Source organism: Lytechinus variegatus, chromosome 3 (assembly GCF_018143015.1).
Source record: "Lytechinus variegatus isolate NC3 chromosome 3, Lvar_3.0, whole genome shotgun sequence".
In the NCBI taxonomy this organism is placed as follows: Eukaryota; Metazoa; Echinodermata; class Echinoidea; order Temnopleuroida; family Toxopneustidae; genus Lytechinus; species Lytechinus variegatus.
Genome location: NC_054742.1, coordinates 36,954,032 through 37,177,133, shown reverse-complemented (window position 1 = coordinate 37,177,133; position 223,102 = coordinate 36,954,032). Strand labels below are relative to the sequence as shown.

Genomic DNA, 223,102 nt, shown 5'->3' with positions numbered 1-223,102 from the left:
TCATTTGAATGGAGGATAAAGGAGTACTGTCGATTTAATGCCTTGCTCATGGGCATAGGTGCTGTGGCCTCGGATCGAACCCCGGACTTTTAAGTCAGGCGCCTGAGACCACTAGGCCACGTCACCTCCACTATCCGATTATTCTTCTGATAAAACCAATATCCGATTATCATTCGTCCTTAATGATTTAAAGAGATCGATAAAACAGCGAGGGTTTGCTGACATATCCAAGCATAGTAATAAAAATCAACCCTTTTTTTTATTTGTAATAATGACCATCATCTTAAAAGTTCATGTTCAGTAATATTCATCTTTTAAGGCGTATGTTAAGAAGTATGTGAATGACGGTCTTATCAACAGCAGTACACTACAGCATCACGCAGCAAAAGCTCAAAGTTGTATTTCGAAAATTGCTTGATTTTAAAAACAAATATTTAGCCGTTTAAAAAATAATTAAGTAGGGCGTGTTGAAAATGAATATATAGTAAACGTCTAGAGCAACTGTTTTAGTGTGACGATCATTGGTCCATTTGTGCGCTTTCACGAGTAACTTTAAAAAAAGAATTATTAGTACTGTGAATTATTCCCTTTTCACACCTCAAATAGTCTCTCGTTCTATATTATGAAATAATTGAGCATTTTGGAATGAAAGAAACACAAACATAAAAATTTTCATTATTTTGCGTATGTTAACTGCATGTGAATAACGTTTTAAGAGAACATTAACACTTAAAAAATGCGCTTTGGGTTAATTTCCGTTTATGTAAAACCACTTTATTGTTATGCTTTCAGAATACAGAGAAACACATTTTTTTGTTCATTGATTTACTCTGACACTTACTGACAATAAGGTGGTGATTAAAGATATGTTAAATTCAATAAAAAGTTAAAAACCAATTGGCATTTGCTTTGGGGAAATACGTGAGGAGTGTTTTAAAAATACACATGATTAGACAGGCAAAGACAACTAATCATGCGTTTTCAAATAAAAGAAGTATATGAAAGAAATTCAATGTATGCCGCCTTTACTCAGACATGGAAACGAAGGAGCCGCAGCACGTAGCTCACTTCTACAAAAATATAAGAATGTGGGTGAATTACTAAAGAGAAACATTGATTATTTTTAAGTTAGGGGAAGATAATTTTGTTTTGTTTCTTGCATTGATACAAGTATTTCAAAGTGCATTTGTTTTACTGTAATAAGTATGACGTAAGCACTCATAATTATCTACTCTGTAATCGTTTCGATGTTGACCTCTACATACTTGTAAGAGTAAAATTACTATTATGTACTTTAAAATGTATTTATGAGGGTATGTTGTATTGTACGACAATACAGGAGGGATGTAATCTAATATAAGAGAAAGGCGAATCCTGGGTGAATACCAGGGCTATTTTTTAAAATTCAAACCTATGTGCAAACTTTTGTCTTGGGGTATAAAGCCCACCCCACCCCCATAACACTATAACAAGATATCATATTACCATATTAAGATATTACCAAACCAAAATTATTTTTATTTATTTTTGCACGCCATTTAAATTGACTTTCTTAAATATATCTCATGTTCTTATGATCAACCTTTTCTTTCCAAATGCACGGCTCTTCCTCAAAGTAATTATTATGCTGACGATGTTACTGTAATTTGGATACTACGTTGATCACGATGGAATGTGAGGACATGGCTCCGGGAAGCAGAGGTGGGGGTGCTGCGTGTGTTTTTATCCATAGACAGACACCCCCCCTGGAGCTTTGATGTACCAAAAGAGGAAATATTACCGAAATTACCTTTATTTTGTAGTGAAACCCTGTTTGTATTTGTGAAATTTCTTGGGACCAAAATGACCTTCATTTTGTACTGAAACTTTTATTTCTTGTCAAATGTTGATCGTCAGCACCTCCTGTTAAAAAAAAAATCGTTCCCGGGACCCTGGTAAAGGAGATACAGAAGCCTAATTATGATTACATAAACCAGGATTAACAGAACCTATATCATTAAGAGAAGATCAGAAATGAGCAGGCCGTCAGAGGAATGATCACATCGGTATCATCCGCCTCGATTTTTGGCAATTGATAGAATTCACACTGTAACCTCATTATATAATCAGTGGTTCTCTCATTGCCAAACCTGGTGGCGTGATTTTGATTACATCACATCATGTGCACTTTCTCCTTCTTTCAAGCCGGGTCAAGGTCAAGGAGGGGGCGTTCATCGCGAGGATCTGGGTAAGCATGACATTTTTAAAGATACATTTTCTCATCATTGCTAAATATTTTGTGTCAAAATGATATAACTCACGAAAACTATGGTGTTATTAGTTAATGGTGTAAACAACTTTGTGTAAGATGAGGGATATATGATTGGAAATACAGTTATTCAAGTAACAGAGTTTCCTCTTAACGATACTTGATGTTGGAACCTTCAGTGAAAACAGTCACTAACCATATTACACCCCAGTAACACTACCACAGGGTGTGGTCTCCTATTTACACGAGCAGAATCATATCATAATCAGTGCTGGAAATAGACACCATGCATTAACCGTGTTGAATTAACAACATCGGTGTCAAAACATACAGTGGCGTAGCTAGGATTTTTTTTCCTGGGGGCACTGGGGGGTCCTTGCTTTTTCAGGGGGCACTGGCCATTTTTTCCGGTGTGTGTATGTGTCACAAGGGCGGATCCGACTTTCGCCAATAGGGGACGGGGCCCGAAATTATCTTCACCTATATTTTCCCCGATCAGTCACTTCTTAGTTTTATTCTTATAAAATAATATAAACATGAAATAATCTCATAAGCCTTATAAAAAGTGCGAGCGCGAAGCGCGAGCGATTTTTTTTTTTTATTTCATGTATTTTGTCCTAAAAAATGTAATATTCTGAGCAATGTTATGTGTGATCCTGAACAAGATTCGTATGTAACTACATGGTTACTGCGAACGCCAAGCGCGAGCAGAAATTTTTATCAACTGTTCTAGCAATATCAAAAAGGACCTGTAAAGGACTGCTTACAGTTACCCACGAAGACGGTATACATTTCAATAATGCGAGAGCGAAGCGCGAGCAATTTTTTTTACATTCCGACCTAAAAAATGGTCATTCTAAGTACTTTTTGTATTGATAAATGGGGTAGGTATGTAACTAAACAATTAATGCGAGAGGAAGAAAATTGAGATATTAGACCTAAAAGTGGGACACTCTATTCATATTTTGTAAATCATAAATAGGATATAGTGAATTGGGTATCATTAATAATGATATCGTGAAGCGCGAGCAGACAATTATTGATATTCTGATGTGAAACTGGACAATTTAAGCACATTTTCAATACAGAGCATGCAGGCTATCGCACATGTTTTATATTTAGACCTATAGAATCTGGGCATTCTGAATACATTTGTTTAATGGAACATTATGGAATACACGTAGACAATATGAACTTGGCCAATTAATAATGTGACCACGCAGCGTGAGCTTAAAATGCAGATATGTAGACCATAAAACGGACATTTTACAGAGCACTTAAATTTGTAAATGAAAAAAAATAATGAAAGCACGATTTCCGAGCTAAAATATGTTTTGTATATTGACTTCAAAACTTGCTCCTTATCAGCCTATTGAGCAAGATATGAATCTCATCGAACAGGCAATTCTGGCGCAAAGCGCAAGCAAAAATTTTATATTTATTTAGTTACATGAAAGATTTTTTTTTAAATCTTCCCCTCACATTATTTCATTCACTCGTCTTCCTCATCTTATTTTCCTCTTCTTTTTTATCTTCTGTCTTTCGTCTTCTTTCCCCTTTTTCTTTTCTTCTCCTTTTTTTCTTTTTTTTTGCTCTGCCAATTTTTCAGGGGGGGGGGGCACCTGGGGGCACACCAAATCTCAGGGGGGGTACGTGCCCCCCAGGCCCACCCCCCGTAGCTACGCCACTGAAAACATATTATTGTAAAGTCGAATTAAGACCAAAACGAGCTAGAAAATTACATTTCAACGCCATCACATAAAAGTTCCTCTGTGTTGTACTCAACTAACAATAGTTTTTGCCTGGGTTTGTCATAGATGTAGCATCTGTGTCAACATGGTGACAAATTTAACTCCCTTCTTTTTTTTTTGCAGTGAAGTTTTTCTTGTTGGTACTCTCCATCAAAAGCTTCTGTAGGGGAAACAACTGAATTATGTTCTTGGACATATTAATTGCTTTACAGGCTAAATTATGACACAGAAATAATAAATGGACAGAGCGATTTGGCCTGTGATAACTGGTTGACTCTCACATGTAGAGGGGGGGGGGGGAGTGTCTCCCAGATTTTGAAATACTCCCAAAATATCATTATTAATCAATTGCCCCCTCATTATTCTGAGTGCCACTCTTTATTATTCATATTGTAATCCTATACTCTTTCTAATAAATGTAATTTGTTATGCTCTCAGCAAATGTCACAATTAATCAATTAATATACCTCAACCATCTTATTGCATGTAGTAATATATTTTTGTTGGCCAGTAATGTTTTAGCTTGAAATACAAGCTATTTGTTAATAACTATAACCATGGGTGTCGATCGGTATTCTTGGTTGGGGGGGATGATTGACACAAATTTTTTGTGGATTGGGATTTCAACATTACCCCCACTAAAATCACAAATAAGGACATTTGGGAGTGGTTGATATGCATATGGTGTTCTTGGAAATTCCTTCATTGTTGTAGTGTACTTTACTTATATATATTTTTTTAAATTCAAATTGTGTTACAAGTGAGCCTATTCTAACTCATGCGAAAGAAAAAAAATGACAAAACTTGTCTGGACTATGTACATAGTGATCTGTTTATTGAGCATGCTGTATACACAGGGGCGTCGATCCATTTTTCAGATGGGGGGGGGGGCAAAATCATAAATCAACGTTCTAAAGGCGCTCTATCACACAAAACAAAGAAACTCACCCACCCATACATAGGCCTATATAGTATATATATATGACTCATGAGAAAGAGACACATATCTCACCCTCACCAACAATGCGAGCGCGAAGCGCGAGCTGAAATTTTTTTAGTATGTCATGAAAACAGGAAGTTTAGGTTTCTTTGTAGTAACTCACTAGAGAACGAGCTGAAATTTCTTTATATTTCGACCTGAAAGCTTGATATTCTAAGCATTTTTGGTACCAATGATTGAGATGGTTATCTAGAAGAACAATAGATGCGAGCGCAAAGCGCGAGCTGAAAATTTTGATATTTCGATCTGGAAAAAAAGACAGATTATTGGACGCTTTTGATAAAGAACAAGATATATATCCAACAAAAGATTATTGCAAATCGAAGCAGGAGTTCTTTTGAGGTTTAGAACTGAAAACAGGACATTCTATTCACCTATTTAATCATGAAAAGTATGGGGTTTTGGTACAGAAATGATGCGAGCGCGAACTGAAAAGCTTTATATTCCAATCTGAAAAGTAGACATTTTGAGCACGATTTTAAATCAAAATCGAGTTGGTATCTCAATCTCACTTGCTGATTTAAGTGTTAGCATTACAATCATATTTTTTAGTTGCACATGCGGAATTATTGAGGATCGACGCCTCTGTGTATACAACCCGACTGGCAATATCTTTTTTCTTCTTAATGCATGATGATAAAATGCAGATTCCGACCAATTAAGACTAGCACAAATTACAAACTATGTGGCTTCTCGTGCACCATCGGGCTAACCGTCATTCCTTAGACGATTTATCTTGCCACCATTTTACTCCCGTTTATTTTTCCACCCTTTTGAATTAATAGATTTATTAAGATTAATTTACTCACCACTGGTGGGATGGAACACCCTATCAACAAAAGTTGTTTATCGTTGGGGTCCTTTTATGCCATGTGTTAAAAATATCATATAAATAAACATTTCATTCTTTTTCATATTGAACCTCCACCCATCTGTTTAAAAGTCCTGGAAAACAATATACACAAAACGCGAGGGAAACAAACTGATTGATGGCATACTATAATCATCATGATCAATCTTTTCATTTTTTCATCATTATTATAATTTTTCTACCCTAAATTATTGGGGGATGATAATACAGGCCATCCCCCCCACTTGAAATATTGGGGGGGATATATCCCCCCCATCCCCCCCCCCGTGATCGACACCCATGACTATAACATTAACATCGGTTCCACAATCATTTTTCTTTTTAATTTTCGCTCATATTTGGATAGATTTTGCATGGTTTAATTCTGTTGATAATTATGATCGATGGCCTTTATAACCCACGTGTACTTACTTGCCATTGATGCTATGTCTCGAATATACGACCTTGTTTGTTAAACATCCACACACACACACACACACAAAAGAAATTTGTAATCTGCATTTATATTTGGATCTGCTGGGAGTTGGTGATAACTGAAAGTGGATGCAATATGCATTTTTGTTTTCAACTTTGTTCATCAATGGGTGGGTGTGATTTTTTTTCGGGGGTGGGGGGATTTGTGACATTTTCTGAGAAATAACCATGCAAGATGGCCCTTTTTGTAATTCCTGTAGCACCCACGTCTGACAGATATGTCACTCTTGGAGAACATTTTATCAACATTTATCATTCGACCAGTTGTTGGATCTGATAACTTTCATAGAATTTGATTGGCTGAGAAGCGATTTTACTATGGCAACTGTTGGATAAAACGTCAGACAAGTTCTTTAACGAAACACTCACCTGGTATTCCATAAAAAAGTAATAAATGATAATAATAATAATAGCTGGATTTATAAAGCGCTTTTTGCCTGAGGATACAAAGTGCTGCTATTATTACCCGGCTTTAGCTCGAGCTACCATTACCGGCGCTCAGTGCATTAATCCTGTCGGGTACCTATTCAACTCACCTGGGTCTAGTGCAGCACAGTGTGGAATTTTTTTATTGCTAAATGAGGAAAACAGGCCATGGCAAGGATTCGAACCCACGACCCTCTGTTTGAAAGGCGAGAGTCAGAACCACTAGACCACACAACGCGCCCATAATCATGATAACCATTACCCTGTCTTGAGAAAATTAAAACAGTGTATATACTCCAGAACAGCTGAATCCTCAGTCGATGCCCTCCTGCTAGTCCTTTGGGTGATTATCCTCAATAACATTGTATGCATTAGGTGGGCCAGCTATGAGGATGCTCACTTGGTAAACTGGTTTCATATTTGCTTCAAATCCAAACTGAGAACCAAGCAATCTTTATCATGTTCGCAGTTCTTCCTGTTGATTATTCCAATCCTTGGGAAGATTATAAAGCCTATCCCATAATTAAGATCTACTTTACTTTTCACAGCCGGTCTCTTTGTATCCTATTACAAGTCCAGGATACTCTGATGTCTTATACTCATGGACTTATCCCTATTCTCCCACGGAAAAGTCAGTTCACAGAGGAGTATGAATATACCGACTTGTACTTGCTTGACCAGTCTGCAATGTCAGGTAGCATGTTGGTAATTGCACAGGGGAATGTTATCTGTTCTACCAGGTCTCAGACCAGCTGCCAGTCTCTTGCTTGATAGATCCAAATGTTTGTTTATGGTCTAGATCTTGGACCGGTCTAGTGATCATTTTATTCTAATGGGTTCAATTGCCTTGCTTAATTACGACTTTCCCTGTTTCTGGATCCTGTGTCATATCGTTAGAGTGCTCTAGACTGCCGTGAAAATCCCCGAACTCCTTTTTTCTAGATGACTATTAATCCACTCATGAGCATGCACAAAGAACTTTCAAAAGTCGATCTGCATACAAGTCTAATCAGTACTACACAGAGCGACATTGAAGTTGAAGATCTTGAGAAACTACAGCAAGTATGGCATTGGTACCTGGAAATGAGCAAGCCATTAATTGCCTTCTTGTCGAATCTTTTAACTTCACATCGACTTGAATAGTTGAAGGGCGGAAGGACCAATGTTTGACAGAGAAGTTGTCCAAACGAAGGCTTCCGTCGGTGGCAACGGGCTAGCATACTGTTTGAGTAAGTGATTTACCCAATTTAAGAGACGTAACAATGGGAGTTGCATGTTGTACAACTCTTGTAATCAGTGCTTATAGTCTTTCCTCTTAAACTTGTGGAAAAAAGTTTTTCATGTCAGTAGCATTTCATTTTACTTTGCCTCCTTCCATCAACTGTGAAGATTTTTGGTTATACCTTGGTCACATTTGTTCTACGGCGGCCGTACGGCGAGTCGAAAACAGTCGTTTTTTTCATTCTTTATTCAAACCATGTAGTTGGTACAAATAAATAATAAAACGGCTGTTTTCGACTCGCCGTACGGCCGCCGTAGAACAAATGTGACCAAGGTATTACTTGTCGTATCATTGATTTCATGGTGCTGTCTACCCAGTGTCGACTTGGGTGTCTGCGGTTTGATAGTGGAATATGAATAGTCACCAACGCCAGATTGGTAAATTGCTTACATCATGCAAAGAAACTTCTATTAAATATTTGTTTTTCTATCGTTGACAAATGTGCACCATCTTAATCAAGGGGCTCATCTATGTCCTTCCACTACTTAGCTGACTCGTTGTAGAATATTGGGTCTACTTAGCTCCTCGATAAATTCGACAAATAGTAAGATAAAGTTGCCATATCCAGAATATATCTAAATTATGTTGTTCTTTTTTTAGTTTTGAGCTGCACAAAACTTTTAGAGCGGATGAACTTTCCGCCGTGTAAGTCCGTAACATAAACGAGCAACAAACTTCCCATGCCCGATATCATCGTTAAACGTCCGCTGTATCCTCTCTGCATCCTCGCAACTCATCATACACTGCAGCTGAACAAGGGAGAAAAGATAAGATACAATAACATATATCGTTAACTTTGTAGCGCGAAAATAGAAAGAATGTCAGCGCATGCATCTCGTAAATAAACCCCGGTAACCCCTTTCGGAGCTGTTATCACTTCCATCAGCTTTCATCCGCTATATGATGGAGATATTGTGATGGATTTTTTCATGGAGCAGCCTAGCAGCCTTTGGTGAATCATCGAAACAAGAGGTTCCATGAAATTTGCTCAGGCGACAATTGCTCCGATGGAAAATATATACGTTATGCCAAACATAAAACCAACATCCAAAACTAAATAAACCCTAATCCGTATCTTTACATTATTCTTAACCAAAATAATCCTAACTCTAACCCTATGCCCTCTGAGATATGAAGACCGGAGCAATTGTCACAGGAGCAAGTGTCGTGTCATCGAAATGGGTTACAATCCTTTGATCTTAGAGGACCCCAACCCCTAAGAAATGCCTCAATTACTCTACATTCACGATAGTGTTTTACTTTTGCACATTATCTTAAAATATACCCCGAACTTCCTGATTTTCGCCATATTTTACCGCTGTCATTTTTACCTTTGTCATATAGCTCTAGCATTGAAGTCTGTGTCGTCTCGAGAAACCCCCCCCCCCCCCCGGATATTCTGCATTTTTACACCTAATATACAACATGTCAAGTAGTCTTTTCTTCTCGACGTAGTCTCATCTTAACAAGATGGAATAATATGTAACATGACATGGTCGTTAAAAAGGAATGCATATCATTGGTCCTAAAAAAAAAATTGCGTCAAAAAAAGAAGAATGGTGATAGCTTGAAAGAAATCGAAAACAAGAAAGAAAGGGTGTTTAAAATTTATATCCCAAAGACTATATAAAATTGTCAAATTGGCAACTGGGTAAGTAAATTATGACAAAAAGTAGGGACAACTTTCTTATTGGCCAGGATTTGTGGTTTTCTCCTAAGTATCTATTCCCTTAGGACAGTAATCGAAATATAACATGTTTAGCATATATCTTACAGCCTAATATAATCGAAGTAAAAATTAAAAAAAGGACATTTTATGTATTTCAGTGTAAGTGGAAGAGCGGTCTTGGCAAATGAGGACAACTTGAAGTCTCCATAGGGTTGATGATAACCAAGTTTTGCACCTTAAATGTGACAGGGTCTTCGATTAGATATGCATCTATTTCATGATTACATAAACTGTTCAGAATGTTAAATTTTCAGGTCTGAATACAAAAAAAAATCAACTTGCTCTTCGTTCTTGCAAGATTTAGTAATATCTTATGAGATATTTTTGTAAGAATAAACAAGATCTTTAGTTAGGACTACCCCTTATAAAAACAACAACATCTTAGCAGCTGATGGAGTAAAATGTGGATGAAAATATTTTTCCGGTCCTTTTAGCAAAGGCTACATCCGCCTCTGCATAGTTCATGTTCTCTTACAGCGATAAAAAGTTTCGATGGTCACTTATCAAACAAACAAAATCACTTCAAGTAAAAAACCCTTTTAATCAGTAATTAACGCAGGAGCATGTTTTATCTCCGTCTTTTCCCTCCGTCTTCCAAACAGCTCGCAAGCTGCGTTTGTCGCAGATATCAATCATAAATCCCTTCATAAATGTGCACAAATTAATTACCACGTAACACACAGACAATAAAGGGAGAAACGTTATCTTTTTTGGTGAAAATTGTTTGCACCCAATTGCTAAACATATAAGCCCGCATACTAGTGCCCCTCTTTACCCCCCCCCCCAACGGAAATACGTTTTGTCCACTTAGGGGAGAGATCAGTTGTTTTGGGGCACATGAGAGTAATTCAACCGCGCGCAAAGCATGCCGGACAGGCGTAAGTAAAGATCACATGACTTTATTGATTAAAATAATTCATTAAAAATAGATCAAATGTTTGTATATCAAAAGAAAAACGATAGACATAATGCTATGTTCATACTCTTTCATAATCAAGGCGTTTGGGAAGGCTAGACTGCATTTTTGTATTTCATTTTAATCATTATTACCCACAATGCAGTTCTGGTTTTTCTGGCGATGAACTGGCCGAAATTATGGTTAGTCTTATTTCAGGCCATTTAACTTTTGATTGAGCTGGACAAGTACCTGATTAACATATCAAGTCTTTATGTACTGTTAATTGTGACTAAAGTCAGTGAATTAAAGCAAGATCTATCGAGGGATTGATTTTTAATGATTTTTTGATGAGCTATGATATAACACGTGAGTGAATGGGGGTCTGTAATACTCATGTGTGCCCTTTGTCGCTCCTGTCAGATGATCATCGATAAATATTGAAGTATGATGGCGCTAAAAGCATTCTGGACCAATGGCAAGATAAATGACCCGCACTATTTGGGGAATGAAAATACGTTTGGTGACGCTATCAGCCGTCATCTTTCGTTGTTCTTTAATAGTTATAAGCACTCGAATTTTATATTAAAATACCAAAGCACAAATTCACATTCTAACTATTTTAAACTAAATTTTAATAATGAATATTAGCATTATGCCGCACTAATACACTTTGTAGTGCTTTCCTAGAATGCATCTACCGATAATATAATGCTATCGACAGATTCGTTAAATTTGCGAATTGCCTAGCTTGGTCGCTACGACCACTCACATAATACCAATGATTCGAATAATGATAATAACAATAATAATGATAATAATATTAATAATAATAAAACCAACAACAATAATGATATTAATGATAATAATACTGATGATGATGATGATAACGACGACGGCGACGACGGTGATGATAAATAATACTAATAATGATGATAATAAATTGTACATTGATATTGTGAGATTCCTACATGTATATACTCCACTGCACATTACAGTACTTGGCAGGTGAACAGGAAACAAAAATTTTCAAGATGAGCAAGAAAATAAAAAAATAAATCAGAAAGTAATAATCACAGGAAAGAGTGAAGCCTACTATCTCTATGATTTAATAAAAGCAATGGAAGTTATCATTTTCATGGCTATGGAACATCTTTTCATGGCTAGGTTGGAAATACGAAGTTTAAAGTGGGATAATTTCTTGCTGTGTCATTACGCTTCCACATGAAAACAGCTTTCATCCATATTGCGGGCGGCCTCTTTAGCCACCCCTCTTTAACAATTATGATAAATTATATTTTGCATTAAAAGGATTAAAATGCCAAATGTCACAATCAAAAGAGTGTCAAAATTTCTTGCTAAATTGTTGTCTTACATGTTTTAGATATATTATTCAACAGCATTATCATCAGTACCTTAGTAGAGGATTTCCCATTCATGCCACTGTCAAGGGCGGAAATATCTCCCCAAGGTAGGGGACCAGGGGCTGGTAATTTTGACTAGAAAAAAAAGAGGGGGTATCACCCCAAAAGTAAGGTCATCTCTTCCAAAATACACGTGTTTTTTTAATACCAAAAAGTAATAGGGGGTATTTTATATTGTGTCCCCTATTATTTTGGGTAGTGGGGACGCGTCCCTGGGATTTCCGCCCATGGCCACTGTTTAAAAAAATGTATAGATTGAATTATGATACAACCATATTTGAAAGTTTATGGAATCGTACAATTCATAATTGACTTGTTATGCAGCGGATATAACCGTTGCAATTAAACCAAACGTAGGAATCTGCCATGGCCAAATTCAGAAATACAGCCCGGTAGGAGTGCGTCCGCGCGAGAAAGTTTTACCTTTAATGGACTAATTTCAGCAGTTTAACGGCATTTAAAGATGAATCCACACATCAACAATTATAATAATAATTTAATTTAATAATTATCGTGTCTGTCTTGAAAAATGGCGGGGGTGATTGTTCAGGCCATCCCTTCTCTCCGAAAAATTCTGGTCAGTATGAAATAAATTTCAGCTCAAGCTTCGCGCTTGCAATAATATTGTTCACTGAGAAAAATATCCCGTTCTTTAATAAAAACTTGCTTAAACTTTCCAGTCTTTCAAGTCAGAATACAAAAAATATAGAAAAAGACCGTTACCTCGCGAATTGTTTAGATATCCATCCTGCTCATTATCATAAAAAGTGCGTGGAATTTCCCATTTTTAGGTCTAAATCTTAAAAAAAAATAATATAAATATCAACTCGCACTCCGCGCTTTGTTTACTTCATGCTTTATTACAAACGTGCTTAAACTGTCCATTTTTAAAAGTCGGAATATAAAATAATGCAGCTTTCGGTTCACACTGTGTATTTAGATACATGTCTTGTTCTTTTTTAAAAACTTGCTTAAATGTTCCAGTTTTCAAAGTCGGAATATGAAAAAAAATTAATTCGCGCATTGTTTAGATACTCATTCTATTCACCAATCAAAAAAATGTTCAGGATTTTTAATATTCATGCCTAAATCTAAAAAAAGAAACAACAGCGCGTGTATTTTATATTCTTCATGAAAAAACGTCATTGCTTAAATTGTCCAGTTTTCAAGATGGAAAATTTAACGTTTTCAGCTTGCGCTTCGCGCACGAATTATTTATTTTTAAGAGAGAAACCTATATCCTGTTCATGATCACAAAATGTGCTTAGAATGTCAATTTTTCAGGTCGGAATATCAAATATTTAGGATTTTCAGCTCCAGTTTCGTGCTAACCGTTTGAATGTCAGTATATTAAAAATTTGAGCTCGAGCATCGCGCTCGCATCTTATTCATGATTAGGCCTACAAAACATGATCAGAATGTTCAATTTTATGTCTGAATACATGACATATTAATAAATAATAATAAGCTCGCGCTCTGCGCTTGCATTATTTTTTTTAGGCCTCATGAGATGTGAAGTGTATGTCTTCTCCCCCCCCAAAAAAAAGAACCAGCAACAAAAATAAACGTTAGCGGCCAATTGGGGAAAATGTAGATATATGTAGACAAATATATTTCCGTCCCCTGATCCCCCTATTGGCGAAAGGTGGATCCATTCTAGTCAAACCGTATCAGGTGCCACGCGCGTAAAACATTCCCCATAGACTTGTGTGTTAAAATGGCACTTTTGAAAAATTCATAAAAAATAAATGTGAAATTAGAGGGTGGAATATTTACTACCATTGGATAGGATATATATCTGGCATTCCATATCTGACCAGGAAAGGGTAGCGTAGCCAGCTCATTTTAAAAATAAATTGCCATTTATGAAGATAACTATGAATGGATCAAATTTATCGACTCAAACGGTAAAATAGCCCTAATTAGTCCACCAGTCAAAAAAATAGTTCCAAGTCACTTTTTTATCTTCTCAATTTGGTCGAAGGAAGTTCAGTAGTTACCATTTCTAGAATCAGTGTTAGATTTTGAATCATATTCATACAGTTTTGTCAATCAGCAACATCAAATTGAAAAAAATTTGAATGGGTTGGGTCGAACGAATATCTTGAGCCCTCCTGATGTAATTAGGCTCATGGCACCATCACTCTCAAATACCTTCCGACGGGCCTGGTTATTCATCTAGGTAATTACTCAATGTATTGCCTGCTTTAAATCAACATAGCACCACCGCAGAACGTATCGTGATATTGGCGATATAACATGGCATTGGCAGTGATGACAGTGGCGTGTCTATGAAAAATCGCACCTTTTCCATCATCTTACAATAGGAAAATATATATCCACGACCTTCAACATCTTATGCCAAAGACTTAGTGCTTCATCAAGGTTTTACTTTTCGGTGAGTTTATTTTATTTTATTTTATAATTATATGTTTTATTATGAAAACATTATCAATTTACAATGATTGGCGAATGGTAAAAAGTTAACAAACCAAAGAATGGCCTAAAAAATCTGCAGTTACAGAATCAAATAGCAGGCAAAATATTATAAAGACTGATATATATAATCTCAACTGTCGAAAGATATAGAATTTTAACAAGGGAGATAAAGACATTGAAAAGGATGCCAAATGTACAAAGCAAACAACAGAGAATATATGGGTATATAATAATTGAAATATAATAAATATACGGAAACTGGATCAGGAAGTTTAAACAAATTTACAAGTATACATGTGTAGTATTTCAAACGCCAAAACAAATATGAAAGAAACTTATCACTGCAAATTCGATTTTGTTTTCAAAATTACTTACATTAAAACTTTTCCCACATTTCTTAAAAGTGACATCCAACATGTCAAGCCAGATCGAAGCTACCTTGTCGCATTCACAAATAAAATGAACAATTTTTTCTTTGTCACACAATGAACAAATTTGTGCAGTATCTTTTTTATTTTATGTAGATCATTGAGAGCAATAGTCTTATAGAAAATTTTAAAGCAAAATGATCTAAATTTTGAGTCGATTGTACAAAAAAGTTAGTAACGTGTATTTTATTCCAGTTTAAAATAACAGATTGTACAGCTTAAACGTTACACCAATATGAATATCTCATTTCAGGAGCATGGCAACCCAACAGAGACAGTATTGTAGACATTATTTGGCACTTAAAAGCTTGTGGACTATGGTAACATGAGTACCAAATATATCAGTGTTAAAGTTCATGATCCATTTTAAAGATATATTTTTAATCAAGAAATTGTATTTCTTTCTATCCTCAGTAGAAATATCAAAATTAATTAATCAATTGTATGTTATGACGGCCGTTGTGGAAAGCAGTTCTGAAACTGACAATGCCATCATGTATAAATAAAACTACAAATAGATAAATAAAAAGTTTATAGCCTGGTATAGTGGGGGGGGGGGTAAACAAATCAGATGGTCTAGGTGATCGGTGAAAAAAAAATCAGAAAATGGTACAAGCATGACAATTGGCGCAAAGATAGAGTAAGTTGTTCTTAACATTTTTAGCAGGGGTTGCCAGTGTGAGTGTCCCAAACATAGCAACGATCGCTAAGTAATATATAACAGCTTTATCGGGCTTGAGTTACATTATCACAATCGATATATCATTTATATTTTAATCTAAAGCATGTTGCTTTCTTGTTGCTTCGCTCCATTAAGCCATAAAACCAATGTTAAAGATTTTTTTTCCATAGCAACAAATTGTTTATCATAGATCAGATCATTAAAATCTACTCACAATTGCTCAGAAATCAAATCTGGACCACAGATTCCTCGTGTGATGAATGTTTCTCTAGGTAGACACAATGAGCATCATAGCAACGGTTGCTATGTAACATATTTGCCTCAGTAACCAATTCATAAAGGGTGTGTGTTTCATGATTATAATTTCTATGAAAAAAATGCACATCTTTTCTATTAAAGCTTTAATACATTGTTTACAACAATACACTTATACCCGCCCTTGCAAAAGTACCAGGTACTAAGTAACATGTTTCTGTGGCAAAGAATGGTTAAGGGCCTAAAGGTATGATTATTGCTGAAGAATGTAAAACTTTGCACAATATATATATATATATATTTATATATATATATATATATATATATATATATATATATATATATATATATATATATATATATATATATATATATATAAAATAAACAAAGTTACACAGATAACGTGTGGTTCATCAGTACTTTATTGATTTGCTACTCGGAGTTTCACGCAGATGCGATCTTCAGGCAACAATAAAGGAATTGTTATAAGTGAATTGTTAATAAGTGAATTGTTAATAAGTGAATTGTTAATGTTCAAATGGTATTGCCACTAGCCTTTATTGTTGCCTGAAGATCGCATCTGCGTGAAACTCCGAGTAGCAAATCAATAAAGTACTGATGAACCACACGTTATCTGTGTAACTTTGTTTATTTTATTTCATGCTCTGCCTCATCACAGACATCGAGCACTCTTCTTTACAAGGATAGCATTCACCAAGTGTATATATATATATATATATATATATATATTATATATATAGTTGCAATGGTGCTATACCTCATGTTTACGTATGTTCAAGTTCATTTTTTCACCATTATGAACTCTTGATTTGATCAATGCCTTCAGTAACTCATCGTATACTTTTGAAGATTATGGTATATTTGAAAGTCACTGGAACCACATATTCATAAATGGACTTATTATTACTAAACTGCCATGATGCAGTGGATATAACTTTTGCATTAATCTAAACGTAGGGATGTGTCACGGCCAAATTCTTGTATAAGAAACGGGGGCCGCGGAAGCGGGGGGGGGGGGGGGTGGGGGGCTTCAACCCTCACTTTTTTCCAAAACCGTTAACAAAACATAAAATTTACCATATGATCGAAAAAAATTTTGCATGGTCAGCCCCCCCCCCCACTTTGAAAAACCGTTCCGCGAACCCTGAGAAAAGGTTGAGCAGGGGAGCAGAGAGATCGCGCGAGAAATTTTGCATTTGTATAGAATGCAAAATTATGCAATTTAAGCAGCTTTTAAAGATGAATCCACACATTAACAGAAGTATTATACATTTGATGATTAAAAAATATTTTTTCTATCTTGAAAAAGTGTAGGGGATGTATCCCCCCATCCCCCGGGATTAACACCCGTGTCCTGTATTATCGTTTTGCAATATGTATAATACATCCTGATATTTATTTCCACTGCTTATATATTACGACTATCATTGTTTTGTTATTAGTCAAGGAAAAGTAACGTTTGATCCCAAACAATTCGCACCGCAAGGCATTCCCATGAAGTCCCCAAAATGACACACTAAAAGTTCAGAAAAATCCAGGTGGTGGAAAGACGTCTAATTTGGCTGCCATCGTAAGAATTCTCATGATTATTGGTAGTCATACAAGCTGATCTGACCATAACACTTAACAGAAATGATGATTAAAACATTAAACTGTCACCAGTATATATTTTACTAGAAGCTCCATTTTAAAATCAGGATGTAAGTCAGTTTTGACCTCTGCTGACTTCTAGAGGTCAATGACATTATGGTCAACGACATAAGAATATCAGAACTTTGATGTTTTGCATCATTAGTTCATGTTAAATTTTTAATATTGACTTCCTTTGTATCCCGATATTCTAGAGAGAATGTTGTGTAATATAAGTTTTGACCTTTGACTCTGGAGAGCTGGCAAATGTCAATGACCTTAAAATGGTAGGAAATTGATACTTAGCATCACTGGTTTATGATAAACAGGCCTTCGGTTTAAAAATTAAAATTACAATGCGATTTATGTCACCACAGTGCATTCCCATTCCCCAAAATAACATACAAAAAGTAAAAAAAAAATGCAAGTGGTGGAAAGGCGTCTAATTTGCATAAATCAAAAATTGCTGCCATTGTGAGAATTTCCATGAATATTGGTAAGAGTACAGACTGGCCTGACCATAACACTTTCAAAAAATTATTTACTAAAACATCAAACTTTTACTAGTGTTAAATTAATCATAAGCTCCATGTTCAAATTGAGATGTAAGCTAGATTTGACCTCCGCTGACCTCTAGAGGTCTATGACCTAAATTATCATCGACATAATTATATAGAATATCAGATTTTTAAAAATAATTGATGATTTGGTTCATTAGTTCGTCATAAACATGGTTAGAAGGGGCCGTGGAACAGGAGGGTTGTGCTGGGGCTCAGTCCCGCACTTTTTTCCCCCCAAACCATGTACAAAAACGTAAAATTACCATCTGATTATGATGCTTTGCATGCTCAGCCCCCACACTTTCAAAATCGTTCCCCGGCCCTGGTTAGGTTGAGAAAATATAGTTATTCCATGTTAAAAAAACTCCTTAAAACCAAGTTTTCTCCATTTTGAAACAATATTTCTATTGATCAACCTAAACATAAAATGTAAAAGATCGACCTTTTGATTAAATTAGCTAGTGCATTTTGTGGCAAAGAGTTATGTGTTGTATAATTGCAATGATAATAGACCTTATATTTACTTATCTGAGTGATTGGCAATTGAAGTAGAATGGATCGATCACAATATCATGTATCAGAAAATTGATGATTTGCTTCATTATAAACATGTTTAGGTTGAGTAAATATAGTAGTTTAATTTGAACTTATATTATCACTTGATATTCAAGACCAATTAAACTTGATAAACTCATGTAAAGATGATATATGTGAACTCTGAAAAACAATTCACGTTAATACTGTCCCTTGATATTAAAGAAAAAAATTGGTGAGTAATTGATACATTTGACCCCGTGGGCTTTAAAGGTCAATTTATTTAAAATGTAAGGAAATTAATCACCGGTTAATGGTAAAAGAAATCTTTACTATCAACTTTTTAAACCAATTTCATTCAAATATTATGTCCATTTTTTGTATATTATCTATAGTTCTTATGGAAAAATGTGTTGCTTAGCAGCTGGGATGTGACTGTAAAATGGGCGCTTATAGAAGTCAACAACTAGTGTAGATATTTCGCCCCCAAAATGGTAGTTGGTAATTTTCAGCAGTATTACCTCTACCTGTCAGGCAAATTTCATGCTTGTGTCATAGTCTGCACATTTCTTGATATTTTTTGCACCGATCATCACTACAGATAAAGTAATTTTTTTTATCAAACCAAGATTTAAAAAAAATAAGTATGATTTAGATTTCGAACGAAAGGCCTATTTAACAAGAGACTTTGACAAGTACTTGAATCAGAAAATTTCATGGCCATAAAATTCTACTTTAGTTCATTCTCTGTATAAATACCAAACACGAAGAGATTTGGCTAGTTGTGTATTATCCAGTGCCTTAAGAATATATTCTGGAGCGATAGAACTCCACGAAATAGAGACATCACCATTGAATTTCACTAAAAATAAAGTTCGATATGATTCCAAAGGGCAACATAATTTACATCTAGAATATTTTTTTTCACCCACACCATCTTTTGTGCATTTGAAAATGTTAAAGGATCAATTATTTTCAATCCAAATTCAGTATAATTATTACACATAATCTTTTTCTGAACTCTGTTTTTACCCCAATTCCAAATGAATTGTGCAACCTTGAAAAAGAATTTGGAATACATACTTTGCCGATTAAAGATAGGTTTCTCATACGCCAACAGATTACAGTTTTCTCAATTCTTTTTAAATTATCTTTGGAATTCAGGTCAAACATTTGGTCTGCATTTAATGAAAAGTTAACTCCCAGACATTTAAATTCAGATCTCTTCCAATATATACCGAGATTAGTGAAGGGAAAGTTAAGGCAACCTTTCTCAGAGCCAATTCAGAAAACTTACCAAACTTGAATAAAGAATTGAAAAGTTGGGAAATGGAAATGATTGACCAATCTGTATATCAAACAGATTCATCAGCATGATTAGAAATATATTTTGGTTTCATCATCCAAATAAGGAATACCCTTTATGAGATTGTTTGATGCACAGAAAGTGCCATAATTTTGATGATCAATAGAAAAGGGTAGGGAGAAATTGGGCTGCTGTCTTGGGCAACCTTGAAAAATGCCTCTTTTCCAAGAAAAACGTTCTGATAAAACATTGTTAAATGATAAGTCAACCCCAGCAAAAAGTTGATTTGAATAAAAAGAGAAAAGTCCAAGAAGCATAACGCTGAAAATTTCATCACAATCGAAACAAGAAAGTTATGACATTTTGAAGTTTTTGGTTTTTCAAAAATATTCTGGTCAATATGCAGATGAGGGGACTGATGACATCATCCACTCACTATTTATTTTGTATTTTATTATACGAAATATGAATTATTTTAATTCTCTCTTCATTGTCATGTGACACAAAGATTTATTCCCCCTGAACATGCATTAACAAAATGAAAGTGATATTATCTCGGGTGTGCTTTATTCTCCAACAACTGATCAATGTATACAAGAGAGGAATTCTTAAGAATCATTCAGCCCAATATTACACTTCAAGGAAAATAAATGCATAAACGATCAACATTTTTTTTGGTTCAATTGTATAACGTTGACTGGAGTGAAGTATTAGCATGTATCGATGCTGACAAATCTTACAATTTATTCATGAAAATATTCATCAAACGTTATGATAAACAAATTTAGTAAAAAAAATATATCAACCAAGTGAAATATTGGATGCATTCAATTAGTATTTTGTACATCATTTGTCACCTGTACATATAAGTGAATTGATTAATATTTGTAAATGCCTTAAAAGTATTGCAAGTTGTGGAATTAATCATGTAAATTGTCAAGTTGTGAAGCGTGTCATTTATGCCATTGTGTTTCAATTTGCTCATGTATTTAATCTGTCTTTTGCAACTGGGAAAGTACCTTCAAAACTCAAAGAATCTAAAGTTATTCCCAATTATAAGAAAGATGTCCCCGATACATTTGTAAATTCTTCCAATAAATTTCATTTATCGTCTATCAAGTCTAGTTACGAAGCTTAATCATTGAGTTATGTAGGTCCCAAACAATGAAATGAGATTCCCCAAATAATAACTAATTCACAATTTATATCTTCCTTTAGAAAACAATGTATTTTTTGGTAAATGATTATTAATTTTTCACAGTCGATATCAATGCATTATTTTGTAACGTATCTACCCACCCCCTTCAACTCGGCGTGTTTTTGTGTTTTTCTCCTTTTTCCTACATTGAATTTACTATACTGATATGATTATGATTTTTATAATCATATACTGATATAATGATTATGATTTTTGTTTATTTTGGCGATCCAGCCTTACAGGTTTCTTATAACCTTCATGGAAAGCCATGCAATTTATGTTATCTAATCATATTATTTTATGTTCCTTTGCATTTTTATCCTATTTGCGAAATACAGATTGAATTGAGAACTCTCATTAGGGTCAAATTTCTCTTTTCGAGAGTTCCAATATTTCAACAAACTGGATTTGTACCTGTTTACAGATGGACTTTCGACTACATTTGAGGGGAAGTTGTTCCATTCGTTGATGCATCTCTGAGAAAAAAAAGTTGTGTCTAAGCCTAGAGGAGAATTGCTTCTTTGCAAATTTTTATTTCTCTTGATTTATTTATAACTTTATGTCGAATGATTGTGTTATTATATTCTTAATAAATACTTAAATACATGTAGAATTACTATCGTTTAACATTTTATGGTTAAGTCAGGATTGTCCTTGTCAAATCTGTAACAATTGAAATATTGTATAATTCAAACAATAAAAAGCAAAAGAAATAGTGAGCGAGGGAGATCATCGACTCTCTCACATATCACTGAGATGGGCATAAACCGTTATGTTAACTTTCTTATTTTATATCCGATTTTTAAGAAATTTTTAGTGTTATGCTTATTGGATTTTGCTCTATCGATGTTGACATCTTGTAGAATAGATGATGAGATGACAAGATCCCGGATCTCATCATGTTGACATCTTGTAGAAGAGATGATGAGATGACAAGATCCCGGATCTCATCATGTCAACATCTTTTAGAAGAGATGATGAGATGACAAGATCCCGGATCTCATCATGTCAACATCTTTTAGAAGAGATGATGAGATGACAAGATCCCGGATCTCATCATGTCAACATCTTTTAGAAGAGATGATGAGATGACAAGATCCCGGAACTCATCATGTCAACATCTTTTAGAAGAGATGATGAGATGACAAGATCTTGGATCTCGTCATGTCGTCATCTTTAAGAAGAGATGTTGAGATGACAAGATCCCGGGATCTCGTCATGTCGTCGTCTTTTAGTAGAGATGATGAGATGACAAGATCTCGGATCTCGTCATGTCGACATCTTGTAGAAGAGATGATTAGATGACATGATCATGGATCGAAGATCTTGTCATCTGACCATTTCTTCTGAAAGATGTCGACATGACGAGATCCGAGATCTTGTCATCTCATCATCTCTACTAAAAGATGTTGACATGATGAGATCCGGGATCTTGTCATCTCATCATCTCTTCTAAAAGATGTCAACATGATGAGATCCGGGATCTTGTCATCTCATCATCTCTTCCAAAAGATGTTGACATGATGAGATTCAGGATCTTGTCATCTCATCATCTCTTCTACAAGATGTCAACATGATGAGATCCGGGATCTTGTCATCTCATCATCTCTTCTTAAAGATGTTGACATGATGAGATCCAGGATCTTGTCATCTCATCATCTCTTCTTAAAGATGTCGACATGATGAGATCTGGGATCTCGTCATCTTATCCTTTGCTATCAAGATGTCGACTTCCCGAGATAATTATCTCAACATCTCGGTGGCACTTTTAAGCTTCCATAGCCATCGGAAAAGCGGCGCTTATAGTCTCCCTTGGCTATGCAGGTGACACCAAAATGGCGGGGGAGGGGGTTGTTTTTTGTCGGGACCTTACAATGTTGTTTTGAAAACGGGTTTTTCGGCCCAATGTAATAATTTTGAGCAAGAAACATAGCCGTACGCATTGTGGGGCAGAAGGCAGTTGCACCCAGAAGTGTTTGAAAAAGTAATTTTGGGGGCTGATTTTTGCTATCTTGCTTTCGATTTGCGTCCCACCTCGTAGAAAAAATTCTGTGTACGGCCATGTATCTCACTATCAATAGGCAATGCGAGCATGAAGGACGAGCAAAATTTAATTTGGTGACAGAAAGTATTAGTTTTCCAATTATTCCCCGCCCCTTAATTTTTCTCTCATTCTTCCACATCTTATCTTTCTACTTCTGTCTCTTTTTTTCTTTTTGTTGGTTCCTTTTTCTTTTGGTTCCCTTTCTGCATTTTTGTATGTCGCTCCACAGTTTGTGTTGCCTTGTGATAGGTGCTTTGATTTGTTTTGCTTCCTTCATTGTTTTTTGTGGGGGGGGGGGGGGGCCCCCCCGTCGCAACCCCACTGAGTTATTGCAAATTTGCAATTATGGCAACTACCATGGAAAGCATGATAATGATTGGGTACTGAGTCATTTTACCTGCATGGTACTTGCCATAATGGCAAGTTAAAACAGTTGGAATTCCTTTATAAAATGGGCTCCAGATTTTCTTTCCAAAGTCAGGGCTATACAGTGAGTAGAACAGGAGAGAAATGTTTCTGAGAAAGCTGCATATTTTAATAGTGTTCAGTGGAACAAACCTGATGAAACAAATCGATTCCACTACTATGCTGAACACATCTACTTAGATGTGTTCAGCATCTTCCAGTCAAAATAGAAAATAAATTTGCAATGTATCTGTTTCGTGTACACGATTTGTGCATTCCCGACTTCTATTAATGTTCTCATCATGTTACGTAAAGCCCCTGGTCATAGACCACGAGACAAGCTTTTGGTCACTATGGATGACAATTGTTGAATGTAAAATATCGGAAGACATTGTTTATAAGCACATCATTGTTTCAATGACTGTAAACATGCATATTCACATTTCCCTCCTTTCTCAATGTCACTGGTTTGATTCTTTCAGAATTATTGAAAAAGCCAGAGCCCTTAAAAATTTCTCCTCACCTTCCCTCATTCTTTGTCATCTGCCTGTCTCTCTTACTCTACCTAATTTCATTATCCTTTCATTCTTTCTCCTTTTCTCTCTTTATCTTCCCATTTTTGCTCTCCCTGAATACAACCTCCTTCAACCCTCTTCGTTGGACACATGGAAAATACAATTAACACATCATTGACACAAGGATTGTTTTAAAATATGAAAGATGGACATTGACATGTTCTCTTCTGCTACCTTTCTTTATGTTTTCCAAGTTTCAATATATATGCAGAGCCTTCAACATTCACATTGCTTTATTCTTTCATATACCCATTCTATGTACCTAATGTACAAGATATGTACAGCCAGTTCTAACAATTCATTCACAATATACATTATCACAAACATGTGGGGATGTACTCATTAATGGTTAACATGACAAAATAGAACAAGTGGAATCTTAAACAATCTTGGTCAGGTCGTGTTGACAAAAATCATCAGCACTTTAGGGGCAAAGTTGCTGCTACATGTGGCAAGAGAGTACAAACTAAAAGATGTTATCAATGGTAGTATTACATCACATACAGACTCATATGTAAAGCATGACAAAACATCCACCCAAAAAATCAGGAAATGGGCCCTCACTTTAACCGACATATCTACTGTTTGTATTTGTAGTGCTGAAAGAGATATGAATTAACCTCAATTAATAGATTACATTTATATGCAATCAGAATTTTACCAGTTTATGATAGAACACACTCTTGTACACAGTGAGTCCAAGATTTTTTTTTAGGAAACTGAGAAAGTAGTGATGCTTTATAAATAACTTAATCACATATATAATGAGTGGGTTGCAAAACAATGGAATGTGCAGATTCTTGACTGTATGATTGTGCATAATTTGGTGCATAATTTAGAAAACAATGCAATGATTACTGAATTTCTGCTTTTCCATTGTTTTGCAACCCCTCCTCGTTTAAACCTCTTTTGCGAATCCTGGCCAAAGGATTTAGTTGTGTGATAGGTGATAAGATAAGTGATGTGATCAGACTAATTAATTTATCATTATGAACTTGATTGAATGAAGATAAGAAATGAAATGACCTTTATTACAAATTCCCATTACTTGTAAAGAATCCCACCCATCTGGAAGGCATGCCATCTGGCATTCCTTACTGCAGGCATTATTTGAACTTATCAGCAAAGTTTTACTGTAATTTAATAAGCCTTCTTGACAAAGATCACTGTGAAAATAACATACTTACTTGGTTTTGACCAAGGTATATTCATTTATATTAAAGAAATTAGATACACAGTCATAATGCATAATGTATGCGATTGATAGCCAATACTTGAAATAATGGATTAAAAAGTGAAAATAAATAAGCTGTTAAAAATAATCATTAAAAATAACATTAAAGCATTCAGAGAAATTATCATAACTGATCACTCTACAGAATATTTGAAATTTGGTTACAGCTTCATATTTTGTTTTTAAAACTCTTGATTATTTGATAGGACCTACATGTATCTCTAATATCACAAGTAAATTGAGGGAAAACATCTCTACTGATACATGGAGCAAAATACAGGTAAATACAATAGGGGGTTTGCAGCATCTATTGACCACAGTCCATCAAAACTTAAAATAACTGACTGACAAACCAACCAATCAATGTGCATTTGACAATGCTCTTCATAGCTTTTCATTAAAAAAATATCAACAATTTTACTTATGTATTTTGCGTCACGTACAAATCAATAATTCCTCCAACACAATACACAACCTAGATGGTAATAAGAAGAATATATACTTTTGTCAATAAAAATGGGTGTGTATCAGTCCATCCTCCATTCAACTAACTGTCTTCTACAAAATACATTTCAATACCTAATCTACAATGCACACTCTAACTACAGTAATTAAATAGTCTAGCAAAAAATCTTCTCTTCATATGTTTGTTAAATATAATATGAATGTACAGAGGTAAACATATAATACAAATAGAGGTTATGGATGTAGAAAATGGGAGGGGGCATACCAGGTTACAGATAAAGGATTTGGGATGACATACACTTTGTGACAGGCTTGAAACAGATCACTTTTCTCTTTCATATTCTTCTTTATTGTTCTAGGGTACCAGTTAACAGGTTTGGCCTGAAAAAGGAGTTTCCAAAAAACATTTGTATTGATGTTGCTAATTGTTAATAAGCAATGCTGAAAAATGTTTATGAAGTGATTGATCCATGATCTTCATCAACAAAAATAAAAATGAATGGTGAACAAAGTAAAAATATCCGCATCATTCAAAATTGAGCATGCAAGGGTTAAAAAATCAGGCCAAAACCAAGAAATTAGACATCTACTGGTTTGTCACTCAGAATCATTCTATACTCATCATTTCATTTTTATTCTAAAGGCTTATTATCATAAAGAGATTTGAACTGTTGTCAGGATTGGGATTCTTAACTCTGAAATTGGGATGCCTCAGAATTCTTCAATCTCAACATGAAATAACGTTCATTATTCCAAACATTTACTGCAATACTTTTAAAGTTAATAATTTCTGAATGATATTATCTCAAAAAGACAAAATATTCTGATTGTCCCAAAATCCAATAATGAGTTCAAGATCTATATTGCCAAGGTCTGCTTGTACCAACACACAATATGATTAATTTGTCTGACAATAAAATTGGACCCCCAAAATATCTATGGTTTGTAAGACCAATTGTACAAAATGTTTTATTAGTAGGGATTTGTATGTGCAAAATGGAAAACTGGGTTCATAAGTCTAATGAAACTCATTCTATTTATTGACTAAAACCCTGTTTACAGTGCAGGACCAGGCTGCAATATTATTTTTCCCACAGTAGTTCCGAACCCCAATATGAATATTCATGACTTGCGTCTTAAGAATAAGAGTACACATGCACGTGGACTTGTTCTTTACAAAATTGTGGTCGTTCGTGTTGCATGCCATGAATGAATCAGCACCCTCAAATTGCTAGTACCTTTCCAACGTTACTTAGGCCCCAGGCTTAGATCTATAGATCTAATTCTTAAACACAAATTGTCATTAATGACAAGAAAAAATGCTAGGCTAGGCTATGGCTTGCCTAGTCTGGACATGTCTGTGATGCCTGCAGCCGAATAATGCCACGGTAAGTTAGAAGTAGTTGGTAACAATAGAGGTTAGTATAAATGTATAAGTATGTGCCACGGTCGAGACCCCATTTTCCAGAGCATCGCCAATTTAGAAAGCAGAGATGCCAACCTCTTGACACAAAAAATCAGACTGAATATCCTCAAAAATCATATTTTTTAGTGAAAAATCAGATTTTCACAAAAACTCAACATGACCAGTCATGGGACAAAAACAGGACAATGACAGAAAGTCGGGAAATCGTATTTTTGATGGCCAAAGTCGTACTGTCGTATTTTAATTGTTTTATCGTACTAAATACGATAAAATCGTACTGGTTGGCATCTCTGTGAAAGCCATAAAGATTTCTATATTTTTTCCCAATCCAGAGACACTCAAATTTGTGTTTCTCGTTCTACTACCGTGATACCATATAGATACCATATGAGATGTGGAGACCTCCTGTTTTGATGTGGTCAATTCCAGAGCATGGCATTTTAAGCAATGATTTAGTTCCAGAGCCCCCTATTTTCGACTTAGGTGTGGCACACATTTATCACGTTATAATTTGAGTACTGTAAACTGGGTCTGAGGGACCGTACTTTGATTTTCCAGACAGATGAGCCCCATTTTCATACTGTATGTACGTATTTCCAGAACCATATTTGGACTTCTGACAAATAAACATATCTATTTCAAAAAAAGATATTTGAACTTATTCAGTTCTTTTAGTCTGAAACCATCTGTGGAGGACATATTTTTTTCATCCTCCATTAAACAGACTTTGTTTGAAATTACAGGGTTTTTTTTCTCTCAGATAAATGAACTTTATTTCATATTGATTTCATGGGCCTTCTGAATACCAAGCCTTAAAAATTAACAACTTTCAGGCAAGAAACAATTCAGATGATAAGCCGCTGGAAAATGAAACTTCAAATAAAAATAGAGCGTTTTATCTTAATACATTCAGTAGCACTAAGGATGCAATAACTTAAATTACAGATTGTATAAAAGTTCTATAAAATATTGAATTAATTTGAAAATTAACAATGTTTGTGACATCTTTAACAAAATATTTCATTATTTTTGATACGTTATTTATCTACTATCTAAAACAAATGAGTTCTATTGAAATACATATACGTTTCCTTCTTTCCAAAAGATTTAAATAATGTAAAAACTAAAATAAAAAGTCTTTCATTGATAAAAAGCATGTTGAGAACCAACTCATGTACATTCATATAATGGTATATGAAAAAAGGGATAATTTTGACAGTAAAGAAATGCAGATGCCAAGAATAAGAAATTCAGACTGGTTATAGGATTTGAGAAACCTTGTTTCTTTAAGCTGATGAATTACCACAAGGATTTATGTGGAGGTATATTAAGTAATATCTTACGGAAACACCGCCAAATTGCTACAATTGCTCAATTTTTTTTCAATTGATTTAGTTGGGGTCAATGTGTTTTTATAGTAAACACCTAGCATGTTTGTTAAGTATGGAACAATTGATTGGAACTCAGATGTATTTTCCATCTGATTAATTACACATATGAACATGAGTTTGAGTTCTTCTTAATCTTTAACAATATAAATAATACATAATAAAATTATATATTGGAAATTAATATAACATTCACACTCAAGCAGCAAAATTAGAGGGAGGATTTTATATGTATCATTTGGTTAAAGTTGCAGCTTTCAAGTCAAACAGCCATCCCTCTCTCTCTCTCTTTAAAACAAAGATATTTAAGAACACTTGACATATGTGTAATCCAAAATTAATATCTAAGAATCAAATTAAAGTTATATCAAAGTGGATGATTGGTATTCATGACTTGGGAGTGATTTTTCTACACACAGCACTATCATTTCAAACATTCTAAAATAAAGCTTACTGGGTAAAAAAAAATAAACATATAATGCAAACACTTTGGTGTTAATCAGTGTTTAGACAACTACCCTAGTCTGGTAATCAATTTGTGGTGTTACTTAGTTTATTACAACCTCTTTCTTTAATGTTGTCTTAACACTTTTGGGTATGCAGTTTAAACTCTAGAATTTAATGTTAATACCTTTGGGTGTGGTATACTAGGACACTAGGGAAACACTTTAACATGCTTATTTGTGAAATTTTACTTTATTTTTCTATAAAAAAATCACCTTAAATTTCACCCTCAAATGTTCATCACATGTACCTTTCTAACCCATCATTGTTTTACTCAACTTGTTCAAGGGTTTAAATCATATGAATCTACAGGATGGAACTTCCCTGTTAAAGCAAAAATCCATTGACCAAGATTATAATACCATTTTTCTTTCTGTTCTTCAGTTTCATACAGTGTTGCTGAGGGTCTTTATCTATTTCGTTTATGAAGTTTCAGAGGTTATTTCAATGAAATTGAAAAAATCAATACATAAGAGTAAGACAGAAAAAGGTTCACTGTAATTCTCACAACATATTCTTATTTTTGAAAACCATATGGGGAAATCTGAATTATCACAGGACATAAACAAGTTTCTCTTCTTTTATAGTATCAGTGAAATTTTACAGGGAAACTTCTGCTTAAAAAGCAAACCATCATCATGACCAAATCAAATAATAAAAAAAATGTCCACAAATCTATATCCTTTTATGCAACAAATACACAGTGATTTTGAGTTTCATCTTATGATTAAAAAAAATGAGAAAAAGAAGAAATAAGAGCGATTCGATTTCAAGATAAAAATAATATGTTGATGAGAAAAAGCATAGAGCTACACCTGACGAGATACATTCATGACACCACACTTTAGACTTTTATATAACATCTAGGCCCTGTAACATAAAACAATCAATTTTACAATCGATTATCTATGACAAACCTTTCTAAAAATGCCAATCAATTGTAAATGGTATCTAGCTATGTTACAAGGCCATGCTAGACAACATACTAGCTTCCCATTCTGCTCCTCTCAAATAAATACTCTATTCATATCGATACATTTTAAAAATAGATCTTTAAAAAGATTAGAAAGCAAAGAACTGACACAGTGGTAAGTTCAACTTTGACCATGTTCACATTGCTGGGAATTCGCAAATTCATGGCTAATATCAGGCCAACCATTTGCCCATTTATTTTTTTCTCTACGTTTCCGCTGTTGAAAAAATGTTAAAAATTGTTCACACAGTCGACTTTTTCTTTCGTAGCTGGAAGGTATTTAAATCTAAATGGCATATTGTTTGAATTTGGTTTTATGCAACACAGACTTCAGTGCCGATAGTTTCATTGCTATATTATATACCTTGATAGAAGTTCATGTGTGCAAAATTCTGGTCCAATCAAATCAAGCTCAAGAGCTAACGTGCAGTGCTTTTGAATACACAGGTACTGTGATGAAGAGGGGAACCCCTTTTACACTACACATTTTCCATCATGCGAGACGTCCATTTACAATCTTTCTTGAGTAGACAGAATTCTGCCATCAAGAAATCTTGATGGCAAGATTTCAATACTATGATTCAATACTATGCCTTCTCAAAATCAATAGCACCAATGCATAATACCAGAAAGTTCCATAAAATGATGGCTTACTTATAAAAAAAAACCTTCTACAATAGAAAAATGTATAGTCTGTGACTGAACAGGTTCCCCTGCAGATTCTCAACGATTCTCATCAAAATTGACACACTTCCATAAAAAATATCTTTTGGTGCCATAATTCACAAAAACTCTGAAAGGATGTACCAAATGGTAGCAGATTTTTGATATTCTTGCACCAAGAGTGTCAACTTTAATAGACATGGTGCATTATAAATATTCAGTAGTATTATTATTATATGAAAAGTTTTAATCCTCTTCAATTATCATGGCTTGAGCAGTTTGTGAAGTGAACTAAATAGGGAGAAAAATGGGTAAAATAATTACAAAAGGATTTATTATTTTATGGAATTGCCTATGAAATCTGATTGTTTCAATCAAGATTGTGTTTTCTAGAATCATGTCAACTTCTGACAATATCCAATGTGAAAAATGTGACAGTAGGACCTTGTAAAAGAAATCATCTTCGACAGTAGTGTGTCAATTTTAACTTGCAAATATTGGGTGAGTCAAATGTGACTAGATTTTTTTTTCTAATGGAAACCTGGTATTCAAATCATGACTTGAGCTCTCTTGAAAGCAACCATATAAAATTTGCCAACTCATTGGTGCTGGATTATAATCAAACAAACATCTTTTTCCCAGCAATGTTCACATGGCTTGGAACTAGGTATAACCGACACTTCCACATTTCTTCTTTAAAAACATTTCAATTTTAAGGGATTACTGTACAAAAAAGGGGCTAAGATTGCAAAAGGACAAGGGGTGGGTGGGAACAGGGTAGGAATAAAAGGGTAGAGGGAGGGGGCTAGTGCTATAGCTCCATTCCTTCTGTTTCATCTTCTGAATAATCACTCATGGAACTTTCACTTGACGATGAAGGGTTCTCTTGCTCTTCCAGTACTTCCTCTGTTGCATATCTTTTAATATATTCTGCACAGACAAAAAGTGTGAAAAGAAGATAGAACATAGACACTTTAGTCTGTTTCTATACGGCTTTTCATGTTCTAATTTTATCTGGCTAACTATACGTCCTTTCACACAGAAAAAAATTGGGAATTTGAATGATTCCAGTGAAAATAAGGCTAATGACAAATTTTTAGCATGCGTGGAACCAATCCAGAATCACAAACGCTACTCACAATCATGAATTCAAATTCTACTCCGGAGGTGAATTCCAGTCAAATTTCACTCAAATTATGGAACGAATTTTGCGTGTAAAAGGCTTGACCTCCAAAACATCTGTGGGGGGGGGGGTGGAGCTTGTATGTCCTTTAAAGCAATTCCGTAGATAATACAACTGTCATGCACTCATCGTAGTTTGTATTTGCGATGCAGTGCTTTGATTGACAGGTCACCAAGGACGCATACTGCATTCACTCAGGAATTTGAATTCAAATCAGCGTTTTCGAGTGAGCATGTGAAAGGTCCGATGATTCTAAAGACAAATTGCAATCATCATTACAATGATGATTCAAGATTCACGTGTGAAAAGGCCCTATATCCCCTACTATTCATACTCACCACATATACTCACTACATTGTGCTATCATCATTTAGTTAAGGTTTGGTCCCACTGGTGGGAGGATTCATTGCATATACCTTATACTGATACAAATTTCCTCATATAAATTACAGATGTGTTAATGATGTATGTATATGTACATGTGTGGTTGATACTCATCCACAGCCAAAATTTTGTGCCACTTAAAAATCCTGGGAACGAAAAAAAAGGGCTTTGAGGAATATTGCAGATGTCAGTCAACAAGTATGTGGATAAATATAAACCAATGTTGTATGCAATAAACCAGTTCATAGTTTGATTCTGTACATGACTGGGTTTTTGAAAACCAAAATAGCATGTTGGTTTAATATTCAATGAGATAAGCACCATTTTAAATTGGGCTTTTCATTAGATCCATTGGAAGCAACAATGCATCCATTAGTTACTAGTATTTAACAGTTGACAAAGTACATTTCAACATGCTAATGCATTCAAAGTAGTAATGCAACAAATACATGTAGGCCTACTTTCATAAAGTGTGTTCATTGATATGCTATTAATATTATCTGGTCTAAGCAATTATCTTGTTTTAAAATTTGCCTATCCTAATGGACGAAAAGAAATGTCAATTGTTCAAACTTGCCCATGATTAACTACAAACTGGTCTACTCATATGCAAATCTTCCTAAATGCCAGTGGGACTGGGCCTTTACCCACAACTACTGCTACAACAATTTAACTACTTGTATCACCACTACTGCACCACCACCACTACAACTACTACAATTACTCCACTACCATTTCTTCTACGAAACAAACAAGTAAATCTTCTACAATGGTGGATCTAGCTAAGTTGGACAAAATACCATTTCAGGAACCATTTTTAAAAATAAAAGTCGGCTCTTTAACTTATCATTTCTAATCCAGCTGGATCCGCGCTTGCTTCTACTACCACAAACTATACCAATACAACTATAATCATACAGCAAATTATGTGTTTCTGCAATTCAGTATAACATCGTACAAATGTTGAAATTCTACATTGTATTTTACCATCGTTCCATACACATTTTACCCCATGACAATGCACAATGCAATATAACAGGTGGATGTGAGAAGATATGTATGAAAAATAAAGTGGGTTCATACCAAGTATACATACACCATCATTGATATGTTTGTGAGAGTGTAGTGGGAGGGGGAAGGGGGTGTTCAAACAATGAAAAAAATGAACAAGGGTTCATAAAGGTACTTCATGATAATTATACTTTCGTATAGAGTGCTTGATACTTACTCTATCAAAAGTCTCTAGGAGTACTAACAATTCCCAGTATCAGCAAGTTACACTAGGGATAACTCTACTATTCACTAGGCGATTTCAAGTTGAAAGTTTTGTAAAAAGAGGATATATACAGCTGCGTGACATATTTCAAGCACAAAATAAAGTTGGTGTGTTTATGACACAATCATGATATTGATAGCACAACACCTAGTGAGTAGTTAGACTCAGTACCAGCATCATTAAAACTTTGGTGCTACAGCTAATGGATAAAAAGGCCACCACCAATATAAACTATAAACACTTAACTTAAAATTGCCTATTATTGATATTTTACTCACCCCTGATTTTGTTCTGATAATCATCTGGTTTGTGCAAGAACAGTGCTGCAGCATCTCCATTGAGAGGGTCTACCGGATTAGGATAGCTCAGTAGTTGTGGAAGGAACTGCTCAAATATATTTGATAAATCTGAACAAAGAGAAGGACATGTTCTAATTGCAAGTGTGATGCATCTAAAACTCAGTTTGACAAAATCATTTGAAAATTTAAGTATTACAGTAATCATACAATATAAGAAACTGGCATTATGACGTCATCATTACGCTCATAAAGCGGTTCGAAAAGAAAGCAAAATTTTACAAAATCCTTGATTTTAACATTTTTCAACCCACAACCTGCCATTCATAAGCTGGGTGCTCAACAGAGGAGCCACCATGCCCGGGAATGAAACCATCCACTTCCCAGAAGTAATTTCAGTATGATTTATATTTACCATACAACGGTGTCCAAGCTTGGTTGATAACATCTAAACAGACTGTCCCAGAACTGGAGAAGAAAGCAAAAAGGTACATGTTAAATGCAAACTGGAAGTCAGTGGGCAGAGGAAACATTGGAGGGACAAACTCTTTGGTCAAATTGCCTTTTCTTGCATTTTGCTAGTCTTTTGCTTGAGCCAGCACGCAGACAGTAAACAACAGCCCAGTCATTTTAGCCCAAATTTTGACCAAACTTGGAACAAATTGCAAGAGATTTTTTTTTCACCACAATATTTTCGGTGCCTACACCCTTTCATGTTAAACAATCAATATTAAACATAATCGAATTTATGCATTTAATGTCACTAATAACAGTGTTCTTGTAGTATAATTCTTTGCTTACTGATACTTATAATATAGCTATAGTTTGAGAAGGCCAATGTTTTTAGTAATATCAAGTCTGGCATTGATATAATTTGCAATCTTCCCCTATTCCGATATTTGGGGACTTTTAGAAAGGTCTTCTATGGACCTCAAAGAAATGTTCTGCATTGGAATAAATTCTGTTGCAATTTGTTCCAAGTGAAAGATTAAAATGACTGTAGTCAGAAACGTTTGGTTAGCCAGTCGAACGAGATGGCTTGATTGTATTTTGCAATGGCATGATTACGATGTTTGATATCAAAAGTAAATACTAGCTCAAGCTAAGCAAAGGTTAATATGGAAGTCTTGCCCGCATTACATGATTCAATATAGCAGCAGTGACGACTTTGAAAAACAGCTAAAATGAATACTTATTCACAAAAAAAAACATTCATATGATAAATAAATACTAGTTTCATTGTCCATAAATGAACTTTGCTTTTTACCAGGGATACTTGAATACTCTTATGTCTTAGTTTCATGAACTAGATTCATATTCACTCTAACCTCTCTTATCCGGCCTCCCCTTATCCAGATCTCTCTATGATCCGGACGCACACTTGCCAAGATATATATTTTTTTCAATCTATAGTACATGCATTGAGAAATGAGATTTCAAACTAAACTCAAATCTCCTACACAAATTCACTTTGATTACATATATTTTCCAATATAGTCTACCTAAAACCACATTACTTTTTATGAAAATACATTACCCAAATCACTGAAAGAACGTAGACAAGATAATTTCCCAGTAACTCAAAAACCATTTTTTCACATTCTCTTTTTTTCCAGGAAAAAACAACAAAACATGTCAGCTTGCCCTATGCCTCAATACAGACAGTGCCATATATCATGTTTGAGCCTACAGTCAGTATAACAATGGCTGACTTTGCGAAGCTGCGATGCCTGCCACCATAATCCAATCGTAAAACTTATTTTCATCCTCTTTTTTTCGAGGTATGCTCAATGTATACCTCAGTCATTTCATTTCGGCAGGTAAATTATCCAAGAGTTTTGGCCACCAATCCATTTCATTTCTGTAAAAATACTGCCTATAATTCGCACTGACAGCAGTGAAATACCGTCTGTGCATGCCCGCTTCAGAAGATTATGTGCAGCTACTGTCTCGGTGGGGTCACTCAGCCGCAGAGGGGGACACGTATGACCGTTACCACAAATACAAGTGACCCCCTATTGCAGTCAATTTCAAGGACATTTTGTGAAATTTACCCCCCTATTTTCACACAAAAAAGGACAAAATTGCGGTAAAATGGTACCTTGAAACACCCCTAATTATAAGATTGTAAGGACACTTTTGCCCATTTCGCAAACTTACCCCTATTTACCGTATTTCAAGGACAGGGCATTTATACACCCTTTCCTCAGAGGAAATTGCAACACAGGCGTCAGAGTGCTCAGTCCTTAAAGATGACCTAGAGCCATGTCATACTGATACAATAATAGAACTTTATTTTTCTTGAAAAATAAGAAAAGTAGAATTCTTTGTATAAAAATAAATGTAGAGTTGTCCATATAAAGATATAGAGCATGATGCACGTGCCCTCTGCCGCTGGTGACTCGGAGTCGGCGACAGATTTTACTTCCCGTAATCGTTCTCCCCTTTTTCGTGACCCCTATTTCCATCAGATTGAGGACGGTGAGCACCCCTATTTTCACTACTTAGAGGAGTGTTCTGTCCGCGGACGTTCTGTGAAAGTGACCCCTTTTCCCGCGATTGTGGTAACGGTCATGCGGTCCCCAAGTCATATTGAGTGACCCCACCGGGGCTACTGTGCGTTGGGGAGGCAGCTGCGTGTATTTAATACTGGGTCTCGCAGATCCAGATAAATCCCATCTGGATTGGTGCTGCTCCCAATGGGTCCTGATAAGAGAGGTCGGACTGTTGTACTTTAAAAATTACGAAATTTCAAAAACTTAATCTTGGTCAAGATTTCTATGATGATTCTTCCAACATAGTCCAAGTTCATCGACCCTAAATGGCCTTTGACGTTGACCATGTGACCTGAAACTCAAAAAGCAGATTCAGTGATATTGAAGTTTCATGAAATACATCCAATTTCAAAGTTATGACATCTAAAAAACCTTGGTTAATATGTACACTGTAGATTCACCCAACACAATTTAAGTTCATTGACCCTAAATGACCCCTGACTTTAATTACGTGACCTAAAACTCGTGCAAGACTATCAGTAATACTTGATTACTCTTTTGTCTAAGTTTCATGAAATAGGTTCATATGCTTCCGAAGTCATGATGACATATAAGAAACTGAACCTTGGTTAATATTCCATTGTTGATACCCCAAACATGGTGTAAGTTCATTGACCCTAAATGACATTTGACCTGGGTCATGTGATCTGAAACTCAGGCAGGATATTCAGTAATTCTTGATTATCCTTATGTTTAACTTTCATGAACTAGGTACATATACTTTCTAAGTTATGATGACATTTCAAAAACTTAACCTTAGGTAAATTTTCAATGTTGACAGCACCGCCATCACCACTGTCGCAAAAGCAGCGCCTATAGTCTCGCTTCACTACATGTACATGTATGCAGGCGAGACCAAAAAAATTACAAATGCATTGCTTTTGCTCAGGCTTCCTTGAACTGGCATTTGCTGTTGGTCTGTCAATTAGCAATCACAGAGGTTCAAATGAAATCAAAGTCTGATAAGTGGCACATGATGGGAGCCTTTTTTGGTCTTGCAGATGCCTATTATTTGGAAGACTCGGAACAATCTTAGGATTTTGATAAAGAATGGTGAGGAATATGGTCCATAGTCTGTCATTGACATAACACGTTCTTAAAAAATTAATCAGCATTCTTAAAAGATGTAAGAGATCTACACACTGGAAAGTATCAGGTAATATCAGTTTTTTTTTCAGACTTGATGGATCTGTAGGTGAATAAACCATTTAACTCTAAGTAAATGAGTTGGACTTTTCACTTAATTTTTTTTATTGCTTCACGATTCACAATACAGCTGTGTAGCCGGTAAAGAAGTAAATACAGACATTTGTGTCAAGGTGAAATTAAATTTCGATTGAAATTTGAATATCATTTTTGAAACACTTTACTCTTGATGAAATATGTGACAATATCAAATGAAACTTGTGAAATTGAGAAGAAATTCATGTTACATCCTCAGTATGTGGACAATGCCCAACCCATGGAACCGTTCTTCTAGCCCCTTCCCTTTATATTTGTGCATATATGTTCACAATGTAAAGGACGTGAGCAATATAAACATCTTTACATGCAAAAAAAAAAGAGGGATATAATTCCATCCCTCATATACATGTAACTTTCGCTCTGCCTGAATCATTGAAGAGACAGAGTTTAGCTAACAGAAAGCATTAATGAAATATTCAGCAAGATATACGGCAAACTGTTTTTGGTTGTATTCCTATGTTGTTGGTCAAGGACGTTCAGGGTTGTAGCTTTGCCAATTTTTTTTAACACTCATTGGCACCCACCCACCCTGTTGCAATGTTAGCAAGAACATTGCTTTGATCAGAATCTTCAGTTTTGTAACAGAGGAAATTCATACAATATCTTACAATGACCGGACATGAACTACTGTAAGTTATCGAACAATGACCGAGAACTCCCCGTTTTATATTATGATGTAAACTCTTAACAACAAAATCATTAAAAAAATGTTATGTCCTATACAAGCTTTATTACTATTTTAGTCAATAAGTATCCATTTTTGAGGCAAGGCAGTAATAGAAGCATGCCATCTATCATTCCTTAGTTCTCAAATCTGTATAAATAAGTAATGCGTTTTTAAATACATAAAAATATCAAAGGCATAATTCACAACAGAGATGGTCTATACTTTAGTTATACAGCACTTTCAAGAAAAATAAAGAGAAATGCCCCTGGCAGTCTCACCTGTATTATGCAATTCCATTTTAAAACCATTTCCATGTTTTTAAGAGAGTAAAAACGGTCTTTCTCACGACGATTTAGTTACAATTTTTATTGGCTATATTTGCCCAATACTTAATATGCTGCTCCAGTTTGGAACAGAGGTCTCATAATTGCCCAAAGACAATGTTTAGAAAGAACTAAAATTGGGCCTCAAGAATTATCTTTAGAATTATTATGATTGTTACACTACTGCTCTTACTCTGTCAAAATAACTCTAATTAGAAAAATGTCGAAATGATCTGAGTGTCGCTTTCTTCAAAAAGACATTATTACATACAGTTCAGTTTTAACAATTCATTCCTCAATGATTGCAAACAACAAATTTACGAAAGACAAGATATACGAACCCAGATGTAAAACTAAGTGTATGTGGAACAGCCATATCCCTGATCTGATCTGTTTGTACAAGAAAAACCCTTGAATGATTACGCTTTTTGTATTGTATATTACTGTTGGGATTATTTGTCATGTTCATTGCCGTAACTTGCCCTTTCTTTTTATGTACAGTATTTGTCACATGTTATTTTCAGGATCAATCTTACCCTCCCTAAAAGGTTTTTCTTCTTTTTTTCTATCTAACTTCTCTAACCCTGTACTTTTTCCTTGCTTTCTCCTTTCTAAAAATCTTTCTTGATCCTGACAATATACAGTTATGCATTAATGTAATTCTAATAGTTTTAATTGTATCATAATATCAATGACATACAGTATACAGTGCATTATCTACTTAGCACACTTGAACATTGTATTGTAAAATGTATTCAATGAAATGTATACTTTTATTTTTAACTTTGTAATTTATATGCAATTCAGTTTGCTAACTGAAATATGTGGAGAATTTTAATACATATCATTTATCTCATCCATCTAAAACACAGTTATTTGATAATAAATTCTAAGTATGTTTTCCTTGACAAAGAAACTTGCATTTAATTTCACATAAGTTATGATGTTCATTGACAATTAAGTTTCATTTCATGTGATCATTTTTTATCATGAGCAGAATATAAATTCTTATCCAAGTATGTTAATTGATCTAAAATGACCTTTGTATTGTACCCAATTACCAGAAATCATAATTATGCAAATTCTGATACCAGTTAACCATTCATGTTTGATACTGTGTAATTACTGAGCGGTAATTTGAAAATTATCTCAATTTTTTTTCCAAATCCTACTAAAAGTGGTTAATTTTTTAAACTGACAGTTTAACATCAGTTTGATGATCCTTTCAATGACCTTTGACATTTCACTAGTGACCTGAAACTACATACATCCATTGCTGATACTTGATAACCATTATGTGAAAGATTTGATAAAATGAGGGACTTATATTAATGTAACCCGCTCCCGTTGCGGTACAGGTTAACCTGCCGGTATGCCCCCGATCGCGGCCGAGTTCATTCTCAAACCCGCAGACCGTCATACGAAAAAAAAGGGAGAAGTAACGACGCATAATAAAAACATTAACAATGAAAATTTAGTTAGGATCACATGCTTCTTACGTGGCGGATTCTTTTAGAGATGCAGATATTTCCTTTTAAAAAATGGCGGCGTATTTTTGTCTTGTGAACAGTGAACAGGACTGAGGCAGTTCGACATAATACATCGAGTTGCTCTTTCAAAGGAGTGCCAGTGCAGCGCAGTCAAAATCAATCGCATATCGAATTAAGCTAAAAGATAAACACGAGCTGTTTACGTAAGTTCATGGGCGCCCTCATGCACGTTTGTATTAGTTTACAAAGAATTGGAACAAATACAAAAACAGAAGGAAATAATATGGAGATATACAAGAAGAATAAATTGACTATATCATTATCCAGGTATTTATTTCAATTTTGATTACTTTACAGATAAGGGCTATTCCACGGTTACTCACGTTACATTTGGAGACACCTTGACTCATACTTGGAGCGGTAACTCCATTATTATTGATAGGAACTAAACATCTCCTGATCACAACAAAGTACACAGTCTGACTATCCTTTGTATAAAAAACAAAACTTGGGAAATTTTATTATGCTCCTGGCAAATCTTTGGAATGTGTCGGTTACTCACGTTACATGATTTGGACATGCATAAAATGAAAAGTCAACATAAGTGAAAAGTCTCCTCATACAAGGCTTTTATGAAAGTTGATTATATCCATTTCAAAGAAGTAATATATTAGGGAGACAAACTTTGTATATAATTAAAAAAATAAAGAACACATGGTTTTTACTTGGAGTGCAGATAATATGGTTACTCACGTTACGGTTACTCACGTTACATTTTGTCCATGTATGGTTAACAACACACATGTCATTAAAAATTCAATAATGTGTGTAAAATTCATTGCTAGGAACATCAAAAAGAGATTTTATACCAAAAATTGGAACAATTGGAGCTTTATTAGGGAGTAGGAGGGAAAAGTATGATTTCGCTTACTAATTCTGCATAAATTAGCATAATTGCTTCATACCAATTTTCATGAAATAAATTACTGTATAGTATTGTAGATTATGTCCAAGACAACCTGCGCGCAAATTTTCGGCGTGATCGTGAGGCCAATGGACGAGATCTCAAGGGGGGACTGGGAGGCCCCCCCCCCCCCGGGCCATATCAACTCCCAAAATACCCTGGCCTAGATAGGGTTACAGGTATAAAGGGCAGTCAATGTGTTGTTTGAACTTTGAACACTCTTCAAAGTTTGGTTAATCGAAACCAAGTCTTACTAATGCACACTCGCATTGTGAATACTCCTACTAATATTCAATTTTTTGTGTGATTGTATGACCACTGATTTTTTGATGAACAAAGAGTCACATCAAAGAGGTGTACCCTCATTTTGCTTTTAATTAATCAAAAATAACTTCACAACTCACAATGAGACTTAAAACTTGACATCCCACAGAAAGTGTTACCTAACTGAATAATTTTTACTGGTTATTCACATTACATGATGGTTACTCACGTTACAAAGTTACTCACGTTACAGCTTTTCTTCATCATTTTTATAAAAAAATTGTACTTTTTAATGATTTTTATAGTCGTCACTGTGTCAAAGATTGTTTGAAGGAAGAGAATTTGAAATCCCACCAATTAACTGTAAAGAATTGTTCTCTCAGAAAACAAAGTAGGTTTTTTGGTTACTCACGTTACATCACCTGAGCAGGTTGCAATATTCATTTTGAATGAGTACTACAAATTTACTTGAAAAGCTGTTGTGTATTTTAAGTAATTTGACTCTTCTAAACTTCAGAAATATATAAAGTGGTATGTAGTTGCAATAACAAAATGGTAACAAGGCATATTTCATTTTTCACTATTTTTCTTGTATTTTGGTACAGAATGGAAGACACAACTTTTGACCATTTTTTCCAAAGTATACACATATGAAAATAAACTTTTTATTTCTTGTTCCTGAAACTATAATGTTTGAAGGACTTAAAGTATTAAAAAAATTCAAGAAAATATTAAATTTGAATTATTAAGCTCATGTCCACCAACCTGTGGAATTGCCCGTAAGGTCCCAAAGAATTGAATATTGTAATTATGATTATTGTGAGTCACCGTGTTGACCGACCTGGACTGAAAAAACATTGCCGATCTTTGCTGGGCAGCCTGGGCTAGCTAGCGCGTGCAGAGCTGCGGCTCCGATCCAAGGAGTTAATTGCGTAATGCTTTCAATTTCGAGATCAGAGTGGACCCATTTCGTGGTACAAAGTCACCAAATAAAATATTTTCTCTCCGGATCTAAATATATTGTAAGTAAATTCACTCTAGGCTAGGTTAGTAGTTGGCATATATTCTCCTGATTTGAGCCTGTATAGTGTGGGGATTACAGAAATAATATTTTTCATTTTTCAAAGATAAATTGACTTGCGGGTTAAAACCTGACAGGTCAGAGGGTCCCGCATGCAAATTATTGGATTATACGGGACGGTACGGTTCGGGCTTTCACTTGGGGGTTACAACATTAACTTATATTTTCAAAGTATTGATGACATTTCAAAAACTGAACATTTGTTTACATTTAAATATTGATATCCCAACATTACCAAAGTTACTGTGATCATGTAACCTGAAACTCATGCAAGGTGATCTTGGTAGTAGATTACCCATTTTGCAGACCCTGGAACTCATGCAAGGTGATCAGTGGTAGTAGATTACCCATTTTGCAGACCCCTTTGGGGACCAAGGGCGGTGCCCCAACAGGGACTCCTGATAGCAGCACCCCAGAAGCTACAGGGTTTGAAGATATTGAGAACATGATTGTGGGTTCTAATTAACACTAAAAACTATACTCTCATCAATGTTTTCTTGCAAACTTACATAGTTAAGATTTTGATGAATGTGCAAGGTATGGGCACTCCTCAGAATGTCACTTGTGTAGCTTAGGGAATTACACTCTTTGCCTCTGCTTTGCATTATCATTTTGTGGCACAGGAGAGCACTAACTACACTGGCTCTTTGCTTTTTCTTTTTTTTTAATACATAGAAAATTCTTTCACAGTCACTGTCACTTATCAAGGACCTGGGCCCAAACTTCATTTCGAGATACAATACCATGCTGATCACTTCTTCCAAACACCACCAATTAAAAATGTAATGGCAAAGAAAAAAGAATAGATATAAAGATAATTAACTGAACACTAAATCAAACTGCCAACTATTGTAACAACTGCATTAATATAATTTAGGTAACAGCCTAACAGGGGCAGGGCCTGACTTTTGCTCTTTTTTCTTTTTGGAGCCAGCCGGGCTCCTAAAGCACTTTTTAGGGAGCCTGCAAAGGTTTTAGGGAACCACAGTTTTAATAATTTTTTGCATGATAATGGTCATTAACTATTGAAAAATTAAAAACACACCAACATTAAAGGTTAATCAGATTAAAGAGTTTTAGGTGTATTTTGGCACCCTCACATGCCTGAATAAAACACAAACACATGGGCCTTTTTATTTTTCATTTTTAATGAACCACCGCCCCCCCAAAAAAAATATATAAACAAAAAGGAAATAAATGAATGAATAAATAAACAAAATATACATAAATATACATATATAAATCCATCAAAAAAGTTTGGAAACTATCTGAGTTTGGCCATTAATTTCTCCCAACTCCCAATTTTACTTGATGCATACATGTATTTGACATCATTGAAAAGGTCATTTAATTCTCTTTAAAATGATACCATACTTGTTATGATCATGCCATCATGAAAAGAGCATGATTCAAAAGTGTTGGATGAGGTCTGAACTGGACAGCTGCAAAATGAGCAGAAATAGTCATGAAGGGTCAATAAAGAACATGATTCTTTTATCTGTGTCAATAGAGATGAAAATCCATTCAAATCAATCCCCTGCTTCTTATATTTGATGTTTTGTTGTGGCTTATGCCAGCCTGACACTTGCACGATTTTGTGTCACGCATTGGCACGACTCAAGTCGTGCCAGTGTGCAAACTAGTCGTGAACTGGCGTGAAGTGTGCGTAAACACGTCGTGATTGCGTGCCATGTCGGGACGAGAATTTTGAAATGTTCAAAATTTTTGTCACAACAAAATTTAGCGACCGGGTCGTGAACTATGCGCAAACTGTTCGTGAACTCGTCGGGACGATGCGAGCCAGTGCGCACCATGCTAAGACTGTCACGAATAGTTCACAAGCAGCTCACATTGCGTTCACGAATAGTTCAGCACGACACCGTCTGAATTGCGCAAACTCGTCGTGCCAATGCGGGAAGTGCGTAAACTATGCGCAAACTAAGTGTGAACTCGTCGTGCCAGTTCGTGTCAATGTGGACACTGACGAGCACTCATTCGTGAACTATTCGTGAACTCGTCGTGAACTATGCGTGAACAAGTCATAAACAGTGCGGGAGCCTCCCAGTTCGTGCCCCAAAATTGCACGACTTGCCACGACAAAATCGTGGCCAAAAGTCGTGCAAGTGTCAGCCTGGCTTTATGTAGTGATGATTCTGTGAGATAACATGGTTTGAGTCGTGGTTTGTCATACCCATGCATGATTGTATATTTGTTATGTGTTTGCTTGTGCAGAGGTGTGTTTGATTTCATGTTAATGTTAAGGTGCATGAAAACAAAAGAAACCGCTGATTAACTCATCACTTCGGAAAAAAGAACAGTGACTTTCAATATTGTGTCATTTTGCAACTTTTGAACTTTGACCTTTCCCCCACATTTCAAGGCACTGCATCTCCATGTATGGGGTATCATTTTTCAGATTTGTCAGATTTCCAAACTTTTTTTGAGGACTTTATATACATAGGGAGAGAGTCTGATCTAATACAATTTAGATCATGAGAGATCTAGAAAATGATTTATTAACAAGTGGAATGCATCTGGCGGTCTCACCTGCATCACATGATTAATATAGCAGCAGTAATGACTTTGAAAACTACTATGAAATAACTATCCACAAAACACACCATTCATATAATAATGATACAATACTACGTTCATTGACATGTGACCTAAAACTTGTCAGTGATACTTGATTGCCCCTATATCCACATTTTATATCCTACATGTATATCTATTAACTTTAAAAGGTCATGTGACCTGAAACTCGCACAAGATGTTGATACTTTGTTACTCATGTCCACGTTTCATGAATCATATCCATAAACTTTCAAAGTTATGATGGTAATTCAACAAATACCCCTAATTTGGCCAAAGTTCATTGACCCTAAATGACCTTTGACCTTGGTCATGTGACTCAAAACTCAGGCAGGATGTTCAGCAATACTTGATTAGCCTTATGTACAAGTTTCATGAACTAGGTCCATATATTTTTAAGTTATGACGTCTTTCAAAAACTTAACCTTAGGTTAAGATTTTGAAGTTGATTCCCCAACATGGTCTAAGTTCATTGACCCTAAATGACATTTGACCTTCGTCATGTGACTCAAAACTCAGGCAGGATGTTCATTAAAATTTGATTAACCTTATGGCCAAGTTTCATGAACTACATGTAGGTCCATATTCTAAGTTAGGATGTCATTTCAAAAACTTCCCCTGAGGTTAAGATTTGGTGTTGACGCTGCCGCCGTCGGAAAAGCAGCGCCTCTAGTCTCACTCTGCTTCGCAGGTGAGACATAACTGACCTTTTTTAATCTAAAGTGTGGGTGTGACTGGAAGGTGGACTCGGATACTCCATATATTCCAGTACAATAACCTGTTTACTTCAATACACAAACACATAGGCTATGTATGTAACATGAAGGCCTGACTACCCTAATTTTTTCCTGAACCTTTTTTGAAAATGCAAATATCCAAGGAAATTGCATTTCTCTGAAGGGGGGTCTTAATTCGGAGAAAATGTATTCATTAATAACTTTGATATACACCACAATAAAGAAATCATCCAATTTTATTGGCAGTTTCCAAAAATAAACCTGAAATGTAAACTTCATCTGAAACAGAAAATCACTATCATAAAGGCCTTTACTGACCAAATTGTCCCACAGAGCTCTAGCAGAGAGCTCAGACTTGCTAGCTCAAGCGTCAATGCATGCGAGAGTGAAATTGTCATGATTACAGCGAAGTGAGATCATGTTTTGTGGGAGTATTTGTATTTTGTTGAGATTTTTGAGTATTTTCTGCTACTGTTCTGTGCATTTTGTGGAAAAATATGTTATCTGTGATTTTCTGTTTGAAAAGCCACTTTCAAATGGCCGTTTCCGAGAATTCTGTCCGTTTTCTGCAATCGTGGAAAATCAATGTCAATAGCAGGTATTATCAACAACAAGAGAAAGTTACCAATATAGCTAAGTGGCCAAAAAACATGTGATTATTGACAAGACTAGAGATAAAGAGGTTATCAATAACAGCACTATACCATGGCGATGCAATTTCAAACACGTTTTGAACTGCATGTTTTTTAATACTTGAATACCAAAGTTGTTGCCAAGTTTCATTAGCACTGGCCAAAAACTGCGAAGTATTCTGATCTGCAATGAGTTTTCCTGGGCTTTTGGCCAAAATATATGGTTACAATGGCAACACAAATTTTAACGAAAACAAAAAGTTTGTGTTGTCCTCCTCAGCACAAGGCCTACGTGTGTGATGAATTTCATGAAAACGCCGTAATTTTACCTAAATATTTCCATTATATATCATTACCATTACAAAATTTCCATCACATGAAGAAAATGTGTCTTGCACATCTTTACCAGACCAATGTGTGTTCCAAATTTCAAGAGCATTGGTTAAAAATTGAGGAAGCACTTTGAAGCGCAAGATTTGCAACGGACTGCCTGCCTGACCGCACGCTGATTCCTACATGTATATACCCCTTTAAAACTTCATTCAGCGGGGTATTTTAAAGATTGATAAAAACAAAAACAAATTTATCAAATATACAGTTGTGCTAAAAAGTTAGTGAACCCACTACAAAATGCATTCCTTCTTGCTGAGTGTTGAATGCAGACAATAACACTACAATGTTTTGCAAGCCTAGAAAAACAAACTTTATTGAATGTAATGTTTTATCACCTGATTTTGCAATATCTAAAATACATGTATGGCAGAACCTTTTTTCTTTCAAAATGTTCATTTTCTGGTGGGTTCACTGACTTTTAAGCACTACTGCAAGGTAAAACTTACGCCTCATCTATATTTGGATGATATATTTTGTTCAAGAAGCCTGGATGAAATAAAAGAAAAGAAGAAAAATACATCAATACATTAATACATTAATCACAAGTTTTGACAACCTACTATTAAAGTCAAATCATCTAAACTTTGCAAAGACGAGGATTACCAGTTCTATCAGCATTATCTTTCAAAAGATTTCAGAAATTCAAGTTGCATATTCTCTGGAGAAAAGGCTTTTCTCTTTTTATTACTAACTACATGTATATCACTAGTTATAACTAATAAAACTTCCCTTTGAATGCATTTTTTACGGCACTGTCTCACACTGTCATTCAATGATATCTGCCTCAGTCTAACAATTTTCATAGGAAGTGTGAACGTTCAAGAGTTGGAAAAAAAATCAATCTTGGCCATTATTCCAGGCCTTAAATTTCATAATTTTTAGGGCAAGGCCAGTTTGGCCTTAAAATACCTCACATTTTTTAGGAAGCCGAGGCCACTATAAAGGGCACCAAGGTCAAAATCTTTTACAAAAAAGGGCATTAAAGGCCAAATTTTTTTTGGTAAACTTTTTTTGTGCATGCAAGCCTTAAATTTTGTCAAAACGTTTTACAGCTTCAAGAGAAAGTAGTGCGGTTTATACACCATTGCCTTTCCTCTTTTTTAACATGAACTGATGTACCTTGTATTTGTAATATTTTTTTTTAAAGTGATTTCATCTTGCCTGCCATGATCAAAATTAGTGTCAATATGCCATACACGTATGATTAAATTTCTCTCTCATATATTTTCATATCCTTTTGTGAATGATCATGGCACATAATAAAAAAGGGAATCAATGAAAATGACTAAAGAAAGAAAGAAAGAAAAAAGGGAAAGGAAGGGATGGTGAATGAATGGGTGAAAGATAGAATGAAGAAGAAAAAAGGGAAATGAAAACACTTAGGGAAAAATTAAGTAAAGAAAAAATGAAGGAAAAAAAATGAAAAGAAAGAGAGAATAAATAAAGGATGAAAGAATGAACTTTTTCCAAACGTAAAAATGACCATATGGTTGTGATTTTTTGCATGGTCAGCCCATCCCCCACTTTGAAAACCATTCCGTGGCCCCTGTTTCAGGCAAACAAAGAAATATGTGAGTGTTAATGATTTAACTGTATACCTATTTGAAACTGCCCTTTCAAAATACTGGATGACCTCCATCACAAAATCTTATTTCTATAAACTTTGGCAGCCTTTTTGCACATGTTTGTAATTGGTGTAAGCTGTAATTTGAAAGTGTTCTGTTGAACTCTTTTGCAATGAAATATTGTAATATTATGTTTGAAGGATTGCATGGCAGTGTGAATGATCATAAAGTTGGTTTAGAGTACATGATGCGTTCAGTCCTGGAAAAGTACTAAGAAAAGTGGATAGGGATAGGAGTAAAATGGAGAGGCAAGAAATTGGAGATTAGAAAGTAGAGACCCTCTGAGTGTAGTCCTTAAAAGGACTGTGAACCAAAAGAGAAGTAGCCTAGGGAGGGGGTACTTTATAGTATAAATTATGGTACAAATGTGCCATGGTTGATAACCCCATTTTCAGCCTAAATTTCCATTCCAGAGCATCACCAATTTAGAAAGAAATTCCACCTTTTACATGTTCCAGTTGGAGCGGTAAGCTCGATCAGCAGCGCTGGGCTGCTGAAGCACTCCCATTCCAGAGCATTGCATTTTTAACAATTGTTAATCCAAGAGCCGTTTCTTTTGGCGCCATTTGAGATACGTCACAAAGTTTCAAAAACGTTTCACTCATTTATTCCCCCACTGACTAAATTGTCTGGTTTCTATATCATTTATTTACTACTTATGAATGGCCTGTAAATATTTGTATACATAAATGAGAAGAATTCTAGTCAATTCTCTCAATTGTATTAAAATAGTTCACCCATATGCAAATTAGCTATGTTAGGCAAGGCCATATGGGTAGGCGTGTTAGCATCACTTGCATCTTATTAGCCATCGATAGAGGTTTTTATTTGGCTTTACCAAGGTCATCCAGTTTGTACGTGGCAAGCTTTACCCAGGCTTTATATCCCAAGGTATGTTAATCATGTAACGATTTTAGATCATGATTACTGTATATTTATAATAATAAGTAGGTTTAATTCTTCACGACAGTCATCTATTTAAAAGTATGACTGAATGTTGCATTAGCTGCCTTTACAATTTTTTTGGTGTGACACTTGTGCTATACCATAGGGGAAGGCGGGGTAAGTTGTGACAGTTTTTGCTTTTTGCATGTTAGAATTTATATGATTAATAATCTTGTCGAAATAAGTACCTTGCCTTAAAATTTCATTCTTCTGAAATATTTTCCACCTATATATAACTTTCTATCCCCACACTGAAAGTCATCGTGACCTTTGAAAAAAATGATGTCAAATGGCTCAACTTGCCCCATATATGGGGTAAGTTTGAGCCACCTTCTGGGGTAAGTTGAGCCACAAAAACTATGTACAACATGTATGGGGGGAGAACCAGCATGTCAATTTTTTATTTAAAGTCTTTTCACTTGCTAATTCTCTATAAATACTAACATCCTGTAAAAGGAAAAGAGCAGTCATGTAAATTTACTCCTTTCAGCCTGCATTTCAATCGATTTTTATGGTTTGTTTGTTTTTCAAGATACATTACCATAGGATTTACCATGGCTCAACTTGCCCCATGCTGTTTGGCTCAACTTACCCCAGTCCGAACTTATTGCGATAATTTTGTATCCACACATTTATTATGCATCCATCATATAAAAGACTATGACAAGAATGAAGATCCATACCTGGACTAATAATGTTGTTATCATGTCTTTATTATATTTAAAGACGTGTGTGTTTATGGAGCACTTATCTATTTCACACTCTTTTTTACTTTTTTGGCTGAAATTCATATTTTTCCCTCTAAAAAACTACTTTTTGTTTCAAAGTTGGAGACAATGTGGTGGGGTTAGGGGTTATGCTATGGGTCATCAATACATGACACCACCACAATGTCTGACTCATTCATTATTGGCCTGGGGCTGGTGGCTCAACTTGCCCCTATGCTCAACTTACCCCGCCTTCCCCTACTCATTTGTTTCTTTGTTGAACTTGTTTTTTTTTGTTTGTTGAACTTGTTTTTTTTTTTTTTGTTGAACTTGTTTTTTAACTCATAGTTTCTAGTTTCAGAAATGATTATTTAGACTTTTGTTATTTACAATTAAGGAAATATAACTTGTAATAATAACTTGTCTGCAATTAATTAAATTGTTTTTTTTTTTAATTTAACGCAAAGTAAACCTAAAAACCTATGATTGACCTTACCATGTGACCACCAACTGTAGCATATGATGCACATTCCCTAAGTCCATCTACCATCCAAGTTTGGATGAAAAGTGAATTACGGTTGCGGACTTAGGTGTCATAAGAGAGTCTTGCATGTAAACTTTAACGTTGACCTGAAAATGACCTTTGACCTTACCATGTGACCTCTGACTGCAGCATAACATGCAAGTCCCCCAAGTCCATCTACCAACCAAGCTTGGTTGAAAAGCGACTTACGGTTGTGGAGATATGTGTTATTATATTTGTGACGGACGGACGACATTTGGGTCCCTAAGTCTCGCCTTCACCTCTGGTGGGCGAAACAAAAAGAAGTAGATGTAGATGTGATAGATATTTGTATTATAATGCCAATTATACTATCTGATTTATTCAAAATATTTTATTACATTTGGTGGAATATTAAATCCATGTGATAAATGTTTAATCTGTTTTATTCATGGATTGAATATATATATTAAACTTCAAGTTAATTATTTAGGGACAGTGATTTTCCGATTCTAAAAATTGCCTTTTCCGTTACAGAAAATCTCAAATTCCGTTTCAGCATGTCTGGAAACGGAAATTCTGTTTCCCCATACACTTTGTGTACAAGAAAAATTGACAATTCCTTTTACATAGAAAACCAATACGCAACGAGTAGCGATGTCAAAATGCTAGCTCTGCTCAAAATTTGCATCTACCAATGTACTAACATCGCTTTAAATCCATTTTAATCGAAGAGATTCGAGCTAAAAAAAAAATTAGGGTAACATAATCTACCCTAATATATTCTCACCTTTCACATTATTAGCAATATTTTATTGTTAAATGGGATTTTATCGCTGATTTGGGGACTTTTCGGACATCATTTTGAGCAGTTGACGACTTCCGAATATCCGCCATTTTGGATTTGATGAATCACCGTAATCATTATATTATGACCAAACGAAGAGGGCAGCAACACACGGCCGGATTCTGCCTTCTATGAGGACGGAAGTGTAAACTAATTTGGATACGATCGAGTGATGGAGAGGCTCGAGTGTAGTTATGATGTGTTGATTGTCATGATTGTTGTTGCAAAGTGAGATCGTGTTTTTCAGTTGATATTAGTATTTTGAGGATTTGGGATTAATTTCTGTTGCTTTTTTGTGCATTTTGAGAAAAAACATGTTTTCCGTGATTTTCCGTTTGAAAAGCCACTTTCCGTTTCAAACAGCCGATTCAGTGAATTCCGTCCATTTTCCGCGATAGCGGAAAATCACTGCCCCTAATTATTGAACTACATTCTTATTTACAGAAATATTCACATTTTTTCTTGGCTGATGACATCCAATAGTAATCACATTATGATGATGTATTTATGATATTTTTGTATATTTCTGTACAACGCAGGGGTCTTTGGTTTTTCCCCTATGAAATAAATCATCAACCAACTACTACAGCTTTTGATGACTTTGTGTCCTAAGTTTTTTTCGGTTGTATATACGAGGAGCCTACCATAGGTACCCTCCCCTTCAGTGGAAACTACAGTGCGTATCAAAAAAAAGTTTACACTTAGAAAAAATCCTGTACAATTATACATTTGTAATATCCTGAAGATTTTTCCACATTTAACATTGGTACAGATCCATTTAAGCAAATGACGATATAGCTGTCGAAAAATATTTCTGCTTGAGTGAGCACCACTTACTTTTGAATAGTGAAAAATGATTTGTGCAGAACTTTGAAATAGTTATGCAAATTAGACCTTAATCATGAAGAACATGTTAAATTTAGCTAGTAAAATTGATTTGAAGATATCTTTTACCTTTTTAACTTGTTTCCTTGCCCAAAACATTTTGAAGAGTGCATTGCGCCCCATCCAATTCCCCCACACACCGAGGCCATCTTGACGATATTTGCTTTACACTCAGCTGTGATTAACATGAAATGGCTTAGTCTTGATTTTCATTTTGTTAATCATTGTCAAGCTTGGAATAGGTGTATAGAAACAAGTATTAAATAAAAAATGAAATGTTAACCCACTTTAAATGATAAAAAAATGAAAAAAATGTTGGAGATGTCCGATATAAACTTTTGTTCAGATATATCTGTAAAGCGCTTAGACACGTCGTTCCGATATATTAAGCGCTACATAAAAGCGGATTATTATTATTTAGTTATGTACTCAGATCCAGCAGGCACAAAAAGGGTAAAGGTTTGCTTACTAAGTGTTGAAATTTCAATTTAGGTGGCAAAACTGTTAGAAAATGCTTGAATGTATCTGTTTTATTTCAATTGACTATAAAGTGCAAGGGAAATGTATGAGAAATGTTTTGAAGGGTAAATTTGATTACACCCTTTCCCCTTGACACAGCATGAAAACAAGCATTTTTGCGCAAACAGATTTCTGCGAGGTGTACAAAAATGGAAGAGTGCTCACTCAAGTGTAACATTCTGTCAAAACTTTTACTTTCATTGGATAGATGAGACTCAAACCTAAGATTATGTGTGGAAAAATTACCCACATGTTGTATATTTTTTAATTCCCAGGAATTTTTCAAAGTGTAAACATTTTTTTCATACGCACTGTAGTTGAAGAAATTTTGATGTGAACAGGATTACAGACTTACCAATAGAAGGTGACTTATAAGGATACTTGTCTGGTAGATCTACTCTGACTTTCCATATCCCTCCTTCATATGGTGCTATAGAAACAGAGAGGCAAAACAGAGAAAGATATCACATATAAAATGAGATGGAAATATTTGATAGATGTGACAATTTAATCAGAGAAAGAGAGAGTTGGATGTACAGAAAGAGTATATTGAAATACAGAGTAAAAGGTAACAACACAAGAACTTGCTACAAAAATTATCACTACAGGAAAATAATGAATAGGCAACATATTGTGTAAGGCATTTGTTTGCAGCACAAATTGAAATGATTTTAAATGAAGTTACTAATGCCCTTCTTGCTGTCGAAGTATTAAAAGAACTGTAAAAAACATCCTTCTAGTCTTGAAATTTGTGTTATATAAATTTTTTTTTTGCACAAGCTAAACACTGTTCTAAGAATGTTGATGACATTTCCTCCAATAGTACTCCATTTTCTTCATTTTTAATTGTCTTGTTTATTCTTTATTCTGTTATATCACTGTTTCCACTAATACTAGCTTTGATAGGATAAAGACAAACATGCAAATCCTCACTGTATAATAACTATTCAGAAGAAAAAACAACTTTCCCTTGAAAATGCATCCAAACTAAAAGCATGAAATCTACAGTATTAATCACCGGAGAGGATTTAAATACACTGCAGATATTGTTTATTACATACAACTGAGAGGTCATAAAACCTCAAATGAATCCTCTACCCTCTCTTGAAAATATCAGAAAAAAAAAAATGTTTGAGCAATATACATAGGCTTTAGGTTGACATTTCGAGAGAACCCATTATGTCCACTAAAGAGTGAATCGTTGTGTCAGTGCAAAAAGGTTTTTAGTGCTATCTACATGTACATGTATCACCAAAATAAGGCCTTCTTGTGGGAACCCAGTGAAATGCAATTTATGACATAATAAAGGACACTGTTTATTCTAAAGATATATAACTTATTGCCACTATTGCAGCCAAGAATTTCACAGGTAAAATATACTTTTGTAGTTTGACACAATCTCCTCCTACAATGAAGATCTTGTAATTATATATATTTCTTTATGGGAGTGATATATACTAAAATATGAAATAACAACTGAAATAAAATTGTAAGTACTCAGATGGTCAAGAGCAATAATTGGGTTTCACCTGGGTGTGGGGGATTGAGCCACTCTGAACATGCACCACAGGTTAATATGCAGACATCAAGTTCAAAATGTCAAAAACACATATCATTATAATCTGATCATATCTTCGGCTTTTCGATCTGGATTTTAGTGTGTCCTATAATTCCTTGATTATGTGCATATTTATTTTCTTTGAATCATTTACACCATTTCAGGGAAAAATCAATACAAGTATAATGGAAATATATTAATATGGTATAAATTATTACAATGAAATACATCAAGTAGGCCTACATATGTATTTTGACATGATTTAAAGGGGAAGTTCACCCTGAAGAAAACTTTGTTGTAAAAATAGCAGAAAAAAATATTTTGGATTTGTGACGTCATAAACGAGCAGATGCCCCATGTGTTATGTAATATAAAATGTATGAATTTCAAATTTTGTATGGTTCCTGATGACTTAATTTTGTTTTCTTTTCATGATCGGATGTGAAACGATTTGTCTATTGATATACAAAAGTTACAGTGAAAACCATTTTCAATTTTATGAGAAAATGACATTTCATTGATTTCTTACCATTCGCTATGTAGGAATGCTGCTCGCATATGACGTCACAAATCAAATAATTGAAATTCTAATAACTTTTTAATTATTTGATGAATTTTTCTCAAACCTTCGGCAATATTTTTTATTATTTTTTCTGCTATTTTTACAATAAACTTTTTGTCAGGGTGAACTTCCCCTTTAAGAATGCCTGAGGAAGTTCTAATGTACAACATCTACATGTAAGTAGTGTGTGCTCTTCATGGTTTACTGTACATGTAGGTTTACATGACATTACATTTTCACAACATACATGTACCGGTACTTACTTCCTTCAGGTCCATTGAATTTGACAATGAATTCATTAAGCCCTCCTAGAATGGTTACTTCTTTTTTTCCTTCAATCCTGATGCAATTGTGTTAAGGAAAGTAGATACTCAATAAAAATATCAATGCTTCACAATAGAACAACTTCACAAATTCAAATGCTGGAGAGAGTTTAAAGAAAAGGAGAGAGAGAGATGTAAAATATTTCATGGTAACCTTGATATGTTTCATGATAGGTAATGCCAACGTTAGCCTCATCAGTCACCATTTTCAGGACCATGAAGTTAACCGTTGTTGTTGTGAACTTGGCATTGTTTTTTAATTTTTATTATGAGGTTTTCTGACTGGTTGCAAATTGGAGGACATTTGCCATGGAAACTTCCTGGCTAACCTAGCAAGCATGACTGTCTGGCACTCCTGAAGAGTTTGTCCAATCATCAATCACATTATGCACATATAATTTATAAGGCCAAGTCAAAAAAGAAAGTGAATTATCGTCCTCGTGCTCATCTATTTTGGCCACCGCATGGAATTTTTTACTTTTTACCATTTCTAAAATATTGGCTGAAAAATATAAAAAGTGATGTGTCTCATCGGCGTCTACACCCCTTTTTGATTGGCACATCAATTTTCTTGATATTTACTATTTTTTGGTGGATAAAAAGCGAAAAAAATACACATGAATGACGAGCAATTTGCTTTGGATCACTCTTGCAACGGCCTAAAATAATTGCCAAGTCCAATATCGCTGTAACTGCAATAAAGAAAGAAAAAATCTGATTTGGTTTTTCATGGGTACTCTTGAAGATACAATCCTCAATTAGTTTGCTAACTCAAAAAAAATCACAGATCTCTTCATTTCTAGTGCATTTTCGGGGACCCCGCTTCCTGAATCTGAACAAATCCATCATGAGCTTTGGAAATATGGCACAGATAAATGCAATTTTAAGGACCTAATTTGTATTTTTGCGGGGATTTTGCTGAGTGATAGCGCATGTTGATGTGATCAGTGTGTTTTGCATGCTTGACTGTGCTTGTGTTGCGGTGAAGATGTGATTGACTGTGCCTGCACGACATGCATGTGAAATGAATGATTTTATGGCAAGTTATTATGTTAGCTATCCAGCAGCAATGCACTGTATATCAAGACAAGGCAAAAGCGATTTTGTGTCTCGACCAGCACAAGATGCAGGTCCCCCAAGTCCATCTACCATCCAAGTTTTGTTGAAAATTTCCAGTTGCGGAGTCAGGTGTCATACGAAGGTTTTGCACGTAAACTTTAACTTTGACCAGAGAATGACCTTTGATCTTATCATGTGACCTCCGACTGCAGCATAACATGCAGGTCCCCCAAGTCCATCTACCATCCAAGTTTGGTCGAAAAGTGACTTACGGTTGCAGAGTTAGGTGTCATCATAGAATCTTTCATGTAAACTTTAACGTTGACCTGAAAATGAGCTTTGACCTATATGTGACCTCCAACTGCAGCATAACATGCACGTCCCCCAAGTCCAACTACCATCCAAGTTTGGTTGAAAAGCCATTTACGGTTGCGGAGTTAGGTGTCATAAGAGAATCTCTCATGTAAGCTTTAACGTTGACCTGAAAATGAGCTTTGACCTTACCATGTGACCTCCAACTGCAGGATAACATACTGGTCCCCCATATCCATCTACATCCATGTTTGGTTGAAAAGTGACTTACGGTTGCGGAGTTAGGTGTCATAAGAGAGTCTTGCATGTAAACTTTAACATTGACCTGAAAATCACCTTTGACCTTACCATGTGACCTCCGACTGCAGCATAACATGCAGGTCCCCCAAGTCCATCTACCATCCAAGTTTGGTTGAAAAGCGACTTACGATTGCGGAGTTAGGTGTCATAAGAGAGTCTTGCATGTAAACTTCAACGTTGACTTGAAAATGACCTTTGACCTTATTATGTGACCTCCGACTGCAGCATAACATGCAGGTCCCCCAAGTCCATCTATCATCCAAGTTTGGTTGAAAAGCGACTAACGGTTGTGGAGTTATGTGTCGTTAGAGAGTCTTGCATGTACATAAACTTTAACGTCGACCTGAAAATGACCTTTAACCTTACCATGTGACCTCCAACTGCAGCATAACATGCAAGTCCCCCAAGTCCATCTACCATCCAAGTTTGGTTGAAAAGCGACTTACGGAAGTGGAGTTATGTGTCATTAGATTTGTGATGGACGGACGACATTTGGATCCCTAAGTCTCGCCTTCACCTCTGGTGGGCGAGACAAAAATAGAAGTGCAACACACTTCTACAGTATTTAACATGATGTATCATTATTTTTTACCTTGTGGGTCAATATGACGGATGAAAGAGAGAGAGAAAAAAAACAGCCACCAACTTCTGATTGATGGGCAAAACTACCATTTGTACTATATGTACCTTTCACCAATTGGATACATGTACATGTAGCAAAATGGAAAATAATTCTTGACATGTCTGGCTTTTAGCCAATTATCTGAAAAGGATTAATGCACCCATTTCAAATATGCTATGATAACAACTGGAGTATTAAAATAATGAAAACCAGCAAATCTATGATTCAGTGACATAGAAATTCTTGGCTCCAGCAAACATTCAGGAAAAGGAGAGCTTTTCCTGAAATCTCATACAATTAGATCAACTGACTGTAGTGGTTTAATAATAACAGCTTAACGTCCATAATAGAATCAAATTTTCTCATTTCCTTCCTCACTTTTCATGTACATCCCAACTCTGCTATTATAAATTAATTCAAATACATTTGCAAATTTCACTTAAATGTATAATTTGGAATATATACCGTATATATGATCATATCTGTACATGCTCCTAATCAACCAGTTTACTAAAATGTGCATGTACATGGGTCATGTATGTCATCCTGGCATAAAACAAACCAAGTTTGGTTTCTACAGAAATCTACATTATTTCACTTGGGCTTGAAAGTATCATGGACTGAAGAGTAAAATCTACATTCATTATAATATATAAAGAAAGCAAAACACTAAAAGGGTGTGTTCAATGTTGATTTTCACATTTAAAAAGCAACATGAATCATGATTCAAAACACTTACATACACTATCAGCAGTGTACCGTTCAGGGTAACAGAGTTGAAGCTGATTGATCATCTTTGAAGTGTTACATGAGCAACTGGCTGTATAACTAAAAACTTAAATATTTTTACATTTATCATTTGCGAGAGAATGATGTTGTGCTAGTATATTTTGTATTTATGCTACATGAACATTAATGTAAGGCTCAATTTAATCCTTTAATTTCTTTTTTATTTTTGACATCCTACATGTATATAAATGTATATAAGCAGTTGCCCTATAATGTTCACAATATAAAATGCATAAACTTCAATTTTTTAATGGTTCATGACTAAATGATTTCTTTCTTTCAGGGGCGGGTATGAAATAACTCGTCTGTTGATTAAAGGTAAGATAAAACTATTTTCATTTTTCTTTCAAAAAGGACATTTCATTGACTTTATTTTTACTCCACAATATATAAGATTCTAATAAAGTTTGTTATCTTTGATGGATTTCCTAAAACCTACGCCAATATTTTTATGATATTTTTGTTATTTTTACAATAAACTTTTTGTCAGTTCAACTTTCCCTTAAAAACATAGGAAAGAGGGCAACAAGAAAAAATAAAATGAATGGAGCAAATTTTTGTTCATTATTTCTCTCATTAAGAACAAAAAATGTATTTTTTTCTTTTATAATTAATAAGTGTCCAGTAATAATACATCAATGCAGATAACAAATTATTTGAGGAATTTAGATTAAAGGATGTGAAATAACATTTTTTTTAAATATTGTAATTATTGATAATGTTATCAGTAACTTGGCTGATCTTAAGTGCTGAAAATAGATCACCAAGGTTACACAGTCACACAGGTATTATGCACCACTTCCTCTCTCTTCCTAAAATACTTGTACAAGAAATCTGATTAGATATCAAGTTTTACCATGGAGTATGTACATGTACATCCTGAATAAAATTCTGACTGTACTGTTTGTACATTGTGTAGGCCCTTCTTTCTGGAATGTTAAAAATAAATTTTTCATCAATGTTATATTACATAAATATGGTTTATATATTAATTGGGATATAGATTTTAATTACATATTTCTGTTTAATGCAGCCATACAATATTTCATTTCAAGTAGCTATAAAAAGCACAGTAAAAGGTTAAAAAGTAGTTTTTAAACCAGTAGTAATCTTCATGCTAAAGTTTCAATTTCAATATTGGTTCCATTCCAACCCCTACAAAACTTTGCACAATTCAATTAAATCTCTGTTGTATTTGATTTGATATATATCAATCAAAACAAACATATAAACCTCAAATTCTATGCAGATGGCAAGGTCCTGTATAAAAAAGATCTCAATGTGCTATTATGTACACAACGCTATACAGAGATTAGGCTACCTGCATGTAGACTTGGAGTTTGACTGTAACATTAAATTTTCCTGATGGACCAATAGTATCCTAAAATAGTTTGTGATAGACTTGCAATGCTTGTTGCTGCTCTGATCCATCTATGTAGGTCATAATAGAAAAGTACAGCAGGCGCATGCTTCATGCAATCAACACATGTACACACTAGCGCGTACAGTGCACTACCTGATTATGTAACTTATTAGCAGTGAGTGACGCCACCTCAGTGAATATACTGCCGCCATTAAACTAAAATGCAGTTATATTCAATAAAATGACATTAAATCTAGTAAATGACAAATGATGTATGAGTAATAATGTTGGTTTTTCATTAAGCTGCTACATTACACCTTAGTCTTTGTGACAGTCAAGAAAATGCAGTTTTATTTCTTGTTTTTTTTATTGATCTCATGTATATCAAATGGTATAAAAAACAACTTACACTGTACATCAAATTTCAATTGTGCATTTTTAGCACAAATGTATGTAAAAATAAACACTTTCTTCAATTTTGTGGAATATTGGATTACCCCCTCCCCCAAATTAATGTAAAAAAATATGAAGTGTTGATGAATTGGCTTATTGGACGATTCCATGTATGTTGTATGGGACAGTTTGACAACAATTTCTCATCTCTCTATAGCTGATTGCTTGAGCAATAAACATTTATTTTTTGTCATAAAATTATTGTGGGTAATAATGTGAAAAACTAAATACCAACAAAAAATGTTGATTATATGGATGAATTAAAGGTGAAAATGTTGTGTGTCGTACAAGACTCAGAAATGTTCCGTAAAACATGCAACATTTTCAATTGTTAATTTACCCATGGACAACATATTATTGTTGGTTGTCATTTTTACATGTATGACTAACCAGTAGTACTTTTTTACATGTATGACCACAAAACAAAGTTGTTTGTTTGGACTGCAAGTTGAAAAATGTTGCAAAAATGACTGATTTTTCTAGCATGGAATCACCCTATTACATGTTGATAATTTTCAAATGCAATACCAATGGGGAGAAAGAGCTTGCATCCATGCAAAGGCCCTCAAGGTGAAATCCCCTCCCTTGAGAAATCCACAAAAAACAATTTTGTCTCAAAGTAAAAGGCGTATGTGTTTCAGTTCATAATTTGCTGCTGTCTTCCACTTTTTATTTGGAAATGGTGCCTTCACTATAAATTACACTCTATTATTTTTTAAAACATGCTATAAGAAAAATAGCAACAATTAAATCACTTCAAAATTGATTGTTTGTCCCATTACTCTCCCCAATAATAATCACCTGGGGCGGTATTCTGAAAACGTTCTTATCTTAATTTTGTTCTTATCTACGTCACTTTCTTAAATTGGTATTCTGAAAACGTTCTTATCTTTTTCTTATCTTTTGTTCTTATCTTTGTTCTTATCTTGCTCTCCACCCAATGCTGAGCGCGTAAATTTACAACTCGCGCATATAATACCAAAGCGCGCTAAAAGATAAGAACAGAATGTAGATAAGTGGTATTCTGAAAACGTTCTTATCTTTTTTCTTTCTTATCTTTCATGATATTTAAGATAATATTTAAGATAGCTAGAGGGTTATCACATCTCACGATGTCCACGTTTTTTCTTGCTCAAAATCGATGGCCTCTAGTAGTAACAAGTACCCACAAGTATTCCTCCCACCATTTATTTCATTCACCCTTTATTTTGCCCGTCTATTTTTTTCTATCCCTTCTTTCTTTTCCATTTTTTATTCCTTTCTATCTGTCTGTCTTTCTTCCTTTCTATCTGTCTGTCTTTCGTCCTTTCTATCTGTCTGTCTTTCTTCTTTTCTTTCATTCTTCATCTATATCTTTACTTTTGTACTGTTTGAATCTTTTAATTTCTTTTTTTTTCTTTTGCTTTGTTTCATTTATACTTCATCTTTCTTCCTTTTTTATTTTCCCTTTTCGTTTTATCCCTTTCTTTTTTTTTCTTTACTGAGTCTTTTTTCTGATTTCCCCCCGTTTCTCTTCCTTTTCTTTCTTCCTTCACTTGTTTGTAATCTTTATTTTTCTTCCTTATTTTTCTTCCATTCTTTCGTTTTTATACATGCTTTTCCTTTTTTAATCATTCATTTCATTTTCCCCCTTTTTCTTCCTTCCCTTTAATAATTCTTAGTTTTTCTTATTTTTTATTTCTGCTTTCTGACACTTTTGTGTCTTTTTTTACTTTCTTTCTTTTTTTTCTTTATTTTGTCATTCTTTTTTCGTTCGTTCTTTATTTACTCTTTTTCTTTACTTTCTTTCTTCTCTCTGTCTTTCTTCTATTAACTTTTTCTTTATTCTTTCCATTGATTTTTTTTTCGTTTTTTTTTCCCAACTTTTTATTTTCCCTTTCGTTTTCTTTTTTTTTCTTTCTTTCTTTCCTTCTTTTTTTCTTTCTGTCTTTCTTTCCTTATTTCTTTTTTCTATGAATTTACCTTTCTTTCTTTATCTTTTTGTAGTCTTCATATTTGCGTCAAATTTCCTTTCATTTTTTCTCTCATCTTTATTTCTTTGTTTGATTTCCTTTTTTTCTCTCTTCCTTCACTTTTTACATTTTTATTCCCTTTTTTCTCTTTCTTTTTTTTCTTTCTAACTTTCTTTCATTCGTTTTTTTTTTAGACTTTTTTTCTTTTTCGGTTCCTTGTTAATTTATTTCATCTTTATTAGTTTGACCTTTTTCTATTTTTGTGTGTATTCCTTTTAGTTAATTTCTTTTTTTTTCTTCATTTTTGTTCCTTCACTTTATCATGGATAATTGTTCTATTTTTTTCTTCCTTTTCCTTCTTTTATTCATTCTATTTTCTTTCTTTTTTATTTTTGAATTCTTTTTGCTTGCTTTCTTTCGTTTACTCTTTATTTTTTTCATTATTTTCTGCTTTGTCCCTTTCATCTTTTTTTTCTGCTTCATTCTGACCCTTTTCTGTCTTCTTTCTTTCATACCTACTTACTTTCTTTCTTCATATTTTGTTCTTTATTCGTACCTGCTTTATTTACTTTTCTTACTTTTTTTTGCAAGTGGACGTCTCGACATAATAAAATCAGTCATTGCGTATAAAATGCCCATTTCGCGCAATGCGCCAGAAACGGTGAACGCGCAGCGCCCATGATATTCTCTACACATAAGGAACGCTTCTATTGGTTAAACTGCCAATATAAAGCGCATTTTTATTGGTAAAATCTTAAAAATGGGCGTGTTGGAGATAAGAAGGGGGCAGTCCTTACAGAGATAAGAACGCGTTAAGAAGATTTTCAGAATACCGATTTGCAATGATTTTAGCGTCTTCTTATCTCAGTGAGATAAGATAAAAGATAAGAACAAAGATAAGAACGTTTTCAGAATACCACCCCAGATTTCTTTAGTCAACAGTCATGTGACACATTTTTGTGTAAATCCATGAATCTACAGGCACACATGCTGACAATTGCCTAATATAATTAATATAGTAATTTACATTATCATCAATAGTGCTGGTAAGATGAGCTTCATATAATATCAAGCGCAAGCTCACAGGAATTCTATATTATTGAAAAGTTCAAACAAGTACAAACCATTACAAAAACAATGTCTGTACATGAATCACCACGATACATGACAGAGCACTGAGAAATATGTACGCCTCTAGCACAGAGGAAGAGGTTGACCTTTTAATCAATACAAACTGAGAGGACCATTGTGTATGCCTTTGTTCAATCAATGTATCACAGTAGGGCTCTCTTGTCTTATTATTGAAAGAAAACAAATAGAATTCCTCTGGCAGTCTCACTTGTGATAGGTGATACAATATAGTAGAAGTGCTGACTTTGAAAACAATTAAGATGAATAATCACTCATGTGATAATGAATTATAAGGTTCATGACCCTACATGTAAATGACCTTTGACCTTGTTCATGTGACCAAACTTTCGAGCAAAACAATCAGTAATACCAGGGACGGCTATAAAGGATAAAAAAAAACCCTTCAGCACGAGACATTCAAAAAGCATCCCAATCATTAAAAAAGCATTCAACGGTGGTTTGATATTTCATAAGGCGTGCCAATGTGACCCCTTCAGAGCCGACTGGCTTTTGCAGAAGTGAAATTTCTCCATTCTATAAAACAGATAATGCATGGGTTTCTTTTGTGGGTCAATGGAACTGTGTGCACACAGTAACTTTGGCCATTACGGTCTAAACCCACTCAGCTGCGCCTCGTAGGTTAAACCATTCCAAAGTTACCTTGTGCACACAGTTCCTACCAAACCACTCTGGAACCCCTTTCATAAACCCAATTATGCGGCTAATAGCAGCATAATTTGGTCGTAAAATTGGAGGAGGACAAGAGTAATCCGCATTATTTTGATGCTGCTATTATCCGCATAATAGCAGCATCGGGACAAGATTTTGAGTTTATGAACGCATTTCCAAATAATGCGGATAATTGCCATGGTCACAAGGTCACCCTTTTCCAACACAACCGCATCGGAAGGGGCATGTCCAGTTGTCATGACGATTATCCGCCTTTTTCAGGACGAGCGCTCGTAAAAATAATGCGGCTTATTTTCAGAGTTTGTGAACGCAATTTTTATTGAATTATCCGCATTACTCTTAGGCGGCTAACTGGAGGATAGGTTTATGAAAAGGGTATAACCTATGCACAATATTTCTGTTTGCTGATACCTGTTATGCCCACAAAATGTACTAATTAATGCATCACTAAGAACTGGACAAGCCAAGTTAGAATCTGACTTTATCTTTCTGCTCCCAAAATCTGTCGCAAAATTAAAAAGTCTGTTTCTTGAAACAATTGAAGGGCATTGTTGAAACACCTGTTTAATACACATTATCTTGCCATCGGCTCATTACATGGGCTTAAAGCAGGATGGTACTAATCAGGCACATTCCTAAACACATCCTTGGACCCTGGTGATACTTGATTACCCTTAGGCAAAAAAAATTGTTTGATTGTTCTCGATTGACTGACAAGATTTTTTTGTCACTTATCCTTTTTAATTTTTTTTTCAAAATCAAGTACCGTAACGGTGTATTAACCGCACCTTTTTCTCGGCGGGATAGAAGCAAAAGTCGGGGGTGCGGTTTATACACGGTGACGGGTCTGAGCCGGCCAGCCGTAACCCTTCCCGTACATGTACAATGTCTGCCAGTTCACAACACATCGAGTGGCCGGGCGTAGCCGCCCAGGCAATGTCGTTTAGAGGGGTATGAGCCGCGGGTAATGGGAAGCGATTATTACGATCTTAATTAAATGTTGTCCATAACAAACGCACCCACCTTCATGACACTAATTTTGACTTTATTCTCGATTCAAAGTAGTGAAGTTCCCTGGCTAATTTAAAAGAGATGCCAAGCTTACTCTGTAATATTTTGTCACCGATGAGCGAGAGTTGAGTGAGCTTAGAGATTGCGTTGTAATGTGGTTATAGTGCGACTTAAGCTGGCGCTATTCAAAGTCCCGTTTCGCGCCAGCTTTTTTTTCCTTCCTGTTTGCTTTTCATAAGATACCATGTAAACCACGCACGAGGGAGACGGCATGAAGCCGTAAAAAACAACTGGAAAAAATGTCAATTTCTTTGTTTCTTGAACCTTCCTGTATTCCCATATCCAAAATTCATGCTAAGACATTAAATTTCTGAAAATGGTAGTGAGGTTGTGATGCAAGAAATGTGAATGTTTCTTCCTCCTACGCTGGGAAAGACACATCATAATTTGATGTACTGGCATGACTGGTACTGTATCGTAGTTTGCAATGTAATAGCAGTGCTGTGTGTGTGCGTGTACATTGTGACTGTGAGGTGAGTGAGTGTGTAAGTTGCCAATATTGTCGGGATTGTTCTTTCTTTCTAACATTTGTAGATGAATTGATAAAGAACAGCAGATTTCCGCATACCGGTAATCTCTTTGGATACTTTGAAATCTTAAAATCTTAGATTTTGTTTCTTCGTACCTCAAATATGCATGTAAATGTAAGATTTTTTTTTTTTTTTTTTTTTTAGTCCAAAGTTGGGGGTGCGGTTAATACACGGGTGCGGTTAATACACCGTTACTTACGGTATGGGTAAAATTGACAAAATCAATAGAAAAAAAAACCTTCCCAAAAAGCTACTAAAATTTAAAATTTTACATCTATATATTCATGAAATGGCCATCTATTTTTCATATATTTCCTTGAAATTGCTTTGATTTAGTTAGAAACTACTGAAATTAAAGAATATTTCTTCTTTGACTCTGATTTTTTTTATGTTACATTTGGCAAATGATGTAGTCCCACATGTAGAATGCATGAAAGTCTACATTTGGGGCTACAATACTGACCGAGTATAATTTAAAAGATATCATATTCTTTTAGAGTCAAGCCCAGGGGGGCCACTTCCATTGACGATTGGATACCATGCGCGACCATGGGGTCTCAAAAAGCACCCTAGTCATGTATTTTCCATATTCTGAAAATGCACCCCTTAACAATAATGTGAAACCCTACCCTTAACAAGTATTGGAAACAAAACGATACTCTTGGCAAGTATTCCCTGAAATGAACCCCTAAACAAGTACAGCAATTATGTCACGGGTCCGTCGGTCGTCGGTTTTACCTTCATTTGGTTAAGTATGACCCCAACTTTCACATCTCGCGCAAATTGGAATCTAAACGCGTAGTGTTGGGGCAAAAAGGACATCCTTTATAAAACATTTTAATTTTGTTTTATCATCCCCGCAAATTTGACCCTAAACATGTAGCTTTCCTAGCGAAATAGATACCCTTTTATCAGTATTTTTGTGTTTTTACACTCTTATCACGTTATGTACGTAACGTGCCCTACCTTGAAAAAGACATCCTTTTCACGCGTTTTTTTTTGCGCGTTTTTTTTTTCGTGCATGGTATCCACTCGTCAATGTAAGTGGCCCCCCCTGGGGAGTCAAGAAAGAGGTGACTATTATATTTTCTTGATAGTTTACAACTACAGCAATCAAATCAATTTCAAGGAATTATGGAAAATAGATGGCCATTTCATGAATTTAAATACGTGAAAAGTTAAATTTGAGCAACTTTTGATGAAGATTTTTTTTAAACATCAAAAAACATCTTTCAGAGTCAAGAAAGAGGTGAATATTCATCATTTTCATGATAATTTGCAACTAAACCTAAACAAATTCAAGGAAATATGGAAAACAAGTTGCAATTTCATGGATTTGAACATGCAAAATGAAATTCTAGAAAGTTTTGGTGAAGTTTTTTGCAAGTCCCTCTATTCATGTAAAAAGAAGCAATCTATGGCAAATATATTTAGTTCATGTGACCACAACATGTTCAAAAATTTCAATTGAAGATTCTTTAATTTGAAGTTGACCAGTTTCTTGCTGGGGAGCGGCACATGCAATTAGTTTTAATGTGCAGAGGTTGTGACCCTTCTCTTTTTATAGATATGTATTAGTTTTAAAGCTTTTGACTCTCCAATACACAGGTGGCACCAACATTAGAGTTCTTTCCAATGGATGAAGAATTTTCCAACTGCATTCACATGCTTAAACACAATGCTGTGGTATTATATTTTATAAATCATATTATATCATAAAGCAAGCAATATATTCTTGTAAATGCAGTAACATAAAAGGAAAGGGAATATCATGCTCTATTCTAGGGAATGTGAAGTAGCAAGCTTGATTTTGTTTTTTGTGGGCAAACTATCTGATGATAGCTTTCTATATGTATGCTTAATCCTAGGAACTTAACTGCACCAAGAAAATGGTGAAATTGCTTAAAGAGTTATTTTGTACTTAGTATAATTCAAAGTGGGTTTTCTGTTTAAATAAACATTTATTTCTACACTAATACAGTGGTAGCCATCAAAGCCTGTTCAGCAACTTTACGATAGTCAGCAATGCAGCGTTTCAAGCAGAGGATGTCATTAATATCTAATTCATGCTCTTTCTAAAGAAAAGCAATCAGAAGCTCAAAAAAGGCATTATTCATTAAGTAGCATGCCTCGGCTCAGTAGTATGGCCTAGTATGGTGTGATGTGCAGTGACCCTTGTCAATGCATACGCCTATCTGTGCGACTGTATATAATCAAAGATGTGTGAAAACCACATAAATAATGTTCGCAATACCCAAGTCAAAATGGTGAAAATTATAAGTTTAATACTAATACTATACAGATATTGACTGATGGGGTGTGTAATATAAGCATTCTTTGGACCGCCGGATTTATATTTTCCCGAAGCACGCAGCGCTGAGGGAAAATATGATCACGAGGGAAAATATTAATCCTTTAGGCGGTCCAAAGAATGTTTTTTTTACACATCCCATCAGTCAATATCTGTTATATTAGATAGCCTAAATTATGATGAAGATAAATTTAGGCCTAACGATGCGTGCAGCCTGTTGTTTATGATAGTCACAGTGATTGATCGAACTGGTATAGACTGAAACGCAGTGAATTACCTTTTTCTAATCAAATCAACTTTGTTTAGGCCAAGCCCTAGATCTAAGATAGAATCCAGTCCAGGTCCAAGACCCAAGGCAGACCGAGAATGCATGTTAGTCCATGATCAGGTGCAGATTTCGATTTAGACCTGCCCTATGGCCTAACTGGGGATGAGATAAAATATGATCTGTCAGGTCTAGAAGTCTAGACCTAACGTTAGATCTATATCTAGATCGAGAGTAGAGTTCTAACGTTAAGTCAGACTAACTCACAATGAGGACTGAGGTTGCGGCTGTAGGCCTAACGTTAGATGTTGGTTGTCCCGGACCAAATTAAGCTAACTAAATTACTCGTTAGCACTAACGTTAGATCTATCGTCTTACGTTGTTGTTACTTGTTAGCAAAATTTAACTTTAGATTTCTCTTACTTTTAGACTCTAGCCTATAAACGTTAGATCTAACGTCAGGGGTTAGGCCTTACATGTTATAAAGTTAAACCTAGAAATTTTCTGCTAAAAAAACGTTGGCTCCACTCACCAATACCGGTACAAAGATAATCCAGAAATCGTTAAATAAATCCACAGAATTTCAGAAATGACGGTTATTCCTGTCTAATGTGAAACAATATAGTCAGGATCCATTTTAGTAACTGAAGAAGGCCTAAGTCCCCAACGGTAAACCTAACTTGCAGTTGCCTCCTAAACCTAGTTGTCGTCGTCGGACTCATTTTGATTTCACAGTCCGGTTCGATTTTTTTTGTTTTGTAATATTAATGATTGATACCAATTGATATCGAGTGTTGATCGATTACTAACGATCGCTACTTCAGTCCCACACATTTTCTTTCCGTGTAGTTGGTAACATCTAATCCACAAGAGGGCGCCATACACATAGAAAAATATATACATGGACCAGTTGGTCAATATTTTCATCAAAGGTGGACCGGCTGGGAAAATACACTGATTTCGATGATATCACGTGACGCGCAATTGACCAATCGGGCTTGGCTATCTAATATATTTTAATAGTAAATAGTGGTAGTAAAATACGAGCTGTGATTGGCTGGATTTGTACCACGTGACCTCCCTTCAAAAAGTTATATTGTACATATGTACAATATAACTTTCGATTTTTGGATGGCAAAATCCATGATGGGGGCTTAGATTAAGGGATCTATTTACTATAATAAATAGTGAACGTTCTATCATACAATATTACTGGACTATATGAACTCCAAATATAAAATTATCCCTCGTGCAAGCCTATTTCACCTCAGCCCTTCGGCCTCGGTGAAATAAACCTGCACTCGGGATAATTTTATATTTGTCGTACATATAATCCAGTATATTGTACAATAGATTGTACACTATTTATATAATATAGAGACTTTCTTTATCAAAACCAATGAATTGAGCCCCACCTCTTTCTACAGCGGTGGGATATTCTGCATTTGCCCCATAAGTGCTAAGTGAATGGATATGAAGAAAAAAGCGTTTCCATTGAAATTCAACCTAGACAATAGTGAATTTTGAAAATAAGAACAAGAAACTTGAATATATTCACTTGTTCTGGCAGTTATTTAATGGCAGCTGGCCATATTGACTGGCTTTGAGGGAAATACTGTACATGTGCACTTTTCCCAAAGTAGTCTTATATTGCCCATGTCTTGACAGGGCAATATCAGGCTGCAACATTGGTCATTAAGGGTATCAAACAAGGTGGTTTTGAATGACTGGTCAATTGTCACTCGAAGGGTCAAAAGTATTTAGGGTAAGCCTACTTTTTTTTTTTCAAAGCTTTAAGACTAGCAAAACATGTTTAGTGTATGTTTTTTCCCCAAACTTTTTCCCCGGGGCTTTTTTCTCATTTCTGAAGTGTTCTGGTTCTTCCCGATTGTAAGCAATGACCGTGGGAAAAGGAAAATTTGTTTAGGGATCATATTCTGGCAACAACTTGTTTAGGGGCCAAAATGTGTAAAAGAAGCTTGCGAAAAACTTGTTTAGGGGGTTATTTTGAACACAAGAGAAAAACTTATTTAGGGGGTGTTTGGAAATAATTTGGTCTGGCATGTGTACAGCAATATATTTGACTGCCCCCCCCCCACGGACAGCTGTTTGATGATATATAAAGCTAGTACTGGTATTATTTGTAGCAGTTGGTTTGTTTGCCTGTTGGTAATTCTAAATTCAGGTTATTCATGAACAAGATAAAGTAATCCTGGCTTAGCGTAGGTGCACATCTTGCATGGCAAGCAAATACACCTAATGCATACACAAGACTGGCACATCGTCATCAGTTTGATGAAATGGGAATACAAATATTATGGACTGATAATCTACTATTAAGGCCCGGTATTAAGGCACAATAGGAAAATCAATATTACCATCCCATGTCAAAATACTAAATCCTGGCTGGTCCACTGTGACATATTTTGTGTTGAGTCTATTAATCAGACAGACAAATTATCAATAATTCATATCTTGTCTCAAAAATGCCTCATTATTTCAGGTAATAATAAGGAATATTTGCACTTTATTTGGGCTCAGAAGAGAAGAAATGAAGGCTTAGTGAAATTAGCTTTGGAGAATGTTAATGTTTCAGCTAATTGCCTAAAAGGGGCACTTATGCAGTTTTGCACCGGCCGACTTTGAACAAAATTCTCCAACAGAAATTGTTCACAAATGTAATACTGTACATGTAACAAGTCCCTCAATCACATTTTTAGGTCAATATGCCCACTGCTTCTCTGAATTCTCGGTCAGAAATCGCTTTGCTTCGCCATAATTTTGATATATGGACTGAAGTTGGCGACCAAAACATGCAAATAACTGCCGCAGGCGAATCTTTTTGATCACTAACTTCAGCCCATACGGCGAAGCCAAGCACAGCAATGCCTGACTCAGAATTCAAATGATATCTCTGTAGTGATCAGAGCCGAAATACAGCCATTCCTGATATTTGGAAAAGTGGTGACATATTGAACTGAGACTTGCCATGCCATGAAATTTGTGAACAATTTATGTTGAAATTTGCTCAAAATCGCCGAGCAAAATTGCATGAAAAAGGTGCTCGGTCATTGGCTGACATGACTGGCCGGCCTGGCGCTACATGCCCGGGGCCGGGCCCCCCTTCATGAGAAAAAAATCAGAACACAGAAATGGTAGGGCCTTGTGCCTGTGTATGATGACACATTCACAACATTCAACAAGCAATGCACAATTTCCTTTTTGATCGATGACCAAAAAGCTTTATTTGTCAAAGCACAACACACGGCTATATACTGTATACATATATACACACACCACACACCAAACTCATTTTGGTTCCTCTGCTTACGTTGCTGTTGCGACTTCGCGTGAAGTACGAACGACGGTCAGATAACATATCATAAATCAATGACAAATAATATTACAATTCATTGAATAGAAAAGGATACAATTTCATTATGTCTGCATCTATTCTTCTCTTATTCGGCGGTGGTGAGGACATCTTGGAAAAGGCAAATTCTGGGTTGTTATCTGTAATGAAAACACAGCTGATTTCTACAACAGACCGCCCACAGCAACTCGCAGAAAAACCGAACTTTGCCGAACGAACCAAAACAATGACAGAAGTGATCTCTTCCATTTATGATAGGGGTAAACAGACCTATTAATTGATTGATCAATACCAAAAAACTTAAATGTCCCTTTTATTATCACAGTCATTCTATTTTAAAGTCATTCAAACGCAAGAATTGATCTAAAATAACTTCCATAATACATGATTCACTGGTATGAGCTATTAATATTACCCCTTTTCAGGTGTCAACTTTACATGCTTGTTTATCCGAACGACATCTTACCTGTTTCGGGAAATGATTCAAGCTCATGAGCTTCATGACCGGGTGAATATGTCATGAACGCAGGGGATCGAGATATTGCATAATATGCAAATTAGGTAAACAACCGATCAACAAGGATCAGCTGTTTCGGAGATCCTTTTATTAAACTAAATGTTGTATTATTGTAGGCGAGACATCACTTTGCAACTTGCATGCGCTTTTGTTTTCAGAAGTGTTCAGGGAAAAATGAAAAACAGAACTGATTGACGAGATCCAGCCCTTTATAAACAGTAGCTCAATTTGGAAAGTTTTGTTTCAAGTTATACTTTTATCAACCCGGGCTCTTTATCATTGGCGGCGGAAGCCAAAAATTTTAGGAGGGGACAACCCAAGAAAAAAAATTTAAAAAGAAAAAAAAAAGGTTCTCAACCTAAAAATTATAGGGGGGCGCATAGGAAAATAAATTGACAAGCAAAAAAAAAAAAAAAAAAAAAAAAAAATTCAAATTTAGGGGGGGACACGTCCCCCCGCTTCCGCCGCCTATGCTCTTTATAGCTCATAACATCCATGAACTATATTCAACAGTCCACCATCCAGTGAGAAGTACAGTAAAAAAAAAAGGAAGATGGAGAGGAGAAAGGAGAGGAAAAACGAAGACTGAGAATGGTCTTGGCTGTGTAACTATAGGGAAGGTGGGCCAGGTGTCTCCTGTTAAAGGTCAAGTCCACCCCAGGCAAATGCTGACTTGAATGAATAGAGAAAAATCAAACTGGCATAGTGGTGAAAATTTCATCAAAATCGGATGTAAAATAAGAAAGTTATGACATTTCAAAGTTTTGCTTATTTTTCACAAAACAGTGATATGCACAACTAGGTGAGTCAGTCCATGATGTCCATCACTCACTATTTCTTTTGTTTTTTATTGTTTGAATCATGCAATATTTCATTTTTTTTATACATTTGACAATAAGGACCAACTTGACTGAACCATATAGTATTAAAGAGTACTAATTCCACATATTCATGGAGAAATGAAACTTTGTTTCACTTGACGAGGAGAAAATTAGAATATTTCATATTTCATATGATAAAATACAAATGAAATAGTGAGTGGGTGACATCATCAGTCTGCCAATTTCCATACCGACCGAAATGTGCATATAACTGTTTTGTGAAATTAAGCGAAACTTTAAAATGTCATAACTTTCTTTTACATCCGATTTTGATGAAATTTTCAGTGTTATGCTTGGATTTTTCTCTTTTTATTCAAATCAACTTTTTGTTGGGGTGGACTTTTCCTTTAAGTTGTCTATACCCAATGATGATCATCCCTGATTCCTCATCGCAATTTTTACTTATTTGTAACAGAGTTTTGCTTATTTTTGTTTTTGTTTATTTACCAGAGATTTCAACAGGGCCTTCTCTCAACAGTGCTTTTTTTCCTTTGAACAGGGCCTTCTGAACTCTTATCTTAAAAATTTAGTGATTTTGTATATAAGAACACACACAAAAAAAATCAGTCCTGAAATTTTAGCCCAATCCATTCTTGAGAAGCGGTTGGATACCAAAGAAAAAAAAACATGCAGTTACCCTTACTTTGATCAGGAGCTTAAAAAAGTTACTTTTTAATGTAAATTTGCAGAACATATGTAGGTGTTGACCATCAAATAATGTGGCTCTCCATTAGCGGAGTTTGATCAATGTTGACATTCTAGCTTGATCAGATCATCATCAAAATTGTGAGTTTCAAGAAACCCCATCATCTCCAACCAAATGAGAGGTAAATTCACCCTTGGCATGGAATGTGACCTTGGATTAAGGAGCAATTTTTGCTCATCATTCAAATAGCACATGACCATATTGGTCCATTGAATGAACTGTCTCAAGCCAATCAGACGGATAATTCATTGTATGCCTCACTCTTTGGGGATATATAAAAAGTTGAGCCAGTGATGGTTATCTTGAGATGAAACCCCTGAAGCATTAAGCTAATCAAATCTCCATTACAAATGATTTTGAATATGATCTACTTAGGATAATTCACTGTATAAAATGTACAAGGGATAGTTGGGCTGATAGAGACGAGCCTATGGAGTATTACAAACACTAGGGCCCAGCACTAGGGTTAGGTTATTTAGATGTATATTCTCTATATTTCTCCTCGCCTCAGATATGGCCCAAAAGTCAAAAACTTATTATTTATGATAAGAAATTACCAGAATCAGGTACAGAAATACAGTGCGTCCCAGAATAAACGAAACCGAGATTTAGCAATCATTTATAACTTTATCATAAATAGAATAGACAAATGACCTACCAATTTAAAGCTTAGAATCTCCTCTTTCATCTGATATTACTTAGGTGATTTCTTATTCACGCATGAGTGAGCAAAAACAATTTGAAGAAAGGATACCAAAAACTCATTTGGCGGGGGGTATCTGGATTTCAAAAAGAAAACCACATTTCTGAAGAGTTCAATATCTGCTCTTTAATTTGGTACTTAAATTACAGAAAATGGTCAATAAATAAAAAAGTTCTGGTCATTTGAAATAAGGCTTGTATTTCCATATATTCATGAGATAAACTTGTTTTCACCGGTTTCCTACAGAAGCTCTGCATGGTGAACAAAAGATTTAATGCATGGCTGATCGTCAACAAAACAGAGTGTCGAGTGAGTTTGAAAGCCAGCCTGGAGAACCTCTTCATTTTATGAAATTATTGAAATTCAAGCCTTATTTCAAATGACCAGAACTTTAGTTCGTGACCATTTTCTGTAATTTAGGTATCAAATTAAGGAGCAGATATTGAACTTTTCAAAAATGTTGTTTTCTTTTTGAAACCCAGATACCCCCCGCCAAATGAGTTTTTGATATCCTTTCTTCAAATTGTATTTGCTCACTCATGCATGAATGAGAAATAATCTAAGTAATATCAGATGAAAGAGGAGATTCTAAGCTTTAAATTGATAGGACATTGTCTATTTTATTTATGATTAAGTTATGATAAATGATCACTAAATCTTGGTTTCGTTTATTCTGGGACGCACTGTATATGTGATTCAATATGACACAACATCATTATTGGCTTAGTACTAATTACCACTAGGACATTTATGTCACAGGAAGTTTTTTCTTTCTTTGTTCTTTGTTTCTGGCACCTTCAAATCACAATCAACTTCCAATGAAAGCTAAAGACAAGAATCTTCACAAGACAAAGATGAGTCTACATTCTCTCACTTCTGAATGGCATAGAGGAATTGTTTTATTGATTTCCATTCTAGGTGAATGAAATCGCATAAGATACAAATGATACAAACATATATACACGTACAAAAGACAGGAATCATTTTGCACAGTTTACATGTTATTATCAGCTAATAAGTCTCCAAGTTTTACAAAAAACTCATTCTACACAGTGGAATGTACAGAATCTGTGATCATTTCTTCTAATCATATTATGTTTTAATGATTGTAAAAAAAAATGCAGTGTTAGGAACAGTAAGCAAACAGTATTCTATACTGACTGATTGAATATAATATTTTCTACCACATATACACAGATCCCTGGCAGCTGATTGGATGAATGCATGTCACATGACATTTAGAGGATTCAGCTATAGCATGCTAAGACATGAAAGCCGAGCAATAGTCAACAATTGCATGCTCAATTAAATGAGCTAGAAGTGCAAGATCCCAGGGCACACTAAACCCTTGGACCCTTACACTTTAAGTGTATTACGGGTAGCTGCATACAAGCATATAATGTATTCACTTGTTCGCATCTCGACCGACGACTGTATGCGAGTATACTGCACATATACGTATGTTGCTAAGCTAAACACAATGTGCGTACATACGTTGCTAAGCTAATAATTCCCAGGGTATACAGCTTCCTAGATGCGCTCACTATAGTAGGCCTTAGTTTAGATCTCATTAACTAGACCTAGATCTATAGTAGGAATGGATCATGGCTAGTTTTTGGCTACCCCAAACTTTCGTTTTCGATTCTGATGAGGATCTAAACGAATTGCTGACAGTGAAGCAGCGAACACTAAGGTGATCAAATATGCCATGGGTCAATTGGAAGCATTTGGAAAGTGTACATCGACGTTGAGGAGCTAGGAGATCCAGGTCTAGACCAATTCCTCAGTTGTTTCTTTGCTGGGTCAAGGCGAGATGATGGCACTTTGTATACACAAAAATCCATGATACCAAATCAGATATGGACTCCAGCAAATTTTCAGTTGGAGACATGGACATCTTAAAGCCTGACTAATTCCTGGAACACCAAAAAACTTCAAACCTATGATGGTGAAACTCAAGAAGGAAGGTAAATGCTTCGTATAGCACAAGGGGGGGGGGGCACTCAAACTATATTTTGATGGGGTGTGCCTCCCGAAACCCTGAAATGGGAGTCTAAGGAACTGACCACAAGGGTAAAATACAAGGTCTTGGGAACTAAAAATACACTGGGCGGTGTGAAAAACAGGGTCAACAGAATGGGCTTGCGGTACAAGGTGTGCGCTATGATTGTAGTGCTAGCGCTGTGCTGCGTGTGGGCGCCAGCCATGCTAGCGGCGTGATATAGAGGGAATATAAGGCCATGCGTGGAGCTATTGCTTTGTGGTGCTTGCGCTGGACAATTTAGGCTGGGCTGGGGAACTGAAATTTTTCGTAACAGGGGATCTCGTGAGCAGTGCGGGTGGCTTCTGAACAGAAATTTTGTAATTTGGAGTATCTAGGGAATAGAAAATTAGGTCTGAAAAAGGGGGTCATCAACGCAGCACTTCCCATTGCCACCAATATATGTGAGTGCCCCCCTCCCTGGGACCTCTGTTTATAGTGAAGACATGAAAAAGATTTAGAGTCTAACGCAGTTGGTGTAAGTACTCCATTGGGGCTTCAAAACAAAGTATTCTACGACATCATAACTAATTTCAGGCAGAGAGGACATGACTCTCTCCGAGAAATGACAAAAGAGCACTGACTTCTCAACACCAATGAAAACGGTCTTCGTTACTTTGAATGCTGGGGCACTTTAAATCAAGAAGAGAAAATGTAGAAGAGGAATTGGCGGCCGTATGTATGAAATTAAGAACTCTCCCAAGTGACCAGTGACATCAGTATTTGCATACAAGAGCCATTTGAACCCCGGATAGACCCAAATCTAAGGCTCCAGAAGGACCGTGGTACAATAACATTCAACTTGGGATAAATACGATAAGGAAAAAAATGATTTGATCGCCAAGGCTGCAGGATGTACACAGAAATACTTCAACCACATCTTTAGGGCTTAAGCGGGCTTCAAAAGTCACAACATAATGGCTGTCACAGGTCACAAGTCAGAGTCTTCCCTAAAACACTATACCACCACAAGTACAGAGAAGAAGAAAGTGAGTACCAGACAAGCCTATGGGATGCAAGAAAATGTCATGGAACCACAAGAGAACCAGACCAGGCCTAGTACTAGCGTGGATCTATCTCTTCAACTTGGGAGGTCTCAATCTACAGGTAACTGTTATTCCTGCGGCCCAGGATTCTTCAGTGGTCATTGCAGTTCTTCAGCTAGATCTCCAATCTGATGGTGTATCAGCCTCTAATCTTTTGTTGTCTCAACAAGTGATACTCGAAGATTCTAACATAAACATCTAATGCTCTAAATTATACAAATAGCGAATAGGTATAAGTGCGATGGTGTGAGATTTCGCATGAGGTGAAAGAAAGATGCTCTACTCAACGAGACGTTAGTCGAGTTGAATAGAGTGTCTCTTTCTTTCACAGAATGCGAAATCTCACACACTGTTGCACGAATAAGAATATTTGCTACTTGTGTTGTGAAACGCATCCGAGTTTAGCAAAAATATGCAATAATCTATGAAAAGGGAGGAAAAATATTGAAAACGAACAGCAAAATCCCACAAACGCACATGACCTCGGACAGTATTGTGCATTTAGGCTATATGCCTATTTCACCTTATTTACTGAGCGCAATGAATTAAATCGTTAAAGTTGAAACTTGCACATGTATAATTCAGAACGATTGCACTCATAAACATTGAATATTTGAATAATAGCCATTGGTATTATAACATTGACATTAAAGTAATGCCCCACTCCATGTGTGTGTCTAAAAACCACTGTCAGTCAGTGAACGTATAACATTGCAAAAAGCTGCAGGCACTTTATATTCACATGTACAGGACATGTTCCAACACAAAACAACTATTATTTATCTAATAAATAAAAAATAAAGATTACTTCCAATCTCCAGATTTAGCAGTTGGTTTAAAATTATCAAGATAAAACAGAGCCTTACACACTGCTGGTTTTGCACCTTTCCTGAAATGTAAGACTTCATCCACATACAAAGGTTTGGAATAAAAAGGAAGGTTGCAATAGCAGCACAGTTCTTTTCCAGTATAAGTGTGATCAAAGACATTGTAAGTCTCAATAATAAAAATAAAAAATAACTGTCAAGTGGGTACTCCTGCTTGCTAGTCATGTGTTGCTGCACTGTGCTACCATCACATCATATAGGACATAACAAATTTACAGTCATTCATTATTACAAATTAGTAATGTCAGTGAACTGAAATTGTGCTGGGGGTGACTTCAGCAAAATTTACACCATTACTAACAATCAAGCGAAGTTAACAAATCAGAGAGACAAAATTGGTTTAATTTATTACAGGGCTCATAAAAAAGGGATCCAAAATGTATGCAATTTGGAGTGTAACTTTGATAAAAAAATGTCACTGCACTGTCACCAAGGAGGAATAACCGAACATATCTTATTTTTATCATCACAACTTACTTAATATTCATTATTCAATATTCATGTCATATTTGTGTTTATGCAAAAGTAAACTGAAGAAAACACAATGCATATAACATGTGTGGAAAGAGGATTGAATTTGTAATTCCTAGAGGAATAAAAGGTTAACATGGAACACAAAGGGGAAAAAAAACATAAATAGAATGACCAGCTAATTTGTGTATTAAAAAAAAAATAAACAAGCAGAATGCTCCTTGCGGTCTTGCCTGTACTATAGAATGCAATTTAATGTAGCCGCAGTGTTGACTTTTGACATTGATTCATCAAACATTTTTTATTTCTTGAAATTCACAATTTGAATAATAATCTAAGCCAATGGATGTCCTTTTGACTGATACAAACACTCTTCTAATTGGCCCTGGAATAGTTTGTTGATCCTGTCAAGATTCCCTGTTAATGCTATAAAGAAATGTGTTCTTGCCTGAATTTAAAGCATGAAAATTGATAAAATTTTCATTTGAGAACAGGAATATACACTTGTAACATATAGGCCTACTTGACAGTGTTGACACACATTACTTTACGTAAGATTTAACAAAATGAATGGATGGACTTGCATTAGAAACAATGACTACATTTAGAAGATATGAAATCGCATGGAGATATCAATCTCATTGGAAAGAGTAAAATGAGAGAAGTAATTTAAAACATGTTTCATGGAAACTGATCATGAAATGAGAGCGTTATGGAACTTTGAAAAGTCTTGTGGTTTAGCTTTGATAGGAACATCAAATCATTAGCAATCATGTTTCAAACTGGCTGATTATGTGGGCAACCATCCATTTTTTTTGTGCACAAGTTTCCCTTTTATTTCACATATTCCTCATTAATATCCTTCAGACCGTGTCGAAGGTGATGTGAATTGTATTTATCCATGATATATGTCATGCTCAGGAGGCAAATGTGATTTGAAAGAAAATGAGGAAAATTTGTCTACAAACAAATGGAATTTTGTCCACAAAACCAGCCATTTTGAAGCAGGTTTGCCAATTTGATGATCCTAAAGAAGCTAAACATCAAGAATATTCAATTTGACTTTTTAAAATTATCACAATGCTCTTATTTCAAAATCAAATTTCTCTCATTTTACTCTTTCTCCTCAGATTGATTTTCTCCTTTGGTTTTAGGATCCTTTTAAGTCATTTGGTTTATTTGATACCTATCTCATTGTAATTTCATCAAACTACATTTGATACTTTTGCAACAATTTAAAAAACATGGATTTCTATCAAAGTCTATTAATGTAAAATAGCCTTTGATCTTGACCAAGTGAACTACTGTGAGAAAAAAAACTTGACACCTCACAAATCCCCAATTCAGGGAAAGAATATGTCAGAAACACATAATCGTTATATATGACTGGAAAGAGTATTTTCTCAAAAATAATTTAATACCATATTTATGTGGTATGTCTTCATGCTTGGATAATCAGGAGGTATTTTTGCAGTGATGTAAATTTTGATTTGCACAAAAGTAAGGCATGACTGCAATGAATGAATCTAGATGCCAATGTCAAAAACTTAACATGAGTTAGTAAACATATTTGCAAATCCATTTTCAATGAAATTAGCATGAGAATTAACACTAAAAAGTGTTTACTAAGCAATGGTATCAAATTATTTGTGAGAACATACTCTATCAAGCCATATGTAATTATTTTGTGTTTATGACATATTTCGTACTTAAATTGGAGATACAAATGAAAGGTACATTGATTGCTCCATAATTGTACATAAGTAGCTTAGTTTGAACTTAAGTCTTATTGACAGCATTCCGACTCTGCCAGAAGTTTGTTATTCTCCTTACTGCTTTCCATGCTTGGCTGGGTGGTGTCTGGAAGTGAAAGAAAATGAATAATCAAAGATCATTAACTGAAAAATAATCTCACTAGAAAAAACAACAACCTTTATACCTGTCAAGAGCAACAGAATGATAAACATGTTTCCACTTATTTCTTTTGGAAAATAACATTAAACACAGTCATACAAAAGCTTTTCAACATGCACTCATCAGAGTAAAATTGCATAAATAAGCAGAATGTAAGATATGAAACTACATGTAATATAAAACCGAAAGAAACAGCTGACGCTGAATGATGAGCTAAATGACAAATCCTTTGGGCATTTCATTTGCATGTAGGTGAAGCAAACAGGTACCAGACAGGAAACCATTTCTTAAAATGCTGAAATGTCCTCTTGGCAAAAATAATTGGAGAGTAAAATGTGACATATAAAACCTACTACAATGTACTAAGAATAATTCAACACTTAAATCAGGACAGATTAACCAAGATATTTGAATACATGGGCATTAAAGTGGGTCAATAAGATTTTTTAAAAATGCATGCACTCAAACGGGTTCCATGACATTTGCTCGGGAGACAATTGCTCCGCTCTAAACTCCACACACTAATCGAAAGACCTATTTCAACCTTGGGTTAACACTATACCCTACCCTAACCTAAAACCTAACTTAAGACCCTATTGCATCCCTAACCCTAGACAAAATTAAGCCTGCAGCAATTGTTGTAGGAGCAAATGTTTTGTCACCATCAAACAATACATGACAAGTGGAGATTGACAATATTGTTATTTGGACACATGATCTACAGTGTCATTCAGCAGTAAACAATGCAAAAATTTAGAGTTGGTGAGCACATTTTTTCACTCTAAATTTGAATAAAAACATGAAAGATTAGTTATGGTCAATCAGGTTTCCGGAAAATAATTTTTTTTTTAATGGCCATTACCTGTAGATCAGGCCTGTGAAATCTCCGCTATTTAGCGGAAATCCGGTAATTTCATTTTTAAGACCGATTTCAATTTCCGCTTTTTTCCTGTGTTCCATTTCTGCTTTTTTCTAAGTCAAAATTCTGCTATTTTATCCAAAACGGCTGGAAAACAAGTCTAGGTAAATGGATGCATGTGACCCTTGGCGCCCATCTGAATCTTCTAAAACTGAGGAAAACCAACACAATGCTTCCTGGTAAGCAACAACAATAAACATGATGTAATTGTAAAGTTGTAAACTAAGCAGTGATTGAAGTTATAAAGTTAAGATCATGCAGTCTTAAAAAAGTTAAAATTCTTAGTCGTCCAGATCATGATTTAACATGAAATTGAGCTCATGAAATTGATTATTCATAGCCTAAAAATACAGAGACATGTTTTGATTCCTTAGATTTGTGACAGTATCTATTTCAGTTCATTTTATTTTATTCATCACACTAAGATTGTCTATAGATCTAGTAAAGGTCAAGGATTGTGCCACTCTGACTGATGCACATGCTTACATGTTGAAATATTTCAGGATGTTATTGGCAAATTGTTATTCTATTTACTGACACATGGGAGGTACATGAAAGGATTTTTACCCCCAAAATAAATGTGGAAATGTGGAAAAACTTGAAAAAGACACTTGAATTAATGGAATGAGACTGCACTGATGGGTGTTGTGTGATTATGCTTGCAAATATAGGGCATTAGAGTCTTAGATTTTCATTCCTTACAAAAATTCCAATATGAATTTCATATTTCCAAATCTAATACCTGCAGGTGTCAAATCTCCAGAGACATCACGGGTGGCATATGGCATTCATCCTCACTGCAAAAACAGTGCAGATGAAGCAAATCCAAGCTCCATACCTGAACCATGCGTGTCTCTGCCCGATAGAGTGGCACATGCTGAAGCGAAAGTACTTGCTTTTCAAGCTGAGAAGTCTTTGTCTTATTCGATAGTGCCAGATATAATAGACTTAAGTAAATCCTTGGCCAAAGACAAGGCTGCATTGGACGCCTTATCTATAGACAGAACGTCAGCTTCCTATAAGATGACCCATGGACTTGGTAAAACTTTTGAAGAACAATTAGTTGAAGATCTCCAAAGTTCTTATTTTTCATTGAACATTGATGAATGCACCAGTGACACTAATATGCGTGTTGTCTCTGTTTTAGTTTGCTATTATTCAAGCCAAGAGAAGAGAGTTGTCATCAAGCACCTGTCATCATTCTCAGTAGTGAAAGTCGATAGCCAGACTCTGTTCAATTAAATTTGCAACATGTTTGATAAACTGAAATTACCATGGGAAAATTTAATCTCCATTCTTATGGACAGCTGTAACATCATGAGGGGTAGCAAATCTGGACTTGAAACATTGATCCGCAAGCACAAGGCACATCATATGCTTGATATTGATGATGGAGACTCATGCCATCATGCACATAATGCAGCAAAATCTTTCTGTGAACCATTTGAAAAGGAGGTTGAAAGCTTGTTGACAAAATTGTACAATGACTTCAAGTGGAGCCCAGACAAGAAACAAGCTCTGAAACTGATCTGTGAAGCACTGGTTATTCAAGGTACCACCCCAGAAAATTATGTTAGTCACAGGTGGTTATCAGTATATGCAGTATATGATGTCTGTGTTGATACAGATCGCTTATGGGATGCATATGTAGAATTTTATTACTCATTTCTGTCTGACTCTGATCATTCAACATACCTCTCAGTTCTTCAGGACATTTACAAGATACACAATGTAGATAAACCAACACAGGATGCTATCAAGAAAGTGCAGAAAATGATGAAAGAAAAAATAAAAAAAAGAATGACTAAAGAGGGCTTGCAGAGAGTGAAGTACATTGTGCAGAAAATCTTTCACACAGGACCAAAAACAAAGGTGATCATTCATGTGTTTGTTTCTGTGCTCCCTCTACTGAAGAAATATGTGATGCTCTTCCAGGGTGAGAAACCCATGGTTCATCTTCTGAATGATAAAGAGACTGAATTGCTCCAAGACTTCTTGGCATGTTTCATTAATTCAGAAAAACTGAAAGATGCAACTGCAAGGACACTTATTGAGCTCAAAGTAGAGGAACCAACAAATCACCTTCCAGATGCCACAATCTTCCTTGCCAAGTACATACACAAGAAGTTGCCAGCCTCACTTGCAAAAGAAATAATTGTGAAACTGAAAGCGGGCTATGTGAAGTGTGCACAGTGCCTACAAAGAAAAATGCCAGTGAATAACTCACTGTAAAGATCCATTTCTGCCATAGACCCAAGGTGCAGGGGACACACACTTACATTGAAACACCTCTTGAAATTGCCAACACTGATAACCAATGTACTTAACAATGATACAAGCAACGAACAGTATCATATAGAGGCACGCAGATACCAATTTGACAAATCTGATCTGGAAGATGCTACTGATATTGTACAATTTCAGAGTGGTTGTGCACAAAAATATCCTAACTTGTCCAAGATGGCTTTTGCTGTACTCAGTTGTTTCCATGGACCTGCTGTTGAGTTGTCATTTAGCATTATGCAGACAGTAATGACAAAGCAAAAATCAAGCTTGCAGATAGCAAGCTTTTCACTGATTCAAACTGAATTATGAGTTGCATGCAAGTGGAAAGACAGCCATACAATACTTTGGTGACAAACGTGTAAATCCAAATCTCACTAAAAACATGAGAACTGCATATCTCACACACTCTGCAGCAAAAGAAATGGCAAAGAAGAGTAACAAAGAACATAAAGACTGCATAGGGTTGAAGAAAAAGTCCTCTGTTTCTTCCAAAACCAAACTGAAGCTGGCAACTTTCAAAAGAGCGCATACAGACATTCAAGTGCACCATGTTAAGCAAGAAACCTCTAAAATGCAAAAGACGAGAAGTAAATAGTAAGGTAAATTTTCAGCTTTTTTCAGCTATTTTTTTGAAACCCCACTCACAGGCCTGATAGATATCTTTGGGGGAGTAAATTGTGTCATTTCAAGCTTTCTTCTTTTTATTACTTATTAGAAACAAGTCTACTCTTTGTGGCACAATTTTATAATATCCTAGATTTGTTCCTGCAAGAACTATTACCAGAACAATCAAGAGGTCAACAGAAACCTTATTAAATCCAGTACATACCACTTGTTTATTGGTGAGAAGACCTTGTTTGTCAGGACTTGATCTTTGATGCAACAAGACAAGAAGTTCATGCCATGCTGGTCTGACTGGCCTCTCATCATCCTGGTTCTTATCTTGAGGTAATGACTTAACTTTTTGGGTGGAAGATGTTGGTTTGATCCATGGACACCAGCTCCTATGCTCTTCTATAGGATTGAACAGTCCCTTGTCAACCTGAGATATAGAAAGGAAATGAACTCAAATGTTGAATTACTGAGCAGACCCTGCATAAGTCCATCTTCCACACGTCAACTAATTGCCTAACTTGAAGCAATATTGCAGACCAGAATTAACATGTGTTATAAACATTTTCCAAGTCAAACAGATGACTTTGGCAGAGTCACCTGTATATTCATGAACTGTTGTAAAGGAAGAGCTAATACATAATTCTGCACTTTCTGATATCAAACAGATCCCACACACATTTAATTTGAATCAAAAGATTTGGTCTCTGACACACCAGTCCCACTCCCATATCATTGGCAAAAGGGGATAAAGTACTATAACATATAAATGTTAGCCCAGTCTTTTAGGTTTAAGGTTAATGAACTCTGATTTTTATTTGAAAATGCTTAATTTTGAAAAACATGCATTATCCTTAATATATCATTGTTGTAGATCAATCACAATTTTAAGACTCTTTTCAATTGTGTAATTAAAGGAGAATGAAAACTTTGGAACAAGATAGCTTGTAAGAAAACAGAAAAATCAAAGAAACAGATCAACGAAAGTTTGAAAAAATTTGACAAATGAGAAAGTTATGAGCATTTGAATATTGTGATCACTAATGCTATGGAGATCCTCACACTGGCAATGCAACAAAGATGTGTGATGTCACTTGTGAACAACTCTCCCCATTATTTTAGTATATATTTCACTTAAACTGCCTCTTTTATCACATCTATCAGTAGATCATGTGTTCTTTCTATAGGAGAGCATGTAATACAGATTTCTAAAGAATGCATTGTGGATAAAGAGTTTGTATCACCATAAGAAAAAGCAAAAGATACATTTTGAGGGTATTTTATAGCCCATCAAAGGGAAAGTTGTTCACAAGTGACATCACACATCATTGTAGCATTGCCAATGGGAGGATCTTGATGGCATTAGTGATTACAATATTCAAATGCTCATAACTTTCTCATTTTTTGTCTGATTTTTCTCAAACTTTTTGTTCTTATTCTTTAATTTTTCTGTTTCAACACAAGCCTACTTGTTCCAAAGCTTTTATTTCCCTTTAAGAGATACATGAGATAATCATCAACTGACCAAAAATCCACAACAAGCCTTTGTATGACAGGATCCATTCAGTCAATTTTACCAACCTTTAATCTTTTTGCTGTGGGTTCTGAATCATCTTCGGTCACCGTCTTTGCATTCTGTTCATAAGGTGTAAAATTCCAGAGACCAACATTCCGCCTACAGTATTGACATGACATTGTTGGGCTTTGGGAGCCTTCAGGAGAACTGCAATAAATTGATACCATACAAGCATATCACTATTAGGTAGATACACACTGTAACTTTACATACAAGATTTTTACAATTTTGATGTCATTTACGCATTACCCTTTAGTGACGCTGGTCTTCTTACAGTTCCAAAATGTAAACAAAGTGGGGGAAAGGGCATTCACTATGGAATTCGCTTCCACAAGAGATCTGAGATAGCAAGTGCCTCGACACATTTAAGATTAAGCTAAAAGCTTACCTCTATAACTCAATTTATCAATGATTTTCTGTTACGTGTAATTTTGTTTGCCCTCCCCTTCACTTGTGCACCTTGTGCATCTCATACCAGATAGATGATAGATGTGGTGCCTAACAAATAGCATATTATTACTGATATTATTACTACAAGAACATTACACATATATTCAATAATACTATATATCCAACGTAAATCCACAAAGTGACAGAACCACTTTGGACAGCATCAGCTTAATTGAAAAAAAAAAAATACTCAAGGAGTCCTTAATTCATTGCCAAGAATGCACTATCTTGATCAGGTCATCTAATACTAAATACCTAATGGATTGAAAAAAAAAGAATTGTCAATGTTTGAATAAAGCTTACAACAATATTTACCAAAAAAATATATATATATCATAACGACTTCTATTAAAATACCTCCTGAATTTTCATAATAATTCACAAAGTATTTTGACTTGTTTATAAAAGGGCATTTTGTATCAAAAGGTATCACTAAAGGCTTCTGCACACTTTACGACTGGTCCACGATCCAATTTTGGAACAAATCACATTTTTCTCATTTTATGTAAATGTGAATAAAAAGTATCTTTTAATTTGAGGTTCAAATTAGCTGTAAGAATACAAATATAACAATTTTGGATGATTGTAAGCCTTTATTTTTGAGTAAAAGCCAAAATTAATTCCAAAAAGGTAGTAGCCAATTGTACGACTGCCATGACGTCATTATAACTAGATATTAAATTTGCTTTTATTGGAATAAGGATGATAGCATAGTCACAGATTTGATCAAAGGTAATTTTATGATGACTCTGAATATTACAAAGTAAGATATTTCATGTCTCAATATTAGCATTAATTCTACTACATTTTATTCTAAATTGGGTCGCAGACCAATCATAAGGTGTATGGTGGCCTTAAAGCACATGGGCATTTAGCAAGACATCCAATTCATGGTTGAGCTTTTTGTTAAATGATAGCTTGAATGGTAGAGTAAAGGTCTTTTAAATCCATTAACTTAATTTGAAATCATTTTAATGTATTACCTTATGTATACCATCGTATAGAATAAATCAATTTGTTTTTAATAATCATTGAAGGCAGGCTTGCATACTCACATGTATTCAGAATTTGTATTACAAGTTCTTACCAGAAGCTTCTCATAATTTTAATCTATTTTTTGTTGACTGATATTTTTTATCCACTATTTTCAGACTGAAATTATTTGAATAATTTTCATTTATACTTCAAAATTTCATTATTGATCCTTTATTCTTCATGTTGTATCCAACTATCTGAAGCATTACTCAATATCTTCGGAAAATGTATTTCTTGATTACAGTAAGAGTTCAGCTCATGCTATACAGTGCGTCCCAGAAAAAACGAAACCGAGATTTAGCGATGATTTATTATAACTTAATCATAAATAAAAAAGACAAATGACCTATCAATGTAAAGCTTAGAATCTCCTCTTTCATCTGGTATTACTTAGATTATTTCTCATTCACGCATGAGTGAGCAAAAATAATTTGAAAAGGGGATACCAAAAGGTCACTTAGCGGGCCGTATCTGTGTTTTAAAAAGAAAACCACTTTTTAAAAAGGTTCAATATCTGCTCTTTAATTTGATACCTCAATTACAGAAAATGGTCAAGAAATAACAAAGTTCTGATTATTTGAAATAAGGCTTGAATTTCAATAATTTCAGAAAATGAAGAGGTTTTACAGGCTAGCGTTCAAACTCACTCGACACTCCGTTTTGTTGACGATCAGCCATGCATGAAGTCTTTTGTTACCCTGCGATAGCTTCTGTGGGAAACCGGTGAAAACAAGTTTATTTAATGAAATTAGGGAAATATAAGCATTGTTTCGAGGGATCATAACTTTTTTAATTCTCAACCATTTCTGTGATTAAGGTATCAAAGAAAAGAGCAGATATTGAACTTTTTAGTCATGTTATTTTCCTTTTTGAAATTCAGATACCCCCCGCCAAGTGAGTTTTTGGCATCCTCTCTTTGAATTGTTTTTACTCACTCATGCGTGAATGAGGAATAATCTAAGTAATACTTGATGAAAGAGGAGATTCTAAGCTTTACATTGATAGGTCATTTGTCTATTTTATTTATGATTAAGTTATGATAAATCATCGCTAAATCTCGGTTTCGTTTTTTCTGGGACGCACTGTATAATAATATTTGATTGTTAATGTACAAACATTCATGCTTTTTGGCAGACAGGTAAAATAAGCCATAAGCATGTTTTCCAATAATGGAAGGTTCCTTTTCCAATGTGCTCTACTAACCTCCGAGACCAGCCACATGCAGCCATGAAACAGACAGACTCTATCCTCTCTTTATAATCACATGTTGGCTCTTCCCCTAAAACCCCTGATACGATCCTAGATAATGCATCTTCATTCTCATCAACCTGTGACCAAAGTGTTACCAAATAGGAAAATGAGTAAAGTTGAAAAATAAATATGCATATATGTGAAGGAAAAATTCCAAAGCAGTTTACTGGTAAGAATATAATAACATGATGTGTTAAACAAGATTTACACAAATGAATATAAATGGTACACTCCTACATAAGATGTTTGTTTAGAATACTTTCAGAATCAGAATGAGATAATTTAAATGTTTGTACATCGATGAACCTTCATACATCTTAAAATGAATAAGAACATTTACCAGAAAAGGGGAGATTAATGGGGATATCGGATAAGGGAGCAATGAGATGATTGCTTACAGGTCAAGTCCAACCCAGAAAAATGTTGATTCGAAGAAATAGAGAAAAATCAACGAGAGTAATGATAAAAATTTCATCAAAATCAAAGTTAAAACAAGAAAGTTATGACACAAAAGTTTTGCTAATTTTTCACAAAACAGTTATATGCACAACTCAGTGACATGTAAATGAGAGAGTCGATGACGTCCCTTACTCACAATTTCGTTTTTTTATTTTGTTTGAATAACACATGTATATTAATTTTAACAGATTAGACAATAAAGATCAACTTGACTGAATCATGAAATGTTAAAGCTATAGTAATTTGACATGTTCAGGGAGGAATAATGCTTTGTTTCACAGGACAATAAGGAGAAAATTAGACATTTCATACAATGAAATTAAAAACAAATACCGGTAGTAATATATTCCGCCTATAGTTCTAGCTTCAAAATGAGATCTTACAGAACAAATATTGCCAAGGGGCTGTGATGTAGCAACAAGTTATCCATGACACTGAGTTGATATTTGTTCATCCATCACCCTTTTTGCATACCCAACTTATGAACTGCAATATGCTCACATGTATACTTGTTAGATTTTTTTTTATTCAAATTAATTTTTGTTGGGGTGGACTAGTCCTTCAAGCTTCAATTATCAATTAATATGATTTGAAATTATCTCTTTTTTTGTGTTAAAGATAAATTCCAGTTTTGGTAACGACCTCAAAATGACTTTTTACAGAATCTAATATAATGACCACCCAAGTGTCTGTTTGTATGAATAAAAAATATGTGCCAATGGATTCTGGGAGAAATTGTGTAATTGCTGAGAAATAAGCAAAATAAGCGCGGATTCGGTCACTTCCGTCGGGTCTTTATTCCAGCAATAATAATACACTGTCCCACGTGTGCCTATCTGTGTTGGTGATCTTCAGTGTGAACGTTTTTCAGCGTAGATTTCAAGATTTCACAAAGTTCAGTTTATATTAGATCTAGATCCTCGATGATATTCTGACAATTAAGCCTGGTTTTACAGACTTTCTCATGAAATCAGTGTTTACTGCAACTACTGGCATTTCTCTTTAATTTCAAAAAGAATCTCTAAATTAAAAGAAAAGAACAAGAAATTGGACAAGAATAAAGAGTATAAAATAGATTCCAAACCAACAAACCTGTTGGAGACATGATAAATCAACAGCAGGAACAGAGGTTCCAAAACATCTGATGGATGCTACTCTGTGAAGAAAATCATTCACTGCATTCTGACTGCTCACTAAATTCACCTCAAGAAATGAAGCTGAAACATCCAAAGAAATAGAAAATGTATTTTCATACTCAAATTTAAGGTATCACTGTATACATACAAAAAAGTAAAACGAGTGGCCTGAATTCACAGTTATTTGAAATCTTTGGCCTAAATCAATTTTTGTGCGGCTTTCACACATTAATATATAAATAATGCACATTTATGAGTGTGTCATAGCACATTGTGCATGTAGTACTTTCGCATGTTACTGCAAATATCTGAGGTGCCTGCAGCACTATCATAAATTATAAACATGCGTAATTTGTTTTCTGAAAGCGGTTGGCAGTATGATTTGTAGTGGAAAGGATATTCTAATAAGAGGTTACACCTGCTTTCTTTCATGACATCACAAGTGTTTCTAATATGCACCCCAGAGTAAGCACTGGCAGCATGCCTTTCCTTTGAATAGACACATATTCCAGATGGTGACATAGTCTTATGTGCTATGGGAAAATGATGTACCAAAAATGCAGAGCAGCACAAAAAAATTAACAGATGGGAGGCTGCAAAGAATTAAACCATGAACATGTGACTTGCATACACATTCACTATTGGCTACATCTTTTATCAAGTTTTATAGTTGTTCATAATTGAGCATGTATAATTACTATACAGACATATACATAGTATAGTAATGAATGTGCCTTTGAGTCTCACAGCCTGCTATAAAAATGCATGTTTGTTTCTAAGGTTATATTAAATAATAAGAACAGTTCTTGTATGGTGCATGTAACATTAACGTGTGTTTCCAAAGGCATTGGATATTATTACCAATGAGTTTTAATGTTTACATTAATCATTTACATATACAGTGGACTTATCAAATCCATTAAAATTGAAATGACCATCAACGTCATAAGTACCTGGTGAAGGATTGCTCTGCCAAGGACAAATCTTACTGTGACCAGTCTTCAATGAATCTACCAACTTCTTACAAGCATTTTCATCTGATAAAAGGAAGATATATTTATGATTTTGATAATCAAAACTTCATGTATAATGAAACATAGAATATTTTAGGTGTAGAAATTTTCATTCTATTCAAACAAATGAAAAACGGACTGTAACAACTTGGAAGTATACATGCATATACAGTGCGTCTCAAAAAAAAACTATACACTTTTGAAATGGCTGCCAAATAAAAAAATACATCACTCTGGGGGAAAACACTTAGAAATATGGAAGCCAATAAAGTCAACTTTCAAATGACACCAAAAAATTGGAAAATTATTCATGCTTGAGCAAGCACTGCCCACTGAAACAAAGGGTATGAAAATTAGGGTGGGCAGGAATTAGCCTTCCAATTTCTTTCAGTTTTTGAGATGCGAGTCCCTTGGAACTTGCAAAGTTGAGGGTGTTTTGATCAATCAATGATCAAGCATTATCAATTTAGGTTTTTAGAGCAAATTTCAAGAATAATTCAATTGAAATAAGGATAAGACTTAGGTAAGGGAAGTAGGTTAACGGGAAATGTGCCAACAGAACACTTACCCCCCTATATCTCTCTCGCCTTCGCTACATGTAGGGTGAGCAGGAATTAGCCTTCCAGTTTTTTTTTAGAGGCGAGCTCTTTGGAACTTGCAAAGTTAAGGGTGTTATGCTAAATTACAGATTGTTGATTGAATGATTGATAGGTAAAAGTTGATGACCTAATTTTCAAAATTTATTATCAAATTGACAGTCTGCTCTGCACTTCATGCGTACATGTAATTAGCAATCGGTCTCAATCTCAACAGGAGGGGGGTGGGACGGACCTGTAGGAGTGAGGCTAAACGTTTGGTTGACCCTTTTCCCATCAGCTTACTTCACCCACTGAAGTCTATTCTCCTGACTCAAATGAACACACTGCTGAGACCCACATTGTAAATTTAAAATGATGCACTAAAGGTGGCAATTCATGCTCACTCATGCATGGAATTTCAATTTTTTAATTCATGAAATTTCCTCTAACAATTTAAATTGATAATGAATGACCATTAATTCATCACAACATCCTCAAATTTGCAAGTTCAAAGGGACTCGCCTCTCAAAAACTGAAAGAACCCGAAAGGCTAATTCCTGCCCACCCTACTTTTCATACCCTTTGTTTAAGTGGGTATTGCTCACTCAAGCATTAATAGTTTTCAAACATTTTGGTGTCTTTTGAAAGATGACTTTATTGGCTTTCCATATATCTAAGTGTTTTCCCCAAAAGTGATGTACTTTTTATTTGGCAGCCATTTCAAAAGTGTAGTGTTTTTTTGGACGCACTGTATATGAACAAACAGGGCTACTCTTTTCCTTATATGGCTTGATTCACACAGAGTGATATGGATATTACAAATGAAAGAGCAACAAGTTCAACTCAAATTCACAATGCCATTAATCTGAAGCTCTAACCCCCCCACCGATATATCATCTAGATACAATCTATTTATTTGCATTTAATAATGTGAACAAGGCGTTAACAATTGAGGAAAAGTGGCTATTGGTCCTCCAGATTTGGGATAACCAGGCACCACATTATTTGTCTAAGATACAGAGTTAGCGTTGCAATAGGGTGTTATGTTAGATTTAGGATAGGGTATAGTGTTAAATCCAGGGTTGAAGTTGGTCATTCAATTAAAGGGGAATGAGACCTTTGGAACAAATAGGCTTGTGTAGAAACAGAAAAATCAAAGATTAAGAATAAAGAAAGTTTGAGAAAAATCAGACAAATAATGAGAAAGTTATGATCATTTGAATATTTCAATCACTAATGCTATGGAGATCCTCCCATTGGCAATGCGACAAGGATGTGTGATGTCACTGATGAACAACTTTCCCTTTGGTGGACTATAAAATACCCTCAAAATGTCTCTTTTTGCTTTTTCTTACGATGATACAAACTCTTTTCCATTATGTATTCTTAAAAAAATATGTATTACATGCCCTCATGTAGAAAGAACACATGATCTATGGATAGATGTGATAAAAGAGGCAATTCAAGTGAAATATATACTAAAGTAATGGGGAGAGTTGTTCATCAGTGACATCACACATCTTTGTCGCATTGCCAATTTGCTATCTCCATAGCAATAGTGATCGCAATATTCAAATGCTCATAACTTTCTCATTATTTGTCCGATTTTTCTCAAACTTTCGTTGATCTGTTTCTTTGATTTTTCTGTTTTCACACAAGCTATCTTGTTCCAATGGTTTCATTCTCCTTTAATGTGTGGAATTTACAGCGGCGCAATTGTAATTGAACCATCTGATACCCCAAAAGCTCTTAATTCTTGAAGGCTTCACACAAAACCTACCATGACAAAATATCCAATATATTTGAATTGTGAATACTTTTACAAATTATTTTTGATGTTGGGAGGGGTGTTTTTCCTTTCAAGGTGAACTTACACAAGTCTGTTTCCCACTTTGGGGGTAGCCCACCATAGAGTACTTCCTTGCAACTGACACACTTCAGCGAGTCCACATCAATATTCTCCCAGCCATACTGAGCACAGCGAAGAGGACAAACTTCATCTGGTTTAGCAAACCATGATGAAATCTGAATAATCAATATTTAAGGATAAAATGTTTAAATTCAAATATGATATTCTCACAGAATGTACATCTTCCAAAGCTTATACAACCTCTGAAATTTAAGTCTATGAGCTGCATATTTCTTTTAAGAGAATATCATTAACAATCATTAACAGAGATGTAATGGCAAGTTACGAATGTTCATGTTGTGTGTACATGTATAATATGCCTTACAGGTACATGTATTTACCGTAAACAAAGCCATAAGAGTGCTATTGTGTGCATTCCTTTCTGCACCACGCACTCAGCCTGGCAATGACAATCTTTATGTTACAATGGAGAGAAAATGCCCTCAAATTAGCGACATGGTCTTTAAACCATCTTCAAAAGATGTAACAAAAAGCTGAATGGAAGTTATTGGTTGGTGTTACTTAAGATTTTCATCAATGAAATTTTCACCAAATGATCTTGTTTTAACATAGAGAGTAAATGTACACTAATCAGAGATGCCAACCTGCTTGTTTACAGATTCTTTTAATGTTTAACATTGTTTATCCAGTTGTGCTTCATTGTTACTAATTTTCAGGTTATTAAATTGATTCATTCAAAGGAAACTAAAACCCAAGAAGAGAAGTAATCTTATTGGAAAGTGTAAAATGAGAGGAACAATTTAAAGGTCAAGTCCACCTCAGAAAAATGTTGTTTTGAATCAATAGAGAAAAATCAGACAAGCACAATGCTGAAAATTTCATCAAAATCGGATGTAAAATAAGATAGTTATGACATTTCAAAGTTTCGCTTATTTTTAACAAAATAGTTATATGAATGAGCCTGTTACATCCTAATGAGAGAGTTGATGACCTCACTCACTCACTATTTCTTTTGTTTTTTATTGTTTGAATTATACAATATTTCAATTTTTACGAATTTGATGATTAGGACCTACTTGCCGGAAGTACAAAATGTTAAAATATAGGAATTCCACATGTTCAGGGAGGAAAGAAACTTAATTTCACATGACAATGACGATAAAATCAAAATATTTCATATGATAAAATACAAAAGAAATAGAGTGAGTGATGTCATTAGTTCCCTCATTTGCATACCGACCGAGATGTGCATATCACTGTTTTGTGAAATGAAGCGAAACTTTAAAGTGTCATAACTTTCTTATTTTATATCCGATTTTGATGAAATTTTCAGTGTTATGCTTGTTGAATTTTTCTCTTTTTATTCAAATCCAATTTTTGTTGGGGTGGACTTGTCCTTTAAAAAAAGTTTCATCAAATTCGGTTATGAAATAAGCAAGTTATGGGAATTCTTGTTTTACTTTCTATGGGCATCCTCAATTGGCAAACGTGCTTCAAAATGGCTGATTTTGTGGACAACTCTCCATTTGTTTTGTACACAAATTTTCAGATTTTCCTCATTATCTTTCCAATTGCATCTTGCCTCCTTCTGAGCACAACATATGTCATGGGAAAATATAATCCACACCATATATGTCAAGGTCAGGAGGAGATAATGTGAAATATGTAAGATAAAGGGGAAAATCTGAAAATATGAGTACAAAACAAAATGGAGGGTTGTCCACAAAATCAGCCATTTTGAAGCATGTTTGCCAATTTGAGGATCCACATAGTAAGTACAACAAGACTTTTTAATCGTCCATAACTTGCTTATTTCATAACCAATTTTGATGAAACTTTTTTTTAATTGTTCCTCTCATTTTACTCTTTCCAATAAGATTGCTTCTCTTCTTGGGTTTTGGTTTCCTTTAATGTTTATTGTTTGTATATCATGTATTAAATTGACTGCATAGCCCCTCTTATGGTGCTAAATAATTGGAGAAATAAGTTAGAAGGATTAGTCTCTATCAATTTTGTATTGTAGTATTTGTACCCATATTTATATAGAGAACATGCAGAGAGTGAGATGACTTGCATGACCTACTGTACAGACTGGAAGAGAGAGAGCGAAAGAGAGAGCCAATGGTCAGTTCTGGGTAGTGTGAGTCAGGGTCTGGTGGTCATTATTCTCAGAAATAATAACGTGAATGACATAGGAGCATTTTGGGGAAAAGTTGGACTCTTCCATCTTTGCTACCCTAAAGGGGTGAGCAATTACTGTTTACTGTTTTTTTGTTTGTTAAAAGAGATGACTAATGATCAACAAGTATTACTAGTTATAAATATACACACCCCATTCCAAAAATAATGGTATTGTCGAAAAAACCTTTATACAGTGCGTCCCAGAAAAAACGAAACCGAGATTTAGCGATCATTTATCATTACTTAATCATAAATAAAATAGACAAATGACCTACCAATTTAAAGCTTAGAATCTCCTCTTTCATCTGATATTACTCAGATTATTTTTTATTCATGCATGAGTGAGCAAATACAATTTGAAGAAAGGATATCAAAAACTCATTTGGCGGGGGGTATCTGGGTTTCAAAAAGAAAACCACATTTTTGAAAAGTCAGTGTCTCCTCTTTAATTTGATACCTAAATTACAGAAAATGGTCAAGAAATAACAAAGTTCTGGTCATTTGAAATAAGGCTTGAATTTCAATAATTTCATAAAATGAAAAAATGAAGAGGTTCTCCAGGCTGGCTTTCAAACTCACTCGACACTCCGTTTTGTTAACGATCAGCCATGCATTAAATCTTTGTTCACCATCCGAAAGCTTCTTTGGGAAACCGGTGAAAACACGTTTATCTCGTGAAATTATGGAAATACAAGCCTTATTTCGACCAGAACTTTTTTATTTCTGGACCATTTTCTGTCATTGAGGTACCAAATTAAAGAGCAGATATTGAACTTTTCAGAAATGTGGTTTTCTTATTGAAACCCGGATACCCCCCGCCAAATGAGTTTTTGGTATCCTTTCTTCAAATTGTTTTTGCTCACTCATGCGTGAATAAGAAATAACTTAAGTAATATCAGATGAAAGAGGAGATTCTAAGCTTTAAATTGGTAGGTCATTTGTCTATTCTATTTATGATTTAGTTATGATAAATGATCGCTAAATCTCGGTTTCGTTTATTCTGGGACGCACTGTATAGAACTTCTGGAGGCATCCTCTTCACAACTTTGAGATGCAGAGAAAGCATCTTCCTCCAAACACCACTCTACACTAATTCCTGTATTTTCCTGATTCTCAAGTAAGGCCCGAAGTTATCCTTCCATATTTCAGTTTATAAGATAATTTAATAAGTGATCTTATAGATTTATTTTTTAATGTTAAGTTACTTTTTACAAAATTGTCTTTTACACATTTGGCTTGTTATCAATCTTTGATTAAATAATATTTAAAGTTTAGTTTTATAAATATCTGATGATATATTATTCTATAATCTATATTTTATTGAATGTTGGATTTTCTTTGTTACTAACCATCTATGATTATTGTTCATGGTAAAGCACTTGTTATTTATGATTGTCTAGCAGTGCGAGCATGGTGCGAGTTATATAGTCGAGCCTTTTGAACTTTGCGAATTACAAATTTTAAGCAAGTCGCGAATCCAAAACAATTGCTAGTAAATGGTATTATTCTGGTCAAGCAGATAGGCTGAGTTCCCTATCTTGCCACGTTAATACCGTGCAGACTCGAATGTACAGTTGGCAGCAAAATTATTCCAACCCCCCTCACATTTTCGACATTTTGGTGAATTTAATGATGTTGCGACTGCAGATTGTTACCAAATCATTAAAGTAGTCAAAAGATAGTTAATTACAATTGAATACCAGAAAAAAATCCAGATTTAATTCCTAGTCTATTCTAAATTGCTGTTTTCACATAAAAAGCAGGTGGCAAAATTATTCAACCCCCTATGAATATGCACTAATATGCATTTTTAATGACTAATGGCAAGACATCTGTACATGTTTAGAGGTGAATTAAGCCATGACAAACATAGCAATATACATAATTTGCATATTTGCATAATTAATATCCACCCAATGGGTATGCCTTGTATCAGTAGGCCCTATATATTCCTCATATGTCCCTTGCACTATGCTGACAAAATGGTTAAGGCTAAAGAGTGGTCCCAGAAATTTAGGGAGGAGATTGTAGCTTTGCACAAGAAAGGGAATGGCTACAAGAAGATATCCAAGCTCTTGAATGTCCCCAGAGACACTGTTGGGAGCATCATTTGTAAGTTCAGAGCCACTGGTACTACAGCTACAAAACATGGTCATGGACGAAAGAAGTTTTCAGCAGCTGCAGCAAGGTTCATGAGAAGACAAGTGGACTCGAACCCTAAGGTTTACAGCAAAAGAGCTGAAGGAGGACCGGCTAAAGGGGGCGCAGAGGTTTCTGTGGACACAGTGCACCAAACAATTCATGCTGAAGGCCATGAGGGCAAGAACCCCTAGACACACACCACTTCTGAAGCAACATCACAACAAAGGTCGCCTCCAGTTTGCTAGAAACAACCTGACAAACAGACAAAGCCACAGAAGTTCTGGGACAATGTTCTCTGGACTGATGAAACCAAGCTGGAGCTCTTTGGTCCTATGTATCAACGATACGTGTGGCGCAGGAAGAAGGAAGCGTACAAAGAGAAGAACACTCTGCCTACTGTGAAGCACAGGGAGAGACTGTGATGCTGTGGGGTGCTTAGCTTCTACTGGTAGGGTATCTCCATCGTATTGAAGGCATCATGGTTTCTGTCTGGTACCAGGATATTCTAGCGAAGAATGTCAACCTGTCTGTAAAGAAGTTGGCACTAGCTTGGACATCATTGGACATTCAAGCAGGACAATGACCCCAAGCACAGCTCCAAATCTACAAAGGCTTGGCTGGAGAAGAAAGGATGGAAGGTCTTTGAGTAGCCATCACAGTCTCCAGACCTGAACCCAATCAAGAATTTGTGGTGGGATCTGTAAAAAGCTGTTGCAACACGTAGATCAACGAGCATTGCTGACCTTGAGACCATTGCGCAAGAGGAATTGGCCAAAATCCCAAAGAGCATTATGAAGTGCTTGTGAGAGGCTATTCATCTCGTCTGCAGGAAGTCATTGCAGCAGATGGATGCTGCATAAAGTTCTATAAGACACATCCATCTGGGTTGAATGACGTTACAACTTGTTTGTTGTGCATATAAAGGTTCCAGTTTCAGGTGGAGGAAAAACAAAATCAGCATTCACCTCAGAATATATGCACTGGCTTTTAAATTGTCATTATTTGTGCATTCCTTTCTTGTGTGTCAATAGGGGGTTGAATAATTTTGCAACATGCTTTTCGTGCAAAAACTGCAATTTAAAAAAATATGTGAAGTAAAATTTTATTTTTTCTGGTATTCTTTAGTAATTAACTGTCTGCTAACTATCTTAATGGTTCAGTAACAATCTGCAGTTACAATGTTATTCATTATGACATAATGTCAAAAATTAGAGGGGGGTTGAATAATTTTGCTGCCAACTGTATCTGATTAAAGACTTTCCTGAATATCATTGTGCTAAACCATTCTATTTCATTATTGATTTGATATGTTATAGAATTACTAATCCTGAATAAGAGTATTTGAGATAAAGTATGATATTTGATATTTTATATAAGAAATAATTAATCATGTTTTGATTTAAGTGATACACAACTTTTGAGATGGAGAGAAAGCATCTTCCTCCAAACATCACTTTACACTAATTCCTGTATTTTCCTGATTCTCAAGTCATTGGTTGTTTGACCATTAACAGCACCCCTTTATAGTTTATTTCTGCACTGAGACCCTCAATGTTATGTTAGTTTTAATATCATGATTAGTCTTGAAAAGTAGTTGTTTGACAACTGTTTTAGAGAAATGTTCAGTCAATTAAGTTTTAAGTATCATCTTAACTATACGTTCATATCCTTTTGAATAACTAACTAACTTGTAGTTACATTATTTTCCTTTTTCATCTTTGTAAATATCATGTACATAATGTTCATTTATTAGTTTAGAATTAAAGGAATATATATCCTTTATATATATGTATGTTAGTTTATTTCATCGAGTTTTATAATTTACATTAAAGGTCCATCCCAACAAAAACTGGATTTGAATAAAAAGAGAAAAATTCAACAAGCATAACACTGAAAATTTCATCAAAATCGGATGTAAAATAAGAAAGTTATGACATTTCAAAATTTCGCTTCATTTCACAAAAACAGTTATATGAACGAGCCAGCTACATCCAAATGAGAGAGTCGATGATGTCATTCACTCATTATTTCTTTTGTTTTTTATTGTTTGAAATATGAAATATTTTGATTTTCTCGTCATTGTCATGTGAAATGAAGTTTCATTCCTCCCTGAACACATGGAATTCCATTATTTTAACATTTTGTACTTCAGGCAAGTAGGTCCTAATCGTCAAATTCGTAAAAATTGAAATATTGTATAATTCAAACAATAAAAAACAAAAGAAATAGTGAGTGACATCATCAACTCTCTCATTTGGATGTAACTGGCTCGTTCATATAACTATTTTGTTAAAAATAAGCGAAACTTTGAAATGTCATAACTTTCTTATTTTACATCCGATTTTGATGAAATCTTCAGCATTGTGCTTGTCTGATTTTTCTCTATTGATTCAAATCAACATTTTTCTGAGGTGGACTTGACCTTTAATTAACTAGAGATGCTCGGCGGGTCGTGCAGCCAAGCACATGTATCCCCCGAACCCACAACGTCATCTGTAATTGCGATATATAGAGCTCACACATAAATTTGACAAAAAAATACAATTATCATGGCGACAATGACCCTAGCATGCAGGTCCCCCAAGTCCATCTACCATCCAAGTGTGGTTGAAAAGTGACTTATGGTTGTGGAGAAAGAGAGTCTTGCATGTTAACTTCAACGTTTACCTGAAAATGACCTTTCACCTTACCATGTGACCTCTGACAGCAGCATAACATGCAGGTCCCCCAAGTCAATCTACCATTCAAGTTTGGTTGAAAAGTGACTTACAGTTGCAGAGTTACATGTAGGTATCATATGAGAGTCTTTCATGTACACTTTAACGTTGACCTAAAAATGACCTTTGACCTTACCATGTGACCTCTGACTGCAGCATAACATGCAGGTCCCCCAAATCCATCTATCATCCAAGTTTGGTTGAAAAGTAATTGACTTGCGGTTGCGGAGTTATGTGTCATAAGAGTCTTGCATGTAAACTTTAATGTTGACCTGAAAATGACCGTTGCCCTTATCATGTGACCTCTGACTGCAGCATAACATGCAGGTCCTCCAAGTTGAGTCGATGATGTCACTCACTCACTATTTTTGTTTTTTATTGTTTGAATTATACAATATTTCATTTTTTACGGATTTGACAATTATGACTATCTTGTTTGAACCACAAACTGTTGAAACAATCGCATTCCACATGATCAGGGAGGAATAAAACTTTTTCCGCATGACAATTAGGAGAAAATTCAAATAGTTTCATATAATAAAATACAAGAGAAATAGTGAGTGATGTCATCAGTCTCCTCATTTGCATACCGACCAGGATGTGCATATAACTGTTGTGCGAAAAATAAGCAAAACTTTAAATTGCCATAACTTTCTTATTTTACACCAGATTTTGATGAAATTTTTGATGTTATGCTCATTGGAATTTTCTCTTTTTATTCAAATCAACTTTTAGTTGGGGTGGACTTGTCCTTTAAATAAAATTCACAAAATGAACAATAATTTGTGGAAAGGATACAGAAAATGTTTCCACCCTATTGAAGAAAAGTTCTTGATTCAAAGGCTGCACAGTGCTGGTTTGTTCACTAGAGACTTCGTCAACCACCACAAATCCATCCGCAAATCCTTCTGTATCCAGAGACTCAAAAATCACTTGCTTGGTCTCACTTTTCAAAGAAAGTAAAAAAATACGAAAATTTAATTAAATTCATTAATCATTTTAATAGTCCAATGCTTGATAGTCAAAATAAATGTGATTTGTAACTTACATAATCTACACAGTTGAAAATATCTAAAATAAAGTAATTATTATGCTATGGATAAACGCCTGCATTATATTTAAACAAAGGTGAAGTAACATTAATTTTTAATATGTATTTATTGGTGCTGTCATCAAGAAAAAGAATCTTGTTGACAGAGAAATATATGCTTGGACATTTGAACAAAAAGCAATAATTTTGAGATGAAAGAAAAAAAAAGAAAGAAAGAAAAAGGAAAAACTGAAAGGCAGCTAGGAAAAATGAAAAGCACGGATAGAAGAAAAATAATAGAAGAAAAGATGAAAGAAAGCAAGAAATAATGGAAAAAAACCCCTGAAAGTACCGGTAAGAAAGAATGAAAATAAGGAAAGGAAAAGATGAAAGTGAGGTCTATACTGTATATAGATTCCCTTTTTTTCAATTTTTTGGGTTGTTTATACTCCGTTGTTGCATGAAGCCTTATTTTTTTCACTCAGTGGGAATATTGCTAGTCGCAGCGTGAACACTTCCGAGTTCGGGTTGCCACAATAAGCTTGCAGCAGTGAATGAATGGCCGCTGCAAAATTTTGGGTTGTAAATCACATGCAGTGTAGCACATTTCAGCGGCTCTCGCACAAAACATGTGATACATTTCGAGATTATAATGAAATATTAAGATGGAAGTTAAAAACAAACATTGCAATCAAAAATTTTAACAAATATTGATGTAAATTTGATTTTGTGAAAAGATATTTTAGAATAAAAAATATTGCAGAAAAGCTCAACATTTTCAGGCAGGTTACTCTAAATCTAGTTAAAAAATATTTTGATCTCACGTATAGAATACGCCCCCACTCCACATCCTCCCCACCCTCCATCTCTACCACACAGATACATGTATGTTCCCACTCAGTTCAAATCCCCATACACATGATACACAGGGTTGGCGACTTTTTTTTTTATTAAAAAAATATTGGATTTTCACTGTATTGGATTTAAATAAGACTTTTAAATATTTATATCAGATTTTTTTATTATTATTTTTTTTTTAACCAATTTTTCCAAAAACAATGTGCAAACACAAGAAACATAATCTAGATCTACTTTACACTGACATAAAATAAAAAAACATACATTTCACTACTAATACAAAGCTTTTTATTTCATAATTAAATCAAGTCAAAATAGAATTTAAAGAAAATATTAGGGTTGGCTGATTTAAATCACGTTGATTTAAATCGTGATTTAAGTCGTGATCTAAATAGCCGTTTCTTTTTAATAAAAAATGTTGATTTAAATCACTTTCATTGAAACATACAAATGGCAGGGCTCGACACTAGCGGCGGTCCGACGGTCCCAGACCGGTAAAAATCGCTGTCGGGCCAGAAGATTTTCCGAAATAGGAAGATTTACTGGTCCGACATGACCAGTAAAAAATTTCATTGCCGTTCCAATAATGTTTCAAAAAATGGCAAGATTTTAAGGGTCCGACATGACCAGTAATACAAACCATTGTTGGGCCAATATTTTTTCCAGAAATCGTCAAATTCACTGCAAACCATTTCCCCCCGACAAATTCTGTCATTCACATACAGAACACACACAGAATGAATCGCACGTAAGTGTTACTAGAGTAGATACTATACAGCCACACAACCCACGTAGTAAATTCTCTACTGGCTGCACGAACGAAGCTTGGCTAAACTCTGGCAGAAATCTCTCATGAAACTGTCAAAATTCACGGTTCATACTCATGAAAGGCTCTTATAATGTCCATATTTCCTAAAAATTGGAGTAACTCTGTCATTTGTAAGCAATAAAAGGAGAAATTTTCACTTCTGTTTTGTTCAAACAGATCGGGTTTCGGGTGATATCGTCTGAATACAAATTAGCCCCACATGTGCATTTATGTGTCTGTTTATACACTTGGTTTCTGACTTTCTTTCGTAGCTATTTTAATTGAGCCAAAAAGAAACTGATAAATTATTTATGATAGTTTTGACTTTCTTCCTCTGTTTTCTTCCTTTCTTTCCTTCTTTCTTTTCAATCTTTCTTTGTTTCTTCCCTCTCTTCTTTAATTTTTTTGTTAATGTCTTTCTTTTTTATTTTCACTTAATTTTTCTTTAATTTATTCTTTCATTCTTTCTATCCTTTAAAAAAAAAAATTCTTTCTTTCTCAATTTTTCTTTCTTTTTTTGATATTTTTCTTTCTCTAATTCTTGAGTCCATCCATCCTTTATTCATCTCTTCTCTTCCTTTCTTTCCTTCCTTCTTTTTACCCTTTTGTTTCCTTCATTCTGTTACTTTCTTTGTTTCTTTCTTCCTTCCATCCATCATTTATTTACCCTTTCTTGTTTTTTTTTATTTCTTCCTTCTTTCAGCCCTCTCTCCCTTTCATTCATTCCTTCCTTTCTTCTATCTGTCTTGTTCTTTTTCCCTTTTTTTGTTAAATCTATCCTTTTACCTTTCCTTTTTTTGACTGCTTGCTTCCTTTCTCTCCTTTCTTCTTTCTTTCATTCCTTCCTTTATTTATCTCTGTCTTTCTTTTTTTCTTCCTTTCATCTATTCTTTTTTTTATATTGCTTGCTTCTTTCTTTCCTTCCTTTATTTATTTCTTTCCTTCTATCATTTTACCTTTCCTTGTTTATTTCTTCCTTGATTCCTTTCTTCTTTCAATCCTTCCTCTCTTTGTTTTGTCCTTCATTCCATCTCTCCTTTTACCCTTTCTTTTTTATTACTTCTTCTTTCCGTCCTTTACTACTTTCTGGATTTGTTCTCTTTCTGCATTGCTTCATTTCTTTTTTCTTTTCTTTATTTTTGTTCCTTCTTTATTCCTCCCTTCCTTTCCTTCTTCAGTTCTTTATTTTTCCTTCCTTCACATGTATCCTTTCTTTACCTTTTCTTTTTTTTCTTCCTTCCTTTCTTTTATTCTTTCTTTTCCTTCCTTTTTTTCTCTTTCGTTTCTTTCTTGCTTTCTTTTTGTCCTTCATTCCTTCATTTTATTGGGGGGGGGGGGTAACGAAAGGCTAGTAAAATAAACTTGCGGCTTTTTTTTAATGTTTCCTTTATTTTGGGGACCAGTAAATTTTAGGTTCAGACCAGTAAAATTTTGAAAAACTGGGTATCTACTGGTCCGACATGAATAGGTTGGACCAGTAGAAAAAAGGGGTTAGTGTGGAGCCCTGCAAATGGATTGATTGAAGGTGGATAAATTTCTTGCTGAAGGAAATTACGCCATGACTGGGATTCGAACCCATGACCCACTCATTCAATGAACAAGGTTATAATATAACCTTGTTCTCAGTTATATCTCCATGTGTGACAAAATAAAGGTGGCAATGTTTGGCTTATTTTCTTTTTCTTTGGGGCAAATGCTTGATTTTTTTACACTGACAGTTTCCATTAGACTTGTTAATTCATACCGCTTGTCTCTTATTTAAATTTGATTCTTTATATAATTTTTTCTTAATTAAAAATAGAGATCAAAAAATGAAAATTTTCTTGCCATATTACTTTCCACCAATAGAGGGCATACACAAGAATATGCCCCAAATTCAAGTTTTTGAGCGCTCTGGTGAATACAAAAATTATTCCCACATTACTAATGATAAATAAATTGAAACTATATGGAAATTAGTAATTTTGGTCACAAAAGTGATATTTTAATGATTTTTTAAAGTGTGTGCTCTATACAGCATTGGCATACCATAGTCATAATAGTCCTACCTGTAGATTCTCCACAGGCCAGATGGTAGCAGTGAACAAGTGCCATGACCCTCTGTTTCAAAGTCAGAAGACTTTGTAAGTAAATGATTAGTAAATGATTTTTACTCTGAGTCTACTTTGTTTTAGAAGCTGCCTGGCTAGGATTAGGAAGCACTCAACAGTAGAGGCGCACGGCCAATATGGGAGACTCTCTCCAATAGCCATAGGGGAGACAATCTCCCACATTGGAGACTTGCTTTGCAAAAGGACAAAAGAAACAACACCAACAAAAGCATGATTTTTTCCACCCAAAATTTTGTCTCACCGAGGTCAGAAGCCCATTTGTTTTGTGTGTGATTGACAACAAAAATCCTTAACAAAACAAAAGTAGACGGTGAATTTTTAAAGTAGACGGTGAAAAGGGGTAATTTTTCACGAGGAATCTGCTTATCACATTTTTATTTGCTGCCAAGGTAATCCTTTTTCCGCAAATGTAAACAAAGGAAATTGGTCTCCAAAACTGGAGACCGTCTCTGAAATTGGATACCCAAATTCTTCACAAAAGTCTCTGATATTGGAGACAGTCTCCAATATTGGACGTGCGCCTCTGGCTCTACTACTACTGCTCAAGCCATGCAAGCAGGTCATGAAATAAAGCTGAAGCCTAGGCTTAGGTAATCAACAGACACAGTAAAAAGTGAACAAACCGGAAGTCTCAACAATCTTTTGTTATTTTTGGTGGGGGTGCATATGGAACTCTTCACCGTTATTGTTAACACTAACAGACTTGGGTCCGGTACTGCGGTGGGGAAAATAATTTCACGCACCGGTCGAAGCTCACAGCTCTGCCGCACCGGGCCGCCGTCGCTTACTCACGCCGCACTTTCTCTCTTGAGTCTTGGGCGATCTCGTCAGTCTCACTCTCTCACCGTCACTCACGTCACATACATTTACTGTAGAAAACATTTGGAAATATTATTATTGAGTAGACAAGGTCCAACCTTTCTTTTTTCTCTTCACGAGAAATACCCTTGAGAAATGAAGATAATAAAGCTTTGATTCGACGAGGTTTGCTGGTTTCAAAGTTGGAGGCGGCCATCGTTCATGTCGTAGTTTTAAAGTGAGCGACATATAGAGCATAGTTTAGTAGGTTGGTTGTAATTGGTCCAATTTTTGCCAATACTACGACTTGGCCAATCATAAACTTTGTAAGCTATCGCAAGGTTGTTTGGCCTGGAATAGTACCGAAGGGGTTTCGGGTGACTACGGCGCCGCTTTCTACCTAAATCTAGAATGTAAACAAGTGAAAATGCTGCATTTGCCTATTTCAGTAAAGAAATGCAACGTAGAGACGCCGTTAGACGGTGGTAAGTGGCAGCATAGTATTAGCATTATTCTTATCTGTGTGCGTGTGACTAAAGTTAGATCTTGACTTGGTCCCCTGCCGGAGCCTGCTTTGGCTTTGCCTTGGTCCCACGTTAGTAATTTTTTGTTACTTCATACTCATACTATATAGGCCACTCATTCAATGAACAAGGTTATGATATAACCTTGTTCTCACTTGTATCTCCATGTGTGGCAAAATAAGGGTGGCAATGTTTGGCTTATTTTCTCTTTTTCTTTGGGGAAAATGCTTGATTTTTTTACACTGACAGTTTCCATTACACCTATTATTCATACAACTTGACTCTTATTTAAATTGATTTTTTAAATTATTTTTTTCTTAATTAAAAATAGAGATCAAAAAATGAAAATTTTCTTGCCATATTACTTTCCACCACTAGAGGGCGTACAAAAAAATGCCCAAAATTCAAGTTTTTGAGCGCTCTTGTGAATACAAAAATTATTCCCAAGTTGAAACTGTATGGAAATTAGTAATTTTGGTCACAAAAGTGATATTTTAATGATTTTTAAAGTGTGTGCTCTGTACAACATTGGCATACCATAGTCCTACCTGTAGATTCCCCACAGGCAGGGTGGTAGCAGTGAACAAGTGCTATAGGTAGGCACGGCCGTAGTCACTAGATGGCGCTGTCGCGGAAGTGCTCAAAATTTGTACGTAAGTTTCGTCCGCTTGTCAATGAGTGAAATCGCATAGCGATGCGATATCGTCAAAATTAAGCCCCTGTCAGCGCGGATGAATATGATATTTTCTCTTTGTGATTGTCCTCCCGTGCGATGAAAAATATGTCATCGTAATGCATAGGACTTTCGCGAGCTACCTAAGTCATTTTCGTGCCCCAAATTCCATGAAATCTTCCAAAAATAACCATGAAAGTGTCGGTAAGTCAAAAGTGTCGTGAGTTGCTCTCAATTCTTACCTTATTTAGTTGTATTTCTTGCAAAATGGGTCTCGAAGTGTTCTGGATTTTCCGTTGATTGTGAAACTTGAATTGATTTCCTTTCTGTGTCTTGCAGTTAAATTGCAGCGCGGGGAATCGCAAAGGCTGTGGAAGCCCTTCTCAGTGAGGTTTACAAGCTCAGCTGCCCTTGAATTTGGTCGAATTTCGAGCCATTTTAATCGCGCGCACGGGATGATTAATTAACATAACAATTAGCAGATTAGAGATCAAGATTACGTCACGTACGTGCGTACGTGTGATACACAGAAATGAAATAGAACTTGAATCACACGGAATCACAGTCAAGAAATGCTTTGTTTTCTTTGTTTGCTAAATGATTTCCTGAATTTAAAATCATGAATAAACACCAGAGTAATGACATGAAGGAGATAATCATGGTCATATGAGGAATAACTAAATATTTTCTGAAAACGAGTGAATATGATGGGGCAATAATGTGCATGCACTGGAAAATGAACATTCACCTCACTGTCAGTGCCGTGGTGTCAGTCACTCAGACACAGTGCTTTACTGCCTTTTACTGGCATTTTCTTTGCACATGCCGCCGCCACTGGTTTTTCTTTTGCCATAACTAAATTAAAACTCATTTTTATATTAATATGTTTATTGCAATTTTTGAATAAATGGTAATACAAGTGGAAAAAAAATGAAGATAAAAATAATTTGGACTAAAATATGCCATCACCCCCCCCCCCCCCCCCTCTAAAAAATACACACTATCTTGAATGACTCGTTTATTTAATTTGCATTGAAAAAATAAATAATTGTATTTATGCACTTTTTTATTTCTCATTCTTTCTGCCAGAATATCAGATGCCATCATGAATAACCTCACCTCCAGATTGAACTCCTAAACATCTTGACAATGACTATCTACTGAGATATCTTGCCTTCTTGAGATTGGAAGTTTTAAGTTCAAGTCAGAGTGACCTAAGGCCCTACTAACAAGAAGAATCCATATTTACATAAAAACAAATCCCACGAAAGATACAAACTGATTTTACTCTTAATGTGTAGTGTGTATGTGAGACTCTGTGTTTGTGTTTATTTTGAGGAGGACCTGTCTCTGTTTTTATTATTTTATTGACTGAATGAATGATCAATACCTAAAAGTGAGAACTGATTTTTGAGGAGAGTACATTAGTGTATGGTTTTGAGTGAATTTGATTTGAGTAACTGTTTTTCTTTATTATTTTTCTCATAATTATTATTTTGCCTTTTATTTTCTATTTTCAGTTATATATTGTCAGTTACATTAAGTTGAACTTCCAAATTTGATCAAAGTGTTCAATTCTTGGGATAGAATTTTATCAGGTAATAAAACTGAGTTTGATAAATCTAAAAAAGGACACTGAAAAAAATATGAACACTTGGAGATGCTCACTAAGAAGAGGAAAAAACATGAAAGGAAATGGAACTTAAGTGGATGTTATAGCATGCCTTTCGCAGATCTCCAAGCACCAGGAATCATAGGCGGCGGAAGTGGGGGGGGGGGGAGTATCCCCCTAAATTTGAGGTGGGGAGGGGACGATTCCATCCCCCTCAATTTTTTGTTGATAACCTTATTTTTTAATTTTTTTTGGCTTGTCAATTTTCAATTTTGTTTCCTGTGTCCCCCCCCAAGATATTATTTGGTCACTATCTTTTTTTTTCGGGGGGGGGGGGTCAAAAGATTTTGGCGGTTCCCCCCTAAAATTTTTGGCTTCCCCCACCAATGCCAGGAATGTTGATGTTCAACTGAGAGTTGCTGAAGTGGAATCTCCGTTTGTCTGTGAACTTGTTATAGAGAATGATTATTCCAGGACAAGTTAGATGATATTACCCAGCCCATAGCATACATCCCAACAATGGAATGGAGGCAATATACCCCTGTAATACATGAAGTATCATATTATCTTTAGGTTGGTTTGGAAAGTAAGTCCTCTAGTCAATATTAATGTCTGCCCAACAAAATGGTACTATCTGGCAATTTGGTGGTTCAATCACAAGCAGAAAAAGTTTAGTAAATTGACACTAGTAAGACAATTAAACAAATATAATACAGCCAAACTGTCTGACCCCTTACTTGACTACTGACTTAACTAATTATTGAAAAATGACAAGGGATGCTTAGGCCCTTTGTAACCATTTCATTGGGCAGACTGAAGCAGATGACTAGAATTCATACTTTCATGAAGATGAAGGAACATCAAAATGATTATTACAATTTAGCAAATATGAATTTATAACACTGTCATGGTTATAAAAGTAATGAATTTCTATCAAGTAAAATGACAATACAATGTAAGACATAACTGCAATAAAGTAATTTCATTTCCAAAAGATATCTTCCATAATTTAATAACCAAATTTCTCAAGATAATATTTCTTCTGCACAAAGTGTATGAAATGCTCAGTGTAAATCATGCTGTTTATAAATCTCTAGGAATTTTTTTTTTTTCAAAATGAAAATACATGTAAACTTAATCAAAACCAGGGGTGGTGGATCCAGGATTTATCCTGGGGGGGGGCACATTTTCAGGATGAAAATTTGTCAAGCAAAAAAGGGCCTTACGGGGGGGGGGGGGGGGGGGATTCTTTGATGAAAATTGCGTATTTTCATTACATCTTGACTGTAGCTCTCAAAGGGGGGGGGTTGAGCTAGATGTGCCCTCCCCCAGATCCACCAGTGATAAAAATCAACATTTATGAAAGATTGCATACCTTATATTCTGAATTGGTAAATTCAATGCATATGTCTACAAAATGAAACTGACATGTTTGGATAAATTGCTTATTTTTGTTTCAAGAAAGAATTCAATAACAGCTTAGAGTTATTGAGAAAACATCAAGAAAAAATAATATTCTGATATGCAATAACTATATCTATTTCATATATGCTTTTTTTTCCAAAAATTTAATCCTTGACATGGGGGGCTGGTTTAGTAGTCAAATTCACCCCCTCCCCCCCCCCCCCCCGTTAAGTAAAATGCTTTATCAAAATATGATTATGCTATCATTTATAAATTACTGCATTTTGGAGCCCATTAAAATTCAAAATGAATCATAGAGGGCAGTGCCACACCTTATTCACTGAAATTAAGGAGGGGCATGCACAGCTGAAAAACTATCAGCAGGGGCAATAATTTTCACTGCAATGTTAGATATCCTAAAAAAAATCCTGAAAACACATAATTAAAATGAAATTAAACTCCCAGGAAGTGCCCCTGTATACTATTACAGCCCTTGACCTGTATATTCTCAAGGGGTTCAATAATTCCTTCTCTTCCCTTGTAGAGTCGGTTCGGGTGCGAATGTGTCTGAAAAAAATAAGTAAAAAAAGGATCATTAGTAAAAATTGTAGATAGAACAGAACATATAATTTTTAAAAAATTTAGCAAGCAAAAACAAAGATTGATCTGGCATTGGAAAATAAAAGGAAATTAATTAACACCGCCCCCCCCCCCCCCCGCTTCAACATTTTTTTGTTGTTTGCTTCTGCTTGCAACTTTATAAATTTACCTGATACACCTTTCAAAACTTTTGGCTCCATTATCATGATTATGCCACTGTTCAAGTATTATTTATTTGGAAACCAATGCTAAAACTATAAGGTGAAATGAAATTATATAAAGAAAAAAATATATATTTCACAAAGTATAAAATCATAATGATATAGGTCATGTTGAAATTAGACCCTGGACTGGACTCAAAATTAGATCAAGTGTAGTGTAGACCAAATGTAAATTAGACAAAGTGTAGACCAAATGGCAATTAGAATTTTTTTTAAACCAAATGGGTCAAGCCCATTTGGTATATGTATAAAGACTAAAATATATGTATATAAGTTAAAGAATATAATTAAGTAGCCTAGGTTGTGCTGAAATTAGACCAACTGGACATTTCACAAAATGAGAATTAGACCAAGTGTAGACCAAATGGGTTAAGCCCATTCGGCATGAGACTAAATGAGAAGTGGGCAAATTGCATGTGAACCAAATGAATATACATATTTACAATGTGGAACTGCATGATATAAAGCCAATTTTATGTACCAGTATTTGACAAAGTAAAAAAATATATAATTATGTAGGTTATGCTGAAATTATTAGACCAACTGGACATTTCACTAAATGAGAATTAGACCAAGTGTAGACCAAATGGCAATTTAGTTGACCAAATGGGTTTAGCCCATTTGGCATTAGACCAAATAACAAGTGGGCAAACTGCATGTAGACCAAATGAAAATACACCAGAAAACACATTTCACAAGTTGGGACTGATATAGAGAGCCGTAGCAGACGACGGAGATGGGTACATGATCTGCGTCCGCAAAAAACGCGCACGCATCTATGTACTAACATGAAAAACAGCATATGGGACGATCTGACTAAAAATCGCACATGCGGGGCTATTTGAGAGTCACAGCAGAGGACGGCTAGCAGACGCCGACGGGCGCGCGCATTTAGCGAGCACATCGTGATCGTTTAAACTATCGATAGTAAGGACAGTGCATTAACGGGGACCCGCGATGTCTATGACTTTTTCGACCCATGTTGGTGCTATGAAATTGCTCTTTTTTGCAGTTTAAATGAATTTTACGTAAGTTTTAAGTGGTTTCACATGACAAATTAGATATTAAGAAATTTTTTGATATCATTCTTGGGGACAACAAACACATTTTGAAATTCTTGTTGTCCTGCCTACTATAGGCCTAATCATAGTTCATCACACTCACACAACATGCGAGTTTAGTAATACCAATCTCGCACAACGCATGTGATTTCATAGTGGACTTTGACGTTTTCATTCATCACACGAATGTGAGGGAATGAAACACGCCAAAGTCCTTTCAATATTTCTCCACCATGACTCTTGGGCTGGCTTGCAATTGAACATTTGTATTTTAAGTTCATTCTAAAAAGGAATTATTTATAAAACTGTTTTTATCGCTTACCTCCAAATGTCAACCGTTCAATCCGTCCTTAGTTATCCTTGATACTGCGGTGGAAAGTACGCAAACAACAATCGAAAAGCAATTTTTCCTATCGAACATTCTCGATTCAAGTCGTCAGCGCATAATAGGAAATTGTACCAAAAATCAACAGGTTGCATCTCATGTATATACTTATTGGTAAAGTACGCCATCTTTTGACAAGATGATGATGAAAGTGGATTGAACGAGCAAGAAAATAATGCTGATCGCCTAGAATGCAGCTAGCTTGCAAAACCGTAAACAAAGGTACGGTATACCGTAAACAAACGGTAGGCACTTAAGAACCAAGTTTGAAAGGACACTTGTAAAATTACGTCACTCTCGCGATGAATATTCATTAGATCGTCGTCGTGCGTGTTCAATACAAACTCTCTTCATGCGTGCACTCAGTGTGTATTGAACACGCACGATCTAATGAATATTCATCGGCGAGAGTGACATAATTTTACGAGTATCCTTTCAAACTTGGTTCTTAAGTGCCTACCGGCTTTGTGAATAATATCGCGCGTCCTCTTTAGGCAAAAATTGATATCCACGCTGATCCAGAGGCATCTTCGTGAAGATCACGAAAAAATGCTTTTATTTTATTAAAAAAACAGCAAAGAGAAGTCAACAAACGATCCATATGGTTTGGTAAGTGTCATAGCACAATTAGAATCCGTAGCTATGATGTAAAGTCATAGTTATTTGAGCTAAAAAGGTGTGAAAGATTCACGTGTACCAGGTGCATATGAATCCTTCACACACGAGATGATTTGAAACCATGGGTGAGTTCATCATAGTTAAAGTTCATTTATTTCTCTCTTTCACAAAAACATTCATACATGGTCATGTTAGTTAAAAATGATAATGAAATAGATAGCAAGATATAGAATGTCATACATTGAGGTTGTTATGTTAATGTCATACATTGAGGTTGTTATGTTAACATAATACAGAGTAGGATTCCAATTCAACTTCCAGAGACAGAAGTGAGAAGAGAAGTTACATCACACTTTTTAGCACTTGTTCACTGCTACCACCCTGCCTGTGGGGAATCTACAGGTAGAACTATGGTATGCCAATTTTGTACAGAGCACACACTTTAAAAAATCATTAAGATATCTCTTTTGTGACCAAACTTACTAATTTCCATACATTTGCAATTTATTTTTCATTAGTAACTTGGGAGTAATTTTTGTATTCACCAGAGCGCTAAAAAACTTGAATTTTGGGCATATTTTTGTGTACGCCCTCTATTGGTGGAAAGTAATATGGTAAGAAAATTTTCATTTTTAGATCTCTATTTTTTATTAAGAAAAAGATGATTTAAAGTATCAAATTTAAATAAGAGCCAAGTTGTATGAATAATAGGAGTAATGGAAACTGTCAGTGTAAAAAAATCAAGCATTTTCCCCAAAGAAAAAGAGAAAATAAGCCAAACATTGCCACCCTTATTTTGCCACACATGGAGATATAACTGAGAACAAGGTTATATCATAACCTTGTTCATTGAATGAGTGCTTTTTAGTATAGTGAGACCACCACATATCGACCACCTCTTTTGAAACCGACCACCTTGCGCGCATTAAAATTATTGCGTATTACAAACGATATGCGCGGGGGAGTAGGCGCAGCGTCCATGGGAACGGTAAGAATCGATTTTACGAGAGAAAAAGAAGGGGAAAGGTAAAAATTTAGAATTTATCAAAATTGTTTTGACTAGACCTAAACCCCGCCGAAAAAACAGTTGTTCATAACAAGAAATCCGATAGGAAACGGCTTTAGAACAAATATCCGTCATCAATCGTGCAGGAGCTCACAGTGGAAGTAGTAAGCATGTTGACATAATAGAACTGAATTGGAAGGGTCAAAATATTTCGCCAATGCGACAAGAATCGGCTGTAAACATAGTGTATCGCGGGTGGTCGGTTTCAAAAGCAGGGTGCAAATGTAAAATCGTCGTATTCGTTGTTCGTTGATATATACGCGAATTGAATTGGAATCGCCAATCTAAACATGGGGATCTGATCTGCTCAATTTTCTGCACAAATGAGATGAAAACTTAGTAAAACTGATGAATATTTTTGTAGATACGATGCTTAGAAAGTTAGGTGGTCGATAAGGGGTAGTGCCAACCATATGCTATAACGTTACAAACCTCGCATCACGTACGCGTTTACACTATGGATTTTAGAGTTGTCGGTTAACATCGCTTCATAACATGAATAATGTTTGCAGAAACTCATTCTGCTACCCACCAGGGCTTTTTCTGGTGAAAAGCGTTCCATTTTCAATTTTACAAATTTTATCAATGTAAAAAACATGTAAAAATATAGCAAAATTGCTTACCTCAGCCTGGAAAATTGCTTTGCATGTCTCTTCGATGGAAATAAAAGGAAGGTCGTTGGTGGCACTAATACAATTTACAACCTTAATTCAGCTTGTCGGTATTTTTTAAACTAGATTTTTTATTCATTGTATGTGCAATTCCAATGGTTGTTTCATAAGACACCAATAAATGCAATAACTTAAAAAAAGTATTTGTCATATTATTTTTGCTGACAATGATACTTTTTGGAAAATATTCAAAGCGATGACAAATTAAACGAAAAATATAGAAAACTTTATGTACCTTGAATGAAGCCCTGTAAGTGCTACCGTTCATTTGTCAATTAACTTTCCACCAAAGCCTTTTGTCGGGTCGTGTGGTCCAGTGGTTAGAGCATTGGACTCATAATCGCAAGGTTGTGAGTTCGAATCCCAACTCTGCCATTGTCTCCACTTTGATAAAAAGGCCCAAGAGTGATATCTGTCGTCTATAACGTCAGCCACTATGACTGATTATGACTGATATGACTGATATACCAGGGCGCGACAAACCCGCTTGCCCGGGGCAAGTGAAAATGACGTGCGGGCAAGCACCTCTCAAAGTCAATTGCCCGATCGGGCAAGTGGTTGTTGCGTCTTTTTTTTCAGTACCGTACCTCGTTTTTCCATAAATCATCCAAAATCCACACTCAAAATCATGAATCAGCCTTAAAAAATACCGAGTAGCGCAGTTTCAAATTCCGAAATTGCGTTATTTTTTCTGTACCACGTATTCAAATAAATGTACCGTACGCTGCCCAATTCTCGCTCACCCTCACAAGCGCGATGCGCACGCTGCTTATTTTGATTATCATTTTATATTCGTCCCAAATTCCTTATTGTTTTGTATACTCGCATAATTAAGCACCCAAGAGGAGACCATTACATGAAAAAACAAAGTGTGGAAAAATGAAATTAATCCCTTCATAAATCATCGCGAAATATTGCGTTAAAGTGTAAAGTAACCCGATAACTGTTTGAACTTCGATCAATATTGCACCGAAACTGCACCAGATTAAGGGTTTTTTCAGTCACTTTAAAAACTCCTAAAAACACGTGAAAATTGTTATATTATATGATGAATGAAAATGTGTGATTCGCAGGTGAGAGAGGTCCTAGATATGTCAACATGACAAATTCTAAGGAATGAATATTTGCTGTGTGAATGAATTAGCGAGGGCATACCTTGAGATAGCAGCCTGCCCTAACTCCGCTCACCCGGATTGTATATGATAATCATGATTAGAGTACATAGGGCCATATATATAAACGGAATCGTCATATTTTTCAAGTAGACATTTCTTTAGAATCTGATATTTTTGTGTCATTTCCTTTATTTTGAGGGTGCTGAACCAATCCGCTTGTTGCCAGTTTTATACATACCTCCTTCCGCCGTTACCATGGTAACGGATTAATATGTTTAAAAAATAACATATTGAGCCTATATGGTATATTCCCCTGTCAATATTTAAATGGTCCAATCATCATTCTTAGCCTTCCAAAATCAGTTTCTAGATATATGCCTATCAAGTCATCAAAGTAATAGTTGCAAAAGATCCATTGTCATGGTAACGGCTTATCTTTCTCGCAGAAAAATACAATTGTCTTAATGTCTGCAGAGACAGGGCGCCGCTTTTTCCGACGTCGACGCGAGGGCAGCGTCGTAAAAATTGAAATCTTAAAACAGGATAAGGTTTTCAAATTCATAAGTTTGTAGTAGGCCTATTGATTTCTATAGCTATCACGAAACTTAGAAATAAGGGAGTCAGTGAAAATCCTATAGTGAGTTCCGGTCATGCCACGGTCAAAGGTAATTTAAGGTCTATGAACTTTGGCCCTGTACGTTGGGGGCATTTATTGAATTGTCATCATAAATCAACATTATGGTGGGAAAAGATGAATGGTGGAAAATGCCAAAATCTATATTCGACCAACTCATTTAAATTAAATTTCGAACACAACAGAGTGTTCTGCATGGATAAGTTCATTTGAATGCATGGTAATGGTAAGTTGCCATGGTAACACCTGATTACTCTACTAATTCAACTCGTGAATCTATAATATGAGATGAAAATTAAATGTAAACAATGTAGCAATGTCTGACTTTATTTCAGGTCATAATTCAGTATAGGCATAGCTAGGGCAGACGTGAATAATAAAGTAAGTCTTTAAAAAAAGAGATCGAGTTTCATATAAATTCAGTCATGAACAAAATTCACAACGAGAGTATTATATTCAGAGAAAAAACGAGACATTTTAAGCACTGATGTTTTAACTTGCAAACCGAGAATGACTTGAAAACAAGACATGAATAATGAAACAAACGGGCAATGCGGGCGCGAAGCGCGAGCTGAATAGTTATTTTGTTCTAAATGAAATGTATTTGTCGGTCCCCCAACTCTCATTTTCGTCCTGTCTTCTTCCTTTTATTTTCCTTCCTATTATTTTTTTCATTTTATTATTTTCCTATTCCGGCCTCGATTGATATCCCTTCCGTTGTTGTCTTTTTTATACTCTTACATTTTCCTCTCTCTTCTTCAATTTTTTCTCCCCCTCTTTCTTCCGCTTTTCCTTTAGCTGAGGGTGACGGCAAATAAAAGCCCCTCATGGAGCAGGCAGATAGGTTGACGTTTACAGAAATGTTGATGAATAATCAAAAGAATTTGTCAATTATTTCAACATTGTTCACCAGAGGTATATCTCGAGATTTAATTGTAATCATTGCCCGGGCCCAAAGTTTTTTGGAAAAGGTTTTACCAAAATTATCTTGCTCTATAACGAATCGTAGGGTCATCAATGCTAAAAAATGAGACTTCGATGTATATCAATTTCAACTCTTATTAAAGACTGCATACCGACGTACAAACAACTTAGAGACATTGATAGGGATAGTTTTGTTTTGTTCGGGATGAAGCCCCTCCCTGGTTCCGCGGCCCCTGCAAGTCTATAAAGGCTATATTATCGATCGTTATGCTGTTTTTATGTGGCCTATTCATATTTTGATGATTATGATTACTTACTCTGAGTATGAAATTTAGGCATAGGCGGCGGAAGCGGGGGGGGGGGGACATGTCCCCCCTTAATTTTAGTTGGAGGGACGGTCCCCCCTAAAGTTTGATTTGATAACCTTTTTTTTTTTTTGCTTGTCAACTTTTTTTCCTGCGTCCCCCCCTAAATTCACGTGGCCCTCCCCTGAAACGTGTGTTGTCCCCCCTAAAATTTAGGTTGATGACCTTTTTTTTTTTTTTTTTGCTTGTTCAAAATTTTTTGGTTAGCAAGTCCTAAATTTTAGATGATGACGACTTTTTTTTTAATTTCAGGTGGACACCCTCTAAATTTTCTGGCTTCCGCCGCCAATGAATTTAGGGATAATTTAATTGGAATTAAACAAGGTTTAGATACACGTCACATCAAATAGATGTGCAATTAGGCCTTTGTGATAGCTTATGAGCCTAATGATAGGTATATTTCATGTTATAGGCCCATTATCTGTAGGCCTATTTGATTCATATAAATAAAATAAAGAATTTAAATGAATATAAGAAAAAGTTTCCCGCTAATAGGCCTATAGAAGCCAACTCGGTCAGTAGTTTCCTGATTGATTTGAATAGATAAAACTTTGTCATGTTTCTGGAGATTTCCTTTTTTTTTTTTAAATTGACCAATTTTTTTTGAACAAATCGAATGTTCTTGAGTGTCTTTCTCTCTCCGATTATCTACATTGACGGGAGTTCAAATGTGAACTTAAACCAGTGAGTTGATTAAATATTTAATGTTGTTTTCAAGATGAGCTTTTTTAAATGAAAGTCAGTATTAGGGAATCCCCCCCCAAAAAAATATATATATATATATATTTATTATCGGACTTAAGTGTTCAAGGTTCAAGGTTTATTCACATCAACATTTCACATTTTTAAAAATCAACAATTCAATACAAACAATAATATTACACAATAAAAGTTTTCATTGATAAGCAAAATATCGTAAAATATATAATACAACAATATAAAAAAGTACTAAATGTATTCTTGTAATTGGTTCTAAAATAATGACAAAGAAAGAAAATGAGAGTTGTGGATATGAGGGAGCTAAACGTAAAAGCAAAGCAAGTTGGTTGAAGGCTCCAAATTAAGAATATGCAGTGAGAGTCCCATAAAATATCAATACCACAAGAAAAAGTAGGGAAAAAATTATAAAAAGAGTAAACGAAAAGTAAACAAAAAGGGGGATACACGAATATATACTTGTAAATAATGAGTCAAGACAGTGTAAAAGCAACAAATTGGAATTAGAACCTGAAGGAGAATGCAAATAATTATTTCTTTAAAAAAATAATGGAAATCAATGGTAAATAGCATCAGGGAGCAATGAGCGGAAGGGACGAAATGGGGAGGGGGGCACTCAAGTTGATTTTTTTGAATGGTGAATGTGCTAAAAGAGCTTTATAGCGTTTTATTTATAAGTTGTAAATTATCAATAATAAGTTAACTTGACTATATTCTATTATATATATTGTTCTTTAACGCTTTTTGTTCATGCTGACTCTTTTTATCCGCTTCCGATTTTATGTATAAGAACTGGACAGGGTCAAATGGTCTTTATTGACTACAGTAATTTATTTGATCCTATCAGTCCAGTGGGTGCTCAATCTATACTCTGATATGTTGTAGCCTACTATGTTCCACTGAATTTCATACTTTTCATTTCCGAAATAAATAGATAGATAATAATTATACACTCATAAAATTTATGAATAGATTAGAATCATATTCATATAATTAGACAATTTATAATCAGTGAACAAATTGTCGAGAAAGGTTTTTTTTTTAATGTATTTCATAAAAAAAATACGGAATAAAGTTTGAAGGATAAAAAAAATGATATAGGCGTAGATCAGTAACAAAAAAGCAACAAAAACCGTAAAAATAATTGCACTTGGTGAAAGGAACATTTATACAGTGTATTGTACTATAAAACTTATCAATAATATATTCAATCACAACAAAATTACACACTTTTTCACTCAGAAGTGCAAGTAAAAAAGGTAGAAAAAAGAATAAGTCAGGCCTAATATACATGTATGAATGCGCGCGCTAAGTGAGCGGGGTTAGGGCAGTGGTGAGCGGCAATGGGGCAGGCGCAAGGGTGCCGAAAACGGCGAATTACACAGCGGTGCTTTGAAGACTTATAATTATTATCATATGGAACGATTTTCCAGTATTTTTTCTTTCAGATGACATATAGAAGTAAGGATATCGTAGCTAATAGAATGAAAGATAAAGGAAAATACGTAAACTGAGCGCCGATTGGGCAGCGTACGGTACCGGTATGAAAAAAATCAACGCAATGGCCGGGAAACAGTTGAATGTAGTACAGGGGTCCATTATGACTACCACCATGTGCAATTTCTAATGCACATTTTCCCCCTTCCGATATCACAATTCTGTGATAAAATAATTAGAATTACACAGGAAACAAATCACAGAGTCTAGTAACCTCGCATTGGTGAGTTGTCATGTCATTCGGCTTTGCTTTTCAAAACGGCCTATTAACATCTAAAATAACTTGCCGTATTTGTTAATTATGATGTAAAATTCATTTGTTTCCCTTTCTGAGGGGATGAGGTAAATATCAGACAATAAATCATCAAACAAAGCTCCATCTATTTTACAAGGCCGGCGGGAGGCTCACACACGTGCGAATACTAGCTAGCCAGTCTGAGCTCTGTCTCTCTGCCAGAGCTCTGGGGGACAATTCGCTCAGTAAAGGCCTCAATGATGGTGATTTTCTGTTTCAGACAGAGTTTACATTTCGGGTATATTATTCAAAACTTCCAATAAAGTTTGATGATTTCTTTATTGTCATGTATATTTAAGTTATTAATGAATACATTCTCACCAAATTTAGACTCCCCCATAGAGAAATGCAATTTTCGTAGAAGTCTGCGTTTTCAAAGAACTTCAGGAAAAGTTAGGGTATGTGGGCCTTTATTACATGGCCGAGTACAGGTTATTGTACTCGAATAGGCGAAGTAGAAATTAGATATTGAATTCATTTATATCAAAGTTCAACTCACAGTCACACCCACACGCACACACACACACACACCCAAGATTCTAAGCATAGTGAAAAAGATTACTTAAAAATCATACAATATTACCGTAAACAATGTTACTAATAATTCATTAATAAGTGAAAACATGTAGATAAAATTATTGACCGAGTGGAACATCATAAAATGATGAAGAAAAGACTTGATGGTTTCCAATTAATTTTTTTTTAATCAAGGAAATCAAGGAAATATGGAAAATAAATGACCATTTCATGGATTTAAAGATGCAAAATGTGAAATTTCGCCACTCCACTTTTGATGATAAAATAATTTTTTCCGAGTCAATAAAGAGCTGAACATTTTTCACTGGCTTTCTTTATAGTTTCCAACTACGGTAAATGAAAGCAATTCTAAGGAAATATGTTACGCAGGTAGCCATTTCATGGATTTAAAGATGCAAAATATGAAATTTTAGCAACTTTTGTTGAAGGGTTTTTTAAAACCTTAAATAGCCATAAAATATTGATTTTTTTTCTCCAAAATAGCCATAAAATATTGATTTTTTTTCTCCAAAATAGACTCAGGCCTACGTTGCTGAAAATATCCTTTTCAATGTGTGTTCTTTTATACTGGACATGATTCTCAATTGTTATTTAGTATACCTTAATAAAAATAAGAGTAGTGCCGTCATAATGAAAAAAATTATTTAATTATTTTAAAAATTATTTTAAAAATTGGGCAAGCAGTTTTTTCTATCGGGCAAGCAAATTTTTTCATCACTTGCCCAACAGGGCAAGTGACGAAAAAATTTTTTGTAGAGGCCTGCTGATATACCAGCTTGGCGTTTACCAGCAAAATGCTGTCCTGCCGAGTTCCTACGGGAGTTACCACAAACAGAAACAGAAACTTTACAGTAAACAGATTGGACACTTTGCCGACTTAGCGTAACGCTTTGCATTGATTTACGTGTAAAATAGTTTTTGTGCCTAGTCTTTCCCTTGTAGTGTCTTTGATATGAAGATAAATCGCGCGCCCTCTTAGCTCATTAGACAAAAAATTTGGGAGATGGTAGCAGGGTCCGTATTTTGTCAACGAGAAGAAAAATAAAGGTTTAATAAAACTTTAAACGACGCTATTTGAGGGATATTCTAGTCTTGAGAACGCAATGATGATGACTTTTAACAGCCTGATATATACTTCTTCATCATTGACGTCTTGACACTCTTGGCATAGTCACAGAATAGAAGGACCAAAACAAAGATAGATTTCCTAGGGAAATCCATCTGTTAAGACATAAATGAATTTAAGTTTATGAATTTAATTGATTTTTACACCTCCCTACGCCTAATGCGTAGGAAGGTTTTAAAAATTGTCACTAGAATAGTATAACAAATTAAGGTTTCTTACCAGACTGATGTCGTGTATACCCCCTGATCCACATGTAAACAACGCAAATACAATGGCGTCGACCCTTGAACCGCTTATGTATTACGTACTACTGATACGCAATGCCGTTTTGAAGAACAATTTATAGATAAAAAATATTATTTTACAAGCATTAAAATTTATTACGTGATTATAAATAATTAGCAGTATTATGTCGATTATTGCACTGTCCGACCATTGCTTCTGCGCGAGCGAACCCGGCGGAGGCCGCGCTAGCTGCATCATGCACGCATGCCCATTCCACAGGCTGGATGTATACGCACTCACACACTGGCGATCCGTTCCAAGGACCCCCATTTTCACAAGCATTTGTAATTCTGACGACCCTCCTTTTTACAATAAGCCCGCTCCAAGGCTCCCATTTTTTTGTCTCGACCGAGGCACACCCCCACCGGGCTTATCTCTTCATAAATAACACAGATCATCTAGCTCAGAGTTTTTATTTTAAAAAGATTTATTTTCAAATGAAAATTGTTCTTTTATAACAGACACAGATTCTCAGCCATACCAGCGAAGTGGACATTGTTGTGCAACTGATGGGATTAATTTGTATGTATTTGGAGGTTACCATCCTGAATATGTAATTACTGATGAGAGGAATTTACGCAGAATTGCACAGCATAATATATTCAGAGACGTAAGTACACAGTAAAAAGGGTACTCCGGGCTGAAATTTATGAACAGATAGAGTAAAATCAGACGAGTAAAAATTTCATTAAAACTGGATAGCGTTTGATCAACATTTTTGTCCGACAAGTTGTCAAGTCTGACAAGTCTCCCCGATTATGATTGGCTGTTACCATAGTAACTGTCATATAAAACTGTACTTGTCAGATAAAACTTCTGACAAGTCCTTTCATGAAAGGCTCCCAAGGAATATCAAAGTTATGGCTATTCAGAGTTTGCAATATGTCGGTAAAACGGTGTTAGGCATGTCCTCATGTATGTGCAATAAGCGAGCTGATGATGTCATATCTCCACCTATTTGTGTGAAATTCTGTTTACTCAAATTTTCCTTTACAAGAATGTATAAATATGATTGACTGTTGAGTTACTGTTCAATGTAATCATTGATGAACCTTATTTTGCTACAAGGAGACATGTTTTTATGCACATACATGAAAATATTAAATTATTTTTATGTTGTGTAATAAAAAAAGGAAAGTCCTGATATGACATCACCAGCTATTGTATATTCATGACCTCATGAATATAACTGTTCATAAAATATTACTGGATTAAAAAATTCAATAACTTTTTTTCATCAGATTTTGATGAAATTTTCTAGTATATTTGCCAGTTGAATTTTACTATATTTATTCAGATATTATTTTCAGCCTAGAGTACCACTGGAAACGGTCTAAAGTCATTCTTATCCATAAATCCGGTAACAGAAAATCTCAAAATAACTTCCTTCCTATTTCAATTCTACCCACTATATCAAAACTACTTGAAAGATATGTTCAACAGCAATTGATTACAATTTTAGAATATAATAGATTCTTATCAGATGGTCAGTTTGGGTTTTGGAGTTAACACTCCACCCTAACATCTTAAGTTAGAATTACAGATCAGTGGATGCATGCTGCTGATGATAATATTGCAATACAACATATCTTGGATGTATAATCGACAAACTAAAGTGGGATTGAAATCTTGTGTGGAAAGGTTGGTAAGTAAGTCAAATATTTGGGTAGACTACACTGTTTCATAAATGGAACAAATTTAAATTTGATTTACAACTTCATTGATTTGCCCCTTTTTGACTATGTGGATAGTTTAATCGAATCCTCTGAAAAAAAAATTACCAAACAATTGCAAACCCTCTAGAATTGCACAAGTAGAATAATGAAAGTCAACCCATATTACAATCATATCTCCATGTACAAATTCATTTAGTTTTGAACTGGTCTTCCCTTGAATCAAGAAGAGAAATATATTTGTTTATAAATCAGTCCATGAAGCATGTATCTTGTCTCCAAGGATGTCTGAAACGTTTCAGCCATCTTTTCATCATTATTCACTCCGTAATTCTCATAACATTGCCTTACCAAACCCAAAACAGTATATTCTTGGCGTACTACATGTATCCAGTACAAAGGTGCATCTCAATATAATACTCTTCCCCATGGTATGAAATTATTGGAAAATATCAACGCATTCAAAAAAGGCCTTAAAAACATCTCAGACTTTCTGTCGCTTCTCGTTCAGATCTCTAATCTTATTTTTTTATCTGTTGTATACAGTAAATTGTAAATATGTTTTTTTCGTAACTGTTTCACATTTTGTTAGTCTTTATTGTAAGTCAATTCTATAAGTTTTTCCCTTTCCTGCTTTATATGTATACTAGTAGGGACCCCTCTGTAATATAGCGAATATGTAGATGTGTTTTCAACACTGAGTAGGGCAATCCCTCTGTCTTTTTTATTGATCTTTTCTTTGTAATTATTTACATTATTGTTTTTAATTGATAGAAAATAAATGTAATCACTCCACATATTGGGAATTCAAATTGGCAACAAGTGATGTCATTTTGATGTAGGGTATTAGGGTAAACAACTACTCCATTTGCTTCAATAAAATGTGTCAGAATTCGATTTTCTTTTAACATTAATCTAATATTATGAAATCATAGAAATTCAATGTACCCCATTTTGAACTAGTGTTAATATTGTACCTAAGGTATAATATTCAATTTCATATAATTTCTATAATAGATTGTAAAGAAATTTCAATATCTATATTTCTTTCAGTTTCACTGTGAGCTTACCTTGATGCTCATCACCATTATTTTATTTTGTTTTATAGTTATGGTGCTATAACTTTGCTACAAAAACGTGGCATGAAGTGAAGACAACAGGCAGTTCCCCATCCGAGACAGCATCCATGTCAAGTAATCAATTTTGGTGTTATTCTATCAGGTTTTATTTTGTTTCAGTTTTTTGTCTCGCCCACCAGAGGTGAAGGCGAGACTTAGGGATCCAAATGTTGTCCATCGTCCATCCGTCACAAATCTAATGACACATAACTCCACAACTCACATATTTACATGTATTTTGAATATTTTTCAATTTTTCAATTGATCAGTGAGTATCGATTCAAATTTATTTATGATGTATATACTTTTGTTACATATATATATGTCTATATTGAAATTTGTTTGTAGTACCATAAGTTACTTTTACCTTGTTATTGATGATTTTGTTTGAAATGTAAACTTTCGCAATTCGGCTTGGCCGCAAAGAAAGGATTTTTGATAAACCATTTTGAATTGAATTGAATGCTGCAGTTGGAGGTCACATGGTAAGGTCAACATTAAAGTTTACGTGCAAGGCTTTTATGACAAGTGTTATTCCATCCCAGTCATTTCACAATGAAGTTTTGATAAAATTCTGTTGCGTGCCCTCGCAAATCACGATATTTCTGGTTATTTTCATAAGTGGGTGAGACACAAAATCACTTTTGCCTTGTTTTTATGTTGTAGCAAATTTTCTTCTAAAGATTTCATACAGTGTAAAAAAAGGATGAAATATGTCATGAACAGATAATCTTTACATATGGCTGGAATTTCTGGAAAGAGTATCTTCATCCAAATAATTTGATACCACCCTTAGGTGGTATATCTTCATGCTTGGATGATTACGGTAGTAGGTATTCTTTGCAGTGATGTAAATTTTGACTTATGCCAAAGTGAGGTAAGCCACAATTAATGAATCCACATGTCAATTATGTCACAATCCTGCAAGGGTTGCATTAGAATCCATTTTTTCCAATACTTAACATTAGAATTGTTTAATAAATACTTATAGTATCAACTCTCAAGTTAATTTCATTGAAAGGAGTTTGTAAATTATGTTTACTAACTTGTGTAGGAATATGACATCATTGGCATCTGGATTCATTCATTGCAGCCATGCCTTACTTTGATGCTAATCAAACTTTACCTCACAGTAATAGATTCCTCTTGATTATCCAAGCATTTACACATGCAGTATCACATTATTTGGGAGAAGACACTCTTTCAGGCCATATATAATAATTATGTTCATGAAATATTTCTTCCTTAAAATTAGGGATTTGTGAGGTGTCAATTTATTTTTTACTCACACAGTATCATATAGTAGTTGTGCAATTGATGGGTCAGTCAGACAGGCAGAAAATTGAGACCATGCTGTGTTTGAATTGTCTGACTGAGCAATCAGCCCATTTGGAAATTGCTTTCCATGACAAAAGCCAAGATGGTCGCATAGTCATTGGGGATTTTTTCCTTGCATTTTCAAAAAGGATTTTAGGTCTATTGTATTGCCAAGGAACATAAGTTTTTGATAACCAGTCTGTCAAAACATTTGGTATGGACATATGGCATATTTACAAGGTTGGTTGATAATGTTATCAGATGGCGGGGAAAGTGATTTTCCAGGCATTATTCACATTAGGCAAAATCTTTACAAAAATTATTCAATAATTATTTGATAGTTGTTTGATCACTTATTATTTACATACCAGATAAACATAAGGCTTAGGTAGGTGTTAGAACTGTGTGCACTACTTGATGGCCTTGTTACATGTTTTCTTTACTTCATAATTTTCATTGACTGAATTGATGTTCTTACAGATGGTGTGATTGGGCATTTTTATGATGACTTTTGTTTATGTTTATCTGGTCATTCATTTATTTCATTTTATAAAGTATTCTACCCCAGTCTTGTGAAGGCAATCATAAGCTTTAGTATTCAAACAATTTTTAAGAAAATTTTAAAGTACTGGTATCCATTTGAGTCTGAGACCTCTCATGTATTATTTTCAGTTCACAAGGTTAATATGTATTATGGAAACTTATTCACTCCTTTCATATTCTTATACTTTCCAGTGATCCTAAGTGGAAGCACCTTGATATGTTTTGGTGGAACTCTCTATCCCTGGGGATCAAAGAGCAACAATAAGATCTACACCCTTAACCTCGCCGAACGCAAATGGAAAGTACTTCAATGCTCCGGTACTATCCCAGCTAAATATGGGCAGGTATGTTTTGCTGCTCAGCATTTGTGAAATTGCCATAGCTTTGTGGCTATGCATACTTATAAACTTTTTAGATGAACGATGCAGCCTGCTTGATGAGGCAGCTATAGTGAACTGAAAATGAAATCCTTGGTTTTGACTGGATGTGGAATCACTTAAAGGTTAGAGATAGTAGTTGCAGCAAACAATTATTTCATGAGAAAGTCTTTAAAATCAAGGTTAATTGTCAATATATCTAAATCTGGTACATTAAACAGGGCTCGACACTAGCGGCGGTCCGACGGTCCCAGACCGGTAAAAATCGCTGTCGGGCCAGTAGATTTTCAGAAATTGGAAGATTTACTGGTCCGACATGACCAGTAAAAAATATCATTGTCGGGCCAGTAATTTTTCCAAAAATAGCAAGATTTAAGGGTCCGGCATGACCAGTAATAAAAACCATTGTTGGGCCAATAACTTTTCCAGAAATGGTCAAATTCACAGCAAACCATTCCCCCCCCCGTTAAATTCTGCAATTCACACACAGAATGAATCGCACGTAATGTATACAGCATGCATACAGTGTACATGTAGTCAGCCACACAACTCACATGGTAAATTCTCCACTGCCCGCACGAACGAAGCCTGGCTAAACTCTGGCAGAAATCTCTCACAGAACTGTCAAACTTCAAGGTTCATACTCATGAAAGGCTCTTATAATGTCCATATTTCCTAAAAATTGGAGCAACTCTGTCATTTGTGAGCAGTAAAAGGAGAAATTTACACTTCTGTTTTGGTTCAAACAGATCGGGTTTCGGGTGATATCGTCTGAATACGTAATAGCCCCACATATGCATTTATGTGTGTGTTGATACACTTGGTATCTGACTTTCTTTCGTAGCTATTTTAATTGAGCCAAAAAGAAACTGATAAATTATTTATGATAATAGTTTTAGCTTTCTTCCTATCTTTCTTTCCTTCTTAATCTTTCTTTGTTTCTTCCCTCGATTTTTTTTGTTACTGTCTTTTCTTTTAATTTCCATTTTTTCTTTTAATTCATTTTTTCTTTCTATCCTTTTATAAAATATTTTCTCTATTTCCATTTTCTCTCTCTCTTTCTTTCTTTCATTCTGATATTTTCTTTCTTTAGTTTTTGAGTCCATCCATCCTATATTCGTCTCTTCTTCCTTTCTTTCCTTCCTTCTTTTTACCCCTTTCTTCATTCTTTGTTTCTTTCTTCCATCCATCATTTTATTTACCCTTTCTTTTTTATTTCTTTTCTCAGCCGTTTCTTTATTACATTCATTCCTTCCTTCTATCTGTCTTCTTTCCTTTTTCCCTTTGTTAATTATATCCTTTTACCTTCCTTTTTTTTTTTTGACTGCTTGCTTCCTTTATTCTTTCGTTCCTTCCTTTCTTTGTCTCTCGGTCTTTCTTTTTTTTCTTCCTTTCATCTATTCTTTTACCTTTTTTTTATAATTGCTTGCTTCGTTCCTTCCCTTTCTTCCTTTATTTATTTCTTTCCTTCTATCTATCATTTTACCTTTCCTTCATTTCTTCCTTAACTCCTTCCTTCCTTCATTCAATCCTTCCTTTCTTTCTTTTGTCTGTCTTTCCATCTCTCCTTTTACCCTTTCTTTTTTATTGCTTCTTCTTTCTTTAATTCCTTTACTACTTTCTGGATTTGTTCTTTCTTTCTGTATTGCTTGCTTCATTTCCTTCCTTCATTTCCTTCCTTCCTTTCTTTCTTTCTTTCTTTCTTTCAGTCTTTCTTATATTTGTCCTTCTTTATTCCTTCCTTTCCTTTAGTTCTTTCTTTTTTTTCTTCCTTCACATCTATCCTTTCTTTACCTTTTTTTCTTCCTTCCTTTCTTTTATTCTTTCTTTCCTTCCTTCCTTCCTTCCTTCCTTTCTTTCTTTCTTTCTTCGTTTCTGTCTTTCTTCGTTTCGGTCTTGCTTTCTTCTTGTCCTTCATTTTTTTGGGGGGGTAACGAAAGGCTAGAAAAATAAACTTGCGCATTTTCTTAATGTTTTCTTTGTTTTGGGGACCAGTAGATTTTGGGTTCGGACCAGTAAAAATTTGAAAAACTGGGTATCTACTGGTCCGACATGAATAGGTTGGACCAGTAGAAAAAATGGGTTAGTGTGGAGCCCTGCATTAAAGTAAATTTATCTTTGAGAAATCATGAAATCATAGCTCAAAATCGATAATTCTGATGATCACTAACACTGAAACCACATGTGGGACAATGCATTAATATTGTTTGGAAAAATACCTGACATTTGGAATTCCATGCTTATTTTGCTGATTTCTTAGCAATTACACAATTTCTTCCAGAGCCACTTGGCTCATATTTTTTATTCATACATAAAAATACTTACTTGGGTGGTAATTTTATTGGATTCTGCTAGAAGTTCTTCGAACTCATTTTAGGATCGTTACCACAACTGTTATTTATCTTTAAAGCAGTGAAATGATCATTTCAAGTAAAAGCCTTCTCCCCACCCCTCCTGACAGGGAATATTGAACCCACTTGGCAGAACAGCTGTAGGCCTAATACAATCCTGTTCTTTCTTTGGCCTTTGGTGTTAATGATATACAGTGATACTAAAAAATAACATTTATTCAGGTTTTGCTATGTTATAGCTACATGTATTTGATTGTGAAGTCAGGTGATCAAATATTACATTCAATAATTTTTTTTCTGGGCTTGCTGAACATTGTAGTGTTGTTTACAGTCAACACTCGGCATGAAGGAGTGCATTTTGTGGTGGGGTTCACTAACTTTTGAGTACAACTGTATCAATTGAATTTTCCATTCTGTATTTAAACCTAGGCCATGTCTCTTCACGATGGAGCTTTATATGTGTATGGTGGATGCAGGCGGATCAGTGAGGAGGAACATCTGTTTGATTCCGAGCTTCATCATCTAGACATGAAGACTCATGAATGGTCTCTCATTCTGGACAAAGATGATAAGGAGAATGTGACGTTAACCCATTTAAGAGGCATGTACAGACATGGATTGGCATACTATCGGGACAAAATCTATGTGATTGGGAGCAGCTGGGAAGAGCTAACCAGCATTCTCTATTATCACAAGGTGATTTGAATTGAACAACAAGGCCAAGTTCATCCTAACATCATTCTGACTTTAGTAAAAGCTGGAAATTGAGAGAAATTGAGATATTAATGAAGAACTTATGAAAATGCATTAAAGGAAATGATAAAGTTATGAATTATTCAAGTTTTGTTTTGAAATATCACATGCAAGCAGCTGCCCCTTTATCATGAAATATGAAGTCCATTTATTAATAGCTTAAGTAGACTGAAATAAATTTCTTATATATGAAGTGTACTTGAAATGACTTGTCTACTATATCAAACGTACAAGTGAAATTGTTTTACCTTTTAATATCTGGGTGGATTTTGTCTTTAAAGGGGTACCTCAGGCTAAAAATACCGTAATGTGATTTGAACAGATTCAGAAAAATCAGACCAACAAAACACTGAAAATTTGATCAAAATCAGACAAGGAATAACAAAGTTATCGTATTTTGAAGATTTGCATTACTGTAGTACTAAGATCATAGTTCAGATTCTGCTGATAAAAATTAGTGATTCAGAATCTGATATGGCACCCAAGAATGGGTCGAGTGTAATTGTGTGTAACTTAGCATTATGAAATGCCACCCAGGTAATGGTAAGTCTTTGTCATGTTTGATCTATTCCAGGTACATGTCTTTGATATTGCTGAAGGAAGGTGGTCATGGGAAGCGGCAATACCCACGGAAGACAACCGTTACCCACAGAGGAGAGTGTATCATAGCTGTGCACAGTGGAATTCAGGTCTGTTCACATCCATCTTTATATCATGGTTTCTTTGAAGGCTATACTCATTTGTAGGACACCTTTCTTGCTTCCTCTTTAGTGCAATTTTTCCTTCAGGTTTGTCTTCCAATCATTAACATTTTGAATATTGAAATGTGTATTCAGGTGTTTACCTAATGAAAAATTCAGTATAGTCTTCAAAACACTGTTTAGTTTGGCCTTCAGCTTTATCTTCAAGATATCTACATTGAGGATGTTTAAATAGGTCTTCAAATTACTACCTGATAAACATTAATATAAATGTACCTATGTTTTTAAAATTTTCAATTGGGGTGATTAATATATATACTAAAGTGGTTCTGTTTTCAACAACATGTAGCTATATTTTCTGCAGTATCCACCTCCAATGGAAAGATTGCTATACCTTACCAAGGAAGGAGAATAATATGATTTGTGCTTGGATGTGTATCCACTTTTAAGGGTAAATTTTAGTAGCTGTAATTGTAAAAAAAAAATTTTTAACAGAATACAACAAAATAATCACCCAAGTGTTTCAATATAACAAATATGTTTATATATAACAATATGTCCCAAGTGATTCTAGTAAAAAAAAAGTAATTGCTGAGTAGTTAGCAAAATAAGTAGGCATTCTGTCATTTCATGCTGTAATAAGCATACACATTCATGTGTGCTTTTCTATGTTGATGATTTTCAATGGACCCATTATTCATCCAGTTTTTGTCTCACCTGCGAAGCAAAGTGAGACTATAGGCGCCGCTTTTCCGACGGCGGCAGCGACGGCGGCGGCGTCAACATCAAATCTTAACCTGAGGTTAAGTTTTTGAAATGACGTCATAACTTAGAAAGTATATGGACCTAGTTAATAAAACTTGGCCATAAGGTTAATCAAGTATTACTGAACATCCTATTAGAGTTTCATGTCACATGACCAAGGTCAAAGGTCATTTAGGGTCAATGAACTTAGACCATGTTGGAGGATTCAACATCGAAATCTTAACCTGAGGTTAAGTTTTTGAAATGTCATCATAACTTAGAAAATATATGGACCTAGTTCATGAAACTTGGACATAAGGTTAATCAAGTATCACTGAACATCCTGCATGAGTTTCACGTCACATGACCAAGGTCAAAGGTCATTTAGGGTCAATGAACTTTGGCCGAATTGGGGATATCTGTTGAATTCCCATCATAACTTTGAAAGTTTATGGATCTGATTCATCAAACTTGGACATAATAGTAATCAAGCATCACTGAAAATTTTGTGCAAGTTTCAGGTCTCATGATTAAGGTCAAAGGTCATTTAGGGTCAATGAACTTTGGCCAAATCAGGGGTATCTGTTGAATTACCATCATAACTTTGAAAGTTTATTGGTCTAGTTCATTAAACTTGGACATTAGAGTAATCAAGTATCACTGAACATCCTGTTTGAGTTTCAGGTCACATGACCAAGGTCAAAGGTCAATGAACTTTGGCCGAATGGGTGTATCTGTTGAATTACCATCATAACTTTGAAAGTTTATGGATCTGATTCATGAAACTTGTACATAAGAGTAATCAAGTATCACTGAACATCTTGTTCGAGTTTCAGGTCACATGATCAAAGTCAAAGGTCATGTAAGTTCAATGAACTTTGGCCATGTTGGTTTTTTTTATTGAATAACCATCATATCTCTGTAAGTTTATTGGTCTAGTTCATAAAAAGTGGACATAAGAGTAACCATGTATCACTGAACATCTTGTGCGAGTTAGAGTAGTATTCAAAGTCAGCACTGCTGCTATATTGAACCACGTGATGCAGGTGAGACGGCCAGAGGCATTCCACTTGTCATGATTTCACAACAGTTGGTATGCTGACTCCGTATCAGAAATTGAACTAGATTTCTAAAGGCCATGGGCTGAGGCTTGAAATTCTTCATTATCTTGATCAACCTCATAGAAGAACTTTACTTTACTTAAAAGATTTGGGACATTATACTCATGACACCTGCAGATGTTCCCAAGTTCATTTTTGAGCATACACAAGAAATCTTTGAAAATTTAGCCTCTTTATTTTAATTGACTTTTAAAATCTCATTGCCACTGTTCATATTCATCTTGCGTAATGGGTAGAATCATGAAATATCACGTAAATTATTCTAAGTCTATTACCATCTCGATATTATGTCACGTTCAAAGAAGTCTACATATGCGGTGGTCACGATGCCCGGTACTTTGTCATGGATGACATTTGGTGTCTTCATCTCCCTGATCTGAGGTGGACGCAGTTGACCACCTCTCTACCCGTACCGTCCTTTTTCCACTCAGCAGCCATAACTGATGTGAGTCCATAACAACCCTACTTCTCAGTACATGTGTATTCAAAGTTAATTCATCTCCCTATCTCGTTCTCACCTTCCTCTCTATTTGCCATTTTTGTTTTCGTCTCCTTTTCCTTCTTTCCATCCTCTTGAGATAAATTCTAGTTGTTACAATGTATTTTTATAGAAAATTAACATCAAGTATTGTATAATACATGTAGATGCAAATGTAATATGCTACATGCTTAAATATGAGCAACTGGTCAATATTATGGAAAGGCAGTGAGGCATTCCAACATGTGCCCACTTATGCCTATTGGTGTTAATTATTTTCAGCACACTATTATCATGCTTTTGTGTGTGTGACATATATTAAAGAAAGGAAGAGTGAAGTTGGCTAGTATTCTATTTCTTGTTTACCTCCCGTCCAGACTAAATGCATGTATCTCTTTGGTGGTGTCAAAAACTTTGCTGGCCGTGACCACAATGTTGATCGTATCCGTACCAAGATCATCCAGAAGATCTGGCTTGCAATTCCAACTCTTGCTGAACTCTGCTGGCAGAATGTTCTGGAACTTTGTCCCAAGATGGCTAAGCTGTCCAAAGAGGAACTTTTCAGTCTAGGAATACCCAGAATCTTCACTGACAGATTAAAACCGATAAGGTGACGATGACTCAAACTTGCATATTTTCCTTCTGGAAAAGGTTGATAAACTAGAAAATTATATGGTATTTAACTCATGTTCTCTAAAGAACATTTGTATTATAAAACAGATGACATTATGTTTATTTTCTCCTCCGCCTCAAAGGGTGCCAGAAGCATGATGTTTTCTTTTCATCTGTCCATGCCTGCAAACATATGAGTACCATATTACAGGAATATAGATTTTGATGAAACTCCATACTGTGGGATCATGAGATCAAGTCATTTTACATCTCATTAGTCAATGACAGATTTCCATTAAATATTACATCGATGTACCAATATAGATTTTCTCATGGCTCGCATTCTGACGAGGTCAGAGGTTCTTGGACACAGACCAATTTGACAACTTCTCAACATGATATCTATTGAACCAAAGGACAGGTTTTCATGAAACATCATAGCTGTATTATCAATTGTGGGTTGACCACAGTTGATTTTCATCTCAGTCATAGAATCAAAGTTCAAGTTCTGTATAGACCACAGAATATAAAGATGGGTGTTTGTGCAATAACAGTTTCATTGGGCTTATTGACTTTATAAAACATGGATATATAATGATCTTGGGCCTTATAGCACAAAGTTCAATGATTGATTGCACGTAATGATAAATGCAATCAAACATGGTAATTAAAGGTCAAGTCCACCCTAGAAAAATGTTGATTTTAACAAATAGAGAAAAATCAAACAAACATAATGCTGAAAATTTCATCGAAATCGGATGTAAAATAAAAAAAACTTATGGCATTTTGAATTTTCGTTTATTTTTCACAAAACAGTGATATGTACAACTCAGTGACATACAAATGGGTCAGTCGATGACGTCCACCACTCACTATTTGTTTTTTATTGTTTGAATTATACAATAATTTAGTGTTTACATATTTGACAATAAGGACCAACTTGACGGAACCATATAATATTAAACAATGCTAATTCCAAATGTTCAGGAAAGAATTAATCGTTGTGTCCCTTGACAATGAGGAGAAAACTATATTATTTCATATTTCATATGATAGAATAAAAAAGATTTAGTGAGTGAATGACGTCATCAGTCTCCTCATTTGCATACCGACCAGGATGTGCATATAACTGTTTTGTGAAATAAAACAAAATTCTTAAAATGTCATGACTTTCTTATTTTGATGAAATTTTCAGTGCTTATGCTTGGTGGAGTTTTCTCTTTTTATTCAAATCAATTTTTCATGGGGGTGGACTTGTCCTTTAATTATGTGATCAATTTTACTAAGCTCTGGATTACAAGGGCCCAGCTGGGATTTTGGGATTATAAGGACAGAGGTCAAAGGTAAAAACAACATTTTGATCTAGTAAGGTGGAGGCATTAAGTTTGACTGCATGCAGTAGAGAATCAGTCTTGTTATAAAATATTATCCTGCAGTGCAAAGTGTAATTGAGGTACTGTTAACAAATAAAAAAGATAAAAGGGATTGCTGTCAGCTGCGAGAGGTACCATTTGCTCTATTACTGAAGTAAAACCTAAATGTAAAGTGTGATCCTGTGTTTAATATGCTATATAAGGCAGACTTTATTTGCAGTGCTGTCTGTTTTGGTTCTCTCATAAGAAAGAAGGAATACCAGGGACTGATTATTAAAACTGTTTGTAAATTTATGAATGAGTTTATAAATGAATGACTCAATTTAACTGAGCCATAATAGTTATCAGTCATTTTGAATCACAGCCAAATTTGAAGTAAACTGATCTCTATACTATTGTGAGTGCCTTGAAAATGATTTTCCATATTCTGGATAATGAATTTTCAAATCTATAGATATCAGATTTTGGGAAATCATTCCCCACCCCCGAAATTTCAGTCTTTGATAGAACTCAGATAAAATAAAACCCTTTGGGCTTACACCTTGGCACATCATATTCCAGTCTTTATAAGTCACCCATAACTGTACAAACGGTTTTTGAAGCAACCCCAGCTTCATTTTGTTGTAACAGTTTTTTATTCTTATAATGATGACATAAACAAACCTGCACAAACAGAACTTCCATGGTGTCTCTATAACAGGCAGCTTTAGATTTGCATTGTAACTTATACTGAGACTAGCATACAACTCATTGCTCATGTCATGTTTACAGATTTGCTTAGGATTTTGTGAAGATGCAATTTTAGATAGCAGTGCCCTAAACAATACAACAATCTAATCTAAACAATGTCATTCTGTGCCTGTCATACAGTGAGCATGGCATGAGGATATTATATTACTAAGAGAAATGACAAAATTTATGACTGCTAGATTATACTTTTACTTATCATGGGATTATGCACGTTTATGAATTCACATAATTTTTGTGCGGGCAATAGAGAAAAAAGACCAAATTTATGACAATTTTGACGACAAAAGTTATCAACCAGAATACCGATTCTGGTATATCTCTGAGAAAAGACAATGTTCAGATTCAGAATACGGCGCAAATTTTTTGCCCATGTGCAATTCAACACTGCATGATATTAGGAATTGCATTACAAGTTTAAGCTTCCTGTTAGTATTACCAGATAATATTTATTTTCAGGAATCAATCACGTCATACAACTTTCATCTTCATAATTTTCTGATATATTTTATCTCATTGGTACTATTGATATTAGAATATGGGTCTTATTTCAGATGTGTGATATTAAGCATTTGTTGATGAAATCATTAAAAAAGGTGATCTTCAATGTATCTATCACTGTGAAGTATTCATATTATTATTAATACCTACATACTTGAGAAAAAAATTGTCTACTTAATAAATAATCAGTACAGTTTTTATATCATTATGTACATAAAAAGATAATATCAATATTGTGCTGGTCTTCAGTACAATTGAACAGAATTAACATCTGTTTTCACATTTTGTTGTGGTAGTCAAGTGAATAACCAATATTTTCAATATTTATATGTCATTTTATTTTAAAAATGAGTGAAGGTGGGTAAGACAGATATGCAAATGCCTAAGGTTTTTTTTATTAACAAAAGAGCCCCATATTGCAAGGCAAAATGTTTTATATAGATTTGAATTTTATCCTGATGTACTAGCATTTGTCTGAAAAGTGCATGTATGTAAAATTCATTTCTCTGAAATCTTACTCATGATTGGTTCTAATTCATTGTCACAACATGTATATTGAAAGGAATTAGATTGACTTCTGGGCCCCGCCTTACAAAGAGTTGCGCTTGATTCAATCAATCGCAACGATGGAAAGCCAGCTTTGTCAGCATCTATAATTACATGTTTGTTCAAAACATTTTCTAGAAATGATGTATATTCATACCTTCACTGTTTTCTTGACAATTCAGCATGCTTCTCTTTGTTTTCATAGGACATAAGCAAATTCCTAAAGAAAAATTATGACATTGATGGATATCCATATACTTGAGATTGATGAGATCAATCGTAACTCTTTGCAAGACGGAGCCCTGTTATAAATATACAGCACAATTTTTGTTTCATGGTGATATGACTAGATGTGGGGTTATGGTCTTGTGTCTCATTAGCTTGTATGGCTGTAATAAATAGGCCTACTGTTCAAATTCATTGAATTATAAATGCCTGAATTTACAGAGTTGTTCTGAAGCCATGGTTCATTATACAGATTGTGTGCATTAATTATGTTTATTTTAGCACATATATTTGGAAAGAATGCGATAATAAATGCATGCTTTTGTTATAGGCTCAGACTTAGGTCATTCTTGATACAAACATTACAGCATTAATCAGAGCTGCCAAGTAGTACTGATTTTCAGTATTTAGAACTAAAAAGTGAGAAGAATACTGTTTGTTTCATGTAAAATACTGATTTCTAAAGTTTCAGCTTTATGTCTTTTCCTATGGTATTTTTCTTGAAAATACTGATTTTCAGCTTTAAAAATACTGAAATTTTCTTTTTCAGGTTGGCAGGTCTGATTAATGATAATGAGCACACTGTCTGTGCAAATTACTTAAAGAAAAACAGTTGATATGAAAGAGTCCAAAAATGATGTGCTCTTTTGTCATTGGGCAATAAATTCACTCTTGTTATAAGTTACAGAACCAATGAGCCCACTGTTTTATGTGAGAAAATTTACATAAAACGTGTGCTCATTTATTAATAATTGTAAGTTATCGATACTTTAACCATAGCAACAAGCATTAATTTAGTGTCCTTTGAGTGCATACATGTTCTTGATTTATGCTTTGAATTCATGGTTACCATGGTTTCATACCACCTTTGTTAATTTTGATCAATGTTGCCTTGATCAAATTTTTCCTTTTTATGGGTACAGCTCAAAATTTTTCTTTTAATGCTTTGAATTCAGGTTAAAAGTTAAAAAATGTTATAACATATCAAAAAATTATTGTACATTATCTATTGTTTCATTATGTGATTAATGGGCCCTATTGCCAATACTTTATGGCAAATGGGGTACAATCTACCAGCGAAATTGTACATGATACATGCGGAAGTGAAGCCTTTAAATGTGCAGAAACAAGGCGTCTTCCTGCTTTCATAAAGGATGCAAAGTAGAATAACAATGTTTCAAATTTACTTCAGATAATATTTTCTTTTAAAGAAGATGTTTATCCTAATGTAATTTTTTTTTACAATGAAAGCAGATAAAAGAAACATATCAGTCAAGGTTTGGTGGAAATCCAAAGAATTATTAAGTTGGTCATCATCATGTTTTATATGTTTATAGGAGAAAACAATATTCTCTATTCAGTCACGAAATAATAAGATTATTGGAATCTTATTTATGCAATACAGTGCGTATCAAAAAAAAGTTTACACTTTGAAAAAATTCTGTAAAATTATACATTTGTAATATCCTGAAGATTTTTCCACATTTTAACATTGGTACAGACCCATTTAAGCAAATGACGATATAACTGTCAAAAAATATTTCTGCTTGAGTGAGCACCACTTAATTTTGAAAAGTTAGTGAAAAATGATTTGCGCAGAACTTTGAAATAGTTATGCGAATAAAAGTAGACCTTAATCATGAAGAACACGTGTAATTTAGCTAGTTGAACTGATTTGAAGATATCTTTTGCCTTTCTTGACTTGTTTCTTTGCCCAAAACACTTCTAAAAGTGCATTTCACCACGACCCAATCCCCATACACTGAGGCCATCGTGACGATATTTGCTTTACACTGAGCTGTGATTTACATGAAATGGCTTAGGCTTGATTTTCATTTTGTTAATCATTGTCAAGCTTGGGAAAAGTGTGGAGAAACAAGTATTACATGAAAAATGAAATGTAAACCCATTTTAAATGATAACAACTTAGTGAAAAAAATGCTGGAGATGTCTGATATAAACTTTTGTTCAGATTCAGTTATGTCCTCAGATCCAGCTGGCACAAAAAGTGTAAAGGTTGTGCTTACCAAGTGCTGAAATTTCAATTTGGGTGGCAAAATTGTTGCAAAATGCTTGAATGTATCCCTTTTATTTCAATTGACTTAAAGTGCAAGGGAAATGTATGAGAAATGTTTAGCAGGGAAAGTTTGATTTCACCCTTTCCCCTTGACACAGCGTGAAAACAAGCATTTCTGCGCAAACAGATTTCTGCGAGCTTTACAAAAATGGACAGTGCTCACTCAAGTGTAACATTCCGTCAAAACTTTTACTTTCATTAGATAAATGAGACCCAAACCCAAGATCATATGTGAAAAAATTACCCACATATTGTATATTCTTTAATTCCCACGGCTTTTTCAAAGTGTAAACTTTTTTTTGATACGCACTGTATATAGTACAACATAGGGGATTGCTGCTTGCATTAGACTTAACAAAAATCATGTTTTGATCTAATAGGCTTCTTTAATTTTTCTACTTTCATTAAAAACAACTTGAAGCCAGGGTAAACCTAAAGGGTTGAACTTTAAGGAATGTGACACTTTACTTTGACCACCATGATGTATATGTATTAGGTCATAAAACAGTGTTAATGTGTAATGGATTGATATTTCGAAAGAAGAAATAATTGATAATTACTTTATTAGGATCATCTTTTTATGTATTTTTTTTTCAAGTTACTAAATTTGTTGTCTGCTTCCAATAAAAAAATATCATTACTAATCAGACATATTAAACAGTACTTTACATGTATAAAGGTAATAATGCTATCTGTGAAACATCTTTGTATTTTTTAATGTGGCTTATTGCCCTTTAGTGTTATGAAGCATGGACTATCATTTATTTATTTTTAGCAATGTGCGTGATTGATAACTTATGCTACGTATATTTTGCAGATTATCAAATATACCCATTTTTCAGTTTCCTTGTTTTATGAAACTATGTGGAGATTGCAATAAAGAACCATTTGTGGAATTATCATTAAAGATTATTCAAAAGATTTTGAATAGTTCTTTCCATTATGGGTGTAGATTACACGAATAAATGATATAGTTAGCAGAATTGTCTGGACATCCTGACAATTTTGGCGAACAAATGAGATTGAATGACTCTTAAAGTTATTCTGTCTAAAGGGGATATCCACCCTAAAGCCAAGGTGATTTGATAAAAGCAGAAGATATTAGCAAACATTTGACAAAATCCATATAAAAAGAAATGCATACATTCGTAATTCCAAAGCTACGTTATTCCGAAGGTTCGTAAGTCCGAAAATGAAACGAGGTTCGTAAGTCCGAAGGTTCATTACTCCGAAAACAAAGTGAGGTTCGTAATTCCGAAGGTTCGTTAATCCGAAAACGTAATGATTAACGAACTTTATTTCGTTTTCGGACTAACAAACCTTTGGAACAACGAACCTTATTTCGTTTTCGGATTAACGAACCTTCGGATCATCGAACTTTATTTCGTTTTCGGATTATCGAACCTTCGGAATAACGCCACAAATGTTCGGATTAACAAACCCTTTTAACTTTTTCGGATTAACCAACATCAAGGTATAGGCAATTTACGTTTTTCAGAATTTCGAACCTTCGGAATTACGAAGTGTAACCAAAAGAAAAATGAATCATTGATTTATACTACATGACATGGAAGAGCTGCTTTCATGTGACATCACTAAAAGAAAATTTGTAAATTTTACTCTTTTATGGAATTTCACTTAACTTTGATCAATATGTTTCTCTCATTTTTTGCTTTAACCTCATTCTCAAGCTCCCCATTAATCAGGTTTAATGTCCGGGGCTCCGTAACACAAAGATTAGCGATCAATCGCTAAATGAACTGACCAATCAATATCAATGTTACATGCGTATTTGGTTTAAAATACTGACCAGGGACCAATTGGTGCGCTTCTTTCATATTTGCAATCCATCGCAAACCTTTGTGTTACGGAGCCCAGGTGCACTTTGGTAGATTATTTGTTGTCTTGTTCCTGGATAGGCTGTAGGGTCATAAGTCTTCTGATTGCCTATTTAGCAATCATACACAATCACAGGGTCCTGAGTGCAGAATGAAAACCTTATGAATGTATGCAGATTCAGAATAAGATGGAGGGACATAAAATTTCTGGACACCCCCCCCCCAAAAAAAAAAGTTAATCATGCCAAAATCACTCGGATAGTCATTGAAAGATATAGATCTTTTGAGTACTGTGTTATAGTCAAATCTCTCTCCCTCTCTCCCTGTTATCTTCATTATTATTACTTATTATTATTGTTATTATTATCATCATCATTATCATCATTATTATTATTGATATTGATATTATTATTATAGATACAGATACCTATCAGAGGTATGAATGAGCAGGAATGTAATGAAGTTTTTTTAATTAACAGATCTAGATCTTATGACTGGTGCAAAATAGCCTTAAAATTATATTTGATATCACCATGTAGCAATTAAGAAAAATCCCTGATCTTTTATTCCCAGTAATATTACATTTATATCAAAATAATGATATTGATGATGGTTGATGATGTGTATGCTAATATGATAGTGAACATGTTGATGATGACGACGATGATGATGAGAAGGAGGAGGATATATTTCACATGTTGATGTAATAAAGAGTGGTCTCTTCATATACATTCACATTAAAATTCAAAGGACACAGAGACACTTTATCGAATACAAACTAATGTCCATCATGTGATTTAATTGTCAATTTTCCTTGATGAATAAATTGATGTTTTCAATTTAGTGCACGCTACTATACTTTATTCAATTATAACGCATTCTGTTCCTTATATACATCAGAAGCGGATTTAGAGAGGGGGGTTGCAACCCCCCCAAAAAAAAAAAAAAATCCGGGGACCATTTTTTAAAATCTTATCTTTTTTTTAAACTTGTAATTTTATTTTATTCTATTTCTATGTATTTATTTCATTTATTATTATTATTTCTTTGTATCTGTGTTATTAACTGGCCTTACATTGCAGAAAAATACAACTTAATTTTACAAATTTTCATGGGGGTTAATTTGGCAACGACCTCTATACCAAAAATAGTGGTGTTTTAGATTCACACACAGATTTTCAAAAATTTTCCCTACTGTGGGAGGGGGACACCCCCCTCCACACCCTCCCCCCTCGCTCGCTCCGCTCGCTTGGACTCGGTTGCTATGCTCCCTTGCACCCCAACTCCCCCCCCTTTATAAAAAGCTGGATCCGCCCCTGTACATTACACAAATGAACATTGCTGTCAAATGGTGATCATGTGATCCGGGGATTACATATATATTTGAAGGTGTTCTGACTTTCGCCCTCTTCTTTTTGTTCTTATCAAGTTGAAGCTAGGTAACACTAGTGGATAAAAAAGAATGAAAGTATGATAAATCTTCTCAAGAGCATACTTGTTGAAGTATCAAGTTAGAGGTTGTCCTTTATTGGACCACACACATGCTCATTGAAGAATACATGATGTACCATGAATCCTTCATACCAATTCATTTTTTAATTGCAATGGAAATTAACCTTCAGAAGTTACTTCTTCATAGTTTAAAATATTGTTTTAAATCTTGTTTTAAACTTGAAAGGAGATTGTAGACAATATTTGTAATAAATTTCAGTCACTTTCAATGATATACTGACTGTCTTTCAGGTCATTTTGAGCAAAACTCAGTATCCTTTGAGATTATTCTTTGCTTTGTGCTGGTTCGATGTTCATTTGCTGTTTTGTTGTGGTTATTAGGTGGTCTGTCTATGACAGATCACCTCTTAATTTCGTCAGAATTTTCTTTATTTATTTATTTATTTATTTATTTTTACGGATTTTTCTTGTCGCCACGTTATCTCAAAATGGACTTGCTCAATTTCATTGAATTTCATGTCATCTATAGGATCTGTCATGGACACGTGCAGTGAAGCTTTTCAAGGTCATCAGGTCATGATGACGTCATCTAGGCGCCATTTTGTAAAATCACATTATCAATCACATCTCCATTATCAATTATCAAAAATCAATCAAATTTACATCACATCAACTTCAGGTCAAGGGTCATCAGGTCATGTCATCAAAGGTCACCTGGAGGTCATGTGCGCGCGTATGCGCGCGCGTCAAAATTTAAAAATGCTCAAAATCACTTTTTGACCAAACGAGAGTACGTTTTAGGTCATTCTAAGCATTTCAAGAATTTGCGCGCGCGCACGCATGCGTGCGCGTTTCCGCGCGTAACACCTTAACGCAACGCAGAAACACCGTTTTTTTTACATCATTGCATTGATAATAAAATTCTGAACAATTCGATACCTTGATCAACCTTCTACGACCATTAATGACGAAATTAACACCCGTTAAAGTCTGCAGCACGTGTGCGCGCGAGCTCTCACTATAGGCCATATATGGGCAAAAACATGCCTATTGAAAATTCACTGTAGCTCTTTAAATAGTCCATTGACCCCCAATTTTTTTTTCATATATCGATAGAGTATGAGTTGTAGATTTGATTTCATGTCACCATTGTCCCTAAATTATATCGTGACGTCATCAAAATGGCGCCTAATCTAAAAATTTCATTTTTTCAAAAATGACGTCATCAAATTTATGCAAATTTGGTTGTAACTTCTCAAATATAGATCATTTTTCGCCCAGATTTCGATATGTTGTAGTTTAGAATGTACTCTTTCTCATTAATTTTCATGAATTTTCATTTTGAGAAACGCATCATTGCGTAAAACAGCGATGAAAAGAGGCATGTCATTTTTCCTCATTTTGCGTGTAATCTCTATGGGACCTGACTTTTTCTCAAAACTAGATTCGACATTCCGCTATTTCGTGAGCCATATCTCCATTTTTTCTCGTCAGTTTTCTTTAAGCTTTTAGTATGTTGTAGCTGAGATTCTAAGCTTTCGCAAGTGTGCCCTTCATTTTTTGATCAGATGCCGGGATCATGCCCGTATTTCACTTGCAAAATTGGACTTGTAATTCTCAAAATTGCTTGCGTGTATTCTCTATGGGGAATATCGTGGCTTTGACTGCTTTCTAAAGGGCGCGGGTTCGAGTCCTGGGGTGAACAAGATGATTTTTTTTTCAGTTTTTTTTTCTTTTTGCAACATCTTACATGATCCTTTATGATATTTAAAAGGTATAAAAGTTAAAATTTAGCAAGATAAAACAGATTATAATTGCTTTTTTCATATCACATGTGTTTTGCGTGTAATCTCTATGGGACATGACTTTTTCTCAAAACTAGATTCGACATTCCTCTATTTCGTGAGCCATATCTCCATTTTTTCTTGTCAGTTTTCTTTAGGCTTTTAGTATGTTGTAGCTGAGATTCTAAGCTTTCGCTGGTGTGCCCTTCATTTTTTGATCAGATGCCGGGATCATGCCCGTATTTCACTTGCAAAATTGGACTTGTAATTCTCAAAATTGCTTACGTGTATTCTCTATGGGGAATATCGTGGCTTTGACTGCTTTCTAAAGGGCGCGGGTTCGAGTCCTGGGGTGAACAAGATGATTTTTTTTTTCAGCTTTTTTTTTCTTTTTGCAACTTCTTACATGATCCTTTATGATATTTAAAAGGTATAAATGTTTAAATTTAGCAAGATAAAACAGATTATAATTGATTTTTTTCATATCACATGTGTTTTGCGTGTAATCTGTATGGGACATGACTTTTTCTCAAAACTAGATTCGACATTCCTCTATTTCGTGAGCCATATCTCCATTGTTTCTTGTCAGTTTTCCCTGAGCTTTTAGTATGTTGTAGCCGAGATTCTAAGCTTTCGAAAATGTGCTCTTCATTTTTGATCAGATGCCGGGATCATGCTCGTATTTCGCTTGCAAAATTGGAATTCTCAAAATTGCTTACGTGTATTCTCTATGGGGAATATCGTGGCTCAATGGATAACGCATTTGAATCGCTTTCACAGGGGCGCAGGTTCGAGTCCTGTGGTAAACAAGATTTTTTTTTCATTTTTTTTCTTTTTACCACCTCGTCCATGATCCTTCGTGATAATTTAATGGTATAAAATTTAAAATTTCGCAAGATAAAACAGATTATAATTACTTTGTTTCATATCACATGTATTGTCATACATGAAAGAGACCCTTTTAACAGTGCTTTATCATCTCCCGTCTTTCACAAGTATTCCATCCATAATGAATATTCCGTCGTCATCATGAAGATCATATTGATCTGCATGAATATATGTCTGTCTATCTACCTACTCTGTATATGTATCTGTCTATCTCTCTGTCTAATATAACATATTTATCTGTTTAGATATGTATATCTATCTATCGTTCTATATATCCATCAATCTATCTGCCTGTCTCTATCTATCTTTCCATATGTATGTCTGTCTGGCTATCTATCTATATCAATCTATTTGTCTCTATCTATCTATCTATTTATCTATCTATATGTCTGTCTGTCTATCTATGTTTTATTAATATAACCACCTATCATTTATCTCTCAATCGATCACTTGATCCATCCATCGCTCCATCCACCACTCCATCCATCTATATATATAATCATCTATCTTGTATGTATCTGATTGAAGCTGTATGTTTGACGATTGTCATCATCACATCAATAATCACATTTAGCAATGGTCAAAACTTATTCTTAGGATGTCTACGATCAAGATTATCAATGATATCTATATGATTTATTTCATACATCAGCCGACACGGAATGACAAATCATGACAGACCACCTAATTCGTCCGCATGACGAATTAAATTCTAGTTTTATTTCTTTTGGTGACGGATGTTGACTTGCTCAGCGACAGTTTCGGTTTTGTGAATGCTCCAGACACACAAGGCCCCAAATTAAAGGATGCACTGATGCATTCATCGGGAGCGCCCGCTCGATTGACTTGATAGCAGCAGGTCAGAGGCAATCCAGCTAGCAATCATCAATCACCGGCCCGGTATATGGTGCCGAAATTCATCCTCGCTGGCGCTGGCGGCCTAGGCCTAGCCTGGCTATATCGCTAGCTATAGCTGCGCTAGTCAGTCATCATATGCGTGATATTTCGTCGAGAGACGCTGGGCCTGAATTACCGATTAAGGAACACCGTATAATGGCTTTCGATATGCTTTAATTCTATTTTGAAGAAAGGCAAACAGATCAGTAAGAATGCCTGGGTGGAAACCTTCCTGTCTCAAAGCAACAGACGACGGTATGTCATTTACATGAATTTTTTTCAGTGGAAAAACGTTCCAAATTTGACTTTTGTCATTTGCTATTTTGCTTCAGTCCCGCATGCCTATTTTTATGCTGTTCCATTTATAAATAAAAAGTAAGCCGAAAGCACTCATTCAATAAACAAGGTTATGATTATAACCTTGTTCTCAGTTTTATCTCCATGTGTGGCAAAAGAATGGTGGCAATGTTTGGCTTATTTTCTCTTTTTCTTTGGGGCAAATGCCTGATTTTTTTACACTGCACTGATGACAGTTCTAATACACTTATTTTTCATACAACTTGAGTCTTGACTCTTATTTAAATTTGATTCTTTAAATCATTATTTTTAAATTAAAAACAGAGATCCAAAAAATGAAAATTTTCTTGCCATATTAGTTTCCACCAATAGAGGGCGTACACAAAAATATGCCCAAAATTCAAGTTTTTGAGCACTCTGGTGAATATCAAAATTATTCCCAAGTTACTAATGAAAAATAAATTGCAACTATGGAAATTAGTAATTTTGGTCACAAAAGTGATATTTCAATGATTTTTTAAAGTGTGTGCTCTGTACAACATTGGCATACCATAGTCCTACCTGTAGATTCCCCACAGGCAGAGTGGTAGCAGTGAACAAGTGGCCGAAGGTCATGTCTGTGAGTTGATAGAAAGGAATAACCATCGTTTCTGGGGATTTATTTAACAGTGTCTGACATTTTACTGTAATCCCCATTCACCGATGGTAGTGTTTGTGTGAGCTCGCATGTGTTATCAATCACGTCCTCCCTTTTGTCAATCAACTATCCACTCTTTGATGTAGTTTTACACATCGAATTTACACTTAGTTTAAGGATTTATAAACTACAAACTTTCAATATTTGATAATCGATTAAAATACTTTCAACGATATTGATGAAAAAATATGAAAATTGTACTTTAGCAATGTTTACTGGTCTTGGTCTTGGACACCGGAAAAACAATCAAAATGGCAGCCAAAGTATGGAAGATTTACAAACGAAAGGAGAGGGCGTTAACAATTTAGGAATGTGATATCGATATTGCTTTCGATATTAAGTATTATGCGATCTGCCCCACATGCGAGCTAAACCGCTACGATCACAGGTAGCAGACGACATTTGATATATCGAGACATTAAAAAGTTAATAACGATAATGACGTCATTCAAGATGGTAACTTGCAAGAAAAAACGATAGCTCAGGTGAAAATGTCTTAGATGAAAGATTTCTCGATCAGAGGATTTTTATCAATAACTCTGGTCGAAGGTACGCAATTACTTGTATTTCCCTGATGTTGGAAACCATGAAACTGTAAATTTCGCTTAAAAACAGTTTTAAATCGCGACCTATAAAACGTTAGTTCACTTATATGTTGGTTGTACGTACGGGCCTCCAAGCTCTTCAGTCTTTGTATTGGTGAGTGGAGCCAACGTAGTTCAGCGGAACAACCAAAATACATAGACTGAAGCTTTTGGTCTAGTGAGTCGAGTGACCTAAAATCTGACTTTATTCAAATTAAAAAAAAAAAATTTCTTCCTCTTCTTCTTGACTTACTCCTCAATGTCCCATATCAGGGGGCTGTCAGGGCAAGACTTCCATATATCACCTCCACTAAAATTTAAAAAAAAATATGGAGGTTTATCAAGAATTATTTATATATGGCTTTATTCCATCAAAAATCCGAGTGTGTGTAATTCCCAATGGCATCAGTTTATTTAGTCAGAAAAATAAATACCCAATACTCTTGGAGAGTAGACTAGTCGTAATATTGGTTGATAACCGTTATGAAAGTTGAAACCCATGGCTTTCAACAATTCCTGCTAGCTCAGTGAGTAAGGCGACAGACTAGAGATGCTCCATTCTGCAGCGAGAGGTTCGAATCCAAGTTTCCTCTGGAAGTAAGAAGAAAAAAAAGAAGAAAGAAGGGGGTTTTGGAGAAGTATTTGTAAAATTAGTGGAGGGGACATAAGGAAGTCTTTCCCATATCAGTTGATATTGTTCCTTATCAAGGCTTACGCTTTTACAAATAAGTATGACATGAATATAATAACAGCCGAAATATGAATTTCTTTAGTTTGAGTTTTGACTAAGACTAAGTCTAAGGTAGACTAGTAAAGCAGGGAAGTTCACCCTTGTTCATTGAATTAGTTAAAACTCTTCTTGGACTATTTCGGAGGAACATCATACCAAGTATCAATTGCCCTGTCCCTGAAAAAAAAGGATTAGGCTATTTGTAAAAATAGCAGAAAAATAATATTAGGGGGCCTAGTCCTAGACTAGAGGTCTAAAATTATCGGTGAAGATTTGAGAAAAATCTATCAAAGATAAAAATAGTGATTAGAATTATTTTTTTATTTGTGACTCTTTTTGTCACATAATATGTGAGCAGCTTTTCCATATAAATGAAATATATAAAAATCATATGTGCCTTTATCTAGACTTTCTAGATCTATAATCCTATATTGTGTAGTCTAGTAAAAAAGATAGATGAAATGCCATTTTCTCAAGAAATTGGAAATGATTTTTTATTATAATTACACAATTTTCCAATTACAGTTTTATGAAATATTTATTATGCACTTATTGCACCTTTTTTTAAGTTATGTTATTCTTGCCTGGGGCAGTGCTACTTATTCACACCTGGATAGAATTTTCAAACTTAAAAAACGTGCAATAAGAATTGTAAACCATTTATCTTTTTATACTCATGCAGAACCAATTTTAAGTCTCAGAGGATTTATAAATTTCATGACTTTAATAAATGAAACCACATTTTTTATGTATATAACTGTTATAAATATCTTTTACCCAAGTCAATATTTAAAATTTAGATCATAATGTTCATAATTATAAAACCAGGGGCAATAGTGATTTTCATATACGGTACGTAAAGTTAGGACCAAATTATTTATAAGGGACCATTAATTTGGAATACTTTATTAAAAGAAATTAAGGAGAGTCACTCTCTTAATGTTTTTAGGAGGAATTATAAATACCAAATCATCACTATTTTTTCATTTTTTATGTAATTATTATTATGATGATTTATATGGGTTAGTTAGGTAATTATTTCCCCTTTTCTGTTTTAATGTTTGTTTAGATACTGTTTTTTTTTATTTGGGTCAGCCGTACATAAGGTTTATTTATTTTTGGCTGCTACCCCTTCAGTATAATACTTTATTTATGTCTCTGTTTGATTTATGTCATGTTTGTACTATTTATATTTTTATTTTTATACTGAGAAAAATGAATTGAATTGAATTGGATAACTTAATTAGTATTAGACCCACTCCTAACTCCTAGTACCAATGGGGTCAAAACATAACAGTATTGACTTCATAGCCATACATGTAGGTGATAGTAGTGCATATACAGGGCTGGGGTGGTCATGTGTAGAAAGTTGGCACCCACAGTAAGACTCGAATGCTCACAATGACGTGAAGGCTTGTCGGCAAGGTGAATTGTCTAGTGATTTTTTTTCTTTTAATTACAAACTTTTTTGAGTGAAATTTAGTTATTGTTTATTGCAGTTTAGATATTACAAATTATACCTAAAGTAAAAATTTTGATTCAATATCTGTGGATTTTGTACAATGGTGCTTGAAAGTCTGACTACTTTTTTCAACCTTATTGAGGTCCCAATGCCCCCTAGATATCCTATATATCAACAAACATATTATTTTACACCCACTCCAGAAGTTATTGCATAACTTGTATCTGACATCACGAGAAAAAATATCAAATCTTCACCAATCTATCTGGTATTTTTACAAAAAACTTTTCTTCAGGATGAACTATCACCTTTAAGTTAATGCCAGTGCCTCAGCCCAGCCCTGACTGCACACTTGTTTTGAGGTTTTAATGAGGGAGAGCAGATTTTTAGCAAAGGCCTTAACCCTTACTGAGCTCGGCTATTTTGCTCCTTAAAAATTCAACCCTATTTCCATTGATGTTTTATATTACAGTATTTTTTCATTTTTGTCAGGGTGAACTTTCCCTTTAACATGATATGACTGAAATTAATTTTTTTTTACCATTTTGACTCATCTTTTGAAAAGAGTTCCATTTGTCTTGTTTGTATCTTCCCCTATTTTTTATGATTGAAAAACAAAACAAACAACAACCTCCTTAGTTGCAAAAGAGCCCCTGATCAATTCTTATTAAACAAGTGAAAGTAATTTTGAATAAACAGAAAAGAAATAAATTTACATTTAAATGAAGTAAATTTGCACACTTATATTTAACTTCTTATTCATGTTTGAAAGTAAAAAAAAAACAGTGGTGATACATACACATATCTTTGCTGCACATGACATGTCTGACAACAATACCGGTAATGATTTTGAACACTAAATAGAAATATATCCCAGCAAACAGTGAGTTAAATAGATACAGAAAAAAAAATTCATATGAGCATAACTTTAAAGTATAATTAGTGTGCAAAAATCATTAGCTCTCTGATTTGTATACTGCCCATGATGTGCATATGATATTGTGCAAGCAAACAAACAATTCAAAATAGGAATAAATTTCTTATTTTACAACCGACTTTCATAAAACTTTTAGTGCATGGGTGTTTAACATTTATTAAGTAATCATCAAAATCAACATATTTTTTAGGCAGACTTGTTGCTCTTTACTTGATAGTCTGAAAGATGTAATTTTAAAATGTACAAGGTTCACACTAAGAAAAAGTTTTCATGGAAACAAAAGTAAGCTCCAGATCATTTGTAAAGAATACATTAAGTCAATTTTCCTTTTTAGAGCACATGTGATTAAAAGTTGCATTTACTGAGGTCAGGAGTTGTCCTACATTGTAGGATACCTCTTCGAATAGTAGATTGTGGGCTTCAAATTATGTGAAAATCAAATTCTGGTAAGTCATGGAAGTGTTCTTTAACAAGTATCATATAGTTATCTATCAGTCTATCCATTTTCAAATATCATCAAATAGATTTCATGTCATTGATGGATAGATATTCTTTCATCTGTATGCTACATGTATACATGTATGTGTTAACTCATGTTACAGTGTATATCTGTCTATTACTCAAAAAGCATTGCCATTGAAAGGTTTTTCCTGTAGTATTTAAAAAATAATTTTATGTATGCAGTAGACTTAATACATGTACAATACATGTATGTTGCTCATAATAACAGAACCAATGTTTTCCAGCATGACGTAAAGGCAATTTCCTCCGTTGTGAGTAGTTGAAATCTTCAGAATTTCTTATTCATCTTGAATGTATTCCAGTGGGACCCCCATTCCATCTGAAGAGCCCTGGAAGAAATGTTAGCCCCCCCCCCTCTCACTGAAAGTTATGCAACATGTGCTAGATATAACATGTAATATGGATTTTTTTTTAGTGTCAAGATTTATGTTTTTTGTATGTGTACCACTGTTCCTATAAAAATTCAGTACCATAATTAAAATAATTAAATATTAAAACAAAGTCGGAGCTATGTTAATCATCAATTTTAATCAAGAATTTTGAGCTTTTGCTATACACTGTTCTTTAATTCTTTAAGTTTGTATGGATGTTTTTGTTTATTGTATTTACTGTAGTTTTATATAGCACATGGAAAGCACACCCATACATACTAAAATGGTAGTTCCATTGATCTGGTCATGGAAAAATGCAAGAAGTACATGGAAAAAAATCAGTAATGAGATTTCTGTTGGAGGGATGAATAAGGTAAATTACTCGATCTTTGCTTCACATGCATTCAGTGTCTATGCTTAGTACATTCCCCCAAAATGCCCAAATGTATGTCAAATGTATTGTGCATTTGTCAATTACAATGTCAGAAAATACTATGATTTAATGGACACAATGGCTTATTCATTTCCTCTATGCATTGTGTTTCATTCAAATATGATTTCAGTTTTCACTCATGGGTTATACATGAAATATGTCCTCTAATCAATTTGAGTTTATTAAGCAGAAATTGTGACTTGTCCATGATGAAGTTTAAGATACAAAGCTTTTGTATCTATCCTATGTCAGTATACTTTGCTACAATATGTTGTTGAAGAAAAATCCTGTGACGAACCAGTAACGTTCTTATGGTAACGAACAGGATGAAAGTTTTATCAGGATTGTATGTGTTTTGTCATTGTCAGATCATCTGTGGCACATTGCCAGTTTAGTCCAACCAACGTCAGTAGGACCCCTGAGCTTTTGAGGTGGAAATGATGATAGTAATCATTGCTGGGATCAGTATCGATTCCTTTTTATTTTAAGGATACCAATTTAACCATGCTTAGGGTCTCTCTCTATTTTATTAAAGTCAAGCTATCCAAACATGTATAGTGTCAACTTGAATGTAGGCTTGATAAAACCTGTAGAGGCTTAGTAAGATGTAACTTCCTTCACCCCAGCCCCCCTTGATAAAATAAAGGCTTGATACTTTACAGCCTTTTGTACTGCATTTGCAAAGCCTTAATCATGTTTGCTGGAAAGAAATATTGCCTGTTTTATAGTTGTTTGTAACATAATCGTATTCCATGTTTCTTTGTGTAACAAAATTTTGTTATTACGAAATTGTGATACAACAATGTAAACATTTTTACATGATTTATGCTGATTTGCAATTATTGCATAATTGCTTACAAACATGAAGTCTTTGTAGAGAGGATTTTGTTCATCTATGGAGTCGAATTCCTCACATTGTTGTTTTGATTTCTGTGCAACAGTATGTACAGTAATTAAGTGTCACTTTCAGGGTGCTAATCTTTTTACCACTGCTTTGTAAGTGATCCCTTTCTCTTTCACCTACAGGTCATGGTGAAAGTGACAGAGTGCCCTCTGTAGTGCAAGGATTGAGAACTTCAAACAAATAAATGGGAAGTTCACTCTGACAAAAAAATTATTGTAAAGATATCTAAAAATATTGGTGAAGGTTTGAGTCTTTTGACAAAGATTAAAGAGTTAAATATTTTGATATTTGACATCATATGTTAGCAGCTTCTGCATTTATCATTAAGTAAAAATCAATAAATGTCATTAAAAAAAAGAAAATTGTTTTTATTTTACCTGCAGTATATGTAAAAAAATAATTTCACACCTGCTCCTGAAAAAAAAGAAAAAAAATAGTCATCATGGCCCATTCTAAATTGAAAAAAGGCATTTTTTTCATAAAGTATGGGGCAGCTGCTTATGATGTCACAAATAAAAAACTTAAAATTCTGATAACTTTCTTAATCTTCGATACATACATGTATTCTCCTTGACCTTCACCTTTTTTACCCCTGTATTTTACAACAAACTTTTCATCGGAATGAACTTCCCTTTTTATGATATCTCTGTCTTTCTCTGGATATTACATTACTAAATACACTTATTTTTCTTTCAGATAATGAAATTCATCAAAACAATATCTATACAAAAGACATAAAGAAGGGAAATAATACTTTACTATAGCATTTAGCAATTAAAAGTCAACACTGTTCTCAAAAGCAGCATTGTGACAACTTTCCTGCCATTCATCAATTTCATTCAGAGAATATAGAATTATGATAAAACAGACAGATGTTAGAAAAAATTGCAATGAAATACTTGATAAATTGCAAGGAAGTGTAGCAGAAAGACAAACATAGCTGCTCCCCAGTTCACACATAATAATATGAAAACACATAGTACAAACATGATTCTATATTAAAAACTCAATTGCAAAGATAGACCATTTCCTAAATTACATGGTGATGTTGCACAGTAATGAGTTTGAAACCATGTCATTTAAGTCTCGGTTCATTAGTTCTGTACTTCTGTGCTAAGTTAATATTACCAGTATCTGTGTGGATAGCATATGAATCATGCTTCCAGGCTTAGGGTGTTGTCACAAGTTGTTAATCTTATTAGCTCTTGGCTAATATGAGAATGGAGCATGACAAAATTCATTGTTGAAATCAGTATTTTGCGGTACTGAGTTAACTTTATTTGGGGGATATTCATTCATTGTTGAATACAGATTATGAGTTTTTTTTGGCCAACCAGTAGAAGAAGAAATTGATGACAAATTTTGAATTTTTTTTTTAATTCTATGAGCATGCACTTTGAATTGTCTATTCAGTATAAAGTGGTACTCCAAGCTGAAAAATGATAATATAAATGAATAGACTAATGCAACTGAACTTTAGCAAAACCCTGAAAGTGTTGTCAAAATAAAAATTTATTGAATTTTAAAGGTTTAATTCTTAGATGACATAGTTTGTGCAAACTTAATTTTGTAATGGGGTGATGACATCATCAGCTAGCTCATTGCATGTTCATGAGTTATTGATATCTGTTTCATTTAGTAAGGCAAAAATTTGAAATGTCAATTGTTATCCCTTGTATGATGTTATGAAATTTGAAGTATTTTGTGTGAGTGATTTTACCCCCACCTGAAACACAAGACAAATGACATAGTCAAATATGTCAATGTAAAATAGCAATTTCTTGTGTCTACATAAGGTGATATCTTAATTGACTAATATACATCTTTATGTAACCGTTTACTTTGTACATGGACATTTAAAAATATTAAATTAAATATCTTCATTTTATTTTTATTTTCACCATTAGTGTTATGACCTGGATGGGGTTGGGAGGTTTGGGGAGGAAGACCTTTGGGTTATGGCCATTAAGTTAGCCTTTTCCATACCCAGGCAGCCTCTCCAACTCTCAGCCAGGTCTTATTTTCTCTATCATGTACAAGTTTGATTGATCTTGTCTCTGATCTGTTTGTATTCTTTTTTTTTTTTGAATTCCAAATAAAATAATTTTAATAATTTAAAAAAAAAGAATCTGTGGAAAGGGGAAAAGGGGGAAAAATACAAAAACAAACAATTTCCAGTGACTACCAAGAAGATCTATTGTTGGTCTTCTTTGATGGTTTGAAAGCTGCACACAATATGAATAGTCTTGTATTTCCAAGATCATTGAATTGGGATGGTATGGACATTGACATGTTGTTATTGTTGTCCTTCAGAATTCACAGTGGAAGGAACATCAACAATAAAGGAAAGGAATCCCATTCATACCTGTATTCATTACTATGAAAAGATCTAGCATGTGCATGCTGGACTGTTTGAAGAATGAATCGGTGCAAGTGTGAGATTGGAATACAGATCTACATGTTGAGCTGTAATTCCACATCATCATGGAGGGTTAAACCTGATGAAAGTTTGGAGGTGGTAATTTAATGATTGTCAGAGATATGGTCTCTTTTTAGACAAACACTGATAGTTTGATTTTTTTTATCATTTATTTGTACTCTCTATATCTGTGGATTCTACTTTGGATTTGATAGTTGAAGCTGTAGGAGAATTTACATGTAGGCATATGGATTTACTTTGTTTGAAAGACTTCTTTTTGTTCTTGACATATATTGTGAGTATTGATTTTATGAAATCATAAATCTTCAATTTGGTTTTTCCTACGACAATCTGTGTTCTTCTTTTTGCTGTGGACTGGAACAATAGATTGGAATTTGAAATATCATTTTTTAGGACTGTTCAGTCCATGTTGAAATTAATTTGTTTATGTGCTGATGTGCATATTTGGAATGATTTATCCTGTTGTGGTTATCTAGAGAAATGATGAACAATACCTAGTGAATAGTGAATCTATTCTCACTGATTCAGACTCTGCATTATGCACTATGCGAATTGTGAAAACCAAAGGGTCTGTGCCTGCAGACATTGCCTGGTTGATACTTCAGTTTAGAAGAGAACATCAGAGTGTCCACAGTAAGAAGGTTAAGAAATTTGACAAAGAATACCATTGATTTTTATGTTGTTATTCCTGCAGTCTACTTGAGCCATGTAAAATTTCCTCCTACTTTGGACAGGGCAATCCAGAACTTGTTCCTGTTCGGCCAGCAACCTTCCAAAATGTTGTTTTCACACCTTAATGACATAGTGTGAAGTGATTGAGTTAAATAATATCTCAGCCAGGAAATTAACTTCGTTTGAAGCTTGACATTTCGGCCAACCTGTTTTTACATTTATGAAGCTTATATCATTGAATTTTTGTTCAGTGCTTGAAAATATGTCCAAACATGGCTGCAGGCTGTTGTATTAAAAGCACACAAGAATTACATGTAGTGTGTTTTTTTTATCATAACGGTATGCTAGAACTGTGATGTTTTTAGAATAAGCAGTGCTGTTCCAGATTTTCTGGATCCTGTTGGATATTGATGAATAGTCTAAGGCCGTGTTTATGCTTCCACTTTTGAGGCCAGAATCAGCGTTTCGAAACGTGATTAGTCCAAAACACGGTTGCGTCCATGCTTACTTTCATTTAAACGCTGTTTCAAAACGCCGAGCGTAAACTCACAAAAAGGTGCGTTTGTAAATGTTGTTTGACCAGAATCAGGCTTTCTGGGGAAGTATAAACAGAACCACGATCGTAAACATGTTTAAATGACGTCATTTGGTACATGCTTCCGGTGAGATGAAAATCCACGGTCTCCATGGTCGCTTGTTACCTCCACGGAATTACCTCTCATCTCCCTTGTTTTACATGTGTAGTAATGTTACTAGTATTACTCTTCCAATTTGTCATCATGATGGACGTTGAGGGATTTACACACAAAAAAAACACTGGAACATGAGTTATAATGAGGAGACATCACCAGATGCCCAAATAGCATAAACAAATAGATATTTTATAATTTTGTATACTTAATATTCTTCATTTTTTCTTACTATTTCCTCATTATGGTGGAAATAATATGGTTCTTTCAAGAAGCTCCATGTAATGACTAAAATATCGGAAATATTGTTCAATGTATATATAACAATCGACGTACGTTCCCCATAACAACACTCGGGAGGAAAAAAAACTTTCGAAAAAGAGCTCGCCCAATTTGACCTTGCTTTCCTGTTCAACGAAAATTACGATGCGAAGCCAGCTGGAGTTCGTAATTTCACCTCTGAAAAGTTAAGCATAAACAGCACTCCCAGAACCACGTTTACGATCAGCGTTTTGAATCGACGTTTGATAACGCTGATTCTGTCCTCGCAATGGAAGCATAAACACACCCTAAGCTTGTCTCAAACAGCATTTCAAAAGTTGAGTGTGCTATAATATTTTCATGAAAATGGTAAGATTGGAATTTGTTGATTGCAATCAGTAGAAAAGGCAGTTTACCATTTGATGGTTGCATTTAAATATTAAGAAGTTATAAACTATCAGATTGAAAATATGTTTGAAGATTTGGATTATGTTCTGGAAGTAATTTCAAGCTCCATTTATAAATGAAATTCCCAGAACATGAATGGTGTCATAGATTGAAACTCAGATGATGAACATCTCCTGGTGGTGTTCTTGTAGTTCAGAAGCCACAGGTCTTTCATATCAGATGATTAATAGCAGTTGAAGTGTGTTTTTATGACTTGAATAGTGTGACCATCATATAACCTTTGAAGAAACCAAAGTTTGATCAGCTGATGATTTTACTGCATTTACAAGCTTTGGTAATACCTTAGAAGTCACATGATACATATCACAGAGAAGAGTGCAGGCCTATCTTGTGCATGTCTAAAGAATTCTCTGTTATCTTTTCTCCAAGAGTTGACATTTTCTTCTCTGAACACTTATTGAAGCAGGTCCATGTATCACCAAGCCTGCGGTCATTGAGGTGTCAATAGACACCTCCCCTTTTTATCTTGGCACACCTGGTGTCTTTGAGATCCCAAACCACCAACAGCATCATTCATCTGAATGCTCCCTACTTGCCTTGTACAATTTATCCATCAACACCTTCAGCAAAAGTATTTCCCATGTTCCCCACTTCAGCGATCTCTGTCTGAATTTTTCTGAAAGAGTCATGGTGCTATTACCGTTACATCAAACTGTTGCCTACAAAAACCAGGTGATCATAGTATGCATTTAGAGATGAGTGTTTGTCTTTAGAACTTTGGAATTGGCTTTGGAACCCCCTTACTGTTTGAAACAGCATTCATGATGTTGGTGTTTTTCGAGACAGAATTTGAACATGGAGGAAGGATAGACTGATACATTATGTAGGCCTATTCATATAGGTTTTCTTCATCCATAACTATTGTTTAAAACTGATCAGGACATCCTATTCTCTTTCAGATTAGGAAGTAATTGCTGGTCATCTGGTTCTTGCTAATTATCTCCTGTGTCTGTTGGTTGTCCTGTTGCATATGTTTCAGTGCGTAATCAGTGTTATTGACCCCTGTCATGAGTCCACAGGCAAAGGGTTTGTGAGCGGAAATCAGAGGTTGAAATCAGCTGCTCGGTTACATTGGTGTGATTTAATTTTGATGTGTGGCATAATTGCTCACTTTTCTTGGATTTGAATGAAGTTGTTATTTTAAAAGACTTTTCAAAGTAGCCTTCTTTGTTTTAAAAATGATTTGTATGGAGAATGAGAGGAAGTGTTCTTTCAACTTATGTGGGCTATATTATTCAATCTTGGAATGAGAAAAACAAACCATGTAGGCCTAAATACTTCAAAGGAAAAAGATAGCCCTATATCTAGCTCTTTGGTAAACTTCATTCCTGTTTATATTCTGTTGCAAATCTGGTTGAGAAAAAACGTCAAGGCGAATCAGTGTATGGTCTTTGCAAGTGCAACCCATTTATAGATAGCCTCATTTCAAGCAAGAGCATGGTTAAAATGACCCTCCAATGCTGAGTTCAAAAGCAGGATGAATCTCGGCATGATATACTACTGAACTCTGAGAGGTCAGGCAGATGCATGATCCCATGGTTATCATACCATTATGAGTGATATGAATTATGACTGGATACAGAATGGCACAGGTCAGCTGTTGATCACAACATGGACCTACAAGAACCCAGTATCTTGACAGTATGAGCAGATTTCATTGTTTGAGGTTCTTCTTTAGCCTATATAGATTTTTTTTAATCATAAAATAGATTTCCTACAGATCATGCCATGATTCATCAATATACTTGAAGTGCCAACCTATTGCTCCAAACTTTTTCAAGGAAATTTGTATTATGGAGTTTGTCTGATATTTTTTTTGTGGAATCAGAAATATTTTGGTAAGACTTTTCGCGAAGGTTGTGCCTTGAGCGGCTCCCAACAGAACAATGTAGTTTTGGCATGATCAATGGCAACCTATGAATGTTTGCTCTCTGTAATTTGTGGCCAGAGCTTAATTTTTCCCAGGTGTTTGACTGGTGTTCTAGTGGTTTGGTTTTATTTCATATTAGAGTAAAAGAGAGGGAACACATGATCCTACAATGTAATGCTGAAGTTACTGCCGGAGTTACTGTTTGATTATTTTACTGGGCTACTCATCGATGTGATGTGCCTGTCTCTGCTGATAAGCCGTCAGTTGCTGAAGATGTCATTTCTAATCATCCAGGCTTTCTCTCCAAACATTCAGTAACATAGTTTTCATTTGCTTCATTGCATACCTGTGATATCTCCTTTTATAATTGAGGGACCTTTGTTCAAACAGCAGCATACACCCAATGTCATTACACCTTTGGGCATTCATGAATGTATGGAAATCGCTTCTGTTGCTACTGCTGCTGACGAAGAGGCAATTTAGGGATTAAGAAAGTGACCTCACTGAAGTCAAAGCTTTTACTTGGTCTTGAGTGATGAACTAGGCGTAGGCCAGCGGATGGATGGAAAATGAAGCAGCTAACAAGGAGATGGTCTTGGATAAGGGATTCTTTGTCATTAGGGATTGGTCATACATGCTGAATGCATAGTTTGATGACATCCCATAGGCCTACATGAAGTTTTTCTGGATTTGAATTTTGTTTTGTACAACACCTACTCTGCTCTATACTTTGTAGACTCAGTTAAGTTTGAATGCATGGTGATGTGTGAAGGATCTGATCATTTCTAGATTGAGAAACCGATGCTGCAAGCAAGAAAAATAAGTGATATTGGAATATTTACTGGATTATTAGATAACGGACATAATCATCAATGTTAATCACCAATTTACATGTGCAGTTCTTACACTGTTTGACATCAGTCAAACTGAACTAGATCAGTTGATTGCCACCTGTGACATAGCCAACAAAGCTGAATATGACTGATATTTCATTTGAAAAAGAAAGTGTAAGCACATAACTTGTTATTTACCTGTGTCACAATTGCCATTGACCTCATTTTTTAGTCTGGAGGAAGTCTTTAATGTCGATGTGACCTTCTTGTGAGGAGAATAGTGTGCTCATGTGTATTTGTCAAACAAGTCTGAGAAAAAGTTGAATGCATGTGCCTCAGTCCCATCTTGCTGGATAACCTCTTAATCGCAGTCTTAATCCATCATGAACCTTTGATCTTCCGCTAAGTTGTGATTATGTCTGTTTGGTATTACCAGTAAACACTTGTCCAAGTAGTGATTACATTTCTCTGAACTACAGGATTTGTATTCTTACATGTACCAACTTTTTCTTCATGTTTGATTCTTGTTTTGAACATCGAAAGAAAAATAATCATGTGCTCTGTATATTTACGTTGATTTGCTCCTATTTGCTTTTGCTTGTCTGCTCAGTTGCTAATTTGAGGATACTCACTGTAATCTTGGATTTTGTGATGAACCTTGTCAATTAATCAGCTTTGAGTAGTGATTGTCTTTTTGACCTGAAGTAAGCTTAACTTCAAATTATTCAATGCCATATTTCAGTCTTGAATCTTTTAATATATTCCTCATCAATCTTACCTTTTCGGATTGCTATAATATTGCAAGTGATTGTGACCATCTTGTCTCGGCAACTGGGATACCAATACAACATTAAAACTTCATCTGAATATATAGGAGGTCCCTGAGACCGTAGTATATCAAGTGGAATATCCCTACCCCTGCCATCAAGATGCCACTGCGAATGAAGAAAGGATGGAATTGGCGCACCACCAAGCTTTCTTTGTGGATGCTTGACATTCTTCGTATGGATGGTAAATATTCATCTTATGTTTCAAGAATGTTGATATGAACTAACCATTTTATCTTTGATGTAACCTGGGCATCCATTACACAGAGCCTAGTGATTGATCGTATAGTTCATTTGTATTATTTATTGTACATACATACATGTAATGTGATGATCAATGATTTCAATCATTGGAGTAAGCCCTACAGCCAGTTATGAGCTTTGTGTCATTGGGCCCCCCTGATAGTATTGTGGCATAGCCAAATTTCTCTTTTATAATTTCATTTTTGCTAGTTGATTTAATAAAATGCTAGAAGTCAGAATTTTGTCAGTTTTAACAATCATACCATCATTTGTTTCAAGTGTTGATTGGTTACTATTGATGATTAGATATCAGTTGACAATTCATAAAATGAAAAATATAGCCTCAACATTAGGTGGTTTCAGACCGCCTCGAAGTTCGCCAGTTCCAGGTATTCTCTGATCGGGAAATTTACCCCGATCAGAAAATACCAGGTATTTTGGTAATGTGAAAGCAAACTACGCGTAATCTCCCCGAAAGAAAATACCCGCTAAATAGTAGGTACTTGGCGAAATTACGAGAACTTTCGTGGGGATTTTTCCAAGGTCGCAGGTATTTTAGCAATGTGAAAGCAAATTACGGGAACTTTTATCCCAGCGTGTCGTCGGGCGCGGCGGCGTGGGTGGCTGCTGGGCTAGTGATTTTGAATCTCCCGCCTTGCCTGCTTATCAGACCACACTGTGCATGCTCTTAACTTCGGGAACTTATCCCGAAGGATGTGTTTCGGGGCGGCGTGAATGCAGGAATAATGAACGGGTATTTTTAGCCTTAAAAAGTTCTCATAATTTAACGGGGATTCTTGTGATCGAGGCGGTTTGAAACCGCCTACTCTTGCAAAACTAATTCGTGAACCATTTGGATGTAAGTACATGTACACCTTCCTTTTCTGTCCCATGTATGTAGTAGTTGCTGTTCATGTTGACATAGGCTTGTATACATAAAGTCCCATTCACATACAGTGTGAATGGGGCTTTAATCTCCCCTTCCCTAGTTCACCTCTGAATTTCCATAGCTCCAGTATACAGGAAGATGAGTGAATAGACATCCATCTCTATGCCCCAGTTCATTATGGCTTGACCATTATATCTTTTATCTGATCTGTTTTATAGTATGAGGAAATGCTACTTGGTCTCATCCATCATACTGATCAAGTATGATGAATATAGACAAGTCTCTTCTAAAAGTATCTGCATCACATCATATCAAAGTTAGCTCATCAAATTTAGTTCTTTATTGTGGTCTAGTAGGTTAAACTCATTCACACAAACTTTTGTGTTGGTTGGTTTCTTTGATAAAGTGAAATATTAGTTGACAAGTGGAAAAGTTAATGCGTTATGCAGTTCCTTGGTGATAAGTTTCCAATGGACTGCAAATTGAATTTGAAACATCAAGTCTGATTGGTTACTGAAACTGATCAATCTTGGGTCTTGTGAACAAAACGAGCAAGCAATCCATTGCAAATTTTATGATTGATTATCAGTCACTTTCCTGTTAAAAAAACCCATATTGTTTTGGTTATAAAGATGAAGAAAGATAAGCTATGTTCAGTGTATATGAATAATGAATGAGATCTCTACTTAAATATTTTGTTATTTATACAGTAATACGATTTAGATATATACTCTGAGTACAATACTCAATTTTGGTCTCTTTTAGCCCCTTGTGTGATCATGTGTATGAAGTATGTACGGACATGATTGTCAGTGGATTTAGATGTAGGGCTGTAGCTACATGTAGACCTTCTAAAAAAATATTTTTGGATGGTTTGAAAAAGGAAATGGGTATTGTGATGATTAGATATGGGGGCCATTGACAGTGCAAGCAAAAATTTGACAGTAGAAATAGGGCCGTCTGCACCATCCTGAGTTTTCAAATTTGCGCGCTATTTCTGATCCGGCAAATTATCCCGATCTGAACAATCTCAAGATTATTTGCAATCGAGACACAATTATCGCGTTAGTTTGTAGGATTAATCTCGAGATTGCAATCCCAAGTCAACTTGGGATTATTTGCAAAATAGCACGCTATTTTACGAATTATCGCGCTAATTCGTAGGTGCAGACGCAGTCGGGATTATATATTCACGGCGTCAGACCATAATGCATCGATGCTTCGCTCGAGCAGGAATCGCTCTTGTTGCGATGGTGGAGACGGAGTTTCTTGAATCACGAAGAGGGCCGATCGGGCTGAAATAAAATTAACTGAACATCTTGCCTGATCGGGCTAAAAAAAATTAACTGAACATCCTGCCTGAGTTTCAGGAAAACTTGGACATAAGGGTAATGGTGTATCACTAAACATCCTGCCTGAGTTTTGGTTCCCATGATCAAGGTCAAAAGTCATTTAGGGTCTGATAGGCGTATACATGATGTACAGATTCTGAAATACATAGTTAGTATTAACCTTGGCTGAATTTATAGGTTTATTCTCAATAAAAAAAATGTCATCAGTTAAAAATGAATATCATATACCAATATGATGAAAAAATATGGTTAGGAAAAACACAAAATTGTTTTTTACAAATCAACAAATGAAACAAAATTCGATTATTCTTGATAAATTAGTTTCCAGAGAACAAAAAACAAAGATTCCAAAATACACAAGAAGGAAATGGTATCTAAATTACAGTTTGGTCATATTATCACATGCATGTATGTTCAGCATGCATGACATTTCAGTCTCTATCTCATTGGTTGCTGATCGTTTTGAGACATTCATGGACACAGGATTTTTGATATCATTTGTTTATGCTCTACAGTCTATTTATACAGTGAATGACAGTATGATATCTCAACTCCATGATCCATATTTAATCTTTCAGTGACCTTCCCTACTCAGTTCTATTGCTATTTTCATTTGAATAAAAAACCTCAACAAACTGTAGATGGGTTTGATCTCCATTTTGGTTATTTGAATGACTCTTTGTCTTCATTAACAATTTAAATTAATCTTTAATACAGTATGATTCATTCATTTGCACCAAGAAGCTAGTTACATACAGTGTATTCATGTGAGTCATTGACTCAGTTGTGCATGTTCTGAAATCTGGTTTTACTTAAAGTGATCATTTCACTTTGTTCTGATTTGAAAAATTATCATTTTCATTCTTTGAAATGGGCTAAACATAAAGGCTTATAGTGTAAAATTACCATCCCAAAAATTTCATAGTATCATATCTACAGGAACAATTTTAAAACCTTCAAGAATAAACCAAAGTTTGAAAAAATTTGGAGTTGGTTTCAATGATTTTGTGTATACAGAGAATCTGTGCACTTTAACCCATTAAAGTACACAACCAAAGAATCAAAAGTATTTTATAATGACTTTTTGTGGTCATCATTATAAAGGGGAAGTAGTACTAATCAGATATATAACTTCACTTTTTAAAATAGTGATTAGAGTTTCAGAAATCAGCTCTCAAAAATGACTTATTTTCATGGCATATTTCTGCCTTCGTCCGTCCTCTGGCGAGCTCCAGCTGAGTCACACCAAGAGCAGTGAGCAGCTGAGCTGACAGCAGCCCATTAAAGACGATCTTTCCAATCAGCGTTTTTTGCTCTTAGAATTGTTTATTCCTCTCTAGATTGGTCTTATTACATAGATAAAAGTTTGAATTTTCTGAACAGTAAAATGAAATGCACATTTAACATATTTTGGTAACCGATATTTAGCTTAGAAAAAAATATTTGTTTTCAAGAAATATACGTGAATAAACAAATCATATTTTCACTTAGAAATCATGCTTGCACCACATTGATATTATTATCAATATAAAGCATAGACGTTCGTCTTCACAACTGAATAAAAATTATGAAATTTAATTACGTAGCAAGTTCAGGAACCACAAAAAAACACGGCAATATCCATCGCAAATGATTGGAATTGCAGTTGGATTGCCGATGCATTGCGAGGCAACAGCAGCGAACGCACTTTGTTTATATATCATTATGAACCCGACAGAGATATAGCCACGGTCTATGGACAAATCTGTACGCACACAGTTTTTTATGAGTGCGGGGATCCTGGTTCGAAACTCTGATTTTTTGGGGGGTCAGGATTTTTTTTTTAAATTATATTCCTTCCCTGTTCCTACCAGCTCTTTTTTCTCTTTTTATTTTCATGTGAGATTCTATTCAGTCCTGTATTTATCAAATCTTACTTAATTGCTGCTTTTTATTTTCAAGTTAGATTATTTGGGCAGCGACTCCTACCCTCACGGTAGGCACTTAAGAACCAAGTTTGAAAGGACACTCGTAAAATTACGTCACTCTCGCCGATGAATATTCATTAGATCGTGGTCGTGCGTGTTAACTCTCTGCATGCATGCACTCAGTGTGTATTGAATAAGCCTGAGTCGAATCAATTTTAAAATTGGTGTTCGATCGATGTCATCGAACACCGGTGCAGATTTTGCAAAATCGGTGCATCGAAAAAAAATAAAAATACGTCGGCCAGCCGATTCGTTTGGATCACACAATCAATCATGAAAATATCAGTAATGTCCAACTTGACTACAATACTTACTTGATTTCTATTGCCCCCCAAATGAAACCGATTGTGTAATTATGATGCCTATTCACCATTAATTTGAAGTTTATTTCGATCATACTTCGAGTCTTACTCGTCTGCTCGTGCTGAGATAATTTATGCATGATGAATTCATGAATGGAAGTCATGGCCATCGATCGTGCATGCGCAGTACGGTACTGTTCTTTAATCAAACCAGAAAATGGCCGGAGATTGACGCGATCAACGTAAAATAAATCTTGCTTTCATGAACAATATTAATATAATGACCACAGAACATTATTTAATCGTAATATTTAACAATAATTTGCATATGATAATCATTAATATGAATTTAGAGCTTGATGTAAAACGTTTGTATTTCGTTTCAATTTTCAATGGCGGACATCTCATGACGATCGACTTGAGTCGAGAGAGTGCACTTGTCTAATAAAAAAATGATCACATCAGGATTGATTCTCGAACATTGCCTACATTCAAAAACTTTTCAAGATCGTAATATAACCATATAGGAAGCATTTTACATGACAAAACAGAGAAAATTGCGTTTGATATTTTTTTCCCATCAATTTGAAGCTAGTTTGTGCCCAACTTTGGGCTCTGATTTCATGAATGGAAAATATGTCATACGTCATCGAACACGCATGCGCATTGTGCTTCTTTTCTTGGAGCTCGGAGAAGACGTCCAGAGATGGAATAACAAAAGAAATAATGCCAGTATTAATTCTTCCATATGAACATAACATACTTTGCTGACATCGTCAATATTCTTAGTATGACCATAAAATCTTGTTAAATCGTAATTATATGAATTTAGGGCTCGATTCGAAACATTCGTATTTATTTCGATCGCATGCTCAATATTATTGTCCCTAAAAAAAATGGATTGTCATCATCAGGATTAATTCTCGAACATCGTCATAACTCATATTCCACAATCTTTCCTCACAATCGTTATATCAGCATTGAATAGCAATTCAAATGACCATCCAGAGAAAATTACGTATTTATTCGCATAAATTTATTTGGAACTCATTTTGGAGCCAACTTCACAATCTCAGGCAAGTTATAGCGCTCTCCGTTGGTTGCACTTGTTTGCTGGCGCTGACAAGCACGCCTGTCGTTTCGGGAGAGTGAGTGTACGGGGCTGCGGACGGGGCTGGTGAATGCAAGTCTGGACTGCGAATGCTAGTTGACCGAAAATCATTCGGATCGACTCTGCGTGATTCATGTCTTTATTATTGTTTCACTTTAAACTTATATGTTGTCATCTGCAAATATCATTGTTGAAGATATTTTGGGAAGAATTCTGCATTGGTCCCCGGCCTTTTTTTGTGTGTTTTGTGGTCATGGAAAATACAAACGAACTTTGCTCTGTCATCTGCTTGTGCAATGCTCACCCGGCTAGCTAACGCCAGCGCATACCGTCAGTGCGTAGTAGCGCATCGACGCGATGGCCGGAGCAAATTTTTTCCCGCCTTCAATATTCGATGTTCGATCGAATTAAAGCTGTCGAACACCGGTTTTCAAAATAATCGATTTGACTCAGGCTTAGTATTGAACACGCACGACCACAATCTAATGAATATTCATCGGCGAGAGTGACGTAATTTTACGAGTATCTTTTCAAACTTGGTTCTACGGTACTGACTGGACTGGAGCAACACAATGACGACTGCAGTAGACAAAATCGGTCTTTACAGTCCACAATTCAATAAAAACGGGCAAAGGAACACAGTTCTGATTCACATTTGGTCTGAAGTTGTCGAAAACAGAAATTGAATATCACATTACATGAAAAAAAACGGTAAATTCGGAAGATATTGAACAGGTCAGTAAGGTGATTCAGTGCATGATGCACCGAGAGATGATGAGCTCGTCAATTGTGTGACATCATTATTCTCGACCATTTTCGCTGCGTGATTGTCGGTTTTGGGGGCTGAGAAGGGTGTCTAATAATTTAATTTCTTGCATTTCCACGACATCTATAAGACTTTTTAGCGATATATTTGTGCATAAAAAGACAATACCTTTCCATCCATATATAATTTGTCTGTAATCATCACTTTCGTGAATTTTCTTCGTGTGTATACTTTAACTCTAGATGAACACAGCATGACCTACACACAGTATGTACAAGGTATACACTAAATTTACAGTGCAGCTAGTAATAGTGTGTGTATAGGAGATACACACAGCAGACACAACAGACTTTTGAATTGGAGAAAACTGGTAAAGCTCAACCCGTCTACTAGACGGTTCCAATAATCAGGCTAATAAATTTCTTGTATCTAAATCAGAGTTTTTGATTCTATATCGTGGTCTGCTTCAGGTTTTTTTAGGACAAATACAGGCACTCATACACATGTTTTATCTCAGTTCAAGAATTTTGTAAAACAGCTGCTCACAAAGTGAAATGATCCCTGTAATACTTAGGCCACAGTCATTTATTTCCAGAGAGTTATGATTTCAGTTGCAGATGAGCTGATAAATTCAACCTGTACTATTGAAAATTTATATCACAAATCTATAGTTAAAGCATAACTTTAGACCAGGGTTTAATTTCAACTAGAGTTTCAAATACAGGCAGATCAAATATGTATCTTTTAGCTCATCCGGCCTGAAGGGCCAAATGAGCTTATGCAGTGGCGTGGCGTCTGTCGTTTGTCGTCCGTCCACAATTTCAAAATGCTTCTTCGCCATTTAAAGTCCGATTTCAATTCTGTTTGCTTTATATAATAGCACTACAGAGAAGTTTGAAATATATTAAATATGCTAATTTATGCTCATTTTTCAAAAATCACAAAAAAATTATTCTTCTTTATTTGTTGACCCATTTCAAATTTTTAGCTTCCATCTGTTAGAGATTCATGAGGTTCACCAAACTTCTACACAGAATTTTGAAATTTTGACCAGAACTATTTTTATACTAATTTATGCGAAATTACGCATATTTTTAAAAATTCACATAAAATGCTTCTTTATTTGTTAACCGATTTTGATTTTTTTTTCCTTCCATCTGGTAGAACTTCATGAGGTTCACCAAACTTCTACACAAAATTTTGTCTAGAAAATTATTTATGCTAATTTATGCAAATTTATTCATAAATCACAGAAAATGTTTTTTCTTCTTCATTTGTTGATCAATTTCAATTTTGTTTGCTTTATATGATAGCTCGAGGGGGTGATACAAAATTTCAACACAGAATTTTGAAACTCATTAAATATGCTAATTTATTCATATATTTTCAAAACTCACAAAAATTAGCTATTTATTTGTTGATTGATTTTGATTATTTTTGTTCCATCTGAGAGCTACATTAGGTTCACCAAGGTTCTACACAGAGTTAAGAAATTTTGACTAGAAAATTATTTATGCTTAATTTATATGAAATTTATTCATAGATCACAAAAAAAGCTTCTATGTCATTTCTTCATCAATTTCAATAATCCTCAATTTATGTCACCAATATAATTCACTACAGTGTCAACTGGGCTGAAATTGTGTTAAATTTCGTTGCGAGGTGCCGGATGAGCTCCACATCATTGATGTGCTAGTTTTTATAAGTGTCATTGAGTGTTGTTGGTTATGGGTGATAAATCAGTCTGGGCATGGAAGCTTTACAGTATTAATCACCAAGTTTACCACTCATATTAGAATGTAAAATAGAGTTTAAAAATAATATGAATAATATTCCACAGATAATTTGATCTACATGATCTACATGTATATATCATGCAAGAGAAAGTGCACTTCAGATTGGCTTCTCACAGTAGCATTTTTTTAATGAAATCATTTATGTAGTGATTCTCCTACATATAGGATGAGTGAAGTGGATGGCTCAGTTGGTCTTTTGCACATTTCTTATCCTTAACCTCCTTGCTAAACAAGATTTTTGTCCTTAAACTGTTGTAAATTTTAAAATATATATTTTTTCATGTGTATCATATTTTTTTTTTTTGGGGGGGGGTAAGTAGAATGTACTCCTGCATTTGCAAATTTATGTTTCGACACAGACACAGATTTAGAGTTTGAAGTTGGTAGAACTGAATGTGACACAACAAATTTGATCATTGAGACCTCAAACCTATTTCTCCCTGTATTTGGAAATCATATCTATGATTTCATTATGATTGAGAATGAATAAAAACACATTTCAGACAAGTAATCTAAGACACCTGTAGTTCTCCCTTGCAATCTTCAAAATATGCATTCAGATCAGTAAATGATAATTAAAAAAAAAATAGAAACAAAGAAAGCTATTTTATATTAAAGGCAATGTGACTTTCAACTTCAAATCAAGTATGTAGTTCCTTGATTTGGGTCTTTACTCTTTTATTCATCCCACATGCTGCTTTCTGCTCAGCTTGATGTATTTAACACATGTTTTAAGTAAGAAGGCTATCAAAAGTGCAGTTTGGTTCAAGTTCATGTTAAACAGGGTTGACTTGAATGTATGGAAAGTGTTACCTGGATTTATTGAGTGAGAACTTGGACAACTTATCAAAGGTGAATTTTTTAAAGTAAGATTAGATCAAATTTCATGCCAGAAAATGCAACAATTTTATAGAGTAAGTTTTTAGTGTTGTTCCTTTCAAGAAGATTAGTAGGTATTAGCATTCATTAATAAGTATTAGTATGACCAGGGAAGTGTTATGTAGTGAAAATTTGAGTATGCACATCTAGTGGTGATACAACATTTGCCCTGTCAACAATTTCTCTGGGCTTTAGTTTCTCTAAGGTGTGGGGTTATGGTTAGGATTGCAATTGGGTTTTATGCTACATTGTAGGTTTAGGGTTAGGTTTAGGATAGGGTATATTGTTAAACCCGGGGTTGAAGTTGGTCATGTAATTACTGTGTTGAATTTACAGCTTAGCAATTGTCTCCGGAGCTAATGGCATGAAATCCATCAAATGTTACCTATTCTTTGATTGCAAAGATATTTAAATTCCCAAAGATAATAGACTTGCCAGTGATTATAGAAAAGCATTTGCAAATCAAAACACTGAAAAAAGTGTTGTATATTTTTTAATGACGGAAGACTGGATGAGTTCTGACCATTTGGTGTTTGAAAATTATTCTTTGTATTTATTTTGTATAAGGTCAGTGGACATGTAGGTATTCTACATCAACTTGTCACATAGATGAGAACATGGAAGCTGTTAATGTAGTCTAGATTACCAGAAGAATCAAATATATGCAATGTGAAGTATTGTTGGCATTTATCAGTTCATGCAAAGTCATAGCTCTAGTGTATTCCTAATCACTTTTCCTTTAAGGCCTCCTATAATCAAATCATGGCATCTTGCCGTTAAGACCTGGCGAGTCAATATCATCCTCTCCCATCAATGAACCCTTTTCAAATGTCCATTAATTCTTCTCTTTTGACTCTCTCTCTTGCTTACTATCTTCTCACACTCTACTCATTTTTTAAACTTGGCTTTGAAATAAAATTTATCAGCTTAGTGGGATTATGCTCGTAACAGTCATATCACTCAGTTAACAATCTCTGTGAAATGTAAGATCTTTGAGACATATTGGATCGGAGTTTCCTGAGCGTGGGGGCTGTGATTCTGGAATATATTTGTAATTTATGATTAAAACAAGAGATTGCTCTGAAGGAAAAAAGAGAGAAGGATATAGTCTGTAGGAGATGGATGTGTATGTGCCGTATATGAGGCGTCGCCATCAGAGATTTAGGGCGCGGCTGAGACTCGGTAAGGAGCAGAGGCTACCCACAATCAGAGGTACGTTTGATATTTAGTGAGGTCATTCTCAAGACTGGTGTTAATTTTACTTTGTCACTTTGCTTTAAGTGACAGTCATTGGTGTGACAAAATAAGAGTCTTGAGAGTAGGCCTACATGCGCAGTCTTCACTATTTATAAATTAGGCCCATGCATTGGCATTTTTGTCTTTCCATGACATCAAGACTCAGTAGTGTAATGAGAAATAGATGTTGAGGATGCAGGATATGGTGTAGAAGGGGAACATTTTTAGATAGTAGGCTATTTGTGCAAGCAAATTGAGCAATAAACGAATTTGACCTTTGTGAAATAAAAATATAATAAATGAAACAGATTTCAACATAATAATATCTAGAAAAATAATTTCATATTACCTTTTTTCCTTTCATTTACATTGTTTTTCCTCTGCCCTGGACCATTTTTTTGGTGCTGTAACATCCCCCACCCACCCCCAATTATACCGTGTTTACACATTGACTCGGCTCGGGTGTTGAATCCGCGAGCTGGGTTGAACACTGCGAAGAAGGGATCAGAGATCGCGTTTATACGTACATATAAAAAGGCGAGTTCAACACGGCTCGCGGATCTCGAACGGAAGAATAATTATGACGTCGCAAATTAAAAGCGGGAAATTCACCGCCGTAATCGAATCTTGTCCGTGCGGACAACAACAATGCCAAAAGTGAAAGCGCGCGCAGTGACCTGGTCAAGAGAGTTCGACACGGCTTTCTGTTTACACACGAAAAAATTGCCGAGTCTGACTCGGCTCGCGGGTTGAAACCTACGATTTTGGCGGATCTAAAAAGCCGTGTTCGACACGGCTCGCGGATCACACTGATCGCGTTTACACAGCATAAAATTGCCGTGTTGAGCACGGCTCGCGTGTCGAACCCCCGAGCCGTGTCACTGTGTAAACACGGTATCTGTAGACCAGTGTCATTTCTATACCATGGACCAATAAAATCATGTTAGAGCATGGCTGCCCAGTAAGCAATCTGCTGGTTTAGGAGTTGCCTGACTTATTTTTCAGATCATACATGCAGTCTTACTATTTGCTGTGTGCGAGTAAGTCAAAATTTTGTTGAACTTCCCCAGGAAGCATACAACATTTAGTTGTTTACAGATTGTTGTATGTCTTGAAAAGTATCTAAAAAAGTCCATAGTGTTTTTTTTTTATTAGTTTTGCTAGAAATGTTTGCTTTGTTGTATTTTAGTTTGCAAATTTGGAGCATAAGCTTTGTCCTTATGTCATGTAGTTAACTGTTTAGTCACCTTCAAGTTCAAAATCAGTCATAAAGAACTATTAAGATATAGATCTGGTCAAAGTTTGTAAGTTACTGTAGCAGACCTTGATTTTTCAACAAACAGAATGAAACCATTTTTGGAGATAGCAAATTATTGTTGCTCTGGTTTTTCTCTCCCCCCCCCCTGATAATGTTGATTGAAATACAAATGCATTCACAAGAATAGTTTATCTCATTATCTGTTTATTGTTGAGCTCCAAAAAAAAAACACGTAAAAAGGATGTCTTTTTCATGATAGGGCACGGTACGTACGTAACGTGATAAGGGTGTCAAAAACACAAAAATAGTGATAAAAGGGTATCTATTTCGCAAGGAAAATTATGTGTTTAGGGTCGACTTTGCGGGGATGATAAAACAAAATTAAAATATTTTATAAAGGATGTCCTCTTTGCCCCAACACTACGTGTTTAGAGTCCGATTTGCGCGAGGTGTTGTAGAAGGTGGGGTCGTACTAAACAAAATAAGGTAAAGCCGATGACCGAAGGACCCGTAACATTAAAACATTCCTGTACTTGTTTAGGGGTTCATTTCAGGGAATATTGCCAAGAGTATCGTTTTGTTTCCAATACTTGTTAAGGGTAGGGTTTCACATGCCAATACTTGTTAAGGGGTGCATTTTCAGAATATAGAAATTACGTGTTTAGGGTGCTTTTCGAGACCCCATGGTTGCGCATGGTATCCACTCGTGAATGGAAGTGACCCCCCGGTGAAAATGGCTGTAAGAATGGTTTTGTTAACTTTTGACCCCCTGCTTGTAGTTCAACAGAATAAACTGTTCACACTCTAATTTGCTTCAAGGGATTTTGAAAATCCAAACTTTACACTGCATTATGTCTTGCTTTTAAGATTCAGTTTATAAACATTTTTCTTGAGCCTTGTAATATGCTGCCATACCAACTCAAGCACAGAAAATACCTGGTGTTTCTTTACTTGGAATTCTAGAAATTACCAGGTATTTTGCCTGAGTCAAATTTAAGAACTTGTAAGAAATAAACCCAGCATACATGGTGTTGCTGCTTTTAAAAAAAAAATCTCCAAAATATCTTTTTGCAGTGTGAAAGCAAATGAAAACATTAGATTTGAGGCATGAAGAAGGTGTGTCCTTTGTATAGGAATGTGAGTCCTTAGGGGCCTGTTCTAAAAATTATGAATATTTTTCCTGCTTAGGTGGGTCTTAATATGCTTTTTTCAGAGCCTTGTAGAAGGTTTTACACTCATGATTGGGTGATAAATTGACCAAGTGTGATAATACACTTGTTAGCAAATATTTGTGCAACAGGTTAATCTGATTTGACAAAAACACCTAGGCCTACCTTTTATTAAATCTAACCTGTAGGAAATAAAGGAAAATCTGAAGAAATTATTTTCAGTTTTAGTTGACCATGTATGGGCAAAGTATGAACAGTGTAATTCAGGCTTACATATTTACAGTATATCAAGGGGGGGGATAATGGTACTGGTGAAATTGAAAAGAGTTCCATAGAAATGAACACTTTGCACTCTGCTTTGTATGAACTTCTCTCGAGAACCATGCAATAATTGCTTGTAATTGTTATAATTTCACATCAATTTACAATGGACAAATTCTTTTCATTTTCTGCATTTCTGTGGAAATAATAACCATATAAATTTTCATACTGCTGAACCAGACCTGTTTACATTGCTTGAAAAACATTCAAAACGATATTTTAGTTTTTCTAGAATCCCATACAAATTGATGTTGATGTTATTGTACGTAATCAATGGTTTAGAAAGATGGAATAAAATTATTGAAATTCATAACTAATGTTAAGAACAAAAGTTACTTATCAGTTTGCAACCCATAAGGTGGCTCCAAATTCAGTATTAGAAAACAAAAATACATGAAGGCATACCAATTCGTTCTTACCCTATAAAGTTTGCAAAAGTTTCTTGACTTAAAAAGCATGTACATGTAAACGCTATTGTAAAGTTATGACGTAAATTTCTATTATTTTATGACGATAGGTCTTTATTTGTATTTTTTGTGGGGAAGTGTTATTTCTATTCTGTACAGTGTAGGATATGCAATTTGAGGTCTGATGAGGCAGACTACCACTGTTACCTAAACTTTGTATTTATTGTATGACCTGGGATTTTAGGTCAACACTTGTGCCAATGCCTGACCTCTGTGTCCTCAAGATTAAGGTCACTAGGGTCAGAAGACCCTGAGGGGTGTTTAGTTGAATCACTTTGACAAGTGCAGAGGTTCTCTCTATCATTAGGGAGAGAGTTTTACTCTTTTTTTTTTAATATAAATTGTGAAATGCTCTATTTACAATGTATGCTCAAAGAGAAAAGATTTTCCTCTGAGGCTCAGGTGGTAAAGGCCTATATGGTTTTAAACATAAGTCTTCATGATTAAAACAGGTGAAATATTTTTATCCCTTTGAAATAAAGGTTCTTCCAACAAGCTTTAGTTTTGGCAGATTACACCCAATTGCGATAAATTGCCTGAAATCATGTAGTCTGGAGGGTCTGACATGATACATGTATGCTGCTGTACACAAATCATTTGCAATTAATTAATTTCTGTTTTCTCCTTCAAAATTTTTAATCTTCAAAAATTGTTGTCTTATTTTTCTAAAGGAGATGTATCCATTGACTATTAATATAAAGATTCTTGCTGAATGACATACATGAAGCCTACATATTATTATATCATGGGAACATGTATTCCAATGTTAAGGCCCTATTGCCACAGAGAACATACATAGGCGTAATAGTATTTTTTTGATAGATGTATATATATATTTATAAGTTATCCGCTTTTTTAACAAAACATTGCTGTTTATGAGCACTTTCATCATTTTGATAACTTTATTACATTGAAAAACATGAAATTTCCCACATTAAGAAGATACATGTAATTACAACCACAGTTTTGAAATGCTAATCCACAGTTTATGCCAGACCAAAATTTAGCATCATGATCACATGGGCAGTTCCATGGTTACGGAGTGACATTCAGAAACAAGTTTTTAGCATTCAAACAAAGATATCACCCATATGTAAATAGTTATTTGCGAAGAAATCATGGTACCTGACAGTAGTTGCTGAAACCCACTTTTCAAAATAATATTTTTTATTTTGATCCACTGAATTAAGGAGATATGAATATTGATAATCATGGTTACGGAGTGACGTAAAATGGACATGCATATTTGAGGAGAAAACATTTGCTCAAACTCTGTAAACTTTATTTAAATGGCTATCACAATGTTGAGTTATTGATTGGATTCTATGTTCTACATGTAGCTTTATTATGCTGCATTACATTAAAAAAATTTCATTAATTACAACTTAAAACATAAACCCATACCCAGTTACAGAGTGACGGAGTGACATCTGAAATATTCACATACAGGCAATGTAAAATGAACTTATATTTTAAAATTTTCTTTTGATATGATGTAAAATGATGACCTTCAGATTATCCAAAAGAAAATTTTACAAAACAAGCAAAAGTTTTCTGTTAAATTGAAATTTAGCAAAAAGCAATATATGTAGTCTCATGTACATATTTTTTGTATGGTTTAGATTCCCCTATAAGGAGATAGTAAGAAAAAAAATTGTGGCTAATTATGTTCCCCTTTTGTATTTATGAAATCCCGTATGTTTTTTAATAGAAAAAATTGATCCAGATTTAAAATAGAGCCAATATAAATTTTTGGAAAATGTCCACTTTTGCTTGGAATTGCCCACATGTAAACTGAGACCTTAGATCTGTGTATGAGTAATTCATAATTTACAGATTAAAAAAGCCTTAGTCCTGGATAAGTTTTGATCTCAAGCTTATCTTTTACAAGTCTAATCTGTTAATGCCATTTCTTGATCTCTGAGGTCAATTCATAGTTTTTCAAACCAAATATTTATTTTTGTAATTTTCATACAAACATGTGATAACATGACATCTTAGATCAAAGGTTTTTTTTTATAATCATGGAGAACATATTTCCTTTTTTTACAATTCTAGTAAATATTTTAGTTAAAATTCTATGTTAAATTGAAAAATGAATTTTTATTTCAAAAGAAAAAATTGATAAATTACATTTATGTCAAATTATGACATGTTTTAATCCAATTATTACAAAATTTATCATTACAGTGCACCTACATTTAAGTCAAATTATCAAGCCTACCTGGTACATTTTTTATTGAGATAATGATTAGCAAATGATATCCCATATCTCAGTATTTAAAAAAAGATACAGTTACTGATAATGCCACCCCCCCAAAAAAATGATATAGTTCATAAATATCTGTTTGTTGAAGGGTAAGAAATATTTAGTTACATACCAAGGGAATATTACCCCCCCCCCTGAATCCAAATCTCACTGGTATAGGACATGAACTTCCTCCCCAACTATGACTCGCTGTCTGTGTTAACCTTGTCACAATTATTGTCCAATTCTCTTATTAGGGATGATTGAAAGTTTGATTCTCTCTCCCCCTCCTCTCTGTCTCTCTCTCTGTGACAGGTTGTAATGATTAAACAGTAGTCACTCTCTATCCCAAAGCTCTGAAGGGCTACATGGTGCTGCAGACAGGTCCAAAATTATGAATAGGCCTATATGTTCTGCAAAGGTTATTTTGTAACTTGTGAAGTGTGAACTTTTGGATTAGAAGTACCTAGCTTGATCCAACTTGGGCGGAAAGATGCTGGCATTACATCTGACTGCCTCAGTTGATGTCTTTCCCTTGTGACATTGTACCGATACGTGAAGTGGCTCTGAAACGATTGCCAACATATTACTCTTCAGTTCATGTATTTGGCATTGTGGGTTGGGTGATTTATTTAATCTCATTGCAACTACAGAGACTAGATAGTTCCTTAACTACTACTATATTGGATTCCAAGGATCAAGTTACAGCTTTGATATTTTGAAGCTATAGAACTTGATTGAAGTGATAAACAATGCCTCTATCTTGGTTGTGATCTCAAACTTTTGATTGTCGGAAAAGTGAACTTGGACGGAATTATATCTTTTCCGATTTGCATCTGCCTTGTTTGTAAAAGCTAGCAAGGATCTGGACAAGTCATGTCTAAGACAAGTTGCTTTCCTAAATCTCGCAGAACAGGTTGGTATTTGGTGTGCATGTAATAATTGTGATGGTATTCTTCAACTATACTATGAGAACTAGATGGGAGTTCACATTTAAAAAAAACAATAATGGGAGTTCGCATCTTTTTAATAAAATGAACACACCCCACCACCAAACTTATAAAAGGTGTGTTTAACTTTCATCTCAGCTTGACTTTAATTTACAAACTGATGTATGACTAATTGAGAAATGCTCTATCAAAAGAAGTGATACTCTTCGCTCTGTTCAAACAATTCAGAAGGTAATAGGCTTAAAAGATATTGGGCCTACTGTTTAACTTTGATTTTTGATAATTGTTTTTAAAATGGTTCATCAATGAAGCATGCTGATTACATGTGGATAGAATTAGTTTTGTTTTTGTTAACAGTACTGTTAATTTTTCATTCATTGTGAGTACAAGATAATAAACCCCTATACAGTTCAGTAAAGAGGTATTGTATGCATGTAGGTCAGGACTAGGGGACCACATGTAGCTCTATGGCATTTGACTGTTTAATCCTGTTTTATTTGGATGAGTTATTCTGTACAATTGATGAAGATTTATTTTGTAAATAGGAGTGGCACTCATAGATTGTTACTATTATTAAATCTCATGGAAAAAATATCGCCAGTCGATTAGTACTCAAAGATTTTTAGTTTATGTTGCAAAGATGGCAGTGTCATATGGCATTAATTCTTTTTTAATATTTGTTTTTGAAAATGTGCTTAAATGCTGCAAGCTTATGTAAAATTGTACTGGTTCTGTTTGTGTTATCCCTTCAAATTTTACAGAAGTGGGTACTTTTATTTGCTTGCATCGTGCTACGTGGGGATAGGCCTACATGTAGATAAGCTCTTAGCACGATGACCTACTGTACTAGTTAATTGGTAATTGCCCATCATTGTTTGGGTATTAGTTTAAGATTTCTTTGTAAGCATTTATTGTTTTTCCATATCCCACTTGTTACTACCATATTTCTGAATTGACAGATTTGTATTAGCTTGTTTGTAAAAAAAAACATACAATGTATTGCATTGGTACAAGAGTTTATTAATGGTTTAAAGTTGTGATTAATCATGCAGTATTTTTAACAGGAGGCAGGAAGTCAGAATTTACACAATTTGATTGAGCATGCAGTGGACCAAGCACTACAATGTGACACAGGTCATGAACATTAAGCATATTGTACATTCACACCCCCTGTTAGTGATATTATGTTTGTGTAATTATGAACCGGCAGAAAGCTTATGCTTGCTCCTGCCCTCGCATACAACGTTTTTGAAATTTGCTTCCATGCTGCAATTATTCTTAAGACCTTTAAGAAAATCCCTGCAAAGTTCATTGTAAAAACAATTTTGAAAGTACCACCACCTCCAGGTAATTTCAGACTGCCCTGAAGTTGATCTATTTCTTATCTGGACATTTACCCTGATCAGAAAATAACAGGTAATTTTGGCAGTGTGAAAGCAAATTATATGTAATATCCCTGAAAGAAAATACCCGCTACATAGGTACTTGTCAAAATTACGAGAAATTTCGCAGGGATTTTTCCAAGGTCGCAGGTATTTTGGCAGTGTGAAAGCAAATTATGGTAACTTAGCGATTTTGAATCTCACGCATTGCCTGCTTATCAGACCATACTGCGCATGCTAGTAACTTCGAGAACTTTCCCTGAAGGATATGATTCAGGGCGATGTGAATGCGAAATAATCATTGAGTAGTTTTGAGCCTGAAAGAGTTCTTGTAATTTAACAGGGATTCTTTTGATCAAGGCAGTTTGAAACTACTTTCTGTGGGTATTTTATTTCGGGGATATTTGGAATAGCGGAAACTTGCTTTCATACCTTTGACTTAAGATTTGATCAGGATTCAAATTTTCTTTAATTTGTTATGTATAAAAGCAAATATTATAAGCCCGGCTCACACCTTTGTGTTTTAAGCTGTGTATTGCTGCAAAATATTTGGTTGCAATAACACTTTGTGTACAAGCTCATTGGAGCTATAAGGTTGTAATGATTCAGGTAGCAGCATAATGTACATTCTTTTATCTGCTGCCCAACTGGGCCAATACTACACATTATTCTATTAAAGTTTATAATATATTCCACATTTGATGATAGACACACCCTTATTCTCTTGAATGGGTTAACTATTTTTCAAAACCTTTATCCTGGCTTTTTGTGAAATGTAATGTGTGGAAAAAAATTCCCCAATCAGGATTCATCAATCATTTTTCTTTAATACACCTGAAATATTAGTACAATACAGCTTTCAGAGTTTTAAATTAAATTGAATTAAGTTAATATTCAATTATTTTTTAAATCTGTTAGAATAAAGTTACTTTGAATTTGTTGACTAATACTGTGTTCCTCTCTGTTTTAGATTTGAAAAATACACAGTCTGAAATAGTGTATGGTCCTACATCTGATTAATCATTACGTTACAAGATGACGAAAAACATTTCAATGATGTCATGACATGAAATATTTCAAGATCCCGATCATTCTTGATTTATGTATATATCCAATGGTATGCTGTAGCTCGCCGATATAACAGTTCAAGCTGTGTTACTGAATTGAGATCATTAGCAAGTTATGCTGACATTTATATGGTTGCATTAACAATTGTATAAAGAAACGTCAATGCATTGAGAACATGTTGGTTACTTTTGTTTGCATTTATATGGTGTGTTAGGTTTATATAGCCTGGTATCAATCAAATTTGCCATTGATTTGGATTTTGGACAAACACATAGCTGTTAATATGTCTTCTGTTCTTGTGTGTAAGGCCTTATATTATGTCTTATATGAATTCAAAAAGAAACTTTCCGTACTTTTTGAAAGAATATTCTTGTACTTTTTATCTCATCTTGTCCACATGCATGCAAAAAATTATGTCACTGCTTTTTGAAGTATAATTCTGATGATGTATTCTGTTATATTATCTTTTCAGATGATGACAGTCGCAAGGGAAAAGCCAAGACGTCTCAGGAGCTTGCATTGCAGAATGAGGTTTCTACAATACCAGGTACACTTTTTCTCTTTTTATGAAGTATTTTTTGTATTAATAGCATTTAGGAATATTGGAAAGTCCGAGTGCAGTTTGCCAGACCTACGTGTAATAAAGCCTTTTCCTTTAATAACATTCTGTGGCAGTAGTCTCCTTGAATTGCTAACAATATTTTAAAAGGATTAATCAAAGCAAGTGGGTGGATAACGGAGACTTTTTCAATGTTATGTTTCCTTTCCTGCTTTTATGATCATCACAATCTTATTTTTCCATGTCTCCGTGATATCCTCTGTCTATTAAATTCAGTCTTGCAAAACAATATCTCCATCAGCAAATAGTGTATTTATGTGTGCAGTACTCACATGTATCACATAACAGATAATTCCATGTTCTGATGAAAAGAGATGGAAGAAAACTTTGAAGTGGTGTAGTATGAATATAGATCATTATCAAAAGGTTATTCAGTTTTTATTCATTGATCTACCCCATTCATCATAGATGGAATAAAGTGCTTCAGGGGACATTGCCTTAAGGTGGTATTAAGATTATCATTTTCAATAGTGTGCATTGTCAAATGTTACATTTTTTCAATTTGTATTAGTTGATTCTACCCAGTCACATTTACACTCAATAAAATCTTTAATTTTAATCTTTATCTCTCTCTCTCTCTCCTTCTCAATTTCCTCCTTTCTTCTTTTTGATATTTTTTGTTCTTGTAATTTTGCTTTAATTGATTGCTTAAAAATATAAATCTAATTACCTTTTCTGATCTCCTATTCTGTTTGTCCCTCTACTCCCAAACTATTCTATGTATCCTATTCTATCATTTTCACTATTTCATTGCTTTTCCTATCTTTCCATATCTCTCCCTCTCTCATTTCTGCTCTCTCTTCCTAATTTTCTCTCTTTTTGATTTTCTTTCATCCATCTCTCACTATCTGTGTGTGTGTCTCATCCTTCATCCCACGTACCCCTTTCCTTTTCCCCTGCTATTAACCTCCACAGAGGAAGTTCGGGCATATTCCATTGTTGAGTTGGAAAAATCACCTGGAGTGGGATTTGGTCTCACAATATCAGGTAAGTGTTTTTTTAGAATATTTTTTGAAAAGGGATTGGGATTGAAATTGCCACGGCTGTACTGCCTTGCTATCAAATATCTCAGAGAAATCCAAGTCAAAGGTTCCTGCATGTAGACAAATATTTCGTAAAGTGTGAGCTGAATTTCTTGAAAAAGAAAATATTGATAGAGTGATGACAGATCACTGATGAATACAAACTTATATAACATTATTGTTTGATGTAGGAGTAAGAGGGCAGCTAACCTTCAAAATGTAAATAGATTTGTTTTGAGGGTTGAATCTTTGTTTTGTTTTGGAAGTTTGGCTACCCTTCTGTTGTACTATAACTTTTGGAAAGGTCTCCCTTTTCAGAGTTGACTATGTAGTTTGGCAGAGAACATTGCCAGCACTCAACATAACAAAAACTACATTTATTTCCTTGGAAAGTTCTTATCAGATGATCCATATTGCAAGCTCGATAATGAATGTGAGAGATGAGCACATTGCCATCAACATTGCAGTTCAGTGCACTGTGCAGTTGTTATAGATATGATTGTATTAAACATACATTACATGCTAACTGAGTTAAATCTACCTAACCATCTTGTACACTCAGAAGTTATGTAGATCTGTCTGTAAGTTTGATGATGAGGGGAATTATATTTTGTATTGGGACTAGCGCTGTTATTAGTAAGAAAATTCTCTGTCGACATATCGCTTAAATTATCTTGCCAATATCGATAACTATCGATGTCACAATGCTCGCGCTGGTCAAAATTTGTATCTGCCAATATATCAACAACGCTTTAGAATCTGCGTTCCATTGAAAAAAAAATTATATAACATCTTTTAACAAACATATTTAGCGTAAATACATCCTCACCTTTCATGTTATTAGCATTATTTTAGGGTTGGATGAAATTTTCAATAAAATTTCATCCAACCCTAAAATAATAATAATAAGGCTTTTTGGACATCGATCTGAGCAGTCAAAGATTTTCACCTATCCGCCATTTTAATATTGTGCTATTGCATCTTCGAATGTAGATGACAGCAACACATGGCAGTACAGTGTGTTGCCTTTTAGCTTTATCCACCTCTATGGTTGGTAGTTGTTTTTAGTTGTTAAGTTGAGCTTGCGCTTTTCAAGAATATCGAGTGATGGAGTCGAGTGCAGTCACGATGATTGGGTTATCTTGATTGCAGCGAAGTTAGACCGTGTTTTGTTGCTGGTAAGTATCCGTATTTGTTGAGATTTTTGTTGCTGTTCTGTGATATTCCGTTCGAAAATCTACTTTCAAAAGGCAGTTTCCGTGAATTCTGTCTGATTTATGCGATATCGGAAAATCACTGTCAAAGTGTCATGTCCCTACATAATAGCGGGTATTATCGACATCAAGAGAAATGTTATCGATATCACTAAGTGATTATCAAGAGGGCTGGTGATAAAGAGGTTATCAATAACAGCATTAATTTGAACTAGTTTTCCTACTTCTGGTTATTCCAAATTCTTCCATTTAGTTCACCTAATTGTAAAATAGGATTAGGAGGTATTTTGCAACTTCAGGGAGTTTTTTTAAATTATTATTTTGGGGGCTAAATAGCCCTCAACCCAATATAAGTTTTACTGGATGCTATTGCCTATTTTACCTCTCTGAATATAATCATTTTGAATATGATTAAATTTCAATGTTCTTGCTAGAACAATGATTTTAAATTTCCCACTGAATATACATCTGTGTGTTGACTCATAGGGCTTCATGTACATGAAAGGAAACATACTTCCTCTCAGGTTTTTCATCAGGAAAACCTTGCACATGACCCTGACTAAAAGAACATTAGTATCTGCAATTTTTATTCAAAAATGTGAATATTTCTGTAAGGCAAGTTATCAAGTTGTTTTTCTGTATTTGACTTAAAGGCTAATTACATTTTGGACCCTTTGGTAAATCCAAAGTTTATTCATTTTCAAAGGTTGATTCATTTTAAGGAAAAAATGAAGGAGTGTATCATAAATTGCACATTGTATGAAAGATTTGATCTAAAATCTTATATTTAACACACTTAAAATGTTTGAGATTTAAATAAAAAGAATAGAAAATAAACAATTCTGTATTATTTCTTAAACACTTCTCAAGCATGAAATAGTCTGAAAAGTTCAGTATATAACTTCTGATATGCAGTCACTGAATTGATTAGATAAATGTTCAATGGGACTTTTTTTAAAGAAATGAAAAAAAAAATACTAAGAGCTAAAACAATTCAAATCCAACTTTTGTCAATGAATCATTGGGTAAAAGTATAGCATTCACTTATTTGTTGTAAAATTGGAATGTAAGATGGTAGTCCAATCTAAGTCACATTTCTGATCCCTTAAGCTCGGGTTACGCCAAAACCAAATTCTCACAATTTTTTTTTGACTGATTCTGCACGAATACGGCCTGATTCGGATGGTTTTGGTAGATTCAAATATTCTTGAATCCGTTGGGAATTTTCTTGCATTCGCGGAGAGAGAACAGAATACACCTAACACCACCCGAACATGTGTATTTTGTTGAATGCAGCTGATTCAGTTCTGGTTCATTAACTCTAGCTTTAAATACCAAAGTTGTAGACAGGGTTTAAATGGAGATGCATTAGATTTTATAATAAATGATTCAAGAAATGAATAGATAAATCAATCAATATATGAATAATAATCAGGCCTTCATTTTTGAGGAGCGCGATCGCGCCGGCGCTCCTAAAAAAAAATAAGGAGAGCAAAAAAATTTTAGCAGGAGTGCGTACGACATCTTGTAAACGTATTAACGTGACCCAGGCTTAGTTTCACCACAGATTAATTAATAGCTAACACAGCTATTGCATATATACAATGTTAAGAAAAATCTACAATTTATCATACATGTATTGTAATGAATTGATTTGAGCTCCTCACGGAGAGCGATTCTGAGGAGCTCAATTGAGCTCCTCAAAAAAATAAGGAGAGCGATTTATTGAGCTCCACGAAATTATAAACGTGAAGGCCTGAATAATGAATGAAAAATATGCAACAATAAATCTACATCATTAAAGAGATGAATGATTCAATGAAACAATTCCATAAAAATGAAGAAGTAATGAAATAATAGATACATAAAACAAGGAGATTAATATTTAAAAAAAAAACCTTGAAAGATTGTTTTTACACATAGATTTAGATTTAGAGATTCTTTATGAATAGAAGCAAATAGTTTGCATGTTCCCTTAATTCTAAAAGAATATGAGGAATAAATTCTCAATGAAGAAGATTAGACATTTTAATTTTCTTGAGACAGGAAGACAAGGGGAAGGATAGGGCAATATGAGAGACGTCAAGATCTGGCAATCTGCCATTGTGTATGCAACTACATCACAGGAAGCAAGTTTATATGACACTTTATATTTTGATTTCTCATACCATGGGTTGATGTCTTCAGGTACTTGATCTTGTTCTATCAAGTTCGAAGAGATATGGAAAACGTTTTTTGCTTTTTGCCTGATGTCCGGGACATTCTAGTTATTTTGGCTTGTTTTGATAGTTTTCACTGTATTTGCTTGGTGTGTGGGCAGAGGTTATTGCAAATGAAAAAAACAACAAGAAGATTTTGAATTAGGATATAATGACTCTACCAGGAGAAAAGAAAGAAAAATGTTGCATTTATGATGAAGTTTGGTTAAATATTTATTTTGGCTAGTGGATGTATTGTGGCCAGTTGATGTAATTTCTGCTTTAGATATTAAAGGATATAGATCTATATGTACTTTTGTAATCCTACTTTTCAAAGCATGTCGATAAATAAGCCAGTTCGTAGTTCCTTTCTGCGCATGATCAAAAGATTCTACGCATGATCAGAAGAAGGTCATTTGTACTAAAGTGACATGGTGGTTTAAAATCTAAAGAGATAAGCACCAACTTTGATGTCTTGATTATTCATATATTCTTTTGAATTGTCGTTTTCATTTACATCCACAAAAAACAACAATGCTTCCACGAACGACTGGTATTTCACAGTTTGTCAAGTACATTGTGCAACATGCTAAGATATACATTCAAAGTAGGAATGCAACAAATACCTTCATTAAGTGTTCATTGGTGTGCTATTCTAGTCACCTGGTCTATTCAATTTCTTCATCCTGCTATGTAAGGCAAGCTTACGTAATATCGTGCCTTGAAATCTGCCTATCATGATGAAAGAAATGAAAGGTCATTTGACCAAAATTGCCCATGAAGTAACTACGAACTGGTCTATTGATTGTAATAATTTCTTTATTCAAAAGAAAAGCAGTTTACTAATGATAAACAAAGTCAAAACAATGAAAGAGTATAACAATCAAAATCAGATCCATGAACCTATACTGGTTTAAGGCAGGTTGAAATGGACATAAATTTTGATATTACAAAAACAGAAAATAACATTAATTGCAATAGAAAGCAATGGTACTATGAAATAAAATTACTAAAGTAATCAAGATTTTGAAAAATCATTACAATGGAAGACAAAAACCTATATTGAAAATTGTCCTTTGAAACCCAAACAGAGAGATACCCTTATTTCTCTCCCACGCAGTAGCAATCTTGTGCTTGTATTGTAATTGTAAGATGAACAGTTTTGGGTCAGTCCAACCCTGAAGTGCGTGATCAAGAGCATGAACGCTACATGGATTATGTTCACCCAATGTAAATAGACTACCACCTTGAAACATCAATCACTATGTAGCGTACATATCCTGTTCAGACACACAAATATTGTTGTATAGTTATACTGAAATCATATTCATATCTAGGGAGATATCATGGATCTATACAATGAATTTGTACAAGGCAGGCCTAAAGGTATATAACAAAATAAGGTTGGAGCTTTTATGTCAAACTAGGATTCATGATCTTTGATTTTTGTCTCTGAATGTATAGCAACCATATAAAATAAGAAGCAGGAGTTATGTTGTGAATGCATAATATCCAAGCTGTCAGTGTGTGTTTATGTATATATTTTTATTTGTGTGTATTTGTGTTTGAATAAGTTAGTAATAGGGCTTTGAGGCAATAGGATGCAGCTTTAATCGCGATCACATCAGGAAATATAACCTTTGTGATCAAGGTCTCCAACAACTCACCATCTCAGCACTTTTACACTGATGATTCTGCCATATTTTAATACTCCTGACAGAAAGTAGAGTTCTTTTGTCTACATAGCTCTACATGTCAGTGGTGTAATAAGTAAAAAAAAAATATGAGGGGTCAGACATGGTGTATCAGGCAAAATTTGTAAATGTTGTGATTGAGCAATGTGATCTTGTTCAAATTTTGACCATTTTAAAACAACAGAAAATTGTGATAGATTTTGAGACAATATTCCGAAAAAATATGTCATATGTTTAACCCTTTCTTCCTTTTCTGAGTAGTGTTATTTTTTGTTGGGGAGGGGGTTCCATTGCCCCAAAACTAAAAAAAAAACTTTTTCTTGAAAGCAAATTGGTAAACCCACATGTGGTACATTTGAATTGGCAGTTTCTCTTTATCCTTGATGCTAGTGGAATATGATAAGAAGAGAAAAATACTTAATGAAATGAATCCTCTTCCAGTGCACTATATTATTTCATTCCTGAATGAAATTTGTTCAAAATTACCTTCTTATTTTATGGCATTGATAAAATATTAAAGGAATTCAGACATTGAAGATTTCCCTTATCCTTTATTTTATCACTGTGCTCAGAAAAATTGTAAGTTATGTTTATTCATTTGTGGCATCACAAAAATGTATGAATGATCATGCCAATATTGGTTAGATTATTATGGGAACAAGAGAGGGGGTCATGGGGCACCATATGCCCTTTTTCACTAAAATATGTGCATGTTCTGCCTACTCAGCACTCTTTTGTCTGTGCCCTGTGGCTTATAATATCCTGGGTCCGCCCCTGATTTTATATTTATCTTATTTTAATACTAACTTTTGTGAGTTTCATCTTTAGTAGATAGTAGATAAAGAAAAGAAAAGGATTGCCCTCAGAATTTGTTTGTCCCATGCATGGACTCATCAAAGGTTTTGACTGTCACCATGCATGAGGCATCCATTTTGGATTCTTAAGTCTTGGAAGCGTGACATATGACTTGATCCTTGGCCAAGATAGTAAGATCTAGTATGAGATCAAGAGAGGGTGTGGAAACATCCTAAGACAGAACATATTGCTGAATAGTGATTCTGAGCTGTCTTTCTGATCAACTTGGATTATATAGGTTTATATCAAGATCTAAGAAGAGATTTGCAGGATTGTAAGGTGTCATGCACTTTGACAAGCCCCTAGTCAGTTAAATGCTTTTCAACATCTGTCTATGGTTTTATTATGGTTGCTTTATGTGACTTTGGAGTCAATAACTCAAATAAAAAAAAATTGACCTGTGCATTTCGGTACCAGTAAAAAGAAATATCAAATGTGAAATAGGGCACTGAATGAAACACACAGGAAAATTACTATAAATAAATATGAAACTTATAGAGAATTAAGATTTCAGTTTCTTAACAGTGAGCTTAGAAGTGATAAAACAAAGTCTGATATTAAAGAGTGTTAGAACAAAACATGGCTATCCTCAAATTGAAATTTTGCTTTACTACGCCGATTTTGCAGATTTTTTATGTTTATGACCCATAATTTCCTGAAATTTTCTCCATTATAAATAAGGGATGTTGGATGTGTCTTGTCAACATTGTTGTAGTATATTCAGTGCATTTCTCATAGTGAAGCAAATTGACAATTAGAGACGCACCAAGTTTCAGGAGATCCAAGGCACGCATAGTCGTGTAATGTATGGAAGAAAAAAATCAGTAATCTTATTTTTTAGGAGATTAGCAACAGGAAATCCAATTAAAGCATGATGCAAAAATGTAGTAACATGATCAACAAATGTGCATCATGTTACTCCAAAATTAGGGGGAAAAGGATTAAGGGAGGAAATGTCTTGCACATTGAGAGTATTAAGGGTATTATATTAAATGCAGGAACAAAATACCAAGAAAGAGGTTGAAAATTGAATGCAAGAACTAAGGGGAAGCCTTGCACCTGTATGAAGAAAAAAAATAATGTGAAACTAACTGGAGTTATTTTGAATTCAAAGATTTAACTTCATTTTTACATTGTCTTTATTTTACAATTGACTTTTGTGACTGATAATTTTCTTTGTGTTGGTAGTTCTTGGAGAAAGATACCATGGCATATATGATAGTTTCTAAATCTCATGATTGTTTGCTACTTTATCAGTTCAATCCCAATCATTATGACAGTTATTTATCATTTAAACATATTATCAAGTTTGCATTATTATGATGAAAATCAAAATTATTGTAAATGAATAATCTCTTTTTGTCTTTGTAGGTGGCATAGACAAAGATGGCCGCCCCAGAGTTACCAACATGCGTCCAGGAGGCGTAGCACATCGCAGTGATGTACTTCAGACTGGAGATTTTATCACAGCAGTCAACAATGTGAAGACTGCTACTCTTAGACACGACGAGGTCATCACACTCTTAAAGAATGCTGGAAACAAGGTCTCTCTTGAGATTGAATATGAGCTCCCTGGATATGGTAAAAATATACTAAATCATTTTATTTTTGTTACTACAACTGGCTAATGCCCTTGGAAAAATAATAAAAAAGAATTTATTTATGCAATATTGAAGGAGAAAATGTGTTGTGGAGGAGAAGTAAATTATTTTCACAGAAAAACAAAAAAGGGGGGTACTCTGGGTTTTTCTGCTATTTATTGTGGTTGTGATATGATGGGAGATAAGAATTGATATCATAATTATGCCTGTTAAAGTACTTAATTTTTTTTATGTGTGAAATTAGTAGTTCTATATTTATTCTGATCTTTTTAAGGATTGTTGATCATATCTAAGTTTGAGAAAACTGACATGTTGATATGCATAGTTTGGTATAATGGAAAGCTTGCTACAGGGATCAGCAAAGCTGGTAGCTTTCTATTATCTTGGGAAAAAAGTAATTTATTGACATAGCAAGAAATAAAATAAAGAGTTAAGGACAATCAGGAATTAACAATTAATATAAGGAAGCATTTTAGGTGTGTAAAATCTGACAGGAGTGTATATTTATGAACTAAATCAACATTTTATTGAGAAACAGAAACTTTAATAAGTTGGTACAAAGGCAGCTATATTTTAAATATTCTGCAGTCCTTGACTCATAACCAGTGAATAGATTTCAGACTATAGGTTACTCACTGATTTTGCTACTTCTTCCTTCAGCTCCCATGAGTCCATCAACGGGTTATTCGAAGACTTTAGATGTTAGATTGACCAGAGAGGATGGTAGCTATGGATTCACCATCAGGGGCGGAGTCAATGCTACCAGTTCTAAGACACGCCCACTGGTTGTGACTCACATCAGACCGGGTGGACCAAGTGATAGGTAAATCAATTTCTATGTGGCATGCGGTGGTTAGCATCTGTTGGGGGTATAGAATTAGTAACAATGATTTTCAACAGGAAAATCCTGTTTACTAATTTATTGATGGATTTTTTCATAAATACTAATACTAATGCAACTTTTAAAAAATAGGACTTTAAAGTTGATCCAACTGGTTTCACAGAGCTTCTCTTTTCATGTCATTTACGATACTTTAAAGGATTGTCCAGGAAAACTGGAGCAAATGTTTGTTTCAGTGTAGGAAAATAATGTATTGTGGTTTTTGGTTTTGGAAGACTTGAATATGTAGGATGCCAACATTGATGTTTTTAGGTGCAATTTATATAATTCCAGAATTTAAAAGTGTACTGACAAAATCACTTAAAAAAGTATAAAAACAAATAATTCTAAGAAATGCTAGAGTAATCATTTATATCGTACCTACGAAGTCGTGAAAACCTCAATAATACCCAAATCGCAGAGTAGAACACTGGAGCATTTCTGACTCAAGGTATAAAAATGAATACTTCAGCCTGAAATAGAGTTAATGTTTGCTGTTGAAATTCATTGTCAGGTATTTCCACTGCCATGTTTAGGACTGGAATTGTGATGATTGATGACATGATGTAATTGATGATGTAACTAAGCCAATAAAGAGATATATCTAGACTTGAAGAGAGATGTATAGACTTAATGAATGGACCCATTATCTGTAGTTGATAACTAATGTCTTTCATAAAATGGAAGATGATACCATTCCATCATATTGATCTACTCTGACCTTTGACATGTACAGGGAGGGGTCATTGAAGGTTGGTGATAGATTGGTTGCCGTGGAGACAACAAACCTAAGTCAAGCATCTCACATGGAAGCACTCAACATCATTAGGCAAGGAGGAAATACAGCTGTGCTTAGATTTGAATATGATGTCTCCATCATGGGTAAGTATGGTGGTTCAGTGGTTTGACTCTGATAAGCTCCTTATGTAAGGTTCAGGATTCAATACCTAATACATTGCACATGTGAATATTTTATTTACAATAACAAATGAGAATTAGTTGTCAATTATTTTATCAAAGTAATGAACAACATCATTGAAGAAAAACAAAACCTGTCATTTTGTGAAGACCTTTGTTAAATAATTCAAACAAATTTGATAATGTTAAGTAAAGAAATAAAAACCTCACAAAGATAGATCCTTTCAGTAATATGAAAACATTTTATTATTCTATAAAATCAGTCATGTTTGCAATTGATTTTTAGTCTTTGTTTTGACATTTTGGGGGCTAGATGTTATCATAATATGTAATTGTGTGCAAATGTGAAAGGAAATCTATTCAAATTTACCTCTTTTTTTCCTCTCATATAATCTTGTATCAAATGATAACTACATCCCTCCAAAGTTGTAAATAACACTATCCAAGCGATATCTCCATACAGGCCTCCTTACTTACATGTTTTAAACACATAATTAATGTTGTGCAAAATATCCTGCAATCAAAATGCATTTGCATCTTCACAAATCATTTCCATCTGATTAACACAATGTATCCACCCATATGTAAGTCACTAACACTCATCTGTCCTCTATGTTCCTTTTCTTCCCATCATTCTGTGCACAGTGACTAAGTATAAGGTAATAACAGCAATCTGCTCATTTTTGTTTCTTATTTCATTTTTTTTTATTTTCTGCTGTCGTTATTGCATTTTACCACTTTTTCCATCATTTCCAAAATGTGTTTTCCTGCTTCATGTATTATGAAATAAAAGAAATACAATGTTAGAATATTTTATACTTTTTGCTTAATGGCTTTGTATACAGCACAAGTTGCTTTTCTTTTTCATATTTGCATGTGTTTTCCAACTTCTTATATTTATTTACATATTCTCAAATGAAACTACTGTAATGCGATTTGGTTATCTGTTATATTCTATTGCCTAAGTGCTTACAGAAGCATGAGTTGTTTTTCAAAGACCTTGTTTTATTACTTTTTTGATATATGTTTGATTTTTTTTCCATAATTAAAATTGGTGATTTATTAGTTCATGGTGCATATATAGTTTGATAGCTCTCTTGAGGAATTTTCCGGAGGGCCATTCAATAACATTAATTGTGATCCATAGTTCTTATTTTTTATACCTTGATATTCACTTGATGAGCATAGGAGTCATTGTTTGATGGAAGGGTGCATCTGATCCATCGGAGTATTGAGACAAACTTTTTTTTTGTAAATTCTGATTGGTTTCCATGGCAAAGAAGAAGAGAGTGTCGGTTTCATAGTACACCATGTATGCATGGTGCCTTGGAGGGTACATGTCTCTGACTGGCTAGATAAGTCACATGATATAAAAAACTAACTTTGTTGTATGTAGATCATAAAATGATATTCTTTAATTTTTTCATTTGTATCATTTGGGAATCATTCCTATATTCTTCTGGTACAAGAAAAGTACCACTGAAAGGCTTCTTATGTATGTCAGCCTTGCAACAAGAGTCAAATCATTAGATCACTCTTGTCAATTGATACTTGTGCAGCAACAAAGAATTACTATGAAATGGAATGAAATTCAATTCATTTCCAAATCTGTGAGTCGTAATCACTTCCTCTTATGATATTAGACTTTTCGAGAATGAAAAGAGAAGTCTCACTTCATTTTTATTCCATTTTTATATCCAAAGTTCCATGCAATGTCCAAGAATTATTTGCGTTCATTATCACTCTCTCCTAATGCCATTACTGCTTGCGTGTGTGAGTAAAGAACATTATTTCTAACAAGGCAAATCAGATTAAATTGGCCACTGATACATGAATAGATTTATAAACTCTCATCCATCCATCATCAACAACAAAGGGAAACTGAAAAGGAAGAGTAAAGTTGATTATAGGTTTGCAGATAGAATGATAAGATGACAAAGCACGTGTAGGAATCTAAAAAATGATGGTGTATAAAAAGAGTTGCCTGCGTCAAGGATCTGTTGTGGTAATTTGTGTAGGAAATGGCGTGGATATTAGTTAAAGTGATTACTGGATGTCTTGTGATACAGGCTTAGATAATAGAGATGGGTAAAGGAGCTCAAGTTTCTTGGCTGGTTCTGTCAGGTGGTATGGTGAAAAGGTCAAAGATTGTTACCCTCCAATCAAGATCTAGTTGCATCCTTTAAATGAAACAGATTCTATGATCTTTGTTCTGATTTTCTTATTTTTACCCAAGAAAGGAAACAAGATTGCCTACATCTAAAAAGAGGGAGTCTTTCAAACATGGATAAAGTTCAAACTTCCATAATAAGTACTAAACTAAATGCGAGAATCTCATCTTGCATGAAGACAAGTAAACTTTAGCTGATTCTGTGCAAATATCCAATAACCCAGAAGGGGTTTGGACTACTCCATGGGAATAGATTGTTGTTAATAAAATCCCCATGTGAGTCTAATGACTTCCTCCTGAGGGGTAATTGTAGATAATTTGTGTTTCATAATACATGCGCACAAGTTGCGCCCTTATTGTGATGTCACTTGTACACGTTAATCCTTAGAGGTTGGTTAACCAAAGTGTACCCAACACCATTCATCAATCACTGTGTTTCTCTTTCAATTGATTTACAAACTTCTTTTAAACACTAGTTTCCTAGGGTCTCATTTATCGTTATTTTTTTTTAAATCAAATATTTGTTTGACTTTCCAATTGTCCCTTGCACTATCTTGTATGTCTTGGCATAGAGTCACCAACCAACAAGCCTCTCATGATGATGAATATTGGTAGATAGATTGTTAAATGTAGGCTGTAGTGTGTTGCATATTCCCTGCATGATATTATAATCATAATGATAGTGTGGTTTGTGTAGCACTTTATGCCCAAGGATACTAAATTCAACTATTATTACCTCTGCTTTAAAAATAATTCTTAAAAACCATAAAGCTAATGTGCATAAAAGGAAAGAAAACTCCTGCAATATTCTTTGTTCCAGGAATATATTGAGAAACATATTTGTAATACATGGCTCATGATAACTAAACAAAGGTTTCAAAGGGATCAGCTTCCAGAATGGACTTACCAATATTGCAATTTTGCTATCAGGGTAAGTAATATGGTGACAGGGCATGTCAAGATCAAGGTTCCATGATAGTTAACTGTAATGGTAAAATGATCAGAAGTCTTCTGAAACAGGTCCCAGGTCAATATTTGATACTACCTCTCTGAACTTCGTGTTCATAGAGATAGGAAAATATACAAAACTATAAAAAGACAGGAAATTCATTATTTTACTAGAGTGATATTAACAGTCTTCCATCATGTCTGGTTACTGTAAGTAATGGTACGATAGGAAAAAAATGTGCAAATTAGTACCATATGTTCATTTTTGGTTCCAGTTCTGGAGTAAACCTTGAGTCAAATAAAGAATCAAAGGATAAGACAGGAAGTAGATGGTTCATGTTGCGTGATTCACTGGGTTGACTAAACTTTTAAACAGTCCTTACGGAGGTTTGAGGGAAGTTATTTTTCTTTATCCCCCTTTTTCCAACCCTGGAATCTTATATCCCTGGCCAACATTGTAGCCTGTCTCCCCAAGGCTCATTCTTGGTGAACAGGTAATGATACTCTTTTGTAGGAAAATTTCAAGTTTGAGGAGGAGGGTTTTTTGGAAGCAACATCTGAATAGCGTAAGCTCTGGCCCTGAGCTCTTCAGATTGTCCCACATTCTATACCCAAAGCATTTTCAACTCGTAATAACATTTAAAAGTTTCATAACATAAATGAGTTGCTCCAAAAGGAACATTGGGATTAGGGTGTGCTTCCAAACATTTTCTGTTTTCCAGTAGATTAAGAGCTTATCATGATTATAACATAAAAATTCACACTTAATTTCTCAAAAGTTATATGTCGAGACTAATGGACAATCACAGGAGCCTATTGACATATAAAGAATTCCCCTGCATCTGGGATGATAAATAGATTGTTCAGGGAGTACTGGTTAGACAAGAATCAACTCATCTTTTTATTTCAGTTTTTACAAAATTAATATTGAAGACTTTATATTGATTAAACTCCTATTCGTCTTCTTCTAATTAATGACACTTCCGTTGATACAATCTCTTTCCTCTAGAGCCTGTTCCATTTTCTGACTTTTGACATAACTGTTTTGACTGGTCTGTAATGCCCCATTTCTTTATACTGTTTTCAAAGTAAAGTATGGAATTGAGACAGAACGCTTGTGAATCATGGTCGAGTAAGTCTCTATAATCCTTCCCAAATGACAAGTGGGAAGTTTTTGATGATTATAGAGAACTGATGTTCCAAGGTCGGGGCTTTACACGCTATCCAAGCTTACAATATGATGTGGCTATTTTAGAGTTCTGACCACACCCCCTTGTTTGGATGTGAGGTTGTAAGCCAAAAGGTCACTGGACCCTAAGCTATAGGGATGCGTTAAAATGCTTTCTTACGCTAATGAATCACAAATCAAACTGCACAAATGTTGGTTAGCGTTCATTAAGTTTTTCATTGACACCCCTTCACCTACTGTGCATCACATTGAGTCTGACCTTGGAAGTACAGATCAACTTGTCTTGGGGTGTAGAGCAATCTAAACCAGAAAAAGGCACATATTCCTGTAGCAGAATCATAATTATATCCATTGCGTTTAATCAATTTGTAACAACTGATTTAGTGAAATTGCCTTTCAAAATGCTCAGACGTGTATTTTTATGACCACATATATTTGCTTGAATGCAACCATGGTTTTAATAATGTCTTTGAAAGAAAGCTGATTCCTGTTTATTAGGTAAAAAAGTGTCAATTGAAAGCATCCTAGATGTGAATGGTTGCGTGCTGGTAAGAACTAATTAGAGCAAACCCTGTTCTGTCTGTGAATGAACACTTGGCAGTCAACCAGTAATTTGTTGTGATTCACAGCTTGTAGCTAATAATAGAAAATCAAATTTAGATATCCCTAATAAAAGAATATAAAGGTACTCATGAATAGGTCCTTCATAGATTAAATTATAGTTACATTTGTTACTTTCCCCCTGTTTTCTGCTATTTTCCCTTTGAAATGTGTGTATTATCAAATTTTCATCTTCTGCTCTCTCTCTCTTTCCGCTATCTATCTCTCTATAATTTGGGCAATATTTAAAGATAATAGAAACTCAGCTTCATAATTGACTCAGTCTCTCTGTTGTAATATAAATTAGATTTGTTAGCATTATGTCATATATTGGTCACTTCCAAATTTAGACATCTGTCAAACTTCTGGCTCTTCCTCGTCATTATAATTTAGGTGGAAATAGGTATAAATTGACCAATCATTCATCATGCTTTCATCCAGTCTAGAACAAGATCATCAGTGTATCATGTTTCTGTATCCCAATCGTCTTCCTTTTTTTTTAATTGGAAAAATGGAGAATATTTAAGTGCAAGCTATTTATTTAGCAGTAATGAAAGATGTTTTAAAAAGTTTAAAAAAAAACTTCTCTTAAAATCTTTATTTAGTAAGATTTATGACAAAATGGTAGCTCCAGATCAGACAGAACTTTCGAAACCTACTTAAGATATATTAAGTATGAGACAAATAAATCTTCACTTCTGCATGATTTGCAATACTATGTCTCTGTAATTCTGTGCAATAATTCAGGACTACTTCTGACCTTGAAAAAAGGGGTTAATTTTATGATTTGATATCAAATGAAAAGAAATTTATTATGCATGGCTTCTTAAAAGACTGAATATGTACACTAATTTCTTGAACAGAGTCCTAATTGAAACTAAATTGAATTTAGCTGTAAACTATTGATGAGTCAGGGTCACTGAAAATTGATTAGAGGAAATTGTGACTTCCATTTTTTTAGTGATAGTTTATCAGCAACTTGTCTAGAAATCTTTAATCCTAACATTGCAGAAACTATGTACTATTCCTGGTCTGTGATAAAGATCATTCAGGGGACTTCATCTTGATTAAAGACTATAATATAATACCTGGCTAATGGCAAAGGAAGAAAGATTTGTGGATATGAACTTCTTAACTGATCTCTCTGTGGCTTGTGGCTTGTTACTCAATAAACCCTTGTGACATAAAGGGGAACAGCCTCTATAAATCTGGAATTAGCCTTGAGTAATCAATACTCACTTTGGTCACCTCGCTTTAAGATTACATTTACTTCCATATTTAGAGAAAAAAGTATTTGCATTTTATATTATGATTCGATACATGGTGCATTAGTTTGAAATAAAAACGTTTTGAAATTGTTTATTTCAAATATTATTAATAGTAAAATGACTTATATGAAGCATGTGTCAGTGTTGTTTTTCGTAAAGGTCTCTTTTTCAAATTCATTACATATGCTTTCTTTTCGTTGAAAAGTGAACAATTAGCTTTAGATTACATGTTTATAAACATGGATTTACTGTTGTTAAAACTTTCACCTGAAGGTAAATTGCATTTACAAGCATACAGTAGATCTGTATTCTAATATCAGTTGTACTGAGAAAATCAGCATTCTAGTGCTTGTTTTGATCATGTACTTACATGTACTGCAATTTAACTATTGATATAGATCTGATTGTCATATCACAGATCACTATTATCTCACACTTATAAGCCAAATACAATCCTCAATTAAGTATCATACTATCATATTTTCTAGATAACTGTATTTGTGATAAATTATTAATGGTCACAGGATAGGGATAATAGTGATTGAAGCAAGGGAAATAGTTCATTAATCAAAGATTAATTCAGGGATTAATGATAGTATTAAGTTATTCAAGTAGCAGTAACTTACAGCAGGTCAAGACTAAAGTGATTATAAAATCACTTTGCTGAAATTATCCTTCTCTTGTAAGATAGCTGATAGTCAAGGTTAGTCCATTGTTCCTTGTCAGGTTATTTGGGTCATTTTCCCTTATTTGCATTATGTTTCTGCTTATTTTATTATGTTTTCAAAGAGCAACAAATATTTACTTTAATATCTGTGTATTTTCATATATTTTTTCTGTGTGAATTGTCTGTTCATTAATGTTAGTTTGTTTTGAGTTTTGTGCTCAAATGATTTGAACAGTCTTTTATTGTTGTGCATTGTATTGTCATTTTTCAGAAAATCTTTCTTAATGAAAGTCTTATATCTTGTAGTTTCATTAAGTACTTTGTAAGGTATTTTGTTGGGATTGCTTTTTTGTACATGTACATGTCATTGCATTTTACAGTTTTTGTGGTAAAGTTCATCTGTAGCTTTTATATAAGTCTTATAAATTAACTTTAAAATCAATTTTTCCTCTTCTCCCCCAGTACTTTTGTAATAGCTGCATCTCTACATATGCTATCATCTACATTTTTTTCTTTAAGCTTCATCTTTTAATATTGGTCATATACTTTATCTTCTTTTGTTCATCAGCTGGTAATGAAACTTATTCTAACTTAATTTTCAACTAGGGAACTAATGGCTCTAACTCCTCTCTGAGAGACATGATAATAAGTGCATGCCTTACCACAGGGGACTAGTACACTGATTTAGTCTCAAAACTTAAACCTCTTTATTACTAAAAGACATCTGTAACACATCCATCACTTCTTTATCTCCTTTTTGAAATTCTACTTCGTTCTTGTACTTAAAGTTATAATCTCTCTTTACATTGTAATTCATTTTGTCTGTTTATTCATACTTTCAGAGGCAGTAAAGAATGCTACTGGTCCACTTCTGGTTGAAGTCTCCAAAACTCCTGGTGCACATCTAGGTGTGGGACTGAGCTCCATTCCAAGAAATGGAAAGTCTGTGATAATCATAGACAACCTCAAACCTGCTAGTATAGCAGATAGGTAAGAGAGAGAAAGAGGAAAAACATTATTTGAATATATGTCTTGATGTAGGATTTGGTTATGTTTGGAAGAACAACAAAAAAGGTTTAGTCTGAGCTGACCAGTATTGCAGACAGGTAGGTAAGTATGTCAAAGGTTAAGATTAGCAAAAGTATACCAAAGGCCAATTGTGTCTGTAGACACCATGGCCTGTATTTTGAAGTCTGGTTTACTTAGACCATGGTCTAACTCTGTGCTAAAATTATGGAAAGCCAAAAATGTCAAAGTTTTCCTAATATTTTATGTTTCTTATGTTTACTGTGCTCTTTCCTAACTTGTGAATGGTGAAGAAAGCTATCTTATTTATCCTTCTGAAACAGTTAAGAATGATTTGAGAAAAAAATGAGCTGATAATTAGAATTTTACAGTTAAAAATTATACAACTAATGACTATCCATAGTTAAACCACAACTTTAAACCATAGTTTGAATTAAACCAGAATTCAGAATACAGACCCATGTGTGGGTTCTTTATCAGTATTTTTTGCTAGATTTAGAATTCATGGGGCTTTCTAAGCCGTGTATCTGTAATGTTTATCTGGTTGATCTCTTGCTTGTTCATCTCATCTGATCAAAGAAAAATCGCATCTAATGCCCATCTGTAATAGATCCATGATTCAAGGAATTAATATTAGTATTTTTTTTACATTTCACTATATATTTGTCAGCAATGCTTACTTAAAAAATAGCACCAAGTTAGATTGTAATAGCACCTCATTAAAGTGAATCTAATCGAATATTCATGTTAATAATTGTATCTCAATATGTTTGATTATCAGATGTGGTGCTCTTCATGTTGGTGATGAGATCTTGACCATAGATGGATTGACCACTACTCATATGGGTGTAGCTGAAGCTATGAAGCTATTAGCATCTGGCACAGAGCAGGTCAAGCTTGAGATACTACCGGTCAGCCAAATGACCCCTAGATTGACCTATCATAGAGATATGCAGAAAATGGGAGGTATGTTACTTAAGACTATCATGATACTGTTAGAAGAAGATGAGGATGATAATGAGGAGGAGGATTAGGATGATGATGATGACGATTACAATGATGAGGATGATGATGACGACGAGGATGAGGAGGAGGAGGATAATGATGATGATGATGGTGATGATGATGATGATGATGATGATGATGATGATGATGATGATGATAATGGTGGTGTGGATGCTTGTTTATATTTTGTGAATAGAACGAATAAGGAGAAAGGTGTTTTCTGTGAGAATTTGAATGTGTGTCACCAAATAACAAGTATACTGCTCTACCAATGAGCAATTGGTGGTAGTTATACTATGATTTATTTCATAATGAAGAATAATACATATTTAAAACCTTATTTCCCCCAAGGTAGCTAACATGGGAACACAGGCTAATACACTTTCAGTGGGATTCTGTAAAAATCTCTTCTTCTAAAACATCATTCCTTTTTTCTACTATTGAAGCATCATACACAAATTGAAGTGGTTGAGCATTTTTGGATCAATTTTGTCATTCAACAGTACAAGTAACTCAACTTTTTCTTATAATCCTAGGTCAAGCATCCCGATCTACAACCCCGTTGATGCCAGGTTATAGCCACAGTAGCCTATCAAGGGTAGGAACAATGAACTCACAAAACACAAGGCAGCAAAGCAGTACGCTGGCACGGAAACTCAGATCAAAAGGGCATAAGACAGGATCAATGTGTAAGTTATTCATGGCAGGGTTGTTTAAAAAAATATTCAAAATAAATACACCATTAGCAATCTAGGTAATTTCCAATAGGTTTTGTTTAATTAATAGATCCCAAATGTCAATATGAGATTAAAAACTAAATGTATATGGGTCTTCTCAAAAGAAAGCCTATTATATAATCTACAGACCCCTTTTTCCATTTTATAGAATGCCAATTCCTTGTTCTTTGGTGATATGTACGAGCACATGACAAAGCTGGCATATAAACAATACAGATCAAGCTTAACAAAAAAACAAGCACATTCTTTCAAGAAAGAATACTCTACTCTCAAATCTCCACTTTCTCGCCTATTCTTTTCTTCTCTTCTTTGCACTGTTTCTAAAACACTCCACATGGTGTACCGTAAACCACATCAGCAAACACATGCTTATCACTACAAACAAACAGGTTTGATGGGCATTTTAAACTAATGTAGTATTGTTCTATTGGATTAGCTTTGATTTTCATGGTTTTGGAGCCTGAAAATTGATTTCCATAAATTTTTCTTTAATTCCACATTTATCTTAATTTTTTTTCCTTTTGTGTCCACAGTATCTTTAGCATCAACCATCAACGGCCTTTCATCACCTCAAGTATGCCACACAGACACTGTAGAAGTAACCTTATACTCTAGGACAGGTGACTATGGAATTCAGCTACAGAGTGGTGTCTTTGCTACAGAGATCCTCGGCTCTCCTGCTGTTGTTGGCTTTGTAGAACCAGGTGGAAAGGCTGAGAAGTAAGTCCATTTGTTGGGGCTCGTTTCATGAGGCTTGGTATTAATTGCAGGTGCCATTTGATTGGCTCATATCACATTTTTCTGAGAAAGGGAAAGATTCCTTCATTAATGGGAAGTTTAAATGGGGGAGGGAGGCTATGAACTCTGTTATATGGTCCAGTATTAATACATCTGACTCATGATATCAAATGTGGGTCCATTTCAAAAAGAGTTACAACTATGTTTACTTTGTTGTAACTATGATGGGAAGCTTGATTGTAAGTAGCTTCTGAGCACTGTTAAAATGGTAGTTGCAATAATGACAAAGTTACCATAGTTGTAACTCTTTATGACATGGTGTGCTGATGTGTAATTTAAAAAGTCTTTCTTTCTCAATTACATTTACAATTTTTGCTCCATCATAAATGCATAGCTTAGCCATAATGATATAGTACACACTCATACACTATACCAATAATTTTGGTGATGCAAATTTAAAGAATCTCAGTGTGAATTATACTTACATTATTTACTGTGCTATATTAGCAATTATGGGGTAAGATAAAGTATTACTTCTCTTGCCTCTTGTGCCTTTTAGGAGTGGTGTAATGCAGGCCGGTGATCGTTTGATTGCAATCAATGGTAGTTATACTGAAGATATGACAGCGGATGAAGCTAACCATATCCTGAGGGAAAGTGCACCACAGGTCACCTTAGAAATAGAGTTTGATATTGCAGGTAAGAGCTAAATCTTGATTCAGTAAAGCTCACTTCCGTCCACGTTCAATGAGATTTTTTCCCTGTAGACTATGAAGCAATAACACTGTTGTCTTGACCAGCTTGAATACACAGGTAGCTTAATATTAATTGATGTTCCTTTGAAGTCTGATGACAAGCTCATTGAATAAACTTTACAGACTTTATCTAGTTTCTTCTTAGATTACTTGTGGGTGGGACAAGCTTTTTCAAAATTTTCCCTGAGTTTAAAAAAATTATTTTTATGATTTTTTAGTCTGGCTGTAAATTTTTCAATATATAATCACATTAATTTGAAGCTGTATAAACATTACTCATAATTTATCATTTAAATACTTTCCTGTTGTAATTATTTTTTTCAGAGTCTGTTGTTCCTAGCAGTGGTGTCTTTAATGTCAAGTTGCCTGTTAGTGAAATGGGTCTTGGTATAACACTTACAAGTAAGTCACTCCTTCACTTTGTTTTGTAGATCTCATCATTTTTATAATGTTGCAACAATGAAATTGAAATTAAATATATTGGAGAAAGTATGAGCATTTTGTTTTTATTAGTAGCACTGTACATATTCTTATGCAAGTGGGATACATAGACAAGTTCATAGGTGTGCTCAACATGCAAAATAAGTAGCACTACGTCAAATGGAAATCAGTAATATATCACTTCCTCTGTCACCAGTGTAGAACTTTTCAGAATATTCTGTTTCATTGATGAGCAATCATGAACCAAGATACATGTGAAACAATTTTGGTAGTTCAAGAGGAAAAATTGAGTTTTGCTTGTGTATATTATCAAGTATTGAATGTCTTGTTTATTTTATTTATTTCAGGTCTTAAACACAGAAAGTTAGGTGATGGGCTTCTTATATCAACAGTAAAGAAGGGCAGTGTAGCAAACAGGTAATGTTGTTCAACTTGTCTCTCTCTCTCACTAAATGTACTCTTGTTTTGGCATTTCTGGCTGCTCTAGCTTCTTAGCTGAAATTTAGGTCATCTTTTGGCTAATTAAAGTCAAAATTGAGTGGAAATACCAGAGACACAGAAAATAATTTGAAAATTATGATTTTGCAGGAATAGACAAATTTTGCTGTTTTTAAAGTCACTTATTTACTTCAATAACTCCATACATCTACTTGATTTGCTAGTTCAGCCCTCTGGACTGCCACACCCGAATAGAACTCCCAAGGATTTAAAAAGCGCGAGCGCGCCCTCTCCCGTTCAGGCTTACTACCCATGATCACCGCGCAATTAGCGTCCATCTTCCTCTTTTGCTTTCGGCAAGCCACCTGTCAAGACGTGCTCAGATAAGTCTCCTAAGAGCTCAAATCTTTTTGAGCTTTGGTATATTATTTTCGCTTATCTGTGGTGCATTCTCCCTTTTAATTTCAATCTTTCCATTTGTGTGTAAGATTGTGTTCAGAATTTACACTTGGCGTGACACTTAAATTGTTTTTCTAACGTTTGAGTTCTCGTCGCGCCGCATCGCTAGCGCGTTCGCGAGGCACCGGGCTTGGCCTGCCTACGTGGCAGCAAGCCTTCACCACCTGTCATGGTTATTGTTCTTCACGTTCAAAGCGTGGTGGCTTTTGGTGCCGTTTTTGAATTAAATTCTAGACAGCCTCTACACTTTGTTGTCGAGGGTGTTATTGTTATTTCTTTTTGCAGGTTGGGATCTTCAACTCTGTTCCTTCCTTGCTTTCTGGAATTGATTTATTAAGATTTTCGATTGATTATTCATTGATTAATTCTTCAATTCTCTTTCCTTTCTGTTCTGAATAAATTTCTTAATTGATATTTTATTCACAGGCGGATCTTAAAGCTCAATTCCTTTTTCCTTCTGTTCTGAATAAATTTCTTGATTGATATTTTATTCACAGGCGGATCTTAAAGCTCAATTCCTTTTCCTTCTGTTCTGAATAAATTTCTTGATTGATATTTTATTCACAGGCGCATCCTAAAGCTCAATTCCTTTTCCTTTCTGTTCTGAATAAAATTCTTGATTAATATTTTATTCACAGACGCTTCGGGGATTGTTTAATTCGGCTTACGCAATTATACCTGATGATTGCTTGGTTATTCAATCCCCCCCAAAAAAAAAAAAAAAAAAAAAAAAATTTTGTTCTTTACAGGTGGGGTCTCCTTCCTGTTAGAAATTTTTTTGACCTGTCCCGGAATTGTTTTCTTCGTTCAATTCCCTCTTCCCCCCTAGTCTTATATATTTTTTTATTTCGACAGGCGGGCTCTACGATTCCCTTTGAGGATTTACTGTGTCGTTCTTCCTCTTGGAATCGTTACTAGAGACGTTCCTCCTTCCTCCTGTTCTGAATTTCTTTACCTTTCCACAGGAGGTTACTTTTTTTTTCCTCTTGGAAATTTTCGTAAAATTTCTCTTATCTGGAATTATTTGTCTCTCAATCCCTTTTCTTCCTGCTCTGAAATGCTTGTTTTTGTGTTTCTTCGCAGGTGGAAACTTCGTTCTCTTCTGAACTTGCATTCATTTTTGAATTTTTGTTTCGAATTTTTCCTTCGGGCACAAAAAAGAGAATATAGTAGGGGAACCTTGTAGGAGTTTCTTTTTTCAAAGCCTCCGACCTCCTTTTTATTTTCTTACAGGCAGATACCTAAACTATTCTTAGGTTCTTCTTCCTCCCTACCCCTCCCCTCTTGTTTTGTTCTGTTTGCTCAAACAAACTCCTTTTAGGAGGAGGGAAAGACCACTCCGGTCTCCACTTTTAATCTAAGCGAGATCTTTGTAAAAAAAAAAAAAAAGAAAAAGAAAAATTCTTGTTTTTCCTTTTTCAGGGTAGAGAGAGGTATCTTTGAATGGGACTAACACAGCCCCAGAGGACCTGGTGCCCTCCACGGGGACCGTCCCGATTGCAAGTTACAGAAGTCGGCCGCCTCCAGGCGAGCAGGAGGGACGCCGCGGTGAGCGCCCAGCGGCGGTGAGTATGAGGGTGCGTCGATCAGCATTCCGAATTTGCGGTCGGATGCTAACAGAAGGAAGGCCGAGACTGTGGTGCCACGGTCTCGGACAAAGGAAAAAGTGGTAGCCAAGGCTTCCAAGCCTAAACTAGGTCCTGCCGCCGCAGCACCCATAGGGCTATGCGACCCACCGGCTACCGGGTCACCAGAAGTCCGGAGGGAGAGTGCGGTTCTCTCCCCCCGGCACAGGTCAGGATCTCTGCCGTATAAGTCGTCCTCCGTTGACAGCATCGGGAGAGATCGCCCAGCCCCTGACCGCGAGAGGCGTCACACAGACTGTAACCACAATCTGATCGTGACCACAATCTGACCCCGTCAGATTCGGGTGAAGTTTCGTTGTTGGCGGCCGCCCTGCCAGGGGCGGCAAATCGTAAGAGATCACCCGTGCCTCTTGTGCCTTCTTCTGCTCCGGCCACGCCGGCGGAGCCCGCAAAATAAGAAGAAGAAGAAGAGGTCGAAGGAGAGGTCGGCCAGCCCTGTTGCCATGGGCATTCCTCCTTCAGACCCTCTTATCGGTGGCCAGATGTTACAGTCATACATGTTATGCTGCTATATTCTGCTACCGCGAGAGGCGTCACACATCGGGCTGTGACCACAATCTGACCCCGTCAGATTCGGGTGAAGTTTCATTGTCGGCGGCCGCCCTGCCAGGGGCGGCAAATCGTAAGAAATCACCCGTGCCTCTCATGCCTTCTTCTGCCCCGGCCACGCCGGCGGAGCCCGCAGAAAGAGAAGAAGAAGAAGAGGTCGAAGGAGAGGTTGGCCAGCCCTGCTGCCATGGGCGTTCCTCCTTCAGACCCTTGTGTCGGTGGTCAGATGTTACAGCTATTCATGCTGCTACATTCTGCTACCGCGAGAGGCGTCACACATCAGACTGTGACCACAATCTGACCCCGTCAGATTCGGGTGAAGTTTCGTTGTTGACGGCCGCCCTGCCAGGGGCGGCAAATCGTAAGAAATCACCCGTGCCTCTTGTGCCTTCTTCTGCCCCGGCCACACCGGCGGAGGCCGCGAAGAAGAAGAGGTCGAAGGTGAGGTCGGCCAGCCCTGTTGCCATGGGCGTCCCTCCTTCAGACCCTTGTGTCGGTGGTCAGATGTTACAGCTATTCATGCTGCTACATTCTGCTTTCGAGTAGTGCGGGTTCACCCCACCCTCGACGTCTACTCACCCCGCTGATGCCCCTGAGCATCAAGCGAGACAAGTGGGCAATAACCACCAGACACCCGGGAAATCCTCGAGCGATTCTGTTAAATCGCCAGCCAGTGCACCGACTAACCGGGTGCCCCAAGATCGCGTGTGCTTTCCAGCATTTTCGTCGATCTCAGAGCACGTGTCCCAGCCGACACGCGGGGCCACCCCGGCGCTTACTGGACAACCCCCCGGTTCAGTCCATAGAGCGAGACTCCCTTTACGAGGACAACCCCTATCCCGCGGTCGACTTTTCAGTAAGCGCTCAGGCGCTGCTTGACAAGTATCTACCTCACATCTACCCTCCGAGCGGGGGTATTGATGAAGCAAGGGAGTCCATATTTTCTCGCCCCGCCTCTTCAGGCGCTCCGAGCTCAATCGGCCGAATTGGGGGTCTCGGAGAGTGACGGGGTCGCTCTAGACGAGGCGGCTCCTACGACGAGGAAGCCGCCAGCTCCGTGGGTGTAAACCCACCCCCGCTCTGCTGCTGCCCGGAAGCGCCAGGCTCCGGCGCCGCCGTCTCGAAATTTTCAAGCCTCTCGAGGCTAGCGAGAAGGCAGAGGCAGGGGGGGGGGGGGGCGATTATTATGCAGGTACTCCCGAATTCGCCCTCTACGTCAAGCTCACATACGGCGACGACTCCTTCAGCGGTAACTCTCTCCATTCTTCCCCCTAAGCGGGCCCGTAGATTGGAGGTATGAATCTCTTACATACCGCATGCCGCACTTCTCTCGTGAGAATGTTTGGCTGCTTTGAGAGGACAACCTATCACGTCCGCGGACCGTCCGCCCAGGCGACGGGACCGTCGCTTTTCTGGCCTGAACCTCACTTTCTATTCGAAAGTAAGGGTGCCCTGTCTTACTTAGCTCCTACCCTTGCAACGCCAGAGTCAGGGCTAGTACAGACACCCGTTCTCCAGCGATCGCCGCTGAAGAGAGGGCGACTCTGATATGAGCACCATCACCGCTCAGCGGTATGTCTCACTATCTCATAGCTCTCCGAGCTTATGAGTATGTATATCGGATCTGAATGTCACGGCGATTAAAAGTTCTCCTGTGCTTAATAATCGCTATGCCTTCACCACCCGGTGCATTATGGTTATGTTAACCTATTTGCCTCGTATTCGGGCGGCTCGTACGAACCCTGCCCGAGCTGCCATCACCGGTCGTCCCCCCGGACACCGCCGGCAGCACCCGCACCGAATACGTGGAAGGAATCAGCTTTTCATATGCTAGATATCCCTCCTGTTGACATTCACAGCTGTTCCCCGAGTCTTTCCCGGTTGGGTAAACATCATCTCGGAGGAAAGTAACCGCCGTACATCTCATGAGATTGTTGGCTATGTACGCGCGTTCAAACTTGTTTAAAGCCCCAGGATTCTCTGTCGGCATTCTATGCCTACTTTCTGGGCACACCCACCGTACCGGGTCGGCGAGTTCACACCAAACTGTACACCGCCAGACCATCGGTCGAGCTCTGTCTATCTTATAGACTGCCCTCTATGTGGGTCAATCTTGCGGGCGTCTCCGCCGCTCCCTCCTTGTGCGGAGTGGTCTACGGTGGATGTCTTTACCGTGCCCGTTAGTCGAATCGGCTTCTTTCTTAGAAATTTTTTCACGGCACACTCGAGTCGCCCCGCATGCTGCTTTCATCCTCCTTCCATGCAAGGCATGTGGCCAGGGTCACCGCACGACCGAGGATGATGTAACAGTGGATGGATGTATGCTTATGCCTTCCTAACCACGATCACTACGACCCGCCTTCTCTCGGGCCGACTGTGGATGAGCCTCTCCATGTAAGTGATTTACTTCACTGGAGTTCTTCTTTTAGAAATTTAGATTCTCATCCCCCGCTGCTTAGGGCGTCATTTTTGCCGCCCCCCCGCAGCTTTTTGGAGCTCCTTATCTTACCGATATCGGACTGTTCCACGCTGCCGCAACCGGCGCCGGCGGTGCTCGCTCTTACGATCACCTGAGAAACAGGCCTTGTGACTGTTTTCATAAACAACTGGTTCTCACCGCAGACTGATGGAAACTTTGTGATTACTTCCTCGAGTCTCCTTCGCTTGTTTCTTCAAGCGAGGACTTCGACACTCTTAGCCAGTTTCCGTCCCTAACTTGATAGGACAGGGCCGTTGCTACCTCATTCGATTCTGTTGGGAATGTAACGGTTGAGGTATCATATCTGGCGATGTCTGTTCGTTTAGAGCATCTCTTGATGGTCGTTTACACGTAATATCGTGACAGATTTTTTTTCGCCAGCTCCCTCTGGCGTACACTTGCTGCTGCTAGGGATTCCCCCGCCCAGCGGACAGCCATCGCAGCCTAGCCTCACGGGCTCTCTCGGCGATGGTGGCTTGAGCCAAGCCACCTCTTCCACCGCGGGCACTGCACCCTCAGATGGGTGCTTCAATCAGTATGGGAGAAAGGGGATCCTGAGTTCTCTCTCGATCACTCGGTCTAACACACTTTTGTCGTGATGTGTACCGCGCTGTATCCCTGACACGCCCGGTTGAGCTGTTTTGACCAGACTGCTCTATTCTACATAGGCAACATGTCCGCGGCATTCCTTATTAACAGGATGGCACTCAGTCGCTTTCTCGACCCTTGTCTGCCTTACGAGTGGTTTTCTTCCTAAATCCCTACTCTCCGTCGTTCCTGGTCCCCTTCGGACCGCTAGTAACTTTTTACCACAGCTCTCTATCAGAATTCTGCAGATTTCTGCCCTCACGCATTTGAGACAGATATCGAATTCTGGGCGCTTTCTCCCACGCGGAGGCTTCCCCTACAGAAATTTCCAAGCTTGCGGGAAGCGTGCGACTAGCTTGCGCAAGCTTGCGGCATGCTAGTAACTAGCATGCGGTTAGCTTAATAAGCGTGTGATATGCGTGCAGAGTAATAGTTAAGCGATCTTTTAGCGAGCAGGGACTGTTCGCTAGCATGCACTCGCTTATTAAGCGAGTGCCCTGCTAGTCGCATGCTAGTTACTAGCAAGCGGCACGCTTAAATTTCGGTAGGGGTTCTGAGATATCTCGCCTTCTCAGATTGGTCGATTGATCACTTACTGAGCCTTAAAAGCTTCAGTTTTCCGATCACGATTCTTGTTGAAATTTTCAACAAATTTCGATTCTTACGCTCTAGTCAGCAGGTGATGTTGTTCTCCTGACACTAGGCCGAGGGCCCATGATACTTAGTATTCCTGAGTATACAAGGCATTCCTCTCGAGGACATTTTTGAGGGCCGCCTTTTGGCGCTCAACTAACTCCTTCACTTCTTTCTACTTGAAGGACATTCCGTCCAGCGAGGCGAGATTTGCTGCTTCGGCGCTTAAAGCAGCTGCGGCTTTTTCCCCCTCTCCCTAAATTTCGTTGTTTTTGTTTTTTCTTTTAAATTTTCTTAGGCTTACAATTGAAAACATGCCTCCCTACGGTTTGAGTCCGTGCTGGTCTAGCAAATCAAGTAGATGTATGGAGTTATTGAAGTAAATTATGAAAATACTTACCTGATTTTCTTATTTACGAGATAACTCATACATCTACTTGATACCCTCCCACCGACCCTCCGCCTTGCGTAGCAACATGTTTCAACGTATGGGCTTGCGAAAGGTGAGGAAGATGGACGCTAATTGCGCGGTGATCATGGGTAGTAAGCCTGAACGGGAGAGGGCGCGCTCGCGCTTTTTAAATCCTTGGGAGTTCTATTCGGGTGTGGCAGTCCAGAGGGCTGAACTAGCAAATCAAGTAGATGTATGAGTTATCTCGTAAATAAGAAAATCAGGTAAGTATTTTCATAATTGACAAACTAGATATTTAGTCAATATTTATTTCTAAGGGTTCATCGATGATTGAACAAAACTTTGGCCTTTGAATAACATTTCCTTTGTTAATGTTTGAATACAATAATTTGTCCAAGTATAGACAAGAATACTTTCATTAAAATTAGCATGAGGAGAGCGTCTTCATGGCACAGTAATGAAGTAAGATATGGCTTTATGATGAAATACTTTGCTCCTGCGCTTGCACTTGGGAGATTCTTGTTATTTTTTTAATATCATCTCACACAAATTATCTAATTTTGAAATCAAATTACTGATTTTAGTTTTAGAATGAGTGATTTGTGGTCTGAGGGATTGCATCTCTGATATATCGTGAATAAATATATGAACATGAAGTAGATAATTTTAAAAAATCTCTTTTTGCTATCTAGGAGTGGTACATTAGAACCTGGAGATCAAGTCCTTGCCATAGATGATATCCATTTAGACAGTATTACAGTAGAAGAAGCCATGCATCTATTGGCTCAGGCAGATGAAATCGTCAAACTCAAAGTCAAGAAGAATGAGGCTTATTCAGGTAAGTTACCATGCATGACATCTTCTCAGTCATTGGATATCATTTGATTTCTGATTCATAGTACAGCTGAAATATTTTGCATTGATTTTATTTTTGAAAATTCATATCTTCATCATTGCAAAATTTCAAATTTTCTGTGTAGAAATGAAAGAATTTTGTCTTAGTATGTTACATCATATTTTCTAGAGATTAATTTCTAGGAGTCTTAATATCAAAGGTTATAAAGCCTATTTATCTTATCAGATACTGATAAAATCCATCATTGATTGGTCAGCTGGCTCTATTACTAGATGAGTATTAGGGTTATCTCATTGTGAAAATAAGAAATTTCCTATTTACGTGTAGGTTCTTCCTTTTCAGTATCCTGAAATATAAATTGAGAGCTTATGTCTCTGTTATTGCCTGAATGTTAATATGAGTCCCCTATAATAAAGATTTACAATAAGTTACATATACTTTGGCAGTCTTGGTTTGGTTTGGTTATCTAGTAATCTAACTACGTTAGATTCTACATAAAATGAGGCCTCTGAACATAAAAAAAGCAATTGTATATGGTTCGAAGGTTTAATTGATTGTTTGTTTTTTCCAGATGAGCCTGATGTAAGTGGTGCAATATCTTACTCAGTGGAGCTTGTTAGACACGGCGGTCCGCTGGGTATTACAATCTCAGGAACAGAAGAACCTTTTGATCCTGTTATTATCTCAGGGCTCACAGAGAATGGTCTTGCTGAAAGGTAAGTTGTAGAAGAGCTTGTAAGATACGGTGGTCCACTTGGTATTATAATCTCAGAAACAGTAGAATCATTTTATCTTATCGAATCTCTGTGCTCACATAGCATTGTTAAGCTGACTGTTATAAAGTTTTGTGTTTATTTTGATGATTTTCCTAGAGTCAAGATAAACCTAGAATGCAACAAAATATAGATTCTTCTGGAAGATTATTGATGTAGTATTGTGTTGGGATGTTGTTATTGCTATTGCGTCAGTCTAGTTTGAACTCATACTTGCTGGAATATTCATACTACTTGCAGTGACTGCTTGGATACTATAGGTTTGGTCAATAATTTTAGTTGTCATATTCCTGCTGAATCGTATAGCCAGTTTGAAACAAGTATCCATTTGTATACAACATTTTATATTTCTATAATCACTTATTGAGGTGACAGTAATATCATCTCAGTTTAAACAAAGAAGTTTAATAATTAGAAGCAAACCAAAAATTGTGATAAAATTGTACATTGATATGTTTTTTTTGTAATAGTGTGGTTATATTTTTATTTAATTTTTCACGTGAAAAGTAAGAAAAAGAAAGCAAAATATCAACCGACAAGAAGTAAGCTTTTAAAGGCTACAAAGCATATCTGATTGACATAATTGTTTATGTTTTCAGGACTGGTGCTATTCATTTGGGTGACCGTCTGTTAGCCATCAATGGTGTATCACTGAAGGGTAAGACTCTGTCTGAAGCAATACGTCTTCTACAGTCTGCAGGGGATACAGTGGTCCTCAAGATCAGCAAGAAGGAAAAGCATCGAGGCCATGAACAGGTGAGAGAATCTCATTGATTACTCAGGTTTTATCTGCATACATGTAAAATACATCTATTTGTATGTAGCTGAAAGTAAGAAGAATACTACTGAAACTGTAGCTTTAGGGATTGAAAAAATTGTTAAGTATTGTCAAAATTGTCAAAATTTCTCTTCTTTATACTTATGAAAACAAAATTAAATTGATGATGAACAGCTCTTTAAGAAAACAAACATCATGAAATAAAAGATCATGGAAATGTAACATATATGTAATAGACATGCTTTTGTGTAAGAAGGTTAGAGCTCTTATTTGAAGATATCAAGAATAGAATGAATGTTGATTAACATAGTGAAAAATGCTGAAGAGTGAAATAAAAACCCATTGCACTTCTTATTGTTTCCCCACCAAACATACAGTTTGGAAGGGTTTATAGAATCAGCATATGCCTGTGGCTTGAACTACTAGTACCTCCCATAGGCAGGGATCATAATCACCTTCAGTGGAAATGCTTGGTTTGGTAAAGTTGGAGATAGTTGTATTTGTTACATTTTACAGGAAATGCCTTATTTTATATTGGTATACTAAAAGATGTATTCAATTATTTCTATATTCAAATTTTTGTTGATTTTTGTCATACCAATGTTTTAATGTAATTTCAATTCCATCATATTGTACTTTATGGTGTTTGAATCTTTTAAATTACCTTCAGGGAAACAAACCATCATCTAGAAGCCAGAGTCCTAGTAGGTTTGGTAGAGGAACTGCACACTATGATGCAGACCACATCGCTACACCTGTCATGATACAGACCAATGGAGACTCATGGGAAGGATCGGGTATGGACACTGGTTACCATAGTAACCACACTCATCACTCTCGCTCTCACTCACCAAAGACTAGCCGTTCCCGACGTAGCAGCATGTCACCTTCAAGAAGGAGCAATCGCCCGAGGAGGGTGCACAATTCATCACACTCCACATCCCCCAATGATGCAAGCGAGGATGAGCTTGATGAGCGGCGGAGGGCTTTTGTAAATGGCGGCAATGGTCCTTATCCAGTCGATATCCTGAGTTCAGATCAAGATGACAGTTATGCCCATTCCCAGCACAGTTACCATCCACATGAAGCGCAGATCGCCAAACACAGAGAGTTCCTTCGTCAGCTTGAAGCTAGTTTCCTCAACACCGATCAGTTCACATCAAGTGAGATGCGACGTGCTGGTAGCGTTGGTCATGGCTACTACCCCAATCAACCAAGCACCATAGGAGGACGTAAACCAAGCACCAGCTCACTTCAGATGTACAGCGATTCTTCTCATAGCTACACCCTTCCACCCCATGCCCCTACCAGTGGGGGTGGGTACAACCAGTTTGAGAGTTTTAGTTCCAAGAGTGAGAGTGTGAACACAACGCACCAGAATGCATTAAATCAGAACGATGCCTCACACTTGGGGGATGAGTCAACAGTATCTGATCCACCGAATGCTGCACCAGTAGAGCTTCACAAGGTATCTCTGATGAAGGACAGTGATGTAGAGGACTTTGGATTCAGTGTATCTGATGGTATTTCAGACAAGGGTGTGTTTGTGAATACTGTAAGACCAGGTGGACCTGCTTCACGTAGTGGCAATGTCAAACCATTTGATAGGATACTGCAGGTGAGTTCATATTTCTTTTTATTATTGTTGTGGATGATTTAAAAAGGACAGCTTTACTTAATTTCCTTGAGGCAGCTTTTCTTTATTTCCTTGAGGCTTTTTCATTCTCCATTTATTTATTGCAGGAAATCTTGGACTGTGTGGATGATGACAGTGATGATAATGAAGATGGTTGGCAATGATGATATAGATGACTTGATGCCAGTAATGATGATGGTGAGGAGGAGGAGGATGATGATGATGATGATAATGGTGATGGTGGTGATGATGATGATGATGACGGTGATGATGGTGATGATGATATGACGATGATGACGATGATGATGATAACGTTGATGATAATAGTGATGATGATGATGATGATAACGGTGATGATGACGACGATGATGATGATGATGATTATGATGATGGTAGTGGTTGTAATGGTGAAGATATTGTTAATAGAAATGAAGATGATTAATGATGATGATCATATTGGGTGATGATGGATTTGATTACTAGGGCTATGACCTACATGTATCAATATTGTTATTGAGCTACAAAAATATACCAAACAACATTAATTTAAATAAAAGCAGGAATTTTTTTGTAATTCTATATTCTTTTAAAGTGGATTGTGCAGTTGAAATTGATAGCGATTATGACAGGGTTGCTCATGTTTGAGCTTTACACACAAAAAATGCATACAGGTTATGCTACTCTGTTAACATTTGTAGCAGTTCATCTTCACACATATATAAATGACCTTCCTTTGTTGTAAACAAATTATGAATGGTCAGTTATCAACGTTTCATCACTCATCTCCATGACAACCGTTGCTCTTAGCAACCACATCACCTAAGTTATAGACTCCATGTAAAGTATCCCATTAGGACTGTGTTGATTACATGTACTGTGAGAGTAAACCATTACTTCTCCTTCATTGGTTTCAAATACAAAATAATTCTTCATTTGATTAGTATAGGAAAAGTGTAACTGATCCAGTGTTAGAAAGTTGGATTATGGGAAAGAATGGGAACTACATGTAGCAATGATGATTATCTTATTCTATGTTCTACATACTGGGAATCTTGCTATAAGATTGGTCAAAAGCTAACCACACGTAGTTATAGTGCGTTATATGAATTTAAGTATGTGACAAATAAAAGGGAACTGCCCCTTATTATTTGTCCATTTTGTATCGTGACATGCATGAACATTAAATTTCATTGTGACGACACAGTTATCTTCCAAGAACTTGATTTGCGCACCTGCCATCAGTTAAACCAAGTATTGACTTGACTACATTTATTTGATATAAAAATCCTTTGTAGAGAATTATATGTGATGTGGAATATAAAGCAATTAATCACCTCTTGATATTAGGTGAAAATGAGACAAACAATCACTACCTTGGTGAGCTGATATTAGCTTTACTTCTGATAGCTACATCTAGCTCACCTCGTTAGTGATAGTTTGACCAGCACCTTCGCCACAGGTGAGTTGCTAATTATACTGTGTGGATGTCATGCTCTCATAATAAAATTTGAAGAAGATAATGAAGTTCCCTATGTACGGGATAGAGATACAAAATGCAAAGTGATTTAGTCTTAAGAGATACAAACTATAGCCTACAGTGAGACAAAGTGAATGAAGATTGTGAGCAAAACTTGTGTTTTGGCTTTGTTATGGATATGATAGGCTGATAGCACAATTATACAGTGCATATCAAAAAAAAGTTTACACTCAGAAAAACTCCTGTTAAATTATATTTTTGTAATATCCTGAAGATCTTTCCACATTTTAACATTGGTACAGATCCATTTAAGCAAATGACGATATAGCTGTCGAAAAATATTTCCGCTTGAGTGAGCACCACTTACTTTTGTAAAGTTCGTGAAAAATGATTTGCGCAGAACTTTGAAATAGTTATGCGAATACAAGTAGACCTTCATCATGAAGAACACGTAGAATATAGCTATTAAAATTGATTTGAAGATATCTTTTACCTTTTTTAACTTGTTTCCTTGCCCAAAACACTTGGAAGAGTGCATTTCGCCCCACCCCATTCTCCCACACACCGAGGCCATCATGACGATATTTGTTTTACACCAAGCTCTACTTTATATGAAATGGCTAAGGCTTGATTTTCATTTTGTAAATCATTGTCAAGCTTTGGAAAAGTGTGGAGAAACAAGTATTAAATGAAAAATGAAACGTAAATCCACTCTAAATGATAGAAACTCAGTGAAAAAATGCTGGAGATGTCTGATATAAACTTTTGTTCAGATTTAGTTATGTCCTCAGATCCAGCTGGCACAAAAAGGGTAAAGGTTGTGCTTACTAAGTGTTGAAAATTCAATTTGGGTGGCAAAATTGTTACAAAATGCTTGAATGTATCCGTTTTATATCAATTGAATAAAAGTACAAGGGAAATGTATGAGAAATGTTTCGCAGGGTAAGTTTGATTTCGCCCTTTCCCTTTGACACACCGTGAAAACGAGCATTTCTGCGCAAACAGGATTCTGCGAGCTTTACAAAAATAGACAGTGCTCACTCAAGTGTAAAATTCTGTCAAAACTTTTACTTCCATTGGATAGATGAGACCTAAACCCATGATTATATGTGAAAAAATCACCCACATGTTGTATATTTTTCAATTCCCAGGTCTTTTTCAAAGTGTAAACTTTTTTTGATACGCACTGTACAGTCTGATTTTGATTAAGTTGTCAAAATTGTTTGTATATTAAATCCTCTCATGACATAATGATTGACATTTACTAAGCCAGGTATGGCCAAACATGAGTCTCATCAAACTTTGACATCCACACAGCAGCTTATAAACTGTCAGCTAAATCTGTGCAGCTCTTGTTTGTTAACAATCAGTGTTCAGAGATTTGTGGAAAATTTTATAAACCGCAAAGACAAAAAGAAGCAAGATGGAATGATGGATGAATGAAGACAGACCGATCAATAGAGGAAAGTGGGTGTAGAAAATCAAAATGTGAATAATAGGGAAAAGGGAAAGGTGTGGGAAGGCTTGTACACTTTTTAATGTATTAGGAGGGCAGTACAAACATACCCCAAGTTACACAAAATCAAGATTAATGATCAAATTATGTGAATTAAGAAAACAGATGTGGAATATACAAGATATTTCAGAGGAACAAGAATCAGTTTGTAAAATCTATTTACATCTTGGTCCTCTGTAGATGGTAGAACTGAAAATCATGTTTAATTATGAATACAAGTCACTGATGCCCACAGACAATGATGAACAGCAAATGGAAAATTTATATCAATTTTTTTTTGCAAAAGAATTTTCAAATCTTCCAACAGTCAAATGATGCATGTATGTATACTCTATATTCCAATTGTTGATTTATTTACAATTTGATAAGAGGAAATGAAATACAGCTGGAAATGTACTTTTGTCTTCATAGTTTGTAGGTAGGTTTGTAAGTAGATTTTTTATCGGAGCAATGGGACAGGAGGTTGACAAAGAAATATGAAAATTGATGGGATAGATACTAATGGACACTGGATGTAGAGGGAGAGCTGGAAAGGTTGTTGACCATTAGCAAATATACAGGGGTAGATTGAGAAAGAGTGCAAGGGAACAGAGCAACAGATAGATAAAGCAATGCTCATGCTTTTACATACACATCCTGAAACACACTGGAGGCAGTGAGAGGCAGAAGAAAGATGAGGAGAGAAGGGGAAGATAGTGAGTGAGGGGGTGTAGAGACACCTTGAGAGAGAGAGAGGGGGGTAGAGACTTGGAGGCAGTGATAGAGGAAAGATGAGAAAATGATGAACAACTGGTAGGCAACAAGAGGGAGAGACAGTGAGGGAGAGTGATGAGGAAATGGAAATGGGGTATGAGAGGAAAGATGTGAAAATAGATGAATGGAGAGAGTTTGAGAGAGAGAGAAAGAGAGAGTGGAGGGGAAGGGGTGGCGATAGTAAGTATATAGACTTGGAGACAGTGAAAGAGGAAAGAGAAAAACAGAAGTGATTGGCCAGCCCTAAGAGTGAGAGATGGATAATGAAAGATGTTTAGTAAAATAAAAAGGAAAAGAAAGAGGAAGATTGGAAGAGGGAAAAAAATGATATAGACTGGGAGATAGTGAGAGGGGAAAGGTGGCAAGAGTGAGAGATTGTAAGGAAGGGTGGGGAGAAAGGAAAAAGGGAGAAAGCGATAGAGGATAGATAGAGAGGAGATGGATGGGAGATGAATGAATTCAGTGAGTAAATTGCTTGAAGCCTTTCACGCTCTTGCCCCGTTTCTTGATTGAAAGCATCAACAGAGAGCTAGTGGTTGTACGTTCCCCTGAATTCAAGTATGGGTGTTCCCCATGGCATGTACTGTGTGTATGTGTGGGGGATGCGTAGCATACAGAGTGTCCAGCAAAAACACTGGAATACAACAATTTGTTAAATTCGTAAAAAGCATCAACAGTCAAAGTAAGATAAATTCTCACCTTGTTTCCTCTGAAACAAAACAACCAGTTTGGGAGTACCATAGTTCTTGTCATTTGATTTATATTTTGTCATATTTTCTTTTGCCAATAAATAATCATAAGTAATGAAACTTAAGACATTTCATTGTGAATTTTACCAATGCATCTCTCACGCAAATGAACTCTCTTAATTTATAATAATTTGTTATTTGAATTTATTGATTTTAAGTGCATTCGGCTTTATGCGATAAACACAGTATAAATAATAAGTAATAATCATTTTAGGATTTTTCATTTTACTTAGCAATGAATTCTTATGCTGTAAAATCTAGAGTACCAAAATTTGATACAAATTCTCAATGAAAAATATCAAATATACTTCATAGTATGAAAGGTTTGATCTCTGTGACTATGCAGAATGCAACATAATAATGATTTAGACACATTTGACTCTACTATCATGAGATTGTGTAGAATGGGTATAGAAAGAGAGAGAGAGAGATTGTCTAATCATGACACACACTCACACCCCACTCACACCAATCAATAGGGAATGTCAACATTGAAAGTGGCTAGAAATTGGACGGTATGAATGGCAAGGTATCCCCTGGAGGCTGTAATCGGGCTTGAAATTGCTTGACGTGTTGTCCATAGTACATGGTGTGCCATAAAAATAATGCAAAATGAAGTTATGACTATTATTTGTAATATAGTCTTATTTTCAGATTTAGATTTTAAGCCAAGGTTGTTCTTGACAACTTTGAAGCTATCCAGAGGTTTTGTAGACATAGCAGCAAGTGATAATAAAGGCAGAATTTAACGCATTGTTTTATTATGAATATTATTAGAATACCTCTTTTTATCTAAAAAAAAGTGGTTGAATTTCATACAATCCTGTAGGATTCTTGTTAAAATGATTAGTAAATTTGTAATTTTTTTCTTTTCTATTTGCTCCAGATCAACCAGACGAGAACCCATGACTTTGATTGTTGCATGGTTGTACCTCTCATCACAGACTCCGGTAACAAACTAGAATTGGTTGTTAGTCGTAACCCGCTGGCCAAACAACAGAATGGTGAGGACGAAGGGTCATGGTCTGGTGTTGAGAATGGTCATTTTGTTCAGATGCAACCTGCTGCTGCTGCACAATTCTAAACTACTGGGGTAGTGTCATTTCTAAACCACCCATCACTGACTCGCTGGATACACTACACTATTAAGGGTATCAAGAAACAGTTATCTGATAGTAAGGATATAAAGAATGCATTTCAGGTGGAATTGAGACCAATCGTTGATTAGTAGGGCTGATAATTGACAATTGGGTCCTTTATTTAGCATTTTCTTTATCCATACCTTTGTAAATTGCCAAGATATGTGAGCAGTAATGATTGAAATCACCCACTTTGATAAGTCATATTTTAATAGCAAGTCTTAAAGGTCAAGTCCACCTCTGAAAAATGTTGATTTGAATCAATAGAGAAAAATCAGACAAGCGTAATGCTGAAAATTTCACCAAAATCGGATGTAAAATAAGAAAGTTATGACATTTTAAAAAATTTTGCCTATTTTTCACAAAATAGTTATAAGAACAATTTAGTCACATGCAAATAAGAGAGTCAATGATGTCCCTCACTCACTATTTCTTTTGTTTTTTTACTGTTTGACTTATACATTATTTCAATTTTTACAGATTTGACAATAAGAACCAACTTGACTGAAACATGGTAATTCCACATGTTCAGGGCCAAATAAAACTTTTTCACAGGACAATGAGGAAAAATTAGAATTTCATATTTCATATAATGAAATACAAAAGAAATAGTGGTGTCATCAGTTCTTTCATTTGCATACTGACCAGGATGTGAATATAACTGTTTTGTGAAATTAAGCGAAACTTAAAAATGTCATAACTTTCTTATTTTACATCCAATTTTGATGAAATTTTCTGTTTTGTGCTTGTTGGATTTCTCTCTTTTTATTTAAATCCACTTTTTGTTTGGGTGGACTTGTCCTTTAAGTAATTCTGTAAAGTATAGCCTATTTTGGAAAATGTTATCTTATGTCCAAATCCAGTTTGTTTTTGGTTGACCTATATTTCACTCGTTAAAATATGAATGGACTACATAAGTAGTAAGGTTTGTCAAACGTAATGGCTAATCTAACCTAACCAAGCATGCTGTTACCTGAGTTTAAAAAAGTGTTATACCTAACCAAATAAAAATTGATGGTTCATACTAGCTTTTATAGTTAAGCTTGCGATCAAGGAAAAATATCATTGGAAAATATCACTTGCATCAAATAAAAAAAAATGTTTTCCATTCATATATTCATTGACAACATATATAAAAAGGGGATTATTGCTATTGTTATCAGTAATATAAAATCCTTGTATGACGTTTTTTAAAGAACACGTGCATGATTATTGGATTGAATAATAATATTTGTTTCATGGCTGAATATAGGTCATCCAAAAACAAACTGGAGTTTGAGGTAAGATAAAATTTTCCAAAAAAGGCAATTATTACAGAATTACTTGAGACTTGCTTTTAAAATGACTTATCGTAACTGGTTACTCAAATGGTTTGCGACTTTGCGTGTCATTCTGCCTAAAAAGTTGTTTTTACATGACATGAAATTCTGCTGAAACTGCAATGTGTTTCCTTTGATATGTGAATCACATAACATTTGACACCTTGGCACTATATAAAAACTTTTTTTGAAATGATCACAAGGTGGATTTTGACCAATGATTGCATTAATTGCACAGTTGATGTTCAATCAGTCATGCGCATCAACTATCTAATTAATTGCCAAACTTTGCGTACCAGGACACACTGATTTGATTTTTTTCCACACAAATAATGAATCTGATGAGTATAATTTGCATCAGATTGTTTTCAATGAAGAGTCCAGATAGATGAAGGGGTTTGTATTAAAAATAATTGATCATAATCAATATTCAGGTATTGAATGTTCAGTGATATATATCTTTTTATGTATTTTATACTATTCATCTCAGATATATTTTGATTAATGCTCCATACATTGATATATTAATCATTCAACAGGAGAAGTATAACAGAATATATTGAAATATATGTCAAATCGTCATATTGAATAAAAAAGAATTTGGTGTATAAATGCATCTTGCCTCACTTAATCATCCTATTAAAAGGAATATTTTTGCTATGATAACTAGGAATTGTATTGAAGTTAGCTCTACTTTAATATCTATATCTGACGATTGCTGCAGGTGATTATATAGTGCAGGAAACCAGTTATGCGTGCATTACATTTTATATCTCAGTATATGTATATAATTATTTATGATTTTCTCGTCAGCTACGTCTGGATCTGTATAGTGATGTATAAACTGTATACCTAAAATGCATTGTATATTTTGTGGAGATGCAAAATATTGGGAAGTCTAATCAAGCA

At 35.2% G+C, this 223,102-nt stretch overlaps 5 protein-coding genes across 8 annotated transcripts; 3 read left to right on the top strand and 2 right to left on the bottom strand.

The window, feature by feature from the left end:
• Positions 1-24,302: 24,302 nt before the first annotated feature.
• LOC121410922 (ubiquitin-conjugating enzyme E2 H-like) lies at positions 24,303-72,092 on the bottom strand. The gene is made up of 7 exons (XM_041603309.1): positions 71,664-72,092; positions 55,325-55,401; positions 53,297-53,371; positions 47,358-47,397; positions 34,384-34,436; positions 33,951-34,079; positions 24,303-31,759 (listed from the first exon to the last, which is right to left on the bottom strand). Exons 1-7 carry the CDS (start codon positions 71,852-71,854, stop codon positions 31,641-31,643), a joined length of 684 nt encoding a protein of 227 aa, XP_041459243.1. The 5' UTR covers positions 71,855-72,092; the 3' UTR covers positions 24,303-31,640.
• Positions 72,093-75,291: 3,199 nt separating this feature from the next.
• LOC121410919 (NIPA-like protein) lies at positions 75,292-106,839 on the bottom strand. The gene is made up of 9 exons (XM_041603307.1): positions 106,721-106,839; positions 101,795-101,942; positions 93,961-94,111; positions 91,449-91,532; positions 90,452-90,576; positions 88,853-88,977; positions 86,170-86,311; positions 84,806-85,018; positions 75,292-80,717 (listed from the first exon to the last, which is right to left on the bottom strand). Exons 1-9 carry the CDS (start codon positions 106,816-106,818, stop codon positions 80,637-80,639), a joined length of 1,167 nt encoding a protein of 388 aa, XP_041459241.1. The 5' UTR covers positions 106,819-106,839; the 3' UTR covers positions 75,292-80,636.
• LOC121410920 lies at positions 81,711-84,798 on the top strand. The gene has a single exon (XM_041603308.1). The coding sequence runs from the start codon at positions 82,942-82,944 to the stop codon at positions 83,920-83,922; it is 981 nt and encodes a 326-aa protein (XP_041459242.1). The 5' UTR covers positions 81,711-82,941; the 3' UTR covers positions 83,923-84,798.
• An 82-nt stretch (positions 106,840-106,921) lies between the features above and the next one.
• LOC121410918 (kelch domain-containing protein 10-like) lies at positions 106,922-135,460 on the top strand. The gene is made up of 8 exons (XM_041603306.1): positions 106,922-107,086; positions 123,393-123,541; positions 125,713-125,797; positions 127,775-127,926; positions 130,740-131,006; positions 131,638-131,752; positions 133,932-134,074; positions 134,485-135,460. Exons 1-8 carry the CDS (start codon positions 107,029-107,031, stop codon positions 134,719-134,721), a joined length of 1,206 nt encoding a protein of 401 aa, XP_041459240.1. The 5' UTR covers positions 106,922-107,028; the 3' UTR covers positions 134,722-135,460.
• A 20,937-nt stretch (positions 135,461-156,397) lies between these two features.
• On the top strand, positions 156,398-221,169 carry LOC121410917 (glutamate receptor-interacting protein 2-like). 4 transcript variants are annotated; one of them, XM_041603302.1, is made up of 19 exons: positions 156,398-156,499; positions 162,092-162,228; positions 181,921-181,995; positions 182,983-183,054; positions 190,422-190,631; positions 191,312-191,474; positions 192,268-192,413; positions 200,134-200,281; positions 201,099-201,283; positions 201,859-202,011; positions 202,593-202,779; positions 203,357-203,496; positions 203,877-203,954; positions 204,341-204,410; positions 211,890-212,035; positions 212,625-212,769; positions 213,426-213,582; positions 214,275-215,222; positions 220,622-221,169. In XM_041603302.1, exons 2-19 carry the CDS (start codon positions 162,147-162,149, stop codon positions 220,817-220,819), a joined length of 3,303 nt encoding a protein of 1,100 aa, XP_041459236.1. In that variant the 5' UTR covers positions 156,398-156,499; positions 162,092-162,146; the 3' UTR covers positions 220,820-221,169. The 4 variants fall into 4 exon arrangements, with proteins under 4 accessions (XP_041459236.1, XP_041459237.1, XP_041459238.1 ...); XM_041603303.1 differs by having other exon boundaries at positions 156,406-156,499; positions 162,023-162,228; XM_041603304.1 differs by having other exon boundaries at positions 156,413-156,502.
• The last annotated feature ends 1,933 nt before the right edge of the window (positions 221,170-223,102 follow it).

Coding starts and splice junctions, on each gene's coding strand:
- LOC121410922 (XM_041603309.1), bottom strand. CDS start 71,854: ATGGAAGAGATCACTTCTGTCATTGTTTTGGTTCGTTCGGCAAAGTTC. Junction 53,372..55,324: donor ATTCAATGGACCTGAAGGAA/GTAAGTACCGGT, acceptor CTGTTTCTATAG/CACCATATGAAGGAGGGATA. Junction 34,437..47,357: donor CATCCAAATATAGATGAGGC/GTAAGTTTTACC, acceptor TTTCTTCTCCAG/TTCTGGGACAGTCTGTTTAG.
- LOC121410920 (XM_041603308.1), top strand. CDS start 82,942: ATGTTTGATAAACTGAAATTACCATGGGAAAATTTAATCTCCATTCTT.
- LOC121410919 (XM_041603307.1), bottom strand. CDS start 106,818: ATGGCCGCCTCCAACTTTGAAACCAGCAAACCTCGTCGAATCAAAGCT. Junction 90,577..91,448: donor GCAGAGCAATCCTTCACCAG/GTACTTATGACG, acceptor TGGATGTTTCAG/CTTCATTTCTTGAGGTGAAT. Junction 85,019..86,169: donor CCACAGCAAAAAGATTAAAG/GTTGGTAAAATT, acceptor TCTATATCTCAG/GTTGACAAGGGACTGTTCAA.
- LOC121410918 (XM_041603306.1), top strand. CDS start 107,029: ATGCTGCATTTGCCTATTTCAGTAAAGAAATGCAACGTAGAGACGCCG. Junction 127,927..130,739: donor TCCCAGCTAAATATGGGCAG/GTATGTTTTGCT, acceptor ATTTAAACCTAG/GCCATGTCTCTTCACGATGG. Junction 131,753..133,931: donor CTGTGCACAGTGGAATTCAG/GTCTGTTCACAT, acceptor TCACGTTCAAAG/AAGTCTACATATGCGGTGGT.
- LOC121410917 (XM_041603302.1), top strand. CDS start 162,147: ATGCCACTGCGAATGAAGAAAGGATGGAATTGGCGCACCACCAAGCTT. Junction 192,414..200,133: donor ATATGATGTCTCCATCATGG/GTAAGTATGGTG, acceptor TCATACTTTCAG/AGGCAGTAAAGAATGCTACT. Junction 204,411..211,889: donor AAGGGCAGTGTAGCAAACAG/GTAATGTTGTTC, acceptor TTTGCTATCTAG/GAGTGGTACATTAGAACCTG.